This window comes from Suncus etruscus, chromosome 20, assembly GCF_024139225.1.
Source record: "Suncus etruscus isolate mSunEtr1 chromosome 20, mSunEtr1.pri.cur, whole genome shotgun sequence".
Classification (NCBI taxonomy): Eukaryota; Metazoa; Chordata; class Mammalia; order Eulipotyphla; family Soricidae; genus Suncus; species Suncus etruscus.
Window position 1 is genome coordinate 28,001,588 of NC_064867.1, and position 238,584 is coordinate 28,240,171.

General features: G+C 48.2%; 1 protein-coding gene across 1 annotated transcript; it reads left to right on the top strand.

Moving 5' to 3' along the window:
• Positions 1–22,147: 22,147 nt before the first annotated feature.
• On the top strand, positions 22,148–222,024 carry CHCHD6 (coiled-coil-helix-coiled-coil-helix domain containing 6). Its single transcript, XM_049766546.1, has 8 exons — positions 22,148–22,313; positions 44,672–44,780; positions 48,599–48,668; positions 50,392–50,533; positions 146,335–146,418; positions 194,230–194,300; positions 219,990–220,128; positions 221,839–222,024. Exons 1-8 carry the CDS (start codon positions 22,152–22,154, stop codon positions 221,842–221,844), a joined length of 783 nt encoding a protein of 260 aa, XP_049622503.1. The 5' UTR covers positions 22,148–22,151; the 3' UTR covers positions 221,845–222,024.
• Positions 222,025–238,584: the final 16,560 nt, after the last annotated feature.

Here is a 238,584-nt window from a genome sequence, read left to right on the forward strand (position 1 = left end):
GGAAACTAGTGAATGGAAACCTCCGGAAAAAAAATTAAGTGGGACCAGAGTGATACATTATTAAATTCAAGTAGGGTGCTTGCCTCGCATGTGGTTGACTTGGGTTTGATCCCCAGCATCCTGTATGGTCCCTTAAGCACTGCCAGGAGTGATCCTAAGCACAGAGCCAAGAATGAACCCTGAACACTGTTTGTTGGGTGTGACCTCAAACAACAAAATTTTGAAAAAGGAAAACAAATTAAGGAAGTTCAAGAAAAGGCTGACAGAAGCAATACAAAGCTTAATGCCTAAGCAAACAGGGGGAATGATGAGTTCTCATAGCAGCCACCAAGCTAGATGTGAGTGGTTAAACATGGTAATGAACTGAAAAAGACTGGAAGACAGGAAAATCTCTAGCTGAACCCTGTCCTTTCTCATTGCCTCAAGCAATGAGCCAGTGGACCTAAGACATAGCACAAGGGTGAAGGCTCTTCAAGTGGCCAGCTCGCCTTTAAACCCGGCGCCACCTGGGCCCCTGAATATTCTGATTTCAGTCCTTAGAGTGGCTTCTGAGAACCCTGAGCACTGCCTGGTGCCCCGGAAATCCCTGGCAATGCAGAGCCCAAGCCTCCTTGCATTGAACCTCTAGTGTAGTTGGCTGAAAATTGCTAGGAGAGGGCCTCACAAACATGGCATAGGAACACCGCCTCCCCAACAACTCAAAACCAAAAGAAGAAGCAATCGCAATTCAGAAAGAAAATGAAAATGAAAGAAAACAAAGAATTGTGGTGATATTAAATTCAGATGAAATAGGACTCAAAGTCGAACATTTAATAAGACAAAGAAATGGATGTGTCGGATTGAAGAAAGGCGACAAGCCACAGGGAACAAAGAATAATCATTTTTGTTGCACTTAAAGCGGAGCATCAAATCCACAGAGCAGAAGCCTGATAGAATTGCAAGTAGAAGAAACTAGATCGTCAATATTAGAGGGGGTCATTTGCACACAACTCTCATGGAAATAAGATGAGATTTGAATCAAACTGGGATTTTAGCTGTCTGTCTGTCTGTCTGTCTGCCTGTCTCACTCATGCAGAACATTCTGCTTTTTTGTCAAAGTCACTACACATTCTTGTTTTGTTGTGTTCTGTTCTGTTTGGCTTTGAACCACACCCAGCAGTGCTCAGGGGCTATTCTTTTGTTTTGTTTTGTTTTGTTTGGGGGCCACACCCGGCAGTGCTCAAGGGTTACTCCTGGCTGTCTGCTCAGAAATAGCTCCTGGCAGGCACGGGGGACCATATGGGACACCGGGATTCGAACCAACCACCTTTGGTCCTGGATCGGCTGCTTGCAAGGCAAATGCCACTGTGCTATCTCTCCGGGCCCCATAAAGTAAATCTTAATAAATTCCCCAAATTGCTATTATTTAGGCCATATTTCCTGATTGAAATACAATTAAAAGAGAAGTGAACAAAATATTTTAATAGTGCTTTAATTTCAGGGAAAATAAAAATACGTAATGTACAAGCTATTTATGTGTAAGGGAAACAGAAGTACTGTATGACAAAAATCTGTGGGTTTTTCTGCCAAGGCAGTACTTAAAGGAAAAAAATGTTTAGTAGAAAACAAAAAGACAAATGAAGTAAAATTTTAACCCAAGACTATTTTTTTTTTTTGTATTTTGGACCATACCCAGCCGTGTTCAGGGCTCACTGCTGGCAGTGTAAGGGGATCAAATGTGCTTGGGATTGGACTGGGGTCAGCCAGATGCAAGACAAGTGCTTTATCCCCTGGACTCTCTCTCTCAGACTCCAACCCAAGGAGCTATTAAAAAATAAAAGGCATTAAGAATTTCCAAAAAAGTAGCATAATGGGATTATACTAAAATAAAAATAAATGAAATGCAAATAAAACTATGCAGGAAATTAATGAAACAGTTATTCCAACAGATAAGACTTTAATAGAACTAAGAAATGGACATAGGGACAGATATGCAAAGTAAAATTACATACAATTTTATATTAATAGACCAAGACTAGAGGGATACTTTTCTGTTTGTTTGTTTTTTGATCACACCCAGCAGTGCTCAGGGATCATGCCTGATGGAGCTCAGGGGACCATATGGGATGTTGGGGATAGAACCTGAGTAAGCCATGTGTAAGGCAAAAGTGCTACCTGCTGTACTATTGTTCTGATCCCCCCAACATTTTTAAAATTTTTTTAAACGTGATTGATTGATTGGTTTTTGGGCCACACCCAGCGGCCCTCAGAGGTTACTCCTGGCTCTACACTAAGAAATTGCCCCTGGCATAATGAAGGATCATATGGGATGCTGGGAATTGAACCAGGTCCCTCCACGTAGGCCCTACTGCTGTGCTATCTCTCTGGCCCTAAAGAACATTCTTTAAAGGAAACTATAAAATTAGTTCTAAAAAATGATGAAAGAAAAAATAGTGAAATAATTCTAGAAGAAAATTAAATGACTTCTAGCCCTCTTTCACAAGGTCTTGCTACCGAAACTTCAAAGCTTCATTAAGTAGAAAAAGATGAAAAAAAATTGTTCATTCTATTTATCTATTTTGAGTTTTGGGGCCATAGCCAGCTGTGTTTAGGGCTTACTACTGGCTCTATGCTCAGGTGTCACTTGGAAGTGTTTGGGGACCACATGTGGTGCCAAGGATCAAACCAGAGGTTGGTTTTGTGCAAAGCAAGCACCTTAACCCCCAGTATTAGTTCTCTGGCCCTGAATTTGTTCATTTTGTAGAGATACATTATCTGAAACTTGAAACCAAAGAGGAGGACCAGGGAAAATTAAAATGTGTTCTTCTCTTGGTGCTGGAGAAAATACAGTGAATAAAATATTAGCCTTGCATGCAATCAACCCAAGTTTGATTTCTGTCACTCTATTCGGTCCCCTGAGCACCATCAGGAGTGATTGCTGAGAACTGCTGGGTATGACCCCAAAACAACATCATCATCATTATTATTAACATAAAAATCAAAAGTCCAGAATAAAAAAACCAAATAGAAGTGACACTCCAGAACTTGTCAGTAGTCAATGTCACACCACACAAACATAAAAATCACACCACACAAACATTAATGTTTACTCTCAACTCAGAAGGACAAAGTAATGTCCCCCTCTCTAGGCACTTTGCATTTTTAAAAGCTTACTCCTTTTTTCTCTCTCCTTCCCTTATTTTTATCACTTTACTCTTTAAAATTAAATTGATGGAGTTTTTTAAAATTAGCAGATTCAATTTGGCAGTGTATGAAAAGACATCTCAGAAACGCAAGCATGTGTTTCACTTTGTGGGGAAAAAAAAAACTACCAGTTTAAATCACTGATTTACTAGTATATACAAAAAAAAAAAAACCCACAATTGTTTTCATAGATAGCAAAATCCCTTTTATGGAAATACACAGTATACATTCATAATAAAAATAAATGAATTTAGCAAATTAGGTTCTTTCCTAGAATAATAAAGAGCAGTAGAACACTATAATCATCATCATGCTTGATAATATGATAAAAAAGAAATACTATTAGGGTCCAGAAGAATAGCATAAGGATTTAGGATGCCTGCCTTGCAAGCCTCTGGCTACAAGTTCAAATCTCCAGTGTTTCACATGACTTGAGCACTGCCCTGCAGCTCCGTTGTTTGAGTCTGGCAGCTCTACTGTGTGCCATCCCTGGCCACACTGCAACCATGTAGGTGTGTGTGGAAGCAGCACACAACTGAAAAGATATGTGAACGTCATGGGAAGAAAGCATGATTCCGGGCATGCTTGAATATGTGTCAACACTAAAATATCTCAGTGGGCTCATAGGCATGACTCATGAGCCTCGACTAGCATGATTTCAAGTGAGCATGGGTGTTGGCGCTGCTAGTCAATGAGTGTGAAACTTGATAGCACCGTGGTCAAGTGTGCAAGCCCCATAATCTAATATATGTGACATCTGGTGACACTTGTCACAGCAAGAAATATGTAAGTACCATGAGCAGGCAACTGTGCAACTCCCAGTCATTCCAGCAGCAGTAATAACACTAAGGACTTAAGAATATATATATATATATATATATTTATATATATTAACTTACTATTATTGCACAATTTAACCTTTCTTATTCGACATTCTAGCCAATTCTGGAATACCAGGGGGAAATGATACTGATATTTAAAAAAAGGGACATAACTGTGATTATTTGCAAACCATATGATCATCTACCCAGAAAATCCCCAGGAGAATTGACAAACCAATAAGCAAGTTTAGTAGGGTAAGCCAGATATAAGATCAGCATATAAAAATCGATAGCTTAATTATATACTAGAAAAACCAATTAGAAAATGAAATGAAAAATGAACTCGGTCTTAAAAGCAACAAATTCCATAAAGTATCTAGAAAGAAACCTAATAAAAATGTCTAAGAACTATATAAAGAAAGCTACCAAAGTTTACTTAATGGCCTTCAATAAGAGTTAGAGCCGTTCTCCCATAAGCTAATCTATAAAATCAATGGAATTTCAGTTGGATTGTTAGTTGGATATGACAAGATGATTTCTCCCCACTGGAAAGGACATTTTCGGAAGTTGCCAAGAAAATCTGTGGAAAGTAAAGTAACAGAGTAATTTCCTTTATTGGACATCCAAGTATCTTATAAAGTTATAGCAATTAAAATCTGTGGAGAGCTGAGTCGTCATAGAGGTAACCAAAGAATGAGTAGCCAATCCAGAAACTTTGTGTAAACATAGAAAAATGGTCAATCGGTAAGTTGCCTTTTGAAATTCAGTAGCAACACAAAGAAGAAATGGTCAATAAATAATAAGGGAATTAACTGGCTCTCTCTATTAAAAAGCATTTGCTAGAGTGTATCTTATAATATATGGAGGTAGCCTCTTAAAGTATTTAGGAGTGTTAGGAGGCCACTGGAAGTGATACACGAAGCCAACTGCACCTGCAATTCTGCAGAAGGCCATAAAATGCCTAGACACATCCTGGGGTTGATCTCCTTAGTTCTACAAAAAAGTTTAAAAAGCAAACAAAGGGGCTGGAGGGATAGCACAGTGGATAGGGAGCGTCTTTGCATATAACCAACCTGGGTTTGGCATACCAATATGTTTCATTTTTTTAATTTAGTATATTTATTTAAACACCTTGATTACAAACTTGATTGTAGTTGGGTTTCAGTCATGTAAAGAACCCCCCCCCCCCTTTTACCAGTGCAACATTCCCATCACCAATGTTTGAGCAGCACCAGCAGTGATTCCTGAGTGCAGAGCCAGGAGTAAACCCTGTTTTTTGTTTGTTTGTTTGTTTTTTGTTTTTTGGGCCACACCCGGTGGTGCTCAGGGGTTACTCCTGGCTGTCTGCTCAGAAATAGCTCCTGGCAGGCACAGGGGACCATATGGGACACCAGGATTCGAACCAACCACCTTTGGTCCTGGATCGGCTGCTTGCAAGGCAAATGCCACTGTGCTATCTCTCCGGGCCCCAGGAGTAAACCCTGAACACCACCTGGTGTGATCCAAGAATGACAAGAAGAACAAAAGTAAATAATAAAAGAAAATATAAACATAGAAGAACTATTTTCTCAATCTTTACTAGGACACACATGTTTGTTTGTTTTCTTATTTGCTTTTTTGAGCCATCCTCAGAAATGCTCAGGGCTTACTCCTGGCTCTATAGTCATTCTTGGCAGTGTTTATGGGACGGTATGTGGTGCTGGGGATTGAACCCAGGTCAGTCATGTGGAAGGCAAGAAATGCCCTAGCTGTATTATCTTTCTGGTCTCATGAGACATATTTAAATATATAAAACTGACAAGCCAAAAGGGGTGTGAATTAAAGATTTTCATAAAATAATTTATACTTACTTGCCCAAAAAATTAAGATAAAGTCAAGAGATATGTGGTAGACTGGAAGAAAATAGTGGTAGTATGTAAAATAGTGGAGTGATTTTTAGAGTAGATAAAGAGATCTAAGAGATCAATTATATAAATTCCAAAGACCTGTGGGGAGGATTCGGTTGTGGGGAGGACTCCTTAGCTTCAGCTGGTGCTGCATAATTGTCCCAAACACCCTAAAATAGACAACAGCAAAATAAACCCAAAGAAACAACTCCCCTAAGAAAAAAAACTACCAAGCTGAAGTAACACAAATAAGGTTGGTAAAGTACAGGAAGAAGGAATAAGTCCACAGGAAAAAGGAATGACTATAAATGAAAAATTGAGATCTTAGCTTTGAATATAATGTTCAGGACACTGTAATGAAAACAAGGATTTTCAGAATGATAGTATGGTGGGTAGGACACTTGCATTGCATGTAGCCCAGGTGGGTTTGATCCCCAGCATCCATACGGTTCCTCAAACCCCACCAGAAGTGATCCCTGAGTGTGGAGTCAGGAGAAAACCCTGAACACTGCTCGGTGTGGCCCCAAATCAAAAACATATAAGAAAAGAAAAATGAGCATTTCTTTACTTTCTTGATGGCAAACATGACATCATAGGCAGACCTGTTTAAGGAAGCAGTTGAGCAGTTTCTGAAGTTTGGTCTGTGCCTCTGTTAGGAATCAATTTTTCAAATATCCCAGCACACAAGGATGAAGACGCAGAAGCAAGACGCTTCACTACTACTACTAAGTCCTTTGGTTGGGGCTTATTTATTTATTAGAAACCATCAGATGGGAGAGAGGATGGAACAATGGATGCCCCAGGGGTGGGCATCACTTTTAGGCCAAGATCTGCTTCTTCAACCAGAAAGCGTATAATCCAGAGCTGCAGCCCTCAGTGTTCCTGGAGGCTTTGTGTCTCCTTGTCTCTTCATTTGTGGAGAACTGTGTGTGCGTGTGACTCGCCAGGCCAGTACCAGGCGTAGCAATCTCTCCTGGCCTTGCTGTTTGCAGCCACACTGTGCTATGTTGAATTGTTCCTGGCTTGTTGTCTTTGAAGAGGAAGGGAATATTCCAGTAGCATTGCACCAGAGTGTAGGTGGGATTAACTGGAGTCCATGTCCTTGTCTGCTTCCCAGTCTGTGGAATGTGGACATGGTATATCTGGTCTAGAGGCTTGTGGTGGGGGTATGTGGGGTCAGACGAACTTGGCCTGTATCCTCATTTGACTGTGAGAACCCCATCTTGCTTTTTATCCTTTCATGTTTGTATGGTCTCATGAGATATTCATACTGCCAACACACACACACACACACACACACACACACACACACACACACACACACATGCTTAAGGTCCACCTAGAATGCACCCAAAAAAACCTCATCCTGAATTATAGGTTCTCCCCAGTGCTCAGCCTGGCCTGTCGCCTTCCCATCTTCTGGGCTCCTTCCTCTATCCTTTTAGGAGGTCCACTAGGTCCACTGAGGTGTCATGAATCATGTCAGCAGAGTCCCTGTTCTTGGGATCAGACACAGAAGCAAATAAGCACACAGGATATTAACCCTAAGGCAAAACATGGGGTGCAGCCTGTGAGGTCTGGCTTGAAGCTCTTCTTCTTCTTCTTCTTCTTCTTCTTCTTCTTCTTCTTCTTCTTCTTCTTCTTCTTCTTCTTCTTCTTCTTCTTCTTCTTCTTCTTCTTCTTCTTCTTTTTCTTTTTTGTGGGGGAGGTTTGGGTCAGGGGTTATTCCTGGCTTTATGCTTAGAAATCGCTCCTGGGGGGTCAGAGAGATAGCATGGAGGTAAGGCGTTTGCCTTTCATGCAGGAGGTCATCGGTTCAAATCCCGGTGCCCCATATGGTCCCCTGTGCCTGCCAGGAGCAATTTCTGAGCCTGGAGCCAGGAATAACCCCTGAGCACTGCCGGGTGTGACCCAAAAACCACAAAAAAAAAAAAAAAAAAGAAAAAGAAAAAGAAAAAGAAAAGAAAAGAAAAGAAAAGAAATCACTCCTGGCAGACTCGGGGGACCATATAGGATGCCAGGATTCGAGCCACCGACCTTCTGCATGCAAGGCAAATGCCTTACCTCCATGCTATCTCTCCAGCCCCTTGAAGCTCTTCTTAAAATGAGAGGAATTAGAAATTGTGGCTGAAGGGTAACCCCCAACACTCACATCCTTGCTGGTGTGACCTGTACTTCCTGCCGCACTCAGGACTGTGTCCCTATCCTTGGCCTCACACTGGTCACCCCTAGACTGCTCTGTTGGAGGTGCCTGCAGTCACGCACAGCTCCTGGGGTCCCCTCCCTTTCTTTGCTAATAGATGCAAAAGGCTGGAACACCATTTTGCCAAGTGGGCAGGGAGGATTACCACTGAGCTCTCAGAGGAATCATGTCAATTTGTAGCTCTTGTTACAGCGTAATTTCATTTCCTTCAAGTTTGCACAAGGGTTTTAATGGATTCCTAAAACCGTCGAGTCCCGGGGTGGGTGGGGGTGCTGCTCTATGACTTCATATTCAAGCTGCCAGGAGTTGTGGAGTGGGTGGCAGGAGTGGGGACAGTTCTCCCAGGTGGGGTACCAGGTGGTTGGAGCGTTGGCCAGCAACTCCTCTCTTCCTACTGTACCTGCACCCCTTCCTGAGTCTTGGGGTGACCCATTGTCTAGAAGACTGAAGTCTGGCTGTCTCCGTCCCAGCTCTGAAGACCCACAGTCAATCAGAGAGCACTCCCTAAGGAGGACTTGGGGGGAGTAGATAATGATCCAATTTCCTAAGCGTTTACAAACACATATACGCCCCCCCCATTTCCATCACCTTCCAGCTGTGTGACCTGGGCCAAATCCCATATTCCCATTTCAGTTTCCCTTTCCTCATTCATAAATGGAAGTATTCCAACTTGGCAGGTTTCCTGAGCTGATAAATAGGATACTAAGTGCTGATCATTGTGTGTCTCTTCTTTGCCAGGTATTATTCAAGGTCTTTAATATGTGTCAACTCCCTCAGCCCCATAGCAACCATGTAGTTAAATCCTGTCCTTAGCCCTGTTTAACAGATAGGACAAACTGAGGCACTGTGGGACAAACTCACATATGAGCCATCACAGAGGTTAGCCCAACTTGGATTAAAATGCAGTTCTCTTGCCTCTCCATGAGAAGAAACTCATAGATAATCGGAAGCCCACGAGATCCTTCACTCATTCATTCATTCATTCAAGCTTTGAGTGCTGAGTCTCTCTGTCATGCCTGTGGTAGGTGCTAAGATTCTGTAATGAGTAGAACAGACATAGAGTGTGTCCTCGTCTCTGGAGTCTCTCTTAGACACTCTATGTGTGGATCTGTGGTGGGTGGTATTGGATGGAGGCCAACCGGAAACAAATGACTATGCCACAAAGAACCAGAAAGTGAGTTGTTTTTTTCTCAAGGGAGATACGTAGAGTGATCAGGCTGAGGAGGAGATTCTGAGGTGATGTTCTGAGGAAGAACAGGAGAGGAACAGTAAGGCTTATCCCTCAGTCCCGTGTCTTTGATCTGGAGCTGCCCTGCTTGGCCTTTGTCCTTCAAGACACTCCTGAAGCAGGCCTGGGAACTTTGGTTTTGTTTCCCATGCCCTGGACCTGCCTTTTGAATTATGGCTCTGTGTGTGTGGGGGTGGGTGGGTGGGGGCAAGATTAGCAACCTTTTTGGGAGTTTGTCTGCTAGGCTTGGATGAGCCAACTTCTCTCTCTCTTGAAATCCTTGGCCAGTCACATTCCCTGTCTCTCCCTCTGCCAGCCAGTCCTCCCTCGGGAACCCTGGGAACAGAGGGTGACCTTGCAGTGCAGCATCTGGGGGGCAGTGAATCCCAGCTACAGAGAGCCCTAGGACCCCTGTCAACCCCCCCCCCCCCTGGCTGTTTCGTTCTGCCTGCTTAGTAGCTATTTGCGTGGCTGTGCAGTAAAATCCAGAGCAGACGCTGAAGTGGGAGTAGGGAAGGAAATCGGGGCCAAGGAAGCTGATCTGACTTTCTGCCTGAGCCACCTGTGCTTTTCAGCTGATTCCTTCCATCCAGGGCTTTGTTTTGCACTGTGAACTTCCTGCATTTCAGGGGAGCAGGTGGGGGAACCTTTGTGAGGGGCCTGGGAACAATGGATGAGCAGCTTCATTGTCTGGGTTTGCTCTCTCCTGTTGCGTGGTTGGTGCATGCATTCACGTGATTCGCCCCCCCCATCCCACCCCCACGGGCACGCACATGCACACAGACTCACACAGACTCATTCATGAGACACATGCTTTGCTCCACAGTGGCACAGCTTAGGCAGCAGCCTGGTGAAAGCCCTATCTGGACAGAGAACAAGGCTGCTCCAAGATGGCCCTTGACAAGGACAAGATCAATGGCCCGTGGACCTAGGTGTATGCAGACCTGGTTTTGTCAACAATATTGTCCCATTGCCTGCATTGCCATTGCGTGGTGAGGGATGAGGGCATATGACCCATGACTGTTCTCCTAAGAAAAGGGGTCTTAACCATGATCCAAAGAATGAATCTGGGGTATATTTTCTAGCTAGGCTCTGGACTTCAAACTGTGGTCCGTGTTTGTAGTAATTTTCTGATAGTCTCTGCAAATTTCTACCTCATCAAAGCTGCAGCAGGGATAGCACTAGCCCCACCCCAAATGGTAATTTTATGACTCTGGGTTTAATAAAATGCTGGGTCAAAGTGATAGTATAGAGATTAAAGTGCTTTCTTTGCACCTGGCCAGCTTGGGTGTTCTAATTCTGGCACTGTCTGATCCTGAGGATAACCAGGAGTGATCCTTAAGAATAGCTGGGTATGGCCCCAAACCCAAGATAATAACAATAACAATAATAATGTAATAGAAGCCAGTATTTACATTGGGTTTTGCTTCTGTCTTAGCTACTAGCTGAACTGTGAAACATTTCTCCTTTTCTCTTCCATGGTTACAAGTATAAGAAGGTTGAAGAGCAAAGGCACAGCAGTAGGGTGTTTGCCTTGCATGTAGCTGACCCAGGACTGACTTCGGTTCGATCCCCCAGTGTCCCATATGGTCCTCCAGACCAGGAGCAATTTCTGATCGCATATCCAGGAGTAACCCCTGAGTGTCACTGGGTGTGCCTCCCCCCAAAAAGAGAAGGTTGAAGAATGCTGGTCAGCACTTCATCAAATTGGCCTGCAAACCCAGGAGAAACCATTTATTCCCAGTCAGAATCTTGGCTGATGAGGTGGCCTAGCTTTCACTGACAACTATGTAGAAATGGTGAAGAGGTTCACCATAGAGCAGAGGAGAGACTTGGGCTGGTGAGCTAAGTGCTGGTTTCAGCCCTGGTGACTGCCCCAGTTCCTGCTCTGTGCAAACGCTAACGTCCTGCCATCCTCAGTGCACAATTGTTCAGTTGTGTCTGAAATCCTCTTGATGTGGGTAGTGTAGGAGCTGGGGTTTTTTAAGGGAGCCTTTTAGGCAAGGAAGAAAATGAATCCCAAGTACCATCATGCTTCAGACTCTTTGTGTGTGTGTGTGTGTGTGTGTGTGTGTGTGTGTGTGTGTGTGTGTGTGAAAGAGGGAAAGAAAGAGAGATTCAAAAGGAAAGTTCTCACACTAAAGAAATGTAGGGGTGAGAGGCCGGAGCAATAGCACAGCAGGTAAGGATTTTGTCTTGCACACGGCAGACCTGGTTTTGATCTGCAGGATCCCCTGTGGTCCCTAAGAGTAATTTCTGAGCACAGAGCCAGGAATAAAGTAACTCCTGAGTGCTGCCAGGTGTGGTCAAAAACAAACAAACAAAAAAGCAGGACACCCCCAGATGGACTGTTAAAAGGAAGAGAAATGCTATACCCTAACGTTGTAATGGGAGAGATGCTAGGGAGACCAAGGTGGAAGCAAACCCAGAATGGAGCATCCCAGATGCTTTGAGAGCTGACTCTGTAGGGCTGCTTTCCATCATTGCTCGGCTTAGACTCAGGTTGCCATTAAGGAGATGTTCGAATGGACAATTTTAACTCTTGGGGTCTTTCCTGGCCTCAGTCCTGAGTTGGCAACACTACCCCAAATATTTTGGGGTTTTATGGCTTTCTCCCTCCTTGCAGACCCATCTCATTTCCTTCATATCCTAGTAACGATAACATCTTCCCTAAATTTCTTCTCCTTACCAGGCTTCCACATTTTTTTCTTCCTCAGTTATAAACCCTTTCCCTGAGCTGTCTGGGCCCTGCAACCCCATCTCCACTTTTCAAAGCCTGTCCAACCTCCAACTAACTCAATAAGATCCACCATGGCTTGGAGTGTAACAACAGTATTAACTGCCCCCATCCAGATGTTTGGGTCCTTCCTGCCTATGAAGGGGCAGGTGGACTGGGGAAGGTAACAGGGACTCAGATCAGGTAAGGAGCATGAAGCTGAGAAATATTTGTAGGAAGCTGGGAGATGCTTTCCCTCTCCAAGCATCATCCTCCCTTAACCCCTCCCTGTGAACCTGTTCTTTCAATTATACCAGACTCAACCCACTTGGTCCTACCCTTTCTCATCCCCTACAGGCTGTAGGTGAAGTTTTTTCTCCACTTTCCTTCCTATCAGGGGCCTGTCCTCACCAGTGTTCTTCAAATTTTACCCTAGAGAAAACTCATGCTCCATAAAATAATAATAAAAATAGCAATAATGATGATAAAATTAAGTGAAGAGCCACAAAACCAAATTCCCTTCAGTGGCCCCTGGTGATAGACTGCTGATAATTTTTACAGCTAGAAAACACCTTTCTCTTTCTTTCTTTCTTTCTTTCTTTCTTTCTTTCTTTCTTTCTTTCTTTCTTTCTTTCTTTCTTTCTTTCTTTCTTTCTCTTTCTCTCTTTTTCTTTCTTTCTTTTCTTTCTTTCTTTCTTTCTTTCTTTCTTTCTTTCTTTCTTTCTTCTTTCTTTCTTTCTCTTTCTTTTTTCTCTCTCTCTCTCTTTCTTTCTTTCTTTCTTTTTTCTTTCTTCTTTCTTTCTCTCTTTCTTTCTCTCTCTTTCTTTCTCTTTCTTTCTTTCTTTCTTTCTTTCTTTCTTTCTCTCTCTCTTTTCTTTCTTTCTCTCTCTTTTCTTTCTTTCTCTTTCTTTCTTCTGTTTCTTCTTTCTTTCTTTCTTTCTCCTCTTTCTTCTTTCTTTCTCCTCTTTCTTCTTTCTTTCTCTCTCTCTCTTCTTTCTTTCTTTCTTTCTTTCTTTCTCTTTTCTTTCTTTCTTTCTCTCTTTCTTTCTTCTGTTTCTTCTTTTTCTTTCTCCTCTTTCTTCTTTCTTTCTTTCTTTCTTCTTTCTTTCTTTCTCTCTCTTTCTTTCTCTTTCTCTTTCTTCTTTCTTTCTTTCTTTCTTTCTCTCTCTTTTCTTTCTTTCTTTCTCTCTCTTTTCTTTCTTTCTTTCTCTCTCTTTTCTTTCTTTCTCTTTCTTCTGTTTCTTCTTTCTTTCTTTCTCCTCTTTCTTCTTTCTTTCTTTCTTTCTTTCTTTCTCCTCTTTCTTCTTTCTTTCTTTCTTCCTTCCTTCCTTCCTTCCTTCCTTCCTTCCTTCCTTCCTTCCTTCCTTCCTTCCTTCCTTCCTTCCTTCCTTCCTTCCTTCCTTCCTTCCTTCCTTCCTTCCTTCCTTCCTTCCTTCCTTCCTTCCTTCCTTCCTTCCTTCCTTCCTTTCTTTCTTTCTTTCTTTCTTTCTTTCTTTCTTTCTTCCTTCCTTCCTTCCTTCCTTCCTTCCTTCCTTCGGGGTTTTACTCCCGGTAGTACTTAGGGATTATTTCTAGCTCTGCACTTGGGGATCACTCCTGATAGGGCTCATTGGACTCTATAGGGGTGCAGGGATTGAACACACGGATGCTTCATGCAAGGTAAGAGCCTTCCTCTTGTACTATTTCTCTGGCTCTAGAAAACATCATTTTAAGACACAAGGATACGTGTTTGTGGTTGGGTTATTGAGGGGGGTGCAGAAGATCTGGGCTTGCTATTATGACTTGTTATTATGATGATTGTCTCATCAGATATTTTGCAGCTATTAGCACTACCTTTTTGTTATATTTTGCTTTTTAAAATTATCAGCTTTATTGAGATATTTCTCATATTATGCCATTTAAAATGGAAAATTCACTTCTGCTTCTCCATCCTCTTCTCAGCAAGGCCATGCCCTTGGCAAACACCAATCTATTCTCTGTCTCTGTATTTTTCCTATTCTGGATATTTCATCTAAAAGGATTACTTTTGTGATTGCTTTCTTTCACTTAGCATATGTTCAGAGTTCCTCTATACCATGGTTTGTGATTCCTTTCTTAGATTGCAGAATAATATCCCACTGTAGGCATATGACAAATTTTGTTTAACCACTCATCAGTTTATAAACATTTTATTTTTGTTCTTTTGTTTCTTGGCGGCTACACTTGGTGGTACTGAGGGCTTATTCCTGACTGCACTCAAGAACTACTCATAGCTGGCTCAGGGGATCGATCATATGGGATGCTGAATATCAAACCCAGGTTGGCCACAGGCAAGGCAAGCTTCCTACACACTGTACTATCTCTCCAGTTCCAGTTAGGAACATTTTGCTATGGTTAGAATTCCAGTACATTGACTGTTAATGCCAAAATAGCTACATCTTGGTAATTTTAATGGGAAGAGCCAGTCTTTTATTCTTATATCTGTTATTAGCTGCAGACTTTTCATAGCTATTCTTTATCAAGTTAAGAAATTTCTCTTATTCCTTTTTGGGAACAGTATTTAGGTTACACTGGTAGTGCTCAGAGTTTACTCCTGGTCCTCATGGGACCATGTGATGCTAGGGATCAAGGTAGGGTTGGCACAAGTCTGGTCTCTTTTATTCTTTAATTTGTTATGCTTTTGTCATAGAAGAATGCTGAATTTTATCAACTGCCTTTCTTGGGTTTATTTGGTTTGTGGCCACACTTGGTGGTGCACAGTGCTTATTCCTGGATCTACACTCAGGGATAAGTCTTTGAAAGTTTCAGGGGACCATGAGGTGCCAAGGATTGAACCTGGGTTGGCCACATACAAGGCAAACACTCTACTTGCTCTGTTTCCTCAAGGACCCACTGGGACTTTGAGACTCACTCTTGTTAAGTATATTGATGATTAAGGTTAAAGTCAGTGGTTGCTGGATGGTTGGATCCAGGCCAAACATATTTTGTCTGAGTGAGAAATAAATATGATGGTATTAACATTTCCCATGCTTATTCTCCAAATATTAAAATCTTTATTGATCTATAATTTATATGACACAATGCATAAATGTTCGATGTACTAGATGAGTGTAGGTAAATACAGGCAGGATTACTTCCCTAAGTCACTTTCCTGCCAATTTACATATATCTCCTAGCATAAGTGTTTTGTAGATTTTGTTTTTAGGTTTATAACTTACCCATTATTGGTTAAATTTGTTCCTAAATGTTTTATTCATTTTGCTGCTGGTGCAAGTACAACTGTTTTCTTATTTCATTTTTGGATTGTTCATCATTGCTAGTGTATAGAAATAGAACTGATTTTTTGAATCTTGATCTTCTACCCAGTAACCTTGCCAACTTGCTTATTAGCTTTATCATGTGTGTGAGAGAGAGAACACAAGAGAGAAGGAGCCATAAGGAATCAGAGTGAGAGAGAAATAGACTGAATGTAAGAAAGAGGGAGAGAGAATTCCTTAGATTTTTCAATTGTGAAAGAGTGAAATAGTCTGGGGCCGGGCGGTGGCGCTGGAGGTAAGGTGCCTGCCTTACCTGCGCTAGCCTAGGAGACGGACCGCGGTTCGATCCCCCGGCGTCCCATATGGTCCCCCAAGCCAGGAGCGACTTCTGAGCGCATAGCCAGGAGTAACCCCTGAGCGTTACCGGGTGTGGCCCAAAAAACCAAAAAAAAAAAAAAAAAAAAAAGAGTGAAATAGTCTGTTCCTAAATATGTCTCTCTTGCATATTGATTATTTTAAATTAAAGTTACTGAATAAATAGTTGTGTTGAGTATTCTCTGACCTGGTTCTGTCTTTAAAATCAAAAGATGGGGCCTTGGGGATATAGCACAGAGGCAGAACACTTACTCTGCATGTGAGATGTCCTGGGTTCGAACCTCAACACTTGAAAACAAACAAAAAGAATCCCAGAGATTGGCTTCAGGGAATAGTGCAAAGACCAAGAGCACCTGCCTTGTAAGCATAAGGTCGTGAGTTTAAATCCCCAATGTCCCACATACATAAAGTATGATCCTGGTCACTGTGCAATTTGAGCCCAATTGATCTTTTATCTGCAGTATCAAGTGCTATAAGTGATTGTTGAGCATACCACAACCAGATGTGTATAAGTCACATAAAAGGGGGTGCATGTATTCAGGATGCAGTTCTGGAATGCAAAGCAACATACCTCAACCAAATTCTAAACAGGGATAAAGGTGCATGCAGCATGTAGAAGTATATCACTGAAGAAGGAGAGAAAGTATCCTCATTCCCTGAGAGGGAGCGAACAAGCCTGGGTAAACAAACTTACATCATCTTTTCATTTATTTATTATTTATTTATTTATTTATTTATTTATTTTAGTTTTTGGGTCACACCCAACGGTGCTCAGGGGTTACTACTGACTCTGCACTCAGAAATCACTCCTGACAGGCACAGGAGATCATATGGGATGCCAGAATTCGAACCGCAGTCTGTTCTGGATTGACTGCATGCAAGGCAAACACCATACCACCGTGCTATCTCTCCTGCCCCATCTTTTCTTTTTCAACTGGTAATCAAACCTAGGGTCTTTCATATACAAAGTACATATTCTATGACTCAGGCCTCATTTCCGGCCTCTCCCCCCACACACATTTTGTTCATGTTTGTTTGTTTGTTTTTGGTCACAGCAGATAATACTCTGGGGTTACTCCTGGCTCTGCAATCTGGAATCACCCCTGGTGATGATCAGGGGACCACATGTGATGCTGGGGATTTAACCTGGGTCTGCGTGTGCAAGATAAATCCAATCTCTTGAGCTTGTTCTTTTTTTTTTTTTTAATTTATATTCTTCTTTACTCTTTGTAGGTATACTCAGCAATGCTTGGCCTGGAGGCTGGGGTTTCCTCTTGGCAAACATTTGCCAGCTGGGCTGGTAGTTCAGTGTTATGGCCGGAGGATGCAGTCTTGCTTGGGTCCTGCAGTTTGAAGACCAACAGGGCCACCTCCAGCAATGACCAGGAACCTTTAACTGTTGCCAAATTTCTTACCAAGAGCCAGCAAAAAGCATGTGACATTCTCTGAGAGTTGGGAAGACTCAGGTTTATTACACTGATGGAACCAGCTGAGCTCATGTTTGAAAGGCTGAGACACGAAGAGGAGCAATAGTTTCAGTTTATAGAATATTTGATGGGGGAGAGGGAAAGCTTGCAGGCAGCTGGTGGGAAAGTACAGAAGCGAAAATTCTCAAGCCTGACACAAAGCCAGGAAGAGACCATCTCAAGGACAGAAATGCACTGAGAGCACATTTGCCGTTACAAAGTGAGACTGATAGTCTCAAGGACATCTTAAATGCATTCCATGGTTATGTCATGCCATGCTGCCCAGACTCTACTGCCTGTCCTGCTTTCTGGCATTAGCCGGTCTGAAATGTAGGCTGAGGTCTGTTTTCCCCATTCTGGCTACATCTGACAATGCGTGGATGGCATGTAGTGCTGTGGTGAGACCTTGCTGAAATCTAACTCCTTGACTAGCTTTCCAGATCCACCTCCTTTATTTTATTTTATTTTATTTTTTGAGAGAGTGAGAAGTTGGGTCACACCTGGCTTTTACTTGCAGCTCTGTGCTCAAATGTTCACTCCTGGAGGTGCTCAAGGGACCAAATGTGACACAGGGAATTTAAATTCACATCAGAGGTCTGCAAGGTGCTAGGTACAAGTGTCTTGTCTTGTACAATCTCTGACCACTCCTTTTGGTTGTTTTTGTTTATTTGTTTTTATATTTTTGTTTTTCTTTGGGTCACACCCAGCAGCACTCAGGGGTTACTCCTGGCTCTATGCTCAGAAATCGCTCCTGGCAGGCTCGAAGGACCATATGGGATGCCGGAGTTTGAACCTCTGTCCTTCTGCATGCAAGGCAAACGCCCCATGCTATCTCTCTGGCTCCTCCTTTTGGTTTTAAAAATGGAGAGAAAGCAAATTCATTTTCTACTCTACTAGCCTCTTTCTTTCTTTCTTTCTTTCTTTCTTTCTTTCTTTCTTTCTTTCTTTCTTTCTTTCTTTCTTTCTTTCTTTCTTTCTTTCTTTCTTTCTTTCTTTCTTTCTTTCTTTCTTTCTTTCTTTCTTTCTTTCTTTCTTTCTTTCTTTCTTTCTTTCTTTCTTTCTTTCTTTCTTTCTCTCTCTCTCTCTCCTCCCTCCCTCCCTTCCTTCCTTCCTTCCTTCCTTCCTTCCTTCCTTCCTTCCTTCCTTCCTTCCTTCCTTCCTTCCTTCCTTCCTTCCTTCCTTCCTTCCTTCCTTCCTTCCTTCCTTCCTTCCTTTCTTTCTTTCTTTCTTTCTTTCTTTCTTTCTTTCTTTCTTTCTTTCTTTCTTTCTTTCTCTCTCTCTCTTCCTTCCTTCCTTCCTTCCTTCCTTCCTTCCTTCCTTCCTTCCTTCCTTCCTTCCTTCCTTCCTTCCTTCCTTCCTTCCTTCCTTCCTTCCTTTCTTTCTTTCTTCTGTCTTTCTTTCTTTCTTCTTTCGTTCTTTCTCTCTCTTTCTTTTTCTTTCTCTCTTTCTCTCTTTCTCTCTTTCTTTCTTTCTTTCTTTCTTTCTTTCTTTCTTTCGTTCTTTCTTTCTTTCTTTCTTTCTTTCTTTCTTTCTTTCTTTCTTTCTTTCTTTCTTTCTTTCTTTCTTTCTTTCTTTCTTTCTTTCTTTCTTTCTTTCTTTCTTTCTTTCTTTCCTTCCTTCCTTCCTTCCTTCCTTCCTTCCTTCCTTCCTTCCTTCCTTCCTTCCTTCCTTCCTTCCTTCCTTCCTTCCTTCCTTCCTTCCTTCCTTCCTTCCTTCCTTCCTTCCTTCCTTCCTTCCTTCCTTCCTTCCTTCCTTTCTTTCTTTCTTTCTTTCTTTCTTTCTTTCTTTCTTTCTTTCTTTCTTTCTTTCTTTCTTTCTTTCTTTCTTTCGTTACTCCTGGCTATGCGCTTAGAAATTATGCCTGGCTTGGGGGACCATATGGGATGCCAGGCAATCAAACTGTGGTCTGTCCTAGGTTAGCATATGCAAGGCAAATTCCCTACCACACCTGCACCACCGCTCTGACCCTAGACTTTCTCTTGTCTACTTCTGGACAGGCCTGTTTAAGAGAAGCCACAGACAATTCCCCATTCCAGTCCAACTGCATTCTGTTTGCAAAGTGTTACTTCTAAAAACCAAGCCCGTCTATAATAACAGGCAGTGCTGAGTGAGTTTACTGCATATGAGCTTCAGGGTAGACTGTAGAGGACACACAACTTCACCACCTTGGCTCTGACTTCAGGTTTGCTGAGTTATTTCATCATATGTTAGTTATTTCACCATCTGACCCAGAAGTGAAATGCAGCGGTCGCTGCAAGATTTAAATCCAATTTTCTCCTCTTCCCTCATATACAAGTACAGAAGACATTTGGGAGTCTTGGAGAATCCTAATATTTGAAAATTGTTTTCAAGCTGGAGGGCAGCCTTTTCCTGCTGCAGTGAAGAGGGGAGTGCTGCACAAAGGCCCTTGATGCTTGTTTCCACAGGACTGACTGTCCTGGGCCACCAGTGCTGTGGGTGATAATGATCCTTTCCCCTGATCTCACAGTAGAATTCATTTGGTTGTGCTGTGTGCTTAGAACCACCCTGAGATCAGGCTGAAATCAGTGACTTGCTCACATCACATCTTTACTGGGCTTCTTCCCACTCCTGTAATCTTGGTCCCTCGCTTCCTTTCTTCTGAGCCACACCCCCCCCAATAAAATTCATTACTTGAGCTTCTCTTCTTGGGAGGAGAAAGAGGGTCAGCCACCAGAGACTGATGTTTAGAGGTACACTCATGGGTGTGGAAGATCAATGATAAATTACATGTGGATTTGCCAACTCAACCCTGCACTCCAACTGGTTCAAGGGTCAATTATATTTTCTTTTTAACCACACCAGCCAGATCCTGGCTCTGTGCTCAAGAATCATTCCTGGTGGGACTCAGGGAACTATATGTGGTGCTGGGATTGAATCTAGGCAGGCTGAGTGAAAAGCAAGCACCCTTGGTACTATCTCGCCATCTCCTCAAGGGTCAACTCTATTTTTTTGTTTTGTTGGCCACACCTGGCTGTGCTCAGGGTTCACTCCTCTTGGGGCTCAGGGGATCATATGAGGTGCTAGGGATTGAGCTCAGGTTGATGAATGCAAGGTATGCAACCTATCTACTGTACAATTACTCTGGCCCCAAATGTCAACTCTATGATGTACTTGTTCATGAAGGTTCTCCTGCTATCCTGTCTCTGAAGTGTTCTCTGGATTATTCACTGGAGCCTTACACATTGTCAGAGTGCCTCCTTGCTTCATGCATCCACCTTCTCCTTCCTATTCCCATGACCCTGAAATCTACTATCTCTTCCATGACCCAATCAGTATTTCCCAGTTACAGATTGCAAGCTCAAGCCCAGGCCTACTTTGTCAAAGTGTTTATACTACTCAGATGAACCAGAAGCTTCATTCCAGGTCACCATGGTATGGTCCTTATACATGTGTTCCCCTTTACATATGTTCCTACATGCCAATAATGAACTCAGTGTTTGGCACATGACATTCCATGCATGCTGTGATGCTCCTTGCAGACTGCTGTCTTAGCACTTGGGATCATACATTCTCTTCCCAGGGTGCTTAGATTAAAGCTCTGATCTGCAAAATTCTAGTCATCAAGCTCCTTGGGTCCTGAAAAGGTACTGATCTTTTTTCTTGCTTTCCTTCCTTCAATATGGCAAGATTTTTCCTGCTTCAGTGCATTTGCATGGTTTAGTTTCTAGCTAAATACTTCCCCCAGGCTTTCTTGGTGAACTCCTACTTCTTTCCTTTCTCTTCTTCTTTCTCCTCCTTTCTTTTTTCTTTTTGTAGGTTTTGGGTCACACTTGGTGATGCTCAGTGCTTACTCCTGGATCTGCACTCATGAATCACTCCTGGAAGGACTCAAGGATGCCTGTTCTATGGCTCTGGCCCTTTCTTTTTCTTATTTTTTTTTGGGATGGATAGGCACTATGAATTAAACTCAGGATCTCTCTCTCTCTCTCTCTCTCTCTCTCTCTCTCTCTCTCTCTCTCTCTCTCTCACACACACACACACACACACACGGCAAGCGTTCTGCCACTGCAAAACATTCTGGTCTTTAAGTGTTTCTGAGAAGTTGCTTTGATCTGTCATATTCACGGAGACCTTCCTTGTTTATTAATTCTCATGGTCTCACAGTGGCATATTTTTTCATTCATGACACTTTATTGCGGTTAATAAGTTTATTTGCTTCCTCCCCCCCTTCATTACGATTAAACTCAGTTCATCGATGTGTTCCCTAGGGTGAAAGTGCTCTGCTTCTGGAAAGTGACTGCTTCTCAAATACCACTTTGCAGAATGAATGAATGAATGAACAGCTAACGATCCAAAAGTTGTCTCTACGTGCCTGGGCTCAGCCTCCCTTGTGGGGCCACCTGCTGTCAGAGCATCAAACCCTGGCGCAGTTTCAAAAAACTATCTTTCTAAAGTGAACAGAACAGTCATCCTTGATCCCCATCCTACAGTTTGCAGCTCCATTAACTTTCTTTTTTTATTTATTGATTAATGGATTGATTTCTGGGCCACACCCAAGGGTAGCACTCAGAAATCACCCTGGGCAGGCTCTGGGGAACCATATGGGATGCAGGAGATCGAACCTGGGTCCGTTCCAATAGTCCAGCACTCTTATTTTAATAATATCTTTATTTAAACACCTTGATTACAAATATGATTGCAGTTGGGTTTCAGTCCTGTAAAGAACAACCCCCTTCACCATTGCAACATTCCCATCACCAACGTCCCAAATCTCCCTCATCTCCCTTCTATCCCCACCCTCGCCTGTACTCTACTTCCCTCATTCATTCACATTGTTAGGATAGTTCTCGATGCACTATCTGCACTCATCACTCTTTGTGGTGAGCTGGACCTCTTTCAGGCACAGGTACCATGTCTCTCTCCCTTTCAATTCCCAGGTTTCAGCAGAGACTGGCTCTGGAGACTACAACTCCCATAATACCCAGAAGGCCCCAAAGCACCTGATTGGCTGATTTTAGAAAAGCGGCCAATCAGAAGCCAGTTTATTGGCTTGTGATGCTCAAGAAAGAACTGCGCATGCTCGAACCGCCTCTGGGCGTCTGTCCGGTTGCTCTGGAAGCCAGACTCTTGGCCTCCTGTCTTCCTCCCACCATGGGGAGCATCGAGAGCAGCGAGGGCCGCAGGGTGTCCTTCGGCATGGACGAGGAGGAGCGGGTCCGGGTGCTGCAGGGCATCCGGGTGAGCAGCAGGCCTGGGGTGGGTTGGGCATGGAGGCCTTGGGGCCAAGCCTGCAGGGAGGTTCGGGCCTTGCTCGTTGCAGTTGCAACCTCCTCAAGATTTTCTCCTCCTTGTGACCCGGGATCTTGAGGCCTGGGAGATGCCCACCCTAGGGGAGTAGCCCCTTCTGGGCCTCATCACCCCACTGGCATGGAGGGTGAAGACACAGAGCAAGGGGACTCATGGGGAGGCCAACCTTCCAGCCCTGGCTCCCTTGATTCTTAACTGGACCCCAATCTATGTATGTCCTGGATCTCCCCTCCAGGGCATCCTACTGTGTCTACATGAATTGTGGCCCATCCCAAACCATTGTAGCAGCCCCTGGTGGCCCCAAGCACCCTGCTGGCCTGCACCCACCTGGAGATTCCTGAGTTGTGAATCATCTCATACCCACCCATTACCCCCCATTACATCCCTTAGAGCAGTGTTTTGTTTTTTTTTTCCAACCTTTTTTGTGCAAAGGCATACTTTTTTCATGGGAAAAAAAACCCCACGAGGCACACCACCATTAGAAAATGTTAAAACAAATTTAACTTCGGGGCAGGAGAGATAGCATAGAGGTAAGACATTTGCCTTGCATGCAATGCATAAGGACAGTGGCTCGATCGGCATTCCATATGGTCCTCCGAGCCCGCCAGAAGTGATTTCTGAGTGTTGAGCCAGGAGTAACCCCAGAGCTGCGCTGCCGAGTGGGACCCAAAAACCAAAAACCTAAAAAAACAAAAACAAAAAAAACAACAAAACTCTGTGCCTGTATTGACTATATATAGAAAGTAATTCTCTTGAATAGGAATCAAATAAACACAAAGACATTATTTTATAATTACTTTATTATGAAATGATCTAATGATTTGGTCTATCTGTGAGCCAAAGTCGCATGTGTTGGATACAATTGGAATTTTTTTTTCTCCACAGCACACTAGACAATATATCATGGCACACAAGAGTGCCCCGGCACAGTGGTTGAAAAACGCTACCTTAAAGCATGTAGGAGATGAAGAGCTACCTCCTTAGCTTGTTCTTCAAGCAGTGCTCACCACCTGAGACCACATTTCATGCCCCTTCCTCCACCACCTACCTGCCCTACATCTTTTTTCTCTGCTGCAAAATGCCAGCTTCCTCCAAACCAGAACCCCCCATTCATTCACCTGCCATTTGCTCTTCCCAGCATTTCTTCCATCTCTTCTTCCCCATAGAATTCGTGTACAGTTGGCGAATCATTTTTTTTAATAGCACACATCACATTTTGAAATTTGTACCCATTTATTTATTTATTTATTGTCTTTGCCAATGCAGTGTAAGTTTCCTAGGCCTAGACACTTATCTGATGTGGTTCCTAAACCTAAAAGAATAATAAAAAGCAGGGGCCGGAGTGATAGTGCGGTGGTAGAGCATTTGCCTTGCACACGGCTGACCCAGGACGGACCTGGGTTCGATCCCTGGCATCCCATATGGTCCCCTGAGCCAGGAGCGATTTCTGAGGGCATAGCTAGGAGTAACCCCTGAGCATCACTGGGTGTGGCCCCAAAACAAAACAAAGAAAAAGAAGAATAAAAGCAGCTCACATCTGTCTGAGTGCTTAGCAGAGCTCATAGATGGCCTTAAATCCCTTGTAGGTATTTTTTGCCCCTTTTTAGTGGAAGACAGTCTTGTTAGTACCCCAGGGACCATATAGTGTTGGGGATGAAAACTGGGGTTCCCTCCTGTAAAGCATGCTTGCCAGCCCTTCCACCTATCTCCCTGGTCTGCCTCTTATCATTTAGAGCAGTTCTGTGAGAGAGTCGTTCTAGCAGATCATTTTATAGGCTCAGGAAAAATGGCATAAGTGATGAGATCACTGGACAGGGTCATGTAGATGACTGATGAGAGATCTGGGCTGAAAATAGGCCATCCCTAGAACATCACTCTGTTCACTCCTTCCCATGCCTGTGCCTGGCCTGCATTGGGTGCTTTTTTCATATGTGTTGGCAGGCTCCATCTTCACCTTAAATGGGGACCTGTGTAAAGTATTGTGTAGAACTGGGTGTAGGTGGATTAATTAGGGTGTGACTCAGGAAAAATGCTGGGAGGTCAAGCTTCTGAGTAGGAGCTCATTAGCTATGTGATCTTGGGAGCACAGTCACCACAATTTTTGCAACATGTGGGTAGAGTATGGTAATGGTCAATGCTGCCAAGGAGAGAGTGAAAGTGTGTGTAGACGTGTTGAGAAAAACCAGTGCTTTGGAGGCCTCTTCTTAACTTCCTTCCTCCTCCCTTACTTCTTTATTACTCCATTCCTCCCTCGTTTCCTCCCCTCTTTCTGCTTGTATAACTGGTTTGTGAGAAGGAAATCAGAGGAAAAAATTTGTCCAAGAAGTGTTTTGGTGTAGTTGCTTTTTTGGGTAGTGATTAGTTGATGAATGCAGAGTCTACTTTGCCTTTAGATAGGCGAATGAAAACCAGTAAGAAATACCAGTGGATGAGACTGGAACTTGATCGATGGTACAACGAGTAGGATGTTTGCCTTGCAAGCACTGGGCCTGGAGTCTATCCCTGGTACCCCATATGGTCCTCCAAGCCCTGCCAAAAGTGATCCCTGAGTGCAGAGTCAGGAGTAAGCTTGACTGGGTTTGGCCCCAATGAAACCCAGACCAAACCAGCAAACAAAAAACATCTTAAAGACTACTTGGATTTAATTCATCTCCATACTCCTACTGGTCCTGAGAAGTACACTAGTTCTCTTAAAATTAAATACTGGGGTCTTGCTGATTTGAACACTTATTTGCATAAATTTACATTTTGAGTTCAAGCCCTAATTCCATGGAAGGTAAAAGAAATTTAATTAATGCAAAATGTTGCAATTATATTCAGCTCCAGTTTTCAGCCTAAGCATGTGTGAAATACATAAAGATTTCATTTCAACCAGTTTATTAACCTCCTTTAATAAGCCGGCAGTAATGTGCTGTGCCTGGCTGTGTGTCTGCCTTGCCTCTGTCCATCGAAGCAGCCCTCTCTGACAATGCTGGTAAACATCAGATTCCTGTTCTCTAGCCCTTTGCTGCCACTTTTCCCAAGTCACTTCCTGGACCACTGCCTCCGTCTCATCCCTCCATCCATCACTTTGTTTGTGGTTCATTGCTCACTGTTCCCTTGCTACATGGCTGGCTCACCCGCCGCAGGGGAGAGCACAGAGCCCAGGTGTGGTGAAACCCTGCAGTTTTACTCATGTTATGGCAGTGCTGGAGAGGCCACACATGGCACTGGAGCTGCTTCCCCATCCATCAACTGGGCCCCAGCTTCCTGTGCTCTTTCTATGTTGATCCCCACCCAAGTTTCATAGAGACCTCAGGCCAATGCAGGGGAACAGACCAAAAGCAAACAATAGAACAGAATTGCAAAGACCAAGGAAGGTCCAGGCAGGCAGAGTTCACTGGCATTTGCCCCAGTGCACCAGTGGGGATGTTGCTAATGTGCGGGCCTGAGTGGGGTGCATTGGTGTTGAGAGATTTGGCAATGACTCAGAACTCATGGTAGTCTTACGCTGACCTTGCATGATACCATTGTTTCCCTCTCTGACATCTCAGCCAATTAGTGTTAGTTGGTTAGCTAGTCAGTCAGCCAATTAGTATCTGACTCCCCCAGCCCCAGAACTAAGAGTTGGGGTGCTGAGCAAGTGCAGATGAGAGGGGGGTCTAACAGGCTTGTGATGCTGTGCCTCAAAGGCTGCACTGTTCTTTTGGAGTCTTGGCTTTGGATTTCTTCTGATGATGGTGACTTTGTCTTTTTCTGTTAATTAAAAATACCTTGTTTTAAGTTGCACCCTATGGTACATAGGGTCTGTTCTTGACTTAATGCTTTTTTTTTGGGGGGGGGGTTACTCTCTCTTAGTGGTGTCCAGGTACTGGGTATTTAACCTGGGTCTCCTTTAGACAGATCATGTGCTCTAGCCCTTTGAGCTGTCTCCTCAACCCATTTTCTTCCTCCCTCCCTTTTTTCTCCTTCCCTCTTCTTTCCTTCCTTTCTTCTTCATTTCCCCTTCCCTCCCTCCCATTTTTTGTTCCCTCCTTCTTCCCTTTTTCGTCCCCCTCTTTTTATTCCTTCTTTCATTTGTGCTAGGGCTGCAACCTGGCCTTAAACATGTGAAACTTGTGCTCTGTCAACAAGCTACATCTCTGTTCCCCTTTTCTCTGTGAACATTTTTTGAGGTGGGTTTTGGGGACACACCCAGCAGTGCTCAGGGGTTACTCCTGGCTCTTCGCTCAGAAATCGCCCTGGCAGGCTCGGGGAACCATTATGGGTTGCCGGGAATCGAACCAAGGTCCATCGGGGTTGGAAGCATGCAAGGCAAATGCCCTACCACTGTGCTATTGTTCTGGACCCCTGTGAACATTTGTATTGGGACATCTTTTGGACAGCATAAAATTCACCCATTGGCAGTGTTTGTTCACATACTTAGAGCTGGGCAGCTGCCCTTGCAGTCACATGTTAGCATCATGACCTGACTTACACTCTGCAATCCCCCCTCACCCCTCATTCGTTCTCTGGGCCTCAGCTGCCCACTGGTTCTGCCTGCATGCATCTGCCTTCTCTCAATCCTAGCAAGATGCTTTTGATGTTGGTCCCTTAGTGTCGCAGTACGAGTCAGCGGTTTGTTTCTGGATTGCGGAGCAGCATCTCATTGTGTATGGATGGGCTGTATTATGCTGTCACCAGCGATGGGCATTTTAATTGTTTCTAGTTCCTGACTGTTTAGAATAATGCCACTGTGAACACTTGCATGCATATGTTTTCATTTCTCTTGGATATATAAATGAGAATTGCTAGCTTAAAAGCTGGACATGCAGCTCAGCTACAGAGCCCTGGGAGCCCTGGATTCAATTCTTGTCACCCCTCTCACACACACAGACACACATGTGCATAGACATACACATTTAGACACCCCAAAACAGCTGGCCATGCAGCTTAGCCACAAAACACTGGGACCTTGGATTTAATTTTCGTCACTTACACACACATAGAAACACAGGCACCCATATAGATAAACACACACACACACACACACACACACACACACACACACAGCTGGTTTATTCCCATTTTTTGTTGTTGTTGCTTTTGGGTCATACCCGGTGGCGCTCAGGGGTTACTCCTGGCTCTGTACTCAAAAACTGCTCCTGGCAGGCACAGGGTACCATATGGAATGCTGGGATTCGAATGACCACCCATCCCAAATTGGCTGCATGCAAGGCAAATGCCCTACTGATGTGCTATCTCTCCAGCCACAGGTTTATTCTCATTTTGGTAACATCCTATTCTGGTTGAATTTGGTGAGTTGCCTGGTGTGACCTTTGTAAAAAAAAGCATCAAATTTGTCTAAAATGACCCACTTTCTACTGCTACCAACAGTCTTAGATGCTTCCACATTCTCTAGCTTCACCAATATTCCTTCTTGCTGTCCCTTTCCTACTGTCCTTTTTCTTGTCATTGCGTGATCATACTTGGTGATGGTGTTTGCACTGGCATAGCTATGGTGTGCTGCATCATAAACGGCACGTGGGTGTTGCTGGAGATGGCGCTCTGAGACTCATCCAAGTGAGATGGGTTCCTCATGCACTGATGATCCCCTGCCCTTTGTCTGTGGTTTTGATTATAACTAGTTGATGGGTGTGAAATGGCATCTTATTGTGGTCTGAGTTTGCAGTTCTCTAGTGATTACTCATTTGAGCATTTTTTTCATGGGCTGATTTGCCATTGCAGGTTAAAAAATTTCTTTGAGGGGCCAGAAATATAGCATGGAGGTAGGGCATTTGTCTTGCATGCAGAAGGACGGTGGTTCTTGTGGTTCTTCTGGTTCTTCTTTCTTCAAATCCTGGCATCCCATATGGTCCCCCCCACCGCCAGCCTGCCAGGAGCGATTTCTGAGCATAGAGCTAGGAGTAACCCCTGAGCACTGCTGGGTGTGACCCAAAAACTAAAAAAAAAATTTTTTTTTTGAGGGTGCTAGTGTTTGGGTCACACCTAGTGATGGTATGCATGCTACTGTACTGCAGGTTCACTTAAGGCTCTGTATGGGAGACCAAGTGTTACTGGGCTTGAATCTAGGCTTTTTTACATTACAAAGCATGTGCTCAGCCCACAAATCTCTCTCGCCCATTCATATATTTTCTTTGGTGAATTTTTTTTTAATCTTTGACCTCTTTTTTTAAATATATTTTTTATTTAAATAACTTGATCATAGTTGGATTACAGTCATAACCAGAACACCCCCCTTCACCAGTGTAACATTACCCTCTCCCCCCAATCTTTGACCTCTTTTAATTAACTTGGTTATCTTTAAGATTTGTTTATGCTGGATGCAAACTTTATCATATTATGATTTGTAAATATTTCCTCTTAAAATGTGTGGGTATTTGTTTTCTATGATGTTAAAGTGTATTTTTAAGTGTCTATGATGTTAAGTTTATCAGTTCTTTGTTTGTCTAACCCAAGGTAATGGAAATTTTTTTTCCCTCTGTTTTCTTTTTGTAGTATTTGGGGGTTACACACCTGGCTGTGTTCAGCAATTATTCCTGACTCTGCTCGGGAATATTTCCTGGTGATACTGGAGGACCCCATGTGGGTGCCTGGGATCAAACTGGGGTTGGCAAATACCTTGCCCCTTGCACTGTCTTTTCCCATTTCCCCAATATTTTCTTCTAAGAATTGGAGAGTCATCCATTTTGAGTTCATTTTTGTGTATATTGTTAGCTATGGCTCTCATTCAGGGACTGGAAAAGTTTTCTGTGAATGGCCAGATGGAAAAGACATTTAGCTTCACTGACCCAAAGTTTTTATCACCATGTTAGTTTACTGGTGAAAGCAACTGTAAATACTATATAATGGGTAGAGCTTTTACCTGGTCCATTATGCAAAAAAAAAAAAAAGAAAGAAAGAAAGAAAGAAAGATAGAAAATAAAAGAAAAAACAGACCAGTTCTGTCACCAGCAAACTTTGTTTATTCAGAAACAATAACAAGAAGGTAACTTATTCTGTAGTGAGAGAGATATTATTGGGGTTGAGTTGCTTGCCTTATATGCAGCAAACCCTGATTCGATCCCAGCACCTTCATATGGTCCCCTGAACATGACCAGGACTAAGTTTAGATCACTGGATGTGGCCCAACACTCATTTACATATCACCACCTTTGTTGTTCCCCTGAAATAGGCAACTTGGAAAATATAGAGTCAAGAGTGAGAAACAGGGCCCAACTTTTAGATTTAGGAGCTGATATGACTGAAAAATTTATTGGAAGAAATTGGGAGTTTGATGTGTGATGGTTGCTGCTTAGTTGGCCTGTGGCTCTTCTCACTGGCTATTGCTGCTGGACAGAGATGAATGGGGCTTGGGAGCAGCCCTACTTCCTACTGGAGAAGCCAATCCTACCAGGTCCCACATGTGTAGGCTGTGTGTGTGTGCATGAGGGTATAGTGAGTCCAGGACAATCATTTCTGGATGACAGTTTTTATATTCCACTAACACTCTATGGAGTTGGGTTGGATTTGTTTACATTTGGCTCTGGCTCTATGCAGAACTCTGATTTAAATCCTTTTCTTTCCCCCCATGAAGCATCAAGATGTTCCAACTTTATTTATTAACTTACCCCTTGAATTAACTTAGACCTTGTGAGCCTTAGTTAACCATAAACACAAGGTTTATTTCTGTATCATCCTGTGCTTCGTTCTGAGAGAATTGGCCCAGAGTCAGTAGATGCGCTGAGAATTCTCTCCATCACTCAGACAGACCTTTCATCTTATGCCTGTTACTGGTTGCTTTCCATGGAGTTTGTCCTGCATCAGCTTCTGTCACATGGTCCTTATTCTGCCATGGCCACTGAGGAGGATTGAAAGCAGGACTGGACATAGAGACATAACACTGACTGGTAGAGTTAGCCTGAATTGATATGGACAGAACAGTGTGAGAGGAAATCAGGACAAGGGGTAGTGGCATTTCCAGGATTATGTGGTTATCATTTGGGGATCTGTGGGACTGAACCACGAGACTGCCTGTGATCACATGCCCTTGTTTAGCTCAAGTAATAGTGAGTGTATATGATTGTAGAATGCTTTGTGGAGAATTTCCTTTATTATTAATTCTTTTTTTGGGGGGTCACACCCAATGATGCTCAGGGGTTACTTTTTGGCTCTGCACTCAGGAATTACTCCTGGAAGTGTTCAAGAGACCATAGGTGTTGCTGGGAATTGAAACCTGGTTGTCTGCATACAAGAGCCTTACCCTCTGTACTGTTGCTCTGGCCCTAGATTTGCCATTTTAACCAAAATAGTCTGCTGTGTACTTCCGTTCAACATCTCCATCACCTGCTACCCATTTGTTCAGTCTTGAATCGGTGCAACAGTGCTGTTCATTCTTTTCTTTTTCAGTTTTAGTTTTGGCCACACCCAGGCGATGCTCAGGGCTTACTCCTGGCTCTGTGCTTAGGAATCACTCCTGGTGGGGCTTGGGGGACCATATAAAGTGCTGGGTATCGAACCCAGGTTAACCACATAGAAGATAAGTGCCTTACTCACTGTATTATGGCTCTAGCCCAATGCTGTTCTTTTTGGTTTTACTGTGCTTACGTTTCTCTCTCTCTCTCACTCTCTCTCTCACTCTCTCTCTCACTCACTCACTCACTCACTCACTCACTCACTCACTCACTCATTCTCTCTCTCTCTCTCTCTCTCTCTCTCTCTCTCTCTCTCTCTCTCTCTCTCTCTCATGTTTCTCTATCTTCTGAGGACCACACCCAGCTCATGCCAGCCTGAGAAATTTGGAGGCCTCAGAGTCGATGTGGTACTAGATTGGAACTCTGAGTCTCACACATGCTGGGCACACAGCTGCTCTGCTATTGAAGCTTTCTCCCCCAGCACTTACTCGTGCATTTTTTTTTTCTTGGAGATGATCCCAGTATTTCCCAGGAGACCAAACAGAACTGGGGTACAGACCTGTGTTTTCTGCCTGCGAAGCATGTGCTTGGCTTTCTGAGCCATCTCCCCAGCTTCCATCTTACTTTTCTGATGCTATGAAGTTGTTTTCTTTTCTTTTCTTTTTTTTTTTTTTTTGTTTTTGTTTTTGTTTTTGGGTCACACCCGGCGGTGCTCAGGGGTTACTCCTGGCTGTTTGCTCAGAAATAGCACCTGGCAGGCACGGGGGACCATATGGGACACCGGGATTCGAACCAACCACCTTTGGTCCTGGATCGGCTGCTTGCAAGGCAAACACCGCTGTGCTATCTCTCCGGGCCCTGAAGTTGTTTTCTTAATTTCAACTCTTGAGTTCATTTTGATGTCTATAAAGTTACTATTGTGTTTTTTATTAATTTTTTTTGGGGGGTGCACATTCAAGCAGTGTCCATTGACAACTCCTAGCTTCTGTTCTTGGGGATTGCTCCTGGCAGTGCTCTGGACCCCGTTGGTGATGGGACTGACCCCAAGCCTTCTGTGTGCAAGTAGGCACTTAGCCTTTGAGCACTGTCTCTGGCCTACAGTGTGGCTCTTATAGGCTCAGTGGAGCTCAGCCTGGTGCTATGGGCCTGACTAGTTATTGGTTAGGCCAGCAGTGCTACTAAGGCCTGACGGTACTTGTTGACTATCAGAGCCATATTGAGCAGAGTTCTGGGACTTAGTTGTGCTAGGGTTCAAACTCAGGATCTCATGCATGCCAATCACATGCCCTAGCAGCAGGTTCTGCTATTGTATGTGTGCATACATGTGTCTTATCACATTCATACATGTGATTTTATATTCTGTATATTCTGGTGAATCCAACCCTACTTAGTTCTAGTATTTTATGGTTTTTGTTTCTTCTTTTTAGGTCATAACTAGCAGTGCTCAGGACTTACTCCTGGCACTGTGTTTAGAGATCACTTTTGGCGGGCTCAGCAGATGCTGGGTTCAAACCTGGGTTGGCCTTATGTAATGCAAGCGTCTACCCATTGTACTATCTCTCTGGTGCCCATTCATGTGCGCGTTTAAAGTTTTGTGTCTGCTGGATCTTGCGGTTGGTCTCCAAAGACCATTTATTTCTTCCTTTTTAGCGTCGAGGCCTTTCATCCTTCTTGTTTCTAGCATTGGCTGGAAACTCCAGCACAATAAGGAATAGAGGTGATGAGTGTAAATGTCCTTGCTCTGACACTGGATCTGGGACAAAAGTGCTTTTCTCATCTGTATGTTGTCAAATGGAGGCTTTTGCTATTGCTTGTCATAGGATCATTTTAAAAAATATTCTCAGGCACTCCTTCTCTCTCCTTTTATTTTATTTTCTTTTAGTAGAGGGCAGAGACTGTTTATTATGTATTATAGTGTCGGGTTCATTAGTATGTACACATTGAATTACTCGCTCGGCGCTAATAGATGGGTGATCCTTTTAGCCAAACTGGCAATGGCAGGTTTGATTCTTCTACTTTCATTTGGTCCCAGACTTTGCTACAGATATGCTCATGGGTACAATACGTGTGTCCTTTCCCACCTGACTGCTTCTGCGCATCTTGACTGGCTTTCTGAATGTCTGTCTCAGCTAGACTGTGCTTACTTCAGCTTATATTTTGCATCTATTCCTTTTTCTGCATTGGCTAGTGAAATTACCCCTGTGCTTGAGTCCTGATGCCCCCAAGGGGAGGTCTCTCTCCGCTGGCAGAGAGCAGAGAATCCATGTGTTAGAGAACCCATTGCCTGTGGACTCTTCTGGCCAGTTGAGGCTGATCTGTTTGGACCATGGCTTCCCAGAGCATTGTCCTTACTGTCCCTGAAAGTGCAGGTATGCACTGAAGGAATCGGAAAATAGCAGGGAAAGGGTTCTCCAGACCACTGTTTCTTTTTCTGTTTTGGGCCACAACCAGTGGTGCTCAGGTTTACTCCTGGCTCTGCACTCAGGAATCACTTCTGGTGGATTTAGGGGACCACATGGGATTGGCCATATGCAAGGCAAGTGCCCTACTGTCTTGCTGAACCCATATCAAAGTGTATGATACCAGCTCTTCTCCCAGAGGTACTGGGGCCTTGGGTATACTTTGTTAGCTTAAAGAAGGCATATTTCCAGGGGGACACAGTGATTCTTTTTTTTTTTTTCTGAAAGGGGATGGTAGGCCAGATGCATTTGGGTGGGAGTCTGCTATAAACAGTGTTATGAAATCTTGGATCTCTATATGTACCTGAGTGCTTTATTCATGTGACTTGGTTATCCAGTTCACTGACGGGACAGTGCCACATTTTGAGCAACTTTTTTTTTTTTTTTTGGTGTTTGGGCCACACCCGTTTGACGCTCAGGGGTTACTCCTGGCTATGTGCTCAGAAATCGCCCCTGGCTTGGGGGGACCATATGGGACGCCGGGGGATCGAACCGCGGTCCGTTCCTTGGTAGCGCTTACAAGGCAGACACCTTATCTCCAGCGCCACCTTCCCGGCCCCTTTGAGCAACTTTTAAGCCTTTATTTGAACCTGTGTTTTAAATCTTCCCTTCTTAGCACTATATGATAGCAACCGGCCCAGTCACGACCTCTCTGTGACTCTCAGCCTCATGTCTGGGAAGCCAAACTCTCTGTATGGTTACATCTTCAGGGTCATAGACCCACAACCACTATCTCTCTGTGTCTGGGAGTAACAGGCTCAGGCACTCATTAGCTTTTACTCCTCCTCAGTTAATCTGGACTGCTCCTCACATGGCAGTCAAGAGGCTGTGCTGCAGGTCCCAAGAGGGCCCCAGGTTGTAGGGGTTACTCCTCTCTACCCAGACACTACCCAGGGCTCTCTCTCTCAGCTCCTCTGCTTTTTGGGATGCTGTGCTCAAGTGTTCTTAAGTTCTTAAGTGTTCTTAAGTTCTTAAGTTCTTAAGTTCTGTTCTCTTTCCCTCCTGTGCCTGATTCCTTCCACCTGCTAGTGGAGTTGATGAGTTCCTGATTCTCAGAAGGTGACTCATCATGGTCCCCTTGCCTGCCCCATGTAGCCCCTTATGTCCAATTGGGTCTGGACATCTCCCCTACTAGTTACCGATGTGGTCTCTGTTCTGAATGGCTGTAGTTAGCTTCTATTAAACTTTTCCTTGACATTTATTTTTGTTTTATATTAGTAGTCATGATGGTAGTACTAAGCACCACTTCTACTAGTATTAGTATTTTGCAGTGCTCGGATTTGATCCCTTCACATGTGAGGCAAATGTTCTGCTGCTGAGCCCATATCCTAGCCCATTTCCTTCACCTTTGTTTTGTTTTGTTTTGGTTTTTGGTTTTTGGGTCACACCCTGCAACGCTCAGGGGTTACTCCTGGCTTTATGCTCAGAAATCTCTCCTGGCAGGCGTGGGGGACCATATGGGATGCCCGGATTCAAACCAATGACCTTCTGCATGAAAGGCAAATGCCTTACCTCTATGCTATCTCTCTGGCCCCTTTCCTTCACCTTTGATGGCAGATCATGAATATTTCTTTCCAGCCATTTCTCTGTCATCCTCTGTTAGCTTCAGCATCTTCGCTAAGACCCCTTCTCTCTCCTCTGTGGCCCATCTGGTGAACCATTGAGTTCTGCCTCTCAACACACTCACCTCCTACAAGTCTCCACTACCCTGGGGGAAAAGATCCATTTTTGGAGAGAGGCTGGTTTGAGGCATTTTACATAAGAATTTGGCCAGTTGAGGGTGTTGGGGCTGACTGTGGGGGGAACAAATATACCCTTACTGGCTCGTCCCAGTTATCAGCTTCTTTTGTCAGTGCCTTGTAGGAGAGGGCACTAGTCAGCTCTACTGTTGTTCCTGTTTTCCCTGCTTCCTGTGGACTCTGACGAAAGGTGGCTACCTCTCCCCACCTGCATGGGCCTGGCTTGTGCTGGGACCTTGTGAGTTTCCAAGTAGGCCTATTGGTGTCCTACACATGGTCTCTGGCTGCCTGTTCTTGGCTTCTTCTCTTCTTACACTGGGATCTTGGGAACTGATTTCATTTTTATTTTCTGAAGGGCACCCTCTTTGCTGTGCTCTCCCCACCCTCTTCTCTGACCTGTGTCCTATAGGCCTCATGCTCACTCTTTGTGTTGTGGTACCCACTTGAGCCAAATGCCTTGAGTCATCACTTCTCTGATTAGGAAACCTCAGTTTTTGGCTGCCCACCTCTGTGACCTGGGCCCAGAGTTGGGCACATGTCAGATACTTAAGTCACTTGCTGTATGTATGTATGTCTGCATGTATTTCAGTTTTGGGGGCCACACCTGGTAGTATTCAGGATTTACTCCTGGCTCTAAACTCAAAAACTATTCCTGGCAGTGCTTTGGGAACCATATGGGATGCCAGAGATAAAACATGAATTGGCTGCATGCAAGACAAATGCCATAATCACTGTATTAGCCTGTATTATCACTGTGGTCACAGGTTGTTTCTTTCCTTTTTTTTTAAATGTTATTTTATTTAAATACCATGGTTTACAAAATTGTTCATAATATAGTTGTTTCTGGCATTCAGTTTTCTAAACATCAGTCCTACTACCATTGTAATGTTCTCTCCACCATTGTCCCCAATGATGAATTTACATGGCGGAAGCTATGGGTCATGAGTGCGACTGCTGGGGCTTCTGGAAGTATGGGCAGGGGAGGCTGCTTGCTCTCACTCCCGAGAAGGTCCCACAATTTTCAGCCTCTAAATCGGTGTGCCTGGAGTTTTTGTTGTTTTGGTTTGGTGTCTCTGCAGAGATTAATTGCGAAGTGGTGAAGTTGGGCTGTTGGCATGGTGGCCACAGTCGGGTATAGGTCCAGCTGCCAGGGCTTCTGCAAGATGGAGACTTGGTCAGCTTCCCTCCTGAGGGTGCCCCAGAATGGTCAGTTGGAAGACCTAGGTACCCATGAATTTTAGAAGCTTGGCTTGCATGTTTTCTGAGAATACTGTGAGTCTGTTGAACTGGCCAGGAAATTTACATGGCGGCTGCAGAATGTCAAGATCAGCCTCAGGTTGTTTCTTTTAAATCTGAGCCATGAGTCTAGACATTTAGTGTTCGCAATCGATTGGAATTAATCACCAACATGTGAAAATGGGAAACTTTGCCTCACTCTTGTTTTTTATCTTATTTTAATTTTGGGGGGTGGGAGCGGTGCAGAGAGTGGGCTCACATTGTCTATAGAAATGATGCTGCCAAGTGCTGCCCCTTTTTGGAGGGCTGCTCACCACGGTCTCTACCATGTTTCTTTCCCTGCCGGGCCAGTCCCACTCATTTTTGTCACTTGCCTGACCCTGGTGGGCATTTTTTTTTTTTTTTTTTGCCGGCCGCTCAGGGTAGGCGGCCTCCCAGGGGCCCGATTCTGGCATTCTGGGATTTGAATCTGGTGAGCAGCCGGTGGGTCTAATTTCAGCTCCTAGAAAGCTGAAGAATCAGGAACAAAATCTCCACGGCAACCGCCTTAGGCAAGGAGAGAACATCTTTTTAGAGTCAGGACTGGGCAGTGCGCCTCTTTGGGGACTAGGGTGTCTGGGCACCAGGGGCCACCGACAGACCCAGGTTTTCTGCAGACGTGGTGCTGGAAAGCTTCCCGGTGTTTGGCCTCATGGCAGAGCTGGGAGGGCCAGCCAGGAGCTGCCTTTTCTCTCTTGGCACCTAGTGGGGCTTTGGAAAAGGGAGCCTAGTGGCTGTGGTTGCAAGCTGCCCACTTGTGGAGGAAGTGCTGTAGGCTGATCCCTTCTTTGCCCTCCTGCCCCTTAGCATGCCCACGCTCTGAGCTCAAGTGAACCCTCATGGTCAGGAATAATGCCAGGGCTGCCTCCACATGGCTGCATCTCACTGTGCTGGGGTTGAATAGCATTTTAAGAGGGGTGTGTGTGTGTGTGTGTGTGTGTGTGTGTGTCCCTGCAGATCTTTCCTGTTGATATTCTGCTCACTGAAGCCAGCTATTTTGTATGTGATGCTTCCCCGGTCCCTTCAGGACCGTTCCCAGGTCACCCCCCCCAATTAAAATAATCAGAGATGAGGTGTCAATATGTGACTCACAGGGATTTATAAAAAAAAAAAAATCCCTTCCCGGGGCCAGAGAGATAGCATGGAGGTAGTGTGTTTGCCTTACATGCAGAAGGATAATGGTTCGAATTCCGGCATCCCATATGGTCTCCTGAGCCTGCCAGGAGCGATTTCTGAGCGTAGAGCCAGGAGTAGCCCCTGAGCACTGCCAGGTGCGACCCAACCTTCCCACCCCCCCCCCCAAAAAAAATCCTTTCCCTTAGCAATTTCTGGCATGATGAGGGGGTCCACACAGATACATGCTGGTGGGGCTCTGAGGAGTAGTGACTTTTGCTTATGATGCCTACCTGCCTTCTAGGGGGTGCACATCTTGCTTACAGAGGTCACACACTCTCAGTTGTTGGGCCTTGGGGAGCACAAGTTCCCTGGCAGTGTTGGGGGGTGATCAGCAGCAGAGCTGCAGAGACAACCCTCACCTCAGCACATATGGGAGGCCCCAAGGATCAAATTCATGACCTTACACTTGCAAGGTTGGGTACCTTTGCTCTTGAGCCCTCCTGGGACTCAATGGGAAGGGTTTTTATTTACCCTGATCCAGCCCTTTTTCAGACCTGGCTCTTTTCGTACCTTACCTCAGCGTGGTTCCCTGCTTTTGTCTGAACCTGTCCAGTGTGACCCTTAGTTACTCTGCAGGATTTGGACCGGCTTTATTAGTGCTAGTGATCTAAGGTGAATTTTCCCTCCCTGGCCTTGTCCTCAGAGCACAGAGCTGGGTGTGTGGAATGAAGGTCAGGGGAGGTGGTTTTATGATCCACCTTGAAAGCTGGATCCATTGTCCTCCCCAGAGCCTCTACTATGATTGGTAGCTCTGTCACCCTCTTCTGGAGTGTAAGGGCACTGTACCCTGCCATTACCCCAACTGTGGATTCCAGCCTCCTCTCCAGGTGCAAACTCCTTTCCAGCTTCCTTTGTCAGCTGTTCTGTTGCTTAGGAACAGCTGCTCAGCTGGGCCTGGAGAACCCCCACTCCCCTAGAAAGCATCCCCCCCCCTCTCTTCTCCCATGATCCAGGCTTGGCCCTCCCTCTCCACCACCCTTTGCTCCTCCTCTCTTCCTTTAGGACTTTTTCCCTCCCTGCGAAATGTGTTGTATTTTTTTAAAAACCAACTGGCTCCAGTTTCTCATGGAGCCTCTCAAGCTTTCTCAGAACCTCCTCTCTGAACCCATTTTCCCATTTCAGAAGGAGAATGGGCAGGCCAGTGTTGGAGCTGCTTGTCTGCTAAGGTCTGCATTTGCTCGGCCTGTCTCAGCTCCAGGCGTTTGCTGTGTATGCCTTGTCTCTGCTGCCTTTGCTCCCACTCTCATCCCTCCCACTTCTGAGTCTTCTGAGACATATTAAGTGGCAGTCCTGCCTCATATTTCCAGGCCCGCCTGGTCTCCTTTCCTTCTGGGCTGGAGAGGTAGGTGGAAAAGCTGAGCCTGGGAGCCCCTCTGACCTCTTAGAGCCTGGTAAGAGGCGTGATCATGTATCTAAAACTGCTGCAGGCATTGCCCCCAAATCTCACGTCTCTTCTTTGGTGGAGAGACAAGAACCCAACTTCTGTGGGGCCCTCACCAACTGGGGACTGGCAGAACTTCAGGCCAGTGGTGCCCAGCCACTGCTGCACTCACCACCCATACCCTCTCTTGTTCTTCACAGATGTTCCTGTTGTGATGTCCAGGGAAGGGGGACCATACTCAGTACATGTAGATGGCGCTGAAGATCCAACTCTCAGCCTCAGGTGTTCAGGGCAGATGCTCCAAGTCACCAAGCCATCTCCTGGGCCCATACATACATTTTGTAGAACATTATCCTTTTTCCTTACTCTTTCCTTGAGGGGAAGCTAGCCCTGCGACTCTCACAGGATTTATCAAGAAACCTCTACCCTAGGGTCTGAGAGATAGTACAGTGGATAGGGCATTTGCCTTGCACATGACCAACCCGGGTTTGATCCCCAGCATCCCATAGGATCCTCTGAATGACCATCAGCAGTGATTCCTAAGGGTTGAGCCAGGTATAACCCCTGCACATCACCACGTGTGGTCCCTAAAAGAAACCTTTGCTCTATGAATAGTTGAGAACTGGGCTCTCAGTTTCTTGCTAATGAGGGAAGAAAGTTTCAGAGCTGTGGTGAGTGTTGGGAAGTGGGTATGGGTTTTTGATGCCTTTGTTGGGGTGGTTGGAAGTCTCAGGTTGTACGGTTGCCACTGAGGTCTTGTTCTCTAGGACTGTGCCCTCTGGAGGCCCTTTTGAATCCCCACCTTGTCATAGGAGATGAGTGTACGGCCGTGACATAGCTCCTCATGGGTAGTGTGCCATGTGTTTACTGCTGCTCCTCACATTGTTTAGTTCATGTGGTTTATTTGCTTTCTGGGCACCTGGAGGAGACTTGAAGTGCCCACAGTTTGGCAGTTCCATTTAGGAGCAAATGCTGGTTGCATGCCCCGTGCCCAGTGCTCTTCGTGGACCAATCACCGAATCCTTGGCATAGCCTGGGGGCCTGTACCTTCTTCCCATCTCACAGAGGAAGAAAGTGAACTGGAGAGAAAGCTCTGGTTAAGGTCACACGACTCACCAGTGGCTTGGAGCTCAGGTCCAGGCCTTTGTACCCCAGAGCACTTGGTTCCTGAGTCGTGTTGCAGCCAGTCCAGTCCTGAGATCCCTGTCTGGTGGGTGCAGGACGCTGAGCTCCAAGCAGCCGCAGACCTGGATGGGAGCAGCCTAGGTGGAGCCTCTGAGCTGCTTCTCCATTGCCCTGCTCCAGTCTGGCCCTCCACACCACAGCCCTGCCGCATGGCCCTGGCGGCATGGTGACCCGGGTCTCTGGTGCTAAGGCCTTGCAGTCTGGTCCTGTTGGTACAGAGAATGCTGCCCAGATGGTATTTACTCTCATGTGATGTCTATGTGTGTGTGTGCACGCCCTCGTGTGTGTGTTTGTTGATTAAAAATATTACTCGCTGTATTTTGTAGCAACATTAAAAAATATTACAAATCTCCTACTGCCAACAAGAAGCCTGCCAATGTTTACCTTAACCCCTTGTGTACCGAGGAGTGTAGTTCAGTGGATAGCTCTTATGTCCAGTCCCCTGTGTCCAGTTCCCCACCATGGCTTCTATGCATTTGGGCTCAGTTAGGGTCTTCCACCTTGGTCTGCTTTCAGCCAGCGGCAGCCCTCATATCCTCACAGCCTGGCTGCTGTGTGGTCCTTGGCTACGGGCTCATGCTGTCCCCTGCTTTCCAGGAGCTCACTTGCTCCAGGACTCAACTAGGTGTGTCTGTGTCACAGGGCAGGAGACCCCTACTGGTCCCCACCCTTGCCTGGGCTTGCCACAGAATATATGTCTTTTCTGTCCTCCTAGTTGATAGCTGTCATACTGTGCTAATTTCCCCCCCACATATGATTTTATTGATTTAATGTGTGGTTACAATGCCACATAAATTTCTGGAGGATGGCCTCATGCTGTGGACAGCCTCCTGTACTCTTTTCATTGCATACGTGTGTGTGTGTGTGTGTGTGTGTGTGTGTGTGTGTGTGTGTTTCCATTGCTGAGATCCATCCATCCCCTCTGTCCGTCCCTTTCACCTCATCCCCTTTGTGAACCTGGTTTTCCACAGGACCTAAGAGTGATTTTAGTTGTGTTGGTTCATTTGCTTTATTTATTCAGCGTCCACAGGTGAGTGAGCCCATCCCGAAATTGCCTGCCATTCCCTGATGTATCTCACGTAGTAGCATCATCACCCCACATTCTGTCTGTGTGGTTGCGAAAGGCAGGTAGGCAGGCGTCCATCTTTTTTAATAGCCGAGGAGCGTCCCATTGATCCTTCGTGGATGGCGTCTTTCTCTGTGTCTTAGTCATACGATTTCTGAGATTTCTCTTCTGCCCCTGTTTAATGGTCGGTCGGGAGACTCATTCCATTGGCGTTATTTTGTCTTCCCTCAGACCTTGTGAAATCATGGTGTGTTTTTCACTTGACAGTGGCTCGTGGCATGATGTAGGGTATGTGAAATGGTTTGCTTGTTTCTCTCCTTCTCTTTGAGGGTAAGCTCCTTCATTCACGCACTCCTAGCATGTTCCTCGGCCACTGCTGGTGTGGAAGAAGCAAATACTCTGGATGGGTAAGAGTGGTCCAGGTAGTTTCCTTAGCTGCCTGCTGCTATGTTCCCAGGCTCCTCTTTGTGCCTGCTTTTGCTGGCCACATGAGTCTAGGGTTTCCCCCATGGACTCTACCTCTTTCCCTGCTGCCCCAACCGTGCCCACTCTCCTGCACACAGACACTTGGCCTGTGCCCCCAAACCAGGTCAGCTACGTCTCATGAGGAACAGAGCCTCTTAGCACCAGTGTTCCACCACAGATTCAACTTCCCTGCAGTGGACCTGTTTTGTGCCATTTCTCATGACTGTGGCCGTGGCAGTCCCCAGCTAACCATACGTCCCCTGCAGATTCAGCAAGGGTCTGCAGAAAAAAATTACTGGAGTCTTTCTGGACTGTTTGGGGTGAAGTGTCCTGGGGGACTGTCCCACTCATCCCGAAGTGGCTGCATGATTCTTCATCCTTGCCGGCGCTGCACAGAAATAGGCACTGGCCCTTTCTTTTTCCTTGGCCTCTGTTCGCCCATTATAGCTGCTTGCAAGGGTTAAAGTAGTTCCTCATTGTGCTTTGACTTTGCTTCTCTCACAGGGATGAATCCTTTCACTTGTTTATTGATCACTTGTTTATCTTTTTTTTTTTGGAATGTGTTCACGTTCTTTTCTTCTTTTTGGTCTCCCAAAGTATTTTTTCAGGGGACCCAGGATTATAGATGGAAGCAGTGTGGGGTTCACATGTGTCCTGGATCTTTTTGGTTAGTTGGGCTAGCGTTTGATTAAGAGGCCGAGGAAATGATGCTACTCAGGCTTGCGGTACTGGAGATTATCTGGACCCACCCACTCTGTGCCCAGTGATGTTAGAGGAGCCCTAGCTGCTGGGGATCAATCTAAGGTCAGCTGGGTACAAGGCAGGGGACAAACTTAACTCTGTTCTGTCTCTCTAAAACCCTTCTCAGCTTATTTTCTTGTTTGATAATTGTATTGATTTATTTTTGCCTTTTGGGCCACACCTGGCAGTGCTCAGGGATCATTCCTCGAGGGCTCAGCAAACCATATGTTGGGGTTCCAGGGATTGAACCTAGGTTGGTGATGTGTCAGACAAACTCTCTGCCTACTATATCATCCCTCTGGCTCCCCCCCATTCATGAGTTATTATTTTTGTATTATTGAGTCGAGAGAATGTTTTTTTTTATATACATCTATAGACTGGATACATATTCCTTATCAGATATGCTTTGCAAATATTTTCCTCTCATGCAGTGGGCTATCTTTTCATTTGTGTATGTTTTGATGCACAAAACTTGTTTTTGGTGCCTTGCTGGCTCTGGATTGGACCCAGGGAGGATCTTGAGTGGGAGGCATGAGCTCTGCCACGGAGCACTATCCCTGACCTGGAACTTTTTCATGCTGTGAAGCCGTTCTATCTGTGTCTTCTGATAGTGTCATATCTATGAATTCATCACCAAAGTCAAGGTTGTGAAGATTTGCCCCCTCTGGTTCCTTAAGAGATTAGTGATTTTAGGTGACATTTAGGTTTCTGATCTGCTTCCAGTTGGTTTTGTGGGCACAGGGAGCTGAGTCTGGTTGTCTGTCCCATGGCAGATGGCAGTCCTGTTATACCAATCAATGTCCTCTTTGAGAAGTCTTTTGGTGCTTGGGCTTAGGAATGCTTGGGGCCAGTAGGGCTCTATCTGGTGTTGGAAATGGTACTTGTTTTTGTCTTCTAACACTTGCTTTGCAGACCCCTTCCAGGCCCTCTGTTGCTTTTGCTGCTGCTTGCATAAGGGACACTCCTGTAGTGGCACAGGCAGGCCTCTCACAAGCCAGACAGGCGCTCTGATACCAGGGGGCAAATCTTCACGACTTTGGCTTTGGTGATGGATTTGTAGCTTCTAGTACCTACCACAAGAAGGCACAGCTATAATGGGCTTCATAGAATGTGGCGAGCCATCTCCCTGCGCCAGATGGTGTCTATCTTTTTTACAACATTGAGGTAGACAGAGCATTTCATGACTTAAAAAAAAAAAAAGAAAAGAAAAAGACGGTTCTATCCCAGACACTCTGCCTCATGTGTGCGGTGTATGGCTGCCTCTTTTGGGTTTCCACACCCAGCCGTACTCAAGGTTGACTCCTGACTCTGTACTCAGGGATCGCTCCTGGCAGGCTTGGGGGACCATATGGGGTGTTGAGGTTTGAAACCTGGTTGGTCACGTGCAAGGCCAGGTGCCTTACCTGCTGCATTATCACTCTGGCCTCAGTGTCTGTCTGTTTTAATGGTACCCCGGTGCTTCCTCCAAGGCCCGAGCTATCATTCATTCCTGAACGAGAACCCTGTTGTCGCATACGGATGTTGTTCCTCTTCTTTCCTTTTTTTGCTACGGCTCCACTGCTGCTGTGTACTTGGGGGAGCACTTTCCTCGGCTGGATACTTGCAAAGAGCAGCAGTTGCTGATCGTGGCTTTTGTCTTAAAGTCGGTTTTTTTTTTTTTTAACATCTTCCCCTCAACTGTGCTTTATGATGCCTTTACCCATATTAGGCTCTTAATAAATATTTACTGAAGTGAACCCTTAAGAGTTTTTATTCTGGATTTATCCCTAGCTTGCTATTTCATTTCAGTAAATGGTTTTATGACACCCTCATGCCTCTTTCACTTTGTCTCAAATGAAGGAAAGCTCTGATCATCCTGCCTTCATTAGGGGGAGACCAGGCCAGTGGTGTGGGGCCAGCAGTGCTGGTGGGCAGGTCATGGCGGGTGCATTGGGGCGGCCACCCCAAGGTGCAGGTGGGTTGCCGTTAGGATGAGGGTGGGCGGACACTCCTGAACTTCCCCGAGAGGCAGCATGTACTCGTGCATATGTGTAATCACGGGGCCAGGAAGGGGAGAGGGAAGGGGAGGGGACACCCCAGAATGAGCTTACAGAGTAGCAGGCCCTGAGATGCTCTTAAAGGAAAGGCAGGATCTAGACATGGCAGGGAAGTCTGGGGAGGGGCAGAAGTGCCTCATGAATTGAGTGGAATTGGAAGCTGGTTCTGGAGACCCCAGGATATGTGGGTGAGTGGCTTGCCATCTTATGGCTTGATAATCAGTAAGTAGGCAGTGCCTGTGTGAAAGGGGCAGAGAATCCAGCATCTCCATACCTGAGCTAGTCTTGAGCACCAGTGTGGCTAAGGGGGCAGTGTGTGGGTGTAGGCGGAGGGTGGTCTTCATCTGTCGAAGCTTCTAGGGTGACGTTTGCCCTCCCTGTCTTCCTCCCTCAGCTGTCGGAGAGTGTGGTCAACCGCATGAAGGATCCCAAAATGGGCCACCCAGCTCCTTACGCTCCTCCACCTGCTGCTGCTGGGGGTGCTCCCCAAGGTCAGGAGAAAGGTATGGCAGGCACACGATGGTGGGGAGGGGGCGGGAGTGGGAGAGGAGGGGGAGCCGCCACTGTCAGGTGGTTGGGGCTCGGGTCACAGAACTAAGATGGCTCCTGTGTCCTTGCTCCACGGCTGCTGGCTACCTGCCTGCTGTGAGAAAAGCAGAAAGAATAGGGCAGTGGCGACAAAGCAGCAGTGCTACCCAGAAGGCTAGGCTGTGCACTCTGTGGGATTTCTCCAAAAGTCAGAAATGAGGCCAGAGCTTCAGAGCCTTTGCAGGGGGCAAAGCTCTTGCCTTGCATGAGGCCAACCCTGGTTGAATCCTGGGCCCCACCAAGAATAGACTCATAGCATTGCTGCATATGGCTGAACTCACTCCCCTCACATTCACCCCAGAAGAAAGAAAGGAGGCCAAAGGTGAGGTGTGTCAGCTCAGATATAAACCTTGAGAGAGGTATCCTGCACTGCTTAGTGTGGCCCAAGGAAGGTCTGGGGGCTGTGAGGGCTGCTTTGGGGGGTTGGGAGCTGTAGCTTTCGTATATTGTTCCAGCTTGGCTCCCAGGTCACTGTATCCTGTGCTTGGAGAAAGGTTGCACTGCCCTGAGCTACTCTTCTCCATGTCCAGATTACATGTAATGTGCAGATTTGTTGTGTGCTTTGGGTCACTTCTGGCAAAGGAAGGAATCTGCGCTATTCTTCGTGGTGGCAAAAAGCAAAGAACAAGAATGGTCTGAAGAAAGGAGACTGTCAGGAGCCTGGCATGAGGGCGATACAGGGGATGTCCTGGGAGATGCTGCTGTTCCTCATGGACCATGTTGGAGACTTGGGCCTCAGCTGTCTCCTCTCTAGTGGACTTCGTCAGCTGGCCCTAGGGGCCCATGGCCTTGTGGAGGGCTTGGTCCCACCCAGGGTGTCTGTCCTAGTTGCCATTTGTCAGCTGTCTCTCCTGCTGGCCATCATTGGGAGAGGTAAGGGAAGGCAGGGGCGATGCCTATTCTCAGCACTACCAGTCAGCAATTGTGCATTGGTGTTCACATTGCTTTGGGTAACCCGAGCCCCTCTCCAGTTGCACACACCATGCTGGTGGTAGCAGATGCACCATCAGAAGCATCCAGAAGCACCTCTGAGGCCCAGTGTTACTCAGCGCAGACTAATTCCCTGTGGGAGAGACTTCAGGGGAGGTGACTTTTGATCTGGGATCCACTGGTGGAGAGGTGCTTTAGGCGTGGGAATTATGTAGCCGTGGTCCAGTGGCCCAGAAGCTGCCTGTTTGGGAGCCGGAAGCAGAAATGATGAACTGCACCTAGGGGAGGGGAAGGTGTTGTTTGTGGTCCTCAACCTGGGTACCTCCAACTTTCCTGTTCACCTGCCCAGTGTTGTCTTCCATCTGCAATTGTGAACTCCCTACCCCATTGTGCATCCTGGAAGCTTGGTCCCTTCCCAGGAGCCTGTGTGGCCAAGGCAATACCCCTGACAGATGGAAGGTATACAGAAGAGTCTCCATGACCCAGTGAACTTCAGTAAACCAGGATTAACTGGGGAGAGGAAGGAAGCCGTGAAAGAGAAGTTACCTACCTCTTTTTCACACCTATTGACTTCAGCTCTGAGAGATAAAAGAATCATTTGTTTCAGTTTGGGAAGGCTTCAGCAGTGGGAAAAGCAAGACTCACACTTCATTTGTCTTTGGTTTTCAGTCATGACCAAGTGCTTCATTGTGGAAAGGGTGCAGATGAGTTTTGAGTTTATGAATGCAGATAAATAGTCGCCGTACATGGCCTGTCTCGGAGTTGCCTAATTTTAAGATGCTTTTACTCTGAAAATCAATGTTGGCATTTATTGTAGTGACAGAACAGAATATGGTTAGAGGAAGAAATCAGAATTAACTCCTTGTCAGAGACACTTTAGAAAAAGATGAATGAAAAATGAAGAATAAATGAAGGGAAGATGCTGTTTCATGTGCTCCCCCTGACCCCCCCAACCCCAACCACTAGGAGTATGGACAGTGGATGCCGGAAACTGGGTAATACTGAACCTGACATCTGCTGTGCTTTATCCAATGAGTCTACATCAGTAATAAAGTCTGAAAGTAGGCACAAGAAATTCATGGTAACTCTTAATAGAGCATGGCAATGATAATAATCTATCAGCATGGGGCTCTCTCCAAACATATATATATATATATATATATATATATATATATATATATATATATATATATATATATATATATATTACTGCATGTGATATTTTCCGACCTTGGAGACTGTGACTAAAATGTGGATGTGTGTGTAGCGTGGCTAAGGTCTAAGAGTATTAGTAATAGTTTAGAGAATCAGTCACTTTAAGGTATGCAGAGTTCTTCCAAATCTTTAAGAGAACCCTCTAGAAAATGTTCACCAATGGCTGTGGACATGATCAGATGCTGGCATTACTAGTAAACAAAGATACATACTCATTAGGGACCAAGAGAGATGTAACCAGTAACTTGCCTTGCATGTATAAGGTCCAGAGTTTGGTTCCTTGTTCCGACACACATTTGATTCCTGGATCCAGAAACATGGTAAATGCTTAGAGACCAAGGGAGTAGTGGTCTGATGGAAAGGGATAGACAGGCTCCTTTGTGAGAGGCAGAAGAGTAGGTGGTTGATAGGTGATTTTGTGCCATGATTTCTTCATGGTGGATAGGTGATTTTGTGCCTATAAAAACTACAAGGACCAGAACAATAGTACAGCGGGTAGGGTGTTTGCTTTGCATGTGGCCAATCCAGATTTGACACCCGAGCCTGCTAGGTGGTAGACCTTTGCTTCATGAAGCTTTTTTTTTTTTTTTTTTTTGGTTTTTGGGTCACACCCAGCAGCGCTCAGGGGCCATTCCTGGCTCCATGCTCAGAAATCGCTCCTGGCAGGCTCTTGAGACCATATGGGTGCTGGGATTCGAAGCAATGACCTTCTGCATGAAACGCAAATGCCTTACCTCCATGCTATCTCTCCGGCCCCCCATGAAGCTATTTTATATGAATAAATCATGGGCAACATCAGTCATTGTCCAAGGAGGGTGCTCTTATGGCTGGGGTGATGCTGATATGGGAATAGGGTTTTGGCTGCCACCCCCAGTAGGCTCAGCCCTGGGCTCCTCATTCTGAGATCTGGTCTGCAGATGAAAGTTTGGGTGCTGACTTGAAGGTTGAGTGTATTGCCACGCCCTTGGAGGTGGACCCACACCCCTGCACTCATGTCTTTTGCTCAGCTTGCTTCTCTTAGTGGTCATTGTGAACCTCCCTCATTGCAGCTGTTCCACTTGTGCTGGGACAAGGTTGCATTCATGAGGCCTCCTGGAAGTGCTTTAATTTGGGCTAAGGTTCATGGTGATTTGGAGGGATGGAGGGTCAGGCATTATGGCAGGGCTCAATGGGACTGGATTTGGTGGATTTGCGGCCGAGTGAAGGTAGGCCTGTAACTTAGGAGCCTTGCAGCCCCGGCGGGGAGACAAGTTCACATCTACCAGGGGAAAGGGATGCTCGCCACATGATAGATTCGAAATCTGGAGGATGGGTGTCAAAGTAAAGAAGATGTGGGGTAGGTTCTCTCCCCTCTCTCCAGGCTTCTCTGGAAAGCAAAGCTTGCCTTCCCTTTGGCTCCTATGTTTAGAGGGTGACTGAGAGTTGGACTGTGTGTTCAGGTGGCAGAGTGTGGGCGCAGAAGCCTCTGGACGCTGCCCTCCCACCTGCTTGGGTCTCCTGGATTTGGGGTGTGTCTGGAGCCCATCCAAGTGGTCCCTTGGCTCCCATTGCTGGTAGGCGCTGCTGACGGTCTCTTTCCTCACTGCAGGCTCCAGATCGCCCAAAGCCGAGCCCCATGGCGGGCAGCATCCTTCAGGGGCCGAGGAGGAGTTTAAGAGGTGAGCCTTGCACCTGCTGAGCACATGCTTCCTTCCTTGTCGCCTCTTGCATTTCATGTAGGCTGCCTGGCAAGCCTGAGATAAGATGTGGCAATAATCCTTAGAGCCCCTAAAGGAGCATGGGCGGGGGGATTAGCTGCAGGAGTTCTTCAAACCTCTTCAACACTCTCTTTGAGGAGTCCAGAAGGATGAGATGACTCAATGGGTACCTTCATGCCTATATGCAGGTGGTGGGGGAGAGGGTAACCCTAGGTGGGGTGCTGTAGTAGTCTTGTAGGGCTCTAAGACTGCCCTGGTGGGCTGACTCCTGGATATTGGTGGCCTCTGGTCAGTGCAGGTCATTCCCAGGAAGCAGGCCACACCTCTGCTCAGGGCCTGGCTGCCACTCTACTTTGCCACTTTGCTCCTCCATGGTCAAAGCACAGTGCCCACCTAGATGTATGCTATGATGCCCTGGGCTTGTGCCTCACCAGCTCCATGTGGCCCCTGAAAGTCATCCTTCTGAGGAGCCTATGGTGGACTCTGTGGCCATAGCAGTGTAGGGAGCCCAGGAGCCCCACCTGGCATACAGCATTCTAGGGGATACTCCTTAAGGCCCACACTTCAGCACCCTTGGGGACTTTGCTTTTTGTGTCCAGTGGGCCAGAGACATAGCTTGGAGTTTGCGGAGGCAGCCCCAGCTAGCCATGTCTACCTGTTTTAGTCCTGGGTTAACATCCACATTCGTTTCTTAACAAAGGCCCTCCCAAGAAAAGCTAACATTTGTTGTTATCCCTTTTACATTTGAAAACCATTCAGGCAATACATGCTTATACGGATACCAGATGAACTATAAACGGATGGAGTAGTCCAGAAATTACACCAGTTGAAAAGTTGGTAGGGCTATTAAGTCTTATGATAACCCCCAAGGTCACCTTCTGTAATGCTTTATTTCTTCCAAATGTCCTTTTCTCCCTTAAGCTAGGTATATTTTCTCTGTGATTTTATCATCTTACCTTTTTCACCTAGTTTTATAATTACATTTTTGTTTGTTGCATTTGTTTCGTAAACTTTTATTGTTAGACATATGATTTATGGTTCTCCATTTTTTATTGTTAATTTTAAAAATTTGGTTTTTGGACCACACCTGGAGGTGCTCAGAGCTTACTCCTGGCTCTGTATCCAAGGAACACTTCTGGCAGTACTCAGGGTTACCATATGGAATGCTGGGTATTGAGCCTAGGGTGGCCACATGCAAGGCAAGCGCCCTACCTGCTGTATTATCGCTCCAGCCCTGTGGTCCTCCATTTTTAAAGTTCTCCCTACAGATAAATCAAAGAGCACATTTTTGGAATGTGATAAAATATTGTTGCCATCCTATGATATACCCTATTTGCCTTACTTTAGACATTTAAGTTGTTGACATTTTTTCACATTGTAATAAATGATCTTGCTGTGAGCATCTTAGAACGATTAACTTGCTCTTCTCTCTGGAATTATTGTACCGGGCTAGAAATAGGTCAGGGGGTAGTTGCACACTAAAGTGATTATCCCAACAAAGGCTGCTTCTGCCCCCTCCCACTGTACCCCAGCCCCTGAGTCTCACCTAACACAGGGCAGCTTGGCTTCTCACCAGCCTGTTTGAGGCTCATCCCAGGTTGCTGACCCATGCCAAGCTTCCTGGTGACCTTCTGCCAGTCCTGCCATCAGCATCTGCTCCTTCCCTTTCTCTCTCCTGGCACAGGTATAAGCAGGAGCAGGCCACCTTCCAGGACGAACTGTTCCAGCTGGCCAAGGAAGAGAGCGAGGCAGGCCGGAAGCAGCGGCGCGCATCCCTGCAGAAGGGTGAGGGCGGTGATTCCAAGCAGCAGAAGTCCATGTCGCTGGTGAGTGCAGGCCAGCCCTAGCAGTGGAGCCCCCACAGCCTCGCCTGGGGGCCTCAGGCTGTCTCATGCATGTCATCAGCTTCCCCTCTGTGAGGGAAATGTGACCCGAGCTGAGCTCTGTCAGCTTGGCTCTGTCTCTGTGGGGCTCTGGGAGTGCAGGTCTTGCAGGTGGCAGGTATCTGTAGGAAGGACTGGATCATTCATTCCATGTGCTCTGAGGTACTGTAGGGTGGTAAAAGCAGAGGACTGAGGCATAGACCTGCAGCCACTGTGGGAAACTAGCCTGGGTGCTCACCCCATCTGCCTCAGTGAGCCATGTCGGCAGCTTGGGGAGCCTTGGCATAAGGAATTGCCCAGGGGGCAGAGGCTGTGTTGCCTGTCCAGGACCAGGCGTGTGCCTGGCAGGTCTTGAAAGCACTTGGTCACTGTGCCACTGTTGTATCTCTGGGCTGATGGCAGCTGTGAGGCTGCAGTTTCCCACTATCCATAGAGGCTCCATTCCCAGCGAGTGCGCAGAGTCAAGTTGGCAGATTTGGCGGCTTATACTGGCAACAGGGATCCCACATCTTCTCTTGCCAGGGGCCTGGCCCCACACTTAAGCTGCATCAGGGTAGGCGGGACTGGTCTGGGTGTGGGGCACTCTTGTCCGAAGCCACTCACTGATATGAGTGGGTACAGGATCTGGCCTTGGCAGAGGGGCCAGGGTGGCCAGCACTGATGGGAGCTCTGGTACAAGTGTGGGGGAAGGTGTGGGCATCCAGACAGAAGTAGGATTGCCAGCCAGGTTGCTGCTGGCCATGTTGGTTTGTCTCCTGCAGAGATGGTAGTCCCAGAAAGCCTGAGCAGCCTTGCCCTGCTGGAAGGTGTGTGCTGGCATGAGCTAGGAGCGGGAGATTGGTCCCACTGGCCTTTTCCATGGTGCCATTCCTGAAGACAGCTCTGCTCGGAGGCTCCATTAGCCATGGCTGGATATGGGATGCCAATTAGTCTGGGCCCCCTGGGAACTCTCTGTGGACACCTCACCCCGGGAAGTGTGCGTCTGCTGGGGAGACAGTTTTCAAGATAATACGTCTGGGGACTTGGAGCCTTGGGCTCAGCGAATGTGATTCCAGCCTTGAGAGCCACGTAGCCTTCATGCTGAGGGAGCGGCTAAGAAGGCTGAGCGCCTGCAACTGCATGGGGGGAGACTCAGACAGAGAACTTGGGACACTGCAGACTCAGTCCCTGAGGAGCCCAGTGTTTGGAGATGGTAGCATGCTTTGAAACATATGGAGAAGTGAAAGATGTGATCTGATGGTACATCTAGAACCCTGAATTGAGACGGAGACAAACAGCCAGACACAATCCCTGATCCCAGCATGCTCTCCTTCTTTATCCATGTAGCTCAGTGACCATGTGGGGAGGAGGAAGGACCACTAATGTGGCCTTTGTGGACAACTGGAACCTGGACCCACAGATGCGGCAGGAATGTGTGGTCTCTCTTGGGGGTGGTAGCCCTGCTTGTGCATTCTTATGTGGGTGTTCACTTCAGGAACTCCTCGTTTTCTGTGGTCATCTGCAAAGGGTAGGACTTCGCCTCTATGGCTGCCCAGTGGCCACCTGCAGCACAGCTGTGTGGACTTTTGCTTCAAGGGGCCCAATTCATTGTCTTCCCCCATCATTGTGTGACTAGTGCCTCCCAGGTCTGAGGGAGTAATGAGGTCATGGCCATCCTCCACTCTGAGGTGGTATTTGCAGGCCTTCCCTGCATCATAAGTGCCACTCCCCTCTTTTCTTGTGGGTTGTTATGGTGAGATGGCCTTTCCAGGGTACAGCTTCTTTGGGAACTAGAACTCTCCTCTTGACTATGCTGTGTCTAGGATCTGGGCAGTGCACCCCTTTCCAGGTATCCTCAGTGAGTAAGTGAAGAGGACTAAGCAACTGAGTGGAGCTAGGAGTTACTGCCTCTTCCCAGGCTGTGTCTGTCCTTTGGAGCATGGGCCACGCACATGCACTCACTGTCTGTGCCCCTAAGTGAGGCTGGCAGCTTGGCCTGCTGTTTTCGGTGCTTTGGTTGGGAGTAGCACCACCCATGTTGGATGGACCAAGCAGAGGGGACATGGTAGCAGTGGGGTTCTAGGCTTCACCTTGGTGCCCACTGAGCCTAGAGCAGCTCCCATTGGGGTCACTGGGCTAGAAGTACCTTTGTCAGAGACACGATAGAACCTATACAGTGAACAGAGGAGGGTCTAGACCAAGAACGAAAGATTTAGACCCCAAGGCAGCCTGAGCTGGCTGCTCTTGTCCTGGATGCCTTTCTTGGATAGCACGCTGTGTGCCAGCTCTGACCTTGCTCTGGGCCTTCTTCTGGCTTCTCAAGAGCCTTGTCTTTGACAATATTGAGTTTCCTCACCCTTCTGTATGAAGGGGTGACTCAACTTTGGCACTTTGAACTTTGGGACTTAGGGAAAGGCTCATAAAACTAATGGCAAGGAAAGGGGATCATTTTCACAGCTGCTTCTGTTAGCTGAAGATCCACCACCTTCCTTTAGTGTGACAACACTAGCTGTTGCCTGTTGGTTGGTTTTTTTTTTTTGTTTTGTTTTGTTTTTTCATTTGCATGTTCTGGTCCCTCACAGGCTGGAGAATTCCTAGAGCCTGTGTGAGGGGGGCTTCCCTTTACATAGGGGAGAAAGTTTGGAATGGCAACTTCCTGAAGTGAAAGAAGAACCCAGGGTTTGCAGGGCTGTGTCTACTGACAGAGCCAGGGGCTGAGGCAATAAAGGTAGAAGCTTTCTTCTGTGCAAGGGGTCACCTGCCTGTTGGACATCAGATACACTTAACTTTCTTCTTCTCACTATCCTACTCCTTTCCTCCCTTTTCTTACCTCCTCCTTTCCCTCGCCTTCCTCTCTCCAACTATATTGTTTAAAGAATAGGCCTGTGTCACAGATGGGGAGGATCCTCTCTAGTCCTTTCTTGCTGGGCAAGTGTTTCTCCTTGGGAACCCCATCCAGCCGAAGGGCCTGCCTCAGTACCATCCTCCTTTTGCTCTCTGCTCTGATTCTGTGGTTTGGTCTGTCTGTTCAGGTACTCCATCATGACTACATGGTCTGTCTCCAGTCTGGATTTGAGGAAAAGGTTGAAGGGACTTGAAAATTTCTGAATTGTAGTTTTCTGCAATGGTGAGTGAGGTGGAAACTTGGTTGGGTTCGTTTTGGACCCTTTCTTCTTCACTATCCCTATTTCAGATTCATAGTCCTTGATGCTAGAACAATAGTACAGTGGAGTAAGGCACTTTCTTTTGCATATGGCCGGCCATTCCAGGTTTGATCCCAGGCACTACATTTTGGTCCCCTAGCACTAGGAGTGATCTCTGAGTGCAGAGACAGTAAATTCTGAGTAGTAGGTATCTGAGTAGTAATCTTGCAGGTGGAGTTTCCTCAGGTGACTTGTGTAAAGTGGTGGTGGGGGGAGAAGAAGTAGCCTCGAGAAGGAAATCCATTGTTCTCTCTCTCTATCCAACTGCCATTCTGGAAAGCATTTGGGAGATTTAGCACTGGTGAAAGTCTGCTCTGAGCCTCTGCACTGCACGGACACTTATATCCCACCAGCCCCATGAGGTAGCTTTCAAACTGTGCCTGAAGTCCATGGTTCTGTGCTTAAGAGATGATCCTTGTCAACTGATGACTAGGGAGCTGTGGGTCCAGGCTGGAGCAATGAATTGCTCCTTGCAGGAAAGGAAAATTACTCCCAATCTTACCAAGGCCTTACTCTCACTGAAAAGATTTTAGTAGATGAATAGTGTGACATATAACTAGTTTACTGGGAAATAAAAGGAGGTAAGTTAAGGTGCATGCTGAAAAGAGAACTCGGACTTTTCCTGAGTAGAAAGAGACCAACTTACATATCTCAAGGGGGTCATATTTGGATATCATGTGCCTAAACAGAATGGACACCAGGAATATGTATGCTAGCAATTCACACATTCATGCAAGCAATACATAAGCATTCTTCTTTTGTTCCAAGTTAGTTTATATATGCTTTCCCCAAACTACCCTTCTGCAGTATGTTGCTAGGGTGGTTGCCAAGGGGGTGGGTGGGTTTGGAGCAGTTGATGGTGGAGGTGGAGCCTCTTCTCCCTAGGGGTCCTGCCATCTCTCCTCTAACAGCCTCCTGGCACCTGGCCTGGAATTTTGCATCTCAGTCTTTCTGGGTTCCTGAGTTGGGTCTTTTGTATCAAAGGCCTCCATGCCTTTGTGGGCTGGTTCCGATTTTAGACAGTTTTCTCCAAAGTACTTTACCAATCCCTTCTGCCATTTTTCTGCCTGCACTAGTAGGAATCAGAATAGTAGGCATCTGGATATAGGCACTTGTTTAGAAGAAGTAGTAGCTATGTTATGGTAGGCACCTAAGTTGTAGGCATTTGAGTAGTAGATATCTGTGTAGAAGGCATCTGACTAGAAGGCATCTGTGGAATAGACATCTGAATAGTAGGTATCTGTGGAATAGGCATATTGTCTGCATAATAGTCACCCTAGTAGTAGACATTTGAGTAGTTCTATTATGTAATAGGCACCTGAGTATTATCTGTAGTAGGCATCTGAGTAGTTGGTATCTGTGTAGAAGACATCATAATCAGGTTGTGAAGTCATTGGCCTTTGACCTCAATCTTTCCTCTATTCCCTCTGAGTAGGTATGGATGGGACAGACACTTGCATTTTTATAAACCCAATATGGTTTCCAGTGACTCCCAACCCATTGGGGGTTTGCAGAACACTCTGTTGTCCTCTGGAAAATCCTTGGAGTCTTGGAGCTGTGTCAGGATCTGCTTGAGGGCTTAGCCTTCTTTCAGTCAAAAGGTTGAGAGGGTTTAGCCTTCTTCAGTCAGTCACACTATCACCTTCTACTAACTGGGCTGAATTTTGAATACAATAGAAAGCCTCTGTGTGTGTGTGTGTGTGTGTGTGTGTGTGTAACCGGTTGAATTTTGAATACAATAGAAAGTGTGTGTGTGTGTGTGTGTGTGTGTGTGTGTGTGTGTGTGTGTGTGTGTGTGTGTGTGTGTGTGTGATGGTAGCTGGTATCATCTAGAAAGAATTTCCTTATCTCAGAGTCTCTTGCTTGGACTTTGGATTTAGCTTGCCTGGAATAGGGCTGGAAATAACCTTGGTGACAGAGCCTGTGGCCAGGAAGCAGAAAGTGTGAAAGGGGATGGCTGAGGCCTGTGGCAGCGATTTGTTTTATGTCCTGGGGTGTGGTCCTGTCCTTATCTTCCTCTGTGAGCTCCAGATAGAGATCTTGAGGCCTGTGGGGAAAGCTCTATCTAGACTGTAAGATCTGACCTCTAGAGCCCCTTAGATTCCCTGAGTCTCATGGGGTTTTAGATTTTTATCTTTTATTTAGAAAAAAGAATTTTTTTTTCCTAGGTTAAATCAGGGTTGGTAAATTTTCTCTGTAAAGAGCCAGATAGTAAATAATTCAGACTTTTTGCAGGTCACATATGGTCCCTGTCTCATTTTATTTGTTGTGGTTTTTACTACTCTGAAAAATGTAATAACCACTCTTGCTTTCTTACTGAGGATGCGGCTGAGTGGTAAATGTACAGAAGACCTGGGTTTGATTCCCAGCACCCCAAAAGTAAAAGCCAAATGTAGATGCTGGAGAACCGGTTTGTCTTGCTTGCAGCTGGTTCAAGTTTCATCCCCAGCCCTGTCTAGGGTCCCTCAGCACCACTATTAGGAGTGACCCCTGAGAATCACTCCTGGTGGGCTCTGGGGACCATATGGGATGCTGGAGATGGAACCCTACTGCATGCAGTAAGACAAGTGCCCTACCTGCTGTGCTATGGCTCTGGCCCAAACTTTATGTTAGTTTTATGTGTCTAGCACAATGCTTTTCTGTTAATTGGAGACTTAATCACCATCACTGTCAGCAACCCTCTTTCACAACTTTTTTTTTTCTTGTTCTTGGAGTCTCTGAGTTACAGAGGTCACTGTCACTAACTGAATCACCATGCTGAGTCACCCCAAAGAGACTTTAATTTTTCCACTTTTACTACTGTGTATCAGCCATAGGCCCTGTGAGTGGCCGGGGTTCAACAGGGGGGCTTTTGTACCTGAGTCAGCCTGTTGGGCTCTGTGAGGAGTTTTGGGAACTTCCACTGAACTCTCCTTGGACTACTTTTGCTATGCAGCCTGGCTGGGAATCCAGGTGGGCCCTGTGGCTTGCACCCAGGTGCTTCTTTCTGTCCCCCCTCCACTCTCTGCTTCAGCTGCCCATGAGGGGCCTGGAGACCAGTGGGAATGTCTTGCCTCTTAAGTTCTCTGTCTATCTCTCAGTGTGCTTCAGGGTCTCATGTAGTTCTCTTGCTAGGCCCCAAGTCCTTTAAATAAAGTAGTTGAGGAAGAGAACTGTCACAACCAACCAGGTTTATTTCCTCATCCTCTTTTTTTGACTCTGAGTTGAAGCATGAAGCATCCTTTGTGCCCCAACGTATAAGACAAGGAAGGCACAACAGTGTGACCAGCCTCCTCCTCCATGTCTGAGTGCAACCCTCTAGGTCCTCCACTGGCCTGCCCTGCTCCATAAGCCAAGGCTAAGGGCCCCTGCCCACAGCTGACCCGCTCGATCCCATTCACAGCATTTCATTGTTTCCGACAGCTGCAGTGTTTGGTTGGAGGCCTTGACCGCCTCTGCCAGGCGCCTCTGGGATTACTTCCTTATTAAGGTCAAATAACCTAGCCCGGTAGTTATAGGATGTGACACTTCCTGGAGAAAGGAAAAGGACCATATACAGAAAATAGTCCAACAATCCTTTCTGCTGTCTGCACACCGAGAAGCAAGTCTTCTTCCTATTTCTCATGTTTCATACAAGCTGTGGATGGTGCGAGGAGCAAACCTGGCTCAATCATGGCCTCTGTGTCCAGGTTGGTCATATAAGGCCCACCAGCAAGAGCTTATGAAGTTCCTTTCAGAGCATGTCATTTTAATTTTTGAGTTTTGGTTGTATGTGGGGCTTGTTTTGGTCTCAGTGTCCTGCAGTTACTTCCAGTGGTGCTTTGGACACCATGTGTTGGCACCAGGGAGCAAGCCTGGGTGTCCTGTGTGCAAAGCATGTGCCATCTCTCTGGAGCAACAAGATCCTGACATTCAGGAGCTCAGGACTGTGCTCATGTTCTTCCAGGGCAGTGAGTTGGGCAGGAGTGCTTTGTCTGTCCAGGACTGCTCTCCAGCAGAGCTTCCTATGTGTGCTTCACTGCTGGGGAGACTAAGATTTGCTCTCTGCCTGCCATCTCCACTCCCTGTCCATCCCTTATCTTCCCAGCCAGCATGGCCCTGAGATGACCACGAGGCTAGTGAAATGTGTGTTCACATCTCACATCAGAAATGAGTGGGTTCTTCCCTGCTGTGTGGGCACCATGGCATGTGAGTCCAGGTACCGGGCATGATCCTGTGATGCTAGGCAGCCATAGAGCCAGTAACCTTAGGAGATTCCCAGCCCTTTCTCCTGGCAGCCTCTAAGGAATACAGGGCGTTTGCTGATGAGTAGGCCCCCGTGGTCAGTGCAGGCAATGTGTCCCCCCCTCTCTCAAGGACAGCTCGCTGTCCACCGTGGTCTGGACAGAAGGTGGGTGCTTTGCTCTTTGTCCAGTACCAGGCGAAGGAGACTGCTGTCATGGCACCATACCTGGGAGGGACCCCATGTGCAGGCTTGGCGGAGGTCGGTTTGAGAGGCTGTTACTAGAGCAAGTGTGATGGTGATGTTGGGGTACCCCTCAGCTCACTAGTAGTTAGGGTTGAAAGAATTCCTGAGTCAAAGAGGCCAGAGCTCATGGGACTCGGTCCAAGGTTCACAGGATGGGGCCCCTGCGACTCATCGGACAGGATTCTGCATAATCTCTGTGATCTACAAGTGTGTGATCTAGAAAGTGGGGACTTTCAAGGGACTGGGCTCCCTTGCCCCATTCCAAGAGCCTCCCTCCATGAACTACTTCCTGGCTAGAATGCTGAGGTGTCATCTCCCAGGGCACTGGAGAGGCTCTGCCTGAGGGGGAAAGTCCAGCACTTTTGGAGGTACAAGGTAGGCTTTGAATGCCCTTTCCTTGACGGCGGCGGTGTGTCAAGAGGATTTTGTTGCTTGGGCAGCCCCCCCGGACGCGCCGTTGCCCTCCGTCCCTGCCTCACGCATCTGCAGCTGTCTTGGCTTCTCTGTCCCAGCTCAGGTGACCTCTGCCGTGTGCTGACAAGAGCTGGGAATCCTCATTAGCCACTAACTTTGTTAGGCAAATGGCTGATTGCAGCTCCATTCCTGGTGTCATTGCTTGTAATTAGCAGATCGCATGTCTACGAAAATGTCTGTGAGCACCAGGGATGAGCTAAAGAGGCTGACAGCTGGGTTGGATCTGGAGAGAACTGTGAAGGAAGCGTTTTCTCCTCAGCCAGGCTCCTTGGCCTCACTGCGTCGAGTGGGTCCCTGGGGTTCTGAGCTGCCAGCTGCCTTGGAAAAGCCCGCCTGGCTGGGCTGAGTGGAGCCTGAGCATGGAGAAAGCAGGTGGCATCTTGCAGACCCCTGCCTGGGTCCTGGTGCAAGCTGGCACCTCGCTGAGGCTCTTTTGGCCTTTCGGGGTGAGAATTGGTCTCATTGGGCTGTGCTCGTGCCTCAAACTGCAGGAACCTGTCTCAGAACTGTACGGCCCCTCATGCTGGAGCCATGTGGTGTGGATCCCTTCCTCTGAGGTGCCTACCCTGCACCCACTATGGCATTCTGCAGTGTTTGAGGGTACTTCATGCTCCAATAGAGGGAGAACAGAGAGAGTGGGGGAGAGTGGAGGAGTGAGGGAGTGAGGGAGAACAAGGGTGAGGGAGAGTAAGGGAATGTCAGGGAGTGAGGGAAAGTGGGGGAGAGTGGAGAAAGTGAAGGGGCCTGGGGGAGAAGGATAAGAGAACAGGGTGGGAGCTGGCCCGGGGAATAGGGAGGGCCTGGTTCTTCAGTATTTCTGTTTCTGGGCTGAATCCTGTGTCCTTGGGGGTGCTGCCTTTCTGCTGATTTCAGTGAAAGGAGGTGGAACAGCTGTGTCTGCCCTCTCGGCCTACTGACAAGGTAAGGGGTGAGTAATGCTGCCAGAAGGCAGAAGAAGTCTTGAGTCCCCCGACCCAGCTGCCTCTGCTCTTCTGTGCCTTTTCGGAGTTCTGTGCTCTGGCCCATGCCCTGTGGTTCTCAAGGAAAGATTAGTGCTCTGAGGAGTAGAAGCCCCAGCAGCATTGGTTGCTGCTGGGGCCTAGAGGTGCATTTATCTCCCCAAACAGAAAGCATTGGGGGGGGGGTGGTGGTGGTGTAGTGTGCCGGGAAGGCTCTCATGTCCTCATATCCTGTCCCATTCCCCCAGCGTCTCATGGTTGCAGGCTGGCACTTGTGCTTTTGATCCCACACCATTCCAGGGTAGAGGAAGGAGGAAGACCCAGAACCTTTCCCAGGGCACTGTTCTTCCAGAGGGATCCCACTTAGTGGGTGTGTCATGGGGAGGTGGGAAAGCTGTGATTTGAACTGGGCCTTGGTTCCCTCTGTTGTCTCCCCATCATGGTTGAGACAAGGAAGAGCTGTAGAAGGATTCTGCTTGGGGACCTGTCACCAGGGCTGGTCTCTGCGACCTGGAGCACAGCAGGGACCTCCACAGGCAGCTCCTGTCACTATAGCCACGTGGGCCATTGCAAGCTTCCCTGCCCGTCTGCCTGGGCCTCTTCCTCCAAAGCAGACCTTTTCTGCCTGCTGCAAGGCACGGATCTCATGCATGGCCAGTCCAAACATGGAGCCTTTGTGCTTTGGGGGCTCCCTCTTGGTCTCTGATGAGAAATTTTTATGAAGACTGGGATGGCCGAGGCAGACAGGAGAAGGAACCTCTCTGTCACACTCAGTCTTGGCAGAGTAGGGGCTCCTCACATTTGAAAGTCTCTTCCCTTGGAGTATATTGGGTACCAGTGAGCTCTGGCCTTGAATTTTCTGGGACTGGTCTAGGATTTCTGGGGAGGGGGGGCAATGGGAGGCCAGGTTGACTGTATCTGTACATGGCCTTGGAGAAGTGCATGTCTAGGTGGCCACTGGGCTCCCTTGAGCTTTTTGAGCTTGTCCCCATGTGAGCCCCACTTGTTACTGGCCACACCATCTCCTCATACCTCTGGATTCTTGCCCCTCCACTGCGCCCTTTCTCACTGAGCCCTTCGCAACCTTTTGCTCTTGCTCTGCAAGGGCTGGCCTCACTGCACACCCACCCTTCCTACCTTGGCCCTGTCCTGTATCTATGGCTCCCAGCCCTTTCCCAGCACCCTTCCATGGCTTGGTAGTTGGACTGTGACACATGGCAGCAGGATCAGCAGAGAAGCGCCTCTGTTCTTGGGGCTCCCAAGTGTCAGACAATGTCGAACATGGGGCCCATTCTCTAGCTGACTGGTCGGACACGATGTCAGCACCTTATCTTCCCGCCGACACACACTGGACATTAATAGAAGTGCACCGCCCAGCACACGCGCAGAATTTCAAGCAGCTGTGCGGCCCGGTGCCTCCGAGAGCCTTTTGTGTGCTTAACCTCTTCCAGAGAGGTTTGTGACGGGAGGAGCGGGCTGTTAGCGAGGCAGCAAGACCTGGTGGGTTGGCTTTCTTCTTCCTTCCCCCTTTCTTGGTTCTCCCCAATCTTCAGTCCAGAGGAGGAGGGGGTTTGGCCACTCATGATCTCTTATTAAATCATTGTCAACTGGCCAGATCAGGGTGGGGGGGCATCAGGAGACTGGAGGCTCTTTATTTCTGTCTGGATTGTATCCTGAGCTATTCTCACACGGACCAGGTCACTTTAGGAGTGGACACTGATTTCTCTTCCAGCTGTCTCTGCCTTGCAGCTCTTTTCATTCCCTTTCGGCTCATTCATTGTCCCTCCTCCAGTGCTCCTCATGGGGCCTCAGTCTTCGGTTTGGGGTCTCATCTGCAAGGGGAACATGAGGGGCCCACCTGCAAGGCCAGGGTCTTGCAGTGATCAGGGCATTTGTTGGCTCTGGATGGGAGCTGGCGGGCTCTGCTTCTGTCTCTCTGGCTGCTGGATCTCCCCTTCCCAGCAGTGTCCTCAGCTCCCTGGCTGAGTGGGGTTCAAAGAATTCAGTGCCTCTGAGTCCAGAAAGGTGACCGCATCTCACCTGAGTGCTCTCTTAGCAAGGCCTCATCTGGACAGAGGGGTTACCCTTGGGTTCTGGGGCACAGTCTTCTGTTTGCGAAGTGTTTGAGAACACACTAAGGGAGATTTGTATAGTTTTCTCTACCACCCGTCTTGGTCTCATTTGGCCTTCCAGGATTCCTACATGTCTGTTCTGAGGATGGCCAGCTGGGATGCTGGACATGGCAGGACATGGAGTTCTTCCCTGCCATATGTCCACAGCACCAGGGGGCTCTTTTCTAGCAGGTCAAATGGACTGGGGATCCTCCCTGGAAGTAGGATCAGAAGGAGATGAAGGAGGCAGTGGAGAAGGAAGAGAAGGACTGAAGTCCCTGATGCTAGAGACTTGCTGGAAGGCCGCCCTGGCCATCGATGACACAGGGCTCATCGTCCCCTGCACCCCCAGCTTGCTCGCAAACCCTCCCTTGAGTCAGCAGAGCCACCCAGCCTTCATGCTAATTCCCTTCGCAATGAGCCTGAACTTGCCTGCATCCCAGTTACAGCCAGCCCATTAGCACACTGCCCCATCTGTCACCATAAACTGGAAGTCCTTCTAACAGGTGGGCCGGCAGCTCTCCCATGCTAATGAGGAATCGATGAAATTCCTTTGGGACTCCCGCTCTAGTCTGTCGCAGGCCTGGCTCTGACCTCTTGGGGCAGCAGCATGCGGCTGACCACTGGCGGTTGGTGCCCTGGGCTGCCCCCAGTGAGACCCTCCTGAAGTGTGTGTGTGTGGCGTGGGGGGCCGGGGTGTGTTTGTCTCCCAGTCTAAGGGAGAGAAGGGCCATACTAGGTCTTGTCCTTTTCCCTGCCTTGTAGGACTTTTCTCCCTTCCTTGGTAGAGTAGTGTCATAGCATATCTTTGAACACTATGGTTTTTGCTTTCGAATATTCACAGGCTTGCATTGCTCTGTGCTCGATTCTTGTGTCTGTTCCTTGAGACATAACAGCCTCTTCCAGGATTCTCTGGCCAGAACAGACTTGGGTTTTTCAGGGCACTAGGAAGGACACCTAGTTTGGTTTGGGGGCCACATCTGGAGCTCAGGAGTGACTTTTGAACGTGCTGGGGAACCGTACAGGGTTGATGGTGGGGTTTATTTTGTTGTTGTTGTTGTTTTTATTTGGGTTTGGGTTATATCCACTGATGCACAGGGGCTACTCCTGACTTTGCACCCGAGAATTACTCTTGGTGGGCTCAGGATCATATAGAATGCCAGGGACAATCCCAGGTTGGGTGTGTGCAAGACAGAGCACCCCATATACTGTACGATAGCTCTGCTCCTGGACCATATTGGAAACGGGTTTGGTGGGATATGAGACAGGCACCTCACCTGCTGTCTCTGTCTCAGGGATCAGATGTTCATTGTTTGAGCTCTGAAATAGGGATCTGTGTTGCTATCATGGAAATCTTGGTCTCTTGACTCAGCCATGGCTGTCCTGCTGTAGACTGGGGCTGCTTCTCTGCTTATTCGCTAGATGGTTTTGAGAGGAATGGAGGCCTTGACCTTGACCAGGCTCTGGCCGGATGTCTGCTCAGTTGTCCCCTGTCAGGGCCTTTGGCTTGAAGGACAGCAACTGTCCAAGTACCCACCCTGCCTTTGGCCAAATCCCCCGTCCCTGCCTACCTCGAAGATGTTCTTGCTGCCCTGTAAAACTGCGCACTGCAGCATGTAGAAGGGGTCTCAAACTCACTGCCTGCGGGTCGTTTGCGACCCTCCGTACAACATTTTGTGGCCCTGCCCTAGAGGAATCTTTTTTTGTTTTGTTTTGCTTTAGTTGTTTGGGTCACACCCCCCAATGTTCAAGGCTTACTTTACACTCAAGGGTCACCCCGACTTTGCCTCCTGCGGCCCCCAGGTAAATTGAGTTTGAGACCCCTGAAAAGGACCCTCGGTTCTAAGGAGTCTCAAGGCTTTGGGGTTTTGGTGTTAGTGTCTTAGGAAGGAGGCCAGAGCTCAGGTCCCCCACTGCTGCCTCTGACCCAGTGACCTCCTTTGTAGTTTCTGTGCCTGGCTGTGGCCGCTCTGGCTGGTGCTCCCGGTTAGAGTTTGGACTTAGGAAGGCAGCCGGCACAGCTGAGTCTTCCTTCTGTCCAGGTCCCTCAGGCACAGTGCGGAGTGGTTTAGGTTGTGACCAGCAGAGTCCCTTGGCCTTGTGAGTGAAGGCAGAAGGCATTGTCCTGGAGCCGCCTCCGGCCTGTGTGTTGGGAACACTAGGTGGCAGTCTTGAGCCACGTCAGTGTGGGGCTCAGGCCTAGGGCTAGCCTTGGAGGGGGGCCCTCCCCCTTGCCCTGCTCCCTTCCAGGCCCAGATCCCGATGAGAAGGCTCAAGAGTGCCCTTTGCCCCGGCCTGCTGCTTCTCTACCCCATCCCCTGGTGTGGGGGTAACCTCCGCGTTCACCTTTGTCTGAACCCTGATGTCTTCCTTTGTTGCAGCTGTCCTGGCAGCTGGTGGCAGATGACCAGCCTGGCTCTGACCAGGGAGGGTGAACACATCTTTTGGGGGAACCTCCCCTAGAGCTGCCTGAGGAGTCTTATTTACTTTCTCCGCAATAGGCTAGAGTCTCTTCCAGGAAGTTGTTGCCGGCTTGGTTTGGGTCTAGACAACTGTAGAAGAGGACATTTGGGAGTTCCCGAGGAGAGGGGAGTGGGGGAAGTTCACGGTGCCCCCAGCAAGATTTTCTTTTCCAAGGGGAAAAGTTGGGGAGTCTTAGTCCCAGAGTCATTTTGCTTTGCTGTTCCTTGTCTGAAGCCCAGCGAAGAGCTGGGGGTTGGGACTTATTTCTGGACTGGTCGATGGGAGGAGAGACAAGAGGAGAGACCGAAGGAGCCTTCTCCACCCCCCGTGCATGTTTTCCTCTGGAGCTGGTGGCACCCCACTTGTGCCTTCTCCTGGCTCTCTTGCAAAACAAGGAAAGTCTGATTTTCTTGTGGCGGACAGATAACGCTGGGGGTATTGGCAACCTGTGAGTTGTTTCCATAGAGGTGAAGGGACATGGCAAAAAAGTCAGTGAACACAGCCAAGACTGGAGCTGCCTGTGGGGTTAATAGCTGTTGAGTTTAAAGACCCTCAAGGCGGGCATCTAAACACAGACTTCCTTGCTCATTCCCGCAGAGATGCTGCTGGAGATGTGAGGTCCCTTTGCCCTTCCTGCAGGCGGTGGAGGGAGGGGGCAGCTGGGACTTGGGGCCTGGTGCAAATCATCCTGATGACATTTCAGCTGGTGAGCCTGCCTTCTCGCATGCCTGCCATAGCTCAGGCTCACGCGGCATTGGCTGCCGCCGCCTGGGGCGGGGTCTCTGGGAACTGGACTGGCCTTCTAGAAACTGCTTCCCCAGAGGAGCTCTTGGAGTTCTCAGCCTTATCGAGGGCCCTTGGCATTCCTCTCCCAGATAGAGATCAGCACATCCCTGCTTCTCTCTTCCACCCCCTGTTTCTCTCCCAGCTCTCTCTGGCATGCAGGCAAGCATACTTCCAAGAGTCTCCGGACTCCCTTTCCTCAGCTGTGGGAGAGTAAGAAGCTGTTATGGGCTTTGTTCTTTCTGCCCCACCATTCCTGGAGCTGCGCGGCTGGAGTCGGGGTGATAGTGGGTAACGGAAGCAGGAACACACATGCCAAGTCAGGCCTGGTGGCTGTTGGTGCCCACCTTGATGATGGAGGGGTTCCCAGCGGCACAGCTTGCGGCTGGTGTCTACCAGGGGCAGCGGGGTGGGTGGAGATGGGAATGCAGTTGTGTTTGCTGGGAAAGCTGTCTCAGCAGGTGTGTGCCCCCACTCTAGGCGGAGCACCTAGGGGTCCCCTCAGGTTAATGCACGGCTGCTTTACCATGTCCACAGCTGCACAGACACCCTGCGCCCTGCTCTTTACGCTGGGCTTAGTGGCAGATCAGCAAAGTAACTGCTAAAGGTCATAGCAGCCTGAGTCCATCTCTCCCAGTTGCAATCAGGGCTGCCCCAGATTGTGGTGGTGGTGGTGGTGGCGGCGGATTCATCAAAAACCCTGTGAGATGTGCCATCTTTCAGTCCTCAGGTTGTGGGACTCTGAGATGGGCACGGTCTTAGACAGGCACATTTGGACCTGTTTCTTGGAGTTGCAGAGATGGTGATGGGGAGGGGTCCTGAGTTCCCAGTGGTACCCCTGTGGGCTCAGTACTCTCCACTGGCCGGCTCTTGGCAGAAGAGGGACCTGGGGGATGCAGGCCAGCCTGTCCAGGAACATTCTTTCTGACATTTCTTCTCCCAAGCAAGCTGCTTCGAGCTGCTCAGCTGCCGAAGTGAAAATCCGGCCTTCTAGCCCTAATTGGTTTTCAGGGGAGATTGATTTTTGCCTGTGTAACTGCCGTGAGGGGCCCTGATGTCTCTCTCCTAAGGGATCGCGTCCCTCCAGATGGATTTTGTTTTTAGCGACCATGGAGTATATCTTGCACCTTTTCGAGAGGGACACCCCCAGGGACCCTGGAGGTAAAGTGGGAGGCCCTGTCTACCTGCGGACAGGGAGGCTACTCCAGTGAAGTGGAACCTGGGCCTTCTCAACAGAGAGCACAAGCGGTCACATTCTAGGGCTCCACAGAAAAGGAGCTGCAGAGAGAGTGATAGCTCTGGAGTTACCTGCCAAATAGCCCTTACAGCTCAGGCCATCCAGATCTGGTTCCAGGGAGCACAGGAAGAGGTTTCCAGGGCAGGGGGGCAGGGAGGGAGGAAGGGAAAATGGTAAAGGAGTGATTTGCAGGGAAGGTTCCTCTCTGCTCAGCATAAGATCTGCCATGGCAGATTGTTGTAGGTTGACTGAGTGAAGCTGGGTGGGAACCTGTCTCACCCTGGCCCAGGTCATCACTGGCAGGTACACACAGTACTAGTGTGACTCAGGACAGGGGGAGTGGTTCCCCACACCTGGATTCACCGGGAGCTGTGGACTGAGGCTGGGTGTGAGGAGCTGCCCTGTGCAGAGAAAGGAGAGTCAGTCCTCACCTTGGCTCAGGTTTCCAAAGGTTGGATGCTCCCTCACAAAGAGGTTCCAGAGAAGACGTAGGAAAGGAAAATAGTGTGACTGAATGAAATGTGTTTAGAGAAATGTGAGGGGGAGGGAGGAAGGGGGGGAGAGAGAGAGAGAAGTGAGAGAGAGGAGAGGAGAGGAGAGGAGGGGTGGGGAGGGGAGGGGAGGGGAGAAGAGAAGAGATAACCTGAGCCTATCCAAGGGTAGAAGTTAGGGTCCTCTTAGGGGAAAGTTTTGGGGGTGGAGGCTGGAGGTCTCAGTCCCTCTGATTCGAATTCATGTGGTATTTCCATGATCTATCAATCTGAGTTTGTCACACAGGTACTGGTGAGTTCCGGGGCTGATCCAAAGTAAGCCTCTTTTCCTGTGCTCTGTGCTCAGTTCTTGAGGCAGCCTCTTTCCTGCTGTCTCTCCAATCTTCAGGGATCCCCCCTACTCCACAATGGATTTATGGACCACCTATGCAAATATATTTGCAAATACAGATCTATTGTGGGACCCCTGGGGAGTTCAGGAGACTAGTGACTTCAAGGAATGAAGAGAAGGGCCCTTTCTCTGATGCCATATGGGCATCTGAGCAGGGAATAGCTCATCCCTTTTTTTTAAGGCCTTTCAAGGAGGTGAGGGGCCAGGGCCCTGCCCAGGAGAGTTGTCTATGTGTCCCGCCCTCCCTGCACGGCCTCAGGAAAACGTCTCCACGTTCCTTGAAGTCACTAGTCTCCTGAGCTCCCCAGGGATCCTGCAATAGATCTGTATTTGAGTCACTGTAGCTCTTTTTTTGGCAGCCCGATTATTTAGGTTTGACAGGTAGGCACAACTGTCTCATTAAATGCAGATATATTTGTGTGGCTTTAAAAAAAAATGGAACATTCCATTAGTCTAAAAAAAGAACACCGGTAGTCCCTTTTATTCGCCAACTCAGTGTATCCAAATTTGTTGTCGTTAAGGTTTGTGAAATGGGAACAAGAGTCATTAGCTCTACCTTATTGTTGCGAAATGCTCCAGTATTCCTTGTGCTGTGGTCTGTTCTGTGCATGTAGTGTGTGTGTGTGCCCATGTGCTCTCCACCGTGCGTGGGCATGCTTGGCCAGTCGGGGCCCGCTGGGTGCTGGATGCCACCATTTCTCCTTTGATTTACAGTGCCTCTCTGCTAGATGGGCCCCATTCAGCCTACTTTTCCAAGTGACTCCTGGCTCAAGGTGCCACTTGCCCCTCTCCACCCCCAGGACAGAGTTGGGATATGAATCTCTCCCTGCAGCAGCTGGTCTCCAGGGAATGACATTGGAGAGGCAGGTGACAGTTGCAGCCTGAACTTGTAGGCTGAGCTTCCAGCTGCCACTGCTGACCCACCGCAGGGAGCTTCTGTAGCTCACCCTGCCTTCCCCCACCCCCAATCCTGCCTTGGAATCTGGGGCGGAGGGAGGTGGAGAGGGAGGAAGTCAGATTGTAGGAGCCTCTGGGGTGACTGTTAAGTACGCCCACTATTGAGAATCGATAGTTTTTTGTAAGAGTAGAAGGATGAGCGTTATTAAAACTCTTCTCCTTTGTCTCCAGAAGAACTGTTGGGGGAGCCCTTGGCTGCCAGAACACCTGGTACCCCAAGCTTGGTGCTCATTTCTTCCTTATGCTCCCAGACCTTGCAGGATTTCCCAGCCCCCACCCCCCTCGGATGGCCCAGGGCAGTGGGAAAAGGGAATCTATTTTCAGGACCCCTGTCTTCCCTTGGTGAGCCCTGCCCTTTTCTGTCATGCTCACTTTGCTGGGCTGGCAGGCCCACATGCCCCTGACTTAACAGTAGCCTCGAGGGGTCTGCAAGAAGCGAGGAGTCACTCATTTCCCTTATACACCCTGTGGACAACTGTCTCATTTTGTGCTAAGCACTACCGGATGTGCGATTTTGTAGGGGGAATTGGTATGGACATGCAGTAGGTGCTCCCTAGGTGGGCACAGTCCTTCTCATCCACACACACACACACACACACACACACACACACACACACACACACACACACACACACACACACACACACCCGTTGCTGAGCAGCACACCTTTTGAGTTTAGTCTGGGTGCAATTAAGACAGAGACTTATACAATCCACGCATGTATATATGTGTGTGTGCATTTATGCTTTCACTTGTGTCCTCGCACCCCCATGCTGCCTTCCAGAGGTTCTCTTCTCTTCCTCCCTTGTGTTTCGCTTGGCACAGATCTCAGCCAAATGCTCGTGTCTTCCCAGTCCCATTGCAGGTCATGCTTGGAGACATGGCTTCAGAGTTAAGGACCTGACCTATAGAAGAAGGGCCAGAGAAAGAAGTCGAGGTGGTCACAGGGTGGGGAGAGAAGAAGGGGAACTTATTGCTCACCAAATCATGCACTCCCGAGGTGGGTTTGTGCTCCAGGAGACCTGAGCTGCATAGAGGTGGGTTCTAAAGTGGATAGAATGAATCCAGATATCTCACCAAGTGTAGCCCAGAGCCTAGAAGTTTCTTGTAGATGGAAGAAGATTGGCTGCCTGGAATCAGCATGAAGATGTTCTGGGGTATATGCCTTGGGTGGTGCAGGCTGGAAACTGGAGTCAATTCAAGAAAACTTTCAACGAGACAGATATGCCTGAATGCCTTCCAGGACTGTGGAAGGAAATGGCAAAGGAATGAAGCAGAGAGGTGGGGCAGCTGAGCACCGTGGGGGTGTTTATGTGGGCACAGGGAGACACTTGAGTTTGACGGGCCTTAAAAACGTCAGCGATTCATCAGGTTTAAGTGCAAAAAAGAGGAAGGGGTTGGAAGAGGAGAAGGAAGAAACTGGGTGATATTAACAAAGCTAAAGCTAATGGCTGATTCTGCTGTCAGATTCTATCTTTGATCCAGAACACTGGATGGGGACAAACCTGCACTAGGCCCGTGGGAAGATGTAGGTTTTGGGTCAGTGTTTGGCATGTAGGCTAAGGTGAATGAATTCTTTTGCTTGGCCGCTGTGGGTTGTGGGTTGCCTTGGAGTTGTCATCAGTAAAACAGGCTACCACCAGCTGTTCCCTGTCTGTAGGGGAGACTTTAAAACGTTTGATGACAAGGCCCCAGCTAAAGAGAAAAGACCCTCCTGGTGAACTGACAGTCTTTCCAGGGCCATCAGTGCCCACTAGCAGGCATTGCCCTGGTGTCCCCTCCAGCTTGGAGCTGTCGGCTGTTTGCAGCTCTCCTGTATCTTCGTTAGCCAGAGCCCCCCCTCCCCCGTGCCACAAGGCTGTATGTTTAATTATGTAAATGGCGTTACAAATCACAGTGGTGTTGAACTACATCTCATTTCTCTAAGCAAATCAAAGCATGTCACACTGTGTCTCATTGACCATCCGATGGGTCTAAAAGGAGACCCAGGCGAGGGCGAGGACAAGGACAGCTGCTATCTCGCTTGAAGGAGGCGGCCGCGGCCTAAGAGAGGTCCCTGTAATGGGGCTCTGGGGATGGAAGCGGCATCATCTAAAAGGAGCTGGCATCGTTCTTTTAACTCAAGCCATGGGTTTTGCCGTGGTTAAGCCAGTTCACTGCTGATTCATTTTAGGCGGTTGGCTTCACTCTCAGGCCACTCCTCAGATCTGCACTTGTGCTAGAGGTGGTCTGTCTTTGAAAGGCAGAGGAGTGAGGCGGCAAGGGTGTCTTTCGTCAGGGACCTCTGGGAAACGCTTTGACCCCCACTAGATTTACTTTCGGATCATCCTTCCTTCTGTCCAGCCCACACCCCTACGCTTCTCCGAAAGCTCCTCCACCTCTGATTGATCTTCACTTAATGGTGAGCCCCTCATTTCTAAGCCTGCGCGTTTGTTCTTGTTTTCAGTGTCCTTCTGCATGCACAGATGCATGTTTGTTCTCCACCACTGCTTTCTCTCACTTAGCCACCTGCTTCTATCCCTCTTACTCTCCTCTCCACCCCTCTGGCCCTCCAGCATCTCTGACTTCTTCTTTCAACCTCCTGCCAAGCTAGTGACATCTGATTGTCCACTGACTGTAATCTGGTGACCTACCTTATTGGTTGTCTATACTGATTTTCTCCCGCCACACCAGTGTTGACCAGACTGCACTCGGCTGCAACCATTCAAATGACTTGCATGTATTACATCCCTCCCCCGAAGCTAACCTATTTTCCTTTCTTCCACCCTTCCTTCCTCCCACCCTTCCTTCCTTTCATCCTTCCTTCCACCCTTCCTTCCACTCTTCCTTCCTGCCTTTCCTTCCACCCTTCCTTCCTTCCTTTTCTTCCACCCTTCTTTCTTTCCACCCTTCCTTCCACCCTTACAACCAACCTTCCTTCCTTCCTTCCTTCCTTCCTTCCTTCCTTCCTTCCTTCCTTCCTTCCTTCCTTCCTTCCTTCCTTCCTTCCTTCCTTCCTTCCTTCCTTCCTTCCTTCCTTCCTTCCTTCCTTCCTTCCTTCCTTCCTTCCTTCCTTCCTCCCTCCCTCCCTCCCTCCCTTCCTTCCTCCCTCCCTCCCTCCCTCTCTCCCTCCCTCCTTCCCTCCCTCCCTCCCTCCCTCCCTCCCTCCCTCCCTCCCTCTCTCCTTTCTCCCTCCCTCCCTCTCTCCCCTCCTCTCTCCCTCTTTTTCTTCATACCCAGCAGTGTTCAGGGGGATTTTCTGGCTACCCAATACTAAGTACTAAATACTAAATAAATGTCATATATATCATACCACAAAAAAGAACAATTAAACTGAGGAATTTCATACAGATCCCGATTTTATTCTAAAGATTATTCACTTCAAAGGGAGATAAGGACACTTTAGTATTTGTTTATTTGTGGCTGTCTGGACCACACCTGTCAGTGCATAGGGCTTATTCTTGGCTCTGCACTCAGGGATCACTCTGGCAAGCTCAGAAGAACATATTGGGTACTAGGGATCAAACCAGGTCAGCCTCGTAAAAGGCAAGTCCCTACCTTCGGTGCTATCTCTCCTCCCAAAAGACTTTTTGTTTTGTTTTGTTTTGGGTCACACCCGGCAGCGCTCAGGGGTTACTCCTGGCTCTACACTCAGAAATTGCTCCTGACAGGCTCAGGGGACCATATGGGATGCTGGGATTGGAACCACCATCCTTCTGCATGCAAGGCAAACACACTACCTCCATGTTATCTCTCCGGCACCCCAAAAGACATTTTAAAATAGAGAAATCTGGTGTGCAGCACTTTAGCCAAAGTAAGAAGCTTAATATTAGGGTAATGAGATAAGGTGCTATTGTTTCTCCTGATGATAAACTGAAAACACAAGAGCATTTCTGTAATCTTCTTGACCAAAACTAATAACCTGAATCTAATCATGAGGTTCTGTAACATCAGTAGTAATGTTCCTGTTTTCATTTCTCCTTTTAGTTATTTCTTTGTTTTGTCGATCTAGCCAAAAGATTATGAATTCGCTTCTTTCCCGCCCCCCATCCCAGGAATCAACTTTTGAATTGAGTGTTCTTTTTCTGTTCTCTATTTTGTTTTCTTCTGCTTCCAACTTTTACTATTTCCTTCCTCTTCTAGCTATGGATTTAGTCTGTTCTTCTCTTTTCAGTTCCTCAAGGTGTAAACTTAGGTGATTGACTTGATTTTTTTCCAGTGTAAGCATATGTTCTGTAAATATTGCTCTATGTTTTGCCTTCACTGAATTTTCAAAAGTTGTTTTAGGTTTTTATTTTCATTCACATCAAAGACTCTTCTAGTTTCTGTTTCTTTTTGACTCCCCTTCTCCTTTTTAGCATGTTATTTTTTAAATATATTTTTGTATTTTTTATTTGTCCTTATTGATTTATGACTCCATTTCTGATTTCTGACTGTGGTCTTTGAAGACAGTTTCTATGATTTCAGTCATTTAAAATTTGTTGAGACTTGTTTTCTGGCTCCAAGTATTGTCTTGGTGAAGTGTTCTGTATTGGTAAGAATCGTGTTGGTTTATAATTTTGCTCAGGCCTTCTGTTTTCTCATTGATCTGCTATCTCAATGTTCTGTCCATTGTTCAAGTCTGCGGCTGGTCTTCAGCTAATATTGAGAAGCTTTGTTTTCTGTCTTTTCTCCTGTCAGTGTTGGCCTCATAGACTTTGGAGCTCCGTCGTTTGATGCATTAATAATTGCCAATCTGCCTGATGAATTGATTTGTTTGTCAATATATCCTATTCCTTGCTTATTTTTCATGGAAAAGTCTATTGTTTCTCATATTATCATAGCCATTCAGTTCTTTTGTATATGATGTCTTTTTTTTTCTTTCAGTTTTAACCTGTGTTTCTTTGGATGTAGCATATAATTAGGTCATGTTTTTCATCTGTTCTGTCACCCTCAGCCTTTTGATGGAGTATATATGCATTTTAAGTAATTACTGAGAAAGAAGAACTTATTTCTGCCATTTTGCTATTTGTCTTTTGTATGATTTATTGCTATTTTTGACCCCCTATTTCTCCCATTACTGCTTTCTTTTGTGTTTAATTGATTTTTTTTAATGTTGTGAACTAATTTGATTCCCTTCTCATTTCTTTTTATGTATATTCTTTAGATATTTTCTTTGTGGTTACCATGGAGATTGAATTTAACCTTAAATTTATAAAAATGTAATTGAATTGATACCAACTTAACTTTAGTAGCACATAAACATTTGGCTTTTAATTCATAGAGACAGGAAGTAGATAGAGGTCACCAAGGCCTGGGGGAGAGGAAGATAAGGAATTATTTTTTACTCATTATGGGGCTTCTTTTGGGGATAATGAAAGCGTTCTGGAAATGGAGAGTGGTAATATCAGTTTGTACAACTTTTCTGAATGTATTTTATGCCACCAAAGACTCACACTGAACCTGGTTAAATTGGAAAATTTCATATTAAGTTTCTTTTAATTTAAACGAAAAGATTAAAAAGACCCAACTTGCACCAGTATACTTCTGCTCCCCTTTATTTGATTGTTTTTACAGAATTTGGTTCTATACATTGTTGCCCAGTAGCAAACATAATTATTTTTGTTATTTTCTTCTTAATCATGTAAAAATAAGATGGAATTATAAACAAAAAAGATAGTATTTTTATATTTGCATTTTATTTTACCTTTATTATAGATGTTTGTTTCTTACCACTTCAGATTTCTCTCTACTGTCCATTTATTTCAGCCTTAAGAACATTTTGGAGCATTCTAATAACACCAATGGTGATCATAAACTCACTCAGATTTTATATAGGAATATCTTATTTCAGCTCTCATTTTTTTTAAAGCACCCTGGTTACAAAATTGTTCATGGTCGACTTTCAGTTATAAAATGTACACTACCCTTAACCAATGCACATTTCCTACCACCAATACCTCCCACCCACCCTCCCCTGCCTGCCTCTGGGGCAGGCATTTTACTTCTCTCTCTCTCTCTTTACTTCTCTCTCTCTCTTTCTACTTCTCTCTCTTTACTTCTCTCTCTCTCTCTTTTCTTTTTTGACACTGTGACTTGCACTATTACTTATGAAGGGGTACCATGCATCTCACTTTATCCCCTTTCAGCATCCAGTTTTTGTCCAGAGCGAACTGTTGCAACTATCATTGTCATAATGGACTCTTCTCTACTCTGTCTGCACTCACTGCTCTGTGGCAAGCTTACTACCGCAGACTGGTCCTTCCTGGTCCTCATCCCTATTGTATCTGGATGTTATTACCATACTATGTTTTATTTTTCTTATATCCCTCACAAGAGAGTGAAATTATTCTATGTCTATTCCTTTCCTTCTGGCTCACACCACGCTAGCTTTCATTTTTGGAAGAACAGTTTTTATTAGGTAGAGAATTTTTGCTCAAAAGGTTGTTGTTTTTATTATCTTAGCAGTCTTAAGTACCTCTTCCTATTGTCTTCTGGCATTTATGATTTGTGACAAGAAATTCTTTGTAATCATTTTGAGAATTTCTTCATATGCCAAGTCACTTTGTTGCTTGCTTCAGTAGTTACAATGTGTCTGGGTATAGGCGGCTCTGAATTTATGACACCTGATGTTTGTTGAAATTTTTGAATTTGTAGATTCATGTCTTTTCTCAAATTTGAAGAAACTTTTTTTTTTTAAAAGATATCCTTTCTGTCCCTTACTTTCTTCTCTTATTAGGAAATCCCATATATGAGCTCTCTTAAACTTGTTTGGACATGTTTACTTCTATTCCCCCATTTTATTTCTGTTTTCCACTGGTTTCCAGTGGCGCTCAGGGGTTACTCCTGGCTCTGTGCTCAGAAGTTGCTCCTGGCAGGCTTAGGAGACTGATCATATAGGATGCTGGGAATCAAGCTCGGGTCTTTCTTGGGTCAGCTGAATGCAAGGCAAACATCCTACTACTATGCTATCTCTCTGGCCCCTCTATCCCTTTTTTATCCTGCTTCTCAGATTCAGTCATTTCCAGGGCCTTATCTCCATTTTGCTGATTTTTATTCTGCTGGCTTAGACCTGCTATTGAACTCTGAGCAAATCTTCATTTTACATCCATAAGTTTTGGTGGCTTCCTTTTTATAGTTTTTCTTTACGTGACATTATGTTTGTATATCAGCTCTCTTTCTTTCTTTCTTTTGTGTTGTATCCGCATTTTTCTTTAGCCCTGTGAACATATTTAAATGAACCAGCTTTTAAGGTCTCACCTCTGGTTTTCCTAGGGCAGCATCAGTGACTTTGTTCCTTTGAATGGACTTTCCTGTTCCTTTGTGTGCCTTGTGCTTTTCTTGAGAGCGTGGGGTAATTGAATATGATAATGTCATGATTTTAGAAATCACATTTCCCTGGGTGTGCTGCTGCCACTGTTGTTTTTCACTGTCCACGTCCAGCCATTTGTCTAGTGGTTTTCCCAAACTCTTTGGAAAGATTTGTATCTTTGGGTTGTGTGATCACTGAAATCTCAGTATCTCATTGAGTTACTCAGTACCTTTGGCTTCTGTTCAGCCTGTGTTTTGACATATTTCTTTTTTTACTATCAGGGACTTCAAAACAACAATAGTAGCAACTCAAACAGAGAAAGACCAAAATCCAAACACTTTCTCAGGGTTTTATGAACGGCTGTGTGCTGGAGTTACTTTTCATTCTTTATGAGAACTTGTACTGAGTTTAGAGACCATTGCGCAGGGCAAGATTCTCAACTTGTTTTTCAGCATCTGTCTATCTTGCTCTTGACCTGTGTGTGGCTTTTTGAAATTTTGTTCTACCCACAGAATCTTTTAAATGACCTAATATTAACAAAATAAAATAAAATAAATAACCTTATATTAAAAAAAATCTCCCCCACTTTTTTTTTTTACTCCAAGATTGCTTCTTCTGGGCCCAAATTATAAACTTTTTCTGTTTTTTAAAAGCCATGTATGTTTAACTTTTCTTTATTTTTTGGCCACACCTTCTGATGATCAGATGATGCAGATGGCTCTGCACTCAGGAATTACTCCTGGGGGACCATAAAGGTTGTTGGGGATTAAATCTGGATAGGCTGCTTGCAAGGCAAATGTCCTTTTACTCTATTTATAAAGAGATATATCTGAACTGAATCTAAGCTTCACACGTATGAGCCACATATCTGACCTAAACCACAGTCTTCCTACTCTGCTCCTCCAGCTATGCCGAGTGACAAGCCTTGCATAAATCCTCAGATCAGTTAGAATAAGTGAACTATATGGGCCAGAGAGATAGCACAGCCACAGGACATTTGCCTTGCACACAGCTGATCCAGGACTGATGATGATGATTGGAATCTCAACATCCCAAATGGTCTCCCATGCCTGCCAGGAGTGACCCAAAAACAAACAAACAAACAAACAAAAAACCAAAAAACAGTTGTGAACTATAATTTATGAATAAACTGGGTGCTGCCTGTTCTTTGGGTCCACCTTGAAGAAAAAAGTGGGCTGCCTTGAGCCAAGAAAGGATTGGACAAAAAGCAAGTAAGTTTTCCTACTAGCATCAAGTTCCTTTTTTTTCTTTTCTTTTTTGGTTTTTGGGCCATACCTGGCGGTGCTCGGGGTTACTCCTGGCTCTACACTCAGAAATTGCTCCTGACAGGCTGAGGGATCATATGGGAGGCCGGGGATCGAACCTGTGTTGGTCCCGGGTCATCCTCATGCAAGGCAAACGAACACCCTACCCACTGTGCTATCACTCCTGCCCTCTTTTTATTTTTTTTTTTTTTAAATTCTGCATTTGCTTGGTTGTTATAGACTCAGCTATTTTTCAGAGTTCTAGCCAAGTTGGTTCTAGGCATTTCTACTCCTTTCTCCGTGTTTCTGTGGGAAGGTAAGAGTCGGTTTTAGCTATTTTCTTTTCCATGGAGATTTTGCACCCAAGTCAATATGCAAAAACGGTCATTTGTAACAGTGGAATTTCTTTCATTTGCATTTTCTGGCATTCTTTCTTAAAAAATAAAAGCTTTATTTCCTGTCTTTTCTGTTTATCCACTTAGTGTCAGTATGGATTTAGGTATTGAACAGCTTATTATTTTAATAATTTTAGTGCGATACAGTTTATATCTGGCAAAAAATCCACGCCTTACGTGTTTAGGCTGATGGCCTTGGCAAGATAAGCATGTCATAGTCATGCAATAGTCACTTGAATCCCATTACATAGTATGACCTTATCCTCAGAAACTTCTCCCATGCTCCTTTGCATGGATGTTTGTCTTTTACCTTTATCTTGAGACAATTACAGAGTCACTGGAAGTTGCAGAGATAATACGGGAGGTTTTATTATCCAAAAAGGTCATGTGTGGTTTTTGGTGTTCTTTTTTTACACCACTTAGTGTTGACACTTAGTGCCTTGGTGCCCTGCTGGGATATGTGAGGGTCTCACTCACTCTTGAGTGGTGGGAAGGCTTCTGCCTCCCTGTAGATTTTCTCCAGTACCCTATGTTGGAAGGTCCTGAGCTTCTTTTTTCCGGGGACCTTTGCCAGTGGGTGTGGGGTGCGGCCAGGGGTCCCACCTTCCCATTACTCCAAGCTTGCTGGATTACTTCTTTCCTGGTTCTTTGGTCTAAAGGGCAGGCTCTGGTTTGCTGTTGTTGGCGTCCCCTCAACAATGCAATCCGGGATGTTTGAGGAACAGAGAAACTTGGGGAAGTCACTGTGCTGGCCTCTTGTTACCCACCCCCGCTCCACCTTTCAGTTTCTCTGTGTCAGTTCCAGAGCTTTTGAGCTATGTTAGCAGAAGGCCTGGGAAGAAAGGGGTTTGCACTTGCAGTGTCTTAATTTTTTAAGACTCAAGATTTTTCAAGGCTTTTGACACAGACTGTCAAAATTCCCTCCATGAAATGGTAATTTCAGCTTACATTCCTAACAGTACTGTGTGGGCGTGCCCTTGGCCACCACTGGGTATTATTGGCCTTTTTAATCTTTGTCCAGCTGGTGGGCAGAAAAACCCGATGCCTCATTGTATATTCATTTTTGTTTCTTTGGTTGGAACAAGGAGAGGCTGAATATTTTTCATATGTTTAAAAAGGGCCTACGTGTTTCTTTTCTTGTGAATTGCCTCTTCATGGAGGGAGAGAGAGAATGAAAGGGAGAGAGAGAGAGAGAGAGAGAGAGAGAGAGAGAGAGAGAGAGAGAGAGAGAGAGAGAGAGAGAGAGAGAGAATGGAGAATCGGAAGAGGGGGCTGATTTGCTGTATCATGAGAGTTCAGCCAGGAGACAGAAGGTACACAATGATGTGAAGAGAAAATTTAATATCCAGAATCGATAACTGGACTAAAGACACTGTTATCCAGGTCATTAGAAGGGTAAGAAGCAAATACTTAAGATGTATGGATATGGCACCAGTGAGAAACAGTTCCCCTCCACTTCAGTGGCGGAGATGGGTGTCGATGGGGTTAATACATCAGTCCTGCAGGGGTCAGGGGTGCATGGGAATCAGCTGGGGCTAGGGGTGGGGGCTGGGCTGCCAGCAGGAATAGTGCTGACTTGTCCTGCTTGTAAGGAAGGTGTGAGGAAGGATGGCTAGAAATGCTTCCTGTCCTCTGTCTGTCCTGCATCTTCCTGCCAGTACTCTACCCCCAGACTTACACTGTGGGGGAGACTGAGGAGCCAGAAACCATGCTCAATGTGACTTGCAGTCCCAGATTCCGCCTCCCTGAGTCTGCACAGAGGGCCTGGAACCTCAGCTCTATGAACTTGGTGACCCCATAGCCTCCATTTCCCAAAAAACTTGAATATCTGTTCCTCATACTGGTGCAGTCCTCCGTCTCAGTGGCACTGATTTTAGTAGGTTCTTTTTGGTGTATTGAGGCCCCTTTGTGTCTGGGCTGTGGTGCTCTGGTATAGTGTCTATGAATGGGCCTGTCCTGGGCTCTTATTGCATTCAATCCCCCCTTGCTTTCCTTAGAAATGTCTTTCCCCACTCAACTCTCCAACGTCCACTGAGGCCTTGCATTTCCATCACACCAGAGACTTACTGATCTGAGGTTCCTCATGTTCGCCTGCCTCCCCTTGCCTTCTGGGCATTTAAGAGAGTTTCCATTGAGCAGAACTGAACTGTAGTGGTCATAGGTTCATGGGTCCTGGGAGCACTTAGAAGGGACTCTTGACACTTTTTTTATTACATTAATATTGAACCTGACAAAACCTATATTTATTTCATAGGTTACTTTCACATCAACATTGTAAGTCATTGTCAATATTAGTATTTCAGTATGGTTTACTTCTCCCTCCCCAGCCTCATGTGTGAATCTCTGAATTTGAGGTTGCATATTCTACACAGTGATGGTGGCAAATGGTTCATCTTCTAGTTGGGTGCCCAGGATGTGGGGACACTTGCCCCATTCCTGTGGGGTTGCAACTTGCAGTTCTGCACAAGGAATCAAGACAGAATCGAAAGTGCATTTTTTGTCCAGGGGTGTTGAGCAGCTTCCTGGATCTTACTGAGTCAGCCAAGCTGCTTCTCTGCTGCTTTCCCTGCCACTTTTATTAGTCAGAGTTTAACATAAATCACCTGAAGGTCAGGGTTGGCATAATTATGGGTAATTGTGTTAATTAACTTAGAAAAAGGTGAAAGGAAAAAGCAAAGTGATTTTACATGTGTATAACAGCAATCCCCCCCCCTCTTTTATTTGTTAAAAAGACCTTTGGATGGGGAAAATATCAGCGAGTGACCACTGACTATCTGACTTGCAGTCAGGATGATGAGATCTCCTGCAGCTGCTGATCGGAATCACCAAAGATCCACTAAAAAAAAAAAAAAAAAAAGCACTTCAGGGCCCGGAGAGAGATAGCACAGCGATGTTTGCCTTGCAAGCAGCCGATCCAGGACCAAAGGTGGTTGGTTCGAATCCCGGTGTCCCATATGGTCCCCCGTGCCTGCCAGGAGCTATTTCTAGCAGATAGCCAGGAGTAACCCCTGAGCACCGCTGGGTGTGGCTCAAAAACAAACAAACATAAAAAAAGCACTTCATGTGGTCAGCTCAGATGCAAGTGGTGGCTATCTCCCATAGCACAAATCTGAAAAGATACAGGAGGGAAATGCTCCTGAGGCCATGAAGGTGTTAGAGGGATAGAGAAAAGGTTTCGCTTACAACACAGACAGACATCTACACATCCATAGTTGGTCAGTGCCTTTTATAGGCTGCAACTGGAAGAGGGTCATCAAGCCTCTCACAAAGTGCTTTCTGCATTAAGGGTGGTGGGCACCAATGTCAGTGACGCTGTTCTGAGTCTTCAGCTGTCTCCCCTTCACTTCCTGGTTCTGTCCCGCCTTCGGGGAGCTCAGCTGGGAGAGGCTGAAGGTTGAACTGTCGGAACCTGCGTTGATTGGGAACATAGCAACTGCCTTGCACTGGTATTCCCCCTGGCCCAGTTATGTTTCAAGTGTCTGGACCTTTCTGTCCTTCCTTTTATGATACCTGACTCCACAATCTCCCCATCTCCAATGTTGCACAAAGACTTCTTGGGGTTGTTTCTCTTAATAGCTGTCCAGTGAACAAAGATAGCCTGCTTAGTGTCATTTCTGTTAATGAATCCATAGCCATTTCGAACATTGAACCATTTAACAGTACCTAAGATTTGGATTGCCAGTACCTGCCTTACCCATCTCCACATCACTTATCCCACTGGGTCCTGTACTAACTCTGGGAGAGTCTATTGAGTAAGGACTCTTCATTACTTTATCCTGCACACACTTGTCAGACATCATTAATGCAATTTCGCTTATCCTGCCGGGTCCAGTACTGGTCTAAGGAAAGTCTTTTGAGTAAGGACTTTTTTTTTTACTACTGTAAAAGCACTCTTCCCTTCTTGGGGCATGTGTATGGGAGAAATTTTAATGGATGTGCCACATTCAGTTTGTCTTGAAAGATGTTGGTAAAATACCTAGAGCAGCGTGAGGCAATTGAGAAAGAGGTTTATGTAAGCTAATATTCCAGTAGAGGGTATAGCACATTCGGTGCAGCAAGAGGTGGCTGACATGGCTGAACCAGTTTCTTTATTCAGTACCCCGAGAAATTTGTTACTCCACTCACTGCTTTGAAGTTTTCAGGTCCCTGTTCAGTCACCATCTGTGGGGTCCAAGATTGTAGTTCTGCACTAGGAATCAGAGTCAGTTTTAGCCAGGGGAGTTGAACAGCTTCTTGGGTCTTACTGTGTGAGTCAGCCAAGCTTCTTCTCTGCTGCTTTCCCTGCCACTTTTATTAGTCAGAGTTTAACATGAATTACCTGAGGGTCAGAATTGACATAATTAAGGGTACTTGTGCTAATTAACTTAGAAAAGGTGAAAGGAAAAAGTGAAGTAGTTTTACATGTGAATGACAACAGGTTCCCATAGGGAAGCCACAGCCTGGCCAAAGTTTGGGTGCCCACTCTCTCCCTGGCACCCGCTGGACCGGCAGTGCCTCTGCCCTGTGGCCTCTTCCAACCTCCTATATCTCCCTTGCCCCACTTCCAGGGCCTGGCTCAGACTCTGCTATCTGCTGCCATGTCTTCCTGCTCCTGGGAACCCCACAGTGTTGCCTTTATTATGTATCCTGATCATCTCTTGCCTCCTGTTTGCTGGAACTGTGTTTCCCAAGGTCTTGAGGCCCCCAGGTTAGTGTGTTGGGGGTAAGCAAGCCTCTTGGGAGGGCTTCCAGGTCAGGGAAACCCACTGTTGAATTGGTACCAGCTGAGATAATAGTTGATGTTAGTTGAAGGTCAAGTTGTGGGGATGGTGGTGATGACACCCAGGATTGTCACATGATGCTCATATTCCAAAAGGCTTTTGCCAGTGAGGTGGGCGGCAAGAGATGTGTCTCCTGCCCACCCAGAACACCCGCCATTTTCCCTCTTGGGACTCCATCTATGAGGTCAGACAGGCAGCCCTGCAGTGGCTCCGTCCAAAGCATTTGCTCCCTGGCAATCATTCTCCATTTTCAACATTACTTTTAAAAACTGGTTTATTTTAGTGCTCTTATTGAGAAATAATTCTTATATTCTATCATTCTCTTACTGGAGTGTCTAGTTCAGTGAGTTTTAGTGTGTTCGTCGAGTTGCACAGCCCTCATCACCATTGATTTTAGAGCATTTCATCATCTCCAAAAGAAACTCTTCATTTCTGCCAAGCATCCTCACCTCACAAAGCCACTAATCTGCTCCTTCCTCTGTGAACTGACTCTGCTGCCCATGGCCTGTGACTAGACCATTTCAGTTAGGTGGTCTTAACCATCTACTTTTCAGTTAGCATCATTCAAGATTCATCTGTGCCGCAACATGCATCATTTCTTCATTTCTCTTTATTACTCAGAATTGTCTCTTTTCATTGTGCTGGTAGGATATTTTGGGAGCGGGACTGAGTGTAGTTATGGCATGTGGGAGCCCCAGATTTGGCCTATAGCACTTCTGGAAGGGACCTCTGAGTACGGAGCTGGAAACACCCTCAGCACCACTAGGTGTGGTCCCATAAACCAAAAATAAAATTTTAAAAACCTCCCCTTTTTTGTTATATGAGTATTGCTTAATATCAAGTCTGTGCGCACATTCTCCTGTGTATATATCAGGGGTCTCAAACTCAATTTACCTGGGGGCCGCAGGAGGCAAAGTCGGGGTGAGGCAGGGCCGCATAAGGGATTTCACAATTTCTTACTAATGCGATTTTTATTGTGATTATTCGATAAGCAAATAATCGCAAATACTGTGATATTTGAAGGCCAGCTGCGGGCCACAAAATGTTGTACGGAGGGCTGCAAACGGCCCGTGGGCTGCGAGTTTGAGACCCCTGATATATATGTTTTATTTCACTCGAGATGACCCAGGACTGGGCTAGCCAGTTCTTGTGGTAATTCCATGATTAGTTCACCTTGTGAGAAAAAGCCAGATGGTTTCCAGAGGGCTGCCCACACAATTTTCCCAACAGTGTAGGAAGATTCTGGCGTCTGCGCCAGCACCATTACCTGCTCTTTTGTCCTTTGGATACCAGCCATCCATGGATATGAAGCGTGATGGTGCATGGTTTGCATTTTCTTAATGGCTAATGATGTTGAGTACCTTTTTGGTATTTATTAATTGTTTGGATATTCTTATTTCAGAAATGCCTTATTCAGATATTTCCCTCCACTTTTTTCTTTTGTTTTATTTTGGGGGCCATACTTGGTAGTGCTCAGGGGTTATGCTGGCTCTGTGCTCAGGAATCATTCCTTTTTTTAAAAAATTAAAACATTATTGATTGATTTATTAATTAATTGATTGATTGGTTTTTGGGTCATATCCGGCAGTGCTCAGGAGTGACTCCTGGCTCTGCACTCAGAAATCGCCCCTGGCAGGCTGGGGGACCATATGGGATGGCAGAAATCAATGGGGTTCCTCTGGAGTCTGCCACATGCAAAGCAAATGCTGTACAGCTGTGCTATCTATCTCTCTGGCCCCAGGAATCATTCCTGACGGGCTTGGGGGTCCATATATATGCCAGGGATCAAACCTGAACCGGCTGGATGCAAGAAAAATCCTCTGCCTGCTGTAGGGCCCTTAATTTTTTTTTTTTTAATGAGAACTTGGTCTATTCTGTGTGGTGATTCCCTAAAGGAATGAGTTCCCACTTTTTCTTCATTCTATCGATGGCCGGCTTCTCTCCTGTGTGGTAGTATCCTTTGAAGTTTCAAGTTTTGGTGGTATCCAGTTTTTTCTATTTTTTCCCATGTTGCTTTTGCCTTTTCATCATCATCTCTAAGGAGATTTGCCTGGTCAAGGTGCTGAACATTTGCACCCATGTTTCTTGTGAGAGCTTCATAGTCTTGTAGGTCTCTGATCTATCTGGAAATCATTTTTCTGTCTGCGTTAAGTAAAAGTCTTCACTGGAATTCCTCATGAACTGCAGTCTAGGTATCCAGTTGTCCTGGTGCCATTTGTTGAAAAGGTACTTCTTTTCCATTTGAATCGTCACGCCATCTTCTTGAAAATGAAAATATTTAGTTTATCTCTTTCCCCTCTTTGCTAGGCTCGTGGCACTGGTTTTCTAATAGATAAATATGCGTACGAAGCATTTCTGTATATTTATCTTCTCTGCCCCACTAGGTTCTAAAGTACTCTGGGCAAGAAGCAGTCATGTCTTATTTATCTCTAATCCCCCAGAGCATCCAGCTTAGTGTCAGGCCTACCCTGGACTTCTGGAGGAGTCGGTGCATTCGGGCAGAGGCCAGGGGACCTGATTAGTGGGGGTCCCGATGGCCTCTCATCTTAGTGTGGCCCCGGCTTTGCCGGAGAGCCCGGCTTGGCCCCCGCCACACGTGGGTCCCGCAGCGAGGAGGATTTTCCTTTTCGATTTTTATCTTAACTTCTGATTATTGGGAAATCAGTCTCCACACGACATTCACATGTCTGTGCCATTAATCTTCCATTTATAATGAGAGCACAGCAGGGCTAGGTCTGGTGGTCTGGAACTTAAGAATGTCATTGTTCTTTCTCTCTCTCTCTCTCTTTCTCTCTCTCTCTCTTTCTCTCTCTCTTCCCTCTCTTTCCTCTCTCCCCCCCCCCACACACTCAGGTAGTTTCAATTAGTGACAAGTGATAATGGCTTTTCAGTTTTGCTCATCATAGAAATTTTTAAAACTAAGTTAAATGAGAGTGGGGACAGTGCATCTTTTTTATTTATTTTATTTTATTCTTTTTTGGGGTCACATCCAGCAGCGCTCAGGGATTACTCCTGGCTCTACGCTCAGAAATTGCTCCTGGCAGGCTTGTAGGACCATATAGGATGCTGGGATTCAAAACACCATCCTTCTGCATGCAAGGCAAATGCACTACCTCCATGCTATCTCTGGCCCTAGGACTGCGCATCTTTTTTTTTTTTTTTTTGGTTTTTGGGCCACTGCCGGTGGTGCTCAGGGGTTACTCCTGGCTGTCTGCTCAGAAATAGCTCCTGGCAGGCACGGGGGACCATATGGGACACCGGGATTCGAACCAACCACCTTTGGTCCTGGATTGGCTGCTTGCAAGGCAAACGCCGCTGTGCTATCTCTCCGGGCCCGGGACTGTGCATCTTAAGAAAAATATTTTATAAGTTGAGCCACCCATGCTGCAAAAATCACCAGGAGATACTTACTGACTAGTAGGAATTAGCAAATACCTCAGAATTCCCCTCGACCCTAAAGTATGTAGTAAAAATACTGCAGGTCCCACTGTCCGTCTCTTCTTTGGAATGAGGTTCAGTATGAAGTTCCTCTGTACCTTTCCATCAGCAAGCAAGTGTCTTTCTTACTTTTCACCAGGGCATCCAGAAGCCATTTTACCTCTGACTGCTACTCCCTGACCTGGCTTTGTCTTTCTTGCCCTGGCCTTTGTTCCTGGCCTCCATTCACAGAGGAAGTTGCCCCCCATGTCTTGTCCACAATCATTTTTCAATAATTTATTTAAACACTGTAGTTATACAATTGTTCATGGTTGAGTTTCAACCATAGAATGTACACTACCCTTCACCAGTGTCTTCAGTTTCCCCCACCACACACACACCTCTGGGACAGCATTTTACTTCTCTCTCTCTCTCTCTCTCTCTTTCTCTCTTGGACACTGGTTTGCACTATTGCTAATGAAGGGCTATCATACATGTCACTTTATCCCCTTTCAGTATCCAGTTCTTGTCCAGAGCGATCAGTTCCAACTATCACTGTCGCAGTTTGTCCACATATCTTATCTCAGAGCTTGACTATCTCAGAACCATCGCCAGCCAGGGGAATGAGGTTTTGTGGTGGCTTTAGATTAGGAGGTCTTTCCTGAGATCAGAGGTCCTCCTGTACCCCTAAACAGGAAAGGTGGCACCCTTGGGTGGTGGAGGAGTGTTGCTGCAGGGGGGGGGGAGAGAAAAGAGAGAGAGGAGAGAGAAAGTTGGCTTTGGGGCCACATCCAGCAGCTTTCGGGTTACTGAGAGGAGAGCAAGGGAGGAGAGAGAGAGGGAGGGAGGAGAGAGAGGGAAGAGAGAGAGGGAAGAGAGAGAGAGGGAGGAGAGAGAGAGAGGGAGGAGAGAGAGATGTTGGTTTTGGGGCCACATTCAGCCAGGGTTACTCCTGGCTCTGTGCTCAGAAATCACTTCTGCCAGGCTTGGGGATGGTGGGAATCGAACCTGGGTTGGCTACATGCAAGGCAAATGCCCTTCCTGCTGTGCTGTCACTCAGGCTCCTGTTCCCAGAGTTTGAAGGGCACCAGTGGAGAGGCTGAGACAGAGTACCCTGCCAAGTGCCCAGTTGCCTCTGACACCGGGTTACCTGCACTCCAGCTTTGCCTTTCCAGTTCTTCCCCAGGCAGTGCCTCCTTCCAGAGAGCCCGGCCTACACCCCTGCCAGGAAGAGGAACCTGAACTATCTCTGCTCACTTCTGCTCCTGCTGCTTTCTAGGAGGTCGATGGAACAGGGGGCACTCAGCCCATCGGTCAGAATTGTCTGGGGGGGGGGGAGTGGGAGCAGAGGCAGCAGGTGTGGGAAGGTGCCAGCTGGTCTCGCTTTAAGAGCAGGGCACTCTCAGTTTGTCTGTCTGATTTACACTTGTTGTTTTAGCAGGCACCACACACCAGACTGTAGCACTCACACACTTTATTGTGCCTCTGGGATCGGACTTGGCCAGATCAGATTCTGCCATCTTGCCTGCAAGGCCAATGCTTGAGCACAGAGCCTCATTCGCAGGCCCAAGCTAGGAGATACCAGGAGATCCAAGAGGGTCTTTATACCCTAGTTTCTTTCCTTTTCTTTTTTCACTCCTTCCTCTCTCAATTCCTTTTCCCTTTCTTCCCCCTGGTCTCACTTTCCCTGTCCCTATGGAGCTGAGTGCTGGGCCTAGGGGCCTTTTTCTTTGCTGCACATAGTGGGAGGAAGCTTTGGTGCTCTTGCCAGCATCAGTGAGAAGGGGAGGGGATGCTGCTGAAGGTGGAGGCTTGAGGAATGTCACAAGAGAAATGGGAAACAGATGCCGCCACCCTGCGCGACGGGGCCTGGTTCGTGGAGGGAACTGCCCGAGAAGGGCCGAGAGGGCCTGGGATTTTTGGTGGTCAGACTCTTCATGAGTTGAAGCCTTTGTGGCTTTTCTGGTGCTCGGAAGGCACACGGCTCCCAGCAAGGCTGCGAAACAACAAGCCGATGATTAATTGCCCTTTTTAAATTGTAATTATGTCACTCACCAGAACCCGTGAACATTAATTCTCGATTTACAGAGTGAGTAATTGAATAATGAAGGGGCTGCCTGTTTGCCATGCTCCATCCTGGCCCCTTCGTTTCCACAGTGCCAGGCCCCTGTGTCTCACGCCCTGGTTCCCTGGTGATTTCTGTGCTGGGTCTGGCCTCACTGCAGGCCACCTGGCGACACTGCTGCCTGGTCTGTGTCATAATCCTGGAGACGCCTGCGTTGGATTGGAGGGTGTGGCATGGGCAAGCGACAAGGGCAGGCCTGGAGAGCAAAGTGCTGGGACACTGAAGCCATGGCATGAGACTGTTATTAGGCTGTGTGTCCCTAGCAATGTCCCCGAAGTGTTCCTGCGCCTTCTCTCCTCCCAGTTTCTGAGCCCTTCATACCCTGGGCCTAACTGGAGAATCCAGCAATGGCTTCCCTAGGCTTCTGTCATTGGAGAGAGGGGACAGAGCTCAGCCTCTCCAGCCTTCTTCCTCCCCACCACTATGGGCCGTTCCACAAGTTTGCTTTATCTCCTTACTGTGTTCTCTATCTCAGATGCCCTTGATTGTCCTGGGAAACACCTTGTTTGTTCCCAGGGAGTCGTGGCAGCTCCTGCCAGTTCTGAGATGGCCAGTGGGCAAGCGAGCCACCACTAGGCCAGCTGGCCAGTCTTTCCACCCCACCAAACATTTTTTTCTCTCGTGACCCCTATCTTCATCTGACTGGGTCCTCGTCTGGAGTTGCTCCCCTGCTGTACTCACAGTGGCAGAGTTCCTATATATTTGGATCTCCAGTCTGTTTTGTTCTTGTTCTCTCTTTTCAATTGCTTATGTTGTTTTGGGGCCACCCAGGGCGGTGCTCTGGGATTACTCCTGGCAGTGCTGTGGAAGACATCTGTATCAGGGATGGGACTCAGTCAGACATACAAAGCAATCACCTGCCTTAACCTCTATCTCTCTGACCCCGTTTTCTTTTGAATGTTCTCTTTGCTTTCTACCATTCTCAAACTTCCTGTTCTCCCTGTCCTGGCCACTTCCTGTTCAGGAGCCTTCCTGCGCTTGGCGGCTCTGCAGGGCAGGTATTTCAGGGTTCACTGTCTTTACTGCTTCTTTGAGATCTGTACCCCTGCCCTATGCTGACACTTCTAGCCCTCAGCTATGGGGTGCTGCTGAGAGCACACAGGGCCTTCTCGTAGGATGTTATATTTCCATATGTGTTGCCAGGGCAGCATCCGCTCTTTGCAAATGCCAGCCAGTCCCCCTCCTCCAGTTCTCACTGGCTCTCCAGGCATGCCTGTCTCTGACCTGAAGTCTGTAACAAATCTGTCATTGCCCTTTTTCTCTTAGTTCTCCTTTCCCTCCCTGTGGATGTTTTTGCCTTAGTGTAAATATTTACTCAGTTGTCCCAAAGTGTCCTATCGTTGGTACCTGCCATTAGTGGTGCAGAGTTGTCTCTTCTTTCTGTGGTCCTTCTGGCAATGCTCAGATACTTAATGTGTAACTTTGAGACAGGTCAGACTCGCAGAAGCTGCACAAAATAGTGCCAGTTCCCAGATGAGGACTCGAAGGGCCACCGTGCAGAGGTTCTTACTCTCTCTGAGAGGGACCTCATGGGGCTGGGTGCATTGTTGGGGATAGGTGGTTTGTGCTGAGCTTGAGATGATATTTAGCAGTGATACTGGCCTCTACCCATTAGATACTGGTGATATTCCCCTAGGTATCATAAAGTTATCTCAAGATGGGACCAACTGGGGCCAGAGAGATAACATGGAGGTAGGGCATTTGCCTTGCATACAGGAGGACGGTGGTTCGAATCCCGGCATCCCATATGGACCCCCGAACCTGCCAGGGGCGATTTTCTGAGCACAGAGCCAGGAGTAACCCCTGAGCGCTGCCAGGTGTGACCCAAAAATAAAACAAAACAAAGCAAAAAAGATGGGACCAACTGTCCACAAGTCACCGTGTGTGAAAACCACCTTGCAGTCACTTTCTATTGAGCCTGTAATAAATGACTGTCAACTTTATGGCCAGAGACCACAAAGAACTTACCGTCTTAAGCTCCTTGGGTCAGAGATTGGTGTAGGGGGCTGAATTTTCTGCTTAGTGTCTCCCAGAGCTGACCTCTGACAGGTTTTGGGCAGGGCTGTGCTTCTACATGGCAGCTCAGGGCTGAGGTGCAGGAGAATATCTGCTCTGCAGCGCATTCTGGATGTTGGCAGAACCCCATTCTTCCCATGCTTTCCTTATGGCCCCACTTTGTCACATCTGCAGCTGGGTCCAAGTCCTACCCAGGCTTTGAGTCTCCGCTTCCCTCTTCTGCCACCAGCTGGAAAACATTCTTTGCTTTTGAGGACACATGTGGTGACTTCGGGCCAACTGGACAATTCAGGATAATCTCATTTTATTCACAGTTTCCGAGGATTAGGGTGTAGGCATCTTTGATGGCCCTTTATTCTGCCAGCCATGTCCTGCATAGCTCAGTGACCAAAGCCAGGAAATTGACATTGCTACAGTGCATTAGCTCTAAATCCCAGGCCTTGTTCAGATTTCATCAGTTTTCATTCTCATAGGCTATTATTATCATTGTTGGTACTGTTGACCTGTGGTTTTTGTCTGCTTTCTTTTTCTCTCTTGTTTTTTTTTTTTTTTTTTTTGTGGTTTTTGGGTCACACCCGGCAGTGCTCAGGGGTTATTCCTGGCTCCAGGCTCAGAAATTGCTCCTGGCAGGCACGGGGGACCATATGGGATGCTGGGATTCGAACCGATGACCTCCTGCATAAAAGGCAAATGCCTTAGCTCCATGCTATCTCTCCGGCCCCTCTCTCTCGTTTTTTGGCCACATCCAGTTGTGCTCGGGGATTATTCCTGGCTCATTGCTCATGTCATATCTGGTGCTTCAGGAGAATCATAAGGGATGCTGGGAATCAAACCTGTCTGGCTATGTGCAAGGCAAGCACCCTACCTGCTGTACTATTTCTCTAGCCCCTTCCTTCCTTCCTTCCTTCCTTCCTTCCTTCCTTCCTTCCTTCCTTCCTTCCTTCCTTCCTTCCTTCCTTCCTTCCTTCCTTCCTTCCTTCCTTCCTTCCTTCCTTCCTTCCTTCCTTCCTTCCTTCCTTCCTTCCTTCCTCCCTTCCTCCCTTCCTCCCTTCCTCCCTCCCCCTTTTTCTTTCCTCCCTCCCTCCCTCCCTCCCCCTTTTTCTTTCCTTCCTCCCTCTCTCCCTCCCTAACTCCCTCCCTCCCTCCCTCCTTTTCTTTTTTCCTCCCTCCCTCTCTCCCTCCCTCCCTTCTTTCCTCCCTCCCTCCCTCTCACCCTCCCTTCCTTTCTTCCCTCCCTCCCTCTTTTCCTTCTTTCCCTCCCTCCCTCCCTCCTTCCTTCCTTTTTGCTTTATACCTGGTGACGATCAGGGATTACTCCTGGCTATGCGCTCAGAAATCGCTCCTGGCTTAGGGGACCATATGGTCTGCCAGGGTATCGAACTGCAGTGCTTCCTAGGTTAGCTGCGTGCCCTTATCTTTCTTAATTCTAGCACACATATACAAAGGTATTCATAGAACCACCACCAAAGTCAAGAATCTAATACTGTTCCACCAATATCATTATCTTGAACCTAGTAACTGCTTTTTTTTTTCCTGAGCAAAACCCTGCCATGGGAGAACATTACATCATACACTGTGTTACCTTTGGAAATTGGTTGTTACTACCCTCAGTTTTGCATCCTTAAGATACCGTCTATGTTTTATGTGCATCCATAATTTGGTTCTTTGAATTTCTGAGTAGTAGTCTATTTTGTTAACACACTAGCCTGTTTATCCATTCACCTGTTTTAAGGACAATTGCTCCCAGCTTTGTCTGTTAAAATACAGTAAAGCTGCTGTCTGTGTATAGATGTGTACAGTTGGTGTTTGAACCTTTTCTTTCTTCCTCTACTATCAAGGCATAGGAATAGGGCTTCTGAGTCATAGGTAAGTAGATGGTTGACATCACAATAACACTGCCCCACTGTTTCCCAGAGTAGCTGTGCTATTTGACGTTCTCACCAACAATATCTTCCGGATCTCCACACTCTGTGTTCTCAGTTACTTAAAATAGTCTAAAGTGTCTACTAGAAATAACGTCAATATTGAAAACAATTAGTAATGGGATCTTTTTGTGGCTTTGATTCACATTTCCCTAATGACTAATTATGTTGTGACTTTTCCCACTTTTTTTTTTTTAAGTGTTCCTGTATCCTCTTTGGTGAGGTGTCTGTTAAATTATTTTGTCTTTCCTTTTTATTGGGGGTGTTGGGGTTGGGCCACACCTGAATTGTTCAGGGCTTACTCCTGGCTCTGCACTCAGGAATCACTCCTGGTGGGTTTACTGGATCGTATGAGATGCCAGGTCAGCCTCATGCAAGGCAGGAGCCCTATCCACTGTACTCTGCCTGGCCCCGTCTGTCCATTTTCTAACAAATGTTTTCTTTTTGGTTTGTAGCATCCTTACATATCCTGAATGTATTTCTTTTGTCATGTGAAATACCTGATTTGCAAATATTCTCTCACTGTGCCTCATCTTTCCATTCTCTCACCATATCACCGTAGGATAAAATATGTAGTATCTTATTTTATTTATTTTTTCTTTTATGGACCATGCATTTGTTGACACATTTGAGAACTCTAACTCTAGGTCTTGAAGATTTTTATCTTAGATTTTCTTTGAAATGTTTCAGATGTCCATGCTTTGCAATTTGTTATGAGTTAATTTTTTTACATACTTTTTTGTGGGGGTCATATCTAGTGATGCTCAGGGGTTACTCCTGGCTATACGCTCAGAAATTGCTCCTGGCTTGGGGGACCATATGGAATGCCGGGGATAGAATCCAGTCTGTTCTGGTCAGCCATGTGCAAGACAAAAGCCCTACCACTGCACTATCTCGACGGTCCTGTCGAGTTAATTTTTTAAGTTCTTTCACCTGTTTTGAGTTTGTTTACTATGTGTGTGTATGTGTGATGGAGATCACCCCAAAATTTCACATGTTCAAAGTAAGTTTTCTGTTCCTGAGCTGTATCGTCAGCCTCAGGGCTCATCATTTTTCTGTACAATTTGAATTTTGCTTCTTCGTTCTCAAATTATTGAGAACAATTTTTTTTCTCCCTTAAATTGCTTTGGAGTCTTAATCAAAAGTCAGTTGACCATTTTGCATGGATCTATTTCTGGACTCTTCTGTTTTATTGATCACTATGTTTATTCAACTGACAATACTATGCTGTCTTGATTACTTTAGCTCTATAGTTAGTTTTTAATTGGGTGCTGTGCTTTCCTCAAACAGTGTTCTTCTTTTTCAAAGTTGTTTTAGTTCTTCGATTTCCTTTGCATTTCTAGAGACATTTTTTAATTAGTTTGTTTTTCTCTGCAAAAATTGTGTTGAGTTTTTTTTTGGGGGGGGGGAGGGGATCATTGACACTCCGCCATTGCCTAGGTTTGGCAATGCTTGAGAGCCAAGCAGTGCTGGGAATCTAACTTACGGCCTCACACTTGGAAGACAACTAATTTGACACTTGTACCACATCCCTAGCCCCTCTATTGAGATTTTTTTAAATGGGGATTGTTCTAAGCATGTAGGTCTGTGGTGGGGGAGATGGGAGTTGAGCACTTCACATTGTGTAGTCTTCTAAATCATGAACATGTCTCTTCATTTACAGGAATCTTCTATGATGTATTTTACTAATGTTTTGAAGCATACACATCCTGTGCATGGTTTTTAGATAAGATATCTGTGCATTCCGTGTGTGTGTGTGTGTGTGTGTGTGTGTGTGTGTGTGTGTGTGTGTGTGTGTGTGTGTGTGTGTGTGTCTGTTGTGGGCGGGGGGAGATAGGAAGATGTTTAAAGTGGCAGTATGTTTTAAATGTTCATTGCTAGCATTTAGAACTAAGATCAACTTTTGGACTAGAGAGATAGTACAATAGGTAGGGTGCTTGCCTTGCACACAGCAGGCTTAGGATTGATTCTGAGCATCTTATACGGTCCCACAAGCCTTGTCACGAGTAATCTTTGAGTTCAGAGCCAGGAGTTAAGTCATGAATACTAACAGATGTGACCTAACCCCCACCTCTTCCAAATCAGCCTTCATGTGATGAATTTGTAGCCTGTAATCTCAGAAGTTGTAGCCATTCCCTAGTCAAGTCAAATGCAAATAGGGGATACTATTTTTTTTTTAACCAATCTATGACTTTTATTGTTCTTAACATAATACATTGGGTAAGACTTTGGTACTAACTAGAATGAACAAAGGTTCTGGGCATGAGGAACATATTCTTGCCTTGCTCCTGATCTTTGAGAGCAGGGAGATGTAGACTCCTTTCATCATTTACTATCAACTTGCGGGGGCTTTTTTGTAGATGCTCTTGATTAGGTCGAAGAAATTTCTTCTATTCCAAGTTTGCTGAAAGTTTTTTGATGACAATGTATTGTATTTTGTTAAAAGTATTTTTTTTCTTCATGAAATAATAGGATTCATGTGGTCCTTTTTGTGGTGTGATTTACATTAGCTTTTGTGATCACTGAAACAGCATTACATGTATAGAAAAAACCATGCCTGGCTGTGGTGTCTATATATATATATGTATACATATAAAAATCATATGTGTGTATATACAGATACATGCAAATGTACATGTATCTACACACATTAGCAGAGTTTAATACACCAGTATTCTGTTAAGTTTGCATGTATTCTCACTGCTGTTATTGAATTGTAGTTTATTTTCTTTTTTCTTTAGTCATTATCTGGTTTTGGTTTCAGGGTGATGCTGACCTTATAAAATGAGATAGGAAATGTGGTTTCTATTTCCTGGAAGATAAGTTGTAGACTTAGTGATTCGTCCCTCCAATTTGCTAGTAAGACCTTGTGGCCTCAGATCCCTTTCTGAAAAGGTTAGTTATGAACTTTGCCCTTAAATGGTTATAGGACTAATCTGGTTATCCATCTTGGTAAAACTTGGTGTTTTGTAGTTATGAAAAATTGTTCTCACCCATCTAAGTTGCTTAATTGTAGACTTGTTTGTATTTTTCTCTTGTCATAATAATGTCTGTGAGGTCTAGAGTGATAGTCTTTGCTTTAGTTCTTGATATTGGTAATTTCTTCTTCTTTTTTTTTAATCCCCTGTCAGTTTTACTGGAGGTTTATAAATTTCGTCAATATTTTTGAACAGCCAGATTTTGACTTACTTGTTTTTTGTTTTCAAGGTCACTCATTTCTGCCTTTAAGAAATTGATTTTTCTTCGGCTTCTTTTAGTTTCTTTCATATTATTCTGATTTGTGTGTGTGTTTGTGTGTGTGTGTGTGTGTGTGTTTGTGTGTGTGAAAGAGAGTTTTTCATTTCTTTAAATGAAAGCTTAGATTCTTGATTTGACTATTCTTTTTTTTTTTTTTTTTTTTTTTTTTTTGGTTTTTGGGTCACACCTGGCAGTGCTCAGGGGTTACTCCTGGCTATCTGCTCAGAAATAGCTCCTGGCAGGCACGGGGGACCATATGGGACACCAGGATTCGAACCAACCACCTTAGGTCCTGGATCAGCTGCTTGCAAGGCAAATGTGCTGTGCTATCTCTCCGGGCCCTGATTTGACTATTCTAATATAAGCAGTCATTGCTGTGTTATAAATTATCCCCCAATTTAATGGGCTCCTATGGTCTGTAACCTTCCAGCCACTATGGGACAGGTATTTTGGTCTAGCTCAGTCTAGCTTGTCTGAATCCTGTTTGCAGGGTCTCTGATGTGGCTTCCTCTTAGCACCTCTCAGCACCTCTGAGTGGGTCTGGGGAAGGGATTAGTTCCCCAGCTTCCTCTGGAAGGGTTATCTCCTCAGTAGCTGGTAGTCAGAGGGAGCCACAGTTTTTGGGCACACTGACCTCACTTTGGGATAGCTCTCAATATGGCAGCAACTCAATAGAGCAAGAAACAAGAGCCAGACAGTGAATGCTAGCAAAAGGCAGGTCACCATCTCTTGTAACCCAGCCAGGAAAGTCACAGTTCCTCGCTTCTGTGTATGTTTTTCATGAAAAGCCAGTTGCTCAGACTGGCCCGCAGTCTAGGATAGGAAGGGCACTGCTCAGTGGTGTGAATACCAGCATGCAGGGATCTCTGGGTGGCACAGATGGTGGAAATTTCCTCCATGAGCTCTGCTTTGGCTGAAGCTGATTTTTAAGAGAAGATGGGAAAATATAACACATATGTTTACCATTTTAAACTTTTTTTTTAATGTACAGTTTAGTGGCATTAATTCACTGTGTTTTTTATTGCTATTTTCTTGGTTTGGGGTCACACCTGGCAGTGCTCAGGGCTTACTCCTGGTTCTGCACTCAGGAATCAATTCTGGCAGGGCTTGGGGACCGTATTTCATATTGAGTGTAAGAGATCAAATCTGAGTCTGCCCTATGCAACACAAGTGCCCTACCTGCTGTTGTATTGCTCCGGCCCTACCAACTATAAAATTTTCAGGGTTCATCCAGATTATGCTATGCTTAAGTATTTCTTTCTTTAAAAGCTTAGTATTACATGTGGATATTCTGTTTATCCATCAGTTGCTGATAGGCATTTGAGTTATTCTGCCTTTTGAACTAGTATTAAGACCTGCTGCATGACCATTGGTTGCAAGTATCAATTTGAATACACGTTTTCAGGTCTATTTGAAAAAGTGGAATTAATTGCTGGCTCATATGGTATTTTTTCAGGCTTAACCTTTGACCTTTTGCCCATCACTTTTCTACAGTGGTTGTTACAGTATATTCCCATCAGCCATGCACAAGTGCACCGGTATCTTATTTCCATGAAGCCCATTGATTTTCATGTGTTGCTTTTATCTTTATTCACTTCTAATTAAAAACAAGCCTTTCAGATTTTCTTTGATACTACCACTTTGTGGCGTGATTGATAGAAGTCTGATGTTAAATTTTCAAGCTTTTAAAATGTCTTCCTGTTATTTTTGTTGCTGATTTCTAATTAATCTATTATTATTTAAGATAAGAGAACATATTTTATATTATTTTAATTAATTTGAAATTTTAAAGCTTTAAGATCCAAGAGATGGCCTCTTTTAGGGGATATTCCACAGATGTATAAAACTTGTTTTATGTTTACCTTTTTTAAGAAGTGTTCTTGAGGGCCAGAAAGATAGTACAGAATGCAGGGCACTTGTCTTGTACACAGACAACCCAGGTTGGCTCCCGAGCATCCCATACTGTCTCCTACGCATAGCTAGGAGTAATTTCTGAATGCAGAACCAGGAGTAATCCCTGAACACATCTGGGTGTGGGGGAAAAAGTGTTTTAGATATGTTTAAATTATTGATGTTGTTATTGATTCTTCTGGATTCTTGCTATTTTTTTTTCCTCCTTTAGTTTTTGGGCTCTACCCTTTAGTGCTTAGGGGTTAGTTACTCCTGGCTCTGTGCTCAGGGGTCATTCCTGATGGTGCTTGAGGGACCATATGGGATGGTGAGGAGCAAACTTGGGTCAGCTGTATGCAAGGCAAATGCCCTACTCTCTGTGTTATCTCTCTGGCCCCTCTTGCTCATTTTCTGTCTGATGGTTGTATCTATTCCTGCGAGTGTGGTGTTGGCTTTTTCAGCTCTCATTCCAGAACTGCTTGTCCTGTGCACAGTTCTCTGTGCACTAGATACACTAGTATCTGTTTTGTGTGTTTTCCAGCTCTTTAGGAGTGTTATTTCTTCCTAAATTGACATAATAATATTATTATATAAGGTCATACTTTGTCTCTAGGGATGTTCTTTGCACTGAATTTTATTGTCTGGTCCTAATCTAACTTTCCAGCTTTATTAGGAATATTACCTTTAATTTGTATACCGTTTTCTTGCTTTACTTTTTGTTTTGTTTTGGGGCCACACCTGGTGGTCTCAGGGCTTAGTCCTGGTGGGGCTCTGGAGACCATATGGGATGCTGGGAGGATAGAACCCTGATCATGTGCAAGGCAAGTGTCCTACCCACTATACTGATCTGTCTGCTAGACTGAGTATTTTCATTCTTTCATGTTTTGTTGGGTATCCCTAGCAGTGTAGCCAAGCCTTGGGGACCACTCCCAGTGATACTTGGTTCAGCAGTTTGTACCTGATGGTTCAGTGCTGAGGCTCGTTAGTGCTGGTGGCCTTTCGGGCCCTCAATGCTGCTTAGGAGGTGGGGGGGGGGGGAAACCAGGCTGTACCTGATAGTGGTCAGGAGATCACATGTGCCAAGGATGAAACTTGTGCCTGCGTGGTCCTGCTTCTTTGCACTGGCTCCCCAACCCCATTCTTTAGCTTTTAGTTTGCTTCTCTATAAATCTCTCTGTCATCAGTGCTGTATTCTCTTTTGTTTTATTTTATGAAACGTGTTCTTTAGGACTAGGGAGCTAGCTCAAAGGGCTGAAGGGCTTACTTTGTTTAGTTCCTGAGTTCAGTTCCTGCTTCTGCATGCTCATAATCCCCTCTTGACTGCTAGCAGTAACTCAGCACCACTTTTTTCCCTAAGATCCCACAAGTACTGTCAGGGGTAGACTCCCTCACAAAAAAATACAAGAAAACTATTTGTGTATGATTATTTTCTTCTTTCCTTCCCAGTTGCTCGTCTGCTTTGGTGAGAACCAGAGTTTACACATGTGTGCTTATGCATATGCTTGTAGTCTTCACCAGGGATAAACATTTGGTTACAGTGCTCACACCCCTGGTCGTGGTGCTCATTGTGAGTTACATATTTTTGTCATCATGTACCATAGTCCAGAGCTGCCTGGGCCACTGTGAATGCATGGGGATGGCACTGGGGGATGAAACTCAGAGCATCAAGCTTGCAAGACTGAGACTTCTACCTCTGATCCACGCCCAGCTATTGGGCCATGTTATTTTATTTAATTTTTTTTGGATTTTGGGCCACACCCAGAGATGCTCACATGTTTCCCCTGGCACTGCACTCAAGGATCATACCGGAAGGTGCTGGGGAGGGACCATATAGAATGCTGGGTATCGAACCCTTGTAAACCATGTGTAAGGCATGTGCCTTGCCCATTGTTCTACTGTTCCTGCCCCCAGGGTCATATTATTTTTAGTCTGTTCTGACTTTTCTTCTTTTAATTGGCATGTTTAGACCATTTTCTATTTAGTGCAATTAATGCTATGTTGGGATTTCAGATTGGTATTGTATTATTTATTTGATTTGTTTCCACTTATCTTTGTTCCCATGTTTCTCCTTTCTTCCTCCTTGTAAGTTAGTTTCCTGAACGTTTCAGATGCTTTCACTGGAGTTCTTTTAAGAATTTAAAATTTTAAATTTCTGTTTTTCAGTGGTGGCTCTCTGGGTTATGCTATGACAGCTTCCCCGACTGCAGTGGTTTTAGCATCGTACCCCTTCAATGCAAACATAGAAACTGTGCCGCCATTCTGTCCCCGTACTCTCCTCTGTAATGATATGATTGTCTTAAATGTTATCTGTGTATATATTGAGAACCACATCAGATGGTGCTACTTTTTTTTTTTTTTGCTTTCAAATGTCAAAATAAAAATTTAAAACTCAAGAGCAGCATTGTCTGTCATACTTACCCTTTCCTTACTTTCTCTGTCTCCGATGTTCCAAATTGCTCTCTTCCTTCCTCCTTTTCTCTACTTGTCCAAATTATTTCCTTTCTCTTCCGGCCGCTTCCTTTAGAAACTCGACCAGAGAGCTAGCCTGCTGGGCTGGATTCATTCTCCTTCACTGGTGAACTTCTTATTTTTCCTTCATTTCTGAAAGGGAGTCTTACTGGATACAGACTTCTATGTTGAGAAATCCTTCAACACTTGAATCATTGTCTTAAAGATAATATTTCATTTTTCTATGGCTACTTTTCAGGATTTATCTTAAGTATTAAGTATTCTTTAGTATGACTTGTATGGGAGTGAATTTCTTTGGGTTTTGTCCTATTTGGGTTATTACTTATCCTGAACTTGTCAGATTTTTCTTTGCCAACTTGCAACCCTTTAAGCTATGATTTCTGCAAGAATTTTTCTACTGTCAGTGTTTTATCTCCTTTCTCTTGGAAATCCTAATGATTCTCATTCTCTCTCTCTTTCTCTCTCTCTCTATCTCTCTCTCTCTCTCTCACACACACACACACACACACACACACAGTGTTTGTTCTGACTCACTTTTTTCTACTCCTCTATGCTGTGGTGGCAATGGTTGAGGGATCTCATGCTTGGGGGTCAGGCTCAAATGCTTATCCACTTCTTTCTCTGTTTCTTTTACCTTTTGACAAACTCATAAGCTTCCAGGGAATCTAATGAAGTATAATTTTTCACTCTCTTCTCGGAAACGGTCCCTGCTGCCCTCTGGTATTTCTCCAGGGAAACCTTTTAGTGCTGTGTCTTTTCCTCAGTGGGACTTTCTCACAACAGACCTCCATTTAGGTGCATTTGTTTGCCTTCGGATTCCCCCACTACAAGTGCCGCAAAAGCCAGAGCATTTGTCATCACTCATCTTAACTAGTCTAGGCTTCCCTACCCCCGTGTTCAGTGACTTAGTTATCTGCAAGTGGTCTTAGATCTGGAAATCCAAGATCAAACAAGATAGCCCATCTACTGATACAGTTGTTCTTCCAGTCTTACTTCCTGTGGCTGCTGGTTTTGCAGTGATCTGGGTCCCTGGGGCTATGCCCTGCAGGACCTAGCCAACTGGGCTGAGAAGTTCAGTGCTAGGACCTGGTGACAGGTGCTACTCAAGCCCAGGCACACCCTGGTGCAGGGAACGAACAGGGCCACCCTGGTAGTGCTTTGGGGGGCGTCCAGGCCCAACCTGGCAGTGCTTAGAGCACCATATATATGCTATAGATAGGGATTGAACTTAGGGCTCTACGTCTCTGCCGGTTATTGAGCCCTGGTCCTCGAGCAATTTCCCAAGCCCCTGGTACTGCTTTAGGAATAAAAATGCTCTCCAGTTGTTTTGAGCTACTGGATCCTACTGGATCCGGCCCCCAGGGGTCCTCTGCTGGGTCCCACTAGTGATGGTCCAAGAGGGATGGTAGGACTTGGGTACAAGTACCTATTCTCTATTCCTCTCAATGATCTAATTTCCTGGGATGGGATTTAGCAATAGGGGTGAAGTGGGGGCAGATGCCTTGCATCAATGAGGCTCTGGGTTCCATTCCTGGCAACTGACATAACATAAGTATCTATCCCAAACCACAGTTTTGATTCTGCTCTCACCACTTCTCGTGGATGACATGAGCTTGACCATCCCCCTTCTCCCTTTTCTGCTCAGAGGTAGGAGGATAAAAACATTAAAAACACTGTGTGTGGGGGGGGAGGCTTAGCGGTGGCGCAAGGGGTAAGCCTTGCCTGCGCTAGCCCAGGACGGACCACAGTTCGATCCCCCGGCATCCCATATGGTCTCCCAAGCCAGGAGCAACTTCTGAGCGCATAGCCAGGAGGAATCCCTGTGTGCTGTGTGTCACCGGGTGTGGCCCAAAAACAAAAACAAAACAAAACAAAGCAACAACAACAACAAAAAAAAAAAACTGTGGGGTGCACTCAGGTCTCAGGCCATCATGAGTTGCTCCTCTCATTCCTGTTCAGCTCTCCTTTAGGGAGCTGAAGAATCCTCCCCTCTTCAGGGAGGACTCTGGGAGCAGTGCACGGAGGAGTTGAGGCTATGAAAGCTGCTTTTCCCTTGAGATGTTTCCCAGAGACCCAGAACGCATCTGCAGAGGGTCCTGCAAGCTCTCCAGGAAGAGCCTGCTCAGCCCCCAGCTTCTGGGGTTTTCAGATTCATTTCGAGCCCCAATCTGGAGAGGAGAGTTTCTTTCAAGCAGAGACTCTGGATTTTGGGGTCACCTTGCTAGGAAGGTGAGGCCATATGAGCCTCCCGAAGGCTGAGTGGGGTGTTCATCTTTGTGCTGTAAGTTTTCTAGTTCTACGTCTCCAGCTCCAGCTAGCATTTGCCATCTCTCTGGTCCCTCACTGCTGTCTTTGTGTGCGGAGCCCGGCCATTCTCTCAGCCAGAGACCCACCTCCGATGCCAGGATGGTCTTGGTCGCTTCCTGCTTTGTGTTGAGAGGAACTTTTTTGCTGAGACAATGTGCGTGCCTATCTCTCTGTGTGTATATGTACTTGTGCTTATGTGTCTGTTTGTGTGTGTGCTTGTATGTGAGAGGGATGGAGAATGAGAGGCTGACCAGGGACACTGGGAAGGAGGGTGAGAGGCTGGCCAGGGCCACTGGACTCTCAGGGAAGTGTGAACCCCCTGCCCAGCACCTCACCCATTCAACTTCTTTTTTTTGGGGGGGGGGGCCACACCCGGCGGTGCTCAGATTACTCCTGGCTGTCTGCTCAGAAATAGCTCCTGGCAGGCACGGGGGACCATATGGGACACCGGGATTCAAACCAACCACCCTTGGTCCTGGATCGGCTGTTTGCAAGGCAAACACCGCTGTGCTATCTCTCTGACCCATTCAAATTCTCATATCCTGGAGGTCTCAAATCCTGTGTGATTTGAGCAAAATGTTTTGTATCTGGATTAATGGGCTTTCTCAGAGCCAGTGAATCCTCTGCTGAGAATTTTCTTCCTCCCATCCACTTTGGGGTCTCTACTGAAGCAGGATGGTGAGGCCAGAAGCTTTTATCTACACTAGGGATGGCTGCTTAGGATCTGTTCTAGCTGCCGATTCTGTCTCTTGGGGGTGAAGTGATACACTTAACTAGAGTCCTGACTGATGCATTCAGTTTGCCAGACTGAGGGTGTTCAGGTGGCAAGGACCTGACGAGAGCCCATCTGTACCTCTGGTCCAGGCTGAGCTGTGATTCCCCTCTTTTTTACCTGCCCTAGGGACCCTCTCTATTTTTCCAAAGTCCTTGCCTGAGTCTTGCAGAAGCCTCAAGGCTCAGCTGCCTGCATTACCCTGTGTGCCCAGAGCCTGGATTGACTTTCTGCTCTGTACCTTTGAGTCTGAGGGACACAGGGAGGGAGAGGCTCGGATGACAGAGAGGCTTCCCCTTCCTGGGTTACTCGGGACACTCTGATCTTCACTCACATGGGACACATTGAGTCTCTTTACTGGGGACAATCTCAACTTCTGTATTTTTTACTCCATGAACTCTGAGAAGAAGCACTGGTCTTTCTGAGCTGCCAGGGACAGGGAATGGGTGATTGTCGTGTGAAGATGAATCCTTATATAGCAGAGAGACTTTGCAAAACCCCAGTTTGTCTCTGTCTAGTGCCCCATTCGCACCTGTTTCCATCTGGGTAGCACAGGAACGTGAGTTTTGAGAAGGTGGACCACATTCATCAAGGTTTTTCTTTCTTTCTTTCTTTCTTTCTTTCTTTCTTTCTTTCTTTCTTTCTTTCTTTCTTTCTTTCTTTCTTTCTTTCTTTCTTTCTTTCTTTCTTTCTTTCTTTCTTTCTTTCTTTCTTTCTCTCTTCTTTCTTTCTTTTTCTTTCTTTCTTTCTTTCTTTCTTTCTTTCTTTCTTTCTTTCTTTTCTTTCTTTCTTTCTTTCTTTCTTTCTTTCTTTCTTTCTTTCTTTCTTTCTTTCTTTCTTTCTTTCTTTCTTTCTTTCTTTCTTTCTTTCTTTCTTTCTTCTTTCCTTCTCTCTCCTCCCTTCCCTTCCTTCCTTTCCTTCCTACCTTCCTTCCTTCCTTTCTTCCTTCCTTCCTTCCTTCCTTCCTTCCTTCCTTCCTTCCTGCCTGCCTGCCTGCCTGCCTGCCTGCCTGCCTGCCTGCCTGCCTTCCTTCCTTCCTTCCTTCCTTCCTTCCTTCCTTCCTTCCTTCCTTCCTTCCTTCCTTCCTTCTTTGTTTTTGGGCCACATCTGGTGATGCTCAGGGGTTATTCCTGGCTATATGCTCAGAAATCACTCCTGGCTTGGAGTTCCCATATGGTACACCAGGGGATCAAACCACAGTTCTTCCTAGGTCAGCCGTGTGCAAGGCAAAAGCCCTACCGCTGTGCCATCATGTGGGCTTCGGCCCCACATCAAGAACTTTCTATAGGGGCCGGAGAGATAGCACAGCGGCGTTTGCCTTGCAAGCAGCTGAATCAGGACCTAAGGTGGTTGGTTCGAATCCTGGCATCCCATATGGTCCCCCATGCCTGCCAGGAGCTATTTCTGAGCAGATAACCAGGAGTAAACCCTGAGCAACGCTGGGTGTGGCCCCAAAACAAAACAAAAAAAAAGAACTTTCTATAAGTCTCCCAAAGTGTTTGAAGTTAAAAACATGAAAAGCTATTCTCTACCTCCCAGGCCAGGTTCCCAGGGATCACCCAGCGATCTCTCAGACCAGCTCAGAGTAGCACTGGTTGGTGGGCCGATTCTAGAATGTTGGGCAGTACCATTCCTGCCCTGAGAGCTGGGGTAACGGGGCTCCACTGGGCCAGTCTCCTTCTTTCTCTGGTGCTGGTCTTTGGTGTGGACTGTTCTTGAGGAAGGAAGAAGGAGCATAATGACAGGCAGCTTTGTCATTTGTCAAGGGAGGATGTTGGGCGAGATGAATAATCTTTTCCCAACTGTGTTTTTTTTTCCTTCCCAAGCCTGTGCTGTGTGCTGCTAATGTGTATTTAATAAGGTTTCTTTCTCTTAAAAAAAAAAGTCTATAATTTTTGTTTCACAGTTTGAAGCACAGAATTGTAACGGAGGGGGCTGGGATTAAGGGGGGGTGTTGGGGAGACCAAATGCTGTTCTGGAAGTTCCAGAAGGAGCTCGGCTCTGCGGAGTGTGGAGGTGCAGGGGTTTCACATGCATCCACTGTAGGGGGTGTCTGAGAGCCGAAGCTGAGCAGTGGCCATGGAGCAGAGCCTTGGGGGTGGCCAGGCCGGGATGTAGCCAGCCAGCCTCAGCTCCTGTGGCTCTTGTGCCGCCGGTGGTTGTGTGGCTTTTACTCTTCCGGTCTCCTTAGAGACAAAACTGTGAAGTCAGGAGCCCATGACTGCCTGCCCCTCCTGAGCACACAGCTCTGGCAGGCTGCTGGCTCCGCTCTCAGCCATACCTGACAGTAGCTGGAACAGGTGATGGGTGCAGGTACTACGGTGCTGTCCTTGTCTTGTCCCATTGTGCTGCAGTCATGAAACCTGAGTGTGCTTGCCTGGCTCCCTTCTCATGCTTTGAACGACCACGGCTGGCTCCAGTCACCTTCCTATTCCCTAGATATTATGCATACATGTCCAGGCACCTTCAATAGTCACAGGTGAACCCTGTTGCTCCAGCAGACCTTTGTTGGATTCCTGCAGTTGCCAGAAGTGGTGCTCCTGAGACTTCCAGGCCACTCAGTTCTGGGCTCCAGAATCAACCCCATCTATTATTCCTCCCAGGAGTTAACTGGAAAAACTTCAGGGGTATTCTGGGGGGACTCTCTATCAGGAAGTGACCTTGGCACCCTAGCACTGGGCTTGAAGCTCCCACACTTGGTTTACATTGCAGCTGCTTACCTTTGAGTCAACTCTGAGTTTCAGCTTTTAGCCAGGAACTCTGTGTGGTGGGGGGAGAGAGGGAGGGAGGGAGGGAAGGAGAGAGAGAGAGAGAGAGAGAGAGAGAGAGAGAGAGAGAGAGAGAGAGAGAGAGAGAGGAGAGAGAGGAGAGAGAGGAGAGAGAGGGGAGAGAGAGAAGAGAGAGAAAGAAGAAGAAGAAAGAAAGAAAGAAGAAAGAGGAAAGAAAGAAAGAAAGAAAAGAAAAAGAAAGAAAGAAAAGAAAGAAAGAAAAGAAGAGAAAGAAAGAAAGAAAGAAAGAAAGAAAGGAGAAGAAAGGAGGGAGGGAGGAAGGGAGAGAGAGAGAGAGAAAGAAAGAAGGGAGGGAGGGAGGGGGGAGGGAGGGAGGGAGGGAGGAAGGAAGAAAGAGAGAGAGAGAGAAAGAAAGAAAGAAAGAGAAAAAGAGAGAAAGAAAGAAAAAAAGAAAGAAAGAAAGAAAGAAAGAAAGAGAAAGAAGAGAAAGAAAGAAAGAAAGAAAGAAAGAAAGAAAGAAAGAAAGAAAGAAAGAAAGAAAGAAAAGAAAGAAAGAAAGAAGAAAGAGACAGAAAGAAAGAAAAAGAAAGAAAGAACGAAAGAAGAGAAAAGAAAGAAAAAGGAAGGAAGGAGAAAAGGAAGGAAGGAAACGAAAAGGGAAGGAAAAGGAAAGGAAAAAGAAAGGAAGGAAGAAAGGAAGGAAGGAAGGAAGAAAGGAAGAAAGAAAAGAAAAGAAAAGAAAAGAAAAGAATGAATCTGCCTATGGCCTGGGAGCCGTCTGACTTGTTTGCTGGAGAATATGGTTGCTGGTTGCTGGATCACAAGTGGCTGGAAGATGCCTGGCCCAACTGTGTGCCCTTTATACACTTCTAGTTACTTTCTCAGCATTTGTCACGTGAATTTGCATTGTAATCCTGGGGTAAACTGACTGTAGCTGTTTGACTTTAGGAACTGAAACAGAGCACGAGGGAAGGGCTGTTCACAGCAGGCCTGGGGGTGGGGGGAGCCAGCTGTCCTGAGTGCTGAGTCAGATACCGACGTCACTGGGGTCCCCTGTGTTCTTGGGTGCCTCTCACGTGCCCTGCTTGTGGGTGTCTGACATACTGCTCTGCTTTCCCACTCAGGGCAGTCATTCAGACAACAGAGTAGCAGAAAGAACCTGACCCCTCAGACCCTGGGTGGGAGAGAGGAAGGACTGGAGTCGTCCCCGTGTGGGTCCTTCCCAGCCATGCCAGGGCTTTTAGCCACACTTTCCTGTGGCTGTGACGCTGCCTTTTCATTTAGCAGGAATATTGTGGGTATTTTTCATGTCAAGAAACACAATTCTGCACCATCATTTTTAAAGGTTTGTATGCTCTCGTAAATGGATATGCATAATTTATTTAGCCACTTTTCTATTATTATCGTGCGTTTAACTTAGTTCCCATTTTCGGTGCAAAAGCGAACACTAGGTAGCATGTACTAGAATGGATGTAGATGCTCTCTGCTGCTTTGGTCCATTATTCCTTCAGGGTTACTTTCAAGGAAGGTGTTGTCTGCCTACTTAAAGCTGTACTGTGTTTTCAGACTCTCTCTCAAAGGCATCACTAGGAAAATGTTTACTGTGTCTCCTTAACTGCTGGTGACACAGACAGAGTTTTGTCTCCTTGCAGTTGTCCTCTGAGGAAGACTATGGGAAATAATCAGAGAAGTCCTGCGTGCTGGAAATTTCCCTGAGAGGGAAGCACCCTGGCTATCTAGATACTTGGGAGATGGAACTGGGAATGGGTTTTTCTCAGGGTTGGGATGGGGCAAGAGGCAAAGAATCTTGGAAAAGAGTTGAAGGTTCACTGCTGTTCTCAGTAGGGGCCCGGAGGTTGAAGCAGTGTGAGCTGGGGTGGAGGACTGTGGGATATACGCAAATGTAGTTTACTCCCAGGGTTGAGGCTGTGCACAGATCTGAAACCGCAGCAGAGATGGGGTTGGCCTCACGTTGCAGCCTGCAACAGAAGGGGATTGAAAGGAAGGAGGCAGACAGGCCTCAGGTCTCGGCACCCACATAAGAGCAGCAGCGGGGATCCCATGCTTTCTGTCTTCCTGTGTGCTCCCAGAAGTAGCAGAAGGTGACTTTCTATAATCCCTGCAGAGACAACACCCTGACTCTATGAATGGGCATCCTGGCATCTCCTTTCTCAGCCTTACTTTGACCATAGAAGCCATGTTCTCCTTATGTAGCCACACATGTCACTTCCCATTTGTGTCTCCAAGGGGTCCCCTATTTATAAGACACTTTATGGGATTGGCATCCATTCTAAATGACCTCGTTTCAACTTGCTTACCAGCGGCACATTTGGAGGTGCTGGGAGTTCGGAATCCACATGTGAATTTTGTGGAGATGGGTTACCATTCAGCCTGTATCTTTTGGCCGAAGCCCGATCTTACTTGCATTTTTAAGCTGACAACATTGGCAGAATGACTGGGAAGGAAGGAGAGATTGGAGGCCCTGGAAGCGAGGGAGCTTGCGGCTGCACTTCAGTGAGAGATAAGGGCCTGGCCCAGAGAAGTGACAGTGAACTTACAGAGGAACAGATGATTAAAGAGATAACAAGGAAACAGCATTATAGAATTCAGAGATTTTTAAGACTGGGAGAATTGAGAGCATCTGGGCTGTGTGTCATAAGTGGCATATTGAACACCACCATTTTTACCTTTGCTTCTTCCTCACACCCAAAAGGAGAGAGTACTGGCACCAGGAGAGGAGGGCCAGGCGTGACTGCAAAACTAACATCTAGAGAAGAGTTAGGTAGACAGATTTGGAATCAGTTGGCCCATGATGGCCCGAACTTGGAGCTGCGGGGCAGGAGCGCAGGCACAGCTGGATGATGTCAGGGAAATCCTGAGAGGCTGTGACTCCGAGGGGGGGCGGGTCAGCTGGCATTGGGGAGCAGGCAGAAATGAGACAGGAAGATTGAGCAGAGGGCTGTGCTGTGAGAATGACTCAGATTCCTTTCCACCTGCACTGTAAGAACCTCCTCCTTGACACCAGCCCAAGACCAGACCTCACTCTCCAGGCTGTGAGAAGCTAACAGAAGGACTCTCTGGGGGAGGGGAGGTGTTGCTGGGCAGTAGGTCATCATCTAGAACAGACATGTGAGCACAACCAGGGCCGACTGTTCATGCCTCTTCTCCCGTCCCCGGTTCTTCAGGAGGCACAAACCTTTCCAGACAGGAAATGAAAGTTTCCAGACAAATAAAACTTTTCTTAGTGGAAAGTTGAAGACTCTAAGCAAAAGACTCTGAGATGCTGGGAGTTGGAGGCTTTTCAGTAAAGTGTTTAGACCAGAACACCACTGCCCTTGAAAGACCTTTCCAGCAATTGTTACTGCATCATGTGAGGGTCTGAAGAAGGGCAAGCCCACGCAGACACCCACATATAAGGGACAGTCATCTGCATGACTAAAAAAGATCTCGGAAACTCCAAACACTCAGCTGCAGGAGCCCAGAACAAAACAAGAGGAAAGGCACCCAGGAAACAAGTTACTCAGGGGAGCAGAAGAAAACTGGGCTGTATTGATTAAAGAACAAAACCCAAAACAGAGAGAACAAATACTGGATTCATGAAATAAAAACAGGGAGCTGTTAAAGAACATCTTTGAGAAGCAGGGCTTTTAGAAATAACAAGAGATGATACCCAATGCCAGATTGAAAAAAAAAAAAAGCCAGAAATGAAAAATTCAGTAGAAGGACTAGAAAGGGATGTTAGAATAGGCAAAAGAAAAGAAAAAGTTCCAAGTGGTGAAAAATACTAGAGAAATAGTTGGAAAATCTAATTGCGAGGAGGTCAAACCTACAAATAAAAGTAGCCAAAAGAAAAAAGTAAAGAAATTATTAATGAAATGATTTCAGAAAGTTTCCCAGAACCAAGAAAGAGCTTCCAGACAGTGAGGGCCTATTTGCTTTTAAGATAGATCTATACTAGGGTACAGCTGACATTATAGACCATGAAGCACCAAAGCTGATCCCGAATGTCTTCTGAGAGAGATGTATGGCCTCTGCTGCTAGAACAGTCAAAATATACCAAAACCTACCCACACAGAACAGGGATAGCAGGCTGGTTTGTAAAGGAAATATTTGCAGCTTTGTGGTCCACATGATGTCTGGCATGACCTCTCCATTCCATTCCACTCCACTCTTATAGCACAAGAACAGCCATTGAATCTACATCAGTGAATGCTTATGACTCCATAGCAATAAAACTTTATTCATAAGACCACGTGGCATTTCATCACTGTAGATTGCCAGCCTTGACTTAGAACAATAACACTTAGGTGCTGGTTTGTGCAGGTACAGCTGAGTCACTTGGCTCCTGGTTTCTCACAAGACTGTCCTTGGAGATACTGGTTAGACAACCATCCAACGAACTCTGTCTGAGTTGTCAACTGCTTCCTTGTCTGTTTAAGTGGCTGCTGGCTGGGTTCCTGTGGGCCCCTGGCTCAGGGCCTCGGTTCCCTCTCCAGAAAGCAGCTCGAAGCACAGCAGGGTGCTTTCACAGACTGAGCAAGATCAGTAACCTGATCTAGGAAATGACATCCCATCACCTTTTCTGTGTACTTCTTGTTTCAGCTCATGTTCAAGGATGTGCTTACTGGCAGAGGGGGTGCTTGGTGGAGGGGCTGTGTGTCTGTCAGTAGATTATATACATTCCAATGGTTAAGAATCCAGGTCTTCAAAAGCTGTGGCACTGGGCGCTACAAGATGCAATTTTGTGATGTCTTGAAAATCCCCCAAAGGGTCTAAGCATTACATTCCAGAGGAAGTGAGAGTGAGACAGAAAGATAGATACTGTCACAGTTACAACTGTCTCTGTGCTTATATGAGAAAGGCTGTCTCATGAGCTCTGTATGTGCTGATGTCAGGCCCGTCCGGATGCTGGGGGCAGGGGAGGAAGGAGTGAGTCCCAAGACCTCACCTTTCCACCTCTCTGAGCAGGAAGCTGCATGGATGACAGAGACTGAGAAACTGAAGTCTGTCTCTGGGAAAGAGATTATCCATGGTGATTTGAGGCTACTGGAGTTAAATAGAAAGGAGGTGCTCGGTATGCAGTTGTGACAACTGGAATAGGCAAAAGTAGTGGGAAAGTAGTAGTGGGAAAGCCTCAAATCTGAAGCTGCTTAGTCTTAATTCCTCGTGACAATGAAGTTTGTGTCTTTGTTGGGACAGTGGCAGAGTGGCACAGGTAACAGGCATGTTTGGGAAAGTGGGTGAGGAGAAGACACAATCTCTCTGTGTTATCTTTTGGGGGTGAGGGTAAACTTAAAGTGATTCCAAATTAGGATGTTTACTAAGGTGAAAACACACACATTCCCAAAACAGGTGAGATGAAGGGGCAAGAGTGTTGATTCTCTCAGGCTCCTTACTGGGCCATGGTGAGCACTGACTGGGTGAACATATGCAGGGGTTTGGGAGGGGCAGGTGTAGGAAGAGGCTGGGCTGAGTGCCCACTCTTGAGAGATGCTTCTATATCCAGGTACTTCCTAAATCAGGTAGACGTGCCTGCTGGTTGGCAGCCATGAGCCCCAACCAAGGATAACTATGTCATTGGGATGTGTGTGAGGATCATTTGAGCAGAAAAGAGAAAAGGACTTAAGCCAGGAGCATCTAATGCCTGCTAAAGCTATTGCAGAATCAGTGCCCATTAAGCAGTTTGGTGTTCATTCCTTATTGGAGTTCTTTGTGCTGATGCTTTTCATTTTGTGAGCCTACTTATTGACCTTCTATATAAAATTCAAGAGCCAGCACACCCTACTGGCCCCAGAAACCCACTGAAGTCAGTGGGTGAAGAGAGAAGGGTTCAGACCAGATCACAATGAGAGTTGGGCCAGCCCAGTTTTAAGAGGTGGAGCTCCAGTGCCAGCAGATTTGCTACCAGATTCAAATTGGGGAGCTAACTGTTATTGACAGAGGGCCGTCCATGTTTTTCTAAGTTACCACACAGTTCTCTACTTGAAGCATCTCACATTTGTGGTGTTGGCAATTAGATAATTTAAATGGTCCTTAACCATATGTGACCTCAAAAAGTGGCTTGCGGACTGTTTGTGATCTTTACAAATTTCGGTGGTGGTGGTGGTGGTTGTGTGTGTGTGTGTGTGTGTGTGTGTGTGTGTGTGAGAGAGAGAGAGAGAGAGAGAGAGAGAGAGAGAGAGAGAGAGAGAGAGAGAGAGAGAGAGAGAGAGAGAGATCACTTCATCTTCCCCCAGGCCTCCCCTCCCCTTTTATTTGTGCATCTGATCTATACAATGCCATGGACTGGCAGCAAGGTGCTGGAAGAGTCTGCTGACAAATCTGGGCTCAGGATATATTCCTACACTATTTATTAAATCTCCATGGCCAGAAGGCATCAACATACTGACGGGAATTGCTGGCAGTCTGCCGGACATTGAGTGCCTGGCGTAAAGGGACTTTATCTCGTGGTTGTCCCTTGTCATTGATGACCATGTCAGAGGGGACAGGGTCTAATTTCCTGCCAGAGTGAGACACAGCAGCCCTAAGACCCAAGGCCTATTACTCTAGACGCCAAAGATCCATCTAACCTGGCGGGACTTGTTCTCTATGCAGCCATGCCGGAAGGTGGCATGCTTCCTCTGTAGGTATACAGATGAATTTCAAGTGGAGTGTTTTCACTTCTCTCCCCAGCAGAGAAAAGTGGTTGCTGGAGTAGAATAGCACTATGAGTACAGAGGAGGCAACCACAAACTCTCTTGCAGAGCTTCCTAGTTCCTGGCCTGGCAGTTCTCTGCACACACAGACACCTGCTCTGTGCCAAGTTGCCTAGCATCTTTTCAGCCCTCCATAATATTCAGAATCCCAGATTTCCTGGGTTTCTCTTTGGTCTCTGGTGGGGAAAAGTATTAACAGATACTTTTCTAGTGATCGCTTATCAATGTTATATTAAAAACTGGCATGCATTTTTCCAGGATTCTAGAATAGCAAAAGGTTTCTTGAATTATTTTATGTCTCTTGAGTTGCATCTCATTTTGTGATTTTATTTTATGATGCTACGTTTTGTGGAAGACTTAAAAATTTTTGCTGATTGTGACCCCACCCCAGATTTATGTGTAACTACCTGCAAGACCCCGCCCATTCCTGGGAGGGGTCTTGGGAAGGTTAGATAAGGCCTTTGACCTAAGGGATTAGGGTCTTTGCCAGCATGGAGAGGTAAGAGGAGGAGACATGGCTGGAAAAGCTAAGACGCAGGGCAAGCTAAGGATAGCATGCGTAAATGGTTAAGATTGATCACACATGTGGTGGATAGGGTATGAATAAAGCTGATACTTCCTGAAGCCTGCTTGTGAGTGAGATTTCAACCCACCGCTCTCATGAACTTCCAGACCTGCCAGCTGAAGGGGGTTGCAGAGCCACATGGCCTGGGATGGCAGAAAAAGGTCTCTCCATCCATCCATCTCCATCATAAGGGCAGTAACCCTACGGCTGATGGATTGGCACTTTGTCTTATTTGGGGTTTTTGTTGTTGTTGTTGCTGTTATGCTCAAGGTTACTCTTGGCCCTGAATTCAAGGATCATGCCTGGTGGGTTCAGGGAACCTAAGGGTGCCAAGGAGTAAACCCAGGTCAGCAGCATGCAAAGTAAACACACTACCTGCCGTACTATTGCTTCAATCCACTTTGAGATTTTTATATGTATTTTTGTTCTAAAATATGTTGTATCTTCATCCTGGGGCTTTCTTGTTGGAGAGATTGGTTGACGTTCATGGTGTCTCTTTCCCAAGGATTTCTAGATCATCTTGGAGTCTGCCTTGACTTTTTAATCCTTCATAATCCTTCCTTTATGTATTATAATTGGATTCCGTTTATAAAAATGAAAGTTTGTTGGTATGAATCAATTTTAGGGAGTCAGCTTGGTGTTGTAGAAGTATATCAGATTTAGAATCAGAAATTAGATCATATATATCTATATAATTTTCTCTCTCTCTCTTTCTTCTTGGGTCTCCTAAGCAGTACTTGGGAAGTCTGGAGATTTAGGCTCTGGAGTGCTGGGATGACCCAGGTCATATCCTGCTGGTGCTCAGGACCATGGGTGCTGGGGATTGAACCCAGGTCTGTCAAATGCAAAGGCATATTCTTGAACCCTGTGCTATCTCTGGCCTCTAAAACACATTTTTGTGTGGTTGTTGTTTAGGTTTTTTTTTTTAATCCCATCCTGCTATGCTCAGGACTTACTCCTGGCTCTGTTTCAGGGATCACTTCTGGTGGTGCATGGGAGGGGATCATATGGGATGCTGGGGATTGAACTTGGGTCAGCAAGGTACACGATGGCTCTACCTGCTCTTCTATCTCTCTGGTCTCCCTAGAGCACATATATTTTTGGGGGGGGGGGTCATACCTGGCAGCGCTCAGGGGTTCCTACTGGCTCTATGCTCAGAAATCACTCCTGGCAGGTTCCGGGGACCATATGGGGTGCCAGGATTCGAACCACCGTCCTTCTGCATGCAAGTCAAATGCCCTACCTCCATGCCATCTCTGCCCCCCCTTTTTTTTTGGTTTCTGGGTTACACCCTGCTGAGCTCAGGATTTACTCCTGGTTCTGCATCCAGAAGTCACTCTTGGCTGGCTTGGGGAACCATATGGAATGCCGGGATTCAAACCGGGGTCTGTCCTGTGTTGGCTGCATGCAAGGCAAATGCCTTACCGCTGCGCTGTCACTCCAGCCCCTCCCTAGAGCACATAATTTGTAGGTGTACCTATCTGACACCCGCCCATTTCTGGGAGGGGTCTTGGAAACTGAATATTAGGTGTGACCTTACCTGCAAGACCCCGCCCATTCCTGGGAAGGGTCTTGGAATAGGTAGATAGGCCTTTGAGCGAGGGGATTAGGGGCTTTGCCCTGCTGGGCTCTCTGGCTTTTGGGTCTCTGCGTTCTGGTCTTTGACCAGCATGGAGCCCAAAGGGAAGATGGCTGAAAGGAGTTAAGACGCAGGGCTAGCGAAGTATGGCTGTGCTTGAAAGGTTATGATAGAAACCACACATGTGGTGGATAGGGATGAATAAAGTTGATGCTTCCTGATGCCTGTTTCTGGATGAGTCTGATTCCGCCGTTCACCTGGGCCTGGGACCTGCCGGCTGGATGGGGGTTGCGGAGCCACGTGGCCTGGGATGGCATCCATCTCCATCCAGCCCCATCGTTAATTATTTGATTCTACAATAATTTATGTGTAATATCTTTCTGCAGCAAAGAGCAGTTAATAAACCTTAATTTTCTTAAGGTTTTAAAAGTTTAGATTCCCGCTTCCTTTTTAAGGATTGGACACACCTCAGGGCCTACTGGTGGCATGCAGTCAGCCATGTGCAAGGCAAGCACCTTAACCAACATACTATTTTTTCAGGCTCCTTAGATCCCCATTTTGCCTCTGCTTCTCTTCTCTGTACCTTAACTGACTCATTGTTTTGAAAGGGATGCTGTCTCAACCTATGTAGGCTATAGTTTAACTTGCGGGATCAAAGGAACTTGTAGATAAGGCAGCTCAGAATTAATGCCAATAAACGGCCCTGCTGCTCTGACTTTGAAATATACCAGGGCCGTTTGCTGCTTAAGGAACACAAGACATATAAATGATGGTCTTGCTTGCGCAAGTTTTCTCCAAGCTATAGCTGCCTTGCTCTCGATGGGTGTGAATCCCTGGAGAGGGGAAGGGGTAGGTAGTATGTATGTCACAGTCACTCCAAGAAAGGCTTCTATGTGGAGGTCTCTCCCCAGGTCCATGGCTGCACACGCCACTCCCTCATCCTGTGTGTAGCCATCTGGGTACTTGTTTTTATTTTATTTTATTTTATTTTTGGTCACACCTCATGGTGCTCAGGGTTACTCCTGACTCTGTGCTCAGAAATCGCTCCTGGCAGGCTCAGGGTGACCATATGGGATGCCGAAATCGAACTGGGGCCCATCCGGGGTTGGTCATGTGCAAGGCAAAAGCCCTACCGCTGTGCTATATCTCCAGCTCCTGACCAGGCACTTGTGGGCCCACCTGGTGCCAGCTAGATACCAAATATCCCTCACCTGCTCTTTTTCTTACCGACCTTGGGTCTAGGGGCTTGAGCTCCTCTGAGAGGTCTGGAGCTGGCATAGTGAGGGCCCAGGGGTGGGAGTGGGGGAGCTGCCTGGCATGCACTTCAAACCCGCCATTGGTTGCACGCCACAAGCTACAGCTTGGGAGAGCTGCCAGGAAGCTGCCAGTTGTAGATATGACCGAGTTCTTGTTCCAATGGGAGAATAACTTGGGGAAGATCCAGATCCAGCTCATTATTTGTGAGGGCTAGGATGGGTATCCCCCAGAGGGATTATTTTGAGTTCAGCATTCAACAGAGCTAACTTTGCTCATTGCTCCAAGAATATTGCTGTTGTGGCTTTTTCTCTTCACCTTATTTTTTCCAGCTCCTGGTTTAGTTTTCAAGGGTGGCCCATTGACCTGAAATCAGAGCTGGGCAGAAGCAATAGAGGCAAGAAGATGGCAAACAACAGAGGAAAGCCCTGAGTTTGTCTAGAAAGGGCTATAGGCAGCTCTTGGTTACCTCTCTCTGGCTTCTTGAAGGACATTGTCCCTCTGATGAGATTCAGACAGGAAGGAATTTGTGAGCTCACTTAGGAGAGTTTATACCCAAAGTCCTTTTAGTCTAGCTAAAACCTTATTTTATTTCCCTCGGGGCCTTAAATATTGGTGCCTCCCAGGGTCACACCTGTTTTTACTCAGTGGACATCTCTCTGGAGGCATCTGCCTTCTCCTAAAGTCGAGACACTCCTCCAGAGACTGACTTTGGTGGGGGTCCTGGCCAGAACCGGATCGGCCCTCAGTCTGCTCTCCTCCCCTCCCTGTGCTGGGTTAGCAGCATGCTGACCTGCTGGTGTCCCCTCCTTCCCTGGACTGCTTCCAGACTGGGACCTCCTCAAGCACCTTAGAGGGAGTCACATTAGTGACTCTGGCAGCAGGCAGGAAATATGGGAGAATCACAGGCACCTAGGCTAGACACCCCCTAACCCCAAGTCCAGGTGGCTATACTCCCCCAGGAGCCGGGATTGGTCATGTTTTGGTGTGATCACACCTGGGTTATTCATGGTTCTATGTACAGTTTCCCAAGCCCAGCCAGGTGTGATCCCTGAGCATAGAGCCAGAAGTAAGCCCTGAACACTACCAGGTGTGGCCATTCCTCTCAAAAGAAATCCCCAGAAAACCAACAAAAGAATGGCTTACATTTTCTTTCAGCAAAGGGTCTACTTCCATGAGTATCTTCTGGAGCTCAGTCCTGTGACACTGTCATCACAGTTCCAAGGTTATGTTGTGGGTCTTGGCTCTTACACACTTACTGGGGGCTGTGACAGAGATTGTGGTGGTCCACATGAGCAGGTGATGGGGAGTGAGCTCAGGGCCCCAGTACCCTCCAACAAGCCCTGGACACTCTGTGAGTAGAAGCCAGAGGCACTAAAACCTGGGAAACAAGGAGGCAGGTTTGTTGTTTTCCCTTAACAATCAAGTTCCTTGGGGTTCTGCCAGATAGATTTGCCTCGTGCTTTTTCTTTCTTCTTCTTTTTTTTTTTTTCCCAACAAAAGCTTTCCTGGCAGATGTCGGGAAGACACTTCGAGGGCAATGAGAGTTACCAAAAAAAGGCCCTGGCTTCCTCTCCCTGCCAGCTGACTGTACCCTCACATCTGTGCTGCCAGCCGGAGAGGCTGAGTGCCTCCCTCGCTGCTGTGGGGAAGCCCCCAGTGCTGGAGGATGGCTTGGCCTGCTGGGCACCTGTCGCTTGCAATCAGTGCCAGCTCCATAGGGAACCTGCCGACTTAACCTGCGCCTGCCCTCACTTGGCCTGTGTGCCCTGCTTCTCCTCCATGTTCCAAATTTACCTGCCCTTCTGGCCTGGAACTCTACATTAAGTTCTGCATGCCTCCATCCCATTTCTTGCGAAATACAGTCCAGTTCCACCAGGACTCCACAGTATGTGCCTAGAACAGTCTGGGTTGGCAACTGATGGTGCCCCATCCATCTGTCTTTGGGTGGTTCTTTCCCTTTCTCTGCTCCTAGAAGGTGCCCCAGTCACCCTGTTGGGGCAGCTGTTTGGAGCTCTGGAATGCATAGCATGGTTCCATCCTTCGAATCCAACCTGGAATTCTGTGTTTGGAAGTGTGTGTGTTGGTGGGGGGGTGTTTCTCGCTTTCCAAGAGCACCCTTTGTTCCTCCATAAACAGGTGTTTGGGCAGGATCTGACTGCTTCCTCCTCGTGCCATGTCTCTATGCTCACAAATACAAGGCTTGTGCATGGCCCCCTTGGAAGCTCCCAGCCTGCCCCTCAGAGGTGATGCATCCCCACCGAGGCCGCAGCCAGCCTCTCATTACGTCTATTACTTGCCTTGGTCTGGGCGCGACATTAAAGTGTGTTTCAGAGGAAATCCGGGCAGGCCTAGGAAGCGGTGGCCTCGCATGTGTGGGCCCCGATGGTCTCTAATACCAATCTCCATGGCAACATGGTGGCCTTCACATTTCCTCAGTTAAGAAGCTGAACTCTCCTGCCCACAGATGCTGAGCGGATTGGCCACCGTTCCCCAGTGCTCCATGCAGAGAGCGCCCTCCTGCAAGGCGGTGGACCTCATTATCGAGAACCTTCCCTCAGCAGGAGGCCGGCAGGCAGCAGCCTCCCCACATCTCCTTGTTGTCTGATCCCTTTGTCGGTGCCAGCCTGTTCGTTCCTGCAACAGGCAGTTCTTAGGATACGACGGGTGGGCCTGGGGAGGCGGAGGAAGCAAGCTGACCATGGGGCTGCCCATCTGCTTGTACCTGCCCCACTGCCCACCCCACCCCAGCCCCTGACGACCTGGCTGGAGCTATTCATGTCAAGTCTCTTGTGCTGCATCTCAGCAGTTCTGTTCCAATGTCCCTTCCTGCACAGGTGGTCTGGGGTGGCCCTCTGATATCCTCCTACACCATTGCAATGCTGCCCAGGGGGCGGGTGGAGTTGGGTTGCTGCTTCCTGATCTCAGGCCTTCCCCTCTCTGACCCCCGGAAAATACAAATGGGGAATTGCAGAAAAAGAAAGCAGGTGTGGACCAGTGGGTCTGAATTCTGGCACCTGTCAGCTGGGCAGGGTAGTGCTCTCTGAGGCTCACACCTTAGAAGTGTGCGCAATGGCCCTCCCACCCCATACCAGTCCCCACTCTCAGAGCAGAGAGCATCTCCCCAGCTGGGCTTGGAGTCAGGAGGTGAAAGCAATCTCAGCCCTGTGGAAGTAAGTGAGGCTGGAAAGTTCTGAGCTGAGGAAATGAGCCCCCTTGGCTTCTTCCCATCGAGACATGGGGCGTCTGCTTCGGTTTGAGACAGCTGTGAGCAGATGGAGCACGTGTGGCCACAGCTGCTTGCTTGAGGGTCTTTGGTAGCTCAGTGGGCATGGGTGTATGGTTCAGAGCAGGCCTGCTTCTGAGTGTCCATGCAGGGATCTGGGATCTTGCAGTGCTGCAACCGATGTAGACAGGTCAGCCCAAAAGGGCAGCATAGAGCTAGCGACGGTTCTAGAATGTATCCGCTCTGCAGATCTGGCCAAGGCACCCATGGTGAGAAGCATTTGCTTGGACAGGAATATGGGCCTGCTTCATCATCGAGGACAGAGCTACCCTGTGGGTCATGCCGGTAGACAGATCTAGGTTCCAATTCCAGCTCCAATCAGATGGTCCTGAGGTGGGTGCCCTTTGATGGACCGAGAGGCCATATTTGGCCTGTCACTATGCCTGCCACCTGTCACAGTGCCGCCCTGTTTCCCTGGACATGCCCAGTGCTTTATAGAAAGAGCTTGTGCACCACAGAACCCCTCCAGCCACTTCCCTGTTTATCCTCCCCAAATAACCACCACATGCTGGCTGCCTGCTCTCTGCAGTGATCACTGTGGGACTATGACCATTCACACAGATGCATGAGTGGTCCAGTGAGCCCACTTCCTCGCCCATCACTTCTTGTTGACCGTCAGTTGTTTAATTTTTGCACTATTCTGGGAGATATGGTGACTTTAATTCACATTGCCTGGTGATTACTGAGGTTAAGTACCTTTTCAGATGTTTATTGGCCATCTAGATAATCTCCTTTATGAGATGTCAGTTCAGATCTTTTGCTCATGTTTTTACAATCTGGACTGTCTTTTCCTATAAGTTGGTGGGAGTTCTTTATGTATTTTGAATAGCGTCCTTTGTTGAAACCACATAATGCAAATCTCTTCTGCCTGGCTGGGCCCTGCCTCAGGACTCTCTTAGTATTCGCCTTTGTGAAGTCCCATTTGTCACACTCTCACTGTTGGTCCCTGTTTTCTGTTCAGAACATCTCTGCCCATACTATGGTCAAGAAGCTATTTTCTCCTCTGTACAGATTTTCTCCTGGAAACAATTTTAAAAAAGCAACAACAGCCTTATGTAGACATGATTAACATATGGACTATATTCACCCTTTTCAAGGTACATAATTCAGAAATCTTTAGAATTTTGCAATCATTATTAATTCTGACTCCAAACACCATATACCTATTTAGTAGTCATTTTCTTACTCCTGACAATCCCTGGCCTCTGAAATCTCCTGTCTTGTGTATCCCTGGATTCTCCTACCTGGACGTTTCATGCAAACAGAATCCTAGAATACATGGCCGTGGTATCTGACTTCTCCCCCTGAGCATGTTTACGAGATTTATCTATGCCCCAGTGTGTTTAAGCTCAATGTCATTTTTTTGTTTTGCCACATCAGAGTGCTTTCTCTAGTCTGAATCGAAGTCTCTGATGAGATGAATGATTAACAGATATTTCCACCTATTCTGCGACCGTCTTTACACTCTCTTGACAGTGTGTCCTCTGAAACCCTCGTTGTTCATTTTGATGAAGTTTGTGTTTTTTCTTCCAGTTGCTTTGGCTTTTGGCGCTACATCTAAGGCTTCGTGGCATCTGTTGCCGATTTTCAAGTCAACGTGATTTATCCCTATGTGTTTCTTTTAAGAGTTTTATGGTTTTGACTGCTAAATTGGAATTAATTTTGAGCTAGTTTATGGTGGGAGGTGGGAGTTCAACTTTTTCAGGGTGTGAAAATTTAATTCTACTGGCATCGTTTATTTTTCAGGGAACAGGATGGGGTGAGGTTTGGGCCACACAACGGTGCTCAGGGCTTATTCCTGACGCTACTCAGGGGTCACTCTCCTTGTGTTCAGGGGACCAGATGCAGTGCCAGGGTCCACCGCATGCACGGCTAGTGCCTTAGCCTACATATTACCCCTCTGACCCACTTGACATCCTTTCTTAAAATAATTTAAATAGGTACGAATCCTAGTGTATAGGCACAGCACCCTTGTCAAAAAATCAAGTATCTATAAATATAAGGGCTTATTTCTGGACTTTGAATTCGATTATTCCATTAATCTTTGTGTCTGTCCTATGTCAGTATTTGTACCATCTTGATTACTGAGCTTGGCTGTAAGTTTTGAAATCAAAAGCTATGAATCCTCTCATTTTGTTCTTTTCCCCTATTTTTGCTGTTTAGGATCCCATGGGATTCTATATGAATTTTAATATGTAATTTTCTCTATCTGAAAAAAGGCAGCTGAGATTTTCATAGCGATTATGCAGAATCTATATTTCAATTAAAAAAAAACCCTTTCTCATTTAGGCTTCTGATCCATTGTGAATTAAATTTTGTGTGAGGCATCAGGTAGCAATATCCATTTATTAAAACCCTCACTGGATTGTACCGGGGGCCTTTGTCACAGATCAGTTGACTGTGTGTTCAAAGACTGTTTCTGGACGCGATTCAGTTCAATTGGTCTGTGTTTCGTTCCTTGTGCCAATAATTACTTATTATTAATTACTGTAGCTTTATGGTAGGTCTAATTATCTCATTTATTAGTCTTCCAATTGTGTTGTTTTTTAAGATTATCTTGGCTTTTCTAGGCCCCTTGGATTTCCAAACCAATTTTAGAACCAGCTTATCAGTGTAACTTTTATGGATTTTTGGAAAGATTTGATACCTTCACATTCTTGAGCCATAATCCCCACTCATTTCTTCAGGCCTCCTGAGCAACGTTTTCTAGATGTCTTTGTATCTCAACTCTTCTCTTATTAGATACTTTTTCTTAAGTGTTTTCATGTTTTTGAATGCAGGTGTTAATGAATATAATATTGTTGGGTTTATTTTTATTTGTTGCTAGTATATAGGAGTAGGATTGATTTTTATATGTTGACCTTGTTTTCTGTAACTTTGATCAATTCCCTTATTAGTCACGTCTTGTGTACTTTCCTTGGATTTTTCTACATTAAGCCATCTGTCACTGAGATTTTGCCCTCTCTTCTCTAGTCCCAAGATTGGAACTAGAAGAAACCAAAACATACTTGTTTTGTTCCAGCATATAACTTAGAATAGCACTCATTATCGTGAGTAGTAGTCTCTTACCTGTGGAGTTAGATGAAAGTTGTTCGGCATTTCATCATTTCATCGTACAGCACTAGGTTTAAGCTGTTGTGGTGGTCTTGGCTTAAAATAGGAGAGAGCATCCCCCAGGTCCCCTGTGGGGAACAGGTTTTCACAAACACCCACCTGAATCGATCCTCCTTCACCTTTGTTTGGGCGCAGACACTGCCCTATCGCCTTGGTCTTCTAAGTCAGAACTCTCACCTGGCATCTTGGCCTGCCCTAACCTTCTCGTCTCCTCTGGCCATCCCCCTCTCCTTCTTGCCTCAATATTGGGACTTTCCCCCTCAGCCCCTCCTCTGTTCTTTCTTCTTGCTTTCCCTGGAAATGTCACCACATCCTTTGTCTCAGTTGTCCCTGTAAGCTGAATCCCCTACCCCTCCCTCCAGCTCTGGCTCATGTAACCTTTCGTCTACTGAGCGTCTGCTCTCCGAAGGTTTAAACACCCCGAAACTCCATTCTTGTCTTGCTGTACTACTTCTCTATAGCAGGCATGGCTGCTTCCCCTTAGCTTTCTAAGCTTGGATCAGAGAACTGTCATTTGTAATCTTTCCTCCTTGCTGCTAGCCATCATTCCTAACTGCACTCCAGCAGTGAGCAACAGCCACCCAGGCCAACACTGTCTCCTGTGAACCCCAGTGTGTGTTCCAGTGCTTGACCCTTGGGTAGATGGGGAAATGTCCCCAGTGACCAGCCCCTGAGCTGCGGTCTCCTGGGCTTAAAGACAGAGGGAAGGACATGGAGTCTATGTCTGTGGTGGAGACGGATAAGGCCTTATTCCAGGAACTGGGTGCAGAGAGGGAAGCAGGAAGTCTCAGCAACATCAGCACATGTAGAACCTGTAAAGAACACTAGTGGAAGAGGGACCTGGGCTCCCCAGAGTTCCACCCAGGAGTATTGTAACTGGGTCTCCCCTTCTCTCCTCTGCCCCCATGAATGAGAGATAAGTGATGTGCCATTCTCGCTAGCTAAGCTGTGCAAGAGCAAAGGTGTCTCAGGTGTGCATGAGGGTCTGTGCCATGGAAAATAAGGTGCTGTGAACAGCTGGGCGGGGAAAGGGGGGGTCAGACTCAGAATGGAACTTCCTGCCCTCCTTTACTGTGCCTTTAGCACAGGGTTCATCCGGTCTGTTACCCCCTCTCCTCCTTCCCAGAGCCTAAATAGTAGAAGATAAGTGACTAGACTGGGGCACAGCAGTGTGGACACTGGGCTGGCTTGCAGTGGCACTGGGTCGAGCCAGGGTCCTGCCCCTGGAAGTCCTGCCTGATCTGACCCTGAGAGAGCTTGTCTTTGTGCTTGTACTCCTGGCAGCCTCTGGTGTGCTCAGGGAGCCCTATGGTGAAAGATGGGGGTTCTTTAGAGCCAGACTTTCTCTCTGTGTGAGCTGTGGGTATCACTGTCTTGGCTGTCCCGCTCCTCTCCAGCCCTGTTGGCTATCTCTTTGGAGGTCCACAGACTCAAGGTGGTGGCAGCTGTTCTGGACGTGCACTTGACTTCACTGTATTGCTGCTCTGCTGCATCCCCCACACACTTCTCTGGGAGGTGTCCCTGTCCAGCCGCTGTTGGTCCTGGGGTTCAGTTTCATGAGGGAGCCGCCTTCCTCTGTCTCACCCAAACCCTGCCCCTCTCACTCAGTCCCCCTTCTCTACTTCACCCACTCTTTTTGTTGGTTTTCTTTTTGGATTCTGGATGAAAGCCTGACCTTGTACTCATAGCCTACACTTGGCGATAGAGCCAGTTCCTAGCCTTCACGGTGAGGACAGACATCAGAGATTGCATCTCCCATATTGGGATCTGGCTGGGGTGTTTGGGACTGGCCCTTTCCTTCCTGTACACTCCCTGAGGTGGAGGGTACAGCCTAGGCACTGTTGCCCTGAGCAGGGGGACACTTCTTGCATGCAGATGGCCTGGATACTGGCCCCTTGACTGACAGCTCTTCTGTAGGGCTCCACCTTCTCTTCTGGTCAGAGTGGGGTCACCTGCTGGGTTTGCATTTCTATTTTATTTTAATATAGTCATTGATGTTGGGGGTGATATCCAGTAATGCTTTGGAGCCCAAGGTTCTGCCTGCTGTTCCTGGACTGCACTGGCAGTGCTTGGATCAGACCCTGTGCTATACATGCCCAAGACACAGCTCAGCAACTGCATCCACATCCTAGCCCAAGAAGACCTGCTCTTTCCCACTTCCTAGGACATGCAGGATGGAGCAGTCCTACCCCTGGCCTTTCTGGAGAAGGTCGGGGAGAATAAGTGAACATGAGCACACTGGCCAAGGCCTGCCACTTCATGGCAGTAGTTTGCTGGGCCAGAGCCTGGCCGTTCATAGTGGTAGATCACTGGACCCACAGCCTGTCACACCATATGGGATGATTCACTGGGCCTTGCAGAAGGGCTCACAGTGTTGATGAGACAGAGGAGGGCTGGTGATGACCTAGTGTTTACTGCTTGCTAGGAGCTTTCTGCATCCGTCTATAAGGTTGCCCCACAGTAGATATGGAGAAACTGAGGCACAGCAGCAACAGCTCTCTCAAGAATCCTCACATGATGAGACTCAGAGCCGATGTTTAAAGACATGCACCTTTGGTTCTTGAGTGTCCAATGCCACATCTGAGGTGTGTAAGCCTCTTGAATAAACAGCTCCTCTTTTTGTTATTTCCAGTTCATGGCCAGCAGTGTTCAGGAGCCACTATGGTACTCAGGGCCACACATGGCAGTGCTCCAGGGATTCAGGGTGCTGGGCCTCAAACCTAAGCCTGCCGCATGCCACTTGCTTAGTTTCCTGAACCCTAAACAAATATTTCCTTAACAATTCCTCTCTCCAGAGTCCTTGCATGATCCTTCATGGTGCATGATAGCTGTGCTTGACACCTGTTTGGGGCCATCCGGGTATTTGTGTACAGGCCCCAAAGAACTTAGTGGCTCAGATGCAGAGCTGGTTAGAGTTTCCTGCTTCAGTGTCTTGGCTTCTGGGCAGCCCTGGCCAGGAAGAGGAAGAAGCCAGGGGATAGGAGAGACTTGTGGTTCTTTCCTTGCATGCGTTTGCTTTGCTTCTTCTCTCTGCCTAGTAGCCTCTCTTTCTGGGATCAGGACTTGAGCAGCATGCCCTGATGGCTATTGGGTCAAGAACATGAGAGCTGGTGGTTGAGATAGGGCCACCTCTGTGCCTGTCAGAGGGAGGAACTCCTGGTAGGGAAGAGGTGCGATGCAGCCAAGATCTGCAGAATGGAGAACCTGGGAAGAAGCCTTGATAAAGGTTCTCATCTCTGCATGCAGCTATGGACAGTTTGATGTTGGGTTTGCCCCATACTTCCTGGGGCTTTAAAGGTCTGTGGGACAGACACACACAGTGACCCTTGTTCCCATATCCATGTCCCCAGGGTTGTGACCAGTCCTCTGTAAGAGCATGTGCATGACCACACATGCAAATACACACATATGTACAGCTATCTATTTTTCTCTCTTCCAACTCTAAGCACAATTTAAACCCCAACCCTAGCAGTGTTCATTTTGGCAATGAGTAAGGGACCCAGAAATATGACTCTAAGATACAGTGCATTCTTTTTATGTGAGAACCCTAGGTTTGATCTTAGGTGGTACACCATCTCCTGAGCACCACTGGGGATGGCTCTAGTTCTCACCTCCACCCTAGTCCTCCTTCCTCTCCCACCCAAAAGTTAAGAAGTTAAAAGTTAAGAAGGACTTTTAAAACAGGAGTGACCTGAAGAAGTTTCCTCTTTTTGGGGGTTCGGGGGCACTTGATTTTTTTTATAGTTAGACCTGCCCCCTTGGAGCACAGCTTCTTCCTAGGCCAAGGACAGGGAGGACCGGCCTCTGCTGTAAAGGTGCAGCAACACATTAACACAGAGCCTGTTTTTGAGCCCTGCCTTGATTCACAGTCCTTTGTTGGAGTGACTGTGCAGGCTTCGGTATTGTCTGCTATGCAGTCTTGTGAAGGAAGCTGGGGAGTGTTCAGGTGGTCAGCCATACCTGACTCAGGCCGGGTCCAGCTGTTGTCCACCCCATAGGTGGGGCATGTTCGGGAGGCTGAGTGCTTGTCTGTCCCCTGGGAAGAAGGACAGCAGTCCAGAGCACGCCTGTTGAGGGATGAAACACACAGGGGGCTCCTTCTCTCGAGAGCCTCCCCCTGCACAGGGGATCAGCAGCGACAGATCAATTAGTCTTCACAATAACTGGAGTAATTATAAAATAGATTTACTTGCCATGAGAGTCCAGATGGGGGAAACAGTTCTGTTTGGATGGCGAGAGAAGAAAAAAAATGTCAAGATCTTGATTGCAGCCATAGAAACGACTCTGGCTGTTGTGAGCGAAGGGAATTTATGGGAGGCCTGTTGGGGGTTGGCCAGTGGGGGGTGGGAGTAGGGTGCAGCTGAGGGGGATTCGCTGAAAGCTGGGGGGAGCTCCCAGGTAGCTCCAGGCTCCTGTGGCTTTTCTCATCTTGGTCTCCAGCACACCTTCTTTCTGCATCTTGACCCTATGCTCTCATCCAGGGACGGTGACCAGGGAGGGCTCAACAGGGGCTGCCCAGAGAGTGCCTGTCTCTGCCCCTGACTCTAAGGTGGAGTTGGAAAGGAGGCTGAAGGGAAGTCAGGGAACCAGACAGTGGGGGAAACCTGGGGGCACAGCCTTGGGTGCTGGACTGGCAGCCTGGTGTGGTAGGAGGTGTGTGTGTGTGTGTGTGTGTGTGTGTGTGTGTGTGTGTGTGTGTTGTGTGTTAGGGAGCACTGAAGTAAGCAGTCTGGAAGTGACTGGCCAGGAGATCAGAGTGTGTGTGTGTGTGTGTGTGTGTGTGTGTGTGTGTGTGTGTGTGTGTGTTAGGGATCACTGAAGCAAGCAGTCTGAAAGTGACTGGCCAGGAGACCAGTCCAGGGCAGACTACCATTTATTTCTGTTTCTGGCCTGTGACCCTAAGAAGCTGCCCAGAGGGCCCGGAGAGATAGCACAGCGGTGTTTGCCTTGCAAGCAGCCAATCCAGGACCAAAGGTGGTTGGTTCGAATCCCAGTGTCCCATATGGTCCCTCGTGCCTGCCAGGAACTATTTCTGAACAGATAGCCAGGAGTAACCCCTGAGCAATGCCGGGTGTGGCCACCCCCCCCCCCCAAAAAAAAAGAAGCTGCCCAGAGAGGATTTCTGGGATATCAATCCCTAGTTTCTGCAGCTCAGCCTCTGGCCATGGCCTTGCTGTGGCCATACTATGGCAGACCCTGTGCTGGCTTTCTACCCCAGGGGCACACCCTGCTTTCAGACCTTGTTTGCTTTAAAAGCCACTGGTGGAGTGAGACCCACACTCACTCCAGCCCTGCGTAAGGTAAATGATGCATTTCTCTGAGCCACACAGGGGCTGGAGACAAGCCCCAGTTGCAGCCCTAGTTGCATGCCAGGAGCCCACCTGCCAGCGCTGTCGAAGCAGCGTGTCCACACTCTGATATTTGTAGCTGCACGAGAAACTGCAGGCAGCCAAGGTGATGCCACCCCACAGCCTTCCTTCCCCAACTTGCCCCCCCTGTTTTTAGCCTGCCGATTTGGATTTCAACCCTTGGAAAAGCTGCCTCGGCAGACTTTTTCTTATTTCAAATGGCATGTTGTTTCTCGGCCCTGCAAGACAGCCCCTGCCTCACTCACAGGCGGGGATTTTATTCTCCATCATTACTTTTTAAAAGGTGTTCAGCTAGAAAATTGCATATGATTTCCGCGGTAAAGGTTGCTCCTTGCCGCCTTTGTGCGGCACGCAGCTGCCGTGGCCGCGGCTGATATTTTGTGTGTCTGCCTTGCCAGCGTGCGGTGTGGGGAGAGAGATAATCAGGCCATCCTCTTGGGCAGCAGCCTTCCAGTTCGGCTTTTATGAACTGGATTTAAGAAATAAATAAATCAGATCGTATCAGGCTCTGGCTTCAAGCTCTCCAGTGGCTTCTTGCCATGCACAGTAGACTGAGGCCCTGTGGCCCGCCTTCTGCCCCTGCGCCTGTTCTTCCCTCCCTGTGCTTTGAACGCATTGTGTTGCATGGCTCACCTGTGTCTCCTCTTTTGTGGGATCAAGCATTTCTGTGCCTCCCCCCACCATCTGCCTTTCTCTCTCTGCTTGGATGCCATCTCTCTGAGAGCCTGATGTGGCCACCCTCAGCCCCCTCTCCAGTTTGGTCCCCATCCACCTTTCTGCACCGTCAGCATCTTATGCACACGTTTGTGGGTATCTAGCTTTGCATTTCCCAGGGTTCTTGTTCAATGCAGATTCCTCGCTCTGAGAACTGCCCAGGACTTAAGTATGCAGGTATGTTGGTGACCAACTGACCAAGTGGGAGTCATGCAGCAGCCAGGACAGTGTGAGCAGAGGCCAGCCCCTCATGGCAGGGACTATGGACAGGTGCTGGTCGGGGTGGGCAGTCCTCACCATTGTCCCCCCCCAGTGTGGTAACAATTGCCATTTCTGATGGCTGGTCTGCAACAGGGTACAGAGATCCATCCACAGCTGCCTTTATGCATGTCTCTCACTGCCCCGGTTTTCTAGCTTTTCCTCCGACTCATACTTTGTTCTGTGCGGCGAAGACTGGGGGTGGGGGTAGGGATGGGGGGGGGGCTTGGGCTATGTCACTTCTGGGTTCAAAGCTACTGATAAGGAGATGAAAGTTCTCTGGTCCAGGGAGGACTTGATAAGCAAGCAGTTCACTCCTGGGATCCAGGAAGATGCCCAGCTCAGCCTGCTCCCCTCCGCTCCCCCCAGGAGATCAGACAGAGCCTGGGGCTTCACCAGGTAGGGGGGCCCACGTGCTCCATGGTTGCTCTGTGCTTATCTTGGGTTCCTCCTCCCGCCCTCCTTTGCCGCTGCCACCCGCTTCTGGAGGGAATGGAGCACCGGAGTGGTTCTGTTTAATTTCCAGCCCTTATCACTCCTGTCCCCTGGAACGCTATTAGAAGCCGCAGCCGTGAGAGCGAAGCTTCTTAAGGTGGTCTTGCTTGCTTGAAAAAGTGTACCGACATGGGCTCAGTTCATCACGGGGAGGAGGCCCATTGCTCACATAGCTCAGCTGTACTCTATGGATTGTGCAGCTCTGGGGGGCTTCATTTCTCCAGGCCTCGTGTTTTCTTACCCTTTGGATGGGTTTTGCATAAGCTCTCCACTTGCTTTTATAAATTAACAGGGCCCCTAGGTAATCCCTTATTACATGATAATAAATGGTCACTGTTGGCTTTATTGGTCTTGATATTTTTAGGAGGGTTCTCTGGGTCCTGTTCTTTGTTATAGTTTAGTTTATATCTGCCCCCCCCACTTCACCCCCATATCCTGGTGTTTCTCAGAGGAAGTGGAGTCTGCAAAAAGCAAGTTAAGGATCAAGCATGTCCATCTCCAGCACTTTTCATTGTCCTCTCCCTTCTTGCAGTCTTGGAGGCCACCTGTCCTGGGGTTCCTTATACCTGAGGCCTCATCTCAACACCCTCAGACACAATGTCCACACTGCTGTTGGTGTGTGTGTGTGGAGGGGGAGTTATCTGTGCTCCACAGTCTGGGGGTGGAGACTAGAGAGACAGCAGGGGTAGATACAAGCCCTTGGCTGCATTTTATGCAGCTTTCCCTGGTAATCTGAGGAAATGGGGGCTCAGAGAATGCCGGCAATATTTCAGCAGATGGTCGTGTGAGGGAATGTTTTTTGCAAAGTTTTCGGCAAGGCACCAGTGACTTGTAGAAAATGTGCACTGAGAGATGGGGAACAGAAATGTGGCTTTGCGTGGGCCCCTCTCCCCCAGCCTGTTGCTGAACTGTCTGCTCCTTGCTGGGTTAGCAGGCTCTGGCCAGAGTAGGAAGGTGGGCAGTCGTGTCTGTGGGCTCTCAGGAGGTGGGAATTGGCTGGGCAGTCTGTGTCCACTTATACAGCTTCCTCGTTCTCTGGCCTGAGAGCCCCTCTGCATGCCCTCCACTTACAAAAGTACCTGCCCGAATTGCATAATAGAAAACAACGGGACTGAAGTTTCTCAGACCCAGAATAAGCACCTCCCCCCCTTGCACCCCTGAACCCTTTCACAGACTTGAAGCCACTTCATGAGAACACCAAGGTCCTCAAACTATGGCCCGCGGGCCACATATTGTATTTGTATCTGTTTTGTTTCTTCATTGCAAAATAAGATATATGCAGTGTGCATAAGAATTCGTTCCTAAGTTTTGTTTTTACTATAGTCAGACCCTCCAATGGTCTGAGGGACAGTGAACTGGCCCCCTGTTTAAAAAATTTGAGGACCCCTGGAAGTCAGACACACCCAGCACCCCAACCAGTGGCAGGTGAAAAATAATGACTTTGGAACCCAAGACTTTGAGCTGCATTATCTTCCTCTTTGTTTCTTTGTTTGGACACCACAGCTGGCAAGACTCAGGGCTTATCCCTGGTTTTGTGCTCAGCGATAACCCTTGGCGGAGCTCAGGGGATCTTAGGGCTCGGGGGTGGGTGGGGGGAGCCAAATTGGCAAACACCCTATCCACTATAATGTCCTCTGTCTGCCACCAAGTTCTGTCTTCTCAGCACTGAGCAGCCCACCCCATACTGACCACTCTCATGTTGCGTTCTTTCAGCACATCTTTACTGCGTGGGACTTACTAAGAGGGATAAAGCTGCAGACATAACACAGCTCCCGGCCTCTAGAAACTTAACTAGAAGGGTACAAGCTGGTGAAGAGATAAGCAAATGCACATCTTGTCGTCTTTGAATGTATCTCTGTGTATGCACAAGTGTATGCACATCGCAGGCTGGCATCTGGCAGTGCCTGGCAGCTTGTGTGAGCATTGCCGTGTGCAGAATACCATATGAGCAGCATGCATAGGTGCTGCTGTGACATGGGACGTCCAGGCCACTGCTCTCACAAGAGCAGGAGACACACTTCCCCTCTCAGGCCATCAGCCTGCACATGGAGCTACCATGCTCTCCCACATTATATCCCTTCAGTTGGTCTTGCCTTACTGGGCTTTTGTGACCACCCCAATCCCTCTTAGTGCTTGCCACCCTCTCTGCCCTGAGTTTCTGCTTTAACTTTTGATCTGCTCTCTTGATATTAAGCCTTTGGTTTTTTTCTTAATATTTTAATAACTATTTCAATATAAATATATTTTGGTCATCCAGTACATTTTGGGGGGCTTACGGTGATAAGCACCTTACCTGTTGTACTATCTTTTCTGGCCCCATACATTTTTTTCTTTGCTTTTGGATCACACCTGAGATGTACTCCTAGCTCTGCACAGAGAGATCAGGGATACAGGGGTACAGGGGATTGAATTTGGGTTGGCTATGCAAGGCAAGCATCCTACCTGCTATACTATCTCTCTGTGTCCCCCCCGCCCAACCCATCCACACATTTAAAACATCTTTATTGATCTATTTCCATATGCCATAAAATTATCGATCGGAAATCTTTGTGCCAGTGGTTTTTAGTATAGCCTCGGAGCTTTGTAAACCTCACCACAATCGAAGCTTAGGACATTTTCATCACTCTCAGAGAAGCCCTGTACCCTTCAGTAAACGCTCACATTATCTCGCCTCCTTCCAATCCCTGTCTTCCTCCTCACCCCTGCTATCTTTCTACCATGTGCTTAGTTTGGATAGTTCATGTGAATGGAATTGTGAAATATCTGAACACTTGTCTGGCTTCTTTCCCTCCGACTAATGTTTCCTAAGGTTCACACCCCCCTTCTAGCATGGATTACCAATAACTTCAGTAATTTTAATGTCCAAGTACTCGTCATTTTGTGGATGCACCATGTATTTTTTGATTTTGTTTGTTTGTTTGTTTGTTTTTGGGTCACACCCGGTGATGCTCAGGGGTTACTCCTAGTGATGTGCTCAGAAATCGCTCCTTGTTTGGGCGACCATATGAGATGCCGGGGATCAAACTGAGGTCCATCCTGGGTTGGCTGTATGCAAGGCAAATGCCCTACCACTGCTCTATAGCTCTGGCCCACACCACATATTTTTTTTTATAAGTTCATCAGCTGAGGACCACCTGGCCTCAGAGTAAGTGGCACTAGGGAATGGCTGCTCATGGGCAGAGCTTCTTTGGGTAATGAAAACATGGAATTCGATAATGGAGGCACAACCCAATTGATAGGCAAAAAAACCCATTCATTGTGTGTTTCTTTTGGGGGGGTGAAGAAAGATAGTTTTTATTGAAATTTACTTAGATGTGAGAGGAGAGAAAGATGTGTGTGACTAAGAGAGAATTTAGGCTTCTCCAGAATTAATATTAACAAGCAAAGAAACATAGAGACAAGCAGGCAAGATATATATTAAGAGAAAATCTGGGCTTCAAATTCAAGCCAAATTATATATTTTAAAAGTGTGCTTTTACAGGAGCTGAGTGATAGCACAGTGGTAGGGCATTTGCTTTGCACGAAGTTGACCTGGGACAGACCCAGGTTTGAGCCCCAGTATCCCATATGGCCCTCCCGAGCCTGCCAGAAATGATTTCTGAGCACAGAGCTAGGAGCAACCTTTGAGCGCTGCTGGGTGTGGCTCCCCCCCAAAAGTATGCTTTACAGAATAGGAATTGTATTTCAGTAGGAAACTCCAAAACTAGGTTTAAAAGATCTGTCTGTTACTATAGACAAACACCGCAGGAAGCACATTGGGTGTAATAAGGGAAGATAAGCATGATTACATGGCCTTGATGAGCAGGGAGTTGACATAAGAGCCCAAGGATCTCAGCGTCAATTCAGGTGCAGAGATTATTCCAGATCAGCTTAAAGTTATATTTGTCTTTGAGATTTGGCTTTTTTACATTAAAAATCCATTATCCATTATGTCTGTGAATGGCTGTTGTGTTTTTCCCCCCTGGTTGGGCTGCAATGAAATGCTTTATGTGCATGCCCTCATTTTATTTCAAGAAATCAATCATCCTTTCTCCTTAATCTCGTGAAATGTAAGTGGTATTGTTTCTCCCCAATGTACAGTTTGGGAAACTGAGGCCAGTGGAGGGCTCTGATAGGACTAAGGTGGCCATGTTGAAGGGGCAGATCTAATATTCAAAGCATGATTATTATTTTTTTTAACTCTAAAGCCTGCTTTTTTAAACCCATTCTCTGCCATCAGTTCAAATTAGAGTCCATTATCATTAATCTACCGGAAGGCTTGCGGGGAACGTAATTTAGACCCGTCATGGTTCTTGCAGGGTCTTTGAGTTGTCATCTTAGCCATAATTTATCTTTCTTTTTCTATCTGCCCAATCTGGTGAGCTTGTTAGAAAAGGAATGTGTAATCTTGAGCCTGTCCCAGACCTATAATTCAGAATCTGTATTTATTACAGTCCCAGGTGATTCCAATGTGCCTTTGCGGAACATTGCATTAACAGCTGATCTGAGGAGCATGCCATTTGCTGATCGACAGACAGTGAGCAAAAAACACTCTTCCCAATACAATGGTGTGGTTTGTTTCAATGCAAAAAAGAGAGAGAAGAACCATTAGCTTTCCTCTCAGATTGTGTATTTTATTAGCTGGGTTTATTAGCTGAGTTACACATTTATTTTATTTTATTTTAATTTTGGTTTTTGGGTCACACCCAGCAGCACTCAGGGGGTTACTCCTGGCAGGCTCGGGGGAACATATGGGATGCTGGAATTCAAACCACCATCCTTCAGCATGCAAGGCAAATGCCCTACCTCCATGTTATCTCTCTGGTCCGAGTTTCACATTTAAAAAAATAAACCATTCCTTCCTTAAGAGATTGCTCCTGGCTCTGTGCTCAGGGATCACTCTTAGCAGTGCTCAGCCCAGGACCTTATATGGTACCAGGGATCAAATCGGGGTCAGCCTCATGTAAGGCAAGTGTCTTAACGCCTGTTCTCTTCTTTTGGCCCTAAACCTTTCATTCTTGTAATTTTGAAATTTCTATTATATTCTCTTTGCCTGTGAGTCATTTACGTGAAGGGCATGTTACCAAACTAATTTTTAGCTTTTTTTATTAATTGGTAATTTAATTGTATTTTCACTAGAATAGTCTATGGAATTCATTAATTTTTATATGGGTCTGACCTTAAAGAGTTTTTTTTTTTTCCAGTGTTCCATTGACCTCTGAGAAGAATGTAAAAATTCAATTTTGGGAGTAGAGCTTTTAGAAAGATATTTATTATATCCATCTAATTGTTCAAAATCTTCTAAATCCTTATTAGCTTTTGCTCTGCAATCTTAGGAGAAAAGCATTTATTGTTTCAACAATAAACATGATACATCTGTGCATGTTCTTGTACATGTTAAAGACATTTTATTCTCTTGTGGGTCTCCTGGAAGGTTTTCTTTCATAAGTGGGCATTGTATTTTTTCCCACGTTTTTCTTGTATCTATTGGAAGCTCTCTCATGACTTTCTTCCTTTAATTTGTTAATGTGGTAAGTCTGTTGATTGATTTTTATATGTTAAAGCAACCTTGGACTCCTGGCATGAACGCCAGCTATGTGAAGTATCACCTTTTTACAAGTTGATGGAATTGGCTTCCTGATTTTTTTTTTTTTTTTGTTAAGAAATTTTACAACTCTTAAGTGATCTTGGTCTATAAATATCTTAGAAACTCCTTGGCTACTTTGCTATTGTAACTATAGTAGCCTCCAGAGATGAGTTGGAAAGTGTCTTCTTCTTTATATATTAAGAGTTCTTTTTTTTATGCTCTGATTTCTTTCCTAAGTATTTGATAGAATTAATCGGTGAAGCTACCAGGGTAAGAGATATTCTTTAAAGTGAGGTTATTTTGTGCTTTGGTTTGTAAGTCAAGAAAATTGTGTATTTTTTAACTCAGGCATAGAACCATGAATTACATTCATTTTATTATATTTATTAAAGAGTTTAATTAGACTCTTGGATTTGTAGATTTCATACATACCTCTAAAAGACATCTAGATATTTTAAAATACTTTGCTCCTCAAAAATTCAAATATTTTCCGGGACAGCTCCCTCCCCGGGAATCCTATTACAGACATGTTTCCGAGTGATACTGAATTTGTTCCATGGGTCATTTGAGGTAACACATACTTTTACTGTCTTTCCTTTAAAATATTTTACTTTCCAGTGCTGCGATTTTTATCTGGTTCTTTTTAGTAGTTTCCATTTACCTCATTATATTTTTTCAGGTTTCTTTCATAAATCCTTACCTATGTTTCTAATCCCTGTTTCAAACTCTTATCCATAGTTCCATTGTCTCTGTCCTTTTCTTTTTTTTTTTTTTTTTTTTTTTTTGGTTTTTGGGCCACACCCGGTAACGCTCAGGGGTTACTCCTGGCTATGTGCTCAGAAGTTGCTCCTGGCTTGGGGGACCATATGGGACACCGGGGGATCGAACCGCTGTTCGTCCAAGGCTAGCGCAGGCAAGGCAGGCACCTTACCTTTAGCGCCACCGCCCGGCCCGTCTCTGTCCTTTTCAAGTCTCTCTTTAAGGACTAATTTTTCCTTCTGCTTTGGCTTCATGAATTATTTATTTCGCATGATGTTTAATGTCTAAGCATTTGAGCTTTTCTAGGCATTCATTGTTTTTTTAATGTAATACTTTTATGGACATATTATATTTCATATGATTTTATCCTTTTAAATTTCTGGTAGCCCAGAATTATGTTCTATCTTTGTGGCTTTTGTATGCATTTAGGAAGAGCATGTATGTTGTAATTATTTTTGTTTTGTTTTGTTTTTTTTTTGTTTGTGTTTTGGGCCACACCCAGCGGTGCTCAGGGTCTACTCTTGGCTGTCTGCTCAGAAATAGCTCCTGGCAGGCATGGAGGACCATATGGGACACCGGGATTCGAACCAACCACCTTTGGTCCTGGATCGGCTGCTTGCAAGGCAAATACCGCTGTGCTATCTCTCCGGGCCCGTATGTTGTAATTATTAAGTGGATCATTCTTCAAATTTCAAACTTAGATCACTTTGGATGATCACATTGTTTGTATTTTCCATATCCTTGTTGATTTTTTTAGAATTTAGTTCTGTCAGTATTTTGAGAGAGGGAATTAAAGTCTTTATCTATGCTCTTGATTTTTTTTTGTTGTCAGATTTTCTCTGTGTATTCTGCAGATTTGTTATAAATTTGTTTCACACATTGAGACTCATCCGCAGGTAACATATAATTATGAATTTCCCCTTTTTATATTTGGTAATATATTAAACAGCTACACCAGCTTTTGTGAATATTCTGCATGCAACCCTTCCATTTTTGTTTGCAACCCCGTTGTGTTTAATTTCTTCTTCTTTTTTTTTTTTTCCAACACCTCCCCCTTCTCTTTTCCCTGTATTGTTGATGATGTTGTGAGGCTGGCTTGTATATAGGCCTGGCTGTGGTGCTCCCACATTTTCAACTGTTTCTGCTTGTGGGACATGTCAGGTCGCCATGTTTGCAAATTCATGTGGCACTTGCTAGGGTTTGGCTCTTTGAATTGTGGTACTGGCACACATGATCCCCATGGGTCTCACTCCTCATTATCATAGCCCAGTCATGCCTATGCTCATGGGGGATTGCTGCATGGTCAGCAGAAGTCATACTTCCTGCCTTGGTGCTCAGAGACATCTGGCTGCCGAGCAGTGGGAAATTGCTTGCAGAGCCAGAGGCTGCAAATAGCTGCCAGGTCCAAACAGTGGAATGGCCAGGATCACACTTAGCCTCTATGGAAACCTGGGGATTTGAATCTGTGGCTTCAAGGCGCACACACTCTCAGGGCCCCTGCAGGTTCCTCCAGGCCTCAAATATGTTTTTTTTTTCCCTTTGTTTTGGGGCCACACACATCCAGCAGTGCTCAGGGGTACTCCTGGTTCTGCACTCAAGAATTACTCCTGGCAGGCTCTGGGGCACCCATATGGGTTTCTGGGAATTGAATCTGGATTAGCCACATGAAGGCAAGCACCCTACCTACTGTATTATCTCCCTGGATCCTCAACTGTGTTTCTTCTATAGACTCATACTTAGGCCTTTTCACTGGAGAATGTGGCAGACAGATGGTTTTCCATGAAAGCTTCTCACCTTCCCATCCCTAGAACCTGCAAATATGGTTTTTTTATGTTGTAAAAACGGGCTTTGCAAAAGGGGTTTACAGTGTTTAGTTAAGGATAGGTATTGCAGATATTATTCAGGTAGACCCATTGTAATCTCCAGAGTCAGGGTCTTTTGTTTGTTTGTTTGTTTGTTTTTTGTTTTTTTGGGCCATACCTGGTGATGCTCAGGGGTTATTCCTGGCTATGTGCTCAGAAATCGCTCCTGGCTTGGGGGACCATATGTGACACCAAGGGGATCGAACCACAGTCCATCCTAGGTTAGCTGCGTGCAAGGCAAATGCCCTACCGCTGTGCCACCGTTCTGGTCCCAATCTCCAGAGTCTTTATCAGAGAAAGGAAGGAAATCTGAGAGTCAGAGAAGGTGAAAATTAGAGATCAGAGTTCTATGGGACTATGAGCAAGGAAATGTGGATGACCCTCGAACTGGGCAAGACATGGAGAGAGTCTTCCCTGAGCATCTGGAACTGAGTCTTACCATCAGCACCATCTTAGCAAGCAAAATCCCTTCTGGGGTTTGGCAACTTGAAAACAATGGTACAGGCTTTTGTTAAGGGCCACCTCCAGTGGTACTTAGGGTCTTCTGCCAGCTCAGTCACTTGAATTTTTAGGATGCTGGGAAGAAGGAAGTAATCAGGGGCCTCAGCCTGTTTCTGCTTAATGTAATTATTGGTCGTTGTGGATTTCCAGCAACCATTTACTTGGCTGTTGATTTCTGTTTGTTCTGTCGATTCTTTGTTCCTTCCTTGTTCCTTTCTTTCCAGGTATAAAAGTGGAGAGAGGATGGGGATGAGTCAGTATATTTTAGAATCTATTTTATCTCCTCTGTTGGCTTTTTATATGTCTTTTGTGGTCCCTTTATATAGTGGTTGCTCTAGAAATTACTTCTTTTTAAAACTTATGACCATCTAGGCTCAAAAAAAATAGTCCATTCGGAAATTATTTCAGAACTTGAACAAAAGCATCTTGTTTGGGATTTTTTATTCTGAGCTGCTGAGATCTCAGTTATTTGTTATCTTTAATTAATTTTGAAAAGTTCTTCGCCTTTATCTGTTCATTCTTTTTGCTCAATTTTTCTTCTCGAGTAGGACTCTAATTAAAGAAGTGCTGTGCTCTTTGATGTTGTGCTATAGATCTTGGATCCTTGGTTCCATTTTATTTTTTCCAGTCTTTGTCTATGTTTCAATTGAGATCATTTCTAATAACTTGTTTCTAAGTTCATGATTCTTTCCTCTGCTTTATTAGTCTTCTAATAAAGTCATTATTTTATGATGTACCCTGCTAGAAATTCATCTCCAGTATTTCTACTTGGTTTTGTTATTAATACTATTTGGGGGAGTGGCTCTCCCTACTGGTGCTCTGTAGGGCCCGAGTGACCCTATAGGTCAATATTATCAGTAATTCAATGGAAAGGTCAGAGTACACTTGGGCCCTTGGTCCAGGAAGTTACTGGAGGCCCCCTTGCAATGTTTGGGGCATACAGGATTGCATCTACTGATGCGTAGGTGATTGGGTTGTGCCAAGAATTGAACCAGGCTCGAACATATGCAGGGTGCTCGCCTCAACCCCTATACCATCTTGTCCCTCTGAGTTAACCAAGGGTTAGCAACAGATCCACTAACCTTTGTTGAAGAGAAGTGGGTCAAGTTACTGATAGTCAATTTTGTCGTTTTTTTAGTGGTCCCATTCTCATAATCTGCTCCCATTGAGCAGTGGTTCTAAAAAGCTTAAGAACCAGCAGCCCCCAAACGGCTGAGCTAAAAGGAGGATGGGATACAGGGTTGGGGACTGATAAGGATGCAGGGACCCGGGAAGCTCCACTTCCTGACTCCCTGCCACATTGTTTTCTTTCTGCTGAACCCCACTTGCTAGACTTCCTTTATCTGACTCGACTTAGAGATTGTGCCTTCTTCCCTACCCCCCAGGGACTTTTGCCTAGAAACAGTTAGAGGCAAGTGGGCTTTGGAATTTCGTTTGCAACGTTTACTTTTATTTGGTTTAGGCAACTTGATTACCATTGTGTGAAAGTTTGTGGGCTGATGCACAATGTTTCAGCTCCTTTCACTACCACCAAAGTGCCCTCGACTCCACCTCTGTCCTTACTGTCACTTCTAGCCTGCCTCTTCCTCTGTCTTCCCTCCCCACAGCCTGGAGAAGCAGTTTTGTAATCCGAGTCTTAGGGTGTGTCATCATTGACCCTGTCTGTTCTCATGTTTTGTTTCTCTCTGTGCCACAAGGAGTGAGATCATGCCGCATTCGTCCTCCTCATGCTGATTTCTTTAGCTTTCAACTCCATCCAAGTTGCAGCAAACTTTAGAATCCTGCCTTTTCTTGTCGCTGGGTAGTATTCTGTTGTGTTTCTCTGCCTCAAATCCCCCACCACCACCATTCATCTGTCGCTCTCAAGTGTTTTCCATATCCTGCCTATTGTGCCTAATTGCTGCGGTGAACATAGATGTGCCTCTCTCTTTTGAATTCGTGCTTTGTGTTTTCAAGGTGGATGGCAGAGGCAATTTTCAAACATCATAGCTCTCTGAGGAGGTGGACCATAGTTTAGGAAAGCAATAGGGTGACTCAAAAGCCTAAAAATAAAAGCTGAAGGGGGATGGAATGATAGTATAGCAATAGGGTGTGCACCTTGTATGCAGCTGTCTGGAGTTCAATCTCTGACGCCCCATATGATTCCCCAAATCCCACCAGGAGTGATTCCCTGAAAATAGAGCCAAGAGGAAGCCCTGAGCACTGCTCAGTGTAACCCAGAAACAAAAATAAGTAAACACTAGAGGTACCAGATATAGTACAAGAATTTAGGCACAGGCTTAGAGAGATAGCATGAAGGGAGGGCGTTTACCTTGCATGCAGAAGGACGGTTCGAATCCCGGCATCCCATATGGTCCCCGAGCCTGCCAGGAGCGATTTCTGAGCGTAGAGCCAGGAGTAGCCCCTGAGCACTGCCAGGTGTGAGCCAAAAACAAACAAACAAACAAACAAAAAGAATTTAGGCATAAGCCTTTCATGAGACCACCCTAGTTTGATCTCCACCACTACCTGGTCCCCTGAACATCACTGAATGCAGTTGTAAAAGTCCCTGATCACTTTCACGGTTGACACCTCTGGGGTCATCTCTAACACTGCAGGACTCAAGCCACGTGACATCCACTGGGCCTTGCATTGAACTGCTGGCCAGGTTGGTGGAGAATAAGCCTCAGATCCCCTAGCCAGAGCCTGGATGGCCCCTAACCTGCTCACACCCCCACCCACTCACCAGAGAAAATCTAAAGAAGATGATGGGGCTGGAGAGATAGCACAGTGGTAGGGCATTTACCTTGCATGCGGCCTTACCTGAGAGGGACCACGTTCGATTCCCAGCATCCTATATGGTCCCCCAGCCTGCCAGGGACGATTTCTGAGTGCAGAGCCAGGAGAAGTAACCCCTGAGTACCGCTGAGTGTGGGCCAGAAACCAACCAACCAATCAATCAATCAAGTTTAAATAAAATAAAAAAGGAGATGAAAATTGAAGGTTTTGAAAGGTTGCAGGCTACCCCAGGAAATCCAGGTGACCTGCAAATGGACATTTACTCAGGGGGATCTCAGGGAAGGCCACACCTGGACAGTCATAACCACAGCCAGCAGCCCAGAGGGAGAGACCTGGCAAGTCAGAGCAGAGACTCCTGAGTTGGGGCTATGGAGATGAGCAGCTGCACCTCGTCGGAAATACCGGCAGCCAAGCACTGCCCCGCTCCCGTGGAAACTCCATTTCCTCACACGGAGTCTACCGCTGTCTCCCAGACTCGCTGACATGTTAATCATCGTCATCTGAAAACCCCTCTGTTAATTGGAACATCTGGGCCTCCGCTGCATCTGGCTCCATTGAGCACTTTCCCTTCATGGCAGGTCATCATTGTGTGTTGATAGAGTTTTGATTGTTCCACCTTTTCAGTAAACAGAACTGCAGCCGACTAGGCTTGCACTTCTGTCCAGGGAAAGTTTCTCTGGTTCTGTGAGTTCTGCCTTTCAGGGAATTGGGGACTCTCATTAGTAGAATGGAGTTGGATTTTGTTTTGTTTTGTTTTGTTTTGGGGCCACACCCAGTGATGCTCAGGGATTGGTTACTTCTGCACTCACAGGTCCCTCCTGGCAAGCTCAGGGGGACCCTGTGGGATTTCAAGGATCAAAACTGGGTTGGTCATGTGCAAGGCAAGCACCCTCTCCACTGTACAATCGCTCCGGCCCCATGAAGTTGGGTTTTCCGTTTTTTTTTTTTTCATCCTTACCTTTTGGGGGTGAGGAATTAGTTCATTTGAGGATCCAGGGGGATGGTCTCCAGGCCATCCTGGCAGCTAAAGGCCACATCTGTATTGGGATCCTGCATGCACTTACACTCACTCTGGTCAGTGTCTTATTTTCTCCTTTCTATTATCACCTCTTCTCACTTACCTCCAGGCCCTGCCTTCTATCCTTGCACCCACCTCCTGCCCCCCCCCCATCACTGTTTTCCCTTTGCCTATCTACCTCTGCTCTGCTCTTTCCCTAACTTGCCTTTTGTTTTCCTCTCCCATCTCTCACTATCCCTCACTGCTCTTCCTCTGGACCATTGCCTTGTGTTCCTGGAGTCTATCTGCCTGTTCTTCAGCTCTGTACTCACCCTATTTAACCTTCATCTCCTGGGGCAATATTTCAACTTCTTATTCTCCACTTCTTTCCAGTTTGCTCACTTCTCCCTTATTGTCCCAGCTTAGCACTTTTTTTATTCATTTTTAAAAAAATCTTTTTAAAGAAATTTAAAGAAATGGTATTTACCGGTTTGGGATTTCTGCCTATTTCAGGTTCATAATTTCTTTTAAAAAAAATCTGGAGATGGGGCTGGAGAGATAGCATGGAGGTAAGGCGTTTGCCTTTCATGCAAGAGGTCATCGGTTCGAATCCCAGCGTCCCATATGGTCCCCCGTGCCTGCCAGGAGCAATTTCTGAGCATGGAGCCAGGAGTAACCCCTGAGCACTGCCGGGAGTGACCCAAAAACCACAAAAAAAAAAAAAAAAAATCTGGAGAATGGAGAGATGGTACAACAGATAGGATACTTGCCTTCCATGCAGCAGACCGGGGTTCAATCCTTGGTATCCATATAATTCCCCAAGCACAGCCAGGAGTAATCCCTGAGCATTGCTGGATATGGGCCCCCAACTCTAAAAAAAAATTCTGGTCATATATCTCTTAGACTTTGATATGGTTCATTTTTTGTTTTTTGGTTTTTGGGTCACACCCAGCAGCGCTCAGGGGTTACTCCTGGCTCTACACTCAGAAATGGTGTTGAGGCCACACACCAAAGTGCCCAGTGCTCAAGAATTGTTTGTGACTGAGCTCAAGGGACCATTTGGATTGCAGGGACTGAACCCAGACATCCTACATGCAACGCATGTGCTCGGCCTGCTGAGCCAGCTCTGTGGCCCTGTTTCATTTGGCGTCTTGAACACCTTAGACACCCATTTAAAACCCCCATTGTCATTTGGAAGTCTGAGCACTGCTTAATTGATGATGGTAAGGAATTAGTGTTAATATTTTCTGGTCCCCAGTAGAACTTGAGTTCTGTCTGGGAAGCTCAAGCCCTATCATTGGGGAACCATGAAGTACATATGCAGGAAAGGATCTGTAAAGCACTTGAGTCTGGGGATACAATGGGGGTGTAGGTGAGAAAGAAGTAGTACTTTCATTATATGATTTTTATATGATTTTGAAGCATAAAGATGATTTTTCTAGGATTTCATTTATAATGTTCTGCCTTGTATTTGCTTTGTTTTTGGTTTTTGTTTTTTGGGTCACACCCGGCAGCGCTCAGGGGTCACTCCTGGCTCTACGCTCAGAAATTACCCCTGGCAGACACAGGGGACCATATGGAATGCTGGGATTCGAACCACCGTCTTTCTGCATGAAAGGCAAATGCCTTACCTCCTTGCTATCTCTCCGGCCCCATATTTGCATTTTTTTAAATTTTTATTTTGACCATATTGGCTTACATATCTTTCACAGTAGTATTTTAGGTACATATTAACATTGAACCAGGGGAATTCCCATCACCAAATTTGTCCTCCCTCCCCACCCGTTCCTTCCTGCAACCCATATCCTCCACCATCACCCCCTGGGCTGCTAGAATAAATGGTTCTCTTTGTGTCTAGCTTACTACTAGTGATCCTATATCTGTTTGGTCCGGGTACCTCCCTTGTTTCCCCCTCTATTCGAGAGGCAGAGCTAGATAGTTCGAGTATGTGGTTTTGTTTGAAGGAAGGAAAAGCAATAGAATGGGGTAAAAAATTAAATAGGCTGAAAATGGGCGGAGTCCTTCTAGACTAGGCGTTCAACCTCAGTTTGAGAGAGGATAGGAAAAAAGTAATTGAAACACTGCAACAATACAGAAAGAAATATCAAATAAAATATCCAGTGAGCATTGCAACAATAAAGACAAGCACCATACAATTTGCATTTTTACATAATAAAAAAATTTTAAAGCCCAAAACTTTGAGAGGGATCATAATGTCCATGACATCAGTTTTATCTGGAGTTATATTCACACCCCAGTTTCTGGGTTTATTGGTTACCATCTCGATAAGATGGTATTGGTTTTTATGCATTGGGGATATGGACTGTGGACCCTGTAGGGGGAAGTGTAATGTGGGTCTGGACCTGGTCTGGGGTGTGGGACACTTTTTCCCATGTGGTCTGTGAGGTGACAGACATGAGAGAGCCCTGAGGACTGAAGCTCCCATTTCATCAAAAAGGAACCACGGCCCCCACATGGGGTCTCCAGCCTCCTACCCAAGGGAGTCCCTGTCCCACCCTCTCCCATGGAGCAGAGTTTATTCCAGTCTCCCCCACCAGCTTCTGTGGCCTCCTGCTCTGCAGTTTCTGCTCTGTTTATATTTTCATCTGGCTTTTGCGCTGGTCTTTAGTTCTGCTGTAGCTGCCCATGGAGTGTGTTTGGAGCAGAGTGGGACCCACAGGGGGCTTTGCTGTACTGTTCTTGACTGAGCCACTCACTTCTCAACAGAATCATCAGAGCTGCCTTTCCGGTGGCCAGTGGGAGACTATATTCCACTGAGATCTTCATAATGGTGGAATTTTACCTGTGCACGGGCAATAGGTTCCTGCAGTCGGGATTTTCCCTAGTAAGACTGTCTTGGAACGCACCCTGGAGAAAGTGTGACCTGCCTCCCTGTGCAGTTTTCCCTCTGTGGTCTCCAGGGATGCTCACTTTGTAGTGCTCCCTCTGTGGTTTCTGGGTATTCTGAATGTGGTCTTGTGTGCTCCCTCCTTGTCTTTGTAGTGCTCTCCCATGATCTCTGCGGTGCTCCCTCCATGTCTCGCTAGAAAAAAACATGCCTCCCAGAAATGATCTGATTCATCTGCTTGCATATTTGTCTCATCCACGAGGATCTGAGTGCTTGAAGAGTAGAATCTCTCCTGTCCCTTTAGTGCTGCTCACATAGGACCCATCTCAGAGCAGTGATTTGGTGACTGGTAGTCCAGAAAAAGCAGCAGACCAGTTGCTGGGACCTGCCCCTACTGCCTCAATCCCATGGCCATAACAGAGATAGCTGCTACACAGCCTCTGTGTGTGAGGACAGAGTTGCCTGTGTTGACTAAAACCCATCTCAGCCAAACTGAACACAGTCCAAACCAGCCAGTCCCCAAATTTGGGGTATGGGTCTTTCCCCCATTTTCCACATCCCTTTTCTTCTTGTTCTTCTTCTGTCTGCTGTCCATCCTGGGGTTTCATCGCCATTCTCAGAGACATGGGGTAGGCAGTGCTGGGAGTGGGTCCCAGATTGGGGGTGTGCTGGAATCAGCCAGGTACACCTTGGGGCCTTCTATTTGAGGGGCGTGAAATGTACTCAAGGATCCCCCAACATCCCTCCCTTCCTCAGGGAACACTTGGTTGTGTTGCAGGTGGACATGACAATAAAAGAATGTGTCTGTGGTCATGGGGAGGGCAGGAAGGGGGAGAGAGAGGAAAGAGGAGAGAGAACAAGCAAGAGAGAAAGGAGAGAATTGAGAGAGAGGAGAGAGGGAGAGAAAGAGAAAGAGAGATTATTCTACTGTGTGGCCTGAGGAAACCATATGGTTGGGAGCTTTGCCTGGAGCCTTTGCTCTGCTGTCCATTGCTGGCAAGCGTGTCCTGGCTGGCACAGGCCCAGAAACCAGGGCCAAGCATTCCTGGAGCTTCTGTCCAGTGCAGGTGTCTTGACATGGGGGTCGGTCTCTGGAGCATGGATGCTTGAGAGAGCTATCTCGTCCACTCCCCCCCTCCCTTAACCCCCAGTGCAGCTGAATGCCCATGCACTGGCCTCTTGGCACAACTTGCTTTCAGATGTCTTCTTCTTGTTGGGCTGGTAGTCTTGGCCAGAAAGTGGCTTGCAGTCTCTCGGGAGAGGCCTGTCCTGGCTGCTCCATCATTTGAGCTCCATCTCTCTTCCAAGTGCCCGGGGCCCGCCTGTGGTTAAGCTGCCAGGCACAGACCAGCCAGGATTGCTGCATTCCTGGGCTGCTGCCGCGGCGGCGGGCTTTGAAAAGCCAGCCCGAAATCCCCAGCATCCCCTCGCACTGTTTGTGTTTAGTTTTGCCGGAGTGTTGGCATTCCACAGGCATTCCAGAAGCCTTCTTGGCATCCTCTGAGATTCTTGCAGCTGCCTCGGGAGCCAAGTTCCTCTTTCCCATTCCATAGGTAAGTGCAGAAGCCGCAAGGAGGGGGACGGCTGAGTGTGCCAGCTTACAGGTCACTCACTGCGTGGCCAGGTCTGCCTTTGAAGCCAACTTGCAGTGGGCACCCCTGGGCTCGATGACACTCTCTGAAGCCCGGCAGCCCCCAGGGCTGGCCTGTGGTCAGCGCCTCATTAATGACCCTCCTGTAGGTGCCTCAGAGCCCTTTCCTGCAAGGGGTGGGAGTGTTACCAGGGAAACGGATGATACAGGGAAACAGGAGTGCTTGTCTTCCTGGGCTGCTGGAAATGCAGGAACCAGATGCAAACCACAGAGTGTGGTTCAAGGCGGCCATGCGAGATGGCATCATGTCACTTAGAGTCACTGTGTGTCCCCACCCCCAATCACGTCACTGACTGGCTTTGACAGGGCTTTGGTTACTGCTTCCAGGGTCCCCGGACCTGAGTAAAGAGCCATCCAGAGGGTCCCACACTCTGGAGGCCTCACCCACTGCCTCACTTGGAACCCACCAGCTAGGATGTCACATGGTGTCGTCAGGCTTTGAAAGATGAGGCAGAATGGACTGTGAGTGGGCACAGCCAAGTGGCCTAGCTCCACCAGTCTGAGAGTCCCCCATCGCCACAGGCCCAAGTCAGCCCAGCCCATTAGGGACCCTCTACCTCTTCCCAACTCTCCCCAAGTCCCAGCTCACTCAGTACCTCAGAAACTCAACACAGAAATGTCTGCCCCATGGGAGACATGATGAAGGGAAGGAGTCACTAGCCAAGATGGCCACAGAGGGACACTGAAGTAAGGAGCTGCCAGCCGAGACAGCCACAGAGGGACGTCTCAGCATGGTGGAGCTGGAGCTTGTTTTCATCAGGCGAGTGCTCATGATTCCCCAGCTTCTTGGGGTCTCTGAGGGAACAAGGCCTTCCTCTGCCTAGGGCTGGGAACTGCTTAGTGGTGGCATGAAACTCTAATACATAAAGTGGAGATCATGGAGTTGGGGACAATTCAGGGGTCTGGGGTGTGGGTGTTTTGTTCATACTGGGATCCTGATTCATCCTGGTTGCTGCAGGGCCGCAGCACTGGCTGGGCCGGATCTCAGACCCTGACCAATACGAATGGCCAAGTATTGCAGGGAAAAATGCCCCCAAATGCTACCTGAAACAGCCTTGCAACATGAGGGCTGTAGGGACTCTGACTACTTTGTAGGGGCTGTGAGAACTGACCAGAAGGAGCTATGGGAAGTCCTTGGACCAGTTGGCACTGAGTAAATATTGATGCTTAATGTCTTTAAAGTGGTCAGTGCACAGTTGGGTAGGGAATGTCCCTCACCAGCCATCTCAATGCCTGTCCGTGTTGTTGGTCTTTCCTCCTTTGTTGTTGCCCTTCCCATCCTTGTGGTGCGTAGAAGCCATCCATCTGTCTGTCCATCTGTCCACCCGACTCCCCTCCTGCAGCTATCCTGCCATTCAACCAGGTTTTATTCTCTCCCCTCTAGGCCAAAGAGCTGGAGAACCGGGAGGCTGAGCTCAAGCGCAGAGAATCCTTCTTCAAGGAGCAACTGAGGCACATTGAGAAGAAGGTAAGGTGTGGCCTCGGAACAGAAGCGGGCAACACTCCCTCTCAAAGGCTGCCGTGAGCACTTTATATCCCTTCACTCCCCTCCCGTTTGAGAGAGAATTCCCTTCCCCACGGGGCCGTGCTGTGACCCAGTGTACCTTTCCCACTTCAGTTAAGCTGCCGCGGATAAAAATAATACGAACGTGGAGTCTTGCTATACAAATATATTAAGGTTGTATTATCGATTTTTCTCCCGAGGTTGGGGAGATCAAAGTACACCCTGGTTGCACTCTCCACTTTCCTGAGGACAAGCCTTTGAATGAAATGAGTGACACAATTTAGACACATTGTTCGCACGCTTTGTTCATCCTCTATGAAAAATAGCTTGCTGCTATGTGTGCGTGTGCATGCTTGCATGGATGCATCATGTGTGCATGTGTGTAGAGAGTGGGGACAGTTCCATGTGTAGATCACAATAGATTTTTTTTTTTCAAATAAATGGCTTAAAACGAGGGGGTTGGTGGATGATGTAGAGAGGTTGGTTTCGTTTGTGCTGGCGACACCTGAGCTGCTGGGTCACCCTGGGCAAGCGCCTGGGTTGGAAGCTTTGAAGGGGAGAGAGTGTACTTGAGGGCACCAGCCATATTTCTGTGGACAGAAATGTGCATCTCGGGCCCGGAGAGATAGTACAGCAGCGTTTGCCTTACAAGCATCCAATCCAGGACCAAAGCTGGTTGGTTCGAATCCCGGTGTCCCATATGGTCCCCCGTGCCTGCCAGGAGCTATTTCTGAGCAGACAGCCAGGAGTAACCCCTGAGCACCGCTGGGTGTGGCCCAAAAACCAAAAAAAAAAAAAAAAAAAAGAAATATGCATCTCTGCACTTCGGGGCTGGGGCAGGAGCAGGGCTCCTTCCTGCTCCGTGGACACCCACTAGCTACTACTGGAGGGTCTTTCTGGACATGCAGAAAGTGACAGGAGTGAGCAGTGCTGATCAACATAGCTCTATCTCCAGCATTAGACACTTATAAAGGTCCCTAACCAGCCTCCTGGTTCAGCCTCATTCTAGGCATGACTTTTTTTTTTTTTTTATGGAGGGGAGGGCTTTGGGTCACACCTGACAGTGCTCTGGAGTTACTCCTGGTTCTGTGCTCAGAAATTGCTCCTGGCAGCACGGGGGAACCATATGAGATGCTGGGATTCGAACCACCAACCTTCTGCATACAAGGCAAACGCCCTACCTCCATGCTCTCTCTCCAGCCCCTAGACTTTTAATGAACAACAGGGATTGTGAGATGAGAGATCATACAAAGGGTAAAACAGCCCCCCCCCCCCAGAAACCCCCTCCTAGCTCTACCAGCCCGTGCTCTAATGATCACAGTGGCCCATATGTTCACAAGCACAGATTTTTATTATTGTTGTTGTTGTTATGTGTGTAATTCTCTGATCTCCTGCTGTGTGCATGCATTCTCCCCCCACTCGCCACCCCCATTCCCGGTCTCAGGGCTGGGCTCCTAGAAGCATGTGTGTCTGACTCATTTTGGGATGAAAGGAAGTGGCCTCAGCATTTTCCTTCTCGAATTTTTCTTTTCTGCACATCCCTCACCCCCGCCAGAGACTTGAGTTCCCCTTAAGACCAGCTCTTCATTTTATCAAAGGGAAGGAAATTCCCGCCAGGTGGGTTCTTCGTGGGTTCTTTCTTCTTCCCCCATTTCACCCTGAAGTCAAGTCCACATTCCTGAGCTGGGCAGATGCAGGCCTTGTAGAGAGCCCAGCTTGCTGTGAGCAGGCTTCTTGGAGGAGGCGTGAAGACTTCTCTCTGACTCTTCCTCAGGAGTACTTTTTAAGGGCAAAGTGTTGTCCCCAGCCCTCAGGGAAGAAGTATAGATGGGAAATAGGGGTAGCTGGAGAAAAGGCAGCGAAAGAACTGGTGGTCCACCCGATTGTGTCCATGTAAGAAAAGGGTTTCAGTGGTCTTTGTAGCTAATTTCATGCCTATGATGGTGGGGAAGGAAGGAAATGTGGCTTCCACCATCTCCTTGTGTCAGAAGCCACCCTGCTCTGCTTCCAATTTTATTCTCTACGTCGGTGTAGACGGTTGAGAGGACCTTCCATGCAACAACAACAAAACACACACACACACACACACACACACACACACACGCCTGAAAGAACATGTGCATCCACATGGGGCAACCTTGGTCCCAAAGTGCTTGTCAGGTGGGGTTGGGGGGGCTCATATGTCACATACGAGCTTTCCATATAGGGAGCTGCTGGGGTTCTGCCAGCCCCAGCTTGAGAACTGATTCATGGTGCAAGGGCCTTGTGGGGTCAACTTGAGCCTGTGACTGCACACTGCTCTGCTCTCACCTCTCTGGGAAACAGGCACCCAAATGAGCCTTGACGTGGGTCTGGCATGCAGCCAGATGAGTGCTGAGGGCCTGCTCTCTGGGGTAGGGGGCCTCCCTGGGTCTCTTCAGGCTTTCTCAGGTGCCTGTTCTGGCACCCTACAGTCTTCTCCAGCCAGGGATTGGGAGGCACCCGTAGCAAAGCATTCTGTTACCAGGCGCTGCCGCTCACAGCTATTTGCCTCCATGTCGGGCAGATGGTTCTGCTACTACAGCTGGCCCACACGTGGTGGTCAGCTCTGTGGCTGCTGAGCTTCTGGCACCCGGACTGCTTCACCAAGTGCCTCCAGGAGACATCACCCTGTATCTGCTGGCGTAGCTCAAGGGCCACACCCAATTGCCACTTCACAGCAGCCCTTCTTGGCGCTTTAGCAGAAATATGTCCACGGAGCTGACCTGTCCTGGGCCGAGAACAAGCAAGACATAGGGCAGGGCACAAGCAGATTGAATGCTTGGCTTCTTGGTCCTCCTTCTACCACTGGGACACTGAATCATTTGTCTAAGCCCCCACAACTCCTGGTTCCTTCAGTTCAGGAGGAGACTGAGTTCTCCCTTCCTCCACCAGCCACTGCTGACAGGGCAGGGTGAGGGTGTCCGGCCACAGGCAGACCCAGCTGCCCTTGCACTCTCTCCCCTTCCACATTTCTTCTCTCCCTTTGCCCTTCATTCACTCCCCAGGAATTGAATTCTGCTGAATGCCTGGGCCAGGCGTGTCCAAGAATGCGCAGACAAATGTGATTCCTGCCGTGTGGATCACAGAACCCGCAGTGGGCTCGAGAGCGGGGAGGAGGAGCCGGAGAACAGCAGATGGTCGAATGGCTCCCGTGACCAGAGGCCTTGCCAGCTCTATAAAAACCGTCTCGCTTTTTCCACACTCAGCAACTGTCGAGCAGAGACGGCATTTCTCAGGTCCGGCTTCACAGGCCGTGGCCTGGAGGAAGGGAGAAAGGCAGGGCCCTGTATTTCCGGCACCCCGGTCCATTCCTCCAGTTTCCCTTCTTGCCCCCTAGGCTTCTCCAACTGACCTTGAGCCCCTCAGGCCTTTATTTGGGCTTTCTCTTTGCTTCTGCCATGGGCTTTTGCCGAGCCTGTGGTCTCCTCTCACACCCTGCCCAGTGCCCCTGGGTACCCGGGAGGAAACAGGAGCTGCTGGGAATGTTCAGAGGAAGGCTTGGATGTGGCACAAGAGAGGTTGACCCTGGGATGAGAGTACCAAAAGGGGCCCAGCGCCCACATAGCAGGCACATGTGGCCATGGTGCAGGCACTTCCGTGCTGTGGCCAGTGCAGTGACTGACCCAGGTAGAGGTCACCACCATATTCTGCCAGTTTGGTTCCACTCGAGCTTCCGACTCTGCTGCGATGGGGTTGCAGATTGCCATGTCACTATGGAAGACTTCTCTATCACCTGTCAGTTCAGCATGGAACCCATGTGACCCTCATTCCCTAACAGAAACCGCAGCTCAGACAGACCTCACCTCTCACCATAGCCCACTGCAAATTGGTGGATAACCTGGGGGGTGCGTGAGTGATGGGGATGGAACATACTATTGTCACAGTCAGCAGAACTAAGCACAGGCGTGTGCCCCAAGGGGTCCCTGGGATGTCTGAACAGTCAGAGACCGCTCTGCCGAGTAAGAAAGGAGGGGCAGTCTTCACAGTGGCTCAGTGGTTTCAAGAGCTGCCAGATGGGCACAAGGTCATGAGTATAGACCAGGGTATTCCGATGCAGTTTGCAAGTCCCTGCAGGCTGGTGTCCCCAAAGGGAGAAAGTGGGGCAACAACTACCCTGGGGGCAGTGATGAAGGTGACCTGGGGACACTGGTGAGCTTCCTTCTTTTTTTTTTTTTTTGTGTGTGTGTGTGTGTGTGTGTGGTTTTTGGGTCACACCCGGCAGTGCTCAGGGGTTATTCCTGGCTCCAGGCTCAGAAATTGCTCCTGGCAGGCACGGGGACCATATGGGGCACCGGAATTCGAACCGATGACCTCCTGTATGAAAGGCAAATGCCTTACCTCCATGCTATCTCTCCGGCCCCTGAGCTTCCTTCTTGACCTGACATCTGTTCTTCCATTTGTGTAATGACAAAAATTGATTGAGCCCTGCTCAATGAGGTTCACATTTTTGTGGCACCATGCTCAGTGGGGCTTGTTGTTAAAGTTGGGAGGTACTGGCTCTGCTTCATCATTCCCCTGTCATGTATCTTAGCAATCTATCTATCTCAAGCTCCTCACCCATGCAAGGCTTGGTCACTGAGCCACCTCTCTGGCCATCATCATCATCATTTCTTTGGGTCTTGGGTTCCAAGTCCTTTCTGGTTGAGTCCTGAGGTTGGAGGCTCCTTGCTTAGGTCCGTGATGTAGTGAGTGGCAGAGAATAGATACTTGTCTGCATCAAACAGATGAGTGCTTGCAAGAGTGAGGTAGGAAAGCATGTACATAACCTGGGACCGTGGATGGAGTGGGAGAGCTTTTGTGAGAAGCTTCCTGGTGGCAGCTGTGTTGGGACAAACACACTGACACACTTGGGTGCCACTGGGGTATAAAGTGGGGGCTCTGGGTGGAGACCTCAGCTGAGGGGCTGCGGTGATAGGCACATTGGGGTATTGAGGGTAGAAAATGAGGTTGGGCTAACATGAGGGACCCTGTGGGTCTTTTCCTTCTGGAAACCAAAGAGATTCTTAAAAGGCTTAGAGCAGTCTTGAAGGTCCATTAGAATCAGTGATCCTGGGACAGAGAACAGTGGTAGTAAGGTCATCTACCCAGAAGACAGGTATGCCTGAAACAGTGGCTACCAGAGACTGTGGAGAATGTCATCCCTGCCAGAGGTCAGCTACCACATCTTCTGGTCCTCAGTGTGTCAGTAGTGAGTCCTATAGGTCAAAGCAAATGCAGAAACTAGGCACCGGGGGCTGCTGTATGCACTGCCCAGGCCATGCAGTCAGCTGGGAAACCCAAGTGTCTACTCTCCCCTGCCAGTGTTCCTCCACCCTCTGCAGTCAGTGGGCAGCAGGGGAGAGTCCTCTTCCCCACCCAAGAAGCAGGCATGCTGTCAGCTCAAGATGTCCTTCAGGACAGCCGGATACACTGCAACCAGCACCTTCATGGAGTTCAGGGCTGCTGGGAGGGCTGCAAGCAGAAGAAACAGGGACAGACATTCGAGAAGTTTCAACAACGAACATGGCTAGTGTGAGTGTGAGCAGCTTGGGCCCAAGTGAAGGAAGAAACATTCAGCTACTCCAGGCCAGCACCCTCTGCCTGTAGCTCAGTGACCAGCAGACATTGTCTCCTGAGCAAGGACAGACACAGTAGTGTGTCAGCCTCGCCAATGAGAACACTAGGCTGAGGCCAGCAAGTCCTTCAAGAGGGACAGGCCTAGGAGAGGTGAGAATGGAGAGCAGAGCCATAGATATGGCAGAGTGAGGTTTGGCTGCCTCTGGGGAAGGAACCTGGATCCTGTGGCAGGGAAACAGTCTCTTCCTGTTGGCCACTGCTCCGAACTGGCACACCCAGAGACTGAGTTCAGAATTACATGGCCAGTGGAGTTGAGGAATAATGACTGCACATCTGTGATCCTTTTTAGGTTATGGTTATGGTTCCAGCATAAGAAAAACAACCATCTCGTATCTTGCAACATGCACTGAAGTGAACAGTGCAAGAATGCAAGAAGGAACTATTAGAAATCCTATGGCAGGGCCGGCGAGGTGGCCGGTAAGGTGTCTGCCTTGCAAGCGCTAGCCAAGGAACCCACTGCGATTCAATCCCCCGGCATCCCATATGGTCCCCCCAAGCCAGGGGCGATTTCTGAGTGCTTAGCCAGGAGTAACCCCTGAGTGTCAAATGGGTGTGGCCCAAAAAAAACAAAAGAAAAAAGAAATCCAATGGCTTATTTACAAGTATGACCCCTTCTACCTGTGCTGGTGGGGCCTGGACCCTTTAATAAAGGTGATCAGTGAAACGGGAAGATACTAACACAGTGGGAACCATTGATCCAATCTATCACTTCTCATAGATAAGAAGGTGGCCCCTGGGCAACAGAGTGGTTTGAGAATCACTGGGTCTAATGGAAAAGCACTGGGGTTTTTTTTGTTGTGTTTTTTTTTTAGATCTAGAGGTATCTGGGTTTGAAATACAACTTTCACCACTTAATGGCTTTAGAGCACGATCAAGTCACTTAAGCTCTTGAGTCTTGGGAGTCTCTCTCTTAACAAGGGGAACCGAAATACTTGCACGCTCAAGGTAATAAAGGATATTACATGGCACCCAATCCACTGTGTTCTGCTGTCATATAAAGTGGTTGAATGGTAGAGCTGCCATGACTTGCTGTCCCCAGAGATGACACCGTTAATAGTATCACCAGGGCCCTCATTCCAGGCATCTCTCTGCAGCAGTCTCACAGGACAAGAGGCAGGTTCACCAGAGACTCCACAATGAATCTTTCCTGTTTTAGCTGCCACCCCCAATCCCCCCATTACCATCAGATCCTTCATTGTTACTCTACGCTCCACCTCCCCAAGTCACCCATCGCCTTCCTCACCATCACCTGCACCCCACCCTTGCCTCCCTTAATACTTTTACCTATACCACCATCACCGTTTTCTCCCCCTCCATCATCAACTTCATCTTCACTGCACACACCCACTTTCATGTGTATTTGGACATGTTTGCCACATGCTACATTATTTGTACAAATACATATGTACATAATACAAATGTACAAATGTACATGCTACATTATTTGTCCAAAATAATGTTTGGACATTATTTGCTTGGTTTTCTCATTTCCTACTTTTCATAAAGTCTCTTGTTCATCTCACTGTCTCCTCTGAGTAGGAGAGTTCAGAGACTGGACCCTTTTATGGCACATTGGGAGAAGCTTTAGCTTTCGTGGCCTATGAGGCAGCTCGCCCGGAAGAGACAACTGAGCCGAACGGTTATCTGCCTGCTGATGGCTGTGCCACAGAGAGATGGAAGTGAGGAGGGTTTGTCACAGACTTTTGGATGAGCAGAAATATTGAGGGAGGGTGCCTTGGGTTTTGTGGTTTCCCACTGGTCTTTCTGAGTTCACATCTGCAAAATGGGTGAGCTGGCATTCTTATCTCTAGTTGTGAGAAATCACTAAAGTGATATAATATTGGTGATAAAATCTATTTCCAAATTGGGCTTGCTTGATGCCTGAAAGATAACATTTGCACAAAATACAAACCAAACAGACTTCAATGGACAGTATTCTGTCCATGCCTTTTTTTTTTTTTTTAGGAGATAGTCCATCATGTGGTGCTCTGGGCACCTGCACAGCCACTTTCAGTGATGCGTGGCCATGCAATTCCAGGCCTATGATTTGGTACTTGGATCTTGTGATGCTGGGACTATTCAGTTCTGGGATCACACTCGGGTCATTCCACACGGTTGGTTATGTTCTATCGCCTCAGCTATCTTCCCAGTCTTGGACATCCCCTTGTGTGCAAGTGACAGCCAACCTGGGTGGGTTCTCGCAGCAATGCTTTGAGGTAGTGCAGAACCACCACACTCACCCCGATTTTACAGACATTGATGCCAACTGTGAACGTGGCAGCTTCAATCACAGGGATGTTTCGGGACCTGCAGGGTTCATTTGCTGCTCATCGGCCCTGTGTGGCACCTGTTTACTGGCTTGTCAAGACGGGCCTTCAACTGTTCTTGTGAGTAGATGGATGGGATGTCATCCATAGAGAATTGGTCACAGTGCAGCACCCTCTTGGCTCTTGCTTACATTTTCCCTGTTTCCTTCTCCTCTCTGGACACCTCCTCTCTTTCGTTCTCTGCTTTCCTACTTGAAAGCAAATTCCCATAGCCAAGGAAATTCATCTCTATTAGCTTCATTGTGTTCTTAAAACTTGGAGCTTTTTTTTCCTCTTTAATTCTAGTATTGCTGTTATTTTACCTCCCGTGATTCTTGTGAATATGTCGTTCCCTGCCCCATGCCCAGGATTTTCTAAAAGATGCCTTTTTCAGGAGCTATAGAATAGGGCATTTGTCTTGCACACGGCACACCCAGGTTCGATTCCCAGCATCCCATATGGTCCCCCAAACTTGGCAGGAGTGATTTCTGAGCACAGAGCCAGGATTAACCCCTGAGCACCTCAGGATGTGCCCCCCCCTACAAAAAAAAAACTAAAAAACAAAACCCTTAAAAAATGTTTTTCAAAAGATTTGGGTTTGCTTCTTCCCACTCAGCCAGGACCCACTAGAACTAGAGTGTGATTTTAGGCTTATTAAGTCTCTGGTCACCAAAAACTGCCCATGCCCCTTTTTTATGTCATCGATTTGTTGCAAGAGCTCCTCATCCCTCCTCTTCCACTGCCTTCTCCTCTTCCTCCTTTGTTTCTTCCTCCTCCTCCTCCACTGAGTCTGGCCTGCAGATGTGCAGGTAAATGCTGAGGACAGCCAGCTGCAGCCCTCCTGCGAAGGCAGAATTAGCATGGAAGGCCAAGGGCTAATCTGGGTGGTTAAGTTGCTGTTCAGTGCCGCTGATGTATGTCATTCCCTCCATTATTTTGCAAGGGGCCTTTCAAGCACATGCTCGGCCAGGGGCTCCTCTTGAAGTGAGAGCAGCGCCATTCCTGGCACCGGCCACATTGATGTGCCGCCTTCCCTGCTCTAGGGTAGCTGTCGGTTGGTTTTCCCTCAGCACATTATGTCTCCTAAATGGGTACTTGCGAGTTGACGAGCCTGAAGTGCCTGTCCATCACGGACACAGGTTACCACCTTGCCCTGCAGGGCAGGGCGCAGTTAAACAAAGACTTTTAATTAAATAGCCACTTTAGTTTCCTTCCTTTCCAATCTCTTCCCTTCTTGACCTACTCAGCTCAGGCTGTGCAAATTCCCTTGACCTTTTCTTCAGTCTTGGGCCACGGTGCAGGGGAGGGTGGAGGTGAGAGGTGGGTGGAGGTGAGAGGTGGGTACAGGCCTCTAAGGTGAGCCTTTACCCTCTGTGCTCACTGCTTCAGTGACCAAGTCTTGTCCATGTCACCAAGCTCCTATTCTTATTTTGTTATACCCCCGCATCCTCATGCTAAACTTACTCTGTGGTCACTTTTCTACCCTTGTCTTCCCCTCCCCATGACCCTTGTGCTGGACCTTCTTGCACCTGTGTTCTGGCATCCTCCTTCCCCAATTCTATTGCCAGAGGTTTCTCTAGAAAGCCTGTTCCTCTTTTCTAGAAGGCCACGAGCTTCCTCAGCTTGTTGGACTCTCTGATCTGGGCTCTGCGCACACGGCCAGCCCGTCTCTGACCATATGTAGTCTTCCACTCTGAGGCATTTTCTATTTTTTTATTTTCTTTTTATTTATTTTGGGTGAGCATACATAACAGTGCTCAGGAATTACTCCTAGCTCTGTATTCAGGAATCACTCTTGGCAGGACATGGGAACCATATGGGGATGTCCAGGATTGAATCCGGGTCAGCAAGTCAAATACCCTACTCTGAGATTTTTTTCTGACCTGTTCTCTTCTCTTCTCTGTTTGTCCCATCAGCCTTGGCACAGAGCTAGCTTAGTCCCTGGGAATGCCTGCCGGCATCAGGGCAGAAGCATAATTAGGACTTGGGGTATGCAGAACAGTCCGTGCAGACTATGGGGTGCCCAGGGAGACAGTCTATATTGAGTGTGTGCCCAGGGGTCTGGGGATCCTTCAGGCCTAAGGCTTGGCTTCCTGAGAGCTCCCCAGTCCTTTGCTGGAGCTGAGTCAGCATGGAGGGGAAAACATGGCCTTTATATTCCTTGAGTTGCTCATAACTTCCTTTTTCAAAAGAATTGGTGTGCTCCCTTTTCCCTTTACTTTGTTGCTGGTAGAGTTGTTCCTGGGTTTTGCTCACACTTGGATGTGGGACTGGGAGCCATCTCAGAGCCTAGATCACATTTGTGATCTAGGAAGTGCCAGGAATTAAACTCATAGTCCCAAACATTCCACCCGGGCCACATCCCTGGGCCCATCATTTCTTAAGTCATAAGCATTCACAGAAGGAAAATAGAATCTCAGATAAGCAAAAAATCCAAAAGCAGTGCCCACCATGAGTGAGAACCACCATGGACATCTTGGGGCTCCTGCTCAGAGCTACTTCAATTAGTGTAATGCTGGTCAGCTTAGAATATCTGCAGAGATGGATTACCACAGCCAGACTTGTTGTGGGTCAGTGCACTCAAGACTTGACCATGAGCCTCTTTTCTCTGCATATCTATGTTCACACTATTCCTTCTGAATGGACCATAATTTGCTCTTCCACTTCTCCGTCATTTATACCACTAAGTCTTTAGACTGTCTCTATTAGAAAAAGGAAGTAAGGAGGCTCCTTTGATCATCTACATAACCTCACAAACTGGTTGTTTTCTTAGGGAAGACTCAGGGATTACTCCTCACTCTGTGCTCAGATATTGCTCCTGGCCTGCTCGAGGGACCATATGGGATCCTGGGGATCGTACGTGGTCTGTCCCGAGTCGGCCATGTTCAAGGCAAATGCCCTACTGCTGTGCTAGCATTCCGGCCCCCAAAGTCTACAAATAGACGAGGTCATTATTCCAGTTTGAGGTCCACCTGGCAGACTTTGCAGAGGAGGTGAAAGTTCTGACCCACCTGTAGAGAACAGTGTGGTTCTGAGTTCTGTACTGTACCCACGCTGACTGTTTTCCTTCATCACACTTGTCTTGTATGTTGGCCACATAAAGCATAGAACAGTCTTGACTCAAGTTGCCTAGGGCCACAGGGACCCTGGGCCTTTGACTAAGCCCTGGTGGTCTGCCTGGATGGGGAATTTGGAGAGTTCTGCCCTTCCTCCAAAGACTCAGGCCCTGCAGCTTTGCCTCGGACTTTTCTCTGCACCAGGAATCTGCCTTATTCCCATTCATGACCATATGACAGGTTTTGCCATGATTTGTTTGGCCATTTTCTTCTCAAGGGACATATCAGGCTGTTCTTTTGGGGGATGGAGAGGGCTCTTCACTTTTGCTCTTGATCATTTTTCTGACTAACGTGTATAATTTCCACGTGTAATAGGACATTAGCTCTTGTTACTATAATTCTGAGTGCCTTCTCCTGCTCTGTTTTAGTTCCACAGTTGTAGTTTTGGTACTTATATATGTGTCTTTTCTAAGTCCTCCTGCCCCATTAGCATTTCTCTATAAATTTGTCCACATGATGGTAAAAAAAAATTAGTCTCTTGTACTCACGCCTTGTTATTAATTATGAACTGATCCAGGTTGCTGCCCTTTCCTGCCTGCTGGCATCTCCATCCTCTGAGCTGCAGGTGTTTTCCGTGTTACCCTGCAGGGATCTCTCTGAGCCCTGACAGACATAGTTGGTAGGTTTTCTGTCCCTCAAGAATGATTCCTTGCCAAAAATGTTGCTCTCTGAGTCACCATAAATACTTGGTTAACATCTCTGAACTGATCCCTAGAAACATGCCCTTCTAGGCTGTTGGCAGCAGTCGTGGAGGGAGCCTGTGGCCAGGCCTTTATGGCCTGTGTTTTTACCTCCAGAGGCGGCATCTATAGTGCATAGCCGTGGGTTGTGTGGAGTTCCCATGGATGAGCTGCATTTCTGCTCTGCCCATAGGGCCACACTGTTCCTGAGGTGACTAGGACCAGCCTAGGTAGTACGTGAGCGTCTAAAGACCAAGTTCTTCCTGCCCACCCAGTTCAATCTTTACCCTCAGTCTTTCCATACTCACACCCAGCAGTGTCCTCACAGTCTGGCCTTGTTTCACTGAGCAAGATGAAATTATGCTGGTGAATTCTGGGGTCTCCTGGCTATATGGTGTGACATGTGTGGTGGCTGTAGTGTGGGCTCAAGTCCCATTCCTGCTCTTCCTCCTCCTCTTCTTAGAATTTTGGGTCTCGGGGCCTGAGAGATAGCATGGAGGTAGAGGATTTGCCTTGCATGCAGAAGGACGGTGGTTCAAATCCCAGCATCCCATATGGTCCCCCAAGCCTGCCAGGAGAGATTTCTGAGTGTAGCCAAGAGGAACCCCTGAGTGCTATCCGGTGTGACCCAAAAACAAAAAATGTTTTTAAAATTAGAATTTGGGGTCTCTTCTATGGTTTTCCCAGATCTGTTTGGGTTCTAATTCTGTCCCCTGCCCAGGGACTCTATAAGGGAGCTTCTTGTCCACAGTCAGCCTGTCCAGTCTCATGCTGAAGCTCATGCTGAGAGGTCCCTATCCTGGCTTCCTTTCACTCTTGCCCCAGCAGACTGCACAGCAGTGAGTGCATCTCACACAGGCTCCAGTCACTTGAGGGCTAAAGCAGGGAGTGGGAGCTCTGGTCTGTCTTCCTGTGGCTGGTGCTTCCATGGCCAGGTCAGGCATTGAGACCACCGCTTTCTGCCTGGGAGTTTAGCCGGTTGGTTCACACACCTGTGGTTTGTGGGTCTATACCACACCCACTGCCACCCTGAAGAAATGACTTTGTCTTGTCTTGGGGAGCTTCCCATTTCTCCAAGCCCCCACGATTGCCAGCCCCATGCAGGCCTTCCCTGTAAGTTAATTCAGTCGAGCTGTGATTCATCTGGGTCAGGAGATTTGAATTCATTTAGTGTGACTGGATGTTCTCTCACAATCTCTTCCCAGACTTGCGTTTCAATTCCCTCCTATCAGTGTTTGATTCACCCTTTTCAGCCCGGAGATTGTTCTCCTCGATAGAAAATGGGAGTTTAGTAGTTCTTTCTCTCCATCATCTGTTAACGGGCCACCTTTCACCCCAATATGGGCCTATCACTTCTTTCTCCTCTCGCTCCTAATCCAATTTTAAAAGCCCCCTTCTCCTCTTTATTTTTTCCCTCCTGTCCTTTGCGTTTTCAAAACGGCTTAGCTTGCTGGGCCTTGAGGCTGCAGCTCCATCTCCCCACTTGCTCCTAGGCCTGTCTCCCCCTCCTACACTCTCACTAGAGGTCATGCTTCTGGGAAACTCGAGGCCAAGGACTCTCAGGGTTCTCCCTCCCACAGGCATGTGACAGAAATCACCACCTCACTTGCTCCTGGATTTACCACTGCACACTGGGTCGACCTGCCCCTCTGAGGAGCCCAGTGCTGAGTGGAGGTACAGGAGGCTGATCCAGCCTATCTCCTCTACTTAAGATCATTTGTGGCTGTTTCTCTAACTTGTGCCCTCAAAGATTCCCCAGCGTTGTCTCCTAGAGGAGCCCAGAGGGCATGGGTGAAGTCAGGGATTCCTCCAGTAGTTCCTGGTAGGGGGAGTGATCACAAATGCAGAAACAGCACTGGGAATCCTTGGAAATGGGTGCCCCACACTGGAAGCCCATATGCCAAAGGGGGCTTTGCCTATCTCTCCCAGGAATCTGTTCAGATTATGCAGCTCCTTTATAGAGTTCTGGTCCAAAGCTCCCATTTGCTTTCCACATATGGGGTCTCTGTCCAGAGCAGTGCGGTGTCCAGTGTGGGACGGTTTCCCTATCATTTGTCCTGGGCCACCAGGAAACTTCTGAAGCTTTTGGAAACTTGGGAGTTTTTGTTTTGTCTTGTTTTATGGCCACATGCAGTGGCTGGTATTCAGGGATCACGCCTGGTGGGCTTGTGGGGCCATGTGTGGTGTTGGGGATCAAACCTGGATCTACCTGTGCCAAGCAAACATCCTCCCTGCTGAACTATCTTTCCAGTTCCCAGGAACTCAGAATTCTTGTGATGCTGCTATTTCCCCATCCACCCACCCCCTTTGCTTCTCAGCAGGGCCCAGGTCTCTCTGCTCTTCCTGACCTAGTACAATGTCTTCCCAGCTCATTCTCATGCTGGGAGCAGGAAGTAGGGCTCTGATTGTCCTCCTCAAACTCCAACCCTCCAATTCTACCAACTCGGGCCAGTATTTCCTGACAGGATGCCATCTCTCCCCTCTGGGCCAGGCTGAGGGGTATGGCTGCCTCCCATGAAGTTGTCACTTGGTTTCCATTAACCTGCCAGTCACAAGTGCCCATCACCAGGGCATGTGAGTGTTGTGGGATGGTGGAGCATTTAGGATGCAAAGTACACCAGCTATTTAGAAGTAAGCAGACCCTACTGCCTGTTTTCTTCTGCTGCAGGGGCCACACAGGCTGCATGTCTCCCCCATTTCTACTGAAAAACCACTGTTTTTGTGCTTCCATCTCCAGTCCATCATTCACTACATGCCTCATTACCACACCCGCTGTGCTGGCAGAGCAAGAGCTGAGGTGGGCAGCTTCATGGTTGGGGTTAAAGAGTCCACAGGCACACATCCACCCGTCCTCCCTTCTGGCTTAGAATCCGGGGCGCAGGTGCAGTTGAGGGTCTTTCAGGTTGGTCAGCCAGGAGAGCCTAATCCACTGGCTGGTTGGGGCTGGAGCGCAGCGATAAGGCCTGTGGGAAGTCATGCCAGCATCCCTGACAGCTTTTCCTGTGGAACAAGTGGAGTGGTACTGCTGGAGAGCCATGCCATGGCTCACCACTCTTACACAGGTCCTCTGGGGCCTGTCCGTAGGTACTGGCTGCCAAGGAAGAGCCCAGGAATGGTGCATTCCAGCCATGCTCTGTCGGCAGCCACATAAGCATCCCCAAAGATTGCTAAGGCCTGTGTCTCAGGCTGCTGTCCGTAGCTTGGACCAGTCTGTACAGCTTGCGTTTCGAGGGCAGTGAGCATCCATACCTAGACTTGGCTCCTGATGCCCCAGCAGTGATCAGGGGGCTAGAGAGACAGTTACTATGGACAGGGCACTTGCATTGCACAGGGCTAACATGGGTCTGGTCCCTGGCATCCCATATGGTCCCCTGAGTACTGCTAGTGCAGTGATTCCTGAGTGCAGAGCCAAGAGTGACCAGGTGTGACCCAAGATTTTATTTTTTTGGTTTTTGGGTCACACTCGGCAGTACTCAGGGGTTACTCCTGGCTCTACACTCAGAAATCACTCCTGGCAGGCTCGGGGGACCATATGGAATGCCGGGATTTGAACCACCAACTTTCTACATGCAAGGCAAATGCTTTACCTCCATGCTATCTCTCCGGCTTCCCCAAGATTTTTTTTTAATCTGGGCTGGGGGTTGACTCCAGGCAGAGAACATGCTCTGTACATGTGAGGGTCCTAATTTCACCGACCACACACACACACACACACACACACACACACACACACACACACACACACACAATTGTAGGAGCTGATAAGATGCCTTTAGAAGGGCTGTAACCCACTTTACCTTGTCTTTCTACAGCCCTGGTCAGACTGTGTCCTCTTGAGACTGACCCCATGTCCTGAACTGGCAGAAGCAGAGGATGTTTTTTGTCTAAGGCACAGCTGTGTCTGCCTAGGCAGCCAGTGGTTAAGACCTATGGCCTGCATGTCTGCCTGCTACAGGAACACTCTTCGCCTACAGCTTTGCACCTGCCCTCAGGATCATTCAGTGTGAGCACGCAGGCAATGACTCCAGGCCTGGGGAAAGACACAGATCAAGAGTAGCCTTGGTGTCCACCCCAGCTTGTTCCCATGTCCCATGGCCAGTGTTCCCTACTCTAAGCACTAACTTCTCTCTGCTCAACTGCCTCATCTTGTTCTGGGGCACCCCTAACACGCTCCCTACACCTTCTCTTCCCCCACCCTATAATGCAAACTTCTCATTGCCCCAAACTGACCTTCCCATCTGCTGCTCAGCACAGCAGACCGATAGTCCCCATCTGTGAAACTCCATTTGTTCCTTCCCAAGAGCTATGCTTCTGTTTGGGGGTTATATTCAGGGCCTCTCTAGGCCTGTGTGACAGGTATTCTCTCACCTGCCCAATTCCTCTCAGGCCAGCTTCCCAGAGTCAGCCTAACCACTTCCTGCCTCTAAAGGCACCTCTGAGTCCTCAGGATAGAGCATAGGTCTATAAGCCCCCATCTTGCCCGTGACCTCCCTGGTTACAGCTCAAGCTCAGTAATCAGTTTTCTCTTTTCACAGCCTGAGAGGCCCAACATGCTTAACAGGAAGAGCAAGAGAAAGGCTCTGGGTGGGTCAGTCCATCTATACAGGGTCCCATTTTAGACCTGTAGAGGCTCAAAGAATGGGGCCCTGTTTCTCAGGACTGAAGGGGGGAAAAAAATCTTGTTCTAATGGGAGTTCTGTCAGGGGCAAATCGCTCCTAGTAAGAGGAGGGGAAGAGGCGTTCATGGAGTGCTGAAAGTGGGAAGGTTTTATTGCTAGTCTTTCTTCCCTGAAGGCTAATATAAGTTCTTCCAGCAGATGGGAAATGAGAAAAGAATCTGGGAACTTAAACAGGAAGAAGGATCAATGGAAATAGCAAAGATTTTGAATAAACATGCTAGATTGCTTGGATAGTTTGGAACATCATGAGTTGGTTTTTAAGTCCTGCCTTGACTGACTGCTGAAACCAGAAACCAAACTGGATGTGGGGTGAGGCAGGTGACTATAGGAAAATGTTCCCTCAGCAGCTGGGACCTGGTAACCAGAAAAACCTCATGCCAGGGTCCTTCTAGCTGCCCACTGCACAGTTGCCTGGATTTCAGCAGCACAGAGCACCAGCCAGTCTCTACATCCCATTGGGCTACCTAACCCCTTGAGCCAAGCACTACACTTGGGCTCAGGGGTTACCACTGAAGAGCATGGTGTGTCTCCTCTTGTGTACACAGAACCAGGCAAATGAATGATAGGGGCTGTGGGCCAGGAGGTTTGGCTGCAGCCACCTCTAGACAATACACTCGCAATCCCCACCCCAAGTTTCTCATCACCAGCAGGGAAAAGCTCAGAGAAGGGCACGTCCCCTCTCCCGCTGCTTCTCTGCCAGGAGTTTTCAGCTCGAATCATCGAATGAGGAAACTTCTCTGTTTGAATCTAAACCGAGGCATTGTCTCCTGAACCTCCTGAAGGGTTCAAAACCACAGGGTGATGAAAGGCCTGAGAAGGAGTGGGAACCACTCAGTGAAACAGCCTCTCAGCTGGCCCTCCATGAAGCACCTGGGTGGGTAGAGGCCTGGGTTGTGGGGAGAACAGCGGGGGAACCACTGACAGAGGTTCTGTCGAAAAAATGTACTTCTTTGGTGTTTTGTGTCTTCGCGTACTGCCTTCTCGTACGTACACAGGAGAATATCAGGGGTTCTTATAGGAGTTGCTGGAGTGTGTGGGGGTGAAATATTGTGATGATTGCAACTGACTCTCAGATCATTTTAGCCACACCCCCCAAAAAAAAGTAGAGTGCCTATGTGTATAAACGTGGCACCCCGGTAAGAGGTGGGGAGACTTGAATGTTTTTTACGCTCCCTTCCAAGCTATAGATTTGAGGTTTTATATAATAGAACAAGATGGGTAGAGGAAGCTTCCTGCCCCCTCTCCCACAGTAGCGAAAATAAAGTTTCTAGGAGGGTGGAAGGAAAAGGATGTGAAGGAGAGGAGAAAAACAAGTTTGCTGTGGAGTAAAGCATGACGTGGGGCACGTACTCTTGGCAATACCATGGAGTTAGAAGTCCATGCATGCTTTTGTGCCCCCCCCTTTTATTTTTCTAGGAAAGAACATCTCACAGGGGCCACAGCCAGGCTGCAAGGCTGGAGAAACCATGGGGTGTGGCAGCACATGAGGTGCCCCTCCATGTCAGTGCTTGCAGGAAGAGCCTTTGTGCCCAGTGACCCTTCGTAGCAGGAGGCAAGGGCAGTCCCCTGCGGGATCTAGAGTGGCAGTCAGGCTACTGGGCAAAGACAGGCACACAGTATCATATTCTTGCATACCAAAGGCCCATCACATCCTAGATATTTACTCCTCACAGTCTGGCAATCTGGGACTGGATTTTAACTGGTCTTATTCCTCGTGAGGGCTTTCTTCCTGCTCTGTAGACAACCACCATCTCATGAGGTGGCATGAGGTCCACTTGACCAAGCAGAGGGATGCCTAAATGACTGGGCCAACATAATTTCTGTGGATCTCCAGAGATTCACTGATGGTGGAAATCATCAGAGGGTGAACTAAAAGGCAGAGGAAAGGAGAATCTTCCCTCTTTATGGAAGCTGGACCAGGGATCATGCCTGGGCATGATCCCACTAGCTTCCTTGGTTCTGTAGCCAGATGACTAAAATGGATCATAGGACTCCTCAAGCTTCCATAGTGGCATGCACCAAGTCCATGTTCCTCTAAGAGTCTCTGTGTGTATGGGCATGGATATGCACGCATGCTATGTATGTAAATATAGAAGGGGTTGGCCTTACCTGATAACCTACTCAGACAGAGGCTGACCCTCAGTGATCCTTTAATAAGGACTTTAATTTTACCAGATCAAAACCCACCCTTATTACCCCATTTCACTTCACTGTTTCCTTGGAATCCTTATCTCCAAATGCAGCTGCATTAGTGGCTGGAGGGTTTTCAACATGTGGATTTGGGGCAATGGGGAGGACACAAACATCAGGGTGACATGGATACCTGAGCAAATGTAAAGTGGTTGAAATCAAAATGAAAGAAAACAACAGTGCTGTGGGCTGCGTAGCCTTGACTGACCAAGAATTGGTCCTCAGGCCAGTTCCCAAGGAGACCCAGACCAAAGAACACAGCTGTAGTCAACAATATCCTACAATGGGCATCTGTCCAGTACAGACATTAGTGTACCACATTGAGCTGCTGATATGGGAGGGGACATGTCCATGGCTGGGAAGTCTTTTCCTCCAGGAATTCCGGGTTTGGGGGTGGATATAGAGCCTCCAAGTAGACACTGCCCCTCCTTCTGTCCCGGCTCTGCCCACTGGCCATCTCACACTGCTGCTGACTCCATCTGCAGAGCCCAAACTGAGCAGCTCCTGACTCAGCCCCCAATAGCACAGGCTTCCTCCCAGTATCAGTGGCGAGCTCAGCCACTGCACAGGCCTGAATGGGAAAGTCTCTTCTCTTGGGCATCTCTGACCTTCCTGACCTCCCCTATTATATGTGATAGTTCCAGGATTTTTCCTCTATCATTCAAGGAGATGAAGGCTCCCGGTGCGGATCTGCAGGCCGCAGAGAGATGGGACTGGTTATGATGCGTTGGGGGATGGAAAGCATAAGTGTATCAGTAGTCTCTTTGCTTGGCAGAAAAGGACCCCAAAGATGTCCATTTCCCATGGAAACTATTATGCTGAGTGAAATAAGTCAGAGAGGAAGAGAGATAGACATAGAATAGTCTCACTTACCTATGGCTTTAAGAGAAATAAAAGACATTATTGTAATAATGCTCAGAGACAATAGAGATGCGGGCTAGAAGGACTGGCCCATGATATGAAGCTCACCACAAAGAGTGGTGAGTGCAGTTAGAGAAATACCTACACTAACAACTATCATGGCAATATTAATGAGTGAGAGAAATAGAATCCCTGTCTGGAATACAGGTGAGGAGTGGGGAGGGAGATGGGAGCATTGGTAGTGGGAACATTGCATTGGTGAAGAGGGGTGTTTTTTTTTTTTTAATAACTAAAACCCTACTACAAATGTGTTTATAATCATGGTACTTGAAGATATTTAAAAAAAAAAAAGATTCAAAATTCTCAATTCAAGTCCATGCACAAAACAACAAAAAACGAAGATGTCCATTTCCTGTCCTTCCCATGGTGCTCTGGCTTTTGGTGGCAAAGGGGAGCTCTGTAGGCAGAGAGAATTGTTCTGTGTGGGCATTGTCCTGCATGTCCCACCTGATCAGGGATCCCAGGAATGTAGAGGCTTCTCCCAGAGGTTTCCTTCCTGCCTGGTGAACTGGCTTTGAGGAATCTGGTAGTGGGGGTGTCATGGGTAGTCAACATGTGCCTTTATGGCACCCAGTCTCTAGCCATGAGTACGAATCACAGTAGGAACTAATGGCATCCATGAAGGCAGGAAGGGGGTCATGGCAAACCAGTCATGTATGGGGTTTCATTTATACCAAGCAAGCCTTCCGGCCCCAGATATGATGAGGAGGGGAGAGAAGGACAGATGTAGATTCAGAGGCACATAGCTGTGGGTGGGTGGGGTAGGTAGGGTGGGAGGGCCACACTCCAAATGCTGGATCAAAGGGATGTGGCCCACAGAACCCTCCAGATCTAGGTCTGAGGGGACTGGAAGGGCCCAGGTCTGCCATTAAAAACCATGTCCGGGGCCGGCGTGGTGGCGCTAGAGGTAAGGTGTCTGCCTTGCCAGCGCTAGCCTAGGACGGACCACGGTTCGATCCCCCGGTGTCCCATATGGTCCCCCAAGCCAGGAGCGACTTGTGAACGCATAGCCAGGAGTAACCCCTGAGCATTACCAGGTGTGGCCCAAAAACCAAAACAAAACAAAACAAAACAAAAAAAAACATGTCCATAGTTCCTTCCAGGTTATTCATGTTGTGTCTACAGGAAGTAGAGCCCAGAGCTGGGGCCAGGCTTGGTTTGAAAACAACCACCTTGAAGCAGGTGTTGTGAGAGTAGAGATTGGGGTGTGGGGCACTGAAAGCCAGTTGGAAGGGGGTGGCTTTGGGGGCAGCAGGTACCATCTTGCTGACAGCATGCCCAGTTGTCCTTGGCTTTGTGCTGGATCCCCAGCTCACATCGAGCTGGCATGCTGCATGTCAACAAGGATGCTCAGAGCAGGCCGGCCTCCTGTGACTGTCTGGCCACAGACACAAGAGGCCTCTCCTTTTACCCCATCTGGGGTGGGCATGGTAGTGCTGGCTGTGACTGGCCCCCACTGAGCCTAATTTCTCCTTCATTTTTCCCTGGAGGGGACACTGATCAGAGGAGCTGGTTTGCACCAGACGTCACCTGGATGCGTGTACAAAAGGGCAGGGCCTGGCTACTTTTTAGGGTGAGCTGCAGGAGCCCCCAATGCCCACTGTGCTCCCACTGCCCAGGCTGGCTCCAGGCCCAGCAGCAGCCTCCGTACACTCTGCACACTGCTGTGTGTGAGCGGATGTCTGGGGTGTGGACACACCCCACAGAGCCATCTGCTGCTTGCTGCCCCGCTTGTCCGTCCATGCCTACGGCTCCCCAGGGGCGCGGAGGTGAGGGAGGCAGGGCTATTTCTGGCATTGGAGAGGAAGCTGGTCAGCTCCGGGAAGAGGGCCAGCACCCCCAACACCCCCAAGGAAAGCGCACAGGCTTCTTCAAGGCCAGGAAAACTCTGTATCGATCCCGACAGGAGTGTCTTTGCCTTTTATCCATCCCATCCATCCTCCCTCGCATACTATGTGTTGGGCCACGTGCTGGGATTCACAGACAGGCAGGCCCATAAGTGTGATTTAGATTCTGCCTGCTCTCATTGACCCCTCCAGATCTGATGGGGGTGAGGGGGCTTGTATTTGTCAAAGACACAACAGTGAGGTGGAGAAGACTGCTAAAAGAGCACTGGGACTGAGGCCCCAAACATCCCGAGGAAGGCAATCTAGGGAGACTTCTTGTAAGAAGGAAACACTTGAGAGGCAGTTCAGACTTGCCTCTGTATATTTTTTTCTTCTCTCTCTCTTTCTCCCCCCTTCCCCATTCCTCTCCCCGCCCGTGTGTTTTAATTACATATATCTTTTTTATTTAACGGTCTGTTCACCTACATTTATGTAAATAGGAACAGATGTTTTATCTTGGACATTTTTTCCTTGGCAGCATCTAATGATCTTACTTCTTAATAATCTGTGCAGTATCTTCTTCTTTGGCTTCCCATGATTTACTGAGTTACTCCCCTACTGATGTTGACTAGTTTTTTTGTGTGTGTGTGTTTTTTTATCCTTCCGAACAATGTAATGGAATCCTTTCATAGCATTTTGGTATGCTTCTGTCTTTCCCAGGAAAGGAGAGAGAGGCTCTTTGGAAATGCCTGTGCTCTTGGCCAAGTTGCCATCCAGAGGCTTTCATCCATTGGCTCCCCCGGCAGCTGGAAAGGCCCACGGCACTGTCCTCTGCACCAATCTGATAGGCAGAAGAAGCACTTCATGTCTTATCTGCCTTGTGTACAATTGGCGGGGAGGTTGAGAGCCTGTGCCCAAGTTTGTTGCCTAAGGTTCCAGGGGAGTTCTGAAGGCTGCCCAGGAGACTGAGGGTGGGGCAGTTGCTGCAGAAGGGAGCAGCCAGACAGAAACTGTGTGTGTGTGTGTGTGTGTGTGTGTGTGTGTGTGTGTGTGTGTGTGTATGCCAGTGACTTGGGCCTGCCTGTGACCTCAGACCAGGTAGCAGCCAGGCAGAAACTGATTATGTGTGTGTGTGTGTGTGTGTGTGTGTGTGTCTGTGTGTGTGTGTGTGTGTGTCTATGCCAGTGACTTGGGCCTGCCTGTGACATCAGACCAGGGAGCAGCCAGGCAGAAACTGATTGTGTGTGTGTGTCCGTCCATGCCAGTGACTTGGGCCTGCCTGTGACATCAGACCAGGGAGCAGCCAGGCAGAAACTGATTGTGTGTGTGTGTGTGTGTGTGTGTGTGTGTGTGTGTGTGTGTGTGTCCATGTCTGTGACTTGGGCTTGCCATGACAGTCAGACCAGGGATCTCTCTGTGTGTGATTCTGGAACTAGCCTATTTGCTCCTGGGAGGGCAGCCTTGGGTGACCCTCTTCCTTCTGACGGCTGTCTCCCACTTGGGAAGGAAGCAATACCTTCCAGCTCTTCCTGCCTATGACTCTTAGGACCCCACGCTACCCATCCTTTGCAGAGATGCCCGGTGCCAATCCAGCCTGCTTCGGATGCAGGATCCAGGCCTCTTCCATGGAAGGGGAGGTCATCCCCTAGAAGCTACCTCCCAATCCTGCCTCCCCTTGTTTACCACTAAGTCAAACAGACTTGCAGAGGCGTTTCTTGGACACCCGCATCTCTGGCAATAGCCACCAGCCCTCTGCTGTTCACAGAGACGTTTGTTTGCCTGGGCTTGTCCTCATGCTCAGCCTCCATCTCCAGGGAGGTGGCCCAGCCACCATCCCCTCCAGGCCCCCCGGATTCTTTCCCAAGGAGGGCCACAAACCTGGGTACCCACTGGTCACTGTGTCCTCTGAGGTGGTACCTGCCCCACTGCAAGGAAAGATGCTGGGACGGGCATGGGGAGCATATGGTCTTTTATCATTTTAAAATCTGATCCTATTTATTATTTATCTAAGTGGTTCATTTTTGATCCTCTAAGTCCTGCTCACCTCCTCGCAGGCCTGCCAGCCCACCCAGCCATCGCCTGCTGTCACCCTTTCACCATCACACTGTGTCCCCCCCCCAGCCGCACACGTCCAGCATGGCGGCTCTCTGACACCCAGCCTGTTTTATTTATGAGCCCCTGCTCATTAGCTGTCTCTACATATGTTGAGCTGTATTTGTGGATATGAAAATAGAATCTTCCTCCCCCCCCAACAAAAATATAGCCCCTAAACATTGGGCTTAGGTTAAAACCTGCATAGATTTCCTCAGCTCCAGTGACATTTCCTGTTTGCATTTGTACAGCTTGAAGAGCAAATAGACCCCGATGGGTTACAGATTTATTTTCTCCTTCACTCCCATATCTGGAGTTCATGTCTCAGCTCTTCTGGGCATTTTTATTTTAGGAGCAGAATACTTATTTGAATCTTTTACTTTACATCAGGCTCTCAAAAAAATTATATTTTGGGGCCAGAGAGATAGCGTGGAGGTAAGGCATTTGCCTTGCATGCAGAAGGATGGTGGTTTGAATCCCAGCATCCCATAGGTCCCCTGAGCCTGCCAGGAGCGATTTAGAGCATAGAGCCAGGAGTGACCCCTAAGTGCTGCCGAGTGTGACCCAAAAACCAGAAAAAAAATTATATTTTCTCTGTCTGTGGAGAAGAGGACAGAGTGAGTGGGGGAAATGGGTTTGAATTGGCTCTGCCACCTTCTAATGTCCAGCCTCTGGGTCTTTGCAGAAAAGCAGGTGGGGATCGTATACAGTAGGTATTCATTGTAGGCAGATTGCCTCTCCAGTTACACTAAGCAAAAGATCGCCCTTCACTGGGAGTCTTTTACAACCCTCAGTAAACACTTAGCAAGGACCTTTGGTGTGCTTGCTTTTGAATTGAATCCATTAGTCATTATTGCAATAAAGGAGGGACTTGATTTCCACTTAGGTAATAATTTATCCTCCTGTATGTACATTGAGCTCTGTTATCCATCGAGCTCCCAACATTTTGAAACTGTTCTAAAATTAGATTCCGGAATACTAGGTCTTGACAAACCATGAAGAAAATGTATGTGTATGAAGGAAAGGAGAAATGAAAGCAGGCTTAGTGTTTCACCGAGAATCCCAGTAGGAACTGAACTTCCTTCCAATCATTTTGGAAAGAGAGTTTGTCACGGATGTGAGTGCAGAAATGAATGATTCCAAAGTTTGGTATAGCAGTTTTCTTCTCTTCAGTTCTCTTCCTTCCTTTGATTTTCTTTTTATATTTTAAAGTTACAAGCCACAAAATGTCAAATAGTCAGAAAACTTAGGACAAAGAACCAAAATTTTAGCATCCTGCTGGACTTCTAAATTTTGAAGCAGAGGATTGGTCAAAAGATGGTGTTTGGGGACTGGAACGATAGTACAGCAGGTAGAGCACTTGCCTTATATACGGCCAACTTGGGTTTGATCCCCGCATCTCATATGATCCCCCAAGCATACTAGGAATGATTCCTGTAGAATCAGGAGCAACCCTGAGGACCCCTAGGTATGGCCCCAAAGCACCCCCCCAAAGGTTGGTATTTGGGGAGCAGTGGGCTTTCATTTTTTGTCCCTGCCTGACTCTCAAGTGTTGTCTTGGGCCCGCCTACTCTGTTCCCAGAATGTGCAGAACCCTGGCACTCACCTCTTCCTGGCCTGCCTGTGCAGTCTGTGGGCCCCTCTGATGGTGATGCCAATTTTTCCTCGTGACTGCGTAACCTGGCAAGTGAGGAGAACCAGTGTTGGGCGGACAGGCCTAGTCCTAGTCTCCATCATAATCATTGTACCTGCCCCCTGTTGATTCATCTAGGCAGGTCAGAGCCTGGAGTGACCAGATGTAACCTCGTTCCCTTGAGAACACCTTGTCTCTGGGGTCATCAGCCTCTGCTTCTGGCTCCCTAAGAAAATGGTCTTTGATCAACATTGTGACTGAGACTTGGAACCTTGACGGTGCCGCCTCACTCCCATTTCCGTCATTGCCCCCCTCTCCCTGTCTCCTGTCTCCCCACCTCTGCTGGGCAAAGACAACCAGCAGCCCTGACTTGCAAATGCCCCGGATGTCTGCACCTGGGCTGCTCGCTGCTTTGAAGAGAGCCGTGGTGGAATTTAATCTTAAAACCCATCACCGGAGAAACGGATATTTCAAAATCAGTCCAATCACAGTTTGCAAAACACTGCGTATAGAAGCCCTTGTTGAAAATGTAATTGTTGGCAGCCTGAACTCGGAACTACGTCGGAGCTTTGTGTAAAATGGTTTATGGAATTGCTGGGAGCCTGTGTATTTATTGCTAAAGAGCAAATGCCCCATCCCATTCCATCCCATTGCAGCTCCCCGATCCACACCTCTGTGGTTGGCAGGAGCCCCTGCAGAGAGAAGCTTTGCTGTCCTCTCTGGGTGGTAGGGGAGTTCCAGTCTAGTGCCTCACCTGTGAAAGGGCTGGAATCCAGTTGTTCCCCTCATCCTCCTCTGACACATTGAGGAGAGAAGCCTTGGAATCCTGGAGAGTAAAGGATGGGGGGAGGAGAAAATTATCTTGTCTAGAGGTAAAAGTCCAGAGCTGAGAATCTTAGAGGAAAAGAATTCAGAGCAAAGGGGTGTGGCCTTTAAGTAAAGTGGAAATAAGGCGAGGCTCTCACAGAAGGGACTAATAAAAGTTAAGGCAGGGAGAGGCTGCCAAATTGTATTGATCTCTCTTTAAAAGCTTGCTCTATAATAAATACAGTTTAAATGTATTTATTAAAACACCTGAATTTAATGGTATTACCAAGGCCTGTTTTGTTTTGAAAATAAAAGCTCCTCCACTTCCCCAACAAACTTTGATAGGAACGGACTACTCCAGAGAGAGTTGGCAGCCTGCAGCCCTCTGGGTTTGCTGAGGAGAGCTGGGCAGGCTATGGGGTTCTGTCTGTTTTGGGGTTCAGTCCCTATTGCCTCCCACCAGCTCAGTAGACCAAGTGTGTTACACTTTGGGACTGTTGAGCTATTTTGTTTTTCTAAGGTCTGCCTTATGACCTGTCTAAGGTTGCTTTTCTCTGGATCTAAATGCCAGTACTTGACTCTGGGGTGGCAGAGTTGGTCTGCATTTGGTGGAGCAGAGACTGACACTATGGCTTAAATAGGGGGGCTAGAAGGGAGCTTCGGGGAGATGGAGTAGGGACATGGCTCTGACCTCAACCTCTGGCCAAACTCACCTGGTCCTAGGAGACCCAGGAGAGGTATCCGTGGTTCCTCTTGGCCTGCTTGCACCATCAGCTCTTTCACACAGGTGGCTAGGTGTACTAGCATTTGTACCAAGCTGACCTTGCCTGGCACTGCCCAACCTCTGCCCCAGCAACAGATTACTTAACACATTCTTTTTTTCCCCCCCACTTAACACATTCTTAGCTAACCAACCTATCCTGGGGTGCGGGGTGGATATCCATCTGGTGTGAGACTGGTGCAAGGGAAAGTGCAGGGTGAGGATGGGGTGGATACAGGGTAGGTGCAACATAATGCAGAGAAGGGTATAGAGCAGAGCAGGGATAGTATAGATGCAGGGGAAGGAGCAGAGCAGGGGCGGGCTAGGTGCGGGGAACCCAGAGGGATCGTGGCCCTCACCCTTCCTAAAACAAATAGCTCCTGAGTATAGAAGGTTCCATTGAGTCAGGCCTGAGCCCCTTGAAAGGGAACTTGTGTTAGATGTGGCGCCAACTTGAGAAGACGCCAACTCCACTGCCAGTAGACATCAACTGGTAACATGGAGGCAGTAAGGACAGGCTCGGACACTTAGGGGCTTGTGAGGGCTCCCTTTCAAGGAGTAACGAGGGAACATGCCCTTGAATCTCATCTGTGCCATGCTAGGGAGCAGGCGGAACTGGGGCAGAAGAACTGAGGTGAGGGACCTAGTGGGGTGCAGGAATTGGAGGCCTGAAGGGGTGTGCGGGGAATTCAGTGTGTGGAGGTGCTGGGGGTTGCCATTAATGGCACTCCGCTGGATCACAAGAGTAGGGAGCGCCAGGGGGACTTGCATAGCATGCAGTAAGATGTGGGGAGATCAGGTTTGAACATATTGAGGGACCAGAGCAGATGCCCACAGAGGTGCTCAGGGGGGAGACAGCATTCCCCTTCTCACCCCCAGATTGAACCCTGCAGTCTACATCCATAAAGACAAGGGGAAAAGTTCCAGGTAGAAATGAGACTAAGAGTTGGAGTTTCCTTGGAGCTTGTCCCTAGCAGGATCTCAAACTCAATTTACCTGGGGGCTGCAGGAGGCAAAGTCGGGGTGATGCTTGAGTGCAAAGTCAGTAGTAAGCCTTGAACATTGGGGGGTGTGACCCAAACAACTAAAACAAAACAAAACAAAAAAAGATTCCTCTAGGGCAGGGCCACAAAATGTTGTATGGAAGGCCTCAAACGGCCTGCAGGCCGCGAGTTTGAGACCCATGCCAGTGCATTGTCTACCAGGGTTATGGGAGCCCCTGTGACAGGCCTGCTTGCCTCCTGCTGTTTCTGCCTCTACTATCACAGCCTCCCTTTATGTGCAGAGCCCAGCAACATCTTGTCCACATGCCTTGAAGGGTTTGGGAATCCCTTCGCGTTTCCCTACATCATTCCCTACATTCATTTGTGTGGACAGTAGCTGTCAATAGCGACCACATCCCAGCTGGAACCCGGACATTTGAAGACAGTTTATTTCAGCCTTTCGAAATAACTGTGAAGACCTAGCGCCTGTTAACATGCATCCCATTTTTCAATGGGAAACAACCTTTTCCAAACAGAACAGGGCACCATGTTCCAAGAGGCATTGCTCACTGTTTCTGTTGATGCAGTGTCTGGTGGGAAGGACAGCTGGGAGGAAGAATTCAGCAGCTTCTCTGTCCAGGCAGTTCCCAGCCGACCAGCCGCTGTCTACTTGGCATTGCTGAACAAATAGGCCACTCTCAGGTCTGTTGGTACCCAAGAGAGGAAACTAATGTACCCCTAAAATGTCCTTGGAGACCACATGGAGACCTCTGGGGACTCCCAGAATATGTGGGAAGATGTGGGGCAAGTTCTAGTCCTGTTGGGGTACCAGGGAAAGCCCCAGATTTCCCCACAGAGGACACCTTTTCCCCTTCCTGCTCCTGATCTCATCTCCTCTCATTTTCCCATACTCTGCTCTCTGTAACCCTTCCCAGACAAGCAAGGGGGTGCAGGAAACTCCCAGGTTCATGTTCTGATGCTTCCCTCCCACTCCCAACCCTGCTGCCTGCTTGCCCTATGCTCCTTGAATATCCCTTTTTTGGAAAGAGCCCAGCAGTGAGCGCCCAGCTTTGCCCCTTGAGCTGAGAGATCAAGTACAAGGGCAGGGCTGGCCCCTGGAGTCTCTAATTCTTAATTCTCACCCCTTGCCAGATCTAGGAGCTGGCCCCTCTTTCCCAGGCCCCTCTTTCCCAGGCCAGCACCTCTGTCTTGGTGGATCCCCTTAGGGTCCCACAGTCTCCCTCCACTTGGGAAACCCTTGCTTTTCTCCAACCACACCCCTGCCTGCCCCCTCTTGCCCCTGCAGTGCTTTTGTCCCTCTTTGGCTGCTCTGTGACTTAATAGTCTATTGCCTGGGATGGGTCTGGAGACAGTTCTGATCTCTGATGCTATGGGGCAGTATCTTCCTCACAAAGCTTGGTGCCAGCATCATTGGCCATGAAGAAGGATCTTGAAGCCATTGAGCCTGTCGCCAGCTGCATCTCCAGCCCTTCTCCCTCTTGTCGCTGTGTCAGAGCCCAATTTTGTCTCCTGCTTCTGCAGCTTCCCTGCCTTTGCTTCTGGGGGCTCAGGGGTGCAAACGGCACTCATTCTAGCAAAGTCTGCATGCTCCCACCCCTTTTGTCCCCTGCTGATGAAGGAGAGACAGTGGTGACCACAGAGACCTGGCCTGGTGCCAGAGCAGGAAAGGGGACAGGGCACATCTTGGAGGAGTCCAACCATGCTCTTGGCTGTCTGCATCTGACTTCCTTTTGGGGGACAGGGGTTTCCCAAACAGGGCTCACAGGGGTTCCTGGGCCAAATGGGCAGGAAGTTCAGTATTCTTTGGGCCTGGAGATGTAGTAAACCCCAAAAGCCACCTCAGCAGTGCTCAGGAGGCTGTGTGGTGTGGAACTAACCCAAGTGCCTTCACACCATCCTGTCTCCCTAGATGTCCCTGTGGTCTGCACCTCTGTCTCTCAGGCTCTCTGGCATAACCCTGACATAAACAGTCCCAGTAGCACTTGTGCAGAAGAATTTCACTCCAGTCACAGTGCAGTCCTGTTTCATGGACCCTAGTGTGTCTTGAGGCTCTGTGCCAGGCTCTGGCATCTCCCAATGACTGATATGGTGCCAATGCTTCCACCCATCTCTCTCTGCCCTGGCTGGGCTCTGAAGAGCCACATGTACCCCCATCACCCCAAACTTGCAGATCTCTGGTCCAGCATGGAGCAATGAGTATCCCTCGGCTGTCTGGGTGGGCTGTTAGAACTGGGTTGCAGGGACGAATGTTGGGGTTGAGGGGTGCTGACTGCAGACATCTCTTGGAAGACATCTCTCTGCAGAGGGCCCAGAAATGCCAGTTTTGACTCCCTCCTAGTTCTCCTGTGTGGCAGGGTCTGGATTTCTAGGTAGAGCTGAGAGAGATGGGGGTTGTGTTGCTAGACATCCCAGGGACCCCAAAGAGAAGCACTGGGATTAGGAAGGTCATCAGGGCTGCCTGAATCTCTAGGGGTGGCAGAGAGCAGAGGAGAGGATGGGGAGAAAATAATTTGGCTTGGCATGTGCACCCCATAGCTGTGGGACGGGGTCATATCTTTTCAGGCAGACGGCCTGTATTTGGGACCCTGAGCCTAAATGTGCCCTAGGTTCCAGAATATATCACCTTGATGGGCAGGAGGGTTATTCCACATCAGTGCTGCCTGGCTCAGCTGTGGAGACAGTGAAATCCCAGTTTGCAGGGCAGAGGTAGCCTCCTGGAGAATCCAGGGTCAGAAGTGACACAGAAGGGCTGTGTCATGCACAAGAACATGTGAGAGAGGTTCACTGGCTCCTCAGCTCTTGGAGGTCTCCCCAGGGGCTACTAATAAGTGCCTGGGAAGAATGTTCTTAGAGTGGGCCCCATGGAATAACTCTTTTGGGCAGAAGAGAGTGGGCAGGGGACAAGGTGCCACAGGGCCTAGACAATGACCCATAGAATTATGGCTTGGACTTAGCAGTTACCTGTTATGGGTTTTACAGTTCTGGAACTGCTGGTCTCAGTGCTGGTCTCACCGGTGCTTATCATCTCGACCCACTCTATAGAATTGTGTGGTCATGGCCCCAGTTCCTGAGCAGATTGGGGTGCCCCCCCACGATTCCCAGGAGAAACACCCTTGAGAGCCACTAGACTGGCCACCCTGGCAGGGAGTGTGGGTGCCAGGTCACCACCTGGCCTGTACTGGTCTCTCCCTACCCAGCCTTCATAGGCATTCTCCGGGCTGAGGAATGTTGAGTATCAGGGACGTCACATACAGGAAGGGTCCTGTTGCCACAGCAACTTCATGATGCTCGGGTGCTCAGTCTGTTTCCAGCTGGGTCCCCAGAGAGCTCTTCAGCCTGAATCCACTTGTGTGAAGGGCAGGTGGCAGGACAGCAGGGGGTCCAGTCAGCTGTCCTGGGTCTGACCGTTCACCAGGAAGCTGGTCCCTGCCTGCTGGTCTCTGCAGCTGGCCAGTCCCCCTGCAGCCCAGCTTATCCTGGTGCCTGTCCTGTCCCCACTGTGATTTGTGCTGATCCCAGATTAGCCAGTGGCTGGGCTACTGCCTGCTTCCCTAGACCTGTTGCCTCACTGCAGATTTTCCATGGCTAAGCAGCCGAGTTGCAGGGTCCTGAGCAGAATCAGGGCTGGAGGCCTAAAGCAGGCCAGGAAGGACCACCCAGCTGAGAGGGAACTATCCCACTCCATGCCTTCAGAAGTGGGGTATCCCTCACTTCTCTGCCTTCATCAACTCTGAGTATGCCTGCTTGACCCATGTCATTATGGAGTCCACCTCAGTTGGCCTAGTTGTCCATCCTGTCCCATCTCAGGGCTCCAACCCACGCCCCAGGGGAGTGAGGCACCATGAGTGTAGAAGTTCCCAGAGGAGCACAGAATGGGAAAGCAGAAGACCCAGCACTGGCCCCAGCTTCCAGGCAGGAGACATACAGTTGGGTGCAGTTGGGCCATTGGGGTACTGGGGTGGACCAAACTCTGCTCTGTCCCAAGAGGTCTATGGGGTGCAGAGGTGCAGTGGAGCACAAACTTCACTCCAGTCCACGTCACTCTTCCTGGTGCTGGCAAGAAGCAACTTCCTAAGAAATGGCGGAGGTGGGGCAGAGGCAGGTAGGCAGCCCTAAAAGAAGAGGTGTATATTCAGGGGGGGACAGACAAAAACTTGCATCCCATATAAACAAAGAGCAACAGGAGACAGGCAGGAGAGGAAGGCCTCGGGGGAATGAAGCACATGGATGCTTCTGGGAGGGCTGGAAGGGACCCCAGTGCTCTGGCAGATTTGGCTGTGCTTTGGGGAGGTTCATGGCTATGGTCATCAGTGAATGTTCCAGAAGGGCAGTCTGGAGGCTCTGTGATCAGGGTCTGCAATGTAGGGCTGAGGGTATTGGTTTGTGGGGAGGTGGGTGTGATGGGGGAGTTGCTGACCTAACTGTGTCTCAATGTCATATAGTGTTTGACCAATGTGTTGTTCTATATACCTTATGGTTTCAAGCCTTATATCAAGATCTTTAATCCATTTGGATTTGATCTTTGTGCATGGTGTTAGATGGGGGTCTGAGTTCGCATTTTTGCAAGTGGCTAACCAATTGTGCCATTACTACTTGTTGAAGAGGCTTTCCTTGTCCACTTTGGATTTCTTGCCCCTTTATCAAAGATTAGTTGATTGTATGTCTGGGGAACATATTCTGAATATTCAAGTCTAGTCCACTGATCTGAGGATCTGTCTTTGTCTTTATTCCTGGCTCTATGCTCAGAAATCATTTCTGGTAGGCTCGAGAGACCATATGGGATGCTGGGATTCAAACCACCATCCTTCTGCATGCAAGGCAAATGCCCTACCTTCATGCTATCTCTCTGGCCCCTTCCATTGTTTTTGAAGTCCTTCTCACATCTTCTGGCAGGGCTTTATCTGAAAGACTGTTGCCCTGGGGGCCTCCAGCCAGACCCTGTGAGGGACTTACAAGGATGCAGCAAGTCTTGTCTGCAGAAGTCTGGGGGCCTCTGCTACTGTCCAGTAGAAATTTCTTCCCCCCTGCCCAGCCAAGAGCTTTCTACCTGGCTGTTCCTTTTCCTGAGGATTGGGACTTTGTAGGGTCAGGTCCCCTTGGGTGCTGCTCAGCAGCTCTGGTCCCAGTCCAGCCCCCGAGCCACACCGGTCACCCATTCTAGAGGGTTTGCAAGATCCACATCACCTTATATTACTCGCTCCTTGTTGTTTCCATGCGTGAGTGGGGTCTGTGAGATGAGCTGGGGCGATACGCTCCCCAGGAGCCACCTCGGTCATTCCTCCTGGACAGGTCGTTCTAGGCCAGGGCCAATGGATGAACCCCAGAATGTCTTGGAAAAACTGTCGCTGACTGGGTGCAATTTCCCCATTCAAACTAGCTCTTACTGCATGAAATCTCCTCTGCTGATTTGTATTTAATTGAGTGATCCTGATCCCGGAGCTTTGAAGAGAGCTACAGCGGCTCAGCTGGATTCCCATGGGCTGCTCGTCTTCCCTCCAGCCGCCCTTTAGGAGTCTCCACCTTGGGCAGACCGCAGGGGACTAGAGCTGCTCTCACCAAGAACATGGGCAGTGAGGAGCCTGATGGTCCCATTTCTGACAGGGACAGCTGTGTACCCCGGGTTTCTTATTCTGCTGAAGCCAGAGCAGAGATGCAGCCCAGACTGCAGGTGGCCTGTTCATGGACAAACACTGGAACCCATCAGGAGGCCGAACTGGGGACCCCCAGGACTCGTTTGAACAAAAGAAAAAGATGGGGATTTCCTGTGCTGCCTGGGTTGCCCTGCTCCAGAGCCTCAGAGGTAAACCATGCCAAAACCGTGCCTTGAAGCTGTGGGAGAAGAGTCTCCATCTCTGCTTTGTGAAGATGGAAAGACAGGCAGGTGGTGTCCAGCTGGCTTGTGGAAGGCCCTACCCAGGCTCCCTGGCACCTGGGACCTAGAAGCTATGACCCATCCCCCTGTCCCCTTCACAGCTCAGTAGGGGCTGGTGGGCTTGGGGGTGCTCAGCCTGAAAGGCTCTTGGTGAAGAGGGGCCTGGTCTCCACAGCAGGCAGAGTTTGCATTTGGTTCCCTAAGACGAGCGCTCAGCAGGCAGGAGCCCAAGGTGTGCTGGACACTTTGCATTGGCTCATTTCTTTCACTGGACAAAGAAAGCCATGTTGCCTGCACTGGGCAGAGCGTGGGAGGCAGTGCAAGTTGAGACCCGCTTTCCCACCCCCTCACCAGAGGGTGGCTGCTCTTAACACTTTCTGGAGGAGCTTTTCGACAGTTTTAACGCATCTCCAAGCATATATTTTACCCACATGGAATCATGCTAGATTGTTCTGCAGCCCGCTTTTTTCTTCTCGCTTTAATAATATGTCTTGGCGTTCTCGCTCCGTCGGCATATATAAGCCTTTCTCATTCTGGTTAACGATCGCATAGCTAAAAATCAGGGAGTCTTCAAGCTGGAAAGAACCTTCGAATCAATGAGATCTAATTGCCTCATTTTGCTGAGACCTGGAGGGGGTGTGGTGACTTGCCGGAGGGCTCTGTGAGTGAGTGACAGGGAGCCCACCTAGGGCCGGGCCAGTGCGCCCAGCCTGCGGAATCTCCGAGGCATCGCTGTCCCCATCCTGGGAAGTGGAGAGCCAGCAGTGGGCACCTTCAGCTACTCCGACCTTATGCACCCCAAGTCTCAGAGCCCCTATGTGGTTCTATCCCCTGGTCCCCACCTCTGGAATGATGATGGAGAGCTTCCTGTGGGGAGCTTCCCATGGGGAAGGTGTCAGGAGGATGGGGCTTTTCACTTGCAGGTGAGCTTATCAGCCCCATGAGATGCTGGGGGAGAGGTCAGCCAGGGCCAGGTGATGGGGGTGTCCTGCATAAGTTGCCCCCCTCCCTTCTAGGAGGCAGGGCTGGAGACTGGAGACTGAAAGGGCAAGTCTTCCTGGAGCATCAATTTTACATGAAGCTTCAGGGATTAAGCGCTATTTTTGTATTAAAGCAAACACTGATATTATGGAAAAGTATGAAAAGTTCAAGTTACTTTTTAAGATAAAGCAGGCCATTTTAAAGCAATTTTACCTCTCCCAGCATCAGGCTTCCAGCTACCTCCCCACCTGCCCCATTCTCTCCCCACCCCCATTCCTGACTGTGGGGGTGCTTGCTGGTGTATTTAGCTGGATTGGGTGAGCTTCATTAGAAAGTAGGGTGCTTATCCAGGAGTCTCACCAGGCTGTATTGTACTCCCAACTGCCCACCTCCCTCCACCTAAATTTCTTTCTTGGGACTCAGTCTTGCCCTGGCCCTCATCTACCTCATGCCTCCTCCTATGCTCCCACTTCTCAGCTATGTCCCAGAAGCACCATAGAGCCACCAGCTCCTCTCTACACAGACTCATAAGGGTGCCCACAGATATGGACTTGAGCTTTGAGGGGGGAATCCTACAAGCTGTTTCTGAGTACCCAATCTGCCAGGGATGCATCTTGAACCAACTTGGCAGATGCCTCCATTTTTGTGCCCCTAACCCACATGGAGATTCTTCCTGACCTTCCAGATGGGTATGTGCATCCTGGCTTCCCACTCATTATTGCCAGTCCTTCTCCCTCTTGCTTGAATTGGTCTGTGGCACAGATGACTAAGTAGATACACTGTAGAATGGGGTCAGGAGCACTGGGCATGAGGGCATTAGTCAGGAGGGTGTGACACTCCTATATGGTTCAGTTACGCCCATCAAGGCCATGACCCTCTCCAGCATGGCAAGCCTGGCTAAGCTCAGGGCCTCAGTGATTTCTGGCGTATCTCCTGGGACCCTCCCCATATGGGCTGTCATATTAGCCCCAGCAGGCAGCTCCCCAAAAGCTCTTTCTTCCCAGGCAGGACTGGGGCACTGGAGCCAGGACTCCCATCAGCCTGCCTCCTACCCGCTCCACCCAGCCCCTGATGATGATGAAGAAGGGGACAGTGACTCCTTTGGAGAGGTGCTCAGCCCATGTTAGTAAGGTACTGAGGCATTATTAGCCTTTTCCTAAGTCTATGTCTCAGCATGGGGAGGCACCAGCAGAAATCTGTGGGCCCTAGAGTTGTGGGGTATGGGAGCCGCATCCAGTTTTGTTGATAAACGTGTGACCTACTGTCCTTCTGTCCCACTGCCTTCTGACCTTAGAAGCCTTTGGACTTCAGATATAAGGGAGTTTGGGAGATACATAGAACACAAACGCCCCCTTCCTCCCTGCAGCCTCTTTATTGGGCCCTCAACTTCCTTGGTTTTCCTCATACCCTACTGCAGTGCCCACTCTGGCCCCAACTTCTGGCCTACTAAGCTGCTTTCTCAGGGACACTGTGGTCACTTTGGTGGCTTTCTGTCCCTGCCGTGGTCCTGGACACATCCCAGGCTGGGCATGTCCTTTGCTCTTTGACATTGATGCTGGTGGCTAAGGCCCAGTTCTCTGCCCATAGACACTCTACATATGAATCGCAAGCTAGGCCTAGCACCTGAGGTTTCCTCTGTTCCTCAGGGACACCTCAGCACCCTAGAAATCTACCTGCCATCATCCTGTGCCCCTCTGCACACTTCAAGAGGATACATCCTTCTATCTGATTTCTTCCTGTCCATTCTCCAACACTTCCAGCTTGACTCCCTGAGGGTAGGATTCTCCCTGTTCAGTTCTAGTCCTTCCAGGGAACCACCAGGGTGGGCACTGTCTCTGGGAACCATGGGTACCCTCATGGGTACCAAGGACCACACCTGAGCCTGCTCACTTGCCCCAAGGAGTCCTTACATCTCCCAGGGTAGGGAAAATTCAGGGTTGGCGGATTGTTCCAGCCTGGGACCAACACTGACCGGAATGAATCCAAGTACACAGGTGTGGAAGGGAGCTCTGCTTGGCTTCTAGAACATTCTGTGCAGCAGAGTTGCTGAAGGTGGGCTTAAGAGACTAGAAACAGGCTGGGCAGACTTGCCTGCTGCTGGGCTATGATGGCTTTATCCTTGCAGGTTGCAGGAGCCAGGTGCAGCAGAACTGAATCCATTATGTGGAAGCCAGCAGGTGTGGAGGTCCAGATAAAGAGAGGAAGAAGAAGGAATAGGCCTTAGCTTGGGCTGGGCAGAGGGCAGGGAGGTGCTGAGGGGGAATGGCCTCAGGGTCTCTACTAAAGGAAGGGATCTCTGAAGTGGAACTACAAAAATATCTGCCTATCAGGCTCAGCACAAGTGAAGACAGGATTTACTGAAAGTTCTGATTAGACCGAGTTAAAAAGAAATAGGAAAAATGGTGGGCTGGAGAGATAGCATGGAGGTAGGGTGTTTGCCTTGCATGCAGAAAGATGGTGGTTCGAATCCCAGCATCCCATATGGTCCCCTGAGCCTGCCAGGAGTGATTTCTGAGCATAAAGCCAGGAGTTACCCCTGAGCGCTGCTGGGTGTGACCCAAACACCAAAAATAAAAAAGAAATAGGAGAAATGGCTATGGCTTAAAAACAGAAAGACAAACAAACAACCCGATTCTTCTAGAAGACTTGAATAAACATTCCTCTCAAGGTCTCCGCACGGTCAACAAAACCACAAAGAGATGCTCATTGTCTTCCGCCAATAGGGAAATGACAGGAAAACCCCCTGGCAAGTGGGGGGCCAAGCATGTGGCTCTAGTGGTTGAACAGGATGAGTCTTATAGGTATGAGGCCCTGGGTTTGAGTCTTGGTACTACATTTTCCTCCCCCCAGCACCCCATGCATATATACACATACATACATTCTATCCCACAGCAAAACACGCGCACACACACACACACATACACAAATACTCACTCACACACACACACACACACACAGGTGATACTACGATACATCGTCTAGACTGGCTATAATTTTAAAAACAAGAAAGTGAAAAAAGAGTCAGTGATGATGCAGAGAGGCAATTAGAACTTCGGTGCATTGTTGTTGGGGGGAGGTCAAAGCAGTTCATTCTGTGTGGAAAACGTTTGGCAGTTCCTCAGAAAGTCAGATACAGACGCAAATCAGATGCATGAGCTTTAGGACCAGGGTTAAGCCCTCCCGAATGGAAAATGGGGCCACCAGTAGATGCACGCCCGGGCATGTCTGCAGAGGGCTGGTTGTGTAATCGAGTGCTGGGCTGGCTGCCTCTTGAAACAGCTCAGTCGGCGGTGGGAGCACCTCACTTCAGCGCCTGCCTGGAGAAGGCAGCAGTGGGAAGGTGGGAGGAAGGGGAAAGAGATCTGGGGGGCCACAGCAGGTGCATGTGCAGGCAGGATCTTGGACACCCCCTGCGCTCGGGTTACTTCGAGGGGCTCCAGCCGACCCTGTTTCCTGTGAGGCCGCCTAAGTGGCGGTTTCCTGGAGCGGCTCAGGTGCACAGTTCGGTGCTTGCAGGATTTCCAGAAGGGACTCCAAGGGGAGGGAATCAGGTTGCTTTGTGGAAGGTTTAATGAGACTTAGAGCAATGCAACCCAAACTCTCCCACCTTTGCACTGCCCAATATTTTTCTAGGAGCTATAGAATGCAGCGTGCTTATCTCATCAAACCCACCCGTCCCTGAACTGGGTGCACAGGGAGTGATCTAGCCCCCAGAACCTGTACTTCTGCAGCTCACGTCAGGTTCTCTGTTCTCACTGGGGATATTCCTGCCCTGTCCCTGGACCAAGTCTGCTGTCCCCTGATTGGCTTCCCCAACCTTCACACACACATGGCTCTGGTCTGAAGTAGTGGGTTCAGGCCACATGGAGTCCTTCAGAACTCTGGGACCTGGGAGAAAAAGGATCCCTTGGTCTTCAGGGGGAGCACATTGTCTTGCTCCACTCCAATTTCCATTTTCTGTAGCTGATAGAGCCCCCCCATCATGGGCCAGAAGTGGCCTTCCATTGTCCTGCTGCATGCATGGCCCTCAGAGATATGCGCTTCAAAGCCGCTGGTAGTCCCCTCGCAGCTGTGAAGAGAAATGGGGCTTAGGGAGAAACTGGCAGAAAGAAGCAGGGATGAAGGAGGGTGACAAAGATAACCGGGGTTCCGGTAACCTTGTTGAGCCACTTGATTCTTACTGAAAGCACCGTTGGACATCCCAGTTATGCGAACCAGTAATTCCCTTCATTATCCAGGCCACTCCGAATCTAATTTTCCACTACTTGGCAACCCACGGAGTCCTGACTATCACAGTGATAAATCACTCTCCAAAGAGCTCACCACATCTTATTCATTTGATTGAATGTTTGTTAAATTGTTAGATTGGAAATTGGCGGGAATGAAACGTGGGGCTTTTTCCACTTGGTTCCAGAAAGCCGACTGCACAAGGACCTGGCAGGGCTATGAATAGGGAGGGTCTGGGAGCTCTTGATGACACCAAGCGTTGGTGTGAAATGCGGGTTTGAAGGCCCTGATCTGAATTCCCAGCCTGTTCACAGTGATAAATCTGTGACCAAAGCAAAGGAAACTGTGCATGCAAGTTCCCCCATCCCAGTACTTGGCCCTGAGCACCGGGATAGAGCTCAGGGTGGATTGAGATATGTAGAGCTATGAAGTGAGATATTCGTGCTCTGGGGCTGAGTGGGCTGCTCTCTTCTTCCTTACCTCTGATGACTCAAGAGTCAGGCAGCCTACATGGATGGCCTCCTCACTGCCCCTAAACTTAATCCTTTCTCAACACTTCCTTGCCTTTCCTCTCCTGGAGCCTTCCAGGACAGAAAATACCCACCACGTCTCAGAATCCCAGGCTTGTCCTAAGTGTTTTCTCACTGGCAACCAACCCTGATCATTCCCTAGGATTTAGGGAGCCTCTCTGGCCACTCCTTAGATCTGGGGTTGCTGTCTAGCACCTCATGGGTCCCCCAGGAGCACTGGAAACAATAGATGAGGCAGGAGAATGAGACTGTGTGATCCACAGCAGTGGACTCAAGGCTCTTACAGTCTGAGATAGTACCATGATGTCCCCTTACCATCAATGACAGCCCTTCAGCTTGCTTGGAGCATACACCCCAGAACCTCATTAGCAGGACCAGGGGGTCACCCAAGACTTTGTCATCGGAGAAATGCTCAGGTAGACAGAGGCCCTACCGAGGAGTTGACCCCAGTGCCTGGCATTGCCAGGCAGAGGCCCAGCTCTGCTCCATCAACCCCTCACGGCTGCAGCAGTTCCTCTCTCTCCTCGATGGTGTAATGGGGTGCAGGGCTCTGGGGGGGGGCGGTCCCCATAGGCCGTTCTTCCCTCAGAGAGCCCTGCCGCTGACCCAGGTCACACGACGTGGCTCGGGCAGACTCTGCCCTTGTTCTGGCAGTTCTCCCGCACCACTGGGGCAGAGAGCCAGGGTGCAGCTGCCCGCAGGAATTTCAGGTATGTGGAGTTGCCGGTCCCCTACACACAGTATAGCCTTCAACGTGACGATGCGTGCCAGTGAGACAGCCCGCGGCCGCCAGCTTCCACATGCTGCTGCTTCTTAGAATCTCAACACGTGCCTGGGGGTCACCGGAGAGTCGTGAGGCCCTGGGGTGGCCCACCCTCCTGGCCTGACTGTGGGTCCCTAAACAGCCCTTTGATTTGCGATGCAGAGACAGGCAGGCAGAGGCGAGTTCAGTGTCAGCTATTTCTCAGCTGCAGAGAATGCGGGGTTCAACTCACCTGCCTCCCTTTAGGAGTTACAGCTGCACTCACTCTTGGTGGTTTTCTATTCCTTCTAATTTTTATTATAACACCGTGGTTTACCAAGTTGTTCATAATAAAGTAATTTCAGGCAATTCATGTTTAAGAACTAATCCCACCACTAATGTGATCTGTCCCTTCACCAGCGTCCCCAGTCTCCCACCCACCATCATAGCCTGCCGCCTTGCAGGCACAAAGTTGCCTCTTATTGTTTGTGGCAACACAAAGGCCAACGGACCTAGGTCAGAAAGGGTCAATTCAAAATGATTGCTATCTCTCTCCCTAGTGTAACTAAGTACCTAAGGATTAACTGTTGGGCTGTGGTTGGTGCTATCTTGAGCGTTCTATTGTGTAACTTTCCCATCAGATTTCCTGTGGTACTACGGGCTGCTACTATACAGTACTGAGGTGGCTATGTGGCTATGTGGTCCAGAATTTACAGATAGGAAACAAATTTGATGGCTTGGACGTTTGATAGGGTTCAGTAGAGGAGCAGGGCCATTTCTGTCATAGGGTGTAGGGGGGTACTCTTGGGCTGCTATGGTTCATGCAGGAAGGGGAATCTGCCCTACTCCCCTTTCTGAAAATGCCACAGGATCACCCAGGTCCAGACTACCTCAGAAGTATCAGTGGCTGTCATGTGAACCCTTCCCCTCAAGTCCTTTTTTCCCTTTAAGACAGTGCTTCTCAATTATTTTCTGTCATGCCCCCCTAAGAAGAAGAAAACATTTTTCGCACCCCCCGCGTGACTGTAAATAGTATCTTTATTTTAAAAAAAAATCAACCTGCAAAACAAAAATATATAATATAATTTGAGTTGATTTTTTAATCAGAGGTGATGTCTGGATTCATGGCTACAATGAGCATGTCTTGCAATGCATAGCTTTTCGAAGTGGGATTTGAAGCAGGACAAAGCAACTCTCAGCTCCAGAGGCATACAGAGACAGAAACATGGGGCTTAGTTTGTTAAATTGTTTGCCGAGGTCAAATGCACTCCCCTTTACGGAGCCTCGCCCCCCCCCCCCCCCCCCCGGAGAGCGCGCTCCACTATTTGAGAAGCACTGCTTTAAGATGTAAAAACACATCTGGATTGCAGGACCTTTCCCCACCCTGGTGGATTTGGTTCTGGGGAATAAAGAAAGAAAGGAGGTTGGTTTGGGGTTGAGAGGATAGAGCACATGGCATATAGGCAGGACATGGCAGAGAGAGGCCATGAAGTAAAGCAGACCAACTGCGATTAATTTTCTGACTGCTTGGTGTTTTATTTCTCCGCCACTACCCTGCTTCATCAGACCTGTCCGCCTGAGGGGTTAGAAACATGGTGCCTGGGGCGGTCTCATCAACTCTTGAATATTTTTATTTTTATATTACAAGTGCCCATTATTTTATTTTAGAGCTTGGTGAAGCGCTGGACTGTTTTACTAGACGCTAGATTTTCAATGGCAAAGCCTCTTCTTTGCACACTAGATACTCACTTAGCCAAATATGTCTTTGCAGATGAGAAAACTGGCTGGCTCCCCAGTGGCACCAAGGCCTGGCTGGCAATATAGCTGTTGTCCACTCAGTTCTATACCTGCCCAGGCATCCCTGCTCATCTCACCCCCATGCCTGTCAGCAGCACCATCATTGCCACATTGCCACCCGTCACCAGGTCACCATTTCCTGCCTGCACTGCTACATTTCAGCTCCCTTAATTAAATTAATGTGACTCTGTCCCCTCAGCCACACTGTCCTTCAGGAACCAGAGCCTTTGGGGCCAGGATCTCTCCCCTCCAGGTCGAGTCAAGTTTACCATTGCATACCCAAAGAGAAAAAGGGCTGCTTGTAGCATGTCATTTTGAATTTTGGGGTTTGTTTGGGGATATAATTTGTGTCCTATGGAATTGGGAGTTGTTCCCCATATGTCTTGGGAACTGTACAGTGCTGGGGATTGAACCCAAGGATCTTGCATTCAGTCTGCATTTGGGCAGTTTTGTTGTTACTATTGTGGTGGTTGTAGTGTTTTGGGTTTTTGTTGTTGTTGTTGTTGTTGGTTTTCATACCCAGTGATGTTCAGAGATTACTTCTGACTCTTATCTCAAGAATCACTTCTGTTGGTGCTTGGGAGACAATATGGAACACCCAAGATCAAACCCAGGTAATCATGTGCAAGGTGAACACCCTACCCACATTGTACTATCATTCTGGCCCTCATTATCCAGTTGACATTTTATCTCTGGCCCCTAATTGTTTGGCTTGGGGCCAGCCCAGCAGTGCTGAGGAGAGCTATGTGGTGCTGGGGGATGGAATAGGCATCTTCTGCATGCAAGGCAGGTGCCTTACCCTTGCATTATCTGTGGGCCCCTGACCCTTAGCTGTTGCTCAAACTTCTTCCATAGGGACCCCTGTTCCTCATGGTCTTCTCACCCTACTCCCCTCTAATGACTATGCTCAGCTTGTCTGTCTCCCAGCCCAGGTGAGCAGCTCTCAAAACTGCTGCCCTTTCCTGCAGCTGGAGACTGAGAAGTGTGTGTATGTTGGGTGTGTATCCATGTGTCCCCTCTGTCTTTGGGGCCATGCTCTGTATCCTTCCCAGATGGGGCCACCAGTCCATTACCAGGTGGGCTTCAAAGGGGCACTGGGCCCTCAGCACAGGAGAGAGGAGAGCTCTTAAGTGAGTATCAACTCCCACCGCAAGGTCTAGCAGCAGATGTTTAGTATTCAGTGCAAATCAAAAAATGTAAGAACCTCTGTGATTATTATTAATTAACACAGCTTTGCACGTTTATCCCGTGTGCTGCTCTGTATGTGTGTGTTTGTGTGTGTGTGTGTGTGTGTGTGTATGTAGAGATGCCCACGGCTCAATATTTTTCACTCCCTTGTAAAGAGAGAGGAGTAGATCCTTCTACACACAAACACACGGATGTCTATATACACATGCTGTCATGTACACGCATATACATGCAGCCCAGAAGGAACTAAAATGTAGGGAACCCAGCCAAACCTACATCTGCTGTGAGGGCCCTCACACTAGCTCTGACTGGGTCCTCTCTCTGACTTCCAAGAAGATGTTGTCTTTACTCCAAGCCCACATTTCTGCATTCAGTGGAATTTCATCACTTCACACCTCAATGGGGTTACAGGTAGCAGTGCATCTGACCACTGCTCCACATTCTCCAGAATGTGGAGAAGCTTCCCAGGGCATGGGGGTGCCAAGGAGGAAGGGGGTGCCCTGAGAGAAGAAAGGCAGGACATAGCTGGGGCATAGAGAGACTCGTGTGCAGGTCAGGAGAAATTGAGGCTGGGAGAAGTAGGTTCTGGGGACAGAAAGCCCCCTTGAAAAGAGGGAGGTGAGATGGGGCTGACCAGGAAGTAGGGGTGTGTGGACATGATGGTCCCTGGAATGAATCCATTTCTCAGGGGGATGGGTGTTGGCTTAACGGGCAGTGCAGAGAGCGGGTTTGAGTTCAGACCCTCTTGCTACGCTGACTGTCATGGCCTCTCCAGAATGATTGTGGAAGTAACGCAGGGACTCAAGGAAGAGTGATCAGCTAGCTTTCTGAGGCACCATGGACCCTGGACGAATGACACAGGTGCCAGACATAGGCTGGGCACACAGAACTGTATACAGACAATGTATTTTGATGGATCTGGGAGCACCTGACTACCAAGAATATGGGCTGGGGAACACGTGTGCTCACTCACATGTGGTGGTTGGCAGAGAAGCCAGTTCTGGGGGCCTGGCATTAAGGATTGTGCAGAGACAGGTTCACTGAGGTGGGAACCCAATGTCTGCTCTAGCACTCCTGGCCAAGTGGCAGCTGGATACCCTCTTGCCCTATCTCTCATTCTGTCCTTGGTGCCCCCCAACATGTCTAGTACTGAGGGGCAGCTCAGCCGCCTCCCTGACAGACTAAACAACCAGGAGTGTGTGTCAGCCATGTTTCCAGATCTTTCTTGTGGTTCTGGGCCCGACTGCCATGCAATCAACTGCTTTATAAAGAGTTTGCTGTGAGCAGGGTTCCAGGGATTGTCCAGAAGCAAAGGGGGCTCAGCTTCCCGACCTTCATGCTATCTGCTGCCTCTTGAACCCTTCCCGTCTCCTCTCCACCCCCCATCCTCACTGTCTTGGCCTTGCTTCCAGATACATCTGTTGGTTCACATGTGCGTTTGGGTATTAAGCTCTTCAAACATTTATTAAGCGCTTCCTCTGTACCGGGCCCCGATCTCAGCATTTATTTCCAGGCACGATCTCACTGGCATCGACTCAGCTCATGTAAGTCGGCGGCAGGAGGGAGGCTCTCAGCTCTCTGCACAGACCCAGGGCCTGGCCCCAAGTGGGTGTCCTGGGGGAGCTGAGTCCTGATTCTGCTTTAGCCCTGGAGATTGCAGGGCCTGTAGCCATGCTGGTGCCCCTCTGCCTCCTCCTTGTTCCTGGGGTGCTCCTAGACCTTCCCTTGGTCTTCCTGCCAACCCTCAGTGCCACTTGGCTGTCTCTGACTCCCTGTGCTGGCCCATGGGCCCTGGGCTGTCTCATGCTCACACACGGTGCCCTTCAGTGCACGCAGTTCCTTTGGCTTTCGTGGGTGAGCGTTTCCCCCCACCCCACCCTACACAACTCCTAGGCCCGGCACCCTGCCAAGCTCTTTGGGGTGACGGCGCCATGTTTCTGGCCCTCTCCTCCCACCCTCTTCTCCCCCTTACTCACCCTCCCCTTTGCTTTTGATCTCACAAATCCAGGCCCTTGGAGAAATCAGCCGGTATGAAATATGAAAACTGCTTGGGAAGTAATTGAAGAAACACTGTGACTTTGGAAACCCAGAGAGATAACGCTCACACCTTCTCCCTCACATTATTTAATTTTTAATGGCAGGTTTAATTAATGGAGAGCAGGCCTTGTGGCTGCTGTTGTGCGTGTGGAGCAGCTGGGGGGGGGGCGAGGGGGATGGGGTGCTGGCAAGGAACAGGGGAAGACGCCCAGACCAGAAGCTGAAGAGCCTAAGAGGACTGGATTCACCTAGAAATGATAGTCCCCCGCCGGCACTAGGTGCTAATTTGCCGTGGGTTTTTGGGCACCTTTTCAGAGCATGTTCCTGGCAACTTGGATTGGAGCTCTGGAATCCTTTGGGGCTCAACCTTATGCACCGGAAACCAGGGATTTGCTGTGGGGTTGGGGTGGGGTCTAGGGTCTTCCTGTAATGTGCTGCCATCATCCATGCAATTGCCAGGATGTACCTTCAGTACACAGTAGACCTGCCCTGCAGTGCTCTCTCTCTCTCTAACAAGATAAGGGAATGTTTACCCCGCTGCCTCTGGCCTCCTTAGTCTTGCTGACAGCCTTCCACATCCTCCCCAACCCTTCCCTCCCTCTTCTTCATGACTCCCCACCTGCTTCTTAGAGCCCCCCACAACTGTCTATTGCTTCTGCTACTTTTGCCCCTCTTGGGCACACCTGGACAGCTCAGCTCATGAAAAGCCAGTATCCACTTTGACCCCAGAAGCTTGGGCTCTACCCTCCCATCTGTACCCATATATTGGTGCCAAGAAAGAGTGAGTGGTGCCACTGGGGGACACAGGGCAGTTGGCTATGTATAGGGGGGTGCTGCCCAGTGCTACCGAGTGTGGCACGGACCAGCACTAGGTGGACACAGCTGGAGCGAGTTGGCTTCCTAGTTCTTGTGCTCTTGCCCTTGGCACTTTCTGCCTTTTCAGAGACAAGAACCAGCTGAGCTCCAGGCTCAGGGCCAGCAGGTAAGACAGTCTGCCCTCCAGGTCCTGACTAGACTTCAGAGTATCTCTCTATCCTGTGACAGGACACAGCAGCCACGAGCCCAGGGAATAGATTTACTGGTCTTCCAGTCCTCCAGTGCCTATCAGAGTCTTGGGGTGAACCTTGGTACTTCCAGTTTAGCCCTTCTAGGAACCCCTTGAAGATAAGGTGACCCCAAAAGTCAGCCCGGAGAGTCCAGGAACCTACTTCGTCCTGGGTCCTGTTGAGGTTGGCAGACAGAGAGCATGGTGGGAAGGGGAATTCCTGTGAGTCATTCTCAGAGATAATAGAGGAAGCTGCAGCGGGTAATCACAACCACTTCTTGGCCTGTGGGCGCATCCTGTAACAAATATCCTCGACCACATGGGCAGGCTATGTTTCTGGGCACCCCAGTTGCTGGCTGAGCTTACCCTGCTGCGGGGGTACAGGGAGGTGCTCTCACCCAGCGAAGGCACCAGTGCCCATTTACCCACATCCTGGTCCTGTCGGGATCACAACAAAGGGGTATGCGGAGCTGAGGGTGGGGAAGGCAAAGACCCAGCATTTATCCTGCCAGGGCTGTGCCTGAGTCATGAGAGGGAAGATGGAGCAGGATGGTGGGGTGAACCTGGGTATGCTGCTCCGTCCGGAAGTAACCACATGAGGTGGCAGCATAGCTGAGGCACTTTTTGACTTGTATCCTGGGGAAGTGGAGGGGAGGCTAACAAGCCAGAGGAGGCTCAGGAAGCCCAGGCTTATCTGAGAACACTGCCAGATCTGAAGATCACAGCATGGTCTACTGCACTCAACTGCTCAGGAAGGTGCCATGGGTTTCATTTGTGCCCTTCTACTCCTGCCCAGGAGGTGGAGGCCCAGTCAGGACTCCTGGGTCTAGGAAAAGTGCTGTGTAATTCCAGGTCAGTGTAATTCACCTCTCTGGGCAGTTAACTCCAATTACTAAATAACCCTGACCCTGACCATAACTCTGATCTTAACCCTGATCTGACTCACCAGGCATTTTTGTGGGTTTGTTAGTTTGGTTTGGTTTCACTTTTTTTTGGGACCACACCCCAGCTCCGCTCAGAGCTTACTCCTGGCTCTGTGTTCAGGAGTCACTCGTGTTAGGGATCAGGGGATCATATGTTATTCTGGAGACCAAACTCAGGTTAGCCACATGTAAGACCAGTACTTTACTCATCTAGCTTCCCCCCCTTTTTTTTTTTTTATTTAGGTCCTTTGGGCCACAGCTGGCAGTGCTCAGGGCTTACTCTTGCCTCAGGGTCTCTCTTGATGGTGATCAGGGGACCATGTGTGGTAGCTGCTTGGTATCAAGCCCAGGTTAACAATGTGCAAAACAAGCACCTTCCCTGCTCTACTCTCTTTTAAGCTCACCAGCACATTTGCGTTAAGGAGAGTGAATATTTCATGCACACTGGGCCCTAAGTCCCTGATGAAATCATTTCTTTCACTCCTTATGGCAAAAAAAGTAGCCAAAGACTGTAATTGAGTCCCAACAAAGCTTTATTTACGAGCCAGACTTGGTTAATTGGGGATGGGGGTGTCATGAACCTAAGAAGTTGCTACCCTAGAGGCTGCTTCTAGCTCTCTAACCAGGATCCTGAGACTGTAGGCCCAAGTCTGGATCAGCCTCTGGCCTGATGGGATGCTGGGCAGGGCCCTCACCTCTGTGGATTCCTATGGGGCTTCCTCCAAGGAGGGCACCAGGAGGTTGTCTCCCCTCTGCTCACCAGTTCTCTCTTTTTCTTTGTAGAACATCGAGATGTACAGACTGTCCTCAGAACAGTTCCATGAGGAGGCCTCAAAAGCAGAGGTTGCGATAAAGTAAGATTTTTGTTTCTCTATCTTTGTAATTGGGGCCTGTGAGAAGGGGAGAGGGTATATCTCTGTAGTAGTTCAAAGCCACTGCCCCTTTCCCCTTGCCAGATCCTCAAAGCCCTGTGGGTCTTAGTTCTTCCCATGTCCTCCTGCCCCAGCAGAGGGAAATGGGGCTGTGCAGGGCTATGTCTAGCTTACTGTTAGGAGGACAGAACAGCGAGGAAGGGGTACTGCTGCCCACAGTCATTGAAGTACATTCCAGAATGGCCTCTTCCCTGTGAGCACTTCTGCCTGCCTGGCCCTGTGCCATGTTATTTATGCCTTTGACACTAAGTGGCCCATGTTCTGCTCTGAGGCCTGAAGCTTGCAGACATGATCACATGATGCTGGGTACTAACCTCCTGTCTCCTCACTGTCCAGCTCCTGGTGTCAGGGTAAGCAGGCCCTCAAGGAGGCCTCTGTTCTTGGCCCAACTCTGCTTGGCTTAGGGCAGGTCCAGGGAAGGACATGGGTTTCTGGGGAGCAGTGCCTGTGCTTGGAATCCATGGTGCATACATGGGTCTCTATGAATCACTGGGCTTTCTTCAATTAGGCAGGAGCTCTGGCCAGTTCCCTCTCCCTCCTTGGGGTCTCTTTCTCTCTCTCTCCTGGAAAGAGCCAGGCTTTTCTCCAGTCCAGCCCATCCCAGTACAGAATCCAAGGAGCTGGAGCTGGTAAGGCGGGAGGGAGTGTCAGAGAGAGGGTTGGACGACTGGGAGGTGACAAACTGCTTAAAAACACGGCTGCCGAGGGAAGCAGCAGCAGCAGCCAGGAAAGGCAGTGAGGACAGATGTCATTCTCAGCACAGAGCCAAGGTACAGCCTGGTTTATGGGGAATAGTGGCTGTGGAAGTGGTTCGGGAGAGAGAAAATGATCATTACGTTGGATTTTCAAGTCCGAAAGCAGTACCAGAGACTTGGAGAAAGAACTTTCCAAAAGGAGGATGAAGGGAAGGAAAGACCTTGCCCCAAATCACGACCATACAGAGATGATTCCCCCTGTGACACTTAGAATGAGGTTCCTGTAAAACCAGATCCAGTGCCAGGGCAGTGCACTCGTTTCAGCAGGACATGGCCTGATGGCAGGCCTGGGGCTCACTCCCAGCCCTTGCTTGGCATAGATCAGAGCAGGTTTCACACATACTTTTGCCCCGAAGGAGTAACACAGAAGCCTCTTAGAGCTAGAAAGTAATCTTACTTGAACATTGGAATGGGAGTAGGGAATCCTGGCTGAGAAGAGGACTCCTTGGCTTGGCAAACAATTCTATAAACACTTATCAGCGAACTGTCCCTGTACATGTCATAGAATCGACACCAATGACCAAGTTGTGATATGATAGAGGGAGGCTTCGTTGGAGGCCATGGGGCTACCCTGAACACTTTTGGGTGTGCAGGTTTCCCGAGCAGGTGGCTTGCTGTCCACATAGTCACTCAAACACGTGTGTGCTGAGCTGCCAGCAGTTTGCCAGGCACCATGCTCGGTGCTGGCGAGATAGTGATGAAGGCTGTTTCTGTTGCTGCCAGCAAGGAGCTTGCAGCATTTGAGGAGTGACAAACAGTATCTTCAAATTAATGGCACAGAAGGCAGTTGCCCAAACAGTTATTGATCGAAGTAATGAGTTGTGAATTAAAATGAGTTTGAATTAAAAGGCAAGTGTCTGAGGCCCCTGCCCTAGACTGGGATGGTTCACCGAAGGAAACAGCTAACTTTCTGCTGGAGCGGCAGAGGAAGGGAGAAGAGGTTTCCAAACAAAGGAATGGAGTGAGAGGCCCAGAGGGAGGAAGAAATTGAGAACATTTAAGAAGGGCCAGTGGGACAGGAGGGTAATAAGGAAAGAGAAAGGGAAGGGATGGAAGGCCCAAGAGCTGAACAGTGGCCAGGTGTGATCGCATTAACCATCTTTTGTAGATCTTAACTTCCTTTCCATATGTCTGCACATCAGGGATTTCTTTATCAACATGACCTTAAGTACTTCTCTAAGTTTAGATAATACTGTGTATTTTAATTTTATTCCCGTTAAGGATTTTCTCTAATGTGCTCTGATTTCTTCTTCGATTCAGATAACTTCAAAATGCATTGCTTGTACATTCCCAACATTCGGTACTGGTATATTCTCTGTTTGATAATAATTCACCATTTAGGGGCCAGAGAGATAGCAGAGCAATAAGGCTGGGATTCAAGAAGTTAAACTGTGTCTGTCACTTTGTGCCCCAGACACAATTCACTTTGGGAAACTCTGTGCCATTCAAAAAGTGTCTGTGTTGGCCTAGTCGCAATTCCTGTGATGCGCTGTTGCATAATTCTGCATGTATAATTATATAATGTATAATTTCTGATGTATAAATTAATGGTCTTCATTGTCATTGTTGTCTTCTCTTCCTCTTCCTCCTCCACTTCCTCCTCCTCCTCTTCTGCTACTTCTCTTTCTCCACCTCCTCCTCCTCCTCTTCTTCTTCCTCTTCTTCTTTGCTCAGGGATTACTTCTGACTCTTCACTTGGGATTTATGCCTTTTAGGGCTCAGGGGACCATTATGGGATGCTGGGGATCAAATCCCAATTTTTGCATGCATGGCAAGCACCTTACCTACTGTACTATTGCTTCGACTCCTGATGGTTTCTTTCTGTGACCACTTTCTAACTCATTTTTCACTGATATTTTTATTTGGAGCTTTACTGAAAGCAAATTCCATTTTTTATTGTCTGGAAAGACCTTTCTTTTACCTCGCTTCTGAGGGATGGGACAATCTTTTCAGATCTTCACCTTATGATTTAATTCTCATTTTGCTCTGGTGAAGTCAACCTTTGATTATCTTATTGCTTCCTGGTGATTTCTTTGTTCGGCTGATTTTAAATTTTTCTCTTTGTGATTGGTGGTGGTGTTGTTTTAGCAGTCCTGCTGTAACTCAGTATAGAATTTCTTGGTTTTTTCCTTCTTGGGATTCATGTCCTTGGGTCTGATATCATTTTCGTAATTGTAGAAATTTCTTGGCCTAGGGACCAGAGACATAGTTGAGCAAATACGATACTTGCCTTCCACAATGCAAACCAGGGTTCAATCTCCGGAACTCTGTTTGGTTCCTAGGGTCTGCCAGGAGTAATATTTGGGCACAAAGCAAGGATTAAGCACTAAGCACTTCTAGATTTTTTTAAACCTCAGTTTTCCCCTATGTTGGTGGAGGCCTTTGGATTGGTCCTCATATTGTCTTCTAAGATTGTCTTAGATGTCTCTCAATTGATTTCTTTGGTTTTCCTGTTTAAAAAAAAAAAAAAGATGTTTCCTCATTGCCTCCTCATCTGTTTTTTTTCCCTTCCCCTTGGGGGTGGGCTTTGTTTTTTCCCAATAAGGGCTACTTAGGTGGCTTGGAGGGGCGGCTGACATTTTGGCTCTCGGCTCTATGGTGGAATGACTGACTTGTGGGTGAACAGCTTGCAGTTGGTTTTCTAGCCTGCTATACCTTCCCAACTGGTGTGGATTATTTCTTGCGTCAGAGTTGCTGCTAGACCTACATCTCTTGTCCTACCCGGATAGGGGCATGGGAATCCCTCTTCCTCTCTGGGGACTGAGGAATGTACAACCCACCATTCAACACCCCTACATATATGGCAAAGCAAAAATTAATAATATGTCACTCTTGGAGTCAGGGCAATAGGACAGCAGGTAAGGCCATCCTGCCTGTACAAGATGAGCACCTTCCTTGCTGTGCTCTCTCTTCAGCTCACCAGCGCTTTTTGATTAAAGAAAGTTACTACTTCATGCCCAGGTTTGCATTGGTCCTTCGATACATTTGAACAGTAACTGTCTCAATGAGAGAAAGGGGAGGGAGGGAGGGAGGGAGGGAGGGAGGGAGGGAGGGAGAGAGAGAGAGAGAGAGAGAGAGAGAGAAGGAGGGAGAGAGAGAGAGAAGGAGGGAGAGAGAGAGAGAAGGAGGGAGAGAGAGAGAGAGAGAGAGAGAGAGAGAGAGAGAGAGAGAGAGAGAGAGAGAGAGAGAGAGAGAGAGATGGTAAGGCGTTTGCCTTGCACAAAGCCGATCCAGGATGGGTGGTGGTTTAAATCCTGGCATTTCATATGGACCCCTGTGCCTTCCAGGAGCAATTTCTGAGCAGAGCCAGGAATAACCTCTGAGTGTCGCAGTGTGTGACCCAAAAACAAACAAAAAAATTGTTATTATAACATCATGGTTTACCAAGTTGTTCTTAGTACTATTGTTTCAGGCATTCAATGTCCCAACACCAATCCCATCACTAATGTGTCTTTCTCTCCACCAGTATCCCCCACAATCCAAGCCTATCCTTTTACAGGCACAGATTTACTTCATAGTGTCTGTTACAACACAAAGGCTCATGAAATTGTCAAAATTTATATCAACAAGAGTCAATTTGAAATTATTATTATCTTTCCACGGTCATTGACCAAGGATTCCTGGGCTATGGTTGGTACTAGTAGGACCTCTGTCTTACTGTTTAGGCTCACTGAGCTGGGTGTGATTTTTTAATATAGCTTTCCCAGCAGTTTTTTGTTTTTTTTTTTGTGTATGTGATCCTAGTGGACTGGAACTCCTATGAAAATATGAGGTACCACACAGCTACAACCCAGGATCTATAGATCTGAAACAAATTTGACGACTTGGCAGTTTGATACAGTAAAGTTGTTTCTGTTGGAGGATGGAGGGCGTGGTACTGGGCTGTTGTAGTTTCTGGCAGAAAAGGAAGTCTGCTCCCATCCATACAGAGAAGGCCCCAGAGTTTCCAGTCCAGAATAGACTATCTGGGAAGAGTCAGGGAACATCATTTTCTTTCCATAGAGGGCCCGGGCCATTTTTTGATGTTGTGTAAATGGTGGATAAAGGCTGAGGCTGCTGGAGTTTTTTCATGGTGGGGTGGGTGTGGGAACTCCTGACCTGCTCTCATTCCATGAATACCCCAGATTTTTCAGCTTGTAGTCTGGTTCCACCTGAAAAAAAAAAAAGTGTAGCTGTTCTTATTACTGAGTTCAGTCATGGGACTGTACCATTTCGGTCATAGGGTGCTGGGCCTGGTACTGGTTGCTGTAGCTCTAGGCAGAAAGCAGAATCTGCACACACCCATTCTGAAAAGGTCCCAGAAATTTTAGTCCAGATCAGACTACCTGGTCTGGAAGTGAGCAGAAATCAATATTTTTTTCTGGACAGGTTTTTTAAATTGTTTTGGAGCCATACCTAGAAGCACTCAGGGGCTACCTCTGGTTCAGTGCTTGAGGGTCACTCCAGGTGGTACTTAGGGGACCATATGGTTGGGCATTCAACCCAGGACTCCCATATACATAGAATGTACTCCAACCGCTTGAGCCATCTCCCAGTCCCCAGACAGTATATTTTTGCATTTTTATAGGATTTTTTTTGTTTGTGGGTTGTTTTTTTGTTTGTTTGTTTGTTTTGGTTTTTGGGTCACACCCGGCAGTGCTCAGGTGTTACTCCTGGCTCTATGCTCAGAAATCTCTCCTGGCAGGCTTAGGGGACCATATGGGATGCCGGGATTCAAATCACTGACCTTCTATATGCAAAGCAAACACCTTACCTCCATGTTATCTCTCTGGCCCCTTGTTTGTGTATTAGTTTGGGCCATATCTAACTGTGCTTAGGGCTTACTTCTGACTTTGCACTCAGGGATCACTCCTGGAAGTCTCTGGTGGACTGTATAGGATTCTGGGTATTGAACCCAGGTTGGTTGCATGTAAGGCAAGCACTCTCCCCACTGTACTATCACTCTGACCCCATATTTCCAGTATTTTTCTCATAGGAGAACATGTTTCTTCCACTAGCCTCTTAGGTCTTGCAGGAGGGGATTCCAGCTGAAGCTAGGTGCAGTCCAGCATTTACAGATGAGGTGACACCTTTAGGCCCTTCAGCACAGGTCCCTCCCAAGCTTTCCAGAGGCCTGAGCCACTCCCAGCTTACATACAGCACAAAAACTGGCCTGTGGAGAGTTAGCAGAGAATCTACAATAGGTGAATTTTATTTTGTTTTGTTTTAATTTGGTTTTGGGGTCACATCCCAGGATGCTCAGGGCTTATTCCTGGCTCTGCACTCAGAAATCGCCCCTGGCAGGCAAGGGGGACCATATGGGATGGTGGGAATCGAACCGGGGGTCCGTCCTGACTCAGCTCCTTGCAAGGCAAACTCCCTACCACTGTGCTATCTCTCTGGCCCCAACAATAGGTGAATTTAATTTAATTTTGTATTTATTTATTTTTTATGGCTTTTGATTTTTGGGTCATACCCGGCAGCACTCAGGAGCTACTCCTGGCTCTATGCTCAGAAATTGCCCCCAGCAGGCTTGGGGGACCTTATGTGATGCCAGGATTTGAACCATACCACCCTTTTGCATGCAAGGCAAATGGCTTACCCCTGTGCTATCTCTCTGGCCCCAATAGGTGAATGTTAGACTGTGCCAATTTAGGAATAGATTTCTGTTTTAGAAGAATCGTATTTCTGGGATGGAAATAAATATGCAAATGTAGTGCACAGACATAGATGCATACCTCACAACAGCATAGGATCCTCTTGTGGGGTTGGAAATAACTGTGCAAAGTATGTACACACACACACACACACACACACAGTGCCACACAATCACCTCATAATGACACAGTGGGCAGAATTGTTGAGAATTTCTGAAGGCAGAGATTAAGACCCTGGGGAACATCCTGCATTTATTGTGTCACATCTATTTTTTATGACAACCTTCAGTATCTCCCCATGGGGTTCACTCAGCGCCTGTCTCAGCTTCCCCATCAGGAAACCTGTACGGCTTTCCCTGGCCCCCTCAAAGATCTGGCCCCCAAAGAGGTTAGAACAATTGAGTTGAAGGAAGAAGGTTATTAAGTTTTTCCTGAAACTTAGTCATTGTCCTTCAAGGACTTTGGCCCAGAGAGCCTGAGTCACATGGATACACCGGCCAGAGCGAATTGAAGTCAGTGGGCCATGTGGTGCTCTGTTAATTCTGTTATTCAAGCATGCCCTGTTGACATATTTCTGGGAGCAGATTGCCCGTAGAACTGTGGTGGTCTTTTGAACCCCCAAGAAAAGTGGCCTCAGAAGCATTCTTCAATCCAGGTCATTCAGGTCATTCTGAATTCAGAAGGAGCTTGTGTATCTCCAGACCCCACCTTAGGAAACAATTTCTCTTCAGACACTGATCCAAATGCATGGCCTAAGTGGGTGTCCCACTTTGAGAGGTTCTCCCATCGTACTTGTGTCCCTGCGTTTCCCTCAGGAACACGGGACTTAGTCATCTCTGTGTGTCCCTCTTCTGCCGGGTACTCACATCTGAGGCCTCTTCTCAGGGTTGTCTAGAGCTGATGCTATTACTGTCCTGTTTGCAGCTGTGGAAAATGAATCACTAACCTCTGCGGCTTAGCTTCCTGGTCTCAGAGTCAGGACGGGATGTTGATTAGGACTCAAGAAGACCAGGAGCCACAGTCCACAGACATGTGCTTGGACATGCCACAGGTGGTTGGCGTCAGAGTGGGCGGGAAGCTGGACCCGTAGGAGTCCAGGCTGCATGTCTCCATGTGCAGGAACCACCCTTGTTCCTGCATACACCTCAAGGGGATGAGCTTCTGGTACTTAGATGACGAAGCCACCTTCCCCTTGAGCCAGGGCTGTGTGTGGGTCTAGGTGAGATTGAACAAGCATACGTATGGTCATATAGGCGTGTGTTGATGAGTGCCTATAAGTGCATATGCGTGTGATGTGACGCATTAAGAGTGAATCTGTGAGTGCTCTGTGGAGCCATATGTGTATATATTTGTGCATAGTATACTTGCGTACATGCGTGATAGTCTGCCCTTGTCTGTGTGTACCTGGTGAGACCATGTGAGTCTTATGTGGTTGTGCGTACCTGCATGGTACGGGAGGGCTTGTGTGTGTGCATACATGTGTATATATGTGTGTGAGTACACCTGATGCAGGCACAGGTATGGGACTGTCACTGTCTAGTCCAGGCTGACTATGTCGCCGGTCTTCCCTCACACCCTCAACAGAGACCAAGGCTATGACAACAGACATGTGCCGGGTAATGCCCATGAGCCGTGTCCTGGCATCCAGAAGTCTACTGACATTTTTACATGTAAAAATCCCAACTCAGTTGGGATTCTGTGTGCAGCCAGCATGGATTGTTCATGGTTCTGGGGTTACTGGCCACACCTGCTAGGGCACCTCCTGTACTATGAACATTACATCCATTCCCTCTCAGAGAGGAGTGAGTCACACTACCTTTTACTCCATGGAACTAGGAGCCATTCGTGATACCTATTCAACAGTGCACTTAGACAAATGTCATGTTTCTGTCTTAGTGTCCTGGGTTTGATGTTAAAATACTTGTTCTCTCTCTCTTTCTCTCTCTCTCTCTCTCTCACACTCTCTCTCTCTTTCTCTCTCTCCTCTCATCTCTCTTTCCTTTCTCTCCCCTCTCTTTTTCATATTTTTCTTACATCTTTTCTCTCCTTTCTCTTTTATTCTCATCTCTCCCACCCCTCTCTTCTCCCTCTCCCTCTCCCCACCCTTCCATCCACACCCCCTGCCTATATGGCGAAGCCCCCAGCACAGGCCATCCTGCAACATTCGAGGAAGTCCCTTTAGGGAGCGCTCAAGGCAGGCCGTGCCTTGAAGGGTCAGAATATGCAGAGATCTCTGGGGTATGAGAGGAATTTGGGATGAAGGAAGCAGGCCTCAGAAGGGCAAGGGTGGGCATGGGACCAGAATCTGCGGGAGGGCTGGCCTGCACCGGATGCAAAGAAGTTTCTGCCCTGCACACAGAAGAATTTGGAATTCATCCTACAGGCAGTGGCAAAGCCATAAAAAAGCTTTTAAGCCAGGAACTGATAGGATCAGATTTGTGTTTTGGAAAGATAAACTGGCAGCATTTGGGGGCTGAGCATTGGGGGGAGGCAGGGATACTCACTGAGCAAGGCCTCCAGCCGGATGACTAACCCCATCAGTGCCAGCACATGCCAGGGCCTCCCTATGGCGCTCCTGCTCCCAGGATGGGAAGACATAAAGTGTGGCCAAGGGCATTGAGCCTCTGTGTGCGGTTTGGCACTGAGCCATGTGAAGGGCCTATGAGTCTTGGGGTGGGTTTTGGGGTGGCTGGTTGTGCACAGATTTTTGGGTAACTCTGACCTGGATGAGGCCCAGAAAGCAGGAAAAAGGGACTCCAGAGTCGCTGGGAAAGAGCAGGAGATCCTGCAGGGGCTGGTTGGGAGCCTGGCTGAGGCCTGTACTGAGATGTCAGGGACCATCCCCATGGCACAGAGTTCCCAGAACTGGTGCCTGGGTCCGTAGGTCCATGAAGGCCTTTCCTCAGCAGCGGCCAGCCCTGGCCTGGGGCTTTCTTACTGCTCAAAGCTCCATGACTCAGGAAACTGGGCTTAGAGGCAGCAAATTGCTAATCCCCTCCCCTCGACAAAGATGCAAAAGGCATTTCATCCCTGAGCGGATGTGCTTGGGGAATAAAGCTATGTCCCTAAGGCAGCGGCCGGCCTGCCTGCTTCTGTGTCACTTTTGTTTTCTTTTGAGTGTTACATTTAGATTAGCTTCTAGGGGATTAAACGTTATTACAGTAGAGGCTTTAAATACACACACACACACACACACACACACACACACATACAGCATATGCACACACACACACAGAGACAGACACACACACACACAATCAGTAAACAGTTGCTGCTTAGCATCATCATTAGATTTCTCTCTCCTGGTATACTGGCTGTTCCTTACCGGCTTTGTCACTTTCCACAGGGCTATTTCTGCATTCATGCTTGGGATGGGCCCAGCCATGGCCCATGAATGACCCAGCCACAGCCCACATTGCCCACACACAGCTGAGGTGGAAAGGGGTGTGGGTCTCTCTGTCTCTCTTTCAGCAGGCAAATTGTCACATAGGATTCTCTGCCTGCCCCCTGCCTGGACCTCCCCAGTAGAATGAAACCTGGTACCTGGAGCGTTTACAGCTACCTGTGGTCTTCTAGGGTCCTGGGGCTAATAGACCTAAAACCTAGCACATCACCGGGCAGACCAGCCTCCTTGTTGCCCCACTGGCAAACAACCCATGTTTGCCCGAATTGGGCAGCCATGTTGGGTGTGGAAGGTTGCCCACCTTAGTGTTGTATTCAGCAGCCTAGGGGAACCCAAGCCCCCGTTTTAATTGCTGCCTCTTCTTGCCTCTGAAAGGATCACCTGTGAGAGAGTCACGGCTGGGTGATTGGATCTAGCTGGGGACTGCCTCATACTCTGGGCCTCAGTTCCTTGTCAGTCCATTCATCTGTCCTGGGTGAGCTTGGCCCATATATCTCCAAATTCCTTTTTTTTTTTTCTTTTTGTGGTTTTTGGGTCACACCCAGCAGTGCTCAGGAGTTATTCCTGGCTCCAGGCTCAGAAATTGCTCCTGGCAGGCTCGGGGGACCATATGGGATGCCGGGATTCAAACCGATGACCTCCTGCATGAAAGGCAAACGCCTTACCTCCATGCTATCTCTTGGGCCCCTATATATCTCCAATTCCTTTAACAGGCCTCTCAGTACCCCCTGCTGCAGGGTTAGAATTCTGGACTATGCCATTGTCCCCGTTTGCCCTGTCTCCCTGGCCTCAAAGTCTGAGAAACTTTGGGTGGACCCCACACGTCAGGCCCTGGAAGGTACATGGAGAGTGCCCGTCACCAGGTTGTATGTGTGTTTGTGTGTGTGCTTGCATGCACCAGTGAAGAGGGTCTGTCAGCCCCTCAGGAGCCCAAGCAGGGCAGCCCCCACAGCCGAGTCCTTGTGGATTTGTGTTGGTGGTATTCATGCTCTGTTGCCAAGGATGACTCTGACTTTCTAGGCTCTCTGTGTTTCACAGGCACAGATGAATTGCCTTCCAGACTTTTCCATGATGACAGTTGTCAGGAATGCCCAGGAGTTTTACTTAAGCTAACAAATGATTCCGCTTCCCATTAGCTCTACAAACAGGCCCCTGATTAGTGAATTGGCTAATAGCAGCCGCCTCTGGGGTCGTTAGTCCTGACAGTGCTGGCTCTCGTCAGTCAGTCACTTGCTGCTTGGTCGGCCAGTCAGGAACTGGGGAGCAGTGCCCTCGCTGAGTCTTCATCTTTCACTGCCTCTCCTCAAGTCGGATGCTCGGACTCCTCTCTCACACAGTAGGGGTTTCTGAGTCGATTTGAAATATGAGTGTTGGCTTTTGTTTTTAATACAAGGTGGGGGGTAAAGAAGTGGTTCTCGTCAATCCTAGTAAGAAAAGAGCCCGAGGACATTCAGTTCTGTCTTCTGTGAAACATGTCTGGTGAGATTTGGGGAGCATGGAGGGCACCTATGTGAAGCCACTGGCGGCTTTGGAATTCACGTGTGACTTTAAATCATTTGCTTTTGTGCTGTGCCCACTGTTTACACTGGGACGTGGTTTCCGGGATGCGGACTGCGTGGTCAGGGATCCTCCAAAGAGTCGGCTAGTCCGGCTAAGATCCCTGCCCTTGCCCCTTCCTCTGCCTGCTTTCCAAAGCCATCTCTCCCAGTGAACAGGCATCCGTGCCCCTGGGGATGCTGGTTATTGAACGGGTTCTGAGACTCTCCGAGCTGTGCCCACCAACCAGGGCCAGAGTTTCATCTTCATTCCATGACTAGTCCTGCTGTCCCAAACTCAAATGGTGACTAGTTCTCAACCTTCAAGCTAACGTGAGGGCTAGTTCTAACTCCCATGTTTATCTTAGTCCCAACCTCATAGGAAAAGCCTCAAAAGACACAACGACCAGTCCCAGACACACAGGATAACTAGTCCTCAGACCCAGTCTCATAGGATAACTATGTCTTCAGTATCTGACTAACCCCTGATTCCAGGCTCACGAGCTGACTAGCCCCAATCCCAGGCTCACAGGGTGACCAACCAGCCTTTATCTCAGATTCACAGGGTACCCAGATCCCTGACTGACAGGATCACTAGCCATGCTCCCAGGCTCACATGGCAAACAGATTCCAGGCTCAGAGGGTTACTGCCCTAAGCCGAGTTTGTAAGATGAGGGAAGCAGGAAGGTGGGAGGCACCCATGACTATACCCATTCTGGGTGCTCTGATGGGAAGGGAGCAGGGCAGGGCTGGTTATGACAAACAGCACTTTGTATTCCAGTTCCGTTACTGTACAAATTCTTGCTACATCAGCTCAAAAAACCACGTGCGGCTTACTCTAAATCCCTATTTAAGCAAAGGCCAAAAGTCGGCTTGGTGCAATAAAGGGAAAAATAGGATGTCCGTAATACAAAGCTGTAGCTAGTCAGGGATGGCAAATGTATGACTCTTTCCATATGGCAAAAATGAGGAGTGAAGCTACATTGATTTGTTCAGAGTAGCAGAAATGCATCTTGAGAACCTAAGAAAAATGATGAGAAAAGGTGAGTATGCAGTAGAGTAAATCTCTTCTGTGGATTAAGCGGAATTGTTTAGGAGGTAAAATGCCAGTATGGACAGACGCTTTGAAAGAGGGAAGAACTGTGCTGGAGTTCAGCCGGGGCGAACCATGGCTCCTCGCTCTGCTTAGGATTGATATGAGTGGAAGGGCTACAGGTTCATGGTTCAGGAATCTATATAGGTAGAAAGGCTGGCCCTGTCCATTCCTGTACCACATTCATGTATTTGACCTCCAGGAGGCAGATTATACAAAACATCCTGAGTCATTTCCTAGCCCGGAGAGCCATGCTGGTGTCGCGTGGCTCCTCTAAACCTGGACTCCTTTGCCCTGGATCCCATGACAAAATCCCCAGAGTTTTCCCAGAGACCTCTGCAGCTGGGCCAGCCTGAGTTCACATTCTTGTCCTATACTCCACATTAGTGAGTCATACACTCAGGAGGCCCAGCTCACTGCATGCCCACCTGTGCTCTCTCCCAAGTACTCTTGCTCGCATCTAGAGAGTAGCCCGGCCCTGTGGAGATTAATCTCTGCCCCAGATTCATGAAAACCGAGGCATCTGTTTCAGGCTGCATGGAGAGAGAACACGGAACCAGAAGATGTAGGATCACCCCGAATCATCGCTGCTTCTTCCTGGCACCTGACCCTGGCAAACCTCCCAGCTTTCACTTAGTGCTTCCTTGTGTTTCAAACAGTAGAAGCAAAAGGCATCAGTTCTCTTAGAATTCTGGTTCCATGTGGTGGGAGGTCCTAGTGCAGTTTCTTGCCAGGTGCCTGGGAATAATCAACCCCAGGCCTAGGGCCTGATTCTCGGAGCCAGGAATCCCTCAGATGTTTTCTCTCTCATCCCCTTACCAGGCAGTGAGGGTTTCCAGACTCTCCATGAAGGACAGGCCACAGGCTGGCCAGCAGCTAGGCCTCTGACCCACCAACTGAGACACAACACCCTCTTCTCAGATCCTCATCCCTCTATTCTCCTAATAGGGTGCAGGCTACTCTGGAATTCAGTTCCATCAGGACAACTGGCGGGCATCATTCGTCCATGACTGTCAGCCCTAGGAAGGTGACAGGCAGCATGTGTGATGGGCACTCTGGAGAGGGGAGGCCCTATGCATGTCAGAGTCAGGATGCCAGGCAAGAACCATCTCCCCTCTGCTGTGAAATGGGAACAGGGGAGGCAAACAAGGACCATAAAGCTGCGTGTCTCCGTCCCATGGAAGCACTTGTGAAGCTGGTCTGGCTTGGCTGGGCATGAGCCTGTTGTGACACCCTGGCTCCAGGGACTGACTGTCCAACTTAGACCACTGGGCTCTGTTTCTGTATGTGTCATTTGCTTAATAGAAAGAGCCACACCAGGAAATAGAAAGCCATGGAATAGAGTCCCTGGGTGCTGGTCTAGATGCTGCTGCCACTTCTTTAAAAAGCATTCACCTTGCTCTGTGGCCAGGTATAAGAGGGATACTTAGCTCTGAAGGCTGGTCTAACAGTTTCTTTGGTCTCTCTCAAAGCTCTGCTTGCTCCCAGGGTCCGCAGGCCTTTGCTGCTCCCAGTTCCAGTCATACTTGTTCTTTTCCCAATACCGCTCTCTTCAATCTCCTGGAACTTTCTGTGGACAGAAGAGGAAAATAGGGAAGGGGGTTAGAAGAGATCCAAAGGGTTCCTTATATCTAGCAGACTCTTCCTTGAGTCCTGGAAAGTGTGAGCTTCTTACTTATTATCACTACTCTGTAGGCAGCAAGATAGGAAGGGACTTACCCCAGGATGCAGTGGAACCAAACCAGAATGTTTGAATTGATGCCTTGAGAAGCCATCAGCAGTGTTGAACTTGAAATCCCATAATCTCAACTCATAACCTTGCTTCCCTAGCACCTTGTGCTGTGAATTATTTTTTAAACCCAAGAGCTAGAAATTGCATTTGTCTCCACCCTACCGCAGGCTCATTGTCATCCTTTGGGCCAGCTCATCTCCCAGGCTCTGAGAGCAGGGTGTGTTCAAAAGTCCAGGCTGGGGCAGAGAGTCAGCTGGAAGGAGGAAGCATCCAGGGGTTGTATCTCGCATGTGGGAAGGGAGGACTTGTGATAGTACTGGAGGCAGAGATGTTGTCTATGACCTCCTGGGCAGTGAGCGACAGAGAAATGTGAGCAACCGTGGAGCACTAGATTCAAATTCTTACTTAACCCCATTGAGCCAAATATGAGCTTTTGTTTTGCTTTGTTTTGTTTTGTTCTTATTTTGTTTTGGTGTCACACCAGGTGATGCTCAGGACTTACTCCTGGCTCACAGCTCAGAAATCACTCCTGGCAGGGATCGTATGAGATGCCGGATCAAATCCAGATCTGCCATATGCAAGGCAAATGCCCGGCCCTGTTCTTTGTCCTTTTTTAGTGGTCCCTCTCACCGGTGCTGAGAGAATCTTGCAGTGTTGGGGATCAAACCCCAACATGTAAGCAGAGTATGTGTTCTACCCTTCTGAGTTTTCTCCCTGGCCTCTGCAGATTGGTTTGGAAATTGGATATTCACAGAAAAGATATTCTCTACTCTGTCCTGATGCAGCAACTCTTTCTTTCCTGCTCTCTGTGATTGCTCCTTTTGTCTACACTCCATATATCTGTCCCCTGTATCTGTGTCTGTCCTATATCTGTTCCCTTTGTCCCCAACAGAAACATGTGCTTATGTAAGTGCTTATCACTTCTAAGGAATGAGTCATTGACACACCTACCCGCCTGAGCACTTTGCCCAGAGTTCTGAGGACACACAGCACAGATGTCAACACACTGCTTGGTTTGGTCTGCCCTGTAGCCTGGGAGACTGAGGAGCGAGAAAACATTTTTAAATGAGTCTGTGTGTGCTCATCTTTCATTTTTAAAAATGAAAAATTGTTGTGTTTTCTGTAAGGAGGGGAACATAAAAACTAAAAAACAACAACGCAGGAAATTTGTGAACTGACAAAGGCAGAACATAAAGTAAGAGGAAGTGAAAATCAACCTCAAATCTGTCTACACAACTGCATCAAATGTGTCCCCAAGCTTCTGAGTGGCCTCATTGAGCCCCTGTGTTCCCACCTACAGGCCTGGCACCTTGGTTCATGTCTAGATGTAGTGATGACGGCACGCTCATAACTTTCGTATTGTCCTCCTGTATGATCAGAATTGAGGAGCCAGTCTTGTCAGCGCATCCTTGGGCAATTTCCAAATTTGTTGTTTTTGTTTGGGGTGTTTTGTTTTTGCCAGTGTACAGTAACAACAAGCAGCCTGTTTGTCTTTTTGTACTAACTTCTTTAAACTCTTCTTGAAGGACTTATTAGGCCAAAGGCCACACACAAACTCTTTTTATATGCAATCATGTATATATTTATATCTTCCCAGCTGGCATGCAATAACTCGTTCTGTCTGAACCCAAGAAAGGGTGCCAGGAGGTGGCCTCTCCCCAAGATATCCCAAACCTGGCCTTATAACACTTCCCGAAGAACACATTTTCTGATCCCCAAAACAAACATTGCTCCTTCCTTGAACTGCTCTGCTTGTTTATTTCCCAGAGGGGCAGATTTTTTTCCTAATGGTTCCACCCTATCAAACGCTAAATGCCTATGCTAGGTTTCTAGATGGTTTCCCAGCATTACTCCACTATGTCCAACATATCCGATCTTTACCCAGAAGCTGCAGTTAGGTGAAATATTGAATCCCCAGCCAGTGAGCTCCACCAGGATCTGTCTTGTGGCTCTCTTCATGGGGGTTCCATGATTCACAGAGGTGTTCATGTTGGCTGATAGTGTTTCTGGCTGTTTCTGCAGATGAGGCCAGTTTCACTTGGTCGAATTTCCCCAGATACTTTTCATCTCCTGTGCCTAGGAAGGCAGTGAGAACTCGACTGGGTCCTACGTAGCCAGCGTCCCAGAGGGACCGCTCATGGCAGAGTTAGCTTCCTTCCTGTTTGCACATAAAAATGTCTCCTTCAAGAGGCTAGAGAGATAACACAGTGGTAGGGCGTTTGCCTTGCACACAGCCGACCCAGGACGGACCCAGTTTTGATTCCCAGCATCCTATATGGTCCCCCAAACTGGTCAGGAGCGATTTCTGAATGCAAAGCCTGGAGTAACCCCTGAGCGCCACCAGGTGTGCAACCCCCCCCCCCCCCCACACACACACACACAAAAGTCTCCTTCTGGGCCACAATGATAGCACAGCAGTAGGGCATTTACCTTGTGTCTGGCCGACCTAGGACGGACCCAGGTTTAGTTTTCGGCATCCCATATGGTCCCCTGAGCCTGCCAGGACCTGCCAAGAGCAAGTTCTGAGCACGGAGCCAGGAGTAACCCCTGAGCACCACCGCCAGGTGTGGCCCCAAAACAAAACAAAACAAAAAAAAAGTCTCCTTCTGAGACATAGCTTCTTGCCTCTGAGCATTCCAGCCTGTGATGCTCCTCCCAAAGACATATCCTTGGGCTTGTGAGATAGATAGCAGGGCACTTGCTTTGCATGCACCTGACCTGGGTTCTATCACTAGCACCCTTCTATGATTCACCAAGAATCCTGCCAGGAAGCTGGGTGTGACCCCAAAGCAAAAAAAATAGCCTCAAGTCAAAGATTTGTCTCATGCCCATCACCTCCTTCTGACCAGGGGCCCCATGTGACTCTGCAAGAATAAATCTCCTCTCAGTGCTATGTCCAAGAATTTGTGCCCTGTCATGCATTGACTGTCTTTTCTTGTCTGTGACCTTGACCCCACACCAGCACAGCTTCCTGTCCTATCTCCTGACCCCAGCCTTGATTGAGCTCAGTATGTGCCCAGGACCTCATTCAGCCATATTTGTTCAGCAAGACCCCACCCCCACCCCTGGGTTCCCAGCACATCTCCCCCTCTGCTCATGAGGCTGGCTTGGTGCTGGGCCAGCACCCAGAGTCTGGAACCTGATCTCCCCACTGCAATGGCAGGGAGTCACATTGTGATGCCAAGTTGGTTTTTGAAGGAGATTCCCAATCACCCACTAGTATGCCGATCTGCTTCAGAGCCCTATCAACCCTGTCTTCCGGGAGAAACTTGCCCACACTGGCCACTCAATGACTGTGGCCCAGGGTGACTGTCGGCACCAAACTCCCACATGTATGATGTCATCTTCTCTCAAAGGAGCAGCCCGCATTTCTGTCCCTGCATGAGGGGCTCACTGAGTCATTCGTGGTAGCCAGAACTGGGGATCACACAGCTGGGCTAGGTTGGAGCTACCCTCATTTATCTGGATGCTCACACCTCCTGAGCTGGCCCGTCCCTCTGCAAGCCCTGTGCTGTTTGTGTCTATCTTGCCCAGACCTCCACTCCTATTGCTCATTGCTCTCCAGGTATCTGTAGACCCAGTCGGAGCCCTGCTCTTCTCCCAGACTGGAAAGTGTGTTTGTTAATATATTGTTTTCCTGTGGGAGAGCCACATTCAGCAATGCTCAGGGCTTACTTCCCAGCTCTACACTCTGGGCTCACTCCTGGACAGGCTTGGGGAACTCTATGGGATGTTGGGGATCAACCCAGGGATCAGCCGTGGGCAAGTGCCCTGCCTGTACGCTGTGTCTCTGGCTCTGGGGAGAGTGGTTAGAAACCCAGATGTGCAACTCTATATTCTGGGAGTGCATTAGAAGCCTACGTGCAGGTGTGCATGTATATGGCGGTGTTTCTGTGTGAGGGTTCACCTTCGTGGACACCTACAAGGAGCTTGTGTTTGCCGGGTGTGGTTCCAAAACAAAAATTCATGATATAAGTAGAAACATTTTGAAAGACACTGTAAATGGCCAGGCCCATCTCCTTTTCTGGTTTGGTTTGGTTTGGTTTGGAGCCACACCCAGTGGCGCTCAAGGGCTCCTCTTGACTCTGCGTTCAGAAATAGTTCCTGACAGCCTCGGGGAATCATATGGGATGCCAGGAATTGAACCACTGGCTGTCCTGGGTCAGCCACATGCAAGGCAAAGGCCCTACCACTGTGTTATCTCTCTGACCCCGCTGCTCATCTCTTTATTTTTTTAATGAAGAAGATTCACTTGAATTATTCTACGTTCTTTTCTTTTTCTTTTTTAATTTATTTATTTAAACACATGGGGGCAAACCTGTTTGTAATGAGGTTTCAGCCATAAAATGCCCACCCATCCCCTTTACCAGTGCAACTTTCCCACTACTAAAAGACAGTATAGTAATACCAATAGACAATAGAGATGAGGGCTAGAAGGATCAGCCCATGATATGAAACTTACCACACAGAGTGATAAATGCAGTTAGAGAAATAACTACACCAACAACTACCATGACAATGATAGAGAAATACAATGCCTGCTCAATCTCACATTTTTGTGGCTGAAAGGACTGGGGTAGAAGCTGGTGTGAGGGAGGAGTACAGGAGCTGTTTGCCCCATCAGGAGGGGGTTATAAACCACCCAGACGCCAGGGAAGGAAGTGGCCCTAAGCTAGGACTTGGAGAGGGCAAGAAGGAGCCCAGAAGCATATTGGGGCCCTTGTGATTTCAGGCTTCTATTGAGGTGGCCATGTGCAGAGAGGACACAGACTGGCAGTATAGGAGCCAGCCCAGATCATGGTTTTTCCTGGAGGAACTTCATACTTTGTCCTCCTCTGTTCTTCTCCCTGGCTGTCACTTGTGTGGTGGGGGCAGCTTTCTCAGCAGAATGCACAGTACTGTACCCCAAAACATAGATGTGGGCCCAAGCGCCACTCCCTGGCCTCCTAAAATGCCAGTGGCTCTGGAGGGGGCCCGTGCAGTGCCTCATAGCCCCCAGATGAAAGATCCTTAATCTGTGCATTCACAGTCAGCCCAGATCCCTACTTTGAAGTTCCCTGGGCCACTTGGGTCCCACCCAACCTCTGTCAGGCTTAAAAACCAGGGGAGGTTCAAGGATAGGTGGGCCAGGACTATGCCCCCCCCCCCAGTCAAGAATGGTTGGGCTATGGACAGTGGGGTAGGCTGGGAGGTAAGGTGAGTAGGTTGTCTATGGGAGGGGGTATGGGGCTACATGTATGCGATGTGCATATATGTAAAAGGTATGTATGATATATGTGTTGGGTATCTGTGTGGTGTGTGATATGTGTGGTATATATGTGAAGTTTGTATGTTGTTTTGTGTCTATGTGGTACCTGCATATGTGTGGGTGTATGTATGTAGGATGTGGTGTGTGATGCGTGTGGTATTGTGTATATGTCATGTGTATAGTACATGAGTGGTGTGTGTATATGCAGGCTGTGTATATATATATATATATGTATATATATATATATATATATATATATGTATGTATGTATGTATGTATGTATGTATACTGAGAATTCCAATACAAATTCCTGGAACAGGCAACCTCCTTTCCACTGAGCAAGTGGTAGCCGGGGGCCGTTTGTGTTTGGCTCCTCTGGAGGCCCAGCTCCCCTGGGCTCTCAGCAAGCGGGCCGTCTGGCCAGGTCTCAGTGCTCAGGAGAGCCGCCTCTGGCCTGCAGGCCGGGGCATCTGGAGAGCTGGAAGCCACAGCGAGCAGCTGATGGGGTTCCCGCGTGGCCGGTGATCGATGGCCGGATCTCCGGGTTCCACTTCCCCACGCTGAGTGGCACATCATCGATGGCAGCCAGTTAACCAAGTCCTTGGTAACCAGCTGCTCTCACGCCCTGCTGCCTGCCCCAGCCTCTCCCGAGCGGCGAGATGGGAGCTGACGAAGATGAATGTCTAATTCACTTGGAATCTCCTTACTGCTGCCTGTAATAAAAAGCCTACTCCGTAGATTCACCCCCTGCCGATGTTTCTCTGAAATTAAATATCAGGAGGACACATAATAGCCCCATTCCACACCAGGCCAATATTATCAGATTGATGTCAGCAGTGATAACAGAAGAAGGATAAGTTGATGAGATTTCACTTATTAAATCAGAGCACACACAGGGTTGGGGACCGGGCATTCAAGGCAGCTGTGCGCCCCATGTTGGGGTCCACTGGGTGCATCGCTGGCTTGTTTCCCCCAAACCCACATCTGCCTGGACCCTCTGTCCTCATGCTGACACGGGCTTAGCAGACATGGCACTTTTCCTTTTTCCTTCCCACCTTCCGGCTGACTCGGCCTGAACTGTCAGCTTTGCACAGTTCTCATCCTCCCTGCCTACCTCCCCCTTTCCTTCTGTGTGTCCACACACAATCTGGGGAAGGGGTCTCCCCACTTTGAGAGAGTAAACTTACAGTCAAGAGTACTGCATTTCTTGGGGGCCAGAGAGATAGCATAGAGGTAGTGCATTTGCCTTGCATACAGAAGGACGGTGGTTTGAATCCCTGCATCTCATATGGTCCCCTGAGCCTGCCAGGGGCGATTTCTGAGCACTGAGCCAGGAGCAACCCCTGAGTGCCATAGGGTTTGACCCCAAAACAAACAAAAATAAAGAGTACTGAGGCCAGTGGGTATTGTTCCTTCTTTGTACTCTCAGCTGGTTCTGCTTTGAAGTTTGGGGAAACTTCTCTAAAGACAGACTGAAGTGAAAAAGACCAACTCCTAACTCCAGCTTCCCACTGTGTGACCTGGGCCAAGTCGCTTACCTGAGACCAGCATCCACTGACCTGGGCAGTGGCGCATGCTCGGTGTAACTCCAGTGAGAAGCTGTAGGTGCCGGCAGGCATCAGTTCTCAATGTGGCCACACTTATAGGCCTACCCAAGGGATATTCTGAACCAGGCCATATTGTCCATCCCAAGCCCCTGGTCACTACCTCCTGCTGCCTGGTGCTCAGTCCAGTTCTGCAAGCAGCACCTGCCTGTGGTGGCTCCAGCACATGGGAGCCCAGTTCTCTTAGACCTCAGGACCCCTGGTGGTACAGAGACCAGAGGTCCTGGAGGCCACAGAACCTGGTGCTTCCTCAGATGGCAGCTGTGACATGGAGCCTTGGCAGTTTCTGACAGTTCTGAGAATCTCTGCCCAAGAGATACCTGGCATTTCATCTGCCTGCCTCACACCCATCTCAGCCTTGGAGTGAGGCTGGACCATTTTTCTGCATGGCAGGGCCATGTGACTCTCATGGGAATGCAGGGACAGAGGCTCCAGCAGAAAAGTTTAAGGGTTGATTTCCTTGGTCACAAGACTTCCCTGCAGCTGTCTTGGACTCTTTTCATGTTCTTGTGAGACTCGAGGACCCTCTCCCTGGCTCCTGAGGTTGCAGCTGTGAGAAGAGGTTCGTAAAAGGGAGCCTGTGACTGGCCCCCTGGACATGCAGAACCCTCCATGAGGCTGAGGAGCCCCAGCAGTGGTTCAGGGGAGGGAGAAGGGTGAGAGGTGTATGACCCAGATCTAAAGGGTTTCTTGGCCTCAGAGCCAGAGAAATGTCCTTCAGTGGAGAATGTGGAGTGACCTAGCATGAGAGGCACCTCAGGTAGAAAGAGGTGAGGAGGAGTCCAGGCCTGTGGGCAGCAAGAATGTGAGGGTCTAGACACCAGGATGGAGGAGTGACCTACGACCATGTCAGAAAGACAGGAAACAAACCCTGAGGAGACAGTGTGGTGGGCATTAAGGAAGCTGTGGGGCTTCTCAGGGGAGTTGGACTTTAGAAAACCTACAAGCAAGAAGGTCTCCCAGAAGGATCACTAAGGCCAGAGCATAGACCTGGTGCAGTGTGTTCTGGGATCCTCAGATTAGATGGAGGGAGCAGAGGCAGCAGGAGACAGATAAGACTGTCCTGGACTGAGCTGGGGTCCTGTGAGGAGTCTAAGGACAGCAGTAAGTGAATGCACCCTGGTCCTCAGGTGAAGGTCTGCTGCCAGAATGGGAGTGTGTGTACTTCTGAGCCAGCCTCTTCAGTTCTGTGTTTTGTTTTTAATCCACCACCAGTTTGCAGGTAGATTGGAGAGAGGTGAGCTGACTGTAATTAGAAGGGTGAACATCTAGAATGGGAAGAGGCAAGAAAGAATGAAAGGCATAAGAGACATCGAGAATGAAGGCCAGGGGCGGGATCTAGATGGAATTGGTGGCAAAGTTCTAGAATGAAGGCCAAGGCAGCATCTAGAAGGAACATCTAGAATGAGGGAAAGTCAGGGAGAAACATTTAGAGTTAGGTGAGAAGACCTGAAAACAAATGGAGAATATGTCTACAATGAAGATGGAGAGACTTTCTAGAATGAAGAGGACTGGAGATCTAGTCTTCTTTCAGGGTTCCCTCGAGGTAAGGTGGAGTGAATGGAGGCCAGAGGATGGGCCAGCCCCACTCAGCAGGAAACTAGAAGTGAGGAAAGAGCTTCTTCAGGGTCTGGAGAGATAGCACAGCGGTAGAGCGTTTGCCTTGCATGCAGAAGGATGGTAGTTCGAATTCCGGCATCCCATATGGTCCCCTGAGTGCTGCTGGATGTGACCCAAAACAAACAAACAAACAAAACGAGCTTCTTCAGAGCCCAAGGCTGGGTGCCTTTGAGTCTGGTGTTAGTATTGGCATGGAAGATTTTAGTTGCTGTGTCATAGGGTAGGGATGAACTGGCAGCATGGAGTTGGACTGGCAGTACAGAGATTGGCAAGGGGATCAGCTGGGCCCAGGGGGGTAGCGCAGGAAGAGGAATGGCAGAGGTCAGGGGGCTTTGCAGGAAATGACAGGTCTGTGAATGGGTGCTAGGACCTTCACCATGCTCCCCTCCTGCCAACAGCCCTTCCCTTCCTGCCTCCTCGCTGTGCTGCCCTACCTGCCCCTGTCCTCCCCTCTCGCAGCCAGCCGCTTCCAGGCCAGTGGGTGAAATTTCTTCCTGCTGACCTTTGCCTGCCATCTTGTCTTCTCACATTGTTCCTGTTCAGTCCCAGCGGAGTGTATTCACAGTAGGCTGAGTGGCATCGGGGTGCAGGGGATAGCTATCACTGCGGCCCAGTTTCTTCTGAACCAGGACCACAGTGTATTCTGAGATTTGCCCTCGAACTGCATAGGAGCCCTGGTCAGGGGCCCTGAAAGCAATGCAAAAGACGGAGCAGTGGATAGGGAAAAAGTGACAGTCTAATAGTAGGAGGGATGGGTTCTCATGGACCAAAGCTCTGGGTTCAGGACAATTGGCTGTTCCCCCAGGCTACTCCTGTTCTTTGGTACTACTCCTTCAATCCTGTAAACCACCACTAGACTTGCAACTCTGAATAGCTCAGCCTGTACCTGTGATGGGGCCAGTAGCCCAAGACAGAATGGTGAGGAGGAGGTGGGGAAGGAGGCACATGCAGTGAGCTCTGTGGGCCTCCAAGGCAGATGCACACAGAGGTGAGAGCAAGACTAGCCATGACATCCTCAGGGCTGTATTCTGGCCCTGAGCCCCACAGGGATATATCAAAATCAAATACAGAAGCTAGTGAGGCTGTGCAAGTATTGGGGGGAATTAGGGCTCTCCCCACTTGACTCCAGAGATATCCCTCTACTCTAAATGGAGGAGAGGCTGAGCTGAGGGCTGAATGTCCTCCTTCTGAGAGCCTTCCCAAAGGCTCTGCCCTGCTGTGTAGACCCCAGCTGCCAGTGTTGTTGCCAAGCCAGTATGGCCCCTGCAACCGTCGAGGAATGTGGCTTCTGTCATATCTCATCCCCCATCTTGACACACAACTAGACTTATTTCACATAGTCAGACATACAGACACATGCACTCAACTTACAAAGTCACACACATATTCAACGCACCTTTGTCAACATACATACATTTCACCCATGCACACACAAGAAGCTATCTGACATGTTCAAGTCTCAGGCATCAGTGTTACTGGTCTGTGGTGGGCCTGGTCATTTCATACCCTTGACAATGACTAATCCAGGGATGGACTTGGCCCAAGGTTAACAGGCAGCTGGCAAGGGAAAGCAGTGCCTGGGCCGCATGGCATTGAGGGCAACAACACTCACCGGAAGTGCATCCCGGACTGCTGAGGTGTGAAGGTCATCTCGATGCTTTGCTAACTGAAAAGATGGCGGTGCCACTTTGCTCACTCCCAGGGCTCAGTAGAGCATATGGGGCACCAGGCCCAGAGAACTCAGTGCCTATAGGTCTCCTTCATGCAATGGGTTCAGAGTTGCAGGGAGCATCCCTGACACCCTTTCATGGCTGAGAAATGCAAGCAGCGGGCTCTGTGCTTCCACACTCTGCCTGAATGCCTGAACCAGTGATGATGTCTAATGGCACCAGGGCCACTCGAGTTACTGCCATTACATCTATACTGAAGGATCCAGTATATACCTGCAATGAGTGTGCAGGAATGTGCATACGCGTGCGTGGGCATTGTATGTGTAATGTTATGTGGATGCACAAGTATATGTGAGAGCAATGTGCGTTCGTGTGTGTGGACATACATGTGTGAGAGCACAGCTGATGGCTTGTGCAGTTGAGCATATAGATGCACATGTGTCCATGTGGATGAGAATATGAGTTATTGGACATGTATGCATAAGTGTTTCGAGAGTAAAACATGTGTGCGCATAGATGCCCCTGCGTGAGTATATGAGTGGCAGTTGGGTGTGCCCATATATGTCCTTATGTGTGTGTGCTTGAAATTGTGAATATATGTCTATGGAGAGTGAGTGCACTTGTGAGAGTGTCTGTGATTGTAAGCATGAAAGTGTGAGTGCATGTCCGTGGAGAGTGAGCATAAGTGAGCATACCCATGAGTGTCTGGAGGAGTGGACAGTGAGTGAATTTGCTCGGGAGTGTCTATGCAGGAGTGATTGTGCCTGAATAAAAGGCAGAGGAAAGAGAAAGGACAAGTGGAAGATCCGGCCCAAGTCACTGTGGCTGCTGGTCAACATCCTCTTTCCCATGTGGTACATTTTCGTTTCATATTTTCAAAAAAGAAAATATGCTTCGTTTTGATGGGCTTTGAAACCCCTTTAAAAAAGGAAGAATGAAAATGACAAAGGGCTCCCCATCCACCTCAGGCAATTCCTTCCAGCAGCGAGACTCTGACACATGCATCTCTGGGCTGTACTCTTCTGGTTTTTACTTGTTGCTTCTCTATTTGCTTTTTAGATGGGTAGAAATAATGACTCAGTGCAAGCAAACAGCGACAATGCTCATGGTCACATGGTTCCAGAGGACCCTGAGAGGGCAGTCGAGGCTGGGCAGAGCTCAGGGGCTGAATCATGAGGCCATGGATTTGATTCCCTGGTAGTTGGCCCTGTGTGCCTCTGGCCTTCAGGTGCCTGATCTGCTATCCCAATTTGAGGTGCTGTCGGTGAGCTGTGCACCCCAGACTGCACCTCAGGGCACCTCTCTTTCCTCATAGGCCCCGCCAGCAAGGTCCCGTGTGCTCTGAGCTACAGACCCAGCTGCTCCGCTGCTACCGAGAACATGCACAGGAAGTGCTTCTCTGCTCCAGCCTTGTCAAGGCTTATCGGCGCTGTGTGAGCGCCGCTGCCCACAAGGTAAGGCCAGGACGCCGGTGCCATGGACAGATGGGGCCCCTTGCACACTGCAGCTGAGTCAGACCTTCTCAGCTTCTGGTTTTCTCTTTTTTGCACAGGGAGGACCAGGCCTTTGCCACCTCCTGTCCATGCCAGTCATACATCTGACCAGGGAAATGGGCCCCATGGTACATATGCAGATCCCCCTCGACAGGGGTCAGCGGCTGTAGTTCAAAAACTGCCATGCTGTCTGGGGCCTGCCTCTGGCTAAGTGCCACTTTACATTTGGGCACTTGAGGAGTGGATCAAAAGAGAAGCCCAGGGCATGGGGATGTCTGTGGAAGAAAGAGTCTTCTAGTATTGGCGTGGGGAGCTGGGTGCAAGAAGCAACCTGGCTGAGTAGGGAGGGGCTCTGCTCCCCTCACTATTCGAGCTCATCATGGGAGCCAGGGACCTCACCAGCCTGGATCCAAGAGGCTATAAGACCTTTCCCAGCAGTGCTTGTATGGGACCTTGTCCTTGTGCTTGTATGGGATCCTCCCAGTAGGCCCTACCCCTCTTCTAGCAAGCTCTACTCCTCTTCTAGTGGGCTCCACCCCTTCCAGCAGGCTCCACCCCTCTCTCAACAGGCTCCTCCTCTCCATAGGTTCCAGCCCCTCCAATAGGCCCCACTCCTCTCAGAAGGCTCCACCCCTTCAATAAAACCCCACCCCTTTCCCAGAGGCTACGCCCCTTCTCTTTAGGCTCCACCCCCTACCTGTAGGCTCTACTACCCACTTCCCAACAGGCTCTACTCCTCTCCAGCTTCTCATGGCTCCTCTCCCTGACTAGGCCCCCTGCTGCTCTGGCTCAATCCTCTGTACCCCACCACCCCATCACCCTCGCCCCACAGATGTCACCTATCTGTCTTCCTGGCAGGGTCACTTTTATCCTCTTGGGGAAAGCCTTTTGTGGGTATAGGAGACCAGCTGCTATGGTTCTAGTGGTGGAGAGGTTGAGGTCAGAGGTCAGGCAGCCCTGCATTGGGCCAAACACATCTCATTAATCTGTCCTCATGCACCAAGTGAAAACTCAGCTAGGCAGGCAGATTGTGAGAAACTCCCGCTGGGCTCACCTATCCTCTAGCCCACAGCAGCCCCCTAACCATCCCTGCCTATTAAACACCCCAGAGGGGACCAGCAGGCACCTTTGGCAAGATCATCAGGTCCTGTCCTGCAGGGCCTAGTACAGTGCACCCAGTGGGTATGTCCATTAAGACACATAAAATCTGGCCTTCCAGCACTTTAGGGTGTTCCTTGAATGTGAGACACAGCCTGGGCCAGTTTATCCTCTCTGCCAATCTCCATATCAGACATTGCTACAGAGCCTGGAAGGACCTTAAAGGGTCCCCGAAAGTGATCTCTGGCAACCAGGAAGCAGTTGTGGGCCAAGACCCCAGTCTGGATGGGAGATAGGAAGCAAAGGGCAGTGCTTGAAGCCTCATCTCAAGGCTGATGTAGCAGTACATATTCTCTACATTCTTCATGGCAGGAGCATCTCTAAGCCATAGTGTCTTGGGTGTATGTTGTCTGGAGTAAGGAGTCATGTTAACTAGCTTCCATCAGTATATGTACACACACACATACACACACACTCACACAACACACACACACACACACACACACACACACACACTGCCAGGGTCCCCACAGCAAGACCATCACCTAAATTCTGGTTTTATGTTCTTTGCAGGGCTGAAGATCGTCTATGATGCCTGGCCCCTGCGGTGACTTGGAGCTTAAAGAAGGGACCAGGTATGGGACCAGAAGGCAAGCCGCAGCACCCAACTTTGTCCTGTAGGGGCCTCCTGGGCATCTCAGTGTTCGCCTACCGTGTGCAAGAAAACCAGACGAGGGCTGTTGCCAGAGCAAATAAAATGTTGCAATGTTTGCAGTCATTCATTCGTGACCAGGGAGTTACGACGGCCACCTCTGGGGTCAGCCTCATGGGAGCTGTAATCAGGGAGGATCTGGCCAAGCAAGGAGACAGAGGTGCCTATGGTCACTGCAGGACCAAAGGCCACCCAGAACTGGCCTGATGGGATGCAAGGGGGATCAGAGCCGTCCAGCTTCCCTACAGATGCCTGAGCTCTAAGGACCCCCAAGTGCAGACACTCCAACTTCCACATAGCTGGGTGTTTGCAGAGAGCAAATAGGAAGGGATGGGAGAGGCTAGGCCAGGCATGGCGGACATGGAGGGGTGTGTCTCGAAACCAGCAGGGGTAATCACTAGTCCTGCTTATGGTTCCATCCTGGGTTTTGGGGGTAGGAGACCTCCAGGGGCAGCCCGGAGATGATAGGTGGAGGGTCATGGCCGATGATGGGACAGATCAGGATGAGGCCTGACAGCTGAAATTGACAAAATCTAGCTGCTCCAAGGAAGAATGGAAGCCAGTTTCTGGATGTCCAGCATGGGTGCTGGTGGTTCTTCAAGCACAGAAAGAACCCCAGAGAGCAGAGAAGGGCTTATGAGGGCTGGAACAAGTGAGCCTGGCATTGTGGCAATCTGGCCTTCATGTTGGGCTTGCACAGGTCAGGCCCTTCTCCACACAGCAGCTGTCTGCACCTGAGCTGAGTGAGGCTTCCTTACTCTGGGCTGGTGACCTTGGGTCTCTTGTAGAATGTCATTAGGAGAGCTTGAACCATCTGCTGATCAGAGGCCTGCACTCTCTTTCCTGGCAGGGCACTAGGCACCTGACCTCTCTTGAGTTAGACCTGGCATGGGCTGGGTCAGGCATGGATGGCAGGTCAGTGCATGAGAGAGAATCTGAGCAGCTCTGAGGTACTGGGCTACACCATACCCAAAGTGTATTGCTCTCCATCTCCACGAGGTGTCTAGGAAGCCCTGCCTGAAGCCCACTTGATATATAGGGCATGGGAGCTGGTCCCCAACCCCAGGTTCACGGGGAGACACAGACTGAGGCTGAGTGAGGACCTGCCCTGTGCAGAGAAAGAAGTGCCAGTTCTCACCTTGACTCAGGTCGTCCCTTCCATCACAGAGAAGAGGCTCAGGAGATGACAAAGTAGGAAAGACAAATAATGTGGCCGAAAGAAGTATCCTTAAAGAAATGTGAGGAGAGAGGAAAAAGAAAGGGAGAGATGGAGGGGGAGAGGACAGAGAGAGGTAGAGAGGGAAAAGAAAAAGAAGCAGAGAAAGAAGAGGGAGAGTAGAAGAGAGAGGGAAAAAGATAAAGTGGGAGAAGAGAGAGATAAAGAAAGGAGAGAAGAGGCTTTCCTGCCACTGGGCTGGTTTGATTTCATGACACAGTGCCAAGCTCCAGAGAACACAATTGAGGGATAGTCTGGGGTGTCGGGGAGCCCTGGTCAGCCCCTTCCTCCACCTTTTTCAGCTGAAGACCAGGGGGGACAGGATCATAGGTCACCTGACCTTCAGTGACATCAGAGACCGGGAGGTGTCTGAGACTCCCCCAGGAGTCACTGGCCCAGTTCCTGCAGACCCTGGCCTGTCGCTCTGAGGGCCCCTCTTCCTCCTGGTCAGACCCAGACCAGGCAGCTCAGCTCTCAGCAGCTAGGACACTCCCTGGTCCTGACAAAGTACAGCCTTTGTCCCTTTGTTCTGGGCCAGAGCTGATAAGATAACAACAGATGGTCTGAGGTAACTGCAGGCCACTGGCCTCAATAGGCCAGAACTCCTTAAACCCAGCGCCTGCTGCTCCAGGGAGGTCTGGTCTCGGTGTGGACAGAGAGGGTCTACCAAGGAGATCCTGAGCTCAGTTTGGCCAGGAAATCCACCAGGGAGGACCTGGCTCAGGGGCCCAAAGAATGCTTGAGCAGCATTCTTGATCCCTCAGTCCAACTATAACTGCTTAGTGTCAGGACCCCATGCCTGTCTCAAGAGAAGTGGCCAGAGCTCCTCCCACCCTTTCCAGACTCCTACATTCATTCTTCCTACCCTTCTTCATATGCCTGCAACCCTTCTGGTCCTTCCCTGCATGTGCCCCCCTCTCCCTCCTGATCCCAGTGGGTCTGAGTATCTGGGTCCTCAGCCCTCCCTAAGGTACCTGGTGCAGTGGGAACTTCGGGGTCCAGAACAGACAATGCACCAGTTACCTCCCTCAGGGGCTCCTGCTGGAACCGAAGAACAGCCCCATCCCCCAGGTGCTTGGAGACTCCCATCTCCCCCCAAGTAGCCCTGGTCTCCCCAGTGATATGGCAGCTTGCATCTGAGAGCAGGGTGCCCGAGCTCTCTCTATCCTGTCTCTGTGGAAACAGCATCTGGTGTTTCTGAAGACCTGCCTCCTGCGCTGTGTTCAGGCAGTCTAGGAGCATCATCCAGCCTCACAGACTCCCAGCACCCTCAAGAACCCAGTTCTGGGTCCAGAGAGGTAGCATGAAGGTAGGGAGTTTGCCTTGCATGCAGAAGGACTGAGGTTCGAATCCCGGCATCCCATATGGTTTCCCAAGCCTACCAGGGACGATTTCCGAGCATAGAGCCAGGAGTAACCCTTGAGCACTTCCGGGTGTGACCCAAAAAACAAACAAAAGAACTCAGTTCTTTCCTTTTCCCTGGGTGCTTCCTGCAGCATCTCCTAGCAGTGAGGCAGAAGAGGCCCAACAAGGGCCAGTAAGGGAGATAGCTCAGTTCTCAGGATTGGCCTGCGCCTCCTCATGGCAGTGTTCCAGGTTTACCAAGGACTCCAGAGTTTTAGGTCCACCCCACAGTAGAGGCCTGGTTCAGAGGCCAGTCCTGCGTGCTCTCTCTCCTTCACCAGCTCCTGGCAGAAATGACTGGGCCTTCCTCTCACCTCCCAAGGCAGTTTCACTCTGAGCACCGTGAGCTCATGGCCATGAACTCATTCTGATCCCATGCCCCTAGCTCCTCCCTACCAGGCCACTGGTGGCTGCAGGTGGACAGCATGTAGTATCTGGCGACCACTGGACACGGTTGAAGAGGCATCACAACAGATGTGGAAGGGGCTGGACACTCACCTTCCATGACCCCTTAGCTGCCAGGGCAGGGGAAGCATCAGGCCCACGGAGCTCTGTGAGGCCCATGAAATCCTGTTCTGGTCTCTGTCCGTGACGAGCCAGACTTGCATGCTTCAGTCAGCTGCCTGCAGCCCATCTGCCTGTATTCTATGACCCATGAAGGATGTTGCAAATGTCCTGATGGCCCTGGGCAGAAAAATGATTTCTCATCCCTCACGTGTGGTGTAAAGCTTGAAAAGCTTTTTCAAGTGTGCAAACACACACACACACACACACACACACACACACACACACAATGAAAACAAAACCAAGCAAACAAGCCTTGTTCCCATACACACAAAACCCGTCTGGATTCTGTTTACAAGAGTTACCGCCTCAGTTCTGAAGGCACAGGTTTGGTGAGAATAAAAGAGGAACTGGGCAAACTTTAACAATCAAAAGTTAAAATGAACGTGTTATACTAGCAGTTTGGGGGTGACTCAGAGGGAGGCATGGGTTACACTTGGGGAACATTGGAGGAGGGTGTTGGACTCTGGTGGTGGGATTGGCCCCAATTCATTGTGTGTCTGTCACCCAACTATGAAGGAATTTATCAACCACAATGGTTTCAATAAAATTTTTAAAAAGGGGTGGGGGAGAGAACTGGGAAGATAGCCACAGGGCTGGAGTGTGGGGCCCTGAGTTTGATCCCCAGCATCAAATGGCCCACCCCTCACCTCCACCCACCCCAACATGGCTGAATGTTACCATGGTGTCTACCAACCCCCCCAGTCCTGTGCAGCTGACCTGAGGCTCATCCCTGAGTATTGCCCCCCCACAAAGAAAGACCAGTGAGCGCTACAGCTGCTGTAGACCGAGGTAAGGCCTGTGTGGTTTTGCTATGGTCAGACCAGCTAAACTTGGTTGTTTTTTGTTTTGTTTTAGTTTGTTTTTTGTTTTTTGGGCCACACCCAGCGGTGCTCAGGGGTTACTCCTGGCTGTCTGCTCAGAAGTAGCTCCTGGCAGGCACGGGGGACCATATGGGACGCCGGGATTTGAACCAACCACCTTTGGCCCTGGATCGGCTGCTTGCAAGGCAAACGCCACTGTGCTATCTCTCCGGGCCCCAGACCAGCTAAACTTGAAACAGTGCCATGAACAGTAAAGGGACCTCTCCCAGGAGTGAGGCCTACCTCTGAGAAAGTGAGAGAGCTCTGTGCCTGGGCTTCAAGTTTTTCTCAGGAGAAATGGCCAAAGATACAGTCCTCGCTGGAAGCAGATGAGCCTGCACATTCTCTGCCCAGTGATGGCAGCCGATTGGTTCCAGACAGATAATACAGAGGACAGGTACATGTGGTGTGTGACCTGGATTCGATCCTCAGCACCCTATGTGGTTCTCCAAGCACCACCAGGAGTAGTTTCTGAATGTAGAGCCAGGAGTGACCCCTGAGCAATATTGGATGTGGCCCAAAACCCCCAAAAAGAAAAATCTGAATAGCCTGGACCCAGAAAGCACTTTTCTAATTGCTCCAGGGGTTTGGGGAATGGGAAAGAGGGATGAAGCCTGCTGAGATGGTGCCTTCTGGACAGGGCTGGGATCTGGCATGACATCCCTGCAGAAAACCCTGGAGGCAGGAGGGTGTGTCACAGTGGTTGGGATAATTGTGGTGGTCTCACATCTTACTTGAGTGCTGGTACTGACTGATAGAGTTGAATAAAAAACTGCCTTCTGGAATCCTGCAACCCTGGAGAGGCAGGACCCCATCCAGAACATGGGTGTGCACATGGAAGAAAAGGGGCACAAATGTGGATTTCTGAGATGCCACTCCTCCAGCTCCTCCATTTCCTGGGGGTTCCTACACCCAGGCAAGACAGCCAGCCTTCTTCTCATGGACCCAGACACCCCACCCTGCCAAACCCAGGTTGCTTTTAGGGAAAAAAACACTTCCGCTTCATACCTGATAACCTGCCTCATTAAATTTAATGGGCTGGTTATTCCCATTAAATAAACATCAACTAATTATGGAAAACATATTTGCCGAAGTTTGACTGTGGAACAGATAAACCAATTACATGGTTATTCAGCCTCAGAACACGCACCGTCGTGGGGTGCCGGTCCCAGCAGGGAGGGTGGTTACCGAGACTGACATGCAGAGAGCACCCGCATTTCCTCACTCTCCAGCATTTGGGGGGCCTCCATGTCAGTGTCCCGGAAACCGAGGATTTGCGGGATGCGAAATCAACACCCCCATCAGCCAGGACCCCACTAAGACCCGGTGCTGGAACCCCTGTGGAAGCCATGTTAGTACAGAGTGTTGGTTTGAGAGTGGAAGGACTAGAGGGGGCCTCCTCTATCTTTTAGGGGTTTACACTCAGGGAGGGAAACCTGCTCTCTCTCTCCTGCCAACCCTTGACTCATTCTCTGCCCCTCTGGGGGCTCCATGAGAGATTCTCCAGTGATTGTTTCCTATCCAGGTTTCTCTTTCCCACTAGCTTCAAGGGAGGGTTTTCCACCTGCAGCTCCCACACTGACACAGCTCAGAACTGTCTAGGCAGAGAGACTCACAAACAGGATAAAATGCTGCACAGACTTCTGAGTCATCGAGGACCGACAGAAATAAATAACTCGGCAACCAGACCAGGCCATTGTGCTGGGGGTGGGGACCGGGAGAACCCCCAGGATCGCTCCATGGGGGTTGAGATGATTAGTCCCCCCGGGCTGATCCTACAAGAGGGCTGCTGGGAGGGGGCTGTCCCTGCAGAACTGTGGGCAATGAGTGTGAGTCTTGGGGACACGGAGGGGGGCTTCACACAGGGGAGAGATGTGATCAGAACCCAGCAAGATCTAGCTGGTCATTGCCTGTCTGTCTCTCCCTCTGTGGGGTGTCTGAAACTACAATCAAGTGGAGGTGGCAAGGGAAGACTGGACCGTCCCGTGCCTGACTGCTGGCAGAATGGATGCCAAGTGCCCTTGGGCTGAGGACAGAGGCCACTGGCTGGGGCTCCCTTCACCTTTGCCTCCTCCCATCTGTTAGGAGTAAGTCACCCAGCTGGTGACGTCTTCCAGCTGGAGGCAGACTGCTGGGAGAAGGGGTGAAAGGTTACAGGATGTGTCTACCCCAATGCCGGGAGTCCCAGGAAGAGGGGGAAGCATTTGCTGAGCCCCTATAGTCGTCCCAATCTGCTGATAAGATGAAAAGAAGTTCAAAGCAGTTTGTAGTTTGTATCTTTCGAGGAAACAGCAAGAATGTGGCTGTGTTTGCCTTTGCCTGTAACTGCCCATTGTCCACCCCCAGGACATGGACACACGAAGGTCTTGTTTCCAGCATTGGGGAGATACTGCCTTTAACTGGCAACCTTTTGGCCAGCACTTGAATTTTTTAAAAACCAGCATCATTTAATTTATTTATTTACATTTTGGGGTTTGAGATCATATCCAGCAGTGCTCAAGGGTTACTCCTGGCTCTGCACTCAGGAATCACTCCTAGCTGCCTCAGGGGACTCTATAGGATGTTGGGGATCAAATCCAGGTCAACCGTGTGCAAGACAGGGACCATACCCACTGTATTATCTCTGGCCTCTGTATCAAATAGTTTAATATTTAAAAAGACTGGGGTTTTGTTTGTCTGTTGTTGGGGGGGCACATCTGGTGGTGCTCAGGGTTTACTCCTGGTTCTGGACTCAGGGATCATTCCTGGTTAGGGAGCCTTATGAGGTACAGGGATAGAACCAATGTCAGCCACATACAAGGCAAACGCCCTACCTCCCTACCTACTGTAATTACTCTCCAAGTCTAAACAGATCAAGTGATAAGGTCCCTGTTGGATAAAGCAAAACTAGATGTTTTTCAAGGCCAAGCCTCTCCATAACTTTTGTCTGGCATAACAGTGTTTATGTCTAGCATAACCAGACATAAACAGTAATAATGGCTTTTTGCACCCCGGCAATGAGTGTTTAAAATACTTTACACTGAGCCAAAGAGATACTACAGAGGTAAGTTATGGTACTTACCTAGGACAAAGTAGTCCCTAGGGGCTGGAGAAATAGCATGGAGGTAGGGCTTTTGCCTTGCATGCAGAAGGAGGGTGGTTCGAATCCCGGTATCCCATATGGTCCCCTGAGCCTGCCAGGAGTGATTTCTGAGCATAGAGCAGGAGTAATCCCTGAGTGCTGCAGGGTGTGACCCAAACCAACCAACCAACCAACCAAAAGTAGTCCCTAGTTTTTTGATTCCTAGCAACCGATATGTCTCTTGAGCATTGCAAGGAGTAAGCCCTGAGCACCACCAGGCATGGCCACCAAACCATAATATAATAATAATAAATGAGATGATTTCCATTATCATAACAAATATGATCGGCTATTAGATGCGTTGACTGTTACTTCTAATGTCTGTGTCTTGAGCCATGAAAACTCCTGGGGCTGCCAACAAGCCCTGACCATCACTAACATCACTCCAGGCTACGGAAGACAGAAGACGCAGCTTGTTTAGTTCAACTGTCATTTCACACATTCCTGACTGGGCCAGGAACACCCTCTTCTTTCTGTTTTCTTGAGTTATTTTGTTGTTTGTTTTTGGTTTTGGGGCCACACCCAGTGATGCTAGGGTTACTCCTGGCTTTGTGCTCAGAAATTGCCCTTGGCTTGGGGGACCATATAGGATGCTGGGGAATTGAACCATGGTCAGTCCTGGGTCAGCCGTGTGCAAGGCAAACACCCTACCACTGCGCCATCACTCCAGTCCTGAGGAATACCCTCTTCTGACTTCGTGGGCAAGCCCCAAAACATGGGGACTTCTGGAGGGGAGGCCAGGGCTGCTTCCCAGAAGGACGGGCCAGATCAGCAGGTGGGTTCTTGGCAGGGGTGGGGAACATCATGATAGATGTGTGAATTTCCTGACAAATAAGGGAAATCACTAAGGTTCCCATGATTAAACATGTGAGGAGAAGTGGGTCAAAAGCAGAGGGTGGGGGAATGAGGACCATCCAGAGCCTTGTGATTCTGCCTTGGAGGTCCCTGCTCTTTTGAATGGAACCCCCGTGCTATAGGGAGTTCCCATGAGGGAAACACCCGGATAGTTTAAGCTGGCTCCCCAGAAATTCTAACTTCCCTTTTCCTCTTGAAATTAGCAGCACCAGCCACAGAGAGGTTTGGATGAGATGATGATGGGCAAATCCTGAAAGTCCCACACTGGGAGGAGGGTCTGGGGTGGAGTGGCAAAGGGTCCACAAAAAAAAAAGTCACATCAATGAGACTGTGGGATGGGGGTCACAGGAAGGATACAGGCAAGAGGGGGCTTCGAGGGTGGGAAGTTCAGGCTTAGAACCACTCCAGGGTCTGCACCGTGCTCCAGTAGCATAGAGCCCCTCTTGGTTCCACTGGATGCGGGTTGGGGTAGAGGTTATCTAGGAATTCCCAGGCTCTGAGAGGACCACCGGCAGAGGAGTCATCCTGGGGGAAGCTACAACTCAGGAACTTTTATTTTCACTTTCATTTGGAAATAATGACAGGTTGGTGTGCAGACAGTAGATCTCCTTCCCCACCTACTATTATCTTTGTTCTCCTTCTGATTCCAGCTTGCAGTATGGACTGTGAGGCCCACGCTGGCTCCATGTCCTGCCTCAAGAGCAGCACTGGGATCCCCAACTCTATGCTCCAATCTCTCATTCTCTGTATTCCCTCTCAGTTGCCACACATCAATGCCCCATCTCTGCCGTCTTATTCCCAAGGTGTCATATCACTCATTGCCATTTTATAATCATTGCTCTGTCTGTCTTGCTCAGCCATGATTGCTTCTTCCAAGCATTTCTGGTTTGGGTTTTTTTTTTTTTCTCTGCCTTCCCATGGGCACTTCAACACAGAGAATTCCACATCAGTTTAACTCTAGGGCTTGTTTCTATGATCTGACTGTAGCACCAGGGGTGGAACCCAGGGGCTTCTGCCTGAAAGGCATGTGCTCAACCCTGCATGCATATACCCAGACAGTCTTACATACAAACATAACATGCACTCTCAAATATTCATATACATACCTGCTCATACACAGACTCACATTCATATCCATATCATCACATACAGTCATACATGCATTCACACATTTCTGTACTCACACAGTCATTTATGCACTCACCTCTGCACATTCAAGTATAAATAGTCCTACATGATCAAACACATGTTTCTTTTTTTTTAATTTTCTCTATTTTTATTATAATATTTTATTTAAGCACCTTGATTACAAATATGATTATAGTTGGGTATCAGTTATATAAAGAACACCCCCTTCACCAGTGTAATATTCCCACCACCAATGCCCCCCATCTTTCTTCTCCCCCACCCAGCCTGTATTCGTATCGAGACAGGCTTTCTACTTCTCTCCCTCATTGTTATGGTGATTGTCAGTGTAGTTATTTCTCTAACTGCACTCACTCATCATTCTTTCTGGTGATCTTCATATTGTGAGCTGATCCTTCTGGCCCTCATCTTTATTATCTCTGGGCATTGTTACAATAATGTCTTATTTTTTCTTAAAATCCATAGATGAGTGAGACCATTCTGCATTTCTCTCTCTCTCTCTCTCTCTCTCTCTCTCTCTCTCTCTCTCTCTCTCTCTCTCTCTCTCTCTCACTCTCTCTGACTTATTTCACTCAGCATAATAGATTCCATGTACATCTATGTATAGGAAACTTTCATGACTTCATCTCTCCTGATGGCTGCATAATATTTCATTGTGTATATGTACCCAATTTCTTTAGCCATTCATCCGTTGAAGGGCATCTTGGTTGTTTCCAGAGGCTGGCTATTGTAAATAGCACTGCAATGAATATAGGTGTGAGGATTGTTTTTTTGTTGTTGTTGTTGTTGTTGTTTTTTTGTATTGTATTCTTGTGTTCCTAGAGTATATCCCAAGGAGTGGTATAGCTGGATCATAGGGGAGCTCAATTTCCAGTTTCTGAAGGAATCTCCATATCACTTTCTATAAAGATTGGACTAGACGGCATTCCCACCAGCAGTGAATCAGAGTTCCTTTCTCTCCACATCCCTGCTAGCACTGATTGTTTTTGTTCTTTGTGATGACACACAAGTTCTTGTACACAGTTATGCATGCATACACACATTTGTAACACCCCACCCTTATCTGTTTTGTTGTTGTTGTTGTTGTTGTTTTTGGGTCACACCCGGTGGAGCTCAGGTGTTACTCCTGTCTCTGTGCTCAGAAGTCATTCCTGGCAGACTCAAGGGACAATATGGGATGCTGAAATTTGAACTACCGTCTATCCCGGGTCAGCTGTGCGCAAGGTAAACACCCTACCGCTGTGCTATCTCCCTGGCCCCTATTGTTTTGTTTGTGTGGGGTATTTTTTGACCCCACCTTTATCTGAAATGTTCTCTCTGCCTCTAACCATGATTAGACCACAGCCTGGCTTTCCTTGTAACTGCCCATTCATTCCCAAAGCATCACACAGTCTTTTGCTCTGTTCTGCTTCCAGAGGTACTAGTTTCCTTCCTTTCCAGAACCTTCCCAACCTTCATTCATGCCTGTTCTCTTACTTTTCCCCCATGAAACTAACTGGCTGGCCTCCTCTCCCTCTAGAGTGGTGTTTTGGCAGGTTCAGAATTTAGACTTTTCCTTACCCTCCCTTCTAAGGAACAATCTCCAGCTTCAAGCTGCTCTCCCTCCTAGCTGGGGGATACTCTTTGTTTTGTGGTATTCCACAGTCACCTTTTTTCTGAAGTCTGAGGATAAGGAGTCTTAGCCAAAATGGTCTGGCTTCCTACCATGAGGGAGTTCTTTGACTTCTTGCATATTTAAGTTTCAAGTCTTTTTTCAAATTTGGAGAAATTTCAACCAGTATGTTTTTGATGGCCAGATCCATATTTACTCTTCCCTAGGTCTTGAATAGCACAAGTGTTGGTAACATTCTAGTCCCAAGGCCCTATGTCCACACACCCCCACCCCTCAATCTTGCTTTGTTTTTGTTTTTTATTATTTTGTTTTGTTTTTAGGTCACATCCGGTGGCGCTTAGGGTTACTCCTGGCTCTGTGCTCAGAAATCACTCCTGGCAGGCACAGTGGACCATATGGAATGCCTGGGTTTGAACCACCATCTGTCCTGGATTGGTTGCATGCAAGGCAAACGCCCTACTGCTGTGCCATCTCTCACTCATTGCTTTGTTTTTCAGTGAGGGAAATTTTTATTGTTTTAGCTTCAAGCTTACAGCTCTACTGCCCACTGCTGAGCTTTTTTTGTTGCGATTATTGTATTTTTCCAACGGGCCAGTACTGTGGCTCAGTGGTAGAGTGCATGCCTTGCTTGAGACACCAAGGTTCAATCACTGCCACAGAACAATCCATTTGGGTTTTTAGAAGTTTTGCCTTTTTGACTTACGCCATCTTGGTTTGTCTCTATTTCAGTTGTCAATACCTGTTTACATAGGCAGTTCCCACAGCCCCTTTGCTCTGAGCTCCCAATCAGCTGAGTAATAGGCACTGCTGGGATTCAGGACCCAAACACTAAACCAGGTTCACATTTCAGATAGTTCACTGATTGTTGGATCCTCTTGTGACACTCTTCTTAAACTGCCTGGCAAAAGAAAACCCATAGAATTCCAGGGGACCCCTAGAAGACCTGATCCAGGAATTCTCCTTGAGGGAAAAGGTTCAGAGACTCTGGTCCAGAGATGAGAAGTTTAGCACAAAGGGGGCACCATCCCCATGATTAATGTTTACTCTAGGGTTTAACATGTGACCAGCCCTCCTCCCTCCCAGAGAACTCCCATTAAAGAGAGATTACCTATCAACCACTTTTATTGCCCATTGTGTTGTTCCTGAAACATTCCTAAACCCTGATGTTTATGCTTATCTTCCCCATGGCGCCTCACTCCCCCCTGGCTATGCTTCTGCTATGTCTGTGGCCCCGCCACCCTGCACACTGCTGACCTCTTCTGGCTTCTTGTTGGGGCCAAGCTAGCACCTCCACTTCAACTGAGAACTTTTTAGCACAATCAGAAAACCCAGGCCCCTTCCCAGATGCCCAAGGTGAATTCTGGGACTGCTGGATATGAAAATGATGATGCATTTCCCAGTCTCAGCTGCCCCACCCTTGAAACAGTCTCCACAGACAGGAAGAAGTGCCCAGGCCACTGACACCCACCTCACCACTGGACACAGCCAGTGGTCACACAGGGGCAGCTGGCCCAGCTCTTCCCACAGTTGCAGCTTCTCCACCCACCATCCTATCCCTTCAGCCTGCCTTTCCAGGCCTGCCTCCCTCACAAGAGCTACAGTGTCAGGGGGCTGGAGTGGGGGGCACTGAACCCAAGGGCATTGCTACTGTATTCCCTGAACAACAGCATGTGTAAAGGGCAGTGGCCCTGAGCCCAGGACCAGGAAGTAGGAAGGCCAGTGAGGTGAAAGTAACTGAAAACAGGAAGACATCTTGGAGGAGGGGTAAGAGTGGGAGTCTTGAAAGATTAAAGGTAGAAGTTTGCCTGAGTGGGACACAGCATAGGGCCAAGTTGGAGCCTTCAAGGCTTCTTTGGAGCCATATATATAAGCATGGATATATATAGATATATAAGCATGTATGTATAAGTATGGATATATAAGCATGGAGGGCACCCAGAAAAAGTGCAGGGCATTCCAAGAGAGTCAAGAGCCCTCCAGAAGAGCACAGGGCATCCCAGGAGAGCAAAAGGCACCCTGGGAGGGCACAAGGTACCTCGGGAGAGGGGAGAGTGCAGGACACCCTCAGGAAATGTGGTTAAGCAGGTGGGGGACCCATGAGCACCACAGTAGGTACTGAGGTTTTTTAAGTCCTGTTTCCAGACCACAGTATGACTTATTGTACTTGGGTGTATTCTGGGGACCCATGCCCCACTCCCTGCCCCCTCAGTTTCTAGAGAACCATCTGACCTGGCCACCAATCCCCTGGTTCAAGCCCCCAACTGGTGGGAGGAACCATATCAGGGGTTCCCTGTGGGGGCTTTCCTGACTTTCAGGAAAGAAGCTTCTGGAACTGGCAAGGCCACTGTCCGCAGGCTACTTTCTAGCAAGATCAGAAAACGGGGTGCACTGTGCTTACCTGCTGCTCATCTGCACCCACAACCCCTTGGAACTTTCAAACCATGAGTTTCTGGCAACCAACAGTTCCTGAATATGACGGGGTTGGGACTTATGGGCTGGCAGTTTCCTCTGAATCCTTTTCCAGGGCCAGCACTATGCCTGCTTGGGAGGACCAGGCCCATTGGGTAGGAAGGACTCTATGTGATGCCCCATCAGACTCACCTCCTCCCTGACCCCCAGACACCTCCCCATCTACAGTTCCCCCCCAATCTGCTTCTCAGCCTATTGCCCAGGGTGGGGTAGCTATAGGTTCTGGCCCATTCTAGGAGCCCACTAGGAGCCTATCCAGCTAGGGCCCAGAAATCAAGGACATCCTAAGGAGCACCCTCTCTGAGGCAAGAGTGAGGGTGCCCCCTAACCTTGATGAGGCAGGGGGATGAGTAGCATGCTGATCTGCCCCCCCCCCATATACAGATACCACACATTCTGCTCCCCAAACCATTTCCTCATCCGGCTGAAGTCCTGATCATTCCCAGGGTTGTGGTGGAAGCAACTCTCTACTTCTGTACTCAGCCCTGTCGCCATGCCTGCCAGGGCCACACTGACTGCAGCCCAGAGCACAGTTCGCCCCATCACCCCACACACCCTCCCCACGCATAACACAGTCACCGGAGTTGGCCTCTTGAACTCCATCAGCCACTGAGAAAACTCACAGGGGACGAGCCTGCAGCCTGCTGACTCACTTCCCCTCCTGTGATGTGGTTCGGGAGCCCTGAGCCGCAGACCGGGGTGCAAATCTCTGCTCAGCCTCCTACCTCTCTCTCTCTTTCTCTCTCCATCTGCACTGGCCTCCCTGCTTTCACCCCAGTGAACCATGTGACCATGTGACCTCAGTGACCATGTTCTCGGACAGAGGCTGGGCGTGGGGTGAGGGGAGACATTCCTGCTGTCCTCTGTGGTCAGACACCCTGGTGTGCTGTAAATATCTTTTCCTAAATTCCAGCTCTGGCTGTTTCCTCTTTTATAACTCTCTCATAGTTGGCATTGTCCTGGTGGCAGGGCTACCTCCCGCCATGCTGGGAAATCACAAGGTGCCAGAGATCAGATCCAGGGCTGCACTCCATCATGGCACGTGCCCCTTCCCGTCTTCAAATCCCTCTTTGGTAACTTTGAGTGAATAAAAGGAATCGATTTCTAGGTAATCCAATCAAGCCACAGTTTCTGCAACTCTTTCTTTTGGGCTTTGTGTTTAAGGAGTCACAGACACTGTGAAGAAGACGTATTTCCTGGCCCACAAGTAGTATGAGACTCTGCTTGTTCTGAGCACCTAATTTTCTTCAGCAGCCTGGACTCTGGGGTTCACCTAGAATGAGGGTCCCTCCTGATGCCCAGGTCTTACCTCTCAAGGCCCCCCTCCTTCTGTTGGGGAGTGAATGTGAGAGGGAGACAGAGCTGGGTGCCAGGAAGTGGATGACCTGGAACAACTCTGGGGACTGAGGACTGATGACAGAGAAGGGGTGAAATTCAGGGACATAGGGGAAGGGAAGGGAGACAAGAGGTTACAGAAGGAAGTTGCAATGGATCTGGGGAGCACAGGGTGCTGTGTGCTTCCTGGATGATGGGGGTGAGACCCCACTCACCACCCCAGGACCTCACTCACCACGCTCCTGGCTGTGTCTCAGAACCATCAGAGAGCACAGTGGTAGGGCGTTTGCCTTGTACGCGGCTGATCCAGGATGGACCTGTATTCGATCCCCGACGTCCCATATGGTTCCCCAAGCCAGGAGCGATTTCTGAGCGCATAGCCAGGAGTAACCCCTGAGCATCACCCAGTGTGGCCCTCCCAAAAAACACCATTAGAGAAGGAAGATGCTATATGTGGGCTGTGAGTCCATATGTGTACTGTGTCTATGAGAAAATGTGTATATATATATATTGATGTGTATATTGTGTCTTTCTCATGTGTGTAGGCAAGCGTGTATAGTATACACATGCATATGAATGTGTGTGTGCGCTCAGTGAGCTAAGTGGCTGACGAGATCACTGTTGGACTTGAGTAAGCCACCCATCTCCTGCCTCAGTCTACCCTTTGTTAAATCTAGCCACGGGAAGCCACGGGTGCTTGTTATACAGAAGTGTGACTGGTACCAGGAGCGCCTTCACTTAGGACTGTCAAAGGAAGGACAATGAAGACCCTGACTGCCCCGCCCACTCTGTCAAACTCCAGTGCCAAGGACAGTCCAGAAAGTGGGTGTGCAGAGAGGGTGGCGCCCACGTTGCTGCGGGGCGTGCAGCCCACATCCAACAGTTTGGTACTTACCCAAGTTAAACACCCCGCCCTACCTTGGAACTCTGCCGGAATGTCCAAGGGAAGGAGCCAGTGATGCTCAGAGCTTTCTGGGTCCTGAATAGTGCCCAGGAGTAGAGAGAGCATCAAGGGCAAGAGGAATGAATTTGGAGACAGCCAGGGAACAGATGGGGGGGGTCTCATGGAGGGAGCATTCTTCTGCAGGGAGTGTGAGGGGTGGGGAGGTGACCACAGCCAAACTTCCACAGTTCCCAGCATGGAGACCCAGGCAGGCCCTTCTCCAACTGAACTGCATTCTCCCTGCAGACCCTTCATGGTGTCATGACCTTCAGAGAGGGGCGGTGCCTTTCCCCTTTAAGAGAGACCTTCAGGGGGTCTTGCCAGCTCTGGGGGCACACCATGGCGGCATGGTGCTTGCTTGGGGGGAGGGGGTCATCACTTGTCTCAGAATGCCACACCACCACCAGTTCCTGGACCTCCACGCCACCTTCCCTGGCCTCTGCCCAGCCCCATCCAGTACTGCTCCTGGGACAGCTGTGGGGAGAGGGGGTCCAGGCCCATCTGAACACTGGGACTTGACAGTGAATTCTTCTCTGGGGGTGTGAGGGCGCAAGAGCTTGTGGAGGGGTGCCTTCCCTAGCTGTCACCTAGTTTGCCCCCACCAGCAGCCCTGCAGGGGAAGGGCCTCAGTTTACCCTTCCATGAATGGAACCAGAACTCCTTGCCTGGGCAAGGAGGCACATGGAGGCAGACAACCCCAGCCAGTCAGGCCCCATCAGTGAATTCTCCTCTGCGGGTGAGGGCACAAGAGCTTTCAGAGGGGGTGCCCACCCCAATTGTCACCTAGCTTGCCCAGGGTAGGGTTTCCACGCCATACCAATATGCTATCTCTCTGTCCCCTCTTTACATTTAATTCTAAGTATGTCAAACAAGAGCACATTTTTGGGGGGTTGGGTGGGTGGGGGTGGGTCTTGTGCCAACAAACAAAAAAATTCTTACTTTTGGGAAGTTTTGGTTGTAGACCCTCATCTTCATCTTGATCATTTTCATCAAAATCAGAGAAATCTTCCAACTGAGTCCAAATCTACTGTGAATTTAGATTTTGCTATTGAAAATAAAAATTCAAAGAGAATGGGAAA

Excerpts from the sequence above, each read along its gene's own strand:
- CHCHD6 (XM_049766546.1), top strand. The coding sequence starts at position 22,152 with ATGCTCGAACCGCCTCTGGGCGTCTGTCCGGTTGCTCTGGAAGCCAGA. Across the intron at positions 44,781-48,598 it reads TCCCCAAGGTCAGGAGAAAG|GCTCCAGATCGCCCAAAGCC; the intron begins GTATGGCAGGCA and ends TCCTCACTGCAG. Across the intron at positions 194,301-219,989 it reads AAAGCAGAGGTTGCGATAAA|GCCCCGCCAGCAAGGTCCCG; the intron begins GTAAGATTTTTG and ends CTTTCCTCATAG.